Raw genomic sequence first — 288,358 nt, forward strand, 5'->3', positions numbered from 1 at the left:
TCCCCTTTACATAAAACGTTGGTTATAGTAGTACGCTGAGAAATTGAGCATAAATCTTATTTTTTTCTTTGCTTGTAAGTTCTTTGAAGTTTGAACACTGAATACACAAACACTTGAAATAGGATGAGTAGGAAAGGGAAGTGAAATTTGAATTTCATATGAATTTAATCTTAAATTTGAATGGCTGCCTGTAGCTATGCAGTGCCACAGGACTACATAGCATCTGGTCTACAGGTTTTTTTTTAATATCTTAATCACTTCACTTATCAATAAACTGAAGATCACATAAAAACAAAGTATAAACTGTAGTGAACAGAATGATTCTAGTTTTGCCGTGAAAGAATAATTGTAAAAACATTCACACACACACACACACACACACACACACACACTCAGAAGGCTATGTGCACATGCACACACAGGTGAACACACATAAAAACAAAGTATAAACTGTCCTGAACAGAATGATTCTAGTTTTTGCCGTGAAAGAATAATTGTAAAACAGTTCACACACACACACACACACACACACACACACACACACACACACACACACACACACACACACACACGGTTGCTCTGCAGAGCCACAGGGGAGCATAATACAGCACAACGCAAATGATGGACAGAGAATGATGTTGTCTGACAGGGAGGGATAAGGGTAGCCCTACCATAGCCTTCTGGAGAGGGGTTGGAATGTTTCAAAAAGCAACTAAAAGCGACAGAACAAAATCCAAGCATGAATACTATATTCTATACAAATCACCCCTGTATATATACATTTTGACCTGCACATTTACACTAAGCAGAGGTGAAATGAGTTGTTGAGCACTAGCTTTGCGGTCATTCATAAAGGGAACTTTACTAGGACACCTGTGAAACTCACAAAGGCAGGAGAAGTCCATTCACTGGGGGATATTTGCTACTCTGTAAAACATCAGACTTGTCATGAATATTTAAGAATATAGATTTGCTTCCACCCCGTGGCTGTAATGGGAACTGCATCTGTGCGAGTCTGGCCAGATGGAGGGGGAGAACACAGGCTGGGAATCTGAGATTGGAACCCAATCCTGGTCTGAGCTGAATATAAAGAATAGACACGAGGGAGCGACAGAAGCTTGTATGAGTCTAAATATGAACGCACACATGCATGCACACACAGAGCTCCTAGGGGTAAGCCCACGTTTCCATGTAATTAATTTGCTCCATGGAAGTGACCACAATCTACACAGTCAGTGTGTATAGAAGATAAATACACGAACATCCTCTATCAAGTGTGTGTGTGTGTGTGTGTGTGTGTGTGTGTGTGCCACACATCCTGCCACAAATCCCTATATAAGTTGATTCACATTGATCCTTTACAGCACATCCATCCTTTATCTGTGTGATAAAGTCACTGTCTCACATAGGAAATACCGAACAGTAATGTGTCTGATATCCCAAGATGCTTCATCCCATGGCACCACAGCTCCACAGAAGGAAGGGAAGAGAGAAGGAACTGACTTACCTATCATGTCCCAATTGCTCTGGTAACATGCTGTCAGGACTGATTCCACGTGACTCTTGTTATGGTCTGGAGCTGGTGTGGATGGCGCGTCCACAGATTTCTCTCATGTCTACTCAATGATAACTTGATCAAGAAAGAAACAAAGAAACTCAAGATTTAAACTTTAATTAAAATGAAGGTACAACATGCCAAAATATATGGGACACAAGGAAAGTAGTGGAAAGAGGAAAATTCATGGCTCTGAGTGCCTCCAGAAAGAAACGGGAGAGTATACAATAGTGGTTTGACAGCACACCCAAAATCTCTAGAACAAAAAAAGCAAATACACCCAAGAGTAGTAGAGGGCAAGAAATAATCAAACTCAGGGCTGAAATCAACCATGTAGAAACAAAAAGAACAAGATAGAACAATCGTTAGCCAAACTAACCAGAGGGCACAGAAAGAGTATCCAAATTACCAAAATAAGAAATGAAAAGAAAGACTTAACAACTAAATCTGAGAAAAATTTTTAAAAAATCATCAGATCCTACTGCAAAAGCTTATACTCAACAAAACTAGAAAATCTGGAGGAAATGGACAATTATCTAGATAGATACCAGGTTCCAAAGTTAAATCCAGATTAGACAAACCACATAACCATTTCCATAACACCTCAAGAAATAGAAGAAGTTACTAAAAGTCTCCCAACCAAAGAGACCCCAGGACTAGATGGGTTTAGTGCAGAATTCTATCATAACTTCATAGAAGCAAATTTCCTGAACAAAACACCAATGGCTTATGCTCTAAGATCAAGAATCGACAAATGGGATCTCATAAAACTGCAAAGCATCTGTAAGGCAAAGGACACTGTGGTTAGGACAATATGGCAACCAACAGATTGGGAAAAGATCTTTACCAATCCTACATCCGATAGAGGGTTAATATGCATAACATATAAAGAATTGAAGAAGTTACACTCCAAAGAGCCAAATAACCATAATAAAAATGGGGTACAGAGCTAAACAAAGAATTCTCAGTTTACAAATATCAAATGACTGAGAAGCACCTAAAGAAATGTTTAAAATCCGTAGTCATCAGGGAAATGCAAATCAAAATAACCCTGAGATCCACCTCACTCCAATTAGAATCGCCAAGATCAAAAACTCAGGTAACAGCAGATGCTGGCAAGAATGTGGAGAAAAAGGAACACTCCTCCATTGTTGGTGGGATTGCAAACTGGTACAACCACTCTGGAAATCAGTCTGGAGGTTCCTCAGAAAATTGGACATTAAAGTACTTGAGGGCCCAGCTATAAATCTCTGGGGCATATACCCAAAAGATGCTCCAACATACAACAAAGACACATGCTCCACTATGTTCATAGCAGACGTATTTATAAAAGCCAGGAGCTGGAAAGAACCCAGATGCCCTTCAACAGAGGAATGGATACAGAAAATGTGTTACATCTACACAATGGAGTACTACTCAGCTATCAAAAACAATGACTTCATGAAATGCATAGGCAAATGATGGAACTAGACAGTATCATCCTGAGTGAGGTAATCCAATCACAGAAAAGCACACATGTTATGAAGTCACTGATAAGTGGATTTTAGCCCAAAACTCAAATTACCCAAAATACAATCCACAGACCACATGAAGCTCAAGAAGAAATATGACCAAAGTGCAGATGATTCACTCCTTCTTAAAAGGGGGAACAAAAATATTCATAGGAGGGGAGGTGGAGGCAAAGTTTATAGCAGAGATCGAAGAAATGGCCATTCACACCCGACCCCACATGTGGCCCATATATATGCAGTCACCAAAACTAGTTAAGATGGATGAACCAAAGACGTGCAGGCCGACAGGAACCGTAGAGAGATGTCTCTTGAGAGACACAACCAGAACATGTCAAATACAGAGGTGAATGCTAGCAGCAAACCATTGAACTGAGAAGAGAGATACCCGTGGGAGGAATTAGAGAAAGGATTGAAAGCGCTAAAGGGACTTGCAACCCCATAAGAACAACAATGCCAACAAACCAGAGCTACCAGGGACTAAACCACTACCCAAAGACTATACACAGACTGACCCAAGGCTCCAAATGCATATGTAGCAGAGAATAGACTTGTTGGGTCACCAGTGGAAGGGGAAGCCCTTGGTCCTGCGAAGGTTGGACCCCCAGTGCAGGGGAACATCGGAGGAGTGGTAAGCTGGCTGGAAGGGAGGGAAACACCTTTATGGGGAAGAGGAAGGGAAGGGGGACAAGGGAGGGCAGAGGGTGTTTAAGGACAGAACACCGGGCAAGGGGATAATTTGAAATGTAAATAAAGAAATATATCGTATAAAAAATTATCCAGCTCAGGAACATCACTGCTGGTTCCAAGACAATGATTACTTTTAAGGCATTGCCTGCCATGAAGGCAAAAACGCGGAGGAAGATGATAAGGAGCCTCCGGTCTGGAATCGTGGTGCAGATTGCAGCAAGAATTGCCATGACTGCTCCCAAGCACCAAGGAAAGGTTCTGATTTTAATGTAGCAACTTTACACACATAACTGACAAAATTGAAAATAACAACTGAACACATGAACATGGGTACAACTTGTTCTTGACCCAGAATGTTCTCGATGCTGGATGAGAAGCTGCACAAAACAGACATATTTGTGCCGTGAGGAATAAGGAGAAATTGTGGACAGAAACTTGGAGACCAAAGGACTTCTGAGGCTGGGTTGTGTGTACAGAATATGTGCATGGTCAGATGCAGGGAATGCAGGGTGTCCATAAGCAGAATGAGAGAGATGTGGTGATTAGGATGCCTGTCACCCGCTTCTGGCCACCACCTAGGCTATTACACCACTTGTGGATCTCCTTTCTGATGTCTACTTTCTTTTGTGGGCGTATGCTGTCCACCCATTAACTTTTATGTCATCAACATTACTCTGTACCCTGGATTTCAGTGATTCAAATAGCTAAATATAGCTGATTCAAATGCACAGCCTGTGACCTCTATAGTGGAATTAAAGCCTTCTGTCGAGTTGGTATAAGCTAGACCTAATGATAAAAAAAAAAAAAACTGTTTCCATCAGAGGCTGGATCAAGGTACTTCTCTTGTATGCTTCTTCACTTGACCCTGCGTTTGATCTTCAAGGTTCTTCCTTCCTCAGAACATTTGTAAATGTACAATGTTGCCTAAGATAAAATTTATACCCAGATTTGGGCAGGCGCAGAGCCTGGGTCTGAGAGAGTTCCTGGTAGGCTCCATAGAAGGGAGGCCCAGAAGACTAAAGGCAACCGTAGACTCGCTGTACCCAACCTCAGAATGCCATCTACCCAATCCCTGCTTCAATATTGCCTGATGTTCCTAATCCTTCAGAAGCACATTCTAATGAATTTAGCACAATGGTCTCAAGTGATGTAGGTCTGCCATGTTTTGCAGAGCACAAAATTTGTTGTGGTTCTTGATCTTGTTTTGTTTGCATTGGAAATCGATTCTTTTCCCATAGAAGTGATGACATAAAAATTGTCGATAATGATATACAAATATGTGATATAAATATCTTCAGGCACTATAAAAAGTAGCTTGAGTCTCTGTCACTTCATATAGGCTGGAAAGAGGTCTGGAGTGAGGCTTTGAGTTGTAGCTCAGTGGTAGAGCGCATACCTTGCAAGTATGTTGTCTCGGGTTCGATTCCCGGCCTCTCCAAGCTTTTTGTTTTTTTTCTCTTCAGGATCAGTTTCTAGACAGGATCTAGAAGACGTGTCGGTAAAGACCTCCGTAGTCTGGGGCGTATGGTCAAAGTGCTCATCTATAACCGTGACAACAATATTCCACTCTAACCTTGAAGACGTTCCCATGGAGACCTCTTAGTCTGGGGAGTACAGCGTGGTCATCGCTCTGGGATTATGTTTCCTCACAGCTTCTGCCTTCATGCTGCTGGCATGGGTATGCTTTCTCGGGTGAACGACGTCAAGGAAGAATGACTTCTGCTTTGAGAGAAATAAGGGAGGATACTGTGTAGGAGAAAAGTCTGTTTCAGGGACAGGATCAAGACACTTTCTTCTATATTGCCCCCCTTGACAGTTTTTTTTTTGTTTTGTTTTGTTTTGTTTTTTTTATCATTAGGTCTAGCTTATATCAACTCGACAGAAGGCTTTAATTCCACTATAGAGGTCACAGGCTGTGTATTTGAATCAGCTATATTTAGCAATTCGAATCACCGAAATCCAGGGTACAGAGTAATGTTGATGACATAAAAGTTAATGGGTGGACAGCATACGCCCACAAAAGAAAGTAGACATCAGAAAGGAGATCCACAAGTGGTGTAATAGTCTAGGTGGTGGCCAGAAGCGGGTGACAGGCATCCTAATCACCACATCTCTCTCATTCTGCTTATGGACACCCTGCATTCCCTGCATCTGACCATGCACATATTCTGTACACACAACCCAGCCTCAGAAGTCCTTTGGTCTCCAAGTTTCTGTCCACAATTTCTCCTTATTCCTCACAGCACAAATATGTCTGTTTTGTGCAGCTTCTCATCCAGCATCGCGAACATTCTGGGTCAAGAACAAGTTGTACCCATGTTCATGTGTTCAGTTGTTATTTTCAATTCTGTCAGTTATGTGTGTAAAGTTGCCACATTAAAATCAGGACCTTCCCTTGGTGCTTGGGATCAATCATGGCAATTCTTGCTGCAATCTGCACCATGATCCCAGTCTGGAGGCTCCTTATCATCTTCCTCCATGTTTTTGCCTTCATGGTAGGCAATGCCTTAAAAGAAATCATTGTCTTGGATACAGCAGAGAGCATTCAGGGATTTGATAAGTTTTTATTTTGGAGAAGCATCCTTGTGGAGTTCTCTTTGGAATAAGGTATATCATATATTTTCATGACCTCATTTGAAAGAACTAGACAGCCGCTAGTGAAAATCTGGCATAAAATAAGGACTAACGACCCCAAGAAGGGTCTAAGTGAAACAAAAGACTTGCGACAGCTCTGAGTGAAACAAAGGAGACCACTATGATCTGACCCTTGCTGCCTGACAGAGTCTCAGCATTGGCTGTCGCAGTGTTTTTAATGTCCTCAGTGTATGTCTAATTAGCACACTATGACAAAATTGTGACACAGATGAATAAAAGTCTACAAAATAATGTGCTAATGTATTAGCAATATTCTATCAATCTCAGAGCACCAAACGTTCCAGCCAATTTTCTGAACACACATCGATTCTCTTTAAATTGTGCCTTAACTTTCAGGACGGAAATATTGATTTCAAATTTTTGGCAGGGCAGTCATTTTCTTTCACAACTTTTCTGTACTGTATTTATCACTTCGTATATTCTGGGGGTTCCCTTAAATTTACACTTTATTCAATAGAACTTTACTTTTCTCAGGGAAATATCCTAATTCCATTTTTTATCTTTATTAACATGAATATTTCTTATTTACATTTCGATTGTTATTCCCTTTCTTGGATTCCGGGCCAACATCCCCATAACCCCTCCCCATCCCCTTCTATATTGGTGCTCCCCTCCCCATCCTTCCCCATTACCACCCTCCCCCCAACAATCACCAAGGGCTTCCCCTTCCACTGGTGCTCTTACTAGGTTATTCATTGCTACCTATGAGGTTGGAGCCCAGGGTCAGTCCATGTATAGTCTTTGGGTAGTGGCTTAGTCCCTGGAAGCTCTGGTTGGTTGGTATTGTTGTTCATATGGGGTCTGGAGCACCTTCAAGCTCTTCCAGTCCTTTCTCTGATCCTTCAACAGGGGTCCCATTCACAGTTCAGTGGTTTGCTGCTGGCATTCACCTATGTATTTGCTGTATTCTGTCTGTGTCTCTGGGGAGAGATCTACATCCGGCTCCTGTCGGCCTGCACTTCTTTGCTTCATCCATCTTGTCTAATTGGGTGGCTGTATATGTATGGGCCACATGTGGGGCGGGCTCTGAATGGGTATTCCTTCAATCTCTGTTTTAATCTTTCCCTCCCTATTCCCTGCCAAGGGTATTCTTGTTCCCTCTTTTAAAGAAGGAGTGAAGCATTCGCATTTTGATCATCTGCCTTGAGTTTCATGTGTTCTGTGCATCTAGGGTAATTCAAGCATTTGGGCTAATAGCCACTTATCAATGAGTGCATACCATGTGTGTTTTTCTGTGATTGGGTTACCTCACTCAGGATGATATTTTCCAGTTCCATCCATTTGCCTATGAATTTCATAAAGTCATTGCTTTTGATAGCTGAGTAATATTCCATTGTGTAGATGTACCACATTTTCTGTATCCATTCCTCTGTTGAAGGGCATCTGGGTTCTTTCCAGCTTCTGGCTATTATAAATAAGGCTGCGATGAACATAGTGGAGCACGTGTCTTTTTTTGTATGTTGGGGCATCTTTTGGGTATATGCCCAAGAGAGGTATAGCTGGGTCCTCAGGTAGTTCAATGTCCAATTTTCTGAGGAACATCCAGACTGATTTCTAGAATGGTTGTACCAGTCTGCAATCCCACCAACAATGGAGGAGTGTTCCTCTTTCTCCACATCCTCGCCAGCATCTGCTGTCACCTGAGTTTTTGATCTTAGCCATTCTCACTGTTGTGAGGTGAAATCTCAGGGTTGTTTTGAGTTGCATTTCCCTTATGACTAAAGATTTTGAACATTTCTTTAGGTGTTTCTTAGCCATTCGACATTCCTCAGCTGTGAAATCTTTGTTTAGCTCTGAACCCCATTTTTTAATAGGGTTATTTGTCTCCCTGCGGTCTAACTTCTTGAGTTCTTTGTATATTTTGGACATAAGCTCTCTATCTGTTGTAGCATTGGTAAAGATCTTTTCCCAATCTGTTGGTTGCCGTTTTGTCCTAACTACACTGTCCTTTGCCTTACAGAAGCTTTGCAGTTTTATGAGATCCCATTTGTCGATTCTTGATCTTAGAGCATAAGCCATTGGTGTTTTGTTCAGGAAATTTTTTCCAGTGAACATGTGGTCGAGTTGCTTCCCCAATATTTCTTCTATTACTTTGAGTATATTTGGTTTGATGTGGAGGTCCTTGATCCACCTGGACTTAAGCTTTGTACAGGGTGATAAGCATGGATTGATCTGCATTTTTCTACATGTTGACCTCCAGTTGAACCAGCACCATTTGCTGAAAATGCTATCTTTTTTCCATTGAATGGTTTTGGCTCCTTTGTGAAAAATCAAGTGACCATAGGTGTGTGGGTTCATTTCAAGGCCTTCAATTCTATTCCATTGGTCTATCTGTCTGTCTCTGTACCAATACCATGCAGTTTTTATCGCTATTGCTCTGTAACACTGCTTGAGTACAGGGATAGTGATTCTGCTGAATTCCTTTTATTGTTGAGGATAGTTTTAGCTATCCTGGGTTTTTTGTTATTCCAGATGAATTTGCAAATTGTTCTGTCTAACTCTTTGAAGAATTGGATTGGTATTTTGATGGGGATTGCATTGAATGTGTAGATCGCTTTTGGTAAAATGGCCATTTTTACTATATTAATCCTGCCAATCCATGAGCATGGGAGATCTTTCCATTTTCTGAGGTCTTCTTCAATTTCTTTCTTCAGAGGCTTGAAGTTCTTATTGTACAGATCTTTTACTTGCTTGGTTAAAGTCACACCAAGGTACTTTACATTATTTGGGTCTGTTATGAAGGGTGTCGTTTCCCTAATTTCTTTCTCGGCTTGTTTCTCTTTTGTGTAGAGGAAGGCTACTGATTTATTTGAGTTAATTTTATACCCATCCACTTTGCTGAAGTTGTTTATCAGCTTTAGTAGTTCTCTGGTGGAACTTTTGGGATCACTTAAATATACTATCATGTCATCTGCAAAAAGTGATATTTTGACTTCTTCTTTTCTGATCTGTATCCCCTTGACCTCCTTTTGTTGTCTGATTGCTCTGGCTAGAACTTCAAGAACTATATTGAATAAGTAGGGAGAGAGTGGGCAGCCTTGTCTAGTCCCTGATTTTAGTGGGATTGCTTCAAGTTTCTCTCCATTTAGTTTAATGTTAGCAACTGGTTTGCTGTATATGGCTTTTACTATGTTTAGGTATGGGCCTTGAATTCCTATTCTCTCCAGGACTTTTATCATGAAGGGGTGTTGAATTTTGTCAAATGCTTTCTCAGCATCTAATGAAATGATCATGTGGTTTTGTTCTTTCAGTTTGTTTATATAATGGATCACGTTGATGGTTTTCTGTATATTAAACCATCCCTGCATGCCTGGGATGAAGCCTACTTGATTATGGTGGATGATTCTTTTGATGTGCTCGTGGATTCGGTTTGCCAGAATTTTATTGAGTATTTTTGCATCGATATTCATAAGGGAAATGGTCTGAAGTTCTCTTTCTTTGTTGGGTCTTTGTGTGGTTTAGGTATAAGAGTAATTGTGGCTTCATAGAAGGAATTCGGTAGTGATCCATCTGTTTCAATTTTGTGGAATAGTTTGGATAATGTTGGTATGATGTCTTCTATGAAGTTTGGATAGAATTCTGCACTAAAACCGTCTGGACCTGGGCTCCTTTTGTTTGGGAGACCTTTAATGACTGCTTCTATTTCCTTAGGAGTTATGGGGTTGTTTAACTGGTTTATCTGTTCCTGATTTAACTTCGGTACCTGGTATCTGTCTAGGAAATTGTCCATTTCCTGTAGATTTTCAAGTTTTGTTGAATATAGGCTTTTATAGTAAGATCTGATGATTTTTTGAATTTCCTCTGAATCTGTAGTTATGTCTCCCTTTTCATTTCTGATTTTGTTAATTTGGACACACTCTCTGTGTCCTCTCGTTAGTCTGGCTAAGGGTTCATCTATCTTGTTGATTTTCTCAAAGAACCAACTTTTGGTTCTGTTGATTCTTTCTATGTTCCTTTTTGTTTCTACTTGGTTGATTTCAGCTCTGAGTTTGATTATTTCCTGCCTTCTACTCCTCCTGGGTGTATTTGCTTCTTTTTGTTCTAGAGCTTTTAGGTGTGCTGTCAAGCTGCTGACATATGCTCTTTCCTGTTTCTTTCTGCAGGCACTCAGCGCTATGAGTTTTCCTATTAGCACAGCTTTCATTGTGTCCCATAAGTTTGGGTATGTTGTACCTTCATTTTCATTAAATTCTAAGAAGTCTTTAATTTCTTTCTTTATTTCTTCCTTGACCAGGTTATCGCTGAGTAGAGCATTGTTCAACTTCCACGTATATGTCGGCGTTTTTCCCTTATTGTTATTGAAGACCAGCTTTAGGCCGTGGTGGTCTGATAGCAGGCATGGGATTATTCCTATCTTTCTGTACCGGTTGAGGCCTGTTTTTTGACCAATTATATGGTCAATTTTGGAGAAATTACCATGAGGAGCTGAGAAGAATGTATATCCTTTTGCTTTAGGATAGAATGTTCTATAAATATCTGTTAAGTCCATTTGGCTCATGACTTCTCTTAGTCTGTCTATGTCTCTGTTTAATTTCTGTTTCCATGATCTGTCCATTGATGAGAGTGGGGTGTTGAAATCTCCTACTATTATTGTGTGAGGTGCAGTGTGTGTTTTGAGCTTTAGTAACGTTTCTTTTACGTATGTAGTTGCCCTTGTATTTGGGGCATAGATATTTAGGATTGAGAGTTCATCTTGATGGATTTTTCCTTTGATGAATATGAAATGTCCTTCCTTATCTTTTTTGATGACTTTTAGTTGAAAATTGATTTTATTTGATATTAGAATGGCTACTCCAGCTTGCTTCTTCCGACCATTTATTTGGAAAGTTGTTTTCCACCTTTCACTCTGAGGTAGTGTCTGTCTTTGTCTCTGAGGTGTGTTTCCTGTAGGCAGCAGAATGCAGGGTCCTCATTGCGTGTCCAGTTTGTTAATCTATGTTTTTTTTTTGGGGAGTTGAGGCCATTGATGTTGAGAGATATTAAGGAATAGTGATCATTGCTTCCTGTTATATTCATATTTGGATATGAGGTTATGTTTGTGTGCTTTTCTTCTCTTTTTTTGGTTGCCAAGACGATTAGTTTCTTGCTTCTTTTAGGGTATAGCTTGCCTCCTTATGTTGGGCTTTACCCTTTATTATCCTTTGTAGTGCTGGATTTGTAGAAAGATATTGTGTAAATTTGGTTTAGTCATGGAATATCTTGGTTTCTCCATCTATGTTAATTCAGAGTTTTGCAGGATACAGTAACCTGAGCTGGCAGTTGTGTTCTCTTAGGGTCTGTGTGAACTCTGTCCAGGATCTTCTGACTTTCATAGTTTCTGGCAAAAAGTCTGGTGTGATTCTGATAGGTCTGCCTTTATATGTTACTTGACCTTTTTCCCTTACTGCTTTTAATATTCTTTCTTTATTTTGTGCATTTGATGTTTTGATTGTTATGTGATGGGAGGAGTTTCTTTTCTGGTCCAATCCATTTGGAGTTCTGTAGACTTCTTGTAGGCTTATGGGTATCTCTTTCTTTAGGTTAGGGAAGTTTTCTTCTATGATTTTGTTGAAGATATTTACTGGTCCTTTGAGCTGGGAGTCTTCACTCTCTTCTATACCTATTATCCTTAGTTTGATCTCCTCATTGAGTCCTGGATTTCCTGTATGTTTTGGACCAGTAGCTTTTTCTGCTTTACATTATCTTTGACAGTTGAGTCGATGATTTCTATGGAATCTTCTGCTCCAGAGATTCTCTCTTCTATCTCTTGTATTCTGTTGGTGAAGCTTGTATGTACGGCTCCTTGTATTTTCTTTTGGTTTTCTATATCCAGGGTTGTTTCCATGTGTTCTTTCTTGATTGCTTCTATTTCCATTTTCAATTCCTTCAACTGTTTGATTGTGTTTTCCTGGAATTCTTTCAGGGATTTTTGTGATTCCTCTCTGTAGTCTTCTACTTGTTTATTTATGTTTTCCTGTGTTTCTCTAAGGAAGTTCTTCACGTCTTTCTTGAAGTCCTCCAGCATCATGATCAAATATGATTTTGAAACTAGATCTTGCTTTTCTGGTGTGTTTGGATATTCAGTGTTTGCTTTGGTGGGAGAATTGGGCTCTGATGATGCCATGTAGTCTTGGTTTCTGTTGCTTGGATTCCTGCGTTTGCCTCTCGCTATCAGATTATCTCTAGTGTTACTTTGTTCTTCTATTTCTGACAGTGGCTAGACTGTCCTATAAGCCTGTGTGTCAGGGCTGCTGTAGACCTGTTTTCCTGTTTTCTTTCAGCCAGTTATGGGAACAGAGTGTTCTGCTTTCGGGTGGGTAGTTTTTCCTATCTACAGGTCTTCAGCTGTTCCTGTGGGCCTGTGTCCTGAACTCAATAGGCAGGTCGCTTGCAGTAGGAACGTTTGTCTTACCTGATGTCCTGAGGCTCAAGTTTGCTCGTGGGGTGTTTCTTATGAGCTCTCCGTGGGGGCAGCAACCAGGAAGATCTTCACTGCCCTTTCCAGGAGCTTTCGTGCACCAGGGGTCAAGATGGTGTTTGGTGTTTTCCTCTGGAGTCAGAGATGTGGGCAGAGTGCAGTCTTTTCTGGTTTCCCAGGTGTGTCTGCCTCTCTGAAGGTTTAGCTCTCCCTCCCACGGGATTTGGGTGCAGAGAACTCTTTATCTGGTCGTTCCCTTCAGGTTCAGGCGGTGTCTCAGATGCAGCGGACCTGCTGCTCCTGGGCCGTCCTCTATGGGAACCCAGAAGCTGTATACAGTTTCCTCTTGGGCCAGGGATGTGGGCAGGGGTGGGCAGTGTTGGTGGTCTCTTCCGCTCTGCAGTCTCAGGAGTGCCCACCTTTCCAGGCGGTGAGGTCTCTCTCCCACGGGGTTTGGGAGCAGAGAGCTGCTGCGGGCGGGGATCCACGGGTTTGGGATTCCCGCTAAATACCGGAAGTGTCGGTCCTAGCGGAATTTTGCCTCTGTGTGTCCTGAGTTCACCAGGCAGGTCTCTTGGAGCAGGAAGGTTTGTCTTACCTGTGGTCCCGAGGCTCAAGTTTGCTCGGGGGTTTTGATTACGAGCTCTCCATGGCAGCCGCAACCAGGAAGATCATTGAAAACTTTTGACATTTAGTTCCCACATGCATGATCTCTACTAAAAGTTTATTCCCAGATATATTAAATGTGTGTGTGTGTGTGTGTGTGTGTGTGTGTGTGTGTGTGTCTGTGTGTGTGATTCCTTACACTAAATATATCTGCAAGAACAATAAAAAGGGACAAATGCATGGAATTACACATTTTAAAAAAATGGCTGACTGATGCATTAAAAATTAATTTTGAATTTCCTTGTCCTTCACAAGGTCTAAATTAATGCAGCTCATTCAAACATCAGAATTAAATCACATATAAAATGTTCATCGTTAGCTATTAGAAGCATAAAATTAGAACAGAGTAAACATGTATATTGATGTTTATGTATAAAATGGTGCATACGCCATTGAGGGCCCCTTAGGGTTTGCTGTTGTGGTAAGTAATTTTTTAAAGAAAGAGAGTTCATAAACCCACACTATGGTCTGTAGGGGTGGGCCACATGGCATCTGTAAGGTATTTTAATCTTAATCAGCAGAACACCTCAATCAGACTAGCTGAGTTTGCAATATCAGCAGCAGCCGCCCTCTTGTGACTGTCTGCTGTGAACTCTGTTCACAGTCCCAGCATCTGCCCCCTGTGGTTATAGTGACAATTCCCAGTATCCCAGTAAAATCAAAACTCGATAAGCTTGTAATTTGTCAATCAGATTCACATGAGTAAATTCTCACCCCGCAAATCCTCCACACAAGAAATAGTTAACCAATTAACATCGATATACACTGCCCACCTATAGGACAAATGTCCTATAAAAGCCCATCATAACAACCTGTGGCCCTTTAAGGTCACACAGATCTAGGTTGTCCTTCTCTGCATCCATCTTGGTTCATCTTCTCCACTCTCCTCTCTGTCGCTCCTCTCTCCAAAACTCTGTGTCCGCCTTACTTTGTCACTGCCCAATCACAGGCCTTGCCTTATCTTGTGCTTTCCTTCACCTGCATGTAGACAACAATCCACATCTCACTCTTTCTGTCTAATTGAAAAGAGAACTTCCTCTCAAATATAAATTGAACACAGCTATCGCCATTCTGTAATTAAAAGTATAAGATACACTGAACACCCAGTCCATCATCCTTGTCAATTAAACAATGCATTCCCTTATCAATCTTAGCTTAAGAAAGCCTCTTCATGTCCCATAGTCTTTCTTCCATCTCTTCCATAAGACTCTTTGAGCTTCTCTTGTATTTATTAAAAGGGGTTATTTATGTCCCTCTTAAAGTCCTTTATCATCATGAGATATGATTTTAAATCAGACTCTTGCTTTTCTGGTGTGTTAGGTTATCCAGGGCTTGCTGTGGTGGGAGAACTGGGTTCTAACGATGCCATGTAGGCTTGATTTCTGTTACTTATGATCTTGTGCTCACCGCTCGCCATCTGGCTATCTCTGGTGTTATTCGGACTTGCTGTTTCTGACTGGAGCTTGTCTCTGATGTGAGCCTGTGAGCCTGTGATCTTAGATGTGTCAGCACTTGTGAGACACCAGCTCTCTCCGGGTGGGATTGAGTTGTGCATAGTTGTGACATAGGGTCAGCTCCTGGACACAGATGGAAACCAGAAAGATCCTGTCCCTGGCTGCCCTGTGGTTCCTGTGTCCCAGTCCTAAAAGAACATACATGGTATGTACTCACTGATAAGTGTACATTAGGAAAAAAGCTCAGAATACCTACGATATAACTTGCAGACCACATGAAGCTCAAGAAGACAGAAGACCAAAGTGTGGATGCTTCAGTCGTACGTAGAAAGGGGAACAAAATATTGATGGGAGGGACACTGTGGGAGGGACTTGGGAAGAAAGCAGGAGGGGCGAGGAAAAAAGGGGAGGGATCAGGTTAGAAAGGAGACTGGATAGATATATAGAGGGTTAGGAAATTGAACAGAAGTGTGGAGAAATGGAGGACAGGGGATCTGGGGACAGCCACCATAAAGTCTCACATGGCAGGAGAGCAAGAGACTCCCAGGACCCAAAGGGGATGAAATTAGCTGAAATACTAAACAAAGGGGAGAGAGAACCTGTAGAGACCATTTCCATAGGTTAGGCAAGGTTCCTGGTTGAGGGATGGGACCACACACCCTTCTCAAAAATTTTAACCCAGAATTGCTCCTGTCTAAAGGAAATACAGGTACAAAGAGTGGAGCAGAGACTGAAGGAAAGGCCATTCCAGAGACTGCTCCACCTAAGAATCCATTCCCTATGCAGACAGCAAATCCAGACGCTATTGCTAATGCCAAAAAATGCTTTCTGACAAGATCCTGATATAGCTCTTTCTAAGAAGATCTGTCAGAGCCTTACTGATACAGATGAGGATGCTTGCAGCCAGCCATCAGACTGAGCGCAGGGTCTCGAATGGAGGAGTTAGAGAAAGGACTGAAGGAGATGAAGGGGTTTTCAATGGTCCAAGAAGAACAAAAATGTCAACCACCCAGAACCCCAAAGCTCCAGGGACTAATCTGCCAAACAGAGCACACATGGAATGACCCATGGCTCCAGCCACATATGTAAAATAGCATGGCCTTATCTGGCATCAGTGAGAGGAGAGGCTGTTGGCCCTGAGGAGGCTTGATGCCCCAGCATAGTGGAATTCCAGGACAGTAAGAGGGAGTGGTTGCAGAGCACCCTCATAGAAGGAAGAATGAGGTCATAAGATAGGGGGTTTCCAGAGGTGAAACCTGTAAGGGAAATAATATTTGAAATGTAAACAAATAAAGTAACCAATAAAAATTTAAAAAGTATTGGGTAAAATCTGTATTCCAGTTAGCCTGGAATACACGTTATATACAGTATACTACAGCAGCAGAAAGAAGAGATACCCTGCCTCTAAAGAACGTTGGAGGAGAGAACGTAATATCATCCTCTGACCTACACACTTGTACTAGAGCACTTGCATGCATGTACTCATGCTAGCACACACTCACACAAGCACACACTCACTCAGGCACACACGCCCATGTGTGCACAAAAAATCAGTACAGCTATTACTGCACATCTGTACATTTAAATAAGTGTCTGTATGTTGGGGCGTGTGTGCTTGCACGTGTGTGGGAAGAGTCTGTGAGATGAAGAGAGATGAGGCAAGGGCACAGCCTCCATTTGACTGAATGTAGACAGGCTTCGCCATCCCTGTACCTCGTGTGCTTCCACTGTCTCTTCCTTGTGCACGCCTTCTTATTACTCTGTCTCCTACGGTAACATGAGAGAAATCTGTGGACTCGCCATCCACACCAGCTCCAGACCATAACAAGAGTCACGTGGAATCAGTCCTGACAGCATGTTACCAGAGCAATTGGGACATGATAGGTAAGTCAGTTCCTTCTCTCTTCCCTTCCTTCTGTGGAGCTGTGGTGCCATGGGATGAAGCATCTTGGGATATCAGACACATTACTGTTCCGTATTTCCTATGTGAGACAGTGACTTTATCACACAGATAAAGGATGGATGTGCTGTTAAGGATCAATGTGAATCAACTTATATAGGGATGTGTGGCAGGATGTGTGGCACACACAAACACACACACACACACACACTTGATAGAGGATGTTTGTGTATATATCTTCTATACACACTGACTGTGTAGATTGTGGTCACTTCCATGGAGCAAATTAATTACATGGAAATGTGGGCTTACCCCTAGGAGCTCTGTGTGTGCATGCATGTGTGCGTTCATATTTAGACTCATACAAGCTTCTGTCGCTCCCTCGTGTCTATTCTTTATATTCAGCTCAGACCAGGATTGGGTTCCAATCTCAGATTCCCAGCCTGTGTTCTCCCCCTCCATCTGGCCAGACTCGCACAGATGCAGTTCCCATTACAGCCACGGGGTGGAAGCAAATCTATATTCTTAAATATTCATGACAAGTCTGATGTTTTACAGAGTAGCAAATATCCCCCAGTGAATGGCTTCTCCTGCCTTTGTGAGTTTCACAGGTGTCCTAGTAAAGTTCCCTTTATGAATGACCGCAAAGCTAGTGCTCAACAACTCATTTCACCTCTGCTTAGTGTAAATGTGCAGGTCAAAATGTATATATACAGGGGTGATTTGTATAGAATATAGTATTCATGCTTGGATTTTGTTCTGTCGCTTTTAGTTGCTTTTTGAAACATTCCAACCCCTCTCCAGAAGGCTATGGTAGGGCTACCCTTATCCCTCCCTGTCAGACAACATCATTCTCTGTCCATCATTTGCATTGTGCTGTATTATGCTCCCCTGTGGCTCTGCAGAGCAACCGTGTGTGTGTGTGTGTGTGTGTGTGTGTGTGTGTGTGTGTGTGTGTGTGTGAACTGTTTTACAATTATTCTTTCACGGCAAAACTAGAATCATTCTGTTCAGGACAGTTTATACTTTGTTTTTATGTGTGTTCACCTGTGTGTGCATGTGCACATAGCCTTCTGAGTGTGTGTGTGTGTGCTTGTGATTGTGTGTGAGTGTGTGTGTGTGAGTACGTGTGTTTGTGTGTGTAATGCATCTGCATATTAATGGGGGGGAGAGAAAATGTGTGGGCACACATGTGCCAAAGTGCACAAATGAATTTTTGTAAATGTTTATTTGCACTGTGTGAGCCTGTGCATGTTTTCATGTGTGTGTGCGTGAGTGTGTGTGTGTGTGTGTGTGTGTGTTTGTGTGTGTTCATTGCATGTAGATGTTGACATTCAGGTGAAGGCCACAAGTATTCATTAGGAGACTTAATCTATTACTTTCTGATTTACTCATTTGAGCAAACATCTCTCACAAACCTGAAAAATGACTGGAAGACAAATGGTCCCACCCAGTCACCATCTCCAAGACATGTGCCTATAATTTCATGTGTCTCTATAGCCAGCATTTTGATTTGAAATACATTGTGGAACGGATAATCCTAGAGTACAGGAACTGTTTAGGAAACTAGTTAGGTGCAGGCTTTCATGATCGTGAGCAAAGTGATGCTCATGTCAGGAACGTATATTTGGTATAGTATATGCCTCAGACACTGTCAATAGGGCAACACAATGGCCATTTGCTAAAGACCATCCAGGTGTTATCACGGTGCCCATTTAAAACAATGGATTCATTTAGTTATCAAGTATTTATATGATAAAAGGGAGTTCCATATATCTCAGTAGAGGCAGAAGCCAGGATCTACATGTGTGCATCTATGTGATACCTATATTTATATATGTTTTTATAGGTGATATATATATATATATATGAAATGTGTTCATCATATGCATTGCATTGAAAGCTGAAATCACACTTCTATATATTATTTTGAGATAGGGTCTTACTCTGTAGCCCTAAGTGCTCTAGAACTCATTATGCAGACTGACCTCAAACTTGCAACAGTTCAGTCTCTCTCTCCCAAGTCCTGGGATTGTGAGTTTCCTCAATCACACTTATCTTGAAATCACACTGGTAGGCAATGCCCTACTTCACTATTGTACCAAGTATGTGATTCTCAATTTCACGATTATTATTTAACATGATTTCGGAACTTTAGTATGTGTGCATTTGTATGCATTATTTTATGTGCACTCCGCATTTCTACCACCTCATATCTCAGTATTAGGAAATAAGACTGTTCCTAGTCAAGACACTACGTTTACTAAGAATGTAATACTGGAGACAGCAACACGGCCCAGGCAGCAGTCAAACTTATGTCAAAGGCCTGGGTGTAATAACTAAAACCACAAGAGGGAAGTAGAGCTCTGACTCCCTCAAGTTGTCGCCTTTTCTCTGACCTCTAGCCATGTGCTCTGGCATATGTACACACTGTCCACACTAAAATAAATAGATAGATAGATAAATATATAGATAGATAACAAAATGAATAAATAAATGAATAGATGGATCAATCAATCAATCAGTAAATGCAGTAACTACTCTAAGAGTTAATATTTGGGTGGGAATGAAAGTTGGCGGTAGAGACACCACTTGGCAGACATTTGGAAGGTCTGGGGTCTGATATCCCCCACACAAAAAGAAGTCAATTAAAAAGCAACTGCAAATGATGAGTGTTGCACTATATACTACTTCAAAACAAATGGCCAACAAAGTAGATTTCCTGTGTCTGGGGGAAATTTCTCAGTGTCAGAGCGTAGGTTTTGCATGGGTTAGACCCTAGTTCATTCTCAAGACCCAAAAATTAGTACAGTGATATTCACAGCCCAGTAGAAGATTTTCTGTAACTATGGGTATGAATTATGAACTTAGAAACACAGGGAGAGATCTGAACCCAAATGCCAATATATATGGATCATATTATAATGTATGTGGGGTACCTGGTACGATGGTGCCTGGCACTGCATCTGATGGCCTACAATGTATCCCCAGGACCCACATGACCTAAGCAGAGGAACACTCCTGAAAGTTGCCCTCTGGCATTGACATGTTAAGCAAACATATACATATATGTAAAGAATATAAATAGACATAACTTATTAGAAACAAGACAATCTTATTACCTATTGAAATAGAATATAAAACTAATCCTTTACAAGACATATACCTTATTTAAAGGCATACAAATAATATCTTGAACACTTAAATACAAGCACGTGTACCTAAGTATAAGTAGAAATCAGGGGGGAGTTATGTTAATGTTATAGGGAAAACTAAAATCAAAGTGCAATAAAAGTGTTTGAGCAAACAGTAATGCAGGTCTAAATTCACTAGGAAAATGTTAGCCATTCATGCCTACGTTCGAGTCATGCAACAGAGCATCAAATACAAGAAAGATAAGAAAAAGATATGAGAAGTGATTAAAGATGGTGGATGCAATTAACATGCTTCTCTGAATGCAAAATCAAGTGTGGGGAAATAATTAATTCAACAATGAAAAGACCTGCATAATGTAACCTCAAGGGCAATCCCATAGGAAGTCGTAGAGAACTCCATTGTGATACAAGGTAACAATTTCAATATGGACATGGAACATGAGTGATGACTGACTGACTCCATGTGAGGCTAGTAGATCTTGGACACCAATGAGAATACAAATTAAGATTGTGGAGAATGTGAACATTGACGAAAACAGGCAGTTTATAGTCTGAGGCTGGAGTATTCCTACTATTGTTTTGAGACAAAGTCTCCTGTGCGGTTCTGACAGGCCTGGTTGAAGTCCTAGAGATGCAAGTGTTTCTGCCTCCCATCCGCTGAGGTCTTAATGGCCTGTGCCGCCATGCCTGGCATAATTGAGCTATTTGTGCTCACATGCACTGTATTAATACTTCTTCTGTTGCAGTGATAAAATGGTGCAGTGGACACAAACTAACAGGGAAGCAATTGTCTTGCACTCTGTTTGGTAGGAATAGACATTTTAAAGTAGGGAGGACAAGGAAGGAGGCCGGTGTGTGAGCAAGAGCAGGAACACGACTGAGCACATTTGCATCCACACTCAAGAAGCACAGAGAACACCAGTGCATTGAGGCTATAAATGCCAACGCTCACCCAAGTGATGTACTTGCTCCAGCTCGGTACTCCCTGCTAAAAGTTCCTCCCCTCCAACAGAGCACCACCAAGCCACTATGGTTATGATTTCCATGACTTCAGCATTAAGATAGATGCACTCTGTTTTCCCATGCAAATCCTACAACTTCTTAGAAGAAATTGGAAAGCAAATTAGCACGCTGATTAACCATTTTTATAGAAATAAAAAGGGCCCAAATTATATCATGAAGGAAATGTAGAAACAATGCTACTTGATGTGAAAACAGATTATGAACCTACAGTAGTGAGAGAGTGTGCTACATTGTCAAGATAAACAAGGACCTAGGCATGCTGGGATAAGCCCCAAATCCCAGCATTGGGAATCAGATGGAGGAGAGTCAGGACTTCAATGTCTTCGTTGGTTATATAGTGAGGTCCTGCAAGTGTGGAGTACACCACACCCACCATCTCAAAGAAGCAAAAGACACAAATATCAAAGGAACACACAGAGTCCAGACACATTCTCACAAATACATGGGCGGCTGATTTCTTTAATGGTAGCCCCTAGCCTTGAGCCTCAAGTTCACCTCCCCTTATCTTTCCATGTCTCAGCAGTCCAGGAGACCCTGACCTGCCTTTTCTCTGCCTGCCAGGCAGACTTTATCCCTCTTTTGTTCCCTCTGCTTCAGAGAGGTGGCAAATGGCTCCAGACACTGTATAGACCAGACTGCTACACATGTACGCTCGTCTCGTCGCAGTGTCCTAGGTTTGGGGGTTAAGACCTCTGCCGTGGTGCCTGGTTCCTCGGACAGCAGATGCTCAGGAAACATAATGGAAAGTACAATCAGCACATCTGAGAGTAGGACTTACTGGAGTGTCATCGTGGTTTGGCTGGTAAAGCATTTGTTGCTCTGGAGAAAGGAGAGAATCATCTCCCAAGGATTGTTCTCTGATATCCACATATGGCTGGTTCGCTAATGTCCTTAGTGTCTTATGTTACTGTAACTGATAACTCTAGCTCTTTCTCTAAGACTTAAATTACACTTATTGATGAATGTATGTGGCCAGTAAAGAACAAAGTTTCCCATTATGTTTCCCCGGAACTTTCTCAAACAAAGCCCCTTGAAATGGTAGAAGGAATCGCTGCTCACCTTCTGAGAATTGGTTTTGAAAATGAAGTGTTCCTGACGTGCTCTAGTTTTAAATGTTTGTTTCCTGCCTAATGGCTCCATTAGGAAAGTTGTGGAAACTTAAACAGAACTGTAGGAGAAAGTAGTTCCCTTCAAATTCTTCTGAGGGACTATATTATCCTACAGGGCTCTGAGATTCCTGTAGGCATGTGAGAACGCCTCTCCTCTGACAGACGTTCCCGCTCATATATTATACTGTAGTTGTGTGTGTGTGTGTGTGTGTGTGTGTGTGTGTGTGTGCGCGTGTGTGTGTGTGTACATACATATATACATACATAGATACTCGGGTCAAGGATAGTTGCATCTGTCTTCCCTCCCTCAGAGAAATTCAAGTGCTCACCTCTAGGAACACATAAGCTTGGCTACAGAGAATGCTCCCATCACTACATCACCTAAGTAGACATTTTAACGGAGTCCACAAGGACGTTGGTTTCCATGGCAACCACAACGCTCCAGTTCTCTGTTCAGTAACTAGGAACCTTCCACCCAATCCTCCCTTCTTTTCTCTCCAAGCAGAACTCATTGACCCTTGCTATCTGTCACCTGAGAAAGCCACCCACTAGGGAAACTGCCACCAGCTTGAAAGCAGAGATTCACTCAAGCTCAGAACAAAACAATCCTGGAGGCACATCCACACTGTACTCACCAGACTATTAAAACCTCAGGGAAATAACTGGGTTATTGATGACCATTGTCCTTATGGTCCTAGATGAACGCTTTAACCAGTAATTACCTATGCATATATGCTCTCCCAGCAAAAAATTAAAGCCTGGATATCTTGTGAAGAAACAAAACCAGAACACAAAAAGGACCCCGAGATGCTGGGAATCGAACCCAGGACCGCTTACACGCAAGGCAGTTGCTCTACCGCTGAGCTACATCGTCAAGGGTACCAGTCCTTCCATCACAGTCCATATAAACCTAGGGAGACTCAAGCAACATGGCTACAGCTACAGGGAGCTGGAACACTTTCACAACATGCCGGCATCTGCATCTCTTCACTGCCTGCAATTAATAATTTCAAATCAAGTGCTGCTATGGGATTTCTTTTATGAAAAAAGAAAATATACTCAACAAAAACAAAGTAATAGTATTAAGAAAAAGAAGTCTTTTTTTAAAAAAACAAATTAGAAAAACGTTTATAGAAAAATGACAACAGGTACAAAAAGGTTAGGCCAATGCAAGGAACGCTCTCCAGCTTCAGACCTGCTCACTTCAAACTTACCAATTACCTTAAAAATCCACCCCCTCACTCTATCCCCCACTGACATGAAGAAATGAGTTTTGGGCCTTTCCCTGTTTCTGGTTACTCCCCATAGTTATATAATGGCTTAGTCATGGTTTTGTGAAGTCTTTATTTTTCTGGACTCAGGGTATACTGGCTCGCCTAAGGGTCTCTTGCCTTCCTTTGCTCTGAGTGCCTCCCTCTGTGTGATCCTTTGTGGTCCATACTGGGTGTAAGTCACAGGACCTTGTATATTCTACACAAATGTTCTAAAACTGAGCTACATTTCCACCCTCCCTGTGTAACTTTAACACCAGAGTGAACAGGATTCTCCCTCCCGGTCACCGACATACTTTATGACTCTTTTATGTACCTTATCTATGTCTCATTTTATACATAAAAAGGTAATGTTCATTCCCTCGAGTGTGAAATGGTTCCTCAGTGAGAATGTATGTGTTCTACACACAGCCCTTTATCGGTGTATAAACTTGTATGCAAGCATTTTATTTGACCTAACACTAGGTGTTAGAGTTCGTAACTTTTAACATCTACACCTGATCGGATAAGTAGAGATATTAATATGAGTATTCTATCAACACAAATATTTATGTAATGTTTTGATATCTAGGCTTGCTTCAAATTTAACTCAGATTTACAGTACAGCTGAACAGTACCTGTGTTTTATTTTCTGTATAAATTAAAACTCAAACTTTTAAAAATAAAAGAAATCATAATTCTTCAAAACATGGCAGACCCACAATGAATTGTCAGTATCATGTCAAATTAATAATAATGAGTGACTGCAGGGTATGTCCGGTCTGGCATAGGTTGGGAAGATGGCATTGAGAGTTTGGGTAGAGTGAGGCTGCGGCTGTGGTCATGAATGGGTGCCTCCAGTGGGCTTCGGTTACTGACATGTCTGAGACTCAGTCTCTGGGGCTCCCTGACAAGGGTTGAAGTTATTTCTTCAGCAAGCAAATGTGAGTTTGGAAAAGCACCGAGGAAGAATGAACCTTGAAGATCAAACACAGGGTCAAGGGGGGAAACATAGAAGAAAGTGTCTTGATCCTGTCCCTGAAACAGACTTTTCTCCTACACAGTATCCTCCCTTATTTCTCTCAAAGCAGAAGTCATTCTTCCTTGACGTCGTTCACCCGAGAAAGCATACCCACTAGGAAACTGCCAGCAGCATGAAGGCAGAAGCTGTGAGGAAACATAATCCCAGAGCGATGACCACGCTGTACTCCCCAGACTAAGAGGTCTCCATGGGAACGTCTTCAAGGTTAGAGTGGAATATTGTTGTCACGGTTATAGATGAGCACTTTGACCATACGGCCCAGACTACGGAGGTCTTTACCGACACGTCTTCTAGATCCTGTCTAGAAACTGATCCTGAAGAGAAAAAAAACAAAAAGCTTGGAGAGGCCGGGAATCGAACCCGGGACAACATACGTGTAAGGTATGCGCTCTACCACTGAGCTACAACTCAAAGCCTCACTCCAGACCTCTTTCCAGCCTATATGAAGTGACAGAGACTCAAGCTACTTTTTATGGTGCCTGAAGATATTTATATCACATATTTGCATATCATTATCGACAATTTTTATGTCATCACTTCTATGGGAAAAGAATCGATTTCCAATGCAAACAAAACAAGATCAAGAACCACAACAAATTTTGTGCTCTGCAAAACATGGCAGACCTACATCACTTGAGACTATTGTGCTAAATTCATTAGAATGTGCTTCTGAAGGATTAGGAACATCAGGCAATATTGAAGCAGGGATTGGGTAGATGGCATTCTGAGGTTGGGTACAGCGAGTCTACGGTTGCCTTTAGTCTTCTGGGCCTCCCTTCTATGGAGCCTACCAGGAACTCTCTCAGACCCAGGCTCTGCGCCTGACCAAATCCGGGTATAAATTTTATCTTAGGCAACATTGTACATTTACAAATGTTCTGAGGAAGAAAGAACCTTGAAGATCAAACACAGGGTCAAGTGAAGAAGCATACAAGAGAAGTATCTTGATCCAGCCTCTGATGGAAACAGTTTTTTTTTAATCTTATGTCTAGCTTATATCAACTCGACAGAAGGCTTTAATTCCACTATAGAGGTCACAGGCTGTGCATGTGAATCAGCTATATTTAGCTATTTGAATCACTGAAATCCAGGGTACAGATTAATGTTGATGACATAAAAGTTAATGGTTGGACAGCATATGCCCACAACAGAAAGTAGACATCAGAAAGAAGATTCACAAGTGGTGTAATAGTCTAGGTGTTGGCCAGAAGCGGGTGACAGGCATCCTAATCACCACATCTCTCTTATTCTGCTTATGGACACCCTGCATTCCCTGCATCTGACCATGCACATATTCTGTACACACAACCCAGCCTCAGAAGTCCTTTGGTCTCCAATATTTCTGTCCACAATTTCTCCTTATTCCTCACGGCAAAAATATGTCTGTTTTGTGCAGCTTCTCATCCAGCATAGAGAACATTTTGGGTCAATAATAGGTTGTACCAATTTTCATGTCTTCATGTATCATTTTGAATTTTGTCAGTTATGTGTGTAAAGTTGCCACATTAAAATAAGGACCTTCCCTTGGTGCTTCAGGATCAATCATGGCAATTCTGGCTGCAATCTGCACCACGATTCCAGACTGGAGGACCCTTGTCATCTTCCTCCGCGTTTTTGCTTTAATAGCAGGCAATGCCTTAAAAGTAATCATTTTCTTGGAACCAGCAGTGATGTTTCAGGGCTGGATAATTTTTTATAGGTTATATTTCTTTATTTAAATTTCAAATTTTCCCCTTGCGGGGTTTTCTGTCCTTAAGTTTTTTTTTTTTTTTTGGTTCTTTTTTTCGGAGCTGAGGACCGAACCCAGGGCCTTGCGCTTCCTAGGTAAGCGCTCTACCACTGAGCTAAATCCCCAGCCCCCGGGGTTTTCTGTCCTTAACCACCCTATACCCTCCCTCGTCCCCCTTCCTCTCCCCTTCCCCATAAGGGTGTTTCCCTCCCTTCCAGACAGCTTACGACTCCTCCGATGTTCCCCTGCACTGGGGGTCCAACCTTCGCAGGACCAAGAGCTTCCCCTTCCACTGGTGACCCAACAAGTCTATTCTGTGCTACATATGCATTTGGAGCCTTGGGTCAGTCTGTGTATAGTCTTTGGGTAGTGGTTTAGTCCCTGGTAGCTCTGGTTGGTTGGCATTGTTGTTCTTATGGGGTTGCAAGCCCCTTTAGCGCTTTCAATCCTTTCTCTAATTCCTCCCACGGGTATCTCTCTTCTCAGTTCAATGGTTTGCTGCTAGCATTCACCTCTGTATTTGACATGTTCTGGTTGTGTCTCTCAAGAGACATCTCTCTCCGGTTCCTGTCGGCCTGCACTTCTTTGCTTCATCCATCTTAACTAGTTTTGGTGGCTGTATATATATGGGCCACATGTGGGGTCGGGTGTGAATGGCCATTCCTTCAATCTCTGCTATAAACTTTGCCTCCACCTCCCCTCCTATGAATATTTTTGTTCCCCCTTTTAAGAAGGAGTCAATCATCCGCACTTTGGTCATCCTTCTTTCTGATTTTCATGTGGTGTGTGGATTGTATTTTGGGTAATTTGAGCTTTTGGGCTAAAATCCACGTATCAGCGACTTCATACCATGTGTGCTTTTCTGTGATTGGATTACCTCAATCAGGATGATACTTTCTTTTTTTTTTTTTTTTTTTTTTGGAGCTGGGGACCGAACCCAGGGCCTTGCGCTTCCTAGGTAAGCGCTCTACCACTGAGCTAAATCCCCAGCCCCAGGATGATACTTTCTACTTCTATCATTTGCCTATATATTTCATGAAGTCACTGTTTTTGATAGCTGAGTAGTACTCCATTGTGTAGATGTAACACATTTTCTGTATTCATTCCTCTGTTGAAGGGCATCTGGGTTCTTTCCAGCTTCTGGCTATTATAAATAAGTCTGCTATGAACATAATGGAGCATGTGTTTTTGTTGTATGTTGGAGAATCTTTTTGGTATGTGCCCCAGAGAGTTATAGCTGGGCCCTCAAGTACTTTCATGTCCAATTTTCTGAGGAACCTCCAGACTGATTTCCAGAGTGGTTGAACCAGTTTGCAATCCCACCAACAATGGAGGAATGTTCCTTTTTCTCCACATTCTTGCCAGCATCTGCTGTTACCTGAGTTTTTGATCTTAGCTATTCTGACTGATGTGAGGTGGATCTCAGGGTTATTTTGATTTGCAATTCCCTGATGACTAAGGATTTTAAACATTTCTTTAGGTGCTTCTCAGCCATTTGATATTCGTAAACTGAGAATTCTTTGTTTAGCTCTCTACCCCACTTTTTTTTTTAATCCCAATATTTTTTTTTATTAACTTGGGTATTTCTTATATACATTTCGAATGTTATTCCCTTTCCCGGTTTCCGGGCAAACATTCCCCTCCCCCCTCCCCTTCCTTATGGGTGTTCCCCTCCCAACCCTCCCCCCATTGCTGCCCTCCCCCCATAGACTAGTTCACTGGGGGTTCAGTCTTAGCAGGACCCAGGGCTTCCCCTTCCACTGGTGCTCTTACTAGGATATTCATTGCTACATATGGGGTCAGAGTCCAGGGTCAGTCCATGTACAGTCTTTAGGTAGTGGCTTAGTCCCTGGAAGCTCTGGTTGCTTGGCATTGTTGTACTTTTGGGGTCTCGAGCCCCTTCAAGCTCTTCCAGTTCTTTCTCTGATTCCTTCAACAGGGGACCTATTCTCAGTTCAGTGTCTACCCCACTTTTTTAACATGAAAATTATTTCTTTATTTTTTGTCTGCTATATATATATTTTATTAACTTGAGTATTTCTTTTTTCTTCTTCTTCTTTTTTCTTTTTTTCAGGGCTGGGGACCGAACCCAGGGCCTTGTGCTTGCTAGGCAAGCGCTGTACCACTGAACTAAATCCCTAACTCCAACTTGAGTATTTCTCATATACATTTCGAGTGTTATTCCCTTTCCCGATTTCCGGGCAAACATCCCCCTAATCCCTCCCCCCCTTCCTTATGGGTGTTCCCCTCCCCAACCTCCCCCCACTGCCACCTCACCCCAACAGTCTAGTTCACTGGGGGTTCAGTCTTAGCAGGACCCAGGGCTTCCCGTTCCACTGGTGCTCTTACTAGGATATTCATTGCTACCTATGAGGTCAGGGTCCTGGGTCATTCCATGTATAGTCTTTAGGCAGTGGCTTAGTCCCTGGAAGCTCTGGTTGCTTGGCATTGTTTGTACATATGGGGTCACGAGCCCCTTCAAGCTCTTCCAGTCCCCCCCGACTCCTTCAATGGGGGTCCTATTCTCAGTTCAGTGGTTTGGTGCTGGCATTCGCCTCTGTATTTGCTGTATTCTGGTTGTTTCTCTCAGGAGCGATCTACATCCGGCTTCTGTCGGCCTGCACTTCTTTGCTTCTATCTTGTCTTATTGGATGGCTGTATATGTGTAGGCCACATGTGGAGCAGGCTCTGAATGGGTGTTCCTTCTGTGTCTGTTTTAATCTTTGCCTGTCTATTCCCTGCCAAGGGTATTCTTGTTCCCCCTTTTAAAGAAGGAGTGAAGCATTCACATTTTGATCATCCGTCTTGAGTTTCATTTGTTCTAGGCATCTAGGGTAATTCAAGCAGTTGGGCTAATAGCCACTTATCAATGAGTGCATACCATGTATGTCTTTCTGTGATTGGGTTAGCTCACTCAGGATGATATTTTCCAGTTCCAACCATTTGCCTATGAATTTCATAAAGTCATTGTTTTTGATAGCTGAGTAATATTCCATTGTGTAGATGTACCATATTTTCTGTATCCATTCCTCTGTTGAAGGGCATCTGGGTTCTTTCCAGCTTCTGGCTATTATAAATAAGGCTGCGATGAACATAGTGGAGCACGTGTCTTTTTTATATGTTGGGGCATCTTTTGGGTATATGCCCAAGAGAGGTATAGCGGGATCCTCAGGCAGTTCAATGTCCAATGTTCTGAGGAACCTCCAGACTGATTTCCAGAATGGTTTTTACCAGTCTGCAATCCCACCAACAATGGAGGAGTGTTCCTCTTTCTCCGCACCCTCGCCAGCATCTGCTGTCACCTGAGTTTTTGGTCTTAGCCATTCTCACTGGTGTGAGGTGAAATCTCAGGGTTGTATTGATTTGCATTTCCCTTATGACTAAAGATGTTGAACATTTCTTTAGGTGTTTCTCATCCATTCGGCATTCCTCAGCTGTGAATTCTCTGTTTAGCTCTGAACCCCATTTTTTTATTATTAACTTGAGTATTTCTTATATACATTTCGTCCGCGGAGAGGATACAGAACTGCAGTGTCTAGGGTAAGCTCTGAGAGATATGTTTGGTCTTGACCTCTTTCACTTCTCTCCCCCATTAGAAGATGCGGTGGAGGCTTTTGTTATCGTTTTATCAGCCTTCATTCTTTCTCTTTTGGTTTTTGATTTTGCGGCTGCTGCTAGGCACCATCAGAGGTCGTGCCTAGAAGATGAGAAATGCCACCCAACAGTAATAGCAGGACAGCGAGTGCTAGGGGAGTTACAAGACAGCATGTCAAAAACAGAGCGGGATAAAAGATTAAAGAGTTCAAAGAGAAAAGAAAAGGTACAAGTAAGAAAACAGACCCTCCCAAAGACTTTAGATCTGAGGGAGCGAGAGATAGGGGAAAGAACAACCCGGGAGAGAAACAGAGAAAGGAGAAGAAAGCTCTGAAAAGGAGAAGCCTTTATCCGGTAAAGGAGTTAGAGGCTTTAGAGCTTGGTAGTTCAGAAACAGACGAGCTTAGCTTCTCTGAGGAAGAGGATTTAGAAGATGAGACAGCTTGCTATGAAGAAGAAAGATATGGGCCTAGGTGGAGAGCCACTGTGAAGAGACCGAAAGTTATGGATCCTTTGTGGTCAAGGCTGATAATTTTGTTTAAACTTCACAGAGTCATACTGATCAGATTTGTTAGAGGTAGACCGCCTGAAAAACTTATTCAGGAGAATCAAACAAAAAGATTCACTTCCATACCATTTGTGAATGTCAGTCATGCTGCTTAGATACCCCATAATATATCTCAGTATCTTACAGGAATTTGGCTTCAACACGTTGATGGACTAGTCCAGGAACTGAGACAATCCATCGTCCATATCAACTCCACTCGAGTGTATGGTCACCGTGGAAGTGGTGGGAAAGGGGAAATCCTACCTCTCTGCTGACTCCTATTCGAATGTGGGTCCCTTTAGTGGAACACCATCTAGTTTTTCCCCTTTGTCTATTGTCTGTCCTTGGTGCACCAAGCTGTCCATGTCTGTCAGTTTATGTCTGTGGTTTTTGTTTCTTGTTGCTTAAATGTTTTATGTTTCATGTTCAAAAGAGAAAATGGTAAAAACTTTATCTGCCAGTCGTTCACACCTTGATTTGGTTTTAACTCGTTTCAAAAAAGGAACAAATGAATAAAAAACAGTTTCAGTCAGTCCTTGGAGCACTGTACCTGTAGCCAGGTGTCTAGGTCAGCTGGAGAAGCTGCCCAGGGGTGAGCGTCTACATGAGCTGATTATTAGACTCAACAGGTGACAAGGTGCTTCTCTTAAAATCATAGCTAAAAAGGTAAAAATGGTGCTTGGTCCAAATATTAAAGATATGTGTAGCCACTTCAATTTTGTTTCTCATTGGTTTTAAATGTGTAAATATGCTCTACATGCCTTGGTTATGGACTATTGGCTTTTAAGTTATTGGATATGATTAAAAAGGTATAATATTGGTAATAGAAAGTTGACATAAAGCTGGTAATTTGGATGAAGTCATTCTAGATAACATGTGACATGGGCCAACCTAGGGAAACAGGTCTAAATTGAGATAATATTTTTATGGAATTCTTATTCTAGAAACCAGGCTTCTAAAAGAATTTAGGACAATTTCTCTTTGTTGAGGTATTGGAGACCGCACCATCATGCGTTCATATGTAGGAATTGGCAGCCAAACTTTGTAGCATGAAGGATAGACTTGTTGTTTTGGAGACTAGATTTTGGAGACTAGGTTGTTGGAGGTTGAGTTTTGCTTTCCAAAGTTGTGGTTTGCCCTGAAGTTACTGTATTTTGATGCTAATTCCACTGCCCCAAGAACAACTGCCTAGTCACATACTCAGAACTCAGCTGACTTTCCAAAGTTGTGGTTGTGCTCTGGTGGTACAAGGAGAACTTAAGGATTGTGATTAAAGATTGCCAGTGTTACATTGACTAACTCAAACTTATTTGTAATTGAGAAAAAATCAAACAGGTAGAGATTGTTACAGGATTTACGAAGGATTGATGAGGTTTTAGAACTTGTGAGAGCATTACAGCCAGTTTGCTTACTCCAACTGCCATTTCAAGATAGATTTAGAGGATTGTTTTTATGCAATTTATTTACATCCTGGCGATTGTGAGTTTTCATTTTGTGAGCTTGCTTATAATTTTAGAGAGTCCATGAAGTGATATCATTAAAATTTTTTTACAAAAGAATGGCTAACAGCCTTATATTATGTAATTTTGTTGCTTCTTCAATGTAAGAAGTTAGAACTTAAATCTTTCAGTGTATATGGAAATTTTTACTACAAACCTTTGCTCTCAAAATGAGCTTTAATATTTGGGGAGTAGCTGTTACACTACTCCAGAAAAGAATATTTAAAACTAATTTTAAGCTTCTAAGGATATGTTAGTTGGCTAAGTACCTCACCTTACCAGAGGTCTTAACTTTGTTATCCTCATTGGAGATAAAGCTTCAGTTGTGTTAATACAGAATTGTAGGCTAGAGTCATGAAAGTATTTTAAAAAGAAACCTGGTAAAACATATCTTATTCCAAACAACAGTTAAATTGGTTATTACAAAATACTGATATTTGGTCTATCACTTATACAAATTTTTCAGGCAAAGTTGATAATTTTACTCTTTACATGCTGTTGTATTTACTGTAAATTTGTACATACAACCCATAGGAAATGAGCTTAGTGTATTTTTTGGTGGTTCATCTAATTAAAAGGCTACATGTATGATTGGATCACTTGTTTATTCTCTTGAGTTTGTGCTGCTGCAGCACAGATTATTAAATTCCATGCTTTAGTCACTGTTTTTAAATCAAGCTTTCAATTTACATACTGATAGCCAATGTATAGCTTGTGGTTTACAATTGGTGTCAATTACTTAATGCTTTACTAGAGGCAAGTTTTCTACATGAAATCAGTGAGTGATGATTTCAGTGTGAATTGCCTGACAACTCACTGTCCTTTCAGTGCTCTGGCTCAGACAACTAAACAAAACCATAGGCCAGCTCTTTGAAAATGGTAATGGAGTTGATATGAAAAGAGGAAGACTCCATTTGCTTACTTTCAATTCCCAGCCTCACCCTGCTACCTCAGGGATTTCTAGTACAACTGAATCTGGACAATATTTACAGGATTTGGCATTTCTAATTAATGCTTATGTTTAGGTAAATAAAGTTTGTGAGGAGCTAGAGAGATGGCTTAGTGGTTAAGAACACTAAATACTGTTACTTTATAGGACATTAAGAACTCAAACTGGATTGCCTAGACTCCTTAACAAGGGAGGACAATGATACCAGACAGATTATAGGCTTTACATAGGAACAATTAGTCAAAAAAATCTCATTCTTTCTAATATTTTGATAATTAAAAAGGGGGAGTTATCCCTGTATGCTAAATAATGCTCCTTTTATTTCAATTTTAAAATTTGGATGCCAAGGAACTCTGAGTGTTTATGGCACCCTACAACTAGACATACTTCTGCCTAGGTGAAATAGAAAGATTCACATATTGGCATGATCCTGTTCAGATATTTAATGGGGAAGAGGGAATCTTTGTGTTTTTTTCTACAGGATGCTACAAGAGTATGCCAGCTGCCAGAGGTGGCTGGTGAGACTTGCTGATCCTGGTTGCATGAAGATTCAGCTCTCGTGGTTCGGGTCCCTAGAGTCATTCCTCTGCCCTGAGAGGAAGATGGAAGATCCCCCCTCATCTTTTGTCATCACAGAGATTTTGGCGTTGCTACAGTCAGTGTTACCGCTGCGTGTGTCCCGTCCCACTGTGGCCTACGCTTAGACCCTCTGTGCACTGCTGCTTTCCAGAGAAGACTGGACTCCAGCTGTTACTCCTGTCCCCCTCATTCCCCTGGCGACTCTTGCTGCCTTGATTGGTGTTGTTAGTTTGCAGTCTGTAGCTTCACAGGAATGCCACTTGTGTGAAGCTGCTGTGGACTGGGGAACTCTGCCCTGGTTGTGCAGATCTCAGACATGGTTCCCTTGCCTGCTGGTTGTTCCAGAGAAGAATGGCTGATCCTAAACTGTCCTGGGAAAGAACTCGTTATCTTCACTGCTATTGTAGCAGCCATTACCGCTGCAGCCATTGTGTCTGCAGTGTCTGGAGTTACCCTACCCCCATTCTATTGTTAGGCAAGCACAGTGGGTGAACTTTCTGGAGTAGTTGCTACCAATTGGGAATTCTAAATTTTGTTATAGGAGCGGCTTGACTACGGCCCTTGGTGGTAGCAGCTGAGGAGAACCAGATGAGGTGCCCACTACTTATCGGGAGTGGCTCTGTTTGGTGCAGCCCTATGCTGTGGATTAGTGTTCATGCTATGGTTGGTTTGCAAACTCAGATCTCAACAGAAACATGACAATGTCGTTGTCACTCAGGCACTTGTGGCCATTGAACAAGGGGCCTCCCCTAGAATTGGTTAATTAGTCGGCATCTGAGTTCTCTGCTCTTGCACCCCATGGAATTGTGGATCCATTACTCTGGGATGAGAGAGACTCAATGATTCTTGGATCAGCCCTTCTACATCGCTGAGGTTTCCTCATTGGACGCGATAGGGTGATCATGATTTCCCCACTAACTCATTTTCTGGCTGGCCTCTTTTGTAGAGTTCGCCCTAGGTCGTTTAGCAGTTACTGTCACACAGCACTGCGGTATCCAGAGACGGGCAACTTTCCTCATGCACAGACCAATCTAAGACACGGGGCCCAGTGGCGATAGGGTTGCCCTACGACGGATAAGGCTGTGACATGGAGGAACGACCTAAGACAGGAGCCACAGCGGACGGACGTAACTGCAGGGACCTAGACCAGCCTCATACTAGTAAAACAATAAGGGGGAGATGTGGAGAGCCGCAATAACATTCGCCTCCACAAGATGGCGCTGGCTTCCACTGCGCCCCACGTGGAAAGCCGGGATAGCATTTGCCATTACAAGATGATGCTGGCTTCCTCCTCGCCAGTCTGACTTCCTTTCAGGAAGTTAACTGTGTGCGCATGTGCAAGAGTGTCTTCTTGCCAGGTCTTTGCCCACTCTGGGGCGAGCCTATGAGATCATGGGTAAGCGACCAATCAGGTGTGGATGCGCCGCACTAGGGTGTATATAAGCTGCGCCATGGTGGCGCCCCGAGTCCCGCTCTTTAAGATATAATAAACGTTTTGCTGCAGAAGGATTCGTGTGTCTGAGCATGCGTTCTTGCTGGTGGGACGATAGCGCAGGAAAATAGATAGATGACTAAATGAATAAATAAATGAATGGATGGATTAATCAATCAATCAGTAAATGCAGTAACTACTCTAAGAGTTAATATTTGGATGGGAATGAAAGTTGGCGGTAGAGACACAACTTGGCAGACATTTGGAAGGTGTGGGGTCTGATATACCCCACACAAACAGAAGTCAATTAAAAAACCAACTGCAAAAGATGAGTACTGCACTATATACTACTTCAAAACAAACGGCCAATAAAGTAGATTTCCTGTGTCTGGGGGAAATTTCTCAGTGTCAGAGCATAGGATTTGCAAGAGTTAGACCCTAGTTCATTCTCAAGACTCAAAAATTAGTACAGTGATATTCACAGCCCAGTAGAAGATTTTCTGCAACTATGGGCATGAAATACGAACTTACAAACACAGGGACAGAACTGAACCCAAGTGACCATATATATGGATCATATTAAAATGTATGTGTGGTAACTCGTACAATGGTGCCTGGCACTGCACTCATGGCCTACAATGGATCCCCAGGACCCACATGACCTAAGCAGAGGAACACTCCTGCAAGTTGTCCTCTGGCATTGACATGTTAAGCAAACATATACATATATGTAAATAATATAAATAGATATACCTTATTAGAAACAAGACAATCTTATTACCTATTGAAATAGAATATAAAACTAATCCTTTACAAGACATATACCTTATTTAAAGACATACAAATAATATCATGAACACTTAAATACAAGCACGTATGCCTAAGTTTAAGTAAAAATCAGGGGGGAGTTATGACATTATATAATGAAGGAAATGTAGAAACAATGGTACTTGATGTGAAAACACATTGTGTACCTACAGAAGTGAGAGAGTGTGCTATATTGTCAAGATAAACAAGTACCTAAGCATGCTGGGATAAGCACCAAATCCCAGCATTGGGAATCAGATGGAGGAGAGTCAGGACTTCAATATCTTCGTTGGTTATATAGTGAGGTCCTGCAAGTGTGGAGTACACGACACCAACCATCTCAAAGAAGCAAAAGACACAAATATCAAAGGAACACACCGAGTCCAGACACATTCTCACAAATACATGGGCGGCTGATTTCTTTAATGGTAGCCCCTAGCCTTGAGCCTCAAGTGCACCTCCCCTTATCTTTCCATGTCTCAGCAGTCCAGGAGACCCTGACATGCCTTGTCTCTGCCTGCCAGGCAGACTTTATCCCTCTTTTGTTCCCTCTGCTTCAGAGAGGTGGCAAATGGCTCCAGACACTGTATAGACCAGACTGCTACACATGTAGGCTCGTCTCGTCGCAGTGTCCTAGGTTTGGGGGTTAAGACCTCTGCTGTGGTGCCTGTTTCCTCGGACAGCAGATGCTCAGGAAACATAATGGAAAGTACAATCAGCACATCTGAGAGTAGGACTTACTGGAGTGTCATCGTGGTTTGGCTGGTAAAGGATTTGTTGCTCTGGAGAAAGGAGAGAATCATCTCCCAAGGATTGTTCTCTGATATCCACACATGGCTGGTTTGCTAATGTCCTTAGTGTCCTATGTTACTGTAACTGATAACTCTAGCTCTTTCTCTAAGACTTAAATTACACTTATTGATGAATGTATGTGGCCAGTAAAGAACAAAGTTTCCCATTATGTTTCCCCGGAACTTTCTCAAACAAAGCCCCTTGAAATGGTAGAAGGAATCGCTGCTCACCTTCTGAGAATTGGTTTTGAAAATGAAGTGTTCCTGACGTGCTCTAGTTTTAAATGTTTGTTTCCTGCCTAATGGCTCCATTAGGAAAGTTGTGGAAACTTAAACAGAACTGTAGGAGAAAGTAGTTCCCTTCAAATTCTTCTGAGGGACTATATTATCCTACAGGGCTCTGAGATTCCTGTAGGCATGTGAGAACGCCTCTCCTCTGACAGACGTTCCCGCTCATATGTTATACTGTAGTTGTGTGTGTGTGTGTGTGTGTGTGTGTTTGTGTGTGTGTGTACATACATATATACATACATAGATACTCGGGTCAGGAATAGTTGCATCTGTCTTCCCTCCGTCAGAGAAATTCAAGTGCTCACCTCTAGGAACACATAAGCTTGGCTACAGAGAATGCTCCTATCACTACATCACCTAAGTAGACATTTTAACGGAGTCCACAAAGACGTTGGTTTCCATGGCAACCACAACGCTCCAGTTCTCTGTTCAGTAACTAGGAACCTTCCGCCCAATCCTCCCTTCTTTTCTCTCCAAGCAGAACTCATTGACCCTTGCTATCTGTCACCTGAGAAAGCCACCCACTAGGGAAACTGCCACCAGCTTGAAAGCAGAGCTTCACTCAAGCTCAGAACAAAACAATCCTGGAGGCACATCCACGCTGTACTCACCAGACTATTAAAACCTCAGGGAAATAACTGGATTATTGATGACCATTGTCCTTATGGTCCTAGATGAACGCTTTAACCAGTAATTACCTATGCATATAGGCTCTCCCAGCAAAAAATTAAAGCCTGGATATCTTGTGAAGAAACAAAACCAGAACACAAAAAGGACCCCCGAGATGCTGGGAGTCGAACCCAGGTCCACTAGAACGCAAGGCAGTCGCTCTACCACTGAGCTACATCATCAAGGGTAACAGTCCTTCCATCACAGTCCATATAAACCTAGGAGACTGAAGCAACATGGCTACAGCTACAGGGAGTTGCAACACTTTTACAACATGCCGGGATCTGCATCTCTTCACTGCCTGCAATTAATAATTTCAAATCAAGTGCTGCTATGGGATTTCTTTTATGAAAAAAGAAAATATACTCAACAAAAACAAAGTAATAGTATTAAGAACAAGAAGTCTTGTTTCTTAAAACAAATTAGAAAAACGTTTATAGAAAAATGAAAACAGGTACAAAAAGGTTAGGCCAATGCAAGGAACGCTCTCCAGCTTCAGACCTGCTCACTTCAAACTTACCAATTACTATAAAAATCCACCCCCTCACTCTATCCCCCACTGACACGAAGAAATGAGTTTTGGGCTTTTCCCTGTTTCTGGTTATTCCCCATAGTTATATAATGGCTTAGTACTGGCTTTGTGAAGTCTTTATTTTTCTGGACTCAGGGTATACTGGCTCGCTTAAGGATCTCTTGCCTACTTTTGCTCTGACTGCCTCCCTCTGTGTGATCCTTTGTGGTCCATACTGCGTGTCAGTCACAGGACCTTGTATGTTCTACACAAATATTCTAAAACTGAGCTACATTTCCAGCTTCCCTGTGTAACTTTTACACCAGAGAGAACACGATTCCCCCTCCTGGTCACCGACATACGTATGACTCTTTTATGTACCTTATCTATGTCTCAATTTACACATAAAAAGGCAATGTTCATTCCCTCGACGTGAAATGGTTCCTCATTGAGAATGTATGTGTTCTACACACAACCCTTTATCGGTGTATAAACTTGTATGCAAGCACTTTATTTGACCTAATACTAGGTGTTAGAGTTGGTAACTTTTAAAATCTACACCTGATCGGATAAGTAGAGATATTAATATGATTATGCCTTTCAACACAAATATTTAAGTAATGTTTTGATATCTAGGCAAGCTTCAAATTTAACTCAGATTTACAGTACAGCTGAACAGTACCTGTGTTTTATTTTCTGTATAAAATAAAACTCAACCTTTTAAAAATAAAAGAAATCATAATTCTTCAAAACATGGCAGACCCACAATGAATTGTCAGTATCATGTCAAATTAATAATAATGAGTGACTGCAGGGTATGTCAATCGGGCATAAGTTGGGAAGATGGCATTGAGAGTTTGGGTAGAGTGAGGCTAGGAATGTGGTCATGAATGGGTGCCTCCAGTGGGCTTCGGTTACTGACATGTCTGAGACTCAGACTCTGTGGCTCCCTGACACGGGTTGAAGTTATTTCTTCAGCAAGCAAATGTGAGTTTGGAAAAGCACCGAGGAAGGATGAACCTTGAAGATCAAACACAGGGACAAGGGGGGAAACATAGAAGAAAGTGTCCTGATCCTGTCCCTGAAACAGACTTTTCTCCTACACAGTATCCTCCCTTATTTCTCTCAAAGCAGAAGTCATTCTTCCTTGACGTCGTTCACCCGATAAGCATACCCACTAGGAAACTGCCAGCAGCATGAAGGCAGAAGCTGTGAGGAAACATAATCCCAGAGCGATGACCACGCTGTACTCCCCAGATTAAGAGGTCTCCATGGGAACGTCTTCAAGGTTAGAGTGGAATATTGTTGTCACGGTTATAGATGAGCACTTTGACCATATGCCCCAGACTACGGAGGTCTTTACCGACACGTCTTCTAGATCCTGTCTAGAAATTGATCGTGAAGAGAAAAAAAAAACAAAAGGCTTGGAGAGGCCGGGAATAGAACCTGAGACAACATACGTGTAAGGTATGCGCTCTACCACTGAGCTACAACTCAAAGCCTCACTCCAGACCTCTTTCCAGCCTATATGAACTGACAGAGACTCAAGCTACTTTTTATAGTGCCTGAAGATATTTATATCACATATTTGCATATCATTATCGACAATTTTTATGTCATCACTTCTATGGGAAAAGAATCGATTTCCAATGCAAACAAAACAAGATCAAGAACCACAACAAATTTTGTGCTCTGCAAAACATGGCAGACCTACATCACTTGTGACTATTGTGCTAAATTCATTAGATTGTGCTTCTGAAGGATTAGGAACATCAGGCAATATTGAAGCAGGGATTGGGTAGATGGCATTCTGAGGTTGGGTACAGCGAGTCTACGGTTGCCTTTAGTCTTCTGGGCCTCCCTTCTATGGAGCCTACCAGGAACTCTCTCAGACCCAGGCTCTGCGCCTGCCCAAATCCGGGTATAAATTTTATCTTAGGCAACATTGTACATTTACAAATGTTCTGAGGAAGGAAGAACCTTGAAGATCAAACGCAGGGTCAAGTGAAGAAGCATACCAGAGAAGTACCTTGATCCAGCCTCTGAAGGAAACAGGAAACAGTTTTTTTTTTATCATTAGGTCTAGCTTATATCAACTCGACAGAAGGCTTTAATTCCACTCTAGAGGTCACAGGCTGTGCATTTGAATCAGCTATATTTAGCTATTTGAATCACTGAAATCCAGGGTACAGAGTAATGTTGATGACATAAAAGTTAATGGGTGGACAGCATACGCCCACAAAAGAAAGTAGACATCAGAAAGGAGATCCACAAGTGGTGTAATAGCCTAGGTGGTGGCCAGAAGCGGGTGACAGGCATCCTAATCACCACATCTCTCTCATTCTGCTTATGGACACCCTGCATTCCCTGCATCTGACCATGCACATATTATGTACACACAACCCAGCCTCAGAAGTCCTTTGGTCTCCAAGTTTCTGTCCACAATTTCTCCTTATTCCTCACGGCACAAATATGTCTGTTTTGTGCAGCTTCTCATCCAGCATCGAGAACATTCTGGGTCAAGAACAAGTTGTACCCATGTTCATGTCTTCCGTTGTTATTTTCAATTTTGTCAGTTATGTGTGTAAAGTTGCCACATTAAAATCAGGACCTTTCCTTGGTGCTTGGGAGCAGTCATGGCAATTCTTGCTGCAATCTGCACCACGATTCCAGACCGGAGGCTCCTTATCATCTTCCTCGGCGATTTTGCCTTCATGGCAGGCAATGCCTTAAAAGTAATCATTGTCTTGGAACCAGCAGTGATGTTCCTGAGCTGGATAATTTTTTATACGATATATTTCTTTATTTACATTTCAAATTATCCCCTTGCCCGGTGTTCTGTCCTTAAACACCCTCTGCCCTCCCTTGTCACCCTTCCCCTTCCTCTTCCCCATAAGGGTGTTTCCCTCCCTTCCAGCCAGCTTACCACTCCTCCGATGTTCCCCTGCACTGGGGGTCCAACCTTCGCAGGACCAAGGGCTTCCCCTTCCACTGGTGACCCAACAAGTCTATTCTGTGCTACATATGCATTTGGAGCCTTGGGTCAGTCTGTGTATAGTCTTTGGGTAGTGGTTTAGTCCCTGGTAGCTCTGGTTTGTTGGCATTGTTGTTCTTATGGGGTTGCAAGCCCCTTTAGCTCTTTCAATCCTTTCTCTGCTTCCTCCCACGGGTATCTCTCTTCTCAGTTCAATGGTTTGCTGCTAGCATTCACCTCTGTATTTGACATGTTCTGGTTGTGTCTCTCAAGAGACATCTCTCTCCGGTTCCTGTCGGCCTGCACTTCTTTGGTTCATCCATCTTAACTAGTTTTGGTGACTGTATGTATATGGGCCACATGTGGGGCAGGGTTTGAATGGCCATTTCTTCGATCTCTGCTATAAACTTTACCTCCACCTCCCCTCCTATGAATATTTTTGTTCCCCCTTTTAAGAAGAAGTGAATCATCTGCACTTTGGTCATATTTCTTCTTGAGCTTCATGTGGTGTGTGGATTGTATTTTGGGTAATTTGAGTTTTGGGCTAAAATCCACTTATCAGTGACTTCATAACATGTGTGTTTTTCTGTGATTGGATTACCTCACTCAGGATGATACTGTCTAGTTCCATCATTTGCCTATGCATTTCATGAAGTCATTGTTTTTGATAGCTGAGTAGTACTCCATTGTGTAGATGTAACACATTTTCTGTATCCATTCCTCTGTTGAAGGACATCTGGGTTCTTTCCAGCTTCTGGCTTTTATAAATACGTCTGCTATGAACATAGTGGTGCATGTGTCTTTGTTGTATGTTGGAGCATCTTTTGGGTATATGCCCCGGAGATTTATATCTGGGCCCTCCAGTACTTTAATGTCCAATTTTCTGAGGAACCTCCAGACTGATTTCCAGAGTGGTTGTACCAGTTTGCAATCCCACCAACAATGGAGGAGTGTTCCTTTTTCTCCACATTCTTGCCAGCATCTGCTGTCACCTGAGTTTTTGATCTTAGCCATTCTAATTGGAGTGAGGTGGATCTCAGGGTTATTTTGATTTGCATTTCCCTGATGACTAACGATTTTAAACATTTCTTTAGGTGCTTCTCAGCCATTTGACATTTGTAAACTGAGAATTCTTTGTTTAGCTCTGTACCCCATTTTTATTATGGTTATTTGGCTCTTTGGAGTGTAACTTCTTCAATTCTTTATATGTTATGCATATTAACCCTCTATCGGATGTAGGATTGGTAAAGATCTTTTCCCAATCTGTTGGTTGCCATTTTGTCCTAACCACAGTGTCCTTTGCCTTACAGAAGCTTTGCAGTTTTATGAGATCCCATTTGTCGATTCTTGATCTTAGAGCATATGCCATTGGTGTTTTGTTCAGGAAATTTGCTTCTATGAAGTTATGATAGAATTCTGCACTAAACCCATCTACTCCTGGGGTCTCTTTGGTTGGGAGACTTTTAGTAACTTCTTCTATTTCTTGAGGTGTTATGGAAATGGTTATGTGGTTTGTCTAATCTGGATTTAACTTTGGAACCTGGTATCTATCTAGATAATCGTCCATTTCCTCCAGATTTTCTAGTTTTGTTGAGTATAAGCTTTTGCAGTAGGATCTGATGATTTTTTTAAAATTTTTCTCAGATTTAGTTGTTACGTCTTTCTTTTCATTTCTTATTTTGGTAATTTGGATACTCTCTCTGTTCCCTCTGGTTAGTTTGGCTAACGATTATTCTATCTTGTTCTTTTTGTTTCTACATGGTTGATTTCATCCCTGAGTTTGATTATTTCTTGCCCTCCTCTACTCTTGGGTGTATTTGCTTTTTTTTGTTCTAGAGAGTTTGGGTGTGCTGTCAAACCACTAGTGTATACTCTCCCGTTTCTTTCTGGAGGCACTCAGAGCCATGAATTTTCCTCTTTCCACTACTTTCCTTGTGTCCCATATATTTTGGCATGTTGTACCTTCATTTTAATTAAAGTTTAAATCTTGAGTTTCTTTGTTTCTTTCTTGATCAAGTTATCATTGAGTAGACATGAGAGAAATCTGTGGAGGCGCCATCCACACCAGCTCCAGACCATAACAAGAGTCACGTGGAATCAGTCCTGACAGCATGTTACCAGAGCGATTGGGACATGATAGGTAAGTCAGTTCCTTCTCTCTTCCCTTCCTTCTGTGGAGCTGTGGTGCCATGGGATGAAGCATCTTGGGATATCAGACACATTACTGTTCGGTATTTCCTATGTGAGACAGTGACTTTATCACACAGATAAAGGATGGATATGCTGTAAAGGATCAATGTGAATCAACTTATATAGGGATGTGTGGCAGGATGTGTGGCACACACACACACACACACACACACACACACTTGATAGAGGATGTTCGTGTATATATCTTCTATACACACTGACTGTGTAGATTGTGGTCACTTCCATGGAGCAAATTAATTGCATGGAAACGTGGGCTTACCCCTAGGAGCTCTGTGTGTGCATGCATGTGTGCGTTCATATTTAGACTCATACAAGCTTCTGTCGTTCCCTCATGTGTATTCTTTATATTCAGCTCAGACCAGGATTGGGTTCCAATCTCAGATTCCCAGCCTGTGTTCTCCCCCTCCATCTGGCCAGACACGCACAGATGCAGTTCCCATTACAGCCACGGGGTGGAAGGAAATCTATATTCTTAAATATTCATGACAAGTCTGATGTTTTACAGAGTAGCAAATATCCCCCAGTGAATGGACTTCTCCTGCCTTTGTGAGTTTAACAGGTGTCCTAGTAAAGTTCCCTTTTTGAATGACCGCAAAGCTAGTGCTCAACAACTCATTTCACCTCTGCTTAGTGTAAATGTGCAGGTCAAAATGTATATACAGGGGTGATTTGTATAGAATATAGTATTCATGCTTGGATTTTGTTCTGTCACTTTTATTTGCTTTTTGAAACATTCCAACTCCTCTCCAGAAGGCTATGGTAGGGCTACCCTTATCCCTCCCTGTCAGACAACATCATTCTCTGTCCATCATTTGCATTGTGCTGTATTATGCTCCCCTGTGGCTCTGCAGAGCAACCGTGTGTGTATGTGTGTGTGTGTGTGTGTGTGTGTGTGTGTGTGTGTGTGTGTGTGAACTGTTTTACAATTATTCTTTCACGGCAAAACTAGAATCATTCTGTTCAGGAGAGTTTATACTTTGTTTTTATGTGTGTTCATCTGTGTGTGCATGTGCACATAGCCTTCTGAGAGTGTGTGTGTGTCTGCTTGTGATTGTGTGTGAGTGTGTGTGTGTGAGTACGTGTGTTTGTGTGTGTAATGTACCTGCATATTAATGGGGGGGAGAGAGAAAATGTGTGGGCACACATGTGCCAAAGTGCACAAATGAATTTTTGTAAATGTTTATTTGCACTGTGTGAGCCTGTGCATGTTTTCATGTGTGTGTGCGTGAGTGTGTGTGTGTGTATGTGTGTGTATTTGTGTGTGTTCATTGCATGTAGATGTTGACATTCAGGTGAAGGCCACAAGTATTCATTAGGAGACTTAATCTATTACTTTCTGATTTACTCATTTGAGGAAACATCTCTCACAAACCTGAAAAATGACTGGAAGACAAATGGTCCCACCCAGTCACCATCTCCAAGACATCTGCTTATAATTACATGTGTCTCTATAGCCAGCATTTTGATTTGAAATACGTTGTGGAACGGATAGTCCTAGAGTACAGGAATTGTTTAGGAAACTAGTTAGGTGCAGGCTTTCATGATCGTGAGCAAAGTGATGCTCATGTCAGGAACGTATATTTGGTATAGTATATGCGTCAGACACTGTCAATAGGGCCACACAATGGCCATTTTCTCAAGACCGTCCAGGTGTTATCAGTGTGCCCATTTAAACAATGGATTCATTTAGTTATCAAGTAATTATATGATAAAAGGGAGTTCCATATATCTCAGTAGAGGCAGAAGCCAGGATCTACATGTGTGCATCTATGTGATACCTATATTTATATATGTTTTTATAGGTGATATATATATATATATATATATGAAATGTGTTCATCATATGCATTGCATTGAAAGCTGAAATCACACTTCTATATATTATTTTGAGATAGGGTCTTACTCTGTAGCCCTAAGTGCTCTAGAACTCATTATGCAGACTGACCTAAAACTTGCAACAGTTCAGTCTCTCTCTCCCAAGTCCTGGGATTGTGAGTTTCCTCAATCACACTTATCTTGAAATCACACTTGTAGGCAATGCCCTACTTCACTATTGTACCAAGTATGTGATTCTCAATTTCACGATTATTATTTAACACGATTTCGGAACTTTAGTATGTGTGCATTTGTATGCATTATTTTATGTGCAGTCCTCATTTTTACCACCTCATATCTCTGTATTAGGAACTAAGACTTTTTCTAGTAAAGACACTATGTTTACTAAGAAGGTAATACTTGAGACAGCAACACGGACCAGGCAGCAGTCATCCTTATGTCAAAGGCCTGGGTGTAATAACTAAAACCACAAGAGGGAAGTAGAGCTCTGACTCCCTCAAGTTGTCGTCTTTGTCCTCTGACCTCTAGCAATGTGCTCTGGCATATGCACACTCTGCCCATCTATAAATAGATAGATGACTAAATGAATAAATAAATGAATAGATGGATCAATCAATCAATCAGTAAATGCAGTACCTGCTCTAAGAGTTAATATTTGGATGGGAATGAAAGTTGGCGGTAGAGACACCACTTGGCAGACATTTGGAAGGTCTGGGGTCTGATATCCCCCACACAAAAAGAAGTCAATTAAAAAGCAACTGCAAATGATGAGTGTTGCACTATATACTACTTCAAAACAAATGGCCAATAAAGTAGATTTCCTGTGTCTGGGGGAAATTTCTCAGTGTCAGAGCGTAGGTTTTGCATGGGTTAGACCCTAGTTCATTCTCAAGACCCAAAAATTAGTACAGTGATATTCACAGCCCAGTAGAAGATTTTCTGTAACTATGGGTATGAATTATGAACTTACAAACACAGGGAGAGATCTGAACCCAAATGCCAATATATATGGATCATATTATAATGTATGTGGGGTACCTGGTACGATGGTGCCTGGCACTGCATCTGATGGCCTACAATGTATCCCCAGGACCCACATGATCTAAGCAGAGGAACACTCCTGAAAGTTGCCCTCTGGCATTGACATGTTAAGCAAACGTATACATATATGTAAAGAATATAAATAGATATAACTTATAAGAAACAAGACAACCTTATTACCTATTGAAATAGAATATAAAACTAATCCTTTACAAGACATATACCTTATTTAAAGGCATACAAATAATATCTTGAACACTTAAATACAAGCACGTGTACCTAAGTATAAGTAGAAATCAGGGGAGAGTTGTGACATTAATGTTATAGGGAAAACTAAAATCAAAGTGCAATAAAAGTGTTTGAGCAAACAGTAATGCAGGTCTAAATTCACTAGGAAATGTTAGCCATTCATGCCTACATTCGAATCGTGCAACAGAGCATCGACTGAAGCTAAAATACAAGAAAGATAAGAAAAAGATATGAGAAGTGATTAAAGATGGTGGGTGAAATTAACATGCTTCTCTGAATGCAAAAGCAAGTATGGGGAAATAATTAATTCAACAATGAAAAGACCTGCATAATGTAACCTCAAGGGCAATCCCATAAGAAGACATAGAGAACTCCATTGTGATACAAGGTAACAATTTCAATATGGACATGGAACATGAGTGATGACTGACTGACTCCATGTGAGGCTAGTAGATCTTGGACACCAATGAGAATACAAATTAAGATTGTGGAGAATGTGAACATTGACGAAAACAGGCAGTTTATAGTCTGAGGCTAGAGTATTCCTACTATTGTTTTGAGACAAAGTCTCCTGTGCGGTTCTGACAGGCCTGGTTGAAGTCCTAGAGATGCAAGTGTTTCTGCCTCCCATCCGCTGAGGTCTTAATGGCCTGTGCCGCCATGCCTGGCATAATTGAGCTATTTGTGCTCACATGCACTGTATTAATACTTCTTCTGTTGCAGTGATAAAATGGTGCAGTGGACACAAACTAACAGGGAAGCAATTGTCTTGGACTCTGTTTGGTAGGAATAGACATTTTAAAGTAGGGAGGACAAGGAAGGAGGCCGGTGTGTGAGCAAGAGCAGGAACACGACTGAGCACATTTGCATCCACACTCAAGAAGCACAGAGAACACCAGTGCATTGAGGCTATAAATGCCAACACTCACCCAAGTGATGTACTTGCTCCAGCTAGGTACTCCCTGCTAAAAGTTCCTCTCCTCCAACAGAGCACCACCAAGCCACTATGGTTATGATTTCCATGACTTCAGCATTAAGATATAGATGCACTCTGTTTTTCCATGCAAATCCTACAACTTCTTAGAAGAAATTGGAAAGCAAATTAGCACGCTGATTAACCATTTTTATAGAAATAAAAAGGGCCCAAATTATATCATGAAGGAAATGTAGAAACAATGCTACTTGATGTGAAAACAGATTATGAACCTACAGTAGTGAGAGAGTGTGCTACATTGTCAAGATAAACAAGTACCTAGGCATGCTGGGATAAGCCCCAAATCCCAGCATTGGGAATCAGATGGAGGAGAGTCAGGACTTCAATGTCTTCGTTGGTTATATAGTGAGGTCCTGCAAGTGTGGAGTACACGACACCCACCATCTCAAAGAAGCAAAAGACACAAATATCAAAGGAACACACCGAGTCCAGACACATTCTCACAAATACATGGGCGGCTGATTTCTTTAATGGTAGCCCCTAGCCTTGAGCCTCAAGTGCACCTCCCCTTATCTTTCCATGTCTCAGCAGTCCAGGAGACCCTGACCTGCCTTTTCTCTGCCTGCCAGGCAGACTTTATCCCTCTTTTGTTCCCTCTGCTTCAGAGAGGTGGCAAATGGCTCCAGACACTGTATAGACCAGACTGCTACACATGTACGCTCGTCTCGTCGCAGTGTCCTAGGTTTGGGGGTTAAGACCTCTGCTGTGGTGCCTGGTTCCTGGGACAGCAGATGCTCAGGAAACATAATGGAAAGTACAATCAGCACATCTGAGAGTAGGACTTACTGGAGTGTCATCGTGGTTTGGCTGGTAAAGCATTTGTTTCACTGGAGAAAGGAGAGAATCATCTCCCAGGGATTGTTCTCTGATATCCACACATGGCTGGTTTGCTAATGTCCTTAGTGTCCTATGTTACTGTAACTGATAACTCTAGCTCTTTCTCTAAGACTTAAATTACACTTATTGATGAATGTATGTGGCCAGTAAAGAACAAAGTTTCCCATTATGTTTCCCCGGAACATTCTCAAACAAAGCCCCTTGAAATGGTAGAAGGAATCGCTGCTCACCTTCTGAGAATTGGTTTTGAAAATGAAGTGTTCCTGACGTGCTCTAGTTTTAAATGTTTGTTTCCTGCCTAATGGCTCCATTAGGAAAGTTGTGGAAACTTAAACAGAACTGTAGGAGAAAGTATTTCCCTTCAGATTCTTCTGAGGGACTATATTATCCTACAGGGCTCTGAGATTCCTGTAGGCATGTGAGAACGCCTCTCCTCTGACAGGCGTTCCCGCTCATATGTTATACTGTAGTGTGTGTGTGTGTGTGTGTGTGTGTGTGTGTGTGTGTGTGTGTGTGTGTGTGTGTACATACATATATACATATATGGATACTCGGGTCAGGAATACCTGCATGTGTTTTCCCAACTTTAGGGAAATTTAAGTGCTCACCTCTGGAAACCCATAAGCTCGGCTACAGAGAATGCTCCCATCACTACATCACCTAAGTAGACATTTTAACGGAGTCCACAAAGACGTTGGTTTCCATGGCAACCACAACGCTCCAGTTCTCTGTTCAGTAACTAGGAACCTTCCGCCCAATCCTCCCTTCTTTTCTCTCCAAGCAGAACTCATTGACCCTTGCTATCTGTCACCTGAGAAAGCCACCCACTAGGGAAACTTCCACCAGCTTGAAAGCAGAGCTTCACTCAAGCTCAGAACAAAACAATCCTGGAGGCACATCCACGCTGTACTCACCAGACTATTAAAACCTCAGGGAAATAACTGGATTATTGATGACCATTGTCCTTATGGTCCTAGATGAACGCTTTAACCAGTAATTACCTATGCATATAGGCTCTCCCAGCAAAAAATTAAAGCCTGGATATCTTGTGAAGAAACAAAACCAGAACACAAAAAGGACCCCCGTGATGCTGGGAGTCGAACCCAGGTCCACTAGAACGCAAGGCAGTCGCTCTACCGCTGAGCTACATCATCAAGGGTAACAGACCTTCCATCACAATCCATATAAACCTAGGGAGACTGAAGCAACATGGCTACAGCTACAGGGAGCTGCAACACTTTCACAACATGCCGGCATCTGCATCTCTTCACTGCCTGCAATTAATAATTTCAAATCAAGTGCTGCTATGGGATTTCTTTTATGAAAAAAGAAAATATACTCAACAAAAACAAAGTAATAGTATTAAGAACAAGAATCTTTTTTAAAAACAAATTAGAAAAACGTTTATTGAAAAATGACAACAGGTACAAAAAGGTTAGGCCAATGCAAGGAACGCTCTCCGGCTTCAAACCTGCTCACTTCAAACTTACCAATTACCTTAAAAATCCACCCCCTCACTCTATCCCCCACTGACACGAAGAAATGAGTTTTGGGCCTTTCCCTGTGTCTGGTTACTCCTCATAGTTTTATAATGGCTTAGTCATGGTTTTGTGAAGTCTTTATTTTTCTGGACTCAGGGTATACTGGCTCGCCTAAGGGTCTCTTGCCTTCTTTCCTCTGACTGCCTCCCTATGTGTGGTCCTTTGTGGTCCATACTGGGTGTAAGTCACAGGACCTTGTATGTTCTACAGAAATGTTCTAAAACTGAGCTACATTTCCAGCCTCCCTGTGTAACTTTAACACCAGAGAGAACAGGATTCCCCCTCCCGGTCACCGACATACTTTATGACTCTTTTATGTACCTTATCTATGTCTCATTTTATACATAAAAAGGTAATGTTCATTCCCTTGAGTGTGAAATGGTTCCTCAGTGAGAATGTATGTGTTCTACACACAGCCCTTATCGGTGTATAAACTTGTATGCAAGCATTTATTTGACCTAACACTAAGTGTTAGAGTTCGTAACTTTTAACATCTACACCTGATCGGTTAAGTAGAGATATTAATATGAGTATTCCTATCAACACAAATATTTATTTAATGTTTTGATATCTAGGCAAGCTTCAAATTTAACTCAGGTTTACAGTACAGCTGAACAGTACCTGTGTTTTATTTTCTGTATAAAATAAAACTCAAACTTTTAAAAATAAAAGAAATCATAAGTTCTTCAAAACATGGCAGACCCACAATGAATTGTCAGTATCATGTCAAATTAATAATAATGAGTGACTGCAGGGTATGTCCGATCTGGCATAGGTTGGGAAGATGGCATTGAGAGTTTGCGTAGAGTGAGGCTGCGGCTGTGGTCATGAATGGGTGCCTCCAGTGGGCTTCGATTACTGACATGTCTGAGACTCAGTCTCTGGGGCTCCCTGACAAGGGTTGAAGTTATTTCTTCAGCAAGCAAATGTGAGTTTGGAAAAGAACCGAGGAAGGATGAACCTTGAAGATCAAACACAGGGTCAAGGGGGGAAACATAGAAGAAAGTGTCTTGATCCTGTCCCTGAAACAGACTTTTCTCCTACACAGTATCCTCCCTTATTTCTCTCAAAGCAGAAGTCATTCTTCCTTGACATCGTTCACCCAAGAAAGCATACCCACTAGGAAACTGCCAGCAGCATGAAGGCAGAAGCTGTGAGGAAACATAATCCCAGAGCGATGACCACGCTGTACTCCCCAGACTAAGAGGTCTCCATGGGAACGTCTTCAAGGTTAGAGTGGAATATTGTTGTCACGGTTATAGATGAGCACTTTGACCATACGCCCCAGACTACGGAGGTCTTTACCGACACATCTTCTAGATCCTGTCTAGAAACTGATCCTGAAGAGAAAAAAACAAAAAGCTTGGCGAGGCCGGGAATCGAACCCGGAACAACATACATGCAAAGTATGCGCTCTACCAGTGAGCTACAACTCAAAGCCCCCTGGAGACCCTCTTTCCAGCCTATATGAATTCACAACGACACAAGCTACTTTTATACTGCCTGAAGATATTTATATCACACATTGGTATATCATGATCGGCAATTTTTATGTCATCACCTGTATGAGAAAAGAATCAATTTCCAATTCAAACAAAACAAGAACAAGAACCACAACAAATTTTGTGCTCTGCAAAACATGGCAGACCTACGTCACTTGAAAATATTGTGCTAAATTCATTAAAATGTGCTTCTGAAGGATTAGGAACATCAGGCAATATTGAAGCAGGGGTTGGGTAGATGGCATTCTGAGGTTGGGTACAGCGAGTCTACGGTTGCCTTTAGTCTTCTGGGCCTCCCTTCTATGGGGCCTACCAGGAGCTCTCTCAGACCCAGGCTCTGCAGCTGCCCAAATCCGGGTATAAATTTTATCTTAGGCAACATTGTAGATTTAGAAATGTTCTGAGGGAGGAAGAACCTTGAAGATCAAATGCTGGTTCAAGTAAAGAAGCATACAAGAGATGTAACTTGATCCAGCCTCTGATGGAAACAGTTTTTTTTAATCCTTATGTCTACCTTATATCAACTCGACAGAAGGCTTTAATACCACTATAGATGTCACAGGCTGTGTATTTGAATCAGCTATATTTAGCAATTCGAATCACCGAAGTTCACAGTACAGAGTAATGCTGATGACATAAAAGTTAATGGTTGGACAGCATACGCCCACAAAAGAAAGTAGACATCAGAAAGGAGATCCACAAGTGGTGTAATAGCCTAGGTGGTGGTCAGAAGCGGGTGACAGGCATCCTAATCACTACATCTCTCTCATTCTGCTTATGAACACCCTGCATTCCCTGCATCTGACCATGCACATATTCTGTACACACAACCTAGCCTCAGAAGTCTTTGGTCTCCAAGTTTCTGTCCACAATTTCTCCTTATTCCTCACGGCACAAATATGTCTGTTTTGTGCAGCTTCTCATCCAGCATCGAGAACATTCTGGGTCAAGAACAAGTTGTACCCATGTTCATGTCTTCCGTTGTTATTTTCAATTTTGTCAGTTATGTGTGTAAAGTTGCTACATTAAAATAAGGACCTTCCCTTGGTGCTTCGGGAGCAGTCATGGCAATTCTTGCTGCGTTCTGCACCACGATTCCAGACCGGAGGCTCCTTATCATCTTCCTCCGCGTTTTTGCCTTCATGGCAGGCAATGCCTTAAAAGTAATCATTGTCTTGGAACCAGCAGTGATATTCCTGAAGCGGATAATTTTTTATAGGTTATATTTCTTTATTTACATTTCAAGTTTTTCCCCTTGCCCGGTTTTCTGTCCTTAAGCACCCAACCCCTCCCTCCTCCACCTCCCCCTCCCTTTTCCCCATAAGGGTGTTTCTGTCCCATCCAGCCAGCTTACCACTCCTCCGACGTTCCTCCGCACTGGGAGTCCAACCTTCGCAGGACCAAGGGCTTCCCCTTCCTCTGGTGACCCAACAAGTCTATTCTCTGCTACATATGCATTTGGATTCTTGGGTCAGTCTGTGTATAGACTTTGGGTAGTGGTTTAGTCCCTGGTAGCTCTGGTTGGTTTGCGTTGTTGTTCTTATGGGGTTGCACGACCCTTTAGCTCTTTCAATCCTTTCTCTAATTCCTCCCATGGGGATCCCTCTTCTCAGTTCAATGGTTTTCTGCTAGCATTCACCTCTGTATTTGACATGTTCTGGTTGTGTCTCTCAAGAGACATCTCTCTCCAGTTCCTGTCGGCCTGCACTTCTTTGGTTCATCCATCTTAACTAGTTTTGGTGGCTGTATATATATGGGCCACATGTGCGGCAGGGTGTGAATGGCCATTCCTTCAATCTCTGCTATAAACTTTGCCTCCACCTCCCCTCCCATGAATATTTTTGTTCCCCCTTTTAAGAAGGAGTGAATCATCTGCACTTTGCTCATACTTTTTCTTGAGCTTCATGTGGTGTGTGGATTGTATTTTGGGTAATTTGAGTTTTGGGCTAAAATCCACTTATCAGCGACTTCATACCATGTGTGCTTTTCTGTGATTGGATTACCTCACTCAGGATGATACTGTCTAGTTCCATCATTTGCCTATGCATTTCATGAAGTCATTGTTTTTGATAGCTGAGTAGTACTCCATTGTGTAGATGTAACACATTTTCTGTATCCATTCCACTGTTGAAGGGCATCTGGGTTCTTTCCAGCTTCTGGCTTTTATAAATGAGGCTGCTATGAACATAGTGGAGCATGTGTCTTTGTTGTATGTTGAGGCATCTTTTGGGTATATGCCCAGGAGAGGTATAGCTGGGTCCTCAGGTACTTTAATGTCCAATCTTCTGAGGAACCTCCAGACTGATTTCCAGAGTGGTTGTACCAGTTTGCAATCCCACCAACAATGGAGGAATGTTCCTTTTTCTCCACATTCTTGCCAGCATCTGCTGTTAACTGAGTTTTTGATCTTAGCTATTCTGACTGATTCGAGGTGGATCTCAGGGTTATTTTGATTTGCATTTCCCTGATGACTAAGGAGTTTGAGCATTTCTTTAGGTGCTTCTCAGCCATTCGATAGTTCTCACCTGAGAATTCTTTGTTTAGCCCTGTACCCCATTTTTAAATATGGTTAATTGGCTCTTTAGAGTGTAATGTCTTCAGTTCTTTGTATGTTTTGCATATTAGCCCTCTATCGGATGTACGTTTGGTAAAGATCTTTTCACAATCTTTTGGTTGCCATTTTGTCCTACTGTCCTTCTGTAAGCCTTTGCCTTACAGAAGCTTTGCAGTTTTATGAGATCCCTTTTGTCCACTTGTGATCTTAGAACATAAGCCATTGGTGTTTTGTTCAGGAAATTTGCTTCTATGAAGATCTGATAGAATTCTGCACTGAACCCATCTGGTCCTGGGGTCTCTTTGGTTGGGAGACTTTTAGTAACTTCTTCTATTTCTTTAAGTGTTATGGAAATGTTTATGTGGTTTATCTAATCTGGATTTAACTTTGGAACCTGGTATCTGTCTAGAGAATTGTCCATTTCCTCCAGATTTTCTAGTTTTGTCGAGTATAAGCTTTTGCAGTAGCATCTGATGATTTTTTTAAATTTTCTCAGATTTAGTTTTAAGTCTTTCTTTTAATTTCTTATTTTGGTAATTTGGATACTCTCTCTGTGCCCTCTGGTTAGTTGTGCTAACGATTGTTCTATCTTTTTCTTTTTGTTTCTAGTTGGTTGATTTCAGCCCTGAGTTTGATTATTTCTTGCCCTCTACTACTCTTGGGTGTATTTGCTTTTTTTTTGTTCTAGAGCTTTTAGGTGTGCTGTAAAACCGCTAGTGTATACTCTCCCGTTTCTTTCTGGAGGCACTCAGAGCCATGAACTTTCCTCTTACCACTACTTTCATTGTGTCCCATATATTTTGGCATGTTGTACCTTCATTTTAATTAAAGTTTAAAACTTGAATTGCTTTTTTTCTTTCTCAATCAAGTTATCATTGAGTAGAGGGTTGCTCAACTTCAATATGTATGTGGTCTTTCTGTCCTTTTTTGTTATTGAAGACCAGCCTTAGTTGTGTTGGTCTGAAAACATTCATGGAATACTTTCAATCTTATTCTTTTTGTTGTGGCCTGTATTGTGACTGATTCTATGGTCACTTTTGGAGGAGGTTTCTTGAGGTGCTGACAAAAAGGGTTATTCTTATGTTTTAGGATGGAATGTTCTATAGAATTTCTTTTCTGGTCCATCTTTGCAGGTCTATAGGTTTCATATATGTTTATGCACATCTCTTGCTTTAGGCTATGGAAGTTTTTGGCTATAAATTTGTTGAAGATATTTCCTGGCCTGTTAAGTTGGGAATCTTCACTCTCTTCTATACCTATTATCCTTAGGTTTGATCTTTTCATTGTATCCTGGATTTCCTGAATGTCTTGGGCTAGGAACTTTTTCCATTTTACATTTTCTTTGATGATTGTGTCAATGTTTTTTATGGTATCTTCTGCCCCTGAGATTCTCTCTTTTATCTCTTTTATTCTGTTGGTGATACTTGTGTCTATGACTCTGAATCTCTTCCCTAGGTTTTCTATCTCCAGTGTTGTCTCACTTTGTGCTTTCTTTATTGTTTCTATTTCAATTTTTAAATCTTGCGTGGTTTTCCTCCAGTCCTTCACCTGCTTGGTTGTGTTTTCCTGTAATTCTTTAAGGGATTTTTGTGTTTTCACTTTAAGGGCTTTTACTTGTTTACTTGTGTTGTTCTGTATTTCTTTAAGGAGTTATTTATGTTCTTCTTAATGTCCTCCATCATCATCATAATATGTGATTTTAAATACAAATCTTGCTTTTGCTGTGTGTTGGAATATCCAGTATTTGCTGTGGTGGGAGAACTGGGTTCTGATGATGCTAAGTAGTCTTGGTTTCTGTAGCTTAGTTAAATCACTTATTGCTATGATATTTTTAGTGCTATAATTGTGTTGCTGCTTCTTCAGTGATGATCTGATGTTTGGTACATTGCTTATTTATTCTCCATACAGATTTGTATCAGTATCACTCAGAATACCCATGTTTCCCTACAGTGTTCTCCTCTCAAATTGCCATTCTACATTTTGATGCTAAGTCCATACAGGTATTGGCCAGGTTTGACCCCTTCCTCTGGAGAATTCCATCATTCTGAACAATGCATTCTGGGTCTGTGTATGGAAAGCAACTAATGACGCCCACCTCAAAGGACCACATTGAGGGCTTGAAGAGGCAGAATCCAAAAGATTGTGCTGTGTGTGTCTAGAATGGCAAACTCCCCTTGCCCATCTCATGTTGTCATTGTGATGTCTCTGGCATGGATGTAATGGCATGAGTACACACAGGACTAAGGGCCTCTCCTCCCATTGCTGCCAGAGAAAGCAATCCTGTGCTCCACATAAGGTTGGAGCCATGGGTCTTCTTTGCACCTCTTTATTATTCTCTTTTCTGATGACTACTTCCCTTTTGTGGCCAGAATTTCTCCAAACAGTTAGCTTTTATATCATCAACATAACTCTGTATCCTGGACTGCAGTGATTCAAACTGCCAAATAGCAGCTGATGCAAATACAGAGCCTGTGAAGTCGTTAGTGAAAAAAATGCCTTCAGTAGAGTTGTTAATAGGTAAGAGGAAGGGTAAAATTCTGTTTCCTTCAGAGGCAGGATCGAGACACTTCTCTTCCATGTTTCTCCCCTTGACCCTGTGTTTGATCTTCAAGGTTCATCCTTCCTCGGTGCTTTTCCAAATCCACATTTACTTGCTCAAGAAATAACTTCAAACCTTGTCAGAGAGCCCCGGAGTCCGAGTCTCAGACATGTCAGTAACCGAAGTCCACTGGAGGCAGCCATTCACGACCACAGCCCCAGCCTCATTCTACCCAACCTCTCAACGCCATCTTCCCAACCTATGCCAGACCGGACATACCCTGCAGTCACTCATTATTATTAATTTGACATGCTACTGACAATTCATTGTGGGTCTGCCATGTTTTGAAGAGCTTAAGATTGCTTTTTTCCCCCCAAATTTTGAGTTTTATATTACACGGAACATAAAACACAGGTACTCCTCAAATGTACTATAAATCTGAGTTAAATTTTAAGCAAGCCTGGATATCAAAATATTACATAAAATATTTGTGTTGATAGGAATAGTTGTATTAATATCTCTACTTATTCGATGAAGTATAGATTTTAAGTTACCGACTATAGCACCTAGTGTTAGGTCACATAAAGTGCTTGCATACAAGTTTATACACCGATAAAGTGCTGTGTAAAACACATACATTCTCAATGAGGAAACGTTTCACACCCGAGGGAATGAGCATTGCCTTTTTATGTATAAAATGAGACATAGATATAGTACATACAAGAGACATAAAGTATGTCGGTGACCGTGAGGGGGAATTCTGTTCTCTCTCGTGTTTAAGTTACACCGGGAGGTTGGAAATGTAGTTCAGTTTTAGAACATTTGTGTAGAACATACAATGCCCTGTGACTGACACCCAGTATGACCCACAGAGAATCACACAGAGGGAGGCAGTCAGAGCAAAAGTAGGCAAGAGATTCTTAAGTGAGCCAGTATATCCTGAGTCCAGAAAAATAAAGACTTCACAAAACCAGTACTAAGTCACTATATAACTATGGGGAGCAACCAGAAACAGGCATAGACCCAAAACTCAGTTCTTCCAGTCAGAGGGGGACAAGTAGGAAGGGTTATTTTTTTAGGCTCCCACATGATTTTGAAGTGAGCAGGTCTGAAGCTGGAGATCGTTCCTTGCATTGGCCTAACCTTTTTGTATCTGTTGTCATTTTTCTATAAATAATTTTCATAGTTGGTAAAAAAAGGCTTCTGATTATATAATACCATTACTTTCTTGTTTTTGAGAATAGATTCCTTTCTCATAAAAGAAATACCATAAAACTCCCGTAACAACAGTAAATGGGAAGTTACCAATGGTCCATTAAGAGTTGATGCAGATCCTGGCCTGCTCTAAGAATAGTGCAGCACACTGTAGCAATGCTGCTCCAGTCTCGCTATGTTGATATTGGATGTTATTGAATCACGTGTAGGCTTGTTGATGTAGCTTAATGGTAGAGCAGCTACCTTTCGTGGGAGTGGTCCTGGGTTCGACTCCCAGCATCTCAAGTCTCCTTTTTCTGTCTTCAGTTTCTTCGTGACATATCCCAGGATTTAACTTTGTTAGGAGGGTTATATGCTACATATGTATAATTACTGCTTAAAGCACTCATCTAGGACCATGACTACCAGGTGCATCTATAATCGAGACGATATCACCATGGAGTTTGCCATAGTCTGGTGAGTACAGCGTGGATGTACCTCCAGGAGTAATTTGTGCACAGCTTGCGTGAAGCTCTGGTTTCATGCTGCTGGCAGTTTCCCTAGTGGGTGTACTTTCTCGTGTGACAAGGGCGAATGAGTTATGCTTGGAGAGAAAGGAAGGGAAGATTGGGTGGATCATTCCTAGTTACTATGCAGAGAGCAGGAGCATTGTAGTTGTCATGGAGACTTAGGGTCTTTGTGGACTTTGGAGTGGACAGGTCTGAAGTGGGCAGGCCTTGCATTGGTCTAACCTTTTTGTACCTGTGCGCATTTTTCTATAAACATTTTTCACAGTTTCCAAAGAAAATAATTCTTTGTTCTTAATATTACTTTCTTTTTCTTGAGAATCTTTTCTTTTCTCGTAAAAGAAATAGCATAAAAATCCCGTAACAGCCCTTAATTTGAAATTATTAATTGTAGGCAGTGAACAGACGCAGATCCTGACAGGCTGTAAGAATGCTGCAGTTCACTGTAGCTGTAGCCGTGTTACGTCAGTCTTCCTTGCTTTATATGGGTCATTATGGAGAAACTCAGAACTTTGGTTATGTAGCTGGATGGTAAAGCAACTGCTTTGCATGTCAGTGGTCCTGTGTTCGATTCCCAGCATCCCTACTTTCGTTTTGTGATTTGGTTTTATTTGCCAAGATATCACAGGATTTAACTATATGCTACGAGGTTCTTATTGGTTACATTGCGCATCTTTGACCATAACCCCAATGTTCATCTATAATACAGACATTTCAATGTGCCCTCCATAGTCTGCTGAATGCAGCATGGCTGTGCCTTCAGGATTGTTTTTTTCACACCTTGGGTGAAGCTCTGCGTTCATGCTGGTGGCAGTTTCCCTGGTGGGTGTGCTTCCTCGGGTGATACATGACTTGGGTGAATGGGTTTTGCTTTGAGAGAAAGGAATGGAGGATTGGGTGGGACATTCCTATTTATTGAATAGGAGAGGAGCATTTGCGGTTGCCATGGAAACCAACGTCTTTGTGGACTCCCTTTTCCATGGCGACCTAGGTGATGCAGTGATAGGAGCATTATCTGTAGCCAAGCTTCTGGGTTTCCAGAGGCGAGCACTTGATTCTCCTTGACGGTCGGAAGATAGATGCATGGATCCCAGACCAACGGTGGCTAACTTCCACTATGTACTATGTACTAAGTACTAAGTACTATGTACTAAGTACTATGGCTTTATGGCACAACAGGGTATGCTTCGTTGGTGTGTTAATATCACAGTTTGAATGCAGTAAGACATGAATTCAAAGGAGAGAAACTACAAAGGACCAAAAAGTGTATTACTGGTTGAATAAAGCACATCTTGAAGTGGTAAAAAAAAAAAAAGAGAGAATCGATGTGTGTTCAGAAAATTAGCTGGAAAGGTTGGTGCTCTGAGATTGATCGAATATTGCTAATACATTAGCACGTTATTTTGTAGAGTTTTATTCATCTGTGTCACAATTTTGTCAGTGTGCTGTTTAGACATACACTGAGGACATTAAAAACACTGCGGCAGCCAATGCTGAGACTATATCAGGCAGCAAGGGTCAGATGCACCATCATAGTGGTCTCCTTTGTTTCACTCACAGCTGTCTCAAGTCTTTTGTTTCACTTAGAGCCATCTCCTTTCTTGGGGTCCTTAGTCCTTATTTTATGCCTGATTTTCACTTGCGGCTGTCTAGTTCTTTCAAATGAGGTCATGACAATATAGGATATACCTTATTCCAAAGAGAGTTCCAATAAGATGCGTCTCCAAAATAAAAACTTATCAAATCCCTGAATCCTCCCTGCTGGTTCCAAGACAATGATTTCTTTTAAGGCATTGCCTACCATGAAGGCAAAAACGCAGAGGAAGATGATAAGGAGCCTCCGGTCTGGAATCGTGGTGCAGAACGCAGCAAGAATTGCCATGACTGCTCCCGAAGCACCAAGGGAAGGTCCTTATTTTAATGTAGCAACTTTACACACATAACTGACAAAATTGAAAATAACAACGGAAGACATGAACATGGGTACAACTTGTTCTTGACCCAGAATGTTCTCGATGCTGGATGAGAAGCTGCACAAAACAGACATATTTGTGCCGTGAGGAATAAGGAGAAATTGTGGACAGAAACTTGGAGACCAAAGGACTTCTGAGGCTGGGTTGTGTGTACAGAATATGTGCATGGTCAGATGCAGGGAATGCAGGGTGTCCATAAGCAGAATGAGAGAGATGTGGTGATTAGGATGCCTGTCACCCGCTTCTGGCCACCACCTAGGCTATTACACCACTTGTGGATCTCCTTTCTGATGTCTACTTTGTTTTGTGGTCGTATGCTTTCCACCCATTAACTTTTATGTCATCAACATTACTCTGTACCCTGGATTTCGGTGATTCAAATAGCTAAATATAGCTGATTCAAATGCACAGCCTGTGACCTCTATAGTGGAATTAAAGCCTTCTGTCGAGTTGATATAAGCTAGACCTAATGATTAAAAAAAAACCTGTTTCCTGTTTCCTTCAGAGGCTGGATCAAGGTACTTCTCTTGTATGCTTCTTCACTTGTCCCTGCGTTTGATCTTCAAGGTTCTTCCTTCCTCAGAACATTTGTAAATGTACAATGTTGCCTAAGATAAAATTTATACCCGGATTTGGGCAGGCGCAGAGCCTGGGTCTGAGAGAGTTCCTGGTAGGCTCCATAGAAGGGAGGCCCAGAAGACTAAAGGCAACCGTAGACTCGCTGTACCCAAACTCAGAATGCCATCTACCCAATCCCTGCTTCAATATTGCCTGATGTTCCTAATCCTTCAGAAGCACATTCTAATGAATTTAGCACAATAGTCTCAAGTGATGTAGGTCTGCCATGTTTTGCAGAGCACAAAATTTGTTGTGGTTCTTGTTCTTGTTTTGTTTGCATTGGAAATCGATTCTTTTCCCATAGAAGTGATGAAATAAAAATTGTCGATAATGATATGCAAATATGTGATATAAATATCTTCAGGCACTATAACACGTAGCTTGAGTCTCTGTCAGTTCATATAGGCTGGAAAGAGGTCAGAATGGAGGCTTTGAGTTGTAGCTCAGTGGTAGAGCGCATACCTTGCACGTATGTTGTCCCGGGTTCGATTCCCGGCCTCTCCAAGCTTTTTGCTATTTTCTCTTCAGGATCAGTTTCTAGACAGGATCTAGAAGACGTATCGGTAAAGACCTCCGTAGTCTGGGCCGTATGGTCAAAGTGCTCATCTATAACCGTGACAACAATATTCCACTCTAACCTTGAAGACGTTCCCATGGAGACCTCTTAGTCTGGGGAATACAGCGTGGTCATCGCTCTGGGATTATGTTTCCTCACAGCTTCTGCCTTCCTGCTGCTGGCAGTTTCCTAGTGGGTATGCTTTCTCGGGTGAACGACGTCAAGGAAGAATGACTTCTGCTTTGAGAGAAATAAGGGAGGATACTGTGTAGGAGAAAAGTCTGTTTCAGGGACAGGATCAGGACACTTTCTTCTATGTTTCTCCCCTTGACCCTGTGTTTGATCTTCAAGGTTCATCCTTCCTCGGTGCTTTTCCAAACTCACATTTGCTTGCTGAAGAAATAACTTCAACCCGTGTCAGGGAGCCACAGAGTCTGAGTCTCAGACATGTCAGTAACCGAAGCCCACTGGAGGCACCCATTCATGACCACATTCCTAGCCTCACTCTACCCAAACTCTCAATGCCATCTTCCCAACTTATGCCCGATTGACATACCCTGCAGTCACTCATTATTATTAATTTGACATGATACTGACAATTCATTGTGGGTCTGCCATGCTTTGAAGAATTATGATTTCTTTTATTTTTAAAAGGTTGAGTTTTATTTTATACAGAAAATAAAACACAGGTACTGTTCAGCTGTACTGTAAATCTGAGTTAAATTTGAAGCTTGCCTAGATATCAAAACATTACTTAAATATTTGTGTTGAAAGGCATAATCATATTAATATCTCTACTTATCCGATCAGGTGTAGATTTTAAAAGTTACCAACTCTAACACCTAGTATTAGGTCAAATAAAGTGCTTGCATACAAGTTTATACACCGATAAAGGGTTGTGTGTAGAACACATACATTCTCAATGAGGAACCATTTCACATCGAGGGAATGAACATTGCCTTTTTATGTGTAAATTGAGACATAGATAAGGTACATAAAAGAGTCATACGTATGTCGGTGACCAGGAGGGGGAATCGTGTTCTCTCTGGTGTAAAAGTTACACAGGGAAGCTGGAAATGTAGCTCAGTTTTAGAATATTTGTGTAGAACATACAAGGTCCTGTGACTGACACGCAGTATGGACCACAAAGGATCACACAGAGGGAGGCAGTCAGAGCAAAAGTAGGCAAGAGATCCTTAAGCGAGCCAGTATACCCTGAGTCCAGAAAAATAAAGACTTCACAAAGCCAGTACTAAGCCATTATATAACTATGGGGAATAACCAGAAACAGGGAAAGGCCCAAAACTCATTTCTTCGTGTCAGTGGGGGATAGAGTGAGGGGGTGGATTTTTATAGTAATTGGTAAGTTTGAAGTGAGCAGGTCTGAAGCTGGAGAGCGTTCCTTGCATTGGACTAACCTTTTTGTACCTGTTGTCATTTTTCTATAAACGTTTTTCTAATTTGTTTTAAAAAACAAGACTTCTTGTTCTTAATACTATTACTTTGTTTTTGTTGAGTATATTTTCTTTTTTCATAAAAGAAATCCCATAGCAGCACTTGATTTGAAATTATTAATTGCAGGCAGTGAAGAGATGCAGATCCCGGCATGTTGTAAAAGTGTTGCAACTCCCTGTAGCTGTAGCCATGTTGCTTCAGTCTCCTAGGTTTATATGGAGTGTGATGGAAGGACTGTTACCTTTGAGGATGTAGCTCAGTGGTAGAGCGACTGCCTTGCGTTCTAGTGGGCCTGGGTTCGACTCCCAGCATCTCGGGGGTCCTTTTTGTGTTCTGGTTTTGTTTCTTCACAAGATATCCAGGCTTTAATTTTTTGCTGGGAGAGCCTATATGCATAGGTAATTACTGGTTAAAGCGTTCATCTAGGACCATAAGGACAATGGTCATCAATAATCCAGTTATTTCCCTGAGGTTTTAATAGTCTGGTGAGTACAGCGTGGATGTGCCTCCAGGATTGTTTTGTTCTGAGCTTGAGTGAAGCTCTGCTTTCAAGCTTGTGGAAGTTTCCCTAGTGGGTGGCTTTCTCAGGTGACAGATAGCAAGGGTCAATGAGTTCTGCTTGGAGAGAAAAGAAGGGAGGATTGGGCGGAAGGTTCCTAGTTACTGAACAGAGAACTGGAGCGTTGTGGTTGCCATGGAAACCAACGTCTTTGTGGACTCCGTTAAAATGTCTACTTAGGTGATGTAGTGATAGGAGCATTCTCTGTAGCCAAGCTTATGTGTTCCTAGAGGTGAGCACTTGAATTTCTCTGAGGGAGGGAAGACAGATGCAACTATTCCTGACCCGAGTATCTATGTATGTATATATGTATGTACACACACACAAACACACACACACACACACACACACACACACACACACACAACTACAGTACAACATATGAGCGGGAACGTCTGTCAGAGGAGAGGCGTTCTCACATGCCTACAGGAATCTCAGAGCCCTGTAGGATAATATAGTCCCTCAGAAGAATCTGAAGGGAAATACTTTCTCCTACAGTTCTGTTTACGTTTCCACAACTTTCCTAATGGAGCCATTAGGCAGGAAACAAACATTTAAAACTAGAGCACGTCAGGAACACTTCATTTTCAAAACCAATTCTCAGAAGGTGAGCCGCGATTCCTTCTGCCATTTCAAGAGGCTTTGTTTGAGAAAGTTCCGGGGAAACATAATGGGAAACTTTGTTCTTTACTGGCCACATACATTCATCAATAAGTGTAATTTAAGTCTTAAAGAAAGAGCTAGAGTTATCAGTTACAGTAACATAGGACACTAAGGACATTAGCAAACCAGCCATGTGTGGATATCAGAGAACAATCCTTGGGAGATGATTCTCTCCTTTCTCCAGAGCAACAAATCCTTTACCAGCCAAACCACGATGACACTCCAGTAAGTCCTACTCTCAGATGTGCTGATTGTACTTTCCATTATGTTTCCTGAGCATCTGCTGTCCGAGGAAACAGGCACCACAGCAGAGGTCTTAACCCCCAAACCTAGGACACTGCGACTAGATGAGCGTACATGTGTAGCAGTCTGGTCTATACAGTGTCTGGAGCCATTTGCCACCTCTCTGAAGCAGAGGGAACAAAAGAGGGATAAAGTCTGCCTGGCAGGCAGAGACAAGGCATGTCAGGGTCTCCTGGACTGCTGAGACATGGAAAGATAAGGGGAGGTGCACTTGAGGCTCAAGGCTAGGGGCTACCATTAAAGAAATCAGCCGCCCATGTATTTGTGAGAATGTGTCTGGACTCGGTGTGTTCCTTTGATATTTGTGTCTTTTGCTTCTTTTAGATGGTTGGTGTCGTGTACTCCACACTTGCAGGACCTCACTATATAACCAACGAAGATATTGAAGTCCTGACTCTCCTCCATCTGATTCCCAATGCTGGGATTTGGTGCTTATCCCAGCATGCTTAGGTACTTGTTTATCTTGACAATATAGCACACTCTCTCACTTCTGTAGGTACACAATGTGTTTTCACATCAAGTACCATTGTTTCTACATTTCCTTCATTATATAATGTCATAACTCCCCCCTGATTTTTACTTAAACTTAGGCATACGTGCTTGTATTTAAGTGTTCATGATATTATTTGTATGTCTTTAAATAAGGTATATGTCTTGTAAAGGATTAGTTTTATATTCTATTTCAATAGGTAATAAGATTGTCTTGTTTCTAATAAGGTATATCTATTTATATTATTTACATATATGTATATGTTTGCTTAACATGTCAATGCCAGAGGACAACTTGCAGGAGTGTTCCTCTGCTTAGGTCATGTGGGTCCTGGGGATCCATTGTAGGCCATGAGTGCAGTGCCAGGCACCATTGTACGAGTTACCACACATACATTTTAATATGATCCATATATATGGTCACTTGGGTTCAGTTCTGTCCCTGTGTTTGTAAGTTCGTATTTCATGCCCATAGTTGCAGAAAATCTTCTACTGGGCTGTGAATATCACTGTACTAATTTTTGAGTCTTGAGAATGAACTAGGGTCTAACTCTTGCAAATCCTATGCTCTGACACTGAGAAATTTCCCCCAGACACAGGAAATCTACTTTATTGGCCGTTTGTTTTGAAGTAGTATATAGTGCAGCACTCATCTTTTGCAGTTGGTTTTTTAATTGACTTCTGTTTGTGTGGGGTATATCAGACCCCACACCTTCCAAATGTCTGCCAAGTTGTGTCTCTACCGCCAACTTTCATTCCCATCCAAATATTAACTCTTAGAGTAGTTACTGCATTTACTGATTGATTGATTAATCCATCCATTCATTTATTTATTCATTTAGTCATCTATCTATTGTCCTGCGCTATCGTCCCACCAGCAAGAACGCATGCTCAGACACACGAATCCTTCTGCAGCAAAGCGTTTATTATATCTTAAAGAGCGGGACTCGGGGCGCCACCATGGCGCAGCTTATATACACCCTAGTGCGGCGCATCCACACCTGATTGGTCGCTTACCCATGATCTCATAGGCTCGCCCCAGAGTGGGCAAAGGCCTGGCAAGAAGACACTCTTGCACATGCGCACACAGTTAACTTCCTGAAAGGAAGTCAGGCTGGCGAGGAGGAAGCCATCTTGTAATGGCAAATGCTATCCCGGCTTTCCACGTGGGGCGCAGTGGAAGCCAGCGCCATCTTGTGGAGGCGAATGTTATTGCGGCTCTCCACATCTCCCCCTTATTGTTTTACTAGTATGAGGCTGGTCTAGGTCCCTGCAGTTACGTCCGTCCGCTGTGGCTCCTGTCTTAGGTCGTTCCTCCATGTCACAGCCTTATCCGTCGTAGGGCAACCCTATTGCCACTGGGCCCCGTGTCTTAGATTGGTCTGTGCATGAGGAAAGTTGCCCGTCTCTGGATACCGCAGTGCTGTGTGACAGTAACTGCTAAACGACCTAGGGCGAACTCTACAAAAGAGGCCAGCCAGAAAATGAGTTAGTGGGGAAATCATGATCACCCTATCGCGTCCAATGAGGAAACCTCAGCGATGTAGAAGGGCTGATCCAAGAATCATTGAGTCTCTCTCATCCCAGAGTAATGGATCCACAATTCCATGGGGTGCAAGAGCAGAGAACTCAGATGCCGACTAATTAACCAATTCTAGGGGAGGCCCCTTGTTCAATGGCCACAAGTGCCTGAGTGACAACGACATTGTCATGTTTCTGTTGAGATCTGAGTTTGCAAACCAACCATAGCATGAACACTAATCCACAGCATAGGGCTGCACCAAACAGAGCCACTCCCGATAAGTAGTGGGCACCTCATCTGGTTCTCCTCAGCTGCTACCACCAAGGGCCGTAGTCAAGCCGCTCCTATAACAAAATTTAGAATTCCCAATTGGTAGCAACTACTCCAGAAAGTTCACCCACTGTGCTTGCCTAACAATAGAATGGGGGTAGGGTAACTCCAGACACTGCAGACACAATGGCTGCAGCGGTAATGGCTGCTACAATAGCAGTGAAGATAACGAGTTCTTTCCCAGGACAGTTTAGGATCAGCCATTCTTCTCTGGAACAACCAGCAGGCAAGGGAACCATGTCTGAGATCTGCACAACCAGGGCAGAGTTCCCCAGTCCACAGCAGCTTCACACAAGTGGCATTCCTGTGAAGCTACAGACTGCAAACTAACAACACCAATCAAGGCAGCAAGAGTCACCAGGGGAATGAGGGGGACAGGAGTAACAGCTGGAGTCCAGTCTTCTCTGGAAAGCAGCAGTGCACAGAGGGTCTAAGCGTAGGCCACAGTGGGACGGGACACACGCAGCGGTAACACTGACTGTAGCAACGCCAAAATCTCTGTGATGACAAAAGATGAGGGGGGATCTTCCATCTTCCTCTCAGGGCAGAGGAATGACTCTAGGGACCCGAACCACGAGAGCTGAATCTTCATGCAACCAGGATCAGCAAGTCTCACCAGCCACCTCTGGCAGCTGGCATACTCTTGTAGCATCCTGTAGAAAAAAACACAAAGATTCCCTCTTCCCCATATAAAATATCTGAACAGGATCATGCCAATATGTGAATCTCTCTATTTCACCTAGGCAGAAGTATGTCTAGTTGTAGGGTGCCATAAACACTCAGAGTTCCTTGGCATCCAAATTTTAAAATTGAAATAAAAGGAGCATTATTTAGCATACAGGGATAACTCCCCCTTTTTAATTATCAAAATATTAGAAAGAATGAGATTTTTTTGACTAATTGTTCCTATGTAAGGCCTATAGTCTGTCTGGTATCATTGTCCTCCCTTGTTAAGGAGTCTAGGCAATCCAGTTTGAGTTCTTAATGTCCTATAAAGTAACAGTATTTAGTGTTCTTAACCACTAAGCCCTCTCTCTAGCTCCTCACAAACTTTATTTACCTAAACATAAGCATTAATTAGAAATGCCAAATCCTGTAAATATTGTCCAGATTCAGTTGTACTAGAAATCCCTGAGGTAGCAGGGTGAGGCTGGGAATTGAAAGTAAGCAAATGGAGTCTTCCTCTTTTCATATCAACTCCATTACCATTTTCAAAGAGCTGGGTCTATGGTTTTGTTTAGTTGTCTGAGCCAGAGCACTGAAAGGACAGTGAGTTGTCAGGCAATTCACACTGAAATGATCACTCACTGATTTCATGTAGAAAACTTGCCTCTAGTAAAGCATTAAGTAATTGACACCAATTGTAAACCACAAGCTATACATTGGCTATCAGTATGTAAATTGAAAGCTTGATTTAAAAACAGTGACTAAAGCACGGAATTTAATAATCTGTGCTGCAGCAGCACAAACTCAAGAGAATAAACAAGTGATCCAATCATACATGTAGCCTTTTAATTAGATGAACCACCAAAAAATACACTAAGCTCATTTCCTATGGGTTGTATGTACAAATTTACAGTAAATACAACAGCATGTAAAGAGTAAAATTATCAACTTTGCCTGAAAAATTTGTATAAGTGATAGACCAAATATCAGTATTTTGTAATAACCAATTTAACTGTTGTTTGGAATAAGATATGTTTTACCAGGTTTCTTTTTAAAATACTTTCATGACTCTAGCCTACAATTCTGTATTAACACAACTGAAGCTTTATCTCCAATGAGGATAACAAAGTTAAGACCTCTGGTAAGGTGAGGTACTTAGCCAACTAACATATCCTTAGAAGCTTAAAATTAGTTTTAAATATTCTTTTCTGGAGTAGTGTAACAGCTACTCCCCAAATATTAAAGCTCATTTTGAGAGCAAAGGTTTGTAGTAAAAATTTCCATATACACTGAAAGATTTAAGTTCTAACTTCTTACATTGAAGAAGCAACAAAATTACATAATATAAGGCTGTTAGCCATTCTTTTGTAAAAAAATTTTAATGATATCACTTCATGGACTCTCTAAAATTATAAGCAAGCTCACAAAATGAAAACTCACAATCGCCAGGATGTAAATAAATTGCATAAAAACAATCCTCTAAATCTATCTTGAAATGGCAGTTGGAGTAAGCAAACTGGCTGTAATGCTCTCACAAGTTCTAAAACCTCATCAATCCTTCGTAAATCCTGTAACAATCTCTACCTGTTTGATTTTTCTCAATTACAAATAAGTTTGAGTTAGTCAATGTAACACTGGCAATCTTTAATCACAATCCTTAAGCTCTCCTTGTACCACCAGAGCACAACCACAACTTTGGAAAGTCACCTGAGTTCTGAGTATGTGACTAGGCAGTTGTTCTTGGGGCAGTGGAATTAGCATCAAAATACAGTAACTTCAGGGCAAACCACAACTTTGGAAAGCAAAACTCAACCTCCAACAACCTAGTCTCCAAAATCTAGTCTCCAAAACAACAAGTCTATCCTTCATGCTACAAAGTTTGACTGCCAGTTCCTACATATGAACGCACGATGGTGCAGTCTCCAATACCTCAACAAAGAGACATTGTCCTAAATTCTTTTAGAAGCCTGGTTTCTAGAATAAGAATTCCATAAAAATATTATCTCAATTTAGACCTGTTTCCCTAGGTTGGCCCATGTCACATGTTATCTAGAATGACTTCATCCAAATTACCAGCTTTATGTCAACTTTCTATTACCAATATTATACCTTTTTAACCATATCCAATAACTTAAAAGCCAATAGTCCATAACCAAGGCATGTAGAGCATATTTATACATTTAAAACCAATGAGAAACAAAATTGAAGTGGCTACACATATCTTTAATATTTGGACCAAGCACCATTTTTACCTTTTTAGCTATGATTTTAAGAGAAGCACCTTGTCACCTGTTGAGTCTAATAATCAGCTCATGTAGACGCTCACCCCTGGGCAGCTTCTCCAGCTGACCTAGACACCTGGCTACAGGTACAGGGCTCCAAGGACTGACTGAAACTGTTTTTTATTCATTTGTTCCTTTTTTGAAACGAGTTAAAACCAAATCAAGGTGTGAACGACTGGCAGATAAAGTTTTTACCATTTTCTCTTTTGAACATGAAACATAAAACATTTAAGCAACAAGAAACAAAAACCACAGACATAAACTGACAGACATGGACAGCTTGGTGCACCAAGGACAGACAATAGACAAAGGGGAAAAACTAGATGGTGTTCCACTAAAGGGACCCACATTCGAATAGGAGTCAGCAGAGAGGTAGGATTTCCCCTTTCCCACCACTTCCACGGTGACCATACACTCGAGTGGAGTTGATATGGACGATGGATTGTCTCAGTTCCTGGACTAGTCCATCAACGTGTTGAAGCCAAATTCCTGTAAGATACTGAGATATATTATGGGGTATCTAAGCAGCATGACTGACATTCACAAATGGTATGGAAGTGAATATTTTTGTTTGATTCTCCTGAATAAGTTTTTCAGGCGGTCTACCTCTAACAAATCTGATCAGTATGACTCTGTGAAGTTTAAACAAAATTATCAGCCTTGACCACAAAGGATCCATAACTTTCGGTCTCTTCACAGTGGCTCTCCACCTAGGCCCATATCTTTCTTCTTCATAGCAAGCTGTCTCATCTTCTAAATCCTCTTCCTCAGAGAAGCTAAGCTCGTCTGTTTCTGAACTATCAAGCTCTAAAGCCTCTAACTCCTTTACCGGATAAAGGCTTCTCCTTTTCAGAGCTTTCTTCTCCTTTCTCTGTTTCTCTCCCGGGTTGTTCTTTCCCCTATCTCTCGCTCCCTCAGATCTAAAGTCTTTGGGAGGGTCTGTTTTCTTACTTGTACCTTTTCTTTTCTCTTTGAGCTCTTTAATCTTTTATCCCGCTCTGTTTTTGACATGCTGTCTTGTAACTCCCCTAGCACTCGCTGTCCTGCTATTACTGTTGGGCGGCATTTCTCATCTTCTAGGCACGACCTCTGATGGTGCCTAGCAGCAGCCGCAAAATCAAAAACCAAAAGACAAAGAATGAAGGCTGATAAAACGATAACAAAAGCCTCCACCGCATCTTCTAATGGGGGAGAGAAGTGAAGGAGGTCAAGACCAAACATATCTCTCAGAGCTTACCCTAGACACTGCAGTTCTGTATCCTCTCCGCGGACGAAATGTATATAAGTAATACTCAAGTTAATAATAAAAAATTGGGTTCAGAGCTAAACAGAGAATTCACAGCTGAGGAATGCCGAATGGATGACAAACACCTAAAGAAATGTTCAACATCTTTAGTCATAAGGGAAATGCAAATCAAAACAACCCTGAGATGGCTAAGACCAAAAACTCAGGTGACAGCAGATGCTGGCGAGGGTGCGGAGAAAGAGGAACACTCCTCCATTGTTGGTGGGATTGCAGACTGGTAAAAACCATTTTGGAAATCAGTCTGGAGGTTCCTCAGAAAATTGGACATTGAACTGCCTGAGGATCCCGCTATACCTCTCTTGGGCATATACCCAAAAGATGCCCCAACATATAAAAAAGACACATGCTCCACTATGTTCATCGCAGCCTTATTTATAATAGCCAGAAGCTGGAAAGAACCCAGATGCCCTTCAACAGAGGAATGGATACAGAAAATGTGGTACATCTACACAATGGAATATTATTCAGCTATCAAAAACAATGACTTTATGAAATTCATAGGCAAATGGTTGGAACTGGAAAATATCATCCTGAGTGAGGTAACCCAATCACAGAAAAACACACGTGGTATGCACTCATTGATAAGTGGCTATTAGCCCAACTGCTTGAATTACCCTAGATGCCTAGAACAAATGAAACTCAAGACGGATGATCAAAATGTGAATGCTTCACTCCTTCTTTAAAAGGGGGAACAAGAATACCCTTGGCAGGGAATAGAGAGGCAAAGATTAAAACAGACACAGAAGGAACACCTATTCAGAGCCTGCTCCACATGTGGCCTACACATATACAGCCATCCAATAAGACAAGATAGATGAAGCAAAGAAGTGCAGGCCGACAGAAGCTGGATGTAGATCGCTCCTGAGAGACACAACCAGAATACCGCAAATACAGAGGCGAATGCCAGCAGCAAACCACTGAACTGAGAATAGGACCCCCAATGAAGGAGTCGGGGGGGGGACTGGAAGAGCTTGAAGGGGCTCGTGACCCCATATGTACAACAATTCCAAGCAACCAGAGATCCAGGGACTAAGCCACTGCCTAAAGACTATACATGGACTGACCCAGGACCCTGACCTCATAGGTAGCAATGAATATCCTAGTAAGAGCACCAGTGGAAGGGGAAGCCCTGGGTCCTGCTAAGACTGAACCCCCAGTGAACTAGACTGTTGGGGTGAGGGTGGCAGTGGGGGGAGGATGGGGAGGGGAACACCCATAAGGAAGGGGGGAGGGATTAGGGGGATGTTTGCCCGGAAACCGGGAAAGGGAATAACACTCGAAATGTGTATAAGAAATACTCAAGTTGGGGTTGGGGTTTTGCTCAGTGGTAGAGCGCTTGCCTAGCAAGCGCAAGACCCTGGGTTGGGTCCCCAGCTCCGAAAAAAAGAAAAAAGAAGAAGAAGAAAAAAGAAATACTCACGTTAATAAAAAATATATATAGCAGACAAAAAATAAAGAAATAATTTTCATGTTAAAAAAGTGGGGTAGAGAGCTAAACAAAGAATTCTCAGTTTACGAATATCAAATGGCTGAGAAGCACCTAAAGAAATGTTTAAAATCCTTAGTCATCAGGGAATTGCAAATCAAAATAACCCTGAGATCCACCTCACATCAGTCAGAATAGCTAAGATCAAAAACTCAGGTAACAGCAGATGCTGGCAAGAGTGTAGAGAAAAAAGAACACTCCTCCATTGTTGGTGGGATTGCAAACTGGTACAACCACTCTGGAAATCAGTCTGGAGGTTCCTCAGAAAATTGGACATTAAAGTACCTGAGGACCCAGCTATAAATCTCCGGGGCATATACCCAAAAGATGCTCCAACATACAACAAAGACACATGCTCCACTATGTTCATAGCAGACATATTTATAAAAGCCAGGAGCTGGAAAGAACCCAGATGCCCTTCAACAGAGGAATGGATACAGAAAATGTGTTACATCTACACAATGGAGTACTACTCAGCTATCAAAAACAATGACTTCATGAAATGCATAGGCAAATGATGGAACTAGACAGTATCATCCTGAGTGAGGTAATCCAATCACAGAAAAACACACATGTTATGAAGTCACTGATAAGTGGATTTTAGCCCAAAACTCAAATTACCCAAAATACAATCCACAGACCACATGAAGCTCAAGAAGAAATATGACCAAAGTGCAGATGATTCACTCCTTCTTAAAGGGGGAACAAAAATATTCATAGGAGGGAAGGTGGAGGCAAAGTTTAAAGCAGAGATCGAAGGAATGGCCATTCACACCCTGCCCCACATGTGGCCCATATATATACAGTCACCAAAAGTGGTTAAGATGGATGAACCAAAGAAGTGCAGGCCGACAGGAACCGGAGAGGGATGTCTCTTGAGAGACACAACCAGAACATGTCAAATACAGAGGTGAATGCTAGCAGCAAACCATTGAACTGAGAAGAGAGATACCCGTGGGAGGAAGTAGAGAAAGGATTGAAAGCGCTAAAGGGGCTTGCAACCCCAAAAGAACAACAATGCCAACCAACCAGAGCTACCAGGGACTAAACCACTACCCAAAGACTATACACAGACTGACCCAAGGCTCCAAATGCATATGTAGCACAGAACAGACTTGTTGGGTCACCAGTGGAAGGGGAAGCACTTGGTCCTGCGAAGGTTGGACCCCCAGTGCAGGGGAACATCGGAGGAGTGGTAAGCTGGCTGGAAGGGAGGGAAACACCCTTATGGGGAAGAGGAAGGGAAGGGGGACAAGGGAGGGCAGAGGGTGTTTAAGGACAGAACACCGGGCAAGGGGATAATTTGAAATGTAAATAAAGAAATATATCGTATAAAAAATTATCCAGCTCAGGAACATCACTGCTGGTTCCAAAGTAATGATTACTTTTAAGGCATTGCCTGCCATGAAGGCAAAAACGCGGAGGAAGATGATAAGGAGCCTCCGGTCTGGAATCGTGGTGCAGATTGCAGCAAGAATTGCCATGACTGCTCCCAAGCACCAAGGAAAGGTTCTGATTTTAATGTAGCAATTTTACACACATAACTGACAAAATTGAAAATAACAACGGAAGACATGAACATGGGTACAACTTGTTCTTGACCCAGAATGTTCTCGATGCTGGATGAGAAGCTGCACAAAACAGACATATTTGTGCCGTGAGGAATAAGGAGAAATTGTGGACAGAAACGTGGAGACCAAAGGACTTCTGAGGCTGGGTTGTGTGTACAGAATATGTGCATGGTCAGATGCAGGGAATGCAGGGTGTCCATAAGCAGAATGAGAGAAATGTGGTGATTAGGATGCCTGTCACCCTCTTCTGACCACCACCTAGGCTATTACACCAATTGTGGATCTCCTTTCTGATGTCTACTTTGTTTTGTGGGCGTATGCTGTCCACCCATTAACTTTTATGTCATCAACATTACTCTGTACCCTGGATTTCGGTGATTCAAATAGCTAAATATAGCTGATTCAAATGCACAGCCTGTGACCTCTATAGTGGAATTAAAGCCTTCTGTTGAGTTGATATAAGCTAGACCTAATGATAAAAAAAAAAAAAAACAAAAAAAAAACTGTTTCCTTCAGAGGCTGGATCAAGGTACTTCTCTTGTACGCTTCTTCACTTGACCCTGCGTTTGATCTTCAAGGTTCTTCCTTCCTCAGAACATTTGTAAATGTACAATGTTGCCTAAGATAAAATTTATACCCGGATTTGGGCAGGCGCAGAGCCTGGGTCTGAGAGAGTTCCTGGTAGGCTCCATAGAAGGGAGGCCCAGAAGACTAAAGGCAACCGTAGACTCGCTGTACCCAACCTCAGAATGCCATCTACCCAATCCCTGCTTCAATATTGCCTGATGTTCCTAATCCTTCAGAAGCACATTCTAATGAATTTAGCACAATAGTCTCAAGTGATGTAGGTCTGCCATGTTTTGCAGAGCACAAAATTTGTTGTGGTTCTTGATCTTGTTTTGTTTGCATTGGAAATCGATTCTTTTCCCATAGAAGTGATGACATAAAAATTGTCGATAATGATATACAAATATGTGATATAAATATCTTCAGGCACTATAAAAAGTAGCTTGAGTCTCTGTCAGTTCATATAGGCTGGAAAGAGGTCTGGAGTGAGGCTTTGAGTTGTAGCTCAGTGGTAGAGCGCATACCTTGCACGTATGTTGTCTCGGGTTCGATTCCCGGCCTCTCCAAGCTTTTTGTTTTTTTTCTCTTCACGATCAGTTTCTAGACAGGATCTAGAAGACGTGTCGGTAAAGACCTCCGTAGTCTGGGGCGTATGGTCAAAGTGCTCATCTATAACCGTGACAACAATATTCCACTCTAACCTTGAAGACGTTCCCATGGAGACCTCTTAGTCTGGGGAGTACAGCGTGGTCATCGCTCTGGGATTATGTTTCCTCACAGCTTCTGCCTTCATGCTGCTGGCAGTTTCCTAGTGGGTATGCTTTCTCGGGTGAACGACGTCAAGGAAGAATGACTTCTGCTTTGAGAGAAATAAGGGAGGATACTGTGTAGGAGAAAAGTCTGTTTCAGGGACAGGATCAAGACACTTTCTTCTATGTTTCCCCCCTTGACAGTTTTTTTTTGTTTTGTTTTGTTTTGTTTTTTTTTATCATTAGGTCTACCTTATATCAACTAGACAGAAGGCTTTAATTCCACTATAGAGGTCACAGGCTGTGTATTTGAATTAGCTATATTTAGCAATTCGAATCACCGAAATCCAGGGTACAGAGTAATGTTGATGACATAAAAGTTAATGGGTGGACAGCATACACCCACAAAAGAAAGTAGACATCAGAAAGGAGATCCACAAGTGGTGTAATAGCCTAGGTGGTGGCCAGAAGCGGGTGACAGGCATCCTAATCACCACATCTCTCTCATTCTGCTTATGGACACCCTGCATTCCCTGTATCTGACCATGCACATATTCTGTACACACAACCCAACCTCAGAAGTCCTTTGGTCTCCAAGTTTCTGTCCACAATTTCTCCTTATTCCTCACGGCACAAATATGTCTGTTTTGTGCAGCTTCTCATCCAGCATCGAGAACATTCTGGGTCAAGAACAAGTTGTACCCATGTTCATGTGTTCAGTTTTTATTTTCAATTCTGTCAGTTATGTGTGTAAAGTTGCCACATTAAAATCAGGACCTTCCCTTGGTGCTTGGGATTAATCATGGCAATTCTTGCTGCAATCTGCACCATGATCCCAGTCTGGAGGCTCCTTATCATCTTCCTCCATGTTTTTGCCTTCATGGTAGGCAATGCCTTAAAAGAAATCATTGTCTTGGATACAGCAGAGAGCATTCAGGGATTTGATAAGTTTTTATTTTGGAGAAACATCCTTGTTGAGTTCTCTTTGGAATAAGGTATATCATATATTTTCATGACCTCATTTGAAAGAACTAGACAGCCGCTAGTGAAAATCTGGCATAAAATAAGGACTAACGACCCCAAGAAGGGTCTAAGTGAAACAAAAGCCTTGCGACAGCTCTGAGTGAAACAAAGGAGACCACTATGTTCTGACCCTTGCTGCCTGACAGAGTCTCAGCATTGCCTGTCGCAGTGTTTTTAATGTCCTCAGTGTATGTCTAATTAGCACACTATGACAAAATTGTGACACAGATGAATAAAAGTCTACAAAATAATGTGCTAATGTATTAGCAATATTCTATCAATCTCAGAGCACCAAACTTTCCAGCCAATTTTCTGAACACACATCGATTCTCTTTAAATTATGCCTTAACTTTCAGGACGGAAATATTGATTTCAAATTTTTGGCAGGGCAGTCATTTTCTTTCACAACTTTTCTGTACTGTATTTATCACTTCGTATATTCTGGGGGTTCCCTTAAATTTACACTTTATTCAATAGAACTTTACTTTTCTCAGGGAAATATCCTAATTCCATTTTTTATCTTTATTAACATGAATATTTCTTATTTACATTTCGATTGTTATTCCCTTTCTTGGATTCCGGGCCAACATCCCCATAACCCCTCCCCATCCCCTTCTATATTGGTGCTCCCCTCCCCATCCTTCCCCATTACCACCCTCCCCCCAACAATCACCAAGGGCTTCCCCTTCCACTGGTGCTCTTACTAGGTTATTCATTGCTACCTATGAGGTTGGAGCCCAGGGTCAGTCCATGTATAGTCTTTGGGTAGTGGCTTAGTCCCCGGAAGCTCTGGTTGGTTGGCATTGTTGTTCATATGGGGTCTGGAGCACCTTCAAGCTCTTCCGGTCCTTTCTCTGATCCTTCAACAGGGGTCCCATTCACAGTTCAGTGGTTTGCTGCTGGCATTCACCTATGTATTTTCTGTATTCTGTCTGTGTCTCTGGGGAGAGATCTACATCCGGCTCCTGTCGGCCTGCACTTCTTTGCTTCATCCATCTTGTCTAATTGGGTGGCTGTATATGTATGGGCCACATGTGGGGCAGGCTCTGAATGGGTGTTCCTTCTGCCTCTGTTTTAATCTTTCCCTCCCTATTCCCTGCCAAGGGTATTCTTGTTCCCCCTTTTAAAGAAGGAGTGAAGCATTCGCATTTTGATCATCTGCCTTGAGTTTCATGTGTTCTGTGCATCTAGGGTAATTCAAGCATTTGGGCTAATAGCCACTTATCAATGAGTGCATACCATGTGTGTTTTTCTGTGATTGGGTTACCTCACTAAGGATGATATTTTCCAGTTCCATCCATTTGCCTATGAATTTCATAAAGTCATTGCTTTTGATAGCTGAGTATTATTCCATTGTGTAGATGTACCACATTTTCTGTATCCATTCCTCTGTTGAAGGGCATCTGGGTTCTTTCCAGCTTCTGGCTATTACAAATAAGGCTGCGATGAACATAGTGGAGCACGTGTCTTTTTTGTATGTTGGGGCATCTTTTGGGTATATGCCCAAGAGAGGTATAGCTGGGTCCTCAGGTAGTTCAATGTCCAATTTTCTGAGGAACATCCAGACTGATTTCTAGAATGGTTGTACCAGTCTGCAATCCCACCAACAATGGAGGAGTGTTCCTCTTTCTCCACATCCTCGCCAGCATCTGCTGTCACCTGAGTTTTTGATCTTAGCCATTCTCACTGTTGTGAGGTGAAATCTCAGGGTTGTTTTGAGTTGCATTTCCCTTATGACTAAAGATTTTGAACATTTCTTTAGGTGTTTCTTAGCCATTCGACATTCCTCAGCTGATAAATCTTTGTTTAGCTCTGAACCCCATTTTTTAATAGGGTTATTTGATTCCCTTCGGTCTAACTTCTTGAGTTCTTTGTATATTTTGGACATAAGCCCTCTATCTGTTGTAGCATTGGTAAAGATCTTTTCCCAATCTGTTGGTTGCCGTTTTGTCCTAACTACACTGTCCTTTGCCTTACAGAAGCTTTGCAGTTTTATGAGATCCCATTTGTCGATTCTTGATCTTAGAGCATAAGCCATTGGTGTTTTGTTCAGGAAATTTTTTCCAGTAAACATGTGGTCGAGTTGCTTCCCCAATTTTTCTTCTATTACTTTGAGTATATTTGGTTTGATGTGGAGGTCCTTGATCCACCTGGACTTAAGCTTTGTACAGGGTGATAAGCATGGATCGATCTGCATTTTTCTACATGTTGACCTCCAGTTGAACCAGCACCATTTGCTGAAAATGCTATCTTTTTTCCATTGAATGGTTTTGGCTCCTTTGTGAAAAATCAAGTGACCATAGGTGTGTGGGTTCATTTCAAGGCCTTCAATTCTATTCCATTGGTCTATCTGTCTGTCTCTGTACCAATACCATGCAGTTTTTATCGCTATTGCTCTGTAACACTGCTTGAGTACAGGGATAGTGATTCTGCTGAATTCCTTTTATTGTTGAGGATAGTTTTAGCTATCCTGGGTTTTTTGTTATTCCAGATGAATTTGCAAATTGTTCTGTCTAACTCTTTGAAGAATTGGATTGGTATTTTGATGGGGATTGCATTGAATGTGTAGATCGCTTTTGGTAAAATGGCCATTTTTACTATATTAATCCTGCCAATCCATGAGCATGGGAGATCTTTCCATTTTCTGAGGTCTTCTTCAATTTCTTTCTTCAGAGGCTTGAAGTTCTTATTGTACAGATCTTTTACTTGCTTGGTTAAAGTCACACCAAGGTACTTTACATTATTTGGGTCTGTTATGAAGGGTGTTGTTTCCCTAATTTCTTTCTCGGCTTGTTTCTCTTTTGTGTAGAGGAAGGCTACTGATTTATTTGAGTTAATTTTATACCCATCCACTTTGCTGAAGTTGTTTATCAGCTTTAGTAGTTCTCTGGTGGAACTTTTGGGATCACTTAAATATACTATCATATCATCTGCAAAAAGTGATATTTTGACTTCTTCTTTTCTGATCTATATTCCCATGACCTCCTTTTGTTGTCTGATTGCTCTGGCTAGAACTTCAAGAACTATATTGAAGAAGTAGGGCGAGAGTGGGTAGCCTTGTGTAGTCCCTGAATTTAGTGGTATTGCTTCAAGTTTCTCTCCATTTAGTTTAATGTTAGCAACTGGTTTGCTGTATATGGCTTTTACTATGTTTAGGTATGGGCCTTGAATTCCTATTCTTTCCAGGACTTTTATCATGAAGGGGTGTTGAATTTTGTCAAATGCTTTCTCAGCATCTAATGAAATGATCATGTGGTTTTGTTCTTTCAGTTTGTTTATATAATGGATCACGTTGATGGTTTTCTGTATATTAAACCATCCCTTCATGCCTGGGATGAAGCCTACTTGATCATGGTGGATGATTGTTTTGATGTGCTCTTGGATTCGGTTTGCCAGAATTTTATTGAGTATTTTTGCGTCGATATTCATAAGGGAAATTGGTGTGAAGTTCTCTTTCTTTGTTGGGTCTTTGTGTGGTTTAGGTATAAGAGTAATTGTGGCTTCATAGAAGGAATTCGGTAGTGATCCATCTGTTTCAATTTTGTGGAATAGTTTGGATAATATTGGTATGAGGTCTTCTATGAAGGTTTGATAGAATTCTGCACTAAAACCGTCTGGACCCGGGCTCTTTTTGGTTGGGAGACCTTTAATGACTGCTTCTATTTCCTTAGGAGTTATGGGGTTGTTTAACTGGTTCATCTGTTCCTGATTTAACTTCAGTACCTGGTATCTGTCTAGGAAATTGTCCATTTCCTGTAGATTTTCAAGTTTTGTTGAATATAGGCTTTTATAGTAAGATCTGATGATTTTTTGAATTTCCTCTGAATCTGTAGTTATGTCTCCCTTTTCATTTCTGATTTTGTTAATTTGGACACACTCTCTGTGTCCTCTCGTTAGTCTGGCTAAGGGTTTATCTATCTTGTTGATTCTCTCAAAGAACCAACTTTTGGTTCTGTTGATTCTTTCTATGGTCCTTTTTGTTTCTACTTGGTTGATTTCAGCTCTGAGTTTGATTATTTCCTGCCTTCTACTCCTCCTGGGTGTATTTGCTTCTTTTTGTTCTAGAGCTTTTAGGTGTGCTGTCAAGCTGCTGACATATGCTCTTTCCTGTTTCTTTCTGCAGGCACTCAACGCTGTGAGTTTTCCTATTAGCACAGCTTTCATTGTGTCCCATAAGTTTGGGTATGTTGTAACTTCATTTTCATTAAATTCTAAGAAGTCTTTAATTTCTTTCTTTATTTCTTCCTTGACCTGGTTATCGCTGAGTAGAGCATTGTTCAACTTCCACGTATATGTCGGCGTTTTTCCCTTATTGTTATTGAAGACCAGCTTTAGGCCGTGGTGGTCTGATAGCAGGCATGGGATTATTCCTATCTTTCTGTACCTGTTGAGGCCTGTTTTTTGACCAATTATATGGTCAATTTTGGAGAAATTACCATGAGGAGCTGAGAAGAATGTATATCCTTTTGCTTTAGGATAGAATGTTCTATAAATATCTGTTAAGTCCATTTGGCTCATGACTTCTCTTAGTCTGTCTATGTCTCTGTTTAATTTCTGTTTCCATGATCTGTCCATTGATGAGAGTGGGGTGTTGAAATCTCCTACTATTATTGTGTGAGGTGCAGTGTGTGTTTTGAGCTTTAGTAACGTTTCTTTTACGTATGTAGTTGCCCTTGTATTTGGGGCATAGATATTTAGGATTGAGAGTTCATCTTGATGGATTTTTCCTTTGATGAATATGAAATGTCCTTCCTTATCTTTTTTGATGACTTTTAGTTGAAAATTGATTTTATTTGATATTAGAATGGCTACTCCAGCTTGCTTCTTCCGACCATTTATTTGGAAAGTTGTTTTCCAGCCTTTCACTCTGAGGTAGTGTCTGTCTTTGTCTCTGAGGTGTGTTTCCTGTAGGCAGCAGAATGCAGGGTCCTCATTGCGTGTCCAGTTTGTTAATTTATGTCCTTTTTTTGGGGAGTTGAGGCCATTGATGTTGAGAGATATTAAGGAATAATGATCATTGCTTCCTGTTATATTCATATTTGGATATGAGGTTATGTTTGTGTGCTTTTCTTCTCTTTGTTTTGTTGCCAAGACGATTAGTTTCTTGCTTCTTCTAGGGTATAGCTTGCCTCCTTATGTTGGGCTTTACCCTTTATTATCCTTTGTAGTGCTGGATTTGTAGAAAGATATTGTGTAAATTTGGTTTTGTCATGGAATATCTTGGTTTCTCCATCTATGTTAATTCAGAGTTTTGCAGGATACAGTAACCTGAGCTGGCAGTTGTGTTCTCTTAGGGTCTGTGTGACATCTGTCCAGGATCTTTTGACTTTCATAGTTTCTGGCAAAAAGTCTGGTGTGATTCTGATAGGTCTGCCTTTATATGTTACTTGACCTTTTTCCCTTACTGCTTTTAATATTCTTTCTTTATTTTGTGCATTTGATGTTTTGATTGTTATGTGATGGGAGGAGTTTCTTTTCTGGTCCAATCCATTTGGAGTTCTGTAGACTTCTTGTAGGCTTATGGGTATCTCTTTCTTTAGGTTAGGGAAGTTTTCTTCTATGATTTTGTTGAAGATATTTACTGGTCCTTTGAGCTGGGAGTCTTCACTCTCTTCTATACCTATTATCCTTAGGTTTGATCTCCTCATTGAGTCCTGGATATCCTGTATGTTTTGGACCAGTAGCTTTTTCTGCTTTACATTATCTTTGACAGTTGAGTCGATGATTTCTATGGAATCTTCTGCTCCAGAGATTCTCTCTTCTATCTCTTGTATTCTGTTGGTGAAGCTTGTATGTACGGCTCCTTGTATTTTCTTTTGGTTTTCTATATCCAGGGTTGTTTCCATGTGTTCTTTCTTGATTGCTTCTGTTTCCATTTTCAATTCCTTCAACTGTTTGATTGTGTTTTCCTGGAATTCTTTCAGGGATTTTTGTGATTCCTCTCTGTAGTCTTCTACTTGTTTATTAATGTTTTCCTGTGTTTCTCTAAGGAAGTTCTTCACGTCTTTCTTGAAGTCCTCCAGCATCATGATCAAATATGATTTTGAAACTAGATCTTGCTTTTCTGGTGTGTTTGGATATTCAGTGTTTGCTTTGGTGGGAGAATTGGGCTCTGATGATGCCATGTAGTCTTGGTTTCTGTTGCTTGGGTTCCTGTGCTTGACTCTCGCCATCAGATTATCTCTAGTGTTATTTGTTCTTCTATTTCTGACAGTGGCTAGACTGTCCTATAAGCCTGTGTGTCAGGGCTGCTGTAGACCTGTTTTCCTGTTTTCTTTCAGCCAGTTATGGGAACAGAGTGTTCTGCTTTCGGGTGGGTAGTTTTTTCTATCTACAGGTCTTCAGCTGTTCCTGTGGGCCTGTGTCCTGAGCTCAATAGGCAGGTTGCTTGCAGTAGGAACGTTTGTCTTACCTGATGTCCTGAGGCTCAAGTTTGCTCGTGGGGTGTTTCTTATGAGCTCTCCTTGGGGGCAGCAACCAGGAAGATCTTCACTGCCCTTTCCAGGAGCTTTCGTGCACCAAGGTTCAAGATGGTGTTTGGTGTCTTCCTCTGGATTCAGAGATGTGGGCAGAGTGCAGTCTTTTCTGGTTTCCCAGGTGTGTCTGCCTCTCTGAAGGTTTAGCTCTCCCTCCCACGGGATTTGGGTGCAGAGAACTGTTAATCTGGTCGTTCCCTTCAGGTTCAGGCGGTGTCTCAGATGCAGCGGACCTGCTGCTCCTGGGCCGTCCTCTATGGGAACCCAGAAGCCGTATACAGTTTCCTCTTGGGCCAGGGATGTGGGCAGGGGTGGGCAGTGTTGGTGGTCTCTTCCGCTCTGCAGTCTCAGGAGTGCCCACCTTTCCAGGCGGTGAGGTCTCTCTCCCACGGGGTTTGGGAGCAGAGAGCTGCTGCGGGCGGGGATCCACGGGTTTGTGATTCCCGCTAAATACCAGAAGTGTCGGTCCTAGCGGAATTTTGCCTCTGTGTGTCCTGAGTTCACCAGGCAGGTCTCTTGGAGCAGGAAGGTTTGTCTTACCTGTGGTCCCGAGGCTCAAGTTTGCTCGGGGGTTTTGATTACGAGCTCTCCATGGCACCCGCAACCAGGAAGATCATTGAAAACTTTTGACATTTAGTTCCCACATGCATGATCTCTACTAAAAGCTTATTCCCCAGATATATTAAATGTGTGTGTGTGTGTGTGTGTGTGTGTGTGTGTGTGTGTGTGATTCCTTACACTAAATATATCTGCAAGAACAATAAAAAGGGACAAAGGCATGGAATTACACATTTTAAAAAAATGGCTGACTGATGCATTAAAAATTAATTTTGAATTTCCTTGTCCTTCACAAGGTCTAAATTAATGCAGCTCATTCAAACATCAGAATTAAATCACATATAAAATGTTCATCGTTAGCTATTAGAAGCATAAAATTAGAACAGAGTAAACATGTATATTGATGTTTATGTATAAAATGGTGCATACGCCATTGAAGGCCCCTTAGGGTTTGCTGTTGTGGTAAGTAATTTTTTAAAGAAAGAGAGTTCATAAACCCACACTATGGTCTGCAGGGGTGGGTCACATGGCATCTGCAAGGTATTTTCATCTTAATCAGCAGAACACCTCAATCAGACTAGCTGAGTTTGCAATATCAGCAGAAGCCGCCCTCTTGTGACTGTCTGCTGTGAACTCTGTTCACAGTCCCAGCATCTGCCCCCTGTGGTTATAGTGACAATTCCCAGTATCCCAGTAAAATCAAAACTCGATAAGCTTGTAATTTGTCAATCAGATTCACATGAGTAAATTCTCACCCCGCAAATCCTCCACACAAGAAATAGTTAACCAATTAACATCGATATACACTGTCCACCTATAGGACAAATGTCCTATAAAAGCCCATCATAACTACCTGTGGCCCTTTAAGGTCACACAGATCTAGGTTGTCCTTCTCTGCATCCATCTTGGTTCATCTTCTCCACTCTCCTCTCTGTCGCTCCTCTCTCCAAAACTCTGTGCCCGCCTTACTTTGTCACTGCCCAATCACAGGCCTTGCCTTATCTTGTGCCTTCCTTCACCTGCATGTAGACAACAATCCACATCTCACCCTTTCTGTCTAATTAAAAAGAGAAATTCCTCTCAAATATAAATTGAACACAGCTATCGCCATTCTGTAATTAAAAGTATAAGATACACTGAACACCCAGTCCATCATCCTTGTCAATTAAATAATGCATTCCCTTATCAATCTTAGCTTAAGAAAGCCTCTTCATGTCCCATATTCTTTCTTCCATCTCTTCCATAAGACTCTTTGAGCTTCTCTTGTATTTATTAAAAGGGGTTACTTATGTCCCTCTTAAAGTCCTTTATCATCATGAGATATGATTTTAAATCAGACTCTTGCTTTTCTGGTGTGTTAGGTTATCCAGGGCTTGCTGTGGTGGGAGAACTGGGTTCTAACGATGCCATGTAGGCTTGATTTCTGTTACTTATGATCTTGTGCTCACCGCTCGCCATCTGGCTATCTCTGGTGTTATTCGGACTTGCTGTTTCTGACTGGAGCTTGTCTCTGATGTGAGCCTGTGAGCCTGTGATCTTAGATGTGTCAGCACTTGTGAGACACCAGCTCTCTCCGGGTGGGATTGAGTTGTGCATAGTTGTGACATAGGGTCAGCTCCTGGACACAGATGGAAACCAGAAAGATCCTGTCCCTGGCTGCCCTGTGGTTCCTGTGTCCCAGTCCTAAAAGAACATACATGGTATGTACTCACTGATAAGTGTACATTAGGAAAAAAAGCTCAGAATACCTACGATATAACTTGTAGACCACATGAAGCTCAAGAAGACAGAAGACCAAAGTGTGGATGCTTCAGTCGTACGTAGAAAGGGGAACAAAATATTGATGGGAGGGACACTGTGGGAGGGACTTGGGAAGAAAGCAGGAGGGGCGAGGAAAAAAGGGGAGGGATCAGGTTAGAAAGGAGACTGGATAGATATATAGAGGGTTAGGAAATTGAACAGAAGTGTGGAGAAATGGAGGACAGGGGATCTGGGGACAGCCACCATAAAGTCTCACATGGCAGGAGAGCAAGAGACTCCCAGGACCCAAAGGGGATGAAATTAGCTGAAATACTAAACAAAGGGGAGAGAGAACCTGTAGAGACCATTTCCATAGGTTAGGCAAGGTTCCTGGTTGAGGGATGGGACCACACACCCTTCTCAAAAATTTTAACCCAGAATTGCTCCTGTCTAAAGGAAATACAGGTACAAAGAGTGGAGCAGAGACTGAAGGAAAGGCCATTCTAGAGACTGCTCCACCTAAGAATCCATTCCCTATGCAGACAGCAAATCCAGACGCTATTGCTAATGCCAAAAAATGCTTTCTGACAAGATCCTGATATAGCTCTTTCTAAGAAGATCTGTCAGAGCCTTACTGATACAGATGAGGATGCTTGCAGCCAGCCATCAGACTGAGCGCAGGGTCTCCAATGGAGGAGTTAGAGAAAGGACTGAAGGAGATGAAGGGGTTTTCAATGGCCCAAGAAGAACAAAAATGTCCACCACCCAGAACCCCAAAGCTCCAGGGACTAATCTGCCAAACAGAGCACACATGGAATGACCCATGGCTCCAGCCACATATGTAACAGAGCATGGCCTTATCTGGCATCAGTGAGAGGAGAGACTGTTGGCCCTGAGGAGGCTTGATGCCCCAGCATAGTGGAATTCCAGGACAGTAAGAGGGAGTGGTTGGAGAGCACCCTCATAGAAGGAAGAATGAGGTCATAAGATAGGGGTTTCCAGAGGTGAAACCTGTAAGGGAAATAATATTTGAAATGTAAACAAATAAAGTAACCAATAAAAATTTAAAAAGTATTGGGTAAAATCTGTATTCCAGTTAGCCTGGAATACACGTTATATACAGTATACTACAGCAGCAGAAAGAAGAGATACCCTGCCTCTAAAGAACGTTGGAGGAGAGAACGTAATATCATCCTCTGACCTACACACTTGTACTAGAGCACTTGCATGCATGTACTCATGCTAGCACACACTCACACAAGCACACACTCACTCAGGCACACACGCCCATGTGTGCACAAAAAATCAGTACAGCTATTACTGCACATCTGTACATTTAAATAAGTGTCTGTATGTTGGGGCGTGTGTGCTTGCACGTGTGTGGGAAGAGTCTGTGAGATGAAGAGAGATGAGGCAAGGGCACAGCCTCCATTTGACTGAATGTAGACAGGCTTCGCCATCCCTGTACCTCGTGTGCTTCCACTGTCTCTTCCTTGTGCACGCCTTCTTATTACTCTGTCTCCTACGGTAACATGAGAGAAATCTGTGGACTCGCCATCCACACCAGCTCCAGACCATAACAAGAGTCACGTGGAATCAGTCCTGACAGCATGTTACCAGAGCAATTGGGACATGATAGGTAAGTCAGTTCCTTCTCTCTTCCCTTCCTTCTGTGGAGCTGTGGTGCCATGGGATGAAGCATCTTGGGATATCAGACACATTACTGTTCGGTATTTCCTATGTGAGACAGTGACTTTATCACACAGATAAAGGATGGATGTGCTGTAAAGGATCAATGTGAATCAACTTATATAGGGATGTGTGGCAGGATGTGTGGCACACACAAACACACACACACACACACTTGATAGAGGATGTTTGTGTATATATCTTCTATACACACTGACTGTGTAGATTGTGGTCACTTCCATGGAGCAAATTAATTACATGGAAATGTGGGCTTACACCTAGGAGCTCTGTGTGTGCATGCATGTGTGCGTTCATATTTAGACTCATACAAGCTTCTGTCGCTCCCTCGTGTCTATTCTTTATATTCAGCTCAGACCAGGATTGGGTTCCAATCTCAGATTCCCAGCCTGTGTTCTCCCCCTCCATCTGGCCAGACTCGCACAGATGCAGTTCCCATTACAGCCACGGGGTGGAAGCAAATCTATATTCTTAAATATTCATGACAAGTCTGATGTTTTACAGAGTAGCAAATATCCCCCAGTGAATGGACTTCTCCTGCCTTTGTGAGTTTCACAGGTGTCCTAGTAATGTTCCCTTTATGAATGATCGCAAAGCTAGTGCTCAACAACTCATTTCACCTCTGCTTAGTGTAAATGTGCAGGTCAAAATGTATATATACAGGGGTGATTTGTATAGAATATAGTATTCATGCTTGGATTTTGTTCTGTCGCTTTTAGTTGCTTTTTGAAACATTCCAACCCCTCTCCAGAAGGCTATGGTAGGGCTACCCTTATCCCTCCCTGTCAGACAACATCATTCTCTGTCCATCATTTGCATTGTGCTGTATTATGCTCCCCTGTGGCTCTGCAGAGCAACCGTGTGTGTGTGTGTCTGTGTGTGTGTGTGTGTGTGTGTGTGTGTGTGTGAACTGTTTTACAATTATTCTTTCACGGCAAAACTAGAATCATTCTGTTCAGGACAGTTTATACTTTGTTTTTATGTGTGTTCACCTGTGTGTGCATGTGCACATAGCCTTCTGAGTGTGTGTGTGTGTGCTTGTGATTGTGTGTGAGTGTGTGTGTGTGAGTACGTGTGTTTGTGTGTGTAATGCATCTGCATATTAATGGGGGGGAGAGAAAATGTGTGGGCACACATGTGCCAAAGTGCACAAATGAATTTTTGTAAATGTTTATTTGCACTGTGTGAGCCTGTGCATGTTTTCATGTGTGTGTGCGTGAGTGTGTGTGTGTGTGTGTGTTTGTGTGTGTTCATTGCATGTAGATGTTGACATTCAGGTGAAGGCCACAAGTATTCATTAGGAGACTTAATCTATTACTTTCTGATTTACTCATTTGAGCAAACATCTCTCACAAACCTGAAAAATGACTGGAAGACAAATGGTCCCACCCAGTCACCATCTCCAAGACATGTGCCTATAATTTCATGTGTCTCTATAGCCAGCATTTTGATTTGAAATACATTGTGGAACGGATAGTCCTAGAGTACAGGAACTGTTTAGGAAACTAGTTAGGTGCAGGCTTTCATGATCGTGAGCAAAGTGATGCTCATGTCAGGAACGTATATTTGGTATAGTATATGCCTCAGACACTGTCAATAGGGCAACACAATGGCCATTTGCTAAAGACCATCCAGGTGTTATCACGGTGCCCATTTAAACAATGGATTCATTTAGTTATCAAGTATTTATATGATAAAAGGGAGTTCCATATATCTCAGTAGAGGCAGAAGCCAGGATCTACATGTGTGCATCTATGTGATACCTATATTTATATATGTTTTTATAGGTGATATATATATATGTATATATATATATATATGAAATGTGTTCATCATATGCATTGCATTGAAAGCTGAAATCACACTTCTATATATTATTTTGAGATAGGGTCTTACTCTGTAGCCCTAAGTGCTCTAGAACTCATTATGCAGACTGACCTCAAACTTGCAACAGTTCAGTCTCTCTCTCCCAAGTCCTGGGATTGTGAGTTTCCTCAATCACACTTATCTTGAAATCACACTTGTAGGCAATGCCCTACTTCACTATTGTACCAAGTATGTGATTCTCAATTTCACGATTATTATTTACACGATTTCGGAACTTTAGTATGTGTGCATTTGTATGCATTATTTTATGTGCACTCCGCATTTCTACCACCTCATATCTCAGTATTAGGAAATAAGACTGTTCCTAGTCAAGACACTACGTTTACTAAGAAGGTAATACTGGAGACAGCAACACGGCCCAGGCAGCAGTCAAACTTATGTCAAAGGCCTGGGTGTAATAACTAAAACCACAAGAGGGAAGTAGAGCTCTGACTCCCTCAAGTTGTCGCCTTTTCTCTGACCTCTAGCCATGTGCTCTGGCATATGTACACACTGTCCACACTAAAATAAATAAATAGATAGATAGATAAATATATAGATAGATAACAAAATGAATAAATAAATGAATAGATGGATCAATCAATCAATCAGTAAATGCAGTAACTACTCTAAGAGTTAATATTTGGATGGGAATGAAAGTTGGCGGTAGAGACACCACTTGGCAGACATTTGGAAGGTCTGGGGTCTGATATCCCCCACACAAAAAGAAGTCAATTAAAAAGCAACTGCAAATGATGAGCTTTGCACTATATACTACTTCAAAACAAATGGCCAACATAGTAGATTTCCTGTGTCTGGGGGAAATTTCTCAGTGTCAGAGCGTAGGTTTTGCATGGGTAAGACCCTAGTTCATTCTCAAGACCCAAAAATTAGTACAGTGATATTCACAGCCCAGTAGAAGATTTTCTGTAACTATGGGTATGAATTATGAACTTACAAACACAGGGAGAGATCTGAACCCAAATGCCAATATATATGGATCATATTATAATGTATGTGGGGTACCTGGTACGATGGTGCCTGGCATTGCATCTGATGGCCTACAATGTATCCCCAGGACCCACATGACCTAAGCAGAGGAACACTCCTGAAAGTTGCCCTCTGGCATTGACATGTTAAGCAAACGTATACATATATGTAAAGAATATAAATAGATATAACTTATTAGAAACAAGACAATCTTATTACCTATTGAAATAGAATATAAAACTAATCCTTTACAAGACATATACCTTATTTAAAGGCATTCAAATAATATCTTGAACACTTAAATACAAGCACGTGTACCTAAGTATAAGTAGAAATCAGGGGGGAGTTATGTTAATGTTATAGGGAAAACTAAAATCAAAGTGCAATAAAAGTGTTTTAGCAAACAGTAATGCAGGTCTAAATTCACTAGGAAAATGTTAGCCATTCATGCCTACGTTCGAGTCATGCAACAGAGCATCAAATACAAGAAAGATTAGAAAAAGATATGAGAAGTGATTAAAGATGGTGGATGAAATTAACATGCTTTTCTGAAGGCAAAACCAAGTGTGGGGAAATAATTAATTCAACAATGAAAAGACCAGCATAATGTAACCTCAAGGGCAATCCCATAGGAAGACATAGAGAACTCCATTGTGATACAAGGTAACAATTTCAATATGGACATGGAACATGAGTGATGACTGACTGACTCCATGTGAGGCTAGTAGATCTTGGACACCAATGAGAATACAAATTAAGATTGTGGAGAATGTGAACATTGACGAAAACAGGCAGTTTATAGTCTGAGGCTAGAGTATTCCTACTATTGTTTTGAGACAAAGTCTCCTGTGCGGTCCTGACAGGCCTGGTTGAAGTCCTAGAGATGCAAGTGTTTCTGCCTCCCATCCGCTGAGGTCTTAATGGCCTGTGCCGCCATGCCTGGCATAATTGAGCTATTTGTGCTCACATGCACTGTATTAATACTTCTTCTTTTGCAGTGATGAAATGGTGCAGTGGACACAAACTAACAGGGAAGCAATTGTCTTACACTCTGTTTGGGAGGAAATAGACATTTTAAAGTAGGGAGGACAAGGAAGGAGGCCGGTGTGTGAGCAAGAGCAGGAACACGACTGAGCACATTTGCATCCACACTCAAGAAGCACAGAGAACACCAGTGCATTGAGGCTATAAATGCCAACGCTCACCCAAGTGATGTACTTGCTCCAGCTAGGTACTCCCTGCTAAAAGTTCCTCCCCTCCAACAGAGCACCACCAAGCCACTATGGTTATGATTTCCATGACTTCAGCATTAAGATATAGATGCACTCTGTTTTCCCATGCAAATCCTACAACTTCTTAGAAGAAATTGGAAAGCAAATTAGCACGCTGATTAACCATTTTTATAGAAATAAAAAGGGCCCAAATTATATCATGAAGGAAATGTAGAAACAATGCTACTTGATGTGAAAACACATTATGTACCTACAGTAGTGAGAGAGTGTGCTACATTGTCAAGAGAAACAAGTACCTAGGCATGCTGGGATAAGCCCCAAATCCCAGCTTTGGGAATCAGATGGAGGAGAGTCAGGACTTCAATGTCTTCGTTGGTTATATAGTGAGGTCCTGCAAGTGTGGAGTACACGACACCAACCATCTCAAAGAAGCAAAAGACACAAATATCAAAGGAACACACAGAGTCCAGACACATTCTCACAAATACATGGGCGGCTGATTTCTTTAATGGTAGCCCCTAGCCTTGAGCCTCAAGTGCACCTCCCCTTATCTTTCCATGTCTCAACAGTCCAGGAGACCCTGACGTGCCTTGTCTCTGCCTGCCAGGCAGACTTTATCCCTCTTTTGTTCCCTCTGCTTCAGAGAGGTGGCAAATGGCTCCAGACACTGTATAGACCAGACTGCTACACATGTATGCTCGTCTTGTCGCAGTGTCCTAGGTTTGGGGGTTAAGACCTCTGCCGTGGTGCCTGGTTTCTCGGACAGCAGATGCTCAGGAAACATAATGGAAAGTACAATCAGCACATCTGAGAGTAGGACTTACTGGAGTGTCATCGTGGTTTGGCTGGTAAAGCATTTGTTGCTCTGGAGAAAGGAGAGAATCATCTCCCAAGACTGTTCTCTGATATCCACACATGGCTGGTTCGCTAATGTCCTTAGTGTCTTATGTTACTGTAACTGATAACTCTAGCTCTTTCTGTAAGACTTAAATTACACTTATTGATGAATGTATGTGGCCAGTAAAGAACAAAGTTTCCCATTATGTTTCCCCGGAACTTTCTCAAACAAAGCCCCTTGAAATGGCAGAAGGAATCGCGGCTCACCTTCTGAGAATTGGTTTTGAAAATGAAGTGTTCCTGACGTGCTCTAGTTTTAAATGTTTGTTTCCTGCCTAATGGCTCCATTAGGAAAGTTGTAGAAGCTTAAACAGAACTGTAGGAGAAAGTATTTCCCTTCAGATTCTTCTGAGGGACTATATTATCCTACAGGGCTCTGAGATTCCTGTAGGCATGTGAGAACGCCTCTCCTCTGACAGACGTTCCCGCTCATATATTATACTGTAGTTGTGTGTGTGTGTGTGTGTGTGTGTGTGTGTGTGTGTGTGTACATACATATATACATACATAGATACTCGGGTCAAGGATAGTTGCATCTGTCTTCCCTCCCTCAGAGAAATTCAAGTGCTCACCTCTGGGAACACATAAGCTTGGCTACAGAGAATGCTCCCATCACTACATCACCTAAGTAGACATTTTAACGGAGTCCACAGGGACGTTGGTTTCCATGGCAACCACAACGCTCCAGTTCTCTGTTCAGTAACTAGGAACGTTCCGCCCAATCCTCCCTTCTTTTCTCTCCAAGCAGAACTCATTGACCCTTGCTATCTGTCACCTGAGAAAGCCACCCACTAGGGAAACTGCCACCTGCTTGAAAGCAGAGCTTCACTCAAGCTCAGAACAAAACAATCCTGGAGGCACATCCACGCTGTACTCACCAGACTATTAAAACCTCAGGGAAATAACTGGATTATTGATGACCATTGTCCTTATGGTCCTAGATGAACGCTTTAACCAGTAATTACCTATGCATATATGCTCTCCCAGCAAAAAATTAAAGCCTGGATATCTTGTGAAGAAACAAAACCAGAACACAAAAAGGACCCCCGAGATGCTGGGAGTCGAACCCAGGTCCACTAGAACGCAAGGCAGTCGCTCTACCGCTGAGCTACATCATCAAGGGTAACAGTCCTTCCATCACAGTCCATATAAACCTAGGGAGACTGAAGCAACATGGCTACAGCTACAGGGAGCTGCAACACTTTCACAACATGCCGGCATCTGCATCTCTTCACTGCCTGCAATTAATAATTTCAAATCAAGAGCTGCTATGGGATGTCTTTTATGAAAAAAGAAAATATACTCAACAAAAACAAAGTAATAGTATTAAGAACAAGAATCTTTTTTTAAAACAAATTAGAAAAACGTTTATTGAAAAATGACAACAGGTACAAAAAGGTTAGGCCAATGCAAGGAACGCTCTCCGGCTTCAGACCTGCTCACTTCAAACTTACCAATTACCTTAAAAATCCACCCCCTCACTCTATCCCCCACTGACACGAAGAAATGAGTTTTGGGCCTTTCCCTGTTTCTGGTTACTCCTCATAGTTATATAATGGCTTAGTCATGGTTTTGTGAAGTCTTTATTTTTCTGGACTCAGGGTATACTGGCTCGCTTAAGGATCTCTTGCCTTCTTTCCTCTGACTGCCTCCCTCTGTGTGATCCTTTGTAGTCCATACTGGGTGTCAGTCACAGGACCTTGTATGTTCTACAGAAATGTTCTAAAACTGAACTACATTTCCAGCCTCCCTGTGTAACTTTAACACCAGAGAGAACAGGATTCCCCCTCCCGGTCACCGACATACTTTATGACTCTTTTATGTACCTTATCTATGTCTCATTTTATACATAAAAAGGTAATGTTCATTCCCTCGAGTGTGAAATGGTTCCTCAGTGAGAATGTATGTGTTCTACACACAGCCCTTATCGGTGTATAAACTTGTATGCAAGCATTTTATTTGACCTAACATTAGGTGTTAGAGTTCGTAATTTTTAACATCTACACCTGATCGGATAAGTAGAGATATTAATATGAGTATACCTATCAACACAAATATTTAAGTAATGTTTTGATATCTAGGCTTGCTTCAAATTTAACTCAGATTTACAGTACAGCTGAACAGTACCTGTGTTTTATTTTCTGTATAAAATAAAACTCAAACTTTTAAAAATAAAAGAAATCATAATTCTTCAAAACATGGCAGACCCACAATGAATTGTCAGTATCATGTCAAATTAATAATAATGAGTGACTGCAGGGTATGTCCGGTCTGGCATAGGTTGGGAAGATGGCATTGAGAGTTTGCGTAGAGTGAGGCTGCAGCTGTGGTCATGAATGGGTGCCTCCAGTGGGCTTCGGTTACTGACATGTCTGAGACTCAGTCTCTTGGGCTCCCTGACACGGGTTGAAGTTATTTCTTCAACAAGCAAATTTGAGTTTGGAAAAGCACCGAGGAAGGGCGAACCTTGAAGATCAAACACAGGGTCAAGGGGGGAAACATAGAAGAAAGTGTCTTGATCCTGTCCCTGAAACAGACTTTTCTCTTACACAGTATCCTCCCTTATTTCTCTCAAAGCAGAAGTCATTCTTCCTTGACGTCGTTCACCCGAGAAAGCATACCCACTAGGAAACTGCCAGCAGCATGAAGGCAGAAGCTGTGAGGAAACATAATCCCAGAGCGATGACCACGCTGTACTCCCCAGACTAAGAGCCTCCATGGGAACGTCTTCAAGGTTAGAGTGGAATATTGTTGTCACGGTTATAGATGAGCACTTTGACCATACGCCCCAGACTACGGAGGTCTTTACCGACACGTCTTCTAGATCCTGTCTAGAAACTGATCCTGAAGAGAAAAAAAAAAAACAAAAGGCTTGGAGAGGCCGGGAATCGAACCCGGGACAACATACGTGCAAGGTATGCGCTCTACCACTGAGCTACAACTCAAAGCCTCACTCCAGACCTCTTTCCAGCCTATATGAACTGACAGAGACTCAAGCTACTTTTTATAGTGCGTGAAGATATTTATATCACATATTTGCATATCATTATCGACAATTTTTATGTCATCACTTCTATGGGAAAAGAATCGATTTCCAATGCAAGCAAAACAAGAACAAGAACCACAACAAATTTTGTGCTCTGCAAAACATGGCAGACCTACATCACTTGAGACTATTGTGCTAAATTCATTAGAATGTGTTTCTGAAGGATTAGGAACATCAGGCAATATTGAAGCAGGGATTGGGTAGATGGCATTCTGAGGTTGGGTACAGCGAGTCTACGGTTGCCTTTAGTCTTCTGGGCCTCCCTTCTATGGAGCCTACCAGTAACGCTCTCAGACCCAGGCTCTGCGCCTGCCCAAATCCGGGTATAAATTTTATCTTAGGCAACATTGTACATTTACAAATGTTCTGAGGAAGGAAGAACCTTGAAGATCAAACACAGGGTCAAGTGAAGAAGCATACAAGAGAAGTACCTTGATCCAGCCTCTGAAGGAAACAGGAAACAGTATTTTTTTTTTTTTATCATTAGGTCTAGCTTATACCAACTCGACAGAAGGCTTTAATTCCACTATAGAGGTCACAGGCTGTGCATTTGAATCAGCTATATTTAGCTATTTGAATCACCGAAATCCAGGGTACAGAGTAATGTTGATGACATAAAAGTTAATGGGTGGACAGCATACGCCCACAAAAGAAAGTAGACATCAGAAAGGAGATCCACAAGTGGTGTAATAGCCTAGGTGGTGGCCAGAAGCGGGTGACAGGCATCCTAATCACCACATCTCTCTCATTCTGCTTATGGACACCCTGCATTCCCTGCATCTGACCATGCACATATTCTGTACACACAACCCAGCCTCAGAAGTCCTTTGGTCTCCAAGTTTCTGTCCACAATTTCTCCTTATTCCTCACGGCACAAATATGTCTGTTTTGTGCAGCTTCTCATCCAGCATCGAGAACATTCTGGGTCAAGAACAAGTTGTACCCATGTTCATGTCTTCCGTTGTTATTTTCAATTTTGTCAGTTATGTGTGTAAAGTTGCCACATTAAAATCAGGACCTTTCCTTGGTGCTTGGGAGCAGTCATGGCAATTCTTGCTACAATCTGCACCACGATTCCAGACCGGAGGCTCCTTATCATCTTCCCTTCGATTTTGCCTTCATGGCAGGCAATGCCTTAAAAGTAATCATTGTCTTGGAACCAGCAGTGATGTTCCTGAGCTGGATAATTTTTTATACGATATATTTCTTTATTTACATTTCAAATTATCCCCTTGCCCGGTGTTCTGTCCTTAAACACCCTCTGCCCTCCCTTGTCACCCTTCCCCTTCCTCTTCCCCATAAGGGTGTTTCCCTCCCTTCCAGCCAGCTTACCACTCCTGCGATGTTCCCCTGCACTGGGGGTCCAACCTTCGCAGGACCAAGGGCTTCCCCTTCCACTGGTGACCCAACAAGTCTATTCTGTGCTACATATGCATTTGGAGCCTTGGGTCAGTCTGTGTATAGTCTTTGGGTAGTGGTTTAGTCCCTGGTAGCTCTGGTTGGTTGGCATTGTTGTTCTTATGGGGTTGCAAGCCCCTTTAGCGCTTTCAATCCTTTCTCTACTTCCTCCCACGGGTATCTCTCTTCTCAGTTCAATGGTTTGCTGCTAGCATTCACCTCTGTATTTGACATGTTCTGGTTGTGTCTCTCAAGAGACATCTCTCTCCGGTTCCTGTCGGCCTGCACTTCTTTGGTTCATCCATCTTAACTAGTTTTGGTGACTGTATATATATGGGCCACATGTGGGGCAGGGTGTGAATGGCCATTTCTTCGATCTCTGCTATAAACTTTATCTCCACCTCCCCTCCTATGAATATTTTTGTTCCCCCATTTAAGAAGAAGTGAATCATCTGCACTTTGGTCATATTTCTTCTTGAGCTTCATGTGGTGTGTGGATTGTATTTTGGGTAATTTGAGTTTTGGGCTAAAATCCACTTATCAGTGACTTCATAACATGTGTGTTTTTCTGTGATTGGATTACCTCACTCAGGATGATACTGTCTAGTTCCATCATTTGCCTATGCATTTCATGAAGTCATTGTTTTTGATAGCTGAGTAGTACTCCATTGTGTAGATGTAACACATTTTCTGTATCCATTCCTCTGTTGAAGGGCATCTGGGTTCTTTCCAGCTCCTGGCTTTTATAAATATGTCTGCTATGAACATAGTGGAGCATGTGTCTTTGTTGTATGTTGGAGCATCTTTTGGGTATATGCCCCGGAGATTTATAGCTGGGCCCTCCAGTACTTTAATGTCCAATTTTCTGAGGAACCTCCAGACTGATTTCCAGAGTGGTTGTACCAGTTTGCAATCCCACCAACAATGGAGGAGTGTACCTTTTTCTCCACATTCTTGCCAGCATTTGCTGTTCCCTGAGTTTTTGATCTTGGCGATTCTAATTGGAGTGAGGTGGATCTCAGGGTTATTTTGATTTGCATTTCCCTGATGACTAAGGATTTTAAACATTTCTTTAGGTGCTTCTCAGCCATTTGATATTTGTAAACTGAGAATTCTTTGTTTAGCTCTGTACCCCATTTTTATTATGGTTATTTGGCTCTTTGGAGTGTAACTTCTTCAATTCTTTATATGTTATGCATATTAACCCTCTACCGGATGTAGGATTGGTAAAGATCTTTTCCCAATCTGTTGGTTGCCATTTTGTCCTAACCACAGTGTCCTTTGCCTTACAGAAGCTTTGCAGTTTTATGAGATCCCATTTGTCGATTCTTGATCTTAGAGCATAAGCCATTGGTGTTTTGTTCAGGAAATTTGCTTCTATGAAGTTATGATAGAATTCTGCACTAAACCCATCTAGTCCTGGGGTCTCTTTGGTTGGGAGACTTTTAGTAACTTCTTCTATTTCTTGAGGTGTTATGGAAATGGTTATGTGGTTTGTCTAATCTGGATTTAACTTTGGAACCTGGTATCTGTCTACAGAATTGTCCATTTCCTCCAGATTTTCTAGTTTTGTTGAGTATAAGCTTTTGCAGTAGGATCTGATGATTTTTTAAAAATTTTTCTCAGATTTAGTTGTTACGTCTTTCTTTTCATTTCTTATTTTGGTAATTTGGATACTCTCTCTGTTCCCTCTGGTTAGTTTGGCTAACGATTGTTCTATCTTGTTCTTTTTGTTTCTACATGGTTGATTTCAGCCCTGAGTTTGATTATTTCTTGCCCTCTACTACTCTTGGGTGTATTTGCTTTTTTTGTTCTAGAGATTTTGGGTGTGCTGTCAAACCACTATTGTATACTCTCCCGTTTCTTTCTGGAGGCACTCAGAGCCATGAATTTTCCTCTTTCCACTACTTTCCTTGTGTCCCATATATTTTGGCATGTTGTACCTTCATTTTAATTAAAGTTTAAATCTTGAGTTTCTTTGTTTCTTTCTTGATCAAGTTATCATTGAGTAGACATGAGAGAAATCTGTGGAGGCGCCATCCACACCAGCTCCAGACCATAACAAGAGTCACGTGGAATCAGTCCTGACAGCATGTTACCAGAGCGATTGGGACATGATAGGTAAGTCAGTTCCTTCTCTCTTCCCTTCCTTCTGTGGAGCTGTGGTGCCATGGGATGAAGCATCTTGGGATATCAGACACATTACTGTTCCGTATTTCCTATGTGAGACAGTGACTTTATCACACAGATAAAGGATGGATGTGCTGTAAAGGATCAATGTGAATCAACTTATATAGGGATGTGTGGCAGGATGTGTGGCACACACACACACACACACACACACACACACTTGATAGAGGATGTTCGTGTATTTATCTTCTATACACACTGACTGTGTAGATTGTGGTCACTTCCATGGAGCAAATTAATTGCATGGAAACGTGGGCTTACCCCTAGGAGCTCTGTGTGTGCATGCATGTGTGCGTTCATATTTAGACTCATACAAGCTTCTGTCGTTCCCTCATGTGTATTCTTTATATTCAGCTCAGACCAGGATTGGGTTCCAATCTCAGATTCCCAGCCTGTGTTCTCCCCCTCCATCTGGCCAGACTCGCACAGATGCAGTTCCCATTACAGCCACGGGGTGGAAGCAAATCTATATTCTTAAATATTCATGACAAGTCTGATGTTTTACAGAGTAGCAAATATCCCCCAGTGAATGGACTTCTCCTGCCTTTGTGAGTTTCACAGGTGTCCTAGTAAAGTTCCCTTTATGAATGACCGCAAAGCTAGTGCTCAACAACTCATTTCACCTCTGCTTAGTGTAAATGTGCAGGTCAAAATGTATATATACAGGGGTGATTTGTATAGAATATAGTATTCATGCTTGGATTTTGTTCTGTCGCTTTTAGTTGCTTTTTGAAACATTCCAACCCCTCTCCAGAAGGCTATGGTAGGGCTACCCTTATCCCTCCCTGTCAGACAACATCATTCTCTGTCCATCATTTGCATTGTGCTGTATTATGCTCCCCTGTGGCTCTGCAGAGCAACCGTGTGTGTGTGTGTGTGTGTGTGTGTGTGTGTGTGTGTGTGTGTGTGTGTGTGTGTGTGAACTGTTTTACAATTATTCTTTCACGGCAAAACTAGAATCATTCTGTTCAGGACAGTTTATACTTTGTTTTTATGTGTGTTCACCTGTGTGTGCATGTGCACATAGCCTTCTGAGTGTGTGTGTGTGTGCTTGTGATTGTGTGTGAGTGTGTGTGTGTGAGTACGTGTGTTTGTGTGTGTAATGCATCTGCATATTAATGGGGGGGAGAGAAAATGTGTGGGCACACATGTGCCAAAGTGCACAAATGAATTTTTGTAAATGTTTATTTGCACTGTGTGAGCCTGTGCATGTTTTCATGTGTGTGTGCGTGAGTGTGTGTGTGTGTGTGTGTTTGTGTGTGTTCATTGCATGTAGATGTTGACATTCAGGTGAAGGCCACAAGTATTCATTAGGAGACTTAATCTATTACTTTCTGATTTACTCATTTGAGCAAACATCTCTCACAAACCTGAAAAATGACTGGAAGACAAATGGTCCCACCCAGTCACCATCTCCAAGACATGTGCCTATAATTTCATGTGTCTCTATAGCCAGCATTTTGATTTGAAATACATTGTGGAACGGATAGTCCTAGAGTACAGGAACTGTTTAGGAAACTAGTTAGGTGCAGGCTTTCATGATCGTGAGCAAAGTGATGCTCATGTCAGGAACGTATATTTGGTATAGTATATGCCTCAGACACTGTCAATAGGGCAACACAATGGCCATTTGCTAAAGACCATCCAGGTGTTATCACGGTGCCCATTTAAACAATGGATTCATTTAGTTATCAAGTATTTATATGATAAAAGGGAGTTCCATATATCTCAGTAGAGGCAGAAGCCAGGATCTACATGTGTGCATCTATGTGATACCTATATTTATATATGTTTTTATAGGTGATATATATATATGTATATATATATATATATATGAAATGTGTTCATCATATGCATTGCATTGAAAGCTGAAATCACACTTCTATATATTATTTTGAGATAGGGTCTTACTCTGTAGCCCTAAGTGCTCTAGAACTCATTATGCAGACTGACCTCAAACTTGCAACAGTTCAGTCTCTCTCTCCCAAGTCCTGGGATTGTGAGTTTCCTCAATCACACTTATCTTGAAATCACACTTGTAGGCAATGCCCTACTTCACTATTGTACCAAGTATGTGATTCTCAATTTCACGATTATTATTTACACGATTTCGGAACTTTAGTATGTGTGCATTTGTATGCATTATTTTATGTGCACTCCGCATTTCTACCACCTCATATCTCAGTATTAGGAAATAAGACTGTTCCTAGTCAAGACACTACGTTTACTAAGAAGGTAATACTGGAGACAGCAACACGGCCCAGGCAGCAGTCAAACTTATGTCAAAGGCCTGGGTGTAATAACTAAAACCACAAGAGGGAAGTAGAGCTCTGACTCCCTCAAGTTGTCGCCTTTTCTCTGACCTCTAGCCATGTGCTCTGGCATATGTACACACTGTCCACACTAAAATAAATAAATAGATAGATAGATAAATATATAGATAGATAACAAAATGAATAAATAAATGAATAGATGGATCAATCAATCAATCAGTAAATGCAGTAACTACTCTAAGAGTTAATATTTGGATGGGAATGAAAGTTGGCGGTAGAGACACCACTTGGCAGACATTTGGAAGGTCTGGGGTCTGATATCCCCCACACAAAAAGAAGTCAATTAAAAAGCAACTGCAAATGATGAGTGTTGCACTATATACTACTTCAAAACAAATGGCCAATAAAGTAGATTTCCTGTGTCTGGGGGAAATTTCTCAGTGTCAGAGCGTAGGTTTTGCATGGGTTAGACCCTAGTTCATTCTCAAGACCCAAAAATTAGTACAGTGATATTCACAGCCCAGTAGAAGATTTTCTGTAACTATGGGTATGAATTATGAACTTACAAACACAGGGAGAGATCTGAACCCAAATGCCAATATATATGGATCATATTATAATGTATGTGGGGTACCTGGTACGATGGTGCCTGGCACTGCATCTGATGGCCTACAATGTATCCCCAGGACCCACATGACCTAAGCAGAGGAACACTCCTGAAAGTTGCCCTCTGGCATTGACATGTTAAGCAAACATATACATATATGTAAAGAATATAAATAGATATAACTTATTAGAAACAAGACAATCTTATTACCTATTGAAATAGAATATAAAACTAATCCTTTACAAGACATATACCTTATTTAAAGGCATACAAATAATATCTTGAACACTTAAATACAAGCACGTGTACCTAAGTATAAGTAGAAATCAGGGGGGAGTTATGTTAATGTTATAGGGAAAACTAAAATCAAAGTGCAATAAAAGTGTTTTAGCAAACAGTAATGCAGGTCCAAATTCACTAGGAAAATGTTAGCCATTCATGCCTACGTTCGAGTCATGCAACAGAGCATCAAATACAAGAAAGATAAGAAAAAGATATGAGAAGTGATTAAAGATGGTGGATGCAATTAACATGCTTCTCTGAATGCAAAATCAAGTATGGGGAAATAATTCAACAATGAAAAGACCTGCATAAGGTAACCTCAAGGGCAATCCCATAAGAAGACATAGAGAACTCCATTGTGATACAAGGTAACAATTTCAATATGGACATGGAACTTGTGTGATGACTGACTCCATGTGAGGCTAGTAGATCTTGGACACCAATGAGAATACAAATTAAGATTGTGGAGAATGTGAACATTGACGAAAACAGGCAGTTTATAGTCTGAGGCTAGAGTATTCCTACTATTGTTTTGAGACAAAGTCTCCTGTGCGGTCCTGACAGGCCTGGTTGAAGTCCTAGAGATGCAAGTGTTTCTGCCTCCCATCCGCTGAGGTCTTAATGGCCTGTGCCGCCATGCCTGGCATAATTGAGCTATTTGTGCTCACATGCACTGTATTAATACTTCTTCTTTTGCAGTGATAAAATGGTGCAGTGGACACAAACTAACAGGGAAGCAATTGTCTTGCACTCTGTTTGGGAGGAAATAGACATTTTGAAGTAGGGAGGACAAGGAAGGAGGCCGGTGTGTGAGCAAGAGCAGGAACACGACTGAGCACATTTGCATCCACACTCAAGAAGCACAGAGAACACCAGTGCATTGAGGCTATAAATGCCAACGCTCACCCAAGTGATGTACTTGCTCCAGCTAGGTACTCCCTGCTAAAAGTTCCTCCCCTCCAACAGAGCACCACCAAGCCACTATGGTTATGATTTCCATGACTTCAGCATTAAGATATAGATGCACTCTGTTTTCCCATGCCAATCCTACAACTTCTTAGAAGAAATTGGAAAGCAAATTAGCACGCTGATTAACCATTTTTATAGAAATAAAAAGGGCCCAAATTATATCATGAAGGAAATGTAGAAACAATGCTACTTGATGTGAAATCACATTATGTACCTACAGTAGTGAGAGAGTGTGCTACATTGTCAAGAGAAACAAGTACCTAGGCATGCTGGGATAAGCCCCAAATCCCAGCATTGGGAATCAGATGGAGGAGAGTCAGGACTTCAATGTCTTCGTTGGTAATATAGTGAGGTCCTGCAAGTGTGGAGTGCACGACACCAACCATCTCAAAGAAGCAAAAGACACAAATATCAAAGGAACACACAGAGTCCAGACACATTCTCACAAATACATGGGCGGCTGATTTCTTTAATGGTAGCCCCTAGCCTTGAGCCTCAAGTGCACCTCCCCTTATCTTTCCATGTCTCAGCAGTCCAGGAGACCCTGACCTGCTTTTTCTCTGCCTGCCAGGCAGACTTTATCCCTCTTTTGTTCCCTCTGCTTCAGAGAGGTGGCAAATGGCTCCAGACACTGTATAAACCAGACTGCTACACATGTACGCTCGTCTCGTCGCAGTGTCCTAGGTTTGGGGGTTAAGACCTCTGCCGTGGTGCCTGTTTCCTCGGACAGCAGATGCTCAGGAAACATAATGGAAAGTACAATCAGCACATCTGAGAGTAGGACTTACTGGGGTGTCATCGTGATTTGGCTGGTAAGTCATTTGTTGCTCTGGAGAAAGGAGAGAATCATCTCCCAAGGATTGTTCTCTGACATCCACACATGGCTGGTTCGCTAATGTCCTTAGTGTCTTATGTTACTGTAACTGATAACTCTAGCTCTTTCTGTAAGACTTAAATTACACTTATTGATGAATGTATGTGGCCAGTAAAGAACAAAGTTTCCCATTATGTTTCCCCGGAACTTTCTCAAACAAAGCCCCTTGAAATGGCAGAAGGAATCGCGGCTCACCTTCTGAGAATTGGTTTTGAAAATGAAGTGTTCCTGACGTGCTCTAGTTTTAAATGTTTGTTTCCTGCCTAATGGCTCCATTAGGAAAGTTGTAGAAGCTTAAACAGAACTGTAGGAGAAAGTATTTCCCTTCAGATTCTTCTGAGGGACTATATTATCCTACAGGGCTCTGAGATTCCTGTAGGCATGTGAGAACGCCTCTCCTCTGACAGACGTTCCCGCTCATATATTATACTGTAGTTGTGTGTGTGTGTGTGTGTGTGTGTGTGTGTGTGTGTGTGTGTGTGTGTACATACATATATACATACATAGATACTCGGGTCAAGGATAGTTGCATCTGTCTTCCCTCCCTCAGAGAAATTCAAGTGCTCACCTCTGGGAACACATAAGCTTGGCTACAGAGAATGCTCCCATCACTACATCACCTAAGTAGACATTTTAACGGAGTCCACAGGGACATTGGTTTCCATGGCAACCACAACGCTCCAGTTCTCTGTTCAGTAACTAGGAACGTTCCGCCCAATCCTCCCTTCTTTTCTCTCCAAGCAGAACTCATTGACCCTTGCTATCTGTCACCTGAGAAAGCCACCCACTAGGGAAACTGCCACCTGCTTGAAAGCAGAGCTTCACTCAAGCTCAGAACAAAACAATCCTGGAGGCACATCCACGCTGTACTCACCAGACTATTAAAACCTCAGGGAAATAACTGGATTATTGATGACCATTGTCCTTATGGTCCTAGATGAACGCTTTAACCAGTAATTACCTATGCATATATGCTCTCCCAGCAAAAAATTAAAGCCTGGATATCTTGTGAAGAAACAAAACCAGAACACAAAAAGGACCCCCGAGATGCTGGGAGTCGAACCCGGGTCCACTAGAACGCAAGGCAGCCGCTCTACCACTGAGCTACATCATCAAGGGTAACAGTCCTTCCATCACAGTCCATATAAACCTAGGAGACTGAAGCAACATGGCTACAGCTACAGGGAGCTGCAACACTTTCACAACATGCCGGCATCTGCATCTCTTCACTGCCTGCAATTAATAATTTCAAATCAAGAGCTGCTATGGGATGTCTTTTATGAAAAAAGAAAATATACTCAACAAAAACAAAGTAATAGTATTAAGAACAAGAATCTTTTTTAAAAACAAATTAGAAAAACGTTTATTGAAAAATGACAACAGGTACAAAAAGGTTAGGCCAATGCAAGGAACGCTCTCCGGCTTCAAACCTGCTCACTTCAAACTTACCAATTACCTTAAAAATCCACCCCCTCACTCTATCCCCCACTGACACGAAGAAATGAGTTTTGGGCCTTTCCCTGTTTCTGGTTACTCCCCATAGTTATATAATGGCTTAGTCATGGTTTTGTGAAGTCTTTATTTTTCTGGACTCAGGGTATACTGGCTCGCCTAAGGGTCTCTTGCCTTCCTTTGCTCTGAGTGCCTCCCTCTGTGTGATCCTTTGTGGTCCATACTGGGTGTAAGTCACAGGACCTTGTATATTCTACACAAATGTTCTAAAACTGAGCTACATTTCCACCCTCCCTGTGTAACTTTAACACCAGAGTGAACAGGATTCTCCCTCCCGGTCACCGACATACTTTATGACTCTTTTATGTACCTTATCTATGTCTCATTTTATACATAAAAAGGTAATGTTCATTCCCTCGAGTGTGAAATGGTTCCTCAGTGAGAATGTATGTGTTCTACACACAGCCCTTTATCGGTGTATAAACTTGTATGCAAGCATTTTATTTGACCTAACACTAGGTGTTAGAGTTCGTAACTTTTAACATCTACACCTGATCGGATAAGTAGAGATATTAATATGAGTATTCTATCAACACAAATATTTATGTAATGTTTTGATATCTAGGCTTGCTTCAAATTTAACTCAGATTTACAGTACAGCTGAACAGTACCTGTGTTTTATTTTCTGTATAAATTAAAACTCAAACTTTTAAAAATAAAAGAAATCATAATTCTTCAAAACATGGCAGACCCACAATGAATTGTCAGTATCATGTCAAATTAATAATAATGAGTGACTGCAGGGTATGTCCGGTCTGGCATAGGTTGGGAAGATGGCATTGAGAGTTTGGGTAGAGTGAGGCTGCGGCTGTGGTCATGAATGGGTGCCTCCAGTGGGCTTCGGTTACTGACATGTCTGAGACTCAGTCTCTGGGGCTCCCTGACAAGGGTTGAAGTTATTTCTTCAGCAAGCAAATGTGAGTTTGGAAAAGCACCGAGGAAGAATGAACCTTGAAGATCAAACACAGGGTCAAGGGGGGAAACATAGAAGAAAGTGTCTTGATCCTGTCCCTGAAACAGACTTTTCTCCTACACAGTATCCTCCCTTATTTCTCTCAAAGCAGAAGTCATTCTTCCTTGACGTCGTTCACCCGAGAAAGCATACCCACTAGGAAACTGCCAGCAGCATGAAGGCAGAAGCTGTGAGGAAACATAATCCCAGAGCGATGACCACGCTGTACTCCCCAGACTAAGAGGTCTCCATGGGAACGTCTTCAAGGTTAGAGTGGAATATTGTTGTCACGGTTATAGATGAGCACTTTGACCATACGGCCCAGACTACGGAGGTCTTTACCGACACGTCTTCTAGATCCTGTCTAGAAACTGATCCTGAAGAGAAAAAAAACAAAAAGCTTGGAGAGGCCGGGAATCGAACCCGGGACAACATACGTGTAAGGTATGCGCTCTACCACTGAGCTACAACTCAAAGCCTCACTCCAGACCTCTTTCCAGCCTATATGAAGTGACAGAGACTCAAGCTACTTTTTATGGTGCCTGAAGATATTTATATCACATATTTGCATATCATTATCGACAATTTTTATGTCATCACTTCTATGGGAAAAGAATCGATTTCCAATGCAAACAAAACAAGATCAAGAACCACAACAAATTTTGTGCTCTGCAAAACATGGCAGACCTACATCACTTGAGACTATTGTGCTAAATTCATTAGAATGTGCTTCTGAAGGATTAGGAACATCAGGCAATATTGAAGCAGGGATTGGGTAGATGGCATTCTGAGGTTGGGTACAGCGAGTCTACGGTTGCCTTTAGTCTTCTGGGCCTCCCTTCTATGGAGCCTACCAGGAACTCTCTCAGACCCAGGCTCTGCGCCTGACCAAATCCGGGTATAAATTTTATCTTAGGCAACATTGTACATTTACAAATGTTCTGAGGAAGAAAGAACCTTGAAGATCAAACACAGGGTCAAGTGAAGAAGCATACAAGAGAAGTATCTTGATCCAGCCTCTGATGGAAACAGTTTTTTTTTAATCTTATGTCTAGCTTATATCAACTCGACAGAAGGCTTTAATTCCACTATAGAGGTCACAGGCTGTGCATGTGAATCAGCTATATTTAGCTATTTGAATCACTGAAATCCAGGGTACAGATTAATGTTGATGACATAAAAGTTAATGGTTGGACAGCATATGCCCACAACAGAAAGTAGACATCAGAAAGAAGATTCACAAGTGGTGTAATAGTCTAGGTGTTGGCCAGAAGCGGGTGACAGGCATCCTAATCACCACATCTCTCTTATTCTGCTTATGGACACCCTGCATTCCCTGCATCTGACCATGCACATATTCTGTACACACAACCCAGCCTCAGAAGTCCTTTGGTCTCCAATATTTCTGTCCACAATTTCTCCTTATTCCTCACGGCAAAAATATGTCTGTTTTGTGCAGCTTCTCATCCAGCATAGAGAACATTTTGGGTCAATAATAGGTTGTACCAATTTTCATGTCTTCATGTATCATTTTGAATTTTGTCAGTTATGTGTGTAAAGTTGCCACATTAAAATAAGGACCTTCCCTTGGTGCTTCAGGATCAATCATGGCAATTCTGGCTGCAATCTGCACCACGATTCCAGACTGGAGGACCCTTGTCATCTTCCTCCGCGTTTTTGCTTTAATAGCAGGCAATGCCTTAAAAGTAATCATTTTCTTGGAACCAGCAGTGATGTTTCAGGGCTGGATAATTTTTTATAGGTTATATTTCTTTATTTAAATTTCAAATTTTCCCCTTGCGGGGTTTTCTGTCCTTAAGTTTTTTTTTTTTTTGGTTCTTTTTTTCGGAGCTGAGGACCGAACCCAGGGCCTTGCGCTTCCTAGGTAAGCGCTCTACCACTGAGCTAAATCCCCAGCCCCCGGGGTTTTCTGTCCTTAACCACCCTATACCCTCCCTCGTCCCCCTTCCTCTCCCCTTCCCCATAAGGGTGTTTCCCTCCCTTCCAGACAGCTTACGACTCCTCCGATGTTCCCCTGCACTGGGGGTCCAACCTTCGCAGGACCAAGAGCTTCCCCTTCCACTGGTGACCCAACAAGTCTATTCTGTGCTACATATGCATTTGGAGCCTTGGGTCAGTCTGTGTATAGTCTTTGGGTAGTGGTTTAGTCCCTGGTAGCTCTGGTTGGTTGGCATTGTTGTTCTTATGGGGTTGCAAGCCCCTTTAGCGCTTTCAATCCTTTCTCTAATTCCTCCCACGGGTATCTCTCTTCTCAGTTCAATGGTTTGCTGCTAGCATTCACCTCTGTATTTGACATGTTCTGGTTGTGTCTCTCAAGAGACATCCCTCTCCGGTTCCTGTCGGCCTGCACTTCTTTGCTTCATCCATCTTAACTAGTTTTGGTGGCTGTATATATATGGGCCACATGTGGGGTCGGGTGTGAATGGCCATTCCTTCAATCTCTGCTATAAACTTTGCCTCCACCTCCCCTCCTATGAATATTTTTGTTCCCCCTTTTAAGAAGGAGTCAATCATCCGCACTTTGGTCATCCTTCTTTCTGATTTTCATGTGGTGTGTGGATTGTATTTTGGGTAATTTGAGCTTTTGGGCTAAAATCCACGTATCAGCGACTTCATACCATGTGTGCTTTTCTGTGATTGGATTACCTCAATCAGGATGATACTTTCTTTTTTTTTTTTTTTTTTTTTTGGAGCTGGGGACCGAACCCAGGGCCTTGCGCTTCCTAGGTAAGCGCTCTACCACTGAGCTAAATCCCCAGCCCCAGGATGATACTTTCTACTTCTATCATTTGCCTATATATTTCATGAAGTCACTGTTTTTGATAGCTGAGTAGTACTCCATTGTGTAGATGTAACACATTTTCTGTATTCATTCCTCTGTTGAAGGGCATCTGGGTTCTTTCCAGCTTCTGGCTATTATAAATAAGTCTGCTATGAACATAATGGAGCATGTGTTTTTGTTGTATGTTGGAGAATCTTTTTGGTATGTGCCCCAGAGAGTTATAGCTGGGCCCTCAAGTACTTTCATGTCCAATTTTCTGAGGAACCTCCAGACTGATTTCCAGAGTGGTTGAACCAGTTTGCAATCCCACCAACAATGGAGGAATGTTCCTTTTTCTCCACATTCTTGCCAGCATCTGCTGTTACCTGAGTTTTTGATCTTAGCTATTCTGACTGATGTGAGGTGGATCTCAGGGTTATTTTGATTTGCAATTCCCTGATGACTAAGGATTTTAAACATTTCTTTAGGTGCTTCTCAGCCATTTGATATTCGTAAACTGAGAATTCTTTGTTTAGCTCTCTACCCCACTTTTTTTTTTAATCCCAATATTTTTTTTTATTAACTTGGGTATTTCTTATATACATTTCGAATGTTATTCCCTTTCCCGGTTTCCGGGCAAACATTCCCCTCCCCCCTCCCCTTCCTTATGGGTGTTCCCCTCCCAACCCTCCCCCCATTGCCGCCCTCCCCCCATAGACTAGTTCACTGGGGGTTCAGTCTTAGCAGGACCCAGGGCTTCCCCTTCCACTGGTGCTCTTACTAGGATATTCATTGCTACATATGGGGTCAGAGTCCAGGGTCAGTCCATGTACAGTCTTTAGGTAGTGGCTTAGTCCCTGGAAGCTCTGGTTGCTTGGCATTGTTGTACTTTTGGGGTCTCGAGCCCCTTCAAGCTCTTCCAGTTCTTTCTCTGATTCCTTCAACAGGGGACCTATTCTCAGTTCAGTGTCTACCCCACTTTTTTAACATGAAAATTATTTCTTTATTTTTTGTCTGCTATATATATATTTTATTAACTTGAGTATTTCTTTTTTCTTCTTCTTCTTTTTTCTTTTTTTCAGGGCTGGGGACCGAACCCAGGGCCTTGTGCTTGCTAGGCAAGCGCTGTACCACTGAACTAAATCCCTAACTCCAACTTGAGTATTTCTCATATACATTTCGAGTGTTATTCCCTTTCCCGATTTCCGGGCAAACATCCCCCTAATCCCTCCCCCCCTTCCTTATGGGTGTTCCCCTCCCCAACCTCCCCCCACTGCCACCTCACCCCAACAGTCTAGTTCACTGGGGGTTCAGTCTTAGCAGGACCCAGGGCTTCCCGTTCCACTGGTGCTCTTACTAGGATATTCATTGCTACCTATGAGGTCAGGGTCCTGGGTCAGTCCATGTATAGTCTTTAGGCAGTGGCTTAGTCCCTGGAAGCTCTGGTTGCTTGGCATTGTTTGTACATATGGGGTCACGAGCCCCTTCAAGCTCTTCCAGTCCCCCCCGACTCCTTCAATGGGGGTCCTATTCTCAGTTCAGTGGTTTGGTGCTGGCATTCGCCTCTGTATTTGCTGTATTCTGGTTGTTTCTCTCAGGAGCGATCTACATCCGGCTTCTGTCGGCCTGCACTTCTTTGCTTCTATCTTGTCTTATTGGATGGCTGTATATGTGTAGGCCACATGTGGAGCAGGCTCTGAATGGGTGTTCCTTCTGTGTCTGTTTTAATCTTTGCCTGTCTATTCCCTGCCAAGGGTATTCTTGTTCCCCCTTTTAAAGAAGGAGTGAAGCATTCACATTTTGATCATCCGTCTTGAGTTTCATTTGTTCTAGGCATCTAGGGTAATTCAAGCAGTTGGGCTAATAGCCACTTATCAATGAGTGCATACCATGTATGTCTTTCTGTGATTGGGTTAGCTCACTCAGGATGATATTTTCCAGTTCCAACCATTTGCCTATGAATTTCATAAAGTCATTGTTTTTGATAGCTGAGTAATATTCCATTGTGTAGATGTACCATATTTTCTGTATCCATTCCTCTGTTGAAGGGCATCTGGGTTCTTTCCAGCTTCTGGCTATTATAAATAAGGCTGCGATGAACATAGTGGAGCACGTGTCTTTTTTATATGTTGGGGCATCTTTTGGGTATATGCCCAAGAGAGGTATAGCGGGATCCTCAGGCAGTTCAATGTCCAATGTTCTGAGGAACCTCCAGACTGATTTCCAGAATGGTTTTTACCAGTCTGCAATCCCACCAACAATGGAGGAGTGTTCCTCTTTCTCCGCACCCTCGCCAGCATCTGCTGTCACCTGAGTTTTTGGTCTTAGCCATTCTCACTGGTGTGAGGTGAAATCTCAGGGTTGTATTGATTTGCATTTCCCTTATGACTAAAGATGTTGAACATTTCTTTAGGTGTTTCTCATCCATTCGGCATTCCTCAGCTGTGAATTCTCTGTTTAGCTCTGAACCCCATTTTTTTATTATTAACTTGAGTATTTCTTATATACATTTCGTCCGCGGAGAGGATACAGAACTGCAGTGTCTAGGGTAAGCTCTGAGAGATATGTTTGGTCTTGACCTCTTTCACTTCTCTCCCCCATTAGAAGATGCGGTGGAGGCTTTTGTTATCGTTTTATCAGCCTTCATTCTTTCTCTTTTGGTTTTTGATTTTGCGGCTGCTGCTAGGCACCATCAGAGGTCGTGCCTAGAAGATGAGAAATGCCACCCAACAGTAATAGCAGGACAGCGAGTGCTAGGGGAGTTACAAGACAGCATGTCAAAAACAGAGCGGGATAAAAGATTAAAGAGTTCAAAGAGAAAAGAAAAGGTACAAGTAAGAAAACAGACCCTCCCAAAGACTTTAGATCTGAGGGAGTGAGAGATAGGGGAAAGAACGCCCCGGGAGAGAAACAGAGAAAGGAGAAGAAAGCTCTGAAAAGGAGAAGCCTTTATCCGGTAAAGGAGTTAGAGGCTTTAGAGCTTGGTAGTTCAGAAACAGACGAGCTTAGCTTCTCTGAAGAAGAGGATTTAGAAGATGAGACAGCTTGCTATGAAGAAGAAAGATATGGGCCTAGGTGGAGAGCCACTGTGAAGAGACCGAAAGTTATGGATCCTTTGTGGTCAAGGCTGATAATTTTGTTTAAACTTCACAGAGTCATACTGATCAGATTTGTTAGAGGTAGACCGCCTGAAAAACTTATTCAGGAGAATCAAACAAAAAGATTCACTTCCATACCATTTGTGAATGTCAGTCATGCTGCTTAGATACCCCATAATATATCTCAGTATCTTACAGGAATTTGGCTTCAACACGTTGATGGACTAGTCCAGGAACTGAGACAATCCATCGTCCATATCAACTCCACTCGAGTGTATGGTCACCGTGGAAGTGGTGGGAAAGGGGAAATCCTACCTCTCTGCTGACTCCTATTCGAATGTGGGTCCCTTTAGTGGAACACCATCTAGTTTTTCCCCTTTGTCTATTGTCTGTCCTTGGTGCACCAAGCTGTCCATGTCTGTCAGTTTATGTCTGTGGTTTTTGTTTCTTGTTGCTTAAATGTTTTATGTTTCATGTTCAAAAGAGAAAATGGTAAAAACTTTATCTGCCAGTCGTTCACACCTTGATTTGGTTTTAACTCGTTTCAAAAAAGGAACAAATGAATAAAAAACAGTTTCAGTCAGTCCTTGGAGCACTGTACCTGTAGCCAGGTGTCTAGGTCAGCTGGAGAAGCTGCCCAGGGGTGAGCGTCTACATGAGCTGATTATTAGACTCAACAGGTGACAAGGTGCTTCTCTTAAAATCATAGCTAAAAAGGTAAAAATGGTGCTTGGTCCAAATATTAAAGATATGTGTAGCCACTTCAATTTTGTTTCTCATTGGTTTTAAATGTATAAATATGCTCTACATGCCTTGGTTATGGACTATTGGCTTTTAAGTTATTGGATATGGTTAAAAAGGTATAATATTGGTAATAGAAAGTTGACATAAAGCTGGTAATTTGGATGAAGTCATTCTAGATAACATGTGACATGGGCCAACCTAGGGAAACAGGTCTAAATTGAGATAATATTTTTATGGAATTATTACTCTAGAAACCAGGCTTCTAAAAGAATTTAGGACAATGTCTCTGTTGAGGTATTGGAGACTGCACCATCGTGCGTTCATATGTAGGAACTGGCAGTCAAACTTTGTAGCATGAAGGATAGACTTGTTGTTTTGGAGACTAGATTTTGGAGACTAGGTTGTTGGAGGTTGAGTTTTGCTTTCCAAAGTTGTGGTTTGCCCTGAAGTTACTGTATTTTGATGCTAATTCCACTGCCCCAAGAACAACTGCCTAGTCACATACTCAGAACTCAGGTGACTTTCTAAAGTTGTGTTGTGCTCTGGTGGTACAAGGAGAGCTTAAGGATTGTGATTAAAGATTGCCAGTGTTACATTGACTAACTCAAACTTATTTGTAATTGAGAAAAATCAAACAGGTAGAGATTGTTACAGGATTTACGAAGGATTGATGAGGTTTTAGAACTTGTGAGAGCAGTACAGCCAGTTTGCTTACTCCAACTGCCATTTCAAGATAGATTTAGAGGATTGTTTTTATGCAATTTATTTACATCCTGGCGATTGTGAGTTTTCATTTTGTGAGCTTGCTTATAATTTTAGAGAGTCCATGAAGTGATATCATTAAAATTTTTTTACAAAAGAATGGCTAACAGCCTTATATTAGGTAATTTTGTTGCTTCTTCAATGTAAGAAGTTAGAACTTAAATCTTTCAGTGTATATGGAAATTTTTACTACAAACCTTTGCTCTCAAAATGAGCTTTAATATTTGGGGAGTAGCTGTTACACTACTCCAGAAAAGAATATTTAAAACTAATTTTAAGCTTCTAAGGATATGTTAGTTGGCTAAGTACCTCACCTTACCAGAGGTCTTAACTTTGTTATCCTCATTGGAGATAAAGCTTCAGTTGTGTTAATACAGAATTGTAGGCTAGAGTCATGAAAGTATTTTAAAAAGAAACCTGGTAAAACATATCTTATTCCAAACAACAGTTAAATTGGTTATTACAAAATACTGATATTTGGTCTATCACTTATACAAATTTTTCAGGCAAAGTTGATAATTTTACTCTTTACATGCTGTTGTATTTACTGTAAATTTGTACATACAACCCATAGGAAATGAGCTTAGTGTATTTTTTGGTGGTTCATCTAATTAAAAGGCTACATGTATGATTGGATCACTTGTTTATTCTCTTGAGTTTGTGCTGCTGCAGCACAGATTATTAAATTCCGTGCTTTAGTCACTGTTTTTAAATCAAGCTTTCAATTTACATACTGATAGCCAATGTATAGCTTGTGGTTTACAATTGGTGTCAATTACTTAATGCTTTACTAGAGGCAAGTTTTCTACATGAAATCAGTGAGTGATCATTTCAGTGTGAATTGCCTGACAACTCACTGTCCTTTCAGTGCTCTGGCTCAGACAACTAAACAAAACCATAGACCCAGCTCTTTGAAAATGGTAATGGAGTTGATATGAAAAGAGGAAGACTCCATTTGCTTACTTTCAATTCCCAGCCTCACCCTGCTACCTCAGGGATTTCTAGTACAACTGAATCTGGACAATATTTACAGGATTTGGCATTTCTAATTAATGCTTATGTTTAGGTAAATAAAGTTTGTGAGGAGCTAGAGAGATGGCTTAGTGGTTAAGAACACTAAATACTGTTACTTTATAGGACATTAAGAACTCAAACTGGATTGCCTAGACTCCTTAACAAGGGAGGACAATGATACCAGACAGATTATAGGCTTTACATAGGAACAATTAGTCAAAAAAATCTCATTCTTTCTAATATTTTGATAATTAAAAAGGGGGAGTTATCCCTGTATGCTAAATAATGCTCCTTTTATTTCAATTTTAAAATTTGGATGCCAAGGAACTCTGAGTGTTTATGGCACCCTACAACTAGACATACTTCTGCCTAGGTGAAATAGAAAGATTCACATATTGGCATGATCCTGTTCAGATATTTTATATGGGGAAGAGGGAATCTTTGTGTTTTTTTCTACAGGATGCTACAAGAGTATGCCAGCTGCCAGAGGTGGCTGGTGAGACTTGCTGATCCTGGTTGCATGAAGATTCAGCTCTCGTGGTTCGGGTCCCTAGAGTCATTCCTCTGCCCTGAGAGGAAGATGGAAGATCCCCCCTCATCTTTTGTCATCACAGAGATTTTGGCGTTGCTACAGTCAGTGTTACCGCTGCGTGTGTCCCGTCCCACTGTGGCCTACGCTTAGACCCTCTGTGCACTGCTGCTTTCCAGAGAAGACTGGACTCCAGCTGTTACTCCTGTCCCCCTCATTCCCCTGGCGACTCTTGCTGCCTTGATTGGTGTTGTTAGTTTGCAGTCTGTAGCTTCACAGGAATGCCACTTGTGTGAAGCTGCTGTGGACTGGGGAACTCTGCCCTGGTTGTGCAGATCTCAGACATGGTTCCCTTGCCTGCTGGTTGTTCCAGAGAAGAATGGCTGATCCTAAACTGTCCTGGGAAAGAACTCGTTATCTTCACTGCTATTGTAGCAGCCATTACCGCTGCAGCCATTGTGTCTGCAGTGTCTGGAGTTACCCTACCCCCATTCTATTGTTAGGCAAGCACAGTGGGTGAACTTTCTGGAGTAGTTGCTACCAATTGGGAATTCTAAATTTTGTTATAGGAGCGGCTTGACTACGGCCCTTGGTGGTAGCAGCTGAGGAGAACCAGATGAGGTGCCCACTACTTATCGGGAGTGGCTCTGTTTGGTGCAGCCCTATGCTGTGGATTAGTGTTCATGCTATGGTTGGTTTGCAAACTCAGATCTCAACAGAAACATGACAATGTCGTTGTCACTCAGGCACTTGTGGCCATTGAACAAGGGGCCTCCCCTAGAATTGGTTAATTAGTCGGCATCTGAGTTCTCTGCTCTTGCACCCCATGGAATTGTGGATCCATTACTCTGGGATGAGAGAGACTCAATGATTCTTGGATCAGCCCTTCTACATCGCTGAGGTTTCCTCATTGGACGCGATAGGGTGATCATGATTTCCCCACTAACTCATTTTCTGGCTGGCCTCTTTTGTAGAGTTCGCCCTAGGTCGTTTAGCAGTTACTGTCACACAGCACTGCGGTATCCAGAGACGGGCAACTTTCCTCATGCACAGACCAATCTAAGACACGGGGCCCAGTGGCGATAGGGTTGCCCTACGACGGATAAGGCTGTGACATGGAGGAACGACCTAAGACAGGAGCCACAGCGGACGGACGTAACTGCAGGGACCTAGACCAGCCTCATACTAGTAAAACAATAAGGGGGAGATGTGGAGAGCCGCAATAACATTCGCCTCCACAAGATGGCGCTGGCTTCCACTGCGCCCCACGTGGAAAGCCGGGATAGCATTTGCCATTACAAGATGGCTTCCTCCTCGCCAGCCTGACTTCCTTTCAGGAAGTTAACTGTGTGCGCATGTGCAAGAGTGTCTTCTTGCCAGGCCTTTGCCCACTCTGGGGCGAGCCTATGAGATCATGGGTAAGCGACCAATCAGGTGTGGATGCGCCGCACTAGGGTGTATATAAGCTGCGCCATGGTGGCGCCCCGAGTCCCGCTCTTTAAGATATAATAAACGCTTTGCTGCAGAAGGATTCGTGTGTCTGAGCATGCGTTCTTGCTGGTGGGACGATAGCGCAGGACAATAGATAGATGACTAAATGAATAAATAAATGAATGGATGGATTAATCAATCAATCAGTAAATGCAGTAACTACTCTAAGAGTTAATATTTGGATGGGAATGAAAGTTGGCGGTAGAGACACAACTTGGCAGACATTTGGAAGGTGTGGGGTCTGATATACCCCACACAAACAGAAGTCAATTAAAAAACCAACTGCAAAAGATGAGTGCTGCACTATATACTACTTCAAAACAAACGGCCAATAAAGTAGATTTCCTGTGTCTGGGGGAAATTTCTCAGTGTCAGAGCATAGGATTTGCAAGAGTTAGACCCTAGTTCATTCTCAAGACTCAAAAATTAGTACAGTGATATTCACAGCCCAGTAGAAGATTTTCTGCAACTATGGGCATGAAATACGAACTTACAAACACAGGGACAGAACTGAACCCAAGTGACCATATATATGGATCATATTAAAATGTATGTGTGGTAACTCGTACAATGGTGCCTGGCACTGCACTCATGGCCTACAATGGATCCCCAGGACCCACATGACCTAAGCAGAGGAACACTCCTGCAAGTTGTCCTCTGGCATTGACATGTTAAGCAAACATATACATATATGTAAATAATATAAATAGATATACCTTATTAGAAACAAGACAATCTTATTACCTATTGAAATAGAATATAAAACTAATCCTTTACGAGACATATACCTTATTTAAAGACATACAAATAATATCATGAACACTTAAATACAAGCACGTATGCCTAAGTTTAAGTAAAAATCAGGGGGGAGTTATGACATTATATAATGAAAGAAATGTAGAAACAATGGTACTTGATGTGAAAACACATTGTGTACCTACAGAAGTGAGAGAGTGTGCTATATTGTCAAGATAAACAAGTACCTAAGCATGCTGGGATAAGCACCAAATCCCAGCATTGGGAATCAGATGGAGGAGAGTCAGGACTTCAATATCTTCGTTGGTTATATAGTGAGGTCCTGCAAGTGTGGAGTACACGACACCAACCATCTCAAAGAAGCAAAAGACACAAATATCAAAGGAACACACCGAGTCCAGACACATTCTCACAAATACATGGGCGGCTGATTTCTTTAATGGTAGCCCCTAGCCTTGAGCCTCAAGTGCACCTCCCCTTATCTTTCCATGTCTCAGCAGTCCAGGAGACCCTGACATGCCTTGTCTCTGCCTGCCAGGCAGACTTTATCCCTCTTTTGTTCCCTCTGCTTCAGAGAGGTGGCAAATGGCTCCAGACACTGTATAGACCAGACTGCTACACATGTAGGCTCGTCTCGTCGCAGTGTCCTAGGTTTGGGGGTTAAGACCTCTGCTGTGGTGCCTGTTTCCTCGGACAGCAGATGCTCAGGAAACATAATGGAAAGTACAATCAGCACATCTGAGAGTAGGACTTACTGGAGTGTCATCGTGGTTTGGCTGGTAAAGGATTTGTTGCTCTGGAGAAAGGAGAGAATCATCTCCCAAGGATTGTTCTCTGATATCCACACATGGCTGGTTTGCTAATGTCCTTAGTGTCCTATGTTTCTGTAACTGATAACTCTAGCTCTTTCTTTAAGACTTAAATTACACTTATTTATGAATGTATGTGGCCAGTAAAGAACAAAGTTTCCCATTATGTTTCCCCGGAACTTTCTCAAACAAAGCCTCTTGAAATGGCAGAAGGAATCGCGGCTCACCTTCTGAGAATTGGTTTTGAAAATGAAGTGTTCCTGACGTGCTCTAGTTTTAAATGTTTGTTTCCTGCCTAATGGCTCCATTAGGAAAGTTGTGGAAACGTAAACAGAACTGTAGGAGAAAGTATTTCCCTTCAGATTCTTCTGAGGGACTATATTATCCTACAGGGCTCTGAGATTCCTGTAGGCATGTGAGAACGCCTCTCCTCTGACAGACGTTCCCGCTCATATGTTGTACTGTAGTTGTGTGTGTGTGTGTGTGTGTGTGTTTGTGTGTGTGTACATACATATATACATACATAGATACTCGGGTCAGGAATAGTTGCATCTGTCTTCCCTCCCTCAGAGAAATTCAAGTGCTCACCTCTAGGAACACATAAGCTTGGCTACAGAGAATGCTCCTATCACTACATCACCTAAGTAGACATTTTAACGGAGTCCACAAAGACGTTGGTTTCCATGGCAACCACAACGCTCCAGTTCTCTGTTCAGTAACTAGGAACGTTCCGCCCAATCCTCCCTTCTTTTCTCTCCAAGCAGAACTCATTGACCCTTGCTATCTGTCACCTGAGAAAGCCACCCACTAGGGAAACTGCCACCAGCTTGAAAGCAGAGCTTCACTCAAGCTCAGAACAAAACAATCCTGGAGGCACATCCACGCTGTACTCACCAGACTATTAAAACCTCAGGGAAATAACTGGATTATTGATGACCATTGTCCTTATGGTCCTAGATGAACGCTTTAACCAGTAATTACCTATGCATATAGGCTCTCCCAGCAAAAAATTAAAGCCTGGATATCTTGTGAAGAAACAAAACCAGAACACAAAAAGGACCCCCGAGATGCTGGGAGTCGAACCCAGGCCCACTAGAACGCAAGGCAGTCGCTCTACCACTGAGCTACATCCTCAGGGGTAACAGTCCTTCCATCACACTCCATATAAACCTAGGAGACTGAAGCAACATGGCTACAGCTACAGGGAGTTGCAACACTTTTACAACATGCCGGGATCTGCATCTCTTCACTGCCTGCAATTAATAATTTCAAATCAAGTGCTGCTATGGGATTTCTTTTATGAAAAAAGAAAATATACTCAACAAAAACAAAGTAATAGTATTAAGAACAAGAAGTCTTGTTTCTTAAAACAAATTAGAAAAACGTTTATAGAAAAATGAAAACAGGTACAAAAAGGTTAGGCCAATGCAAGGAACGCTCTCCAGCTTCAGACCTGCTCACTTCAAACTTACCAATTACTATAAAAATCCACCCCCTCACTCTATCCCCCACTGACACGAAGAAATGAGTTTTGGGCTTTTCCCTGTTTCTGGTTATTCCCCATAGTTATATAATGGCTTAGTACTGGCTTTGTGAAGTCTTTATTTTTCTGGACTCAGGGTATACTGGCTCGCTTAAGGATCTCTTGCCTACTTTTGCTCTGACTGCCTCCCTCTGTGTGATCCTTTGTGGTCCATACTGCGTGTCAGTCACAGGACCTTGTATGTTCTACACAAATATTCTAAAACTGAGCTACATTTCCAGCTTCCCTGTGTAACTTTTACACCAGAGAGAACACGATTCCCCCTCCTGGTCACCGACATACGTATGACTCTTTTATGTACCTTATCTATGTCTCAATTTACACATAAAAAGGCAATGTTCATTCCCTCGACGTGAAATGGTTCCTCATTGAGAATGTATGTGTTCTACACACAACCCTTTATCGGTGTATAAACTTGTATGCAAGCACTTTATTTGACCTAATACTAGGTGTTAGAGTTGGTAACTTTTAAAATCTACACCTGATCGGATAAGTAGAGATATTAATATGATTATGCCTTTCAACACAAATATTTAAGTAATGTTTTGATATCTAGGCAAGCTTCAAATTTAACTCAGATTTACAGTACAGCTGAACAGTACCTGTGTTTTATTTTCTGTATAAAATAAAACTCAACCTTTTAAAAATAAAAGAAATCATAATTCTTCAAAACATGGCAGACCCACAATGAATTGTCAGTATCATGTCAAATTAATAATAATGAGTGACTGCAGGGTATGTCAATCGGGCATAAGTTGGGAAGATGGCATTGAGAGTTTGGGTAGAGTGAGGCTAGGAATGTGGTCATGAATGGGTGCCTCCAGTGGGCTTCGGTTACTGACATGTCTGAGACTCAGACTCTGTGGCTCCCTGACACGGGTTGAAGTTATTTCTTCAGCAAGCAAATGTGAGTTTGGAAAAGCACCGAGGAAGGATGAACCTTGAAGATCAAACACAGGGACAAGGGGGGAAACATAGAAGAAAGTGTCCTGATCCTGTCCCTGAAACAGACTTTTCTCCTACACAGTATCCTCCCTTATTTCTCTCAAAGCAGAAGTCATTCTTCCTTGACGTCGTTCACCCGATAAGCATACCCACTAGGAAACTGCCAGCAGCATGAAGGCAGAAGCTGTGAGGAAACATAATCCCAGAGCGATGACCACGCTGTACTCCCCAGACTAAGAGGTCTCCATGGGAACGTCTTCAAGGTTAGAGTGGAATATTGTTGTCACGGTTATAGATGAGCACTTTGACCATATGCCCCAGACTACGGAGGTCTTTACCGACACGTCTTCTAGATCCTGTCTAGAAACTGATCGTGAAGAGAAAAAAAAAAACAAAAGGCTTGGAGAGGCCGGGAATAGAACCTGAGACAACATACGTGTAAGGTATGCGCTCTACCACTGAGCTACAACTCAAAGCCTCACTCCAGACCTCTTTCCAGCCTATATGAAGTGACAGAGACTCAAGCTACTTTTTATGGTGCCTGAAGATATTTATATCACATATTTGCATATCATTATCGACAATTTTTATGTCATCACTTCTATGGGAAAAGAATCGATTTCCAATGCAAACAAAACAAGATCAAGAACCACAACAAATTTTGTGCTCTGCAAAACATGGCAGACCTACATCACTTGAGACTATTGTGCTAAATTCATTAGAATGTGCTTCTGAAGGATTAGGAACATCAGGCAATATTGAAGCAGGGATTGGGTAGATGGCATTCTGAGGTTGGGTACAGCGAGTCTACGGTTGCCTTTAGTCTTCTGGGCCTCCCTTCTATGGAGCCTACCAGGAACTCTCTCAGACCCAGGCTCTGCGCCTGCCCAAATCCGGGTATAAATTTTATCTTAGGCAACATTGTACATTTACAAATGTTCTGAGGAAGGAAGAACCTTGAAGATCAAACGCAGGGTCAAGTGAAGAAGCATACCAGAGAAGTACCTTGATCCAGCCTCTGAAGGAAACAGGAAACAGTTTTTTTTTTATCATTAGGTCTAGCTTATATCAACTCGACAGAAGGCTTTAATTCCACTCTAGAGGTCACAGGCTGTGCATTTGAATCAGCTATATTTAGCTATTTGAATCACTGAAATCCAGGGTACAGAGTAATGTTGATGACATAAAAGTTAATGGGTGGACAGCATACGCCCACAAAAGAAAGTAGACATCAGAAAGGAGATCCACAAGTGGTGTAATAGCCTAGGTGGTGGCCAGAAGCGGGTGACAGGCATCCTAATCACCACATCTCTCTCATTCTGCTTATGGACACCCTGCATTCCCTGCATCTGACCATGCACATATTCTGTACACACAACCCAGCCTCAGAAGTCCTTTGGTCTCCAAGTTTCTGTCCACAATTTCTCCTTATTCCTCACGGCACAAATATGTCTGTTTTGTGCAGCTTCTCATCCAGCATCGAGAACATTCTGGGTCAAGAACAAGTTGTACCCATGTTCATGTCTTCCGTTGTTATTTTCAATTTTGTCAGTTATGTGTGTAAAGTTGCCACATTAAAATCAGGACCTTTCCTTGGTGCTTGGGAGCAGTCATGGCAATTCTTGCTGCAATCTGCACCACGATTCCAGACCGGAGGCTCCTTATCATCTTCCTCGGCGATTTTGCCTTCATGGCAGGCAATGCCTTAAAAGTAATCATTGTCTTGGAACCAGCAGTGATGTTCCTGAGCTGGATAATTTTTTATACGATATATTTCTTTATTTACATTTCAAATTATCCCCTTGCCCGGTGTTCTGTCCTTAAACACCCTCTGCCCTCCCTTGTCACCCTTCCCCTTCCTCTTCCCCATAAGGGTGTTTCCCTCCCTTCCAGCCAGCTTACCACTCCTCCGATGTTCCCCTGCACTGGGGGTCCAACCTTCGCAGGACCAAGGGCTTCCCCTTCCACTGGTGACCCAACAAGTCTATTCTGTGCAACATATGCATTTGGAGCCTTGGGTCAGTCTGTGTATAGTCTTTGGGTAGTGGTTTAGTCCCTGGTAGCTCTGGTTTGTTGGCATTGTTGTTCTTATGGGGTTGCAAGCCCCTTTAGCTCTTTCAATCCTTTCTCTGCTTCCTCCCACGGGTATCTCTCTTCTCAGTTCAATGGTTTGCTGCTAGCATTCACCTCTGTATTTGACATGTTCTGGTTGTGTCTCTCAAGAGACATCTCTCTCCGGTTCCTGTCGGCCTGCACTTCTTTGGTTCATCCACCTTAACTAGTTTTGGTGACTGTATGTATATGGGCCACATGTGGGGCAGGGTGTGAATGGCCATTTCTTCGATCTCTGCTATAAACTTTACCTCCACCTCCCCTCCTATGAATATTTTTGTTCCCCCTTTTAAGAAGAAGTGAATCATCTGCACTTTGGTCATATTTCTTCTTGAGCTTCATGTGGTGTGTGGATTGTATTTTGGGTAATTTGAGTTTTGGGCTAAAATCCACTTATCAGTGACTTCATAACATGTGTGCTTTTCTGTGATTGGATTACCTCACTCAGGATGATACTGTCTAGTTCCATCATTTGCCTATGCATTTCATGAAGTCATTGTTTTTGATAGCTGAGTAGTACTCCATTGTGTAGATGTAACACATTTTCTGTATCCATTCCTCTGTTGAAGGACATCTGGGTTCTTTCCAGCTTCTGGCTTTTATAAATACGTCTGCTATGAACATAGTGGAGCATATGTCTTTGTTGTATGTTGGAGCATCTTTTGGGTATATGCCCCGGAGATTTATATCTGGGCCCTCCAGTACTTTAATGTCCAATTTTCTGAGGAACCTCCAGACTGATTTCCAGAGTGGTTGTACCAGTTTGCAATCCCACCAACAATGGAGGAGTGTTCCTTTTTCTCCACATTCTTGCCAGCATCTGCTGTCACCTGAGTTTTTGATCTTAGCCATTCTAATTGGAGTGAGGTGGATCTCAGGGTTATTTTGATTTGCATTTCCCTGATGACTAACGATTTTAAACATTTCTTTAGGTGCTTCTCAGCCATTTGACATTTGTAAACTGAGAATTCTTTGTTTAGCTTTGTACCCCATTTTTATTATGGTTATTTGGCTCTTTGGAGTGTAACTTCTTCAATTCTTTATATGTTATGCATATTAACCCTCTATCGGATGTAGGATTGGTAAAGATCTTTTCCCAATCTGTTGGTTGCCATTTTGTCCTAACCACAGTGTCCTTTGCCTTACAGAAGCTTTGCAGTTTTATGAGATCCCATTTGTCGATTCTTGATCTTAGAGCATATGCCATTGGTGTTTTGTTCAGGAAATTTGCTTCTATGAAGTTATGATAGAATTCTGCACTAAACCCATCTACTCCTGGGGTCTCTTTGGTTGGGAGACTTTTAGTAACTTCTTCTATTTCTTGAGGTGTTATGGAAATGGTTATGTGGTTTGTCTAATCTGGATTTAACTTTGGAACCTGGTATCTATCTAGATAATCGTCCATTTCCTCCAGATTTTCTAGTTTTGTTGAGTATAAGCTTTTGCAGTAGGATCTGATGATTTTTTAAAAATTTTTCTCAGATTTAGTTGTTACGTCTTTCTTTTCATTTCTTATTTTGGTAATTTGGATACTCTCTCTGTTCCCTCTGGTTAGTTTGGCTAACGATTATTCTATCTTGTTCTTTTTGTTTCTACATGGTTGATTTCAGCCCTGAGTTTGATTATTTCTTGCCCTCCTCTACTCTTGGGTGTATTTGCTTTTTTTGTTCTAGAGATTTTGGGTGTGCTGTCAAACCACTATTGTATACTCTCCCGTTTCTTTCTGGAGGCACTCAGGGCCATGAATTTTCCTCTTTCCACTACTTTCCTTGTGTCCCATATATTTTGGCATGTTGTACCTTCATTTTAATTAAAGTTTAAATCTTGAGTTTCTTTGTTTCTTTCTTGATCAAGTTATCATTGAGTAGACATGAGAGAAATCTGTGGAGGCGCCATCCACACCAGCTCCAGACCATAACAAGAGTCACGTGGAATCAGTCCTGACAGCATGTTACCAGAGCGATTGGGACATGATAGGTAAGTCAGTTCCTTCTCTCTTCCCTTCCTTCTGTGGAGCTGTGGTGCCATGGGATGAAGCATCTTGGGATATCAGACACATTACTGTTCGGTATTTCCTATGTGAGACAGTGACTTTATCACACAGATAAAGGATGGATATGCTGTAAAGGATCAATGTGAATCAACTTATATAGGGATGTGTGGCAGGATGTGTGGCACACACACACACACACACACACACACTTGATAGAGGATGTTCGTGTATATATCTTCTATACACACTGACTGTGTAGATTGTGGTCACTTCCATGGAGCAAATTAATTGCATGGAAACGTGGGCTTACCCCTAGGAGCTCTGTGTGTGCATGCATGTGTGCGTTCATATTTAGACTCATACAAGCTTCTGTCGTTCCCTCATGTGTATTCTTTATATTCAGCTCAGACCAGGATTGGGTTCCAATCTCAGATTCCCAGCCTGTGTTCTCCCCCTCCATCTGGCCAGACTCGCACAGATGCAGTTCCCATTACAGCCACGGGGTGGAAGGAAATCTATATTCTTAAATATTCATGACAAGTCTGATGTTTTACAGAGTAGCAAATATCCCCCAGTGAATGGACTTCTCCTGCCTTTGTGAGTTTAACAGGTGTCCTAGTAAAGTTCCCTTTATGAATGATCGCAAAGCTAGTGCTCAACAACTCATTTCACCTCTGCTTAGTGTAAATGTGCAGGTCAAAATGTATATACAGGGGTGATTTGTATAGAATATAGTATTCATGCTTGGATTTTGTTCTGTCACTTTTAGTTGCTTTTTGAAACATTCCAACTCCTCTCCAGAAGGCTATGGTAGGGCTACCCTTATCCCTCCCTGTCAGACAACATCATTCTCTGTCCATCATTTGCATTGTGCTGTATTATGCTCCCCTGTGGCTCTGCAGAGCAACCGTGTGTGTATGTGTGTGTGTGTGTGTGTGTGTGTGTGTGTGTGTGAACTGTTTTACAATTATTCTTTCACGGCAAAACTAGAATCATTCTGTTCAGGAGAGTTTATACTTTGTTTTTATGTGTGTTCATCTGTGTGTGCATGTGCACATAGCCTTCTGAGAGTGTGTGTGTGTCTGCTTGTGATTGTGTGTGAGTGTGTGTGTGTGAGTACGTGTGTTTGTGTGTGTAATGTACCTGCATATTAATGGGGGGGAGAGAGAAAATGTGTGGGCACACATGTGCCAAAGTGCACAAATGAATTTTTGTAAATGTTTATTTGCACTGTGTGAGCCTGTGCATGTTTTCATGTGTGTGTGCGTGAGTGTGTGTGTGTGTATGTGTGTGTATTTGTGTGTGTTCATTGCATGTAGATGTTGACATTCAGGTGAAGGCCACAAGTATTCATTAGGAGACTTAATCTATTACTTTCTGATTTACTCATTTGAGGAAACATCTCTCACAAACCTGAAAAATGACTGGAAGACAAATGGTCCCACCCAGTCACCATCTCCAAGACATCTGCTTATAATTACATGTGTCTCTATAGCCAGCATTTTGATTTGAAATACGTTGTGGAACGGATAGTCCTAGAGTACAGGAATTGTTTAGGAAACTAGTTAGGTGCAGGCTTTCATGATCGTGAGCAAAGTGATGCTCATGTCAGGAACGTATATTTGGTATAGTATATGCGTCAGACACTGTCAATAGGGCCACACAATGGCCATTTTCTCAAGACCGTCCAGGTGTTATCAGTGTGCCCATTTAAACAATGGATTCATTTAGTTATCAAGTAATTATATGATAAAAGGGAGTTCCATATATCTCAGTAGATGCAGTAGCCAGGATCTACTTGTGTGCATCTATGTGATACCTATATTTATATATGTTTTCATAGGTTATATATATATATATATATATATATATATATATATATATGAAATGTGTTCATCATATGCATTGCCTTGAAAGATGAAATCACACTCCTATATATTATTTTGAGATAGGGTCTTACTCTGTAGCCCTAAGTGCTCTAGAACTCATTATGCAGACTGACCTAAAACTTGCAACAGTTCAGTCTCTCTCTCCCAAGTCCTGGGATTGTGAGTTTCCTCAATCACACTTATCTTGAAATCACACTTGTAGGCAATGCCCTACTTCACTATTGTACCAAGTATGTGATTCTCAATTTCACGATTATTATTTAACACGATTTCGGAACTTTAGTATGTGTGCATTTGTATGCATTATTTTATGTGCAGTCCTCATTTTTACCACCTCATATCTCTGTATTAGGAACTAAGACTTTTTCTAGTAAAGACACTATGTTTACTAAGAAGGTAATACTTGAGACAGCAACACGGACCAGGCAGCAGTCATCCTTATGTCAAAGGCCTGGGTGTAATAACTAAAACCACAAGAGGGAAGTAGAGCTCTGACTCCCTCAAGTTGTCGTCTTTGTCCTCTGACCTCTAGCAATGTGCTCTGGCATATGCACACTCTGCCCATCTATAAATAGATAGATGACTAAATGAATAAATAAATGAATAGATGGATCAATCAATCAATCAGTAAATGCAGTACCTGCTCTAAGAGTTAATATTTGGATGGGAATGAAAGTTGGCGGTAGAGACACCACTTGGCAGACATTTGGAAGGTCTGGGGTCTGATATCCCCCACACAAAAAGAAGTCAATTAAAAAGCAACTGCAAATGATGAGTGTTGCACTATATACTACTTCAAAACAAATGGCCAATAAAGTAGATTTCCTGTGTCTGGGGGAAATTTCTCAGTGTCAGAGCGTAGGTTTTGCATGGGTTAGACCCTAGTTCATTCTCAAGACCCAAAAATTAGTACAGTGATATTCACAGCCCAGTAGAAGATTTTCTGTAACTATGGGTATGAATTATGAACTTACAAACACAGGGAGAGATCTGAACCCAAATGCCAATATATATGGATCATATTATAATGTATGTGGGGTACCTGGTACGATGGTGCCTGGCACTGCATCTGATGGCCTACAATGTATCCCCAGGACCCACATGATCTAAGCAGAGGAACACTCCTGAAAGTTGCCCTCTGGCATTGACATGTTAAGCAAACGTATACATATATGTAAAGAATATAAATAGATATAACTTATAAGAAACAAGACAATCTTATTACCTATTGAAATAGAATATAAAACTAATCCTTTACAAGACATATACCTTATTTAAAGGCATACAAATAATATCTTGAACACTTAAATACAAGCACGTGTACCTAAGTATAAGTAGAAATCAGGGGAGAGTTGTGACATTAATGTTATAGGGAAAACTAAAATCAAAGTGCAATAAAAGTGTTTGAGTAAACAGTAATGCAGGTCTAAATTCACTAGGAAATGTTAGCCATTCATGCCTACATTCGAATCGTGCAACAGAGCATCGACTGAAGCTAAAATACAAGAAAGATAAGAAAAAGATATGAGAAGTGATTAAAGATGGTGGGTGAAATTAACATGCTTCTCTGAATGCAAAAGCAAGTATGGGGAAATAATTAATTCAACAATGAAAAGACCTGCATAATGTAACCTCAAGGGCAATCCCATAAGAAGACATAGAGAACTCCATTGTGATACAAGGTAACAATTTCAATATGGACATGGAACATGAGTGATGACTGACTCCATGTGAGGCTAGTAGATCTTGGACACCAATGAGAATACAAATTAAGATTGTGGAGAATGTGAACATTGACGAAAACAGGCAGTTTATAGTCTGAGGCTAGAGTATTCCTACTATTGTTTTGAGACAAAGTCTCCTGTGCGGTTCTGACAGGCCTGGTTGAAGTCCTAGAGATGCAAGTGTTTCTGCCTCCCATCCGCTGAGGTCTTAATGGCCTGTGCCGCCATGCCTGGCATAATTGAGCTATTTGTGCTCACATGCACTGTATTAATACTTCTTCTGTTGCAGTGATAAAATGGTGCAGTGGACACAAACTAACAGGGAAGCAATTGTCTTGCACTCTGTTTGGTAGGAATAGACATTTTAAAGTAGGGAGGACAAGGAAGGAGGCCGGTGTGTGAGCAAGAGCAGGAACACGACTGAGCACATTTGCATCCACACTCAAGAAGCACAGAGAACACCAGTGCATTGAGGCTATAAATGCCAACACTCACCCAAGTGATGTACTTGCTCCAGCTAGGTACTCCCTGCTAAAAGTTCCTCTCCTCCAACAGAGCACCACCAAGCCACTATGGTTATGATTTCCATGACTTCAGCATTAAGATATAGATGCACTCTGTTTTCCCATGCAAATCCTACAACTTCTTAGAAGAAATTGGAAAGCAAATTAGCACGCTGATTAACCATTTTTATAGAAATAAAAAGGGCCCAAATTATATCATGAAGGAAATGTAGAAACAATGCTACTTGATGTGAAAACAGATTATGAACCTACAGTAGTGAGAGAGTGTGCTACATTGTCAAGATAAACAAGTACCTAGGCATGCTGGGATAAGCCCCAAATCCCAGCATTGGGAATCAGATGAAGGAGAGTCAGGACTTCAATGTCTCCGTTGGTTATATAGTGAGGTCCTGCAAGTGTGGAGTACACGACACCCACCATCTCAAAGAAGCAAAAGACACAAATATCAAAGGAACACACCGAGTCCAGACACATTCTCACAAATACATGGGCGGCTGATTTCTTTAATGGTAGCCCCTAGCCTTGAGCCCCAAGTGCACCTCCCCTTATCTTTCCATGTCTCAGCAGTCCAGGAGACCCTGACCTGCCTTTTCTCTGCCTGCCAGGCAGACTTTATCCCTCTTTTGTTCCCTCTGCTTCAGAGAGGTGGCAAATGGCTCCAGACACTGTATAGACCAGACTGCTACACATGTACGCTCGTCTCGTCGCAGTGTCCTAGGTTTGGGGGTTAAGACCTCTGCCGTGGTGCCTGGTTCCTGGGACAGCAGATGCTCAGGAAACATAATGGAAAGTACAATCAGCACATCTGAGAGTAGGACTTACTGGAGTGTCATCGTGGTTTGGCTGGTAAAGCATTTGTTTCACTGGAGAAAGGAGAGAATCATCTCCCAGGGATTGTTCTCTGATATCCACACATGGCTGGTTTGCTAATGTCCTTAGTGTCCTATGTTACTGTAACTGATAACTCTAGCTCTTTCTCTAAGACTTAAAGTACACTTATTGATGAATGTATGTGGCCAGTAAAGAACAAAGTTTCCCATTATGTTTCCCCGGAACATTCTCAAACAAAGCCCCTTGAAATGGTAGAAGGAATCGCTGCTCACCTTCTGAGAATTGGTTTTGAAAATGAAGTGTTCCTGACGTGCTCTAGTTTTAAATGTTTGTTTCCTGCCTAATGGCTCCATTAGGAAAGTTGTGGAAACTTAAACAGAACTGTAGGAGAAAGTATTTCCCTTCAGATTCTTCTGAGGGACTATATTATCCTACAGGGCTCTGAGATTCCTGTAGGCATGTGAGAACGCCTCTCCTCCGACAGGCGTTCCCGCTCATATGTTATACTGTAGTTGTGTGTGTGTGTGTGTGTGTGTGTGTGTGTGTGTGTGTGTGTGTGTGTGTGTACATACATATATACATATATGGATACTCGGGTCAGGAATACCTGCATGTGTTTTCCCAACTTTAGGGAAATTTAAGTGCTCACCTCTGGAAACCCATAAGCTCGGCTACAGAGAATGCTCCCATCACTACATCACCTAAGTAGACATTTTAACGGAGTCCACAAAGACGTTGGTTTCCATGGCAACCACAACGCTCCAGTTTGTGTTCAGTAACTAGGAACCTTCCGCCCAATCCTCCCTTCTTTTCTCTCCAAGCAGAACTCATTGACCCTTGCTATCTGTCACCTGAGAAAGCCACCCACTAGGGAAACTGCCACCAGCTTGAAAGCAGAGCTTCACTCAAGCTCAGAACAAAACAATCCTGGAGGCACATCCACGCTGTACTCACCAGACTATTAAAACCTCAGGGAAATAACTGGATTATTGATGACCATTGTCCTTATGGTCCTAGATGAACGCTTTAACCAGTAATTACCTATGCATATAGGCTCTCCCAGCAAAAAATTAAAGCCTGGATATCTTGTGAAGAAACAAAACCAGAACACAAAAAGGACCCCCGTGATGCTGGGAGTCGAACCCAGGTCCACTAGAACGCAAGGCAGTCGCTCTACCGCTGAGCTACATCATCAAGGGTAACAGACCTTCCATCACACTCCATATAAACCTAGGGAGACTGAAGCAACATGGCTACAGCTACAGGGAGCTGCAACACTTTCACAACATGCCGGGATCTGCATCTCTTCACTGCCTGCAATTAATAATTTCAAATCAAGTGCTGCTATGGGATTTCTTTTATGAAAAAAGAAAATATACTCAACAAAAACAAAGTAATAGTATTAAGAACAAGAATCTTTTTTAAAAACAAATTAGAAAAACGTTTATTGAAAAATGACAACAGGTACAAAAAGGTTAGGCCAATGCAAGGAACGCTCTCCGGCTTCAAACCTGCTCACTTCAAACTTACCAATTACCTTAAAAATCCACCCCCTCACTCTATCCCCCACTGACACGAAGAAATGAGTTTTGGGCCTTTCCCTGTGTCTGGTTACTCCTCATAGTTATATAATGGCTTAGTCATGGTTTTGTGAAGTCTTTATTTTTCTGGACTCAGGGTATACTGGCTCGCCTAAGGGTCTCTTGCCTTCTTTCCTCTGACTGCCTCCCTATGTGTGGTCCTTTGTGGTCCATACTGGGTGTAAGTCACAGGACCTTGTATGTTCTACAGAAATGTTCTAAAACTGAGCTACATTTCCAGCCTCCCTGTGTAACTTTAACACCAGAGAGAACAGGATTCCCCCTCCCGGTCACCGACATACTTTATGACTCTTTTATGTACCTTATCTATGTCTCATTTTATACATAAAAAGGTAATGTTCATTCCCTTGAGTGTGAAATGGTTCCTCAGTGAGAATGTATGTGTTCTACATACAGCCCTTATCGGTGTATAAACTTGTATGCAAGCATTTATTTGACCTAACACTAAGTGTTAGAGTTCGTAACTTTTAACATCTACACCTGATCGGTTAAGTAGAGATATTAATATGAGTATTCCTATCAACACAAATATTTATTTAATGTTTTGATATCTAGGCAAGCTTCAAATTTAACTCAGGTTTACAGTACAGCTGAACAGTACCTGTGTTTTATTTTCTGTATAAAATAAAACTCAAACTTTTAAAAATAAAAGAAATCATAAGTTCTTCAAAACATGGCAGACCCACAATGAATTGTCAGTATCATGTCAAATTAATAATAATGAGTGACTGCAGGGTATGTCCGATCTGGCATAGGTTGGGAAGATGGCATTGAGAGTTTGCGTAGAGTGAGGCTGCGGCTGTGGTCATGAATGGGTGCCTCCAGTGGGCTTCGATTACTGACATGTCTGAGACTCAGTCTCTGGGGCTCCCTGACAAGGGTTGAAGTTATTTCTTCAGCAAGCAAATGTGAGTTTGGAAAAGAACCGAGGAAGGATGAACCTTGAAGATCAAACACAGGGTCAAGGGGGGAAACATAGAAGAAAGTGTCTTGATCCTGTCCCTGAAACAGACTTTTCTCCTACACAGTATCCTCCCTTATTTCTCTCAAAGCAGAAGTCATTCTTCCTTGACATCGTTCACCCAAGAAAGCATACCCACTAGGAAACTGCCAGCAGCATGAAGGCAGAAGCTGTGAGGAAACATAATCCCAGAGCGATGACCACGCTGTACCCCCCAGACTAAGAGGTCTCCATGGGAACGTCTTCAAGGTTAGAGTGGAATATTGTTGTCACGGTTATAGATGAGCACTTTGACCATACGCCCCAGACTACGGAGGTCTTTACCGACACATCTTCTAGATCCTGTCTAGAAACTGATCCTGAAGAGAAAAAAACAAAAAGCTTGGCGAGGCCGGGAATCGAACCCGGAACAACATACATGCAAAGTATGCGCTCTACCAGTGAGCTACAACTCAAAGCCCCCTGGAGACCCTCTTTCCAGCCTATATGAATTCACAACGACACAAGCTACTTTTATACTGCCTGAAGATATTTATATCACACATTGGTATATCATGATCGGCAATTTTTATGTCATCACCTGTATGAGAAAAGAATCAATTTCCAATTCAAACAAAACAAGAACAAGAACCACAACAAATTTTGTGCTCTGCAAAACATGGCAGACCTACGTCACTTGAAAATATTGTGCTAAATTCATTAAAATGTGCTTCTGAAGGATTAGGAACATCAGGCAATATTGAAGCAGGGGTTGGGTAGATGGCATTCTGAGGTTGGGTACAGCGAGTCTACGGTTGCCTTTAGTCTTCTGGGCCTCCCTTCTATGGGGCCTACCAGGAGCTCTCTCAGACCCAGGCTCTGCAGCTGCCCAAATCCGGGTATAAATTTTATCTTAGGCAACATTGTAGATTTAGAAATGTTCTGAGGGAGGAAGAACCTTGAAGATCAAATGCTGGTTCAAGTAAAGAAGCATACAAGAGATGTAACTTGATCCAGCCTCTGATGGAAACAGTTTTTTTTAATCCTTATGTCTACCTTATATCAACTCGACAGAAGGCTTTAATACCACTATAGATGTCACAGGCTGTGTATTTGAATCAGCTATATTTAGCAATTCGAATCACCGAAGTTCACAGTACAGAGTAATGCTGATGACATAAAAGTTAATGGTTGGACAGCATACGCCCACAAAAGAAAGTAGACATCAGAAAGGAGATCCACAAGTGGTGTAATAGCCTAGGTGGTGGTCAGAAGCGGGTGACAGGCATCCTAATCACTACATCTCTCTCATTCTGCTTATGAACACCCTGCATTCCCTGCATCTGACCATGCACATATTCTGTACACACAACCTAGCCTCAGAAGTCTTTGGTCTCCAAGTTTCTGTCCACAATTTCTCCTTATTCCTCACGGCACAAATATGTCTGTTTTGTGCAGCTTCTCATCCAGCATCGAGAACATTCTGGGTCAAGAACAAGTTGTACCCATGTTCATGTCTTCCGTTGTTATTTTCAATTTTGTCAGTTATGTGTGTAAAGTTGCTACATTAAAATAAGGACCTTCCCTTGGTGCTTCGGGAGCAGTCATGGCAATTCTTGCTGCGTTCTGCACCACGATTCCAGACCGGAGGCTCCTTATCATCTTCCTCCGCGTTTTTGCCTTCATGGCAGGCAATGCCTTAAAAGTAATCATTGTCTTGGAACCAGCAGTGATATTCCTGAAGCGGATAATTTTTTATAGGTTATATTTCTTTATTTACATTTCAAGTTTTTCCCCTTGCCCGGTTTTCTGTCCTTAAGCACCCAACCCCTCCCTCCTCCACCTCCCCCTCCCTTTTCCCCATAAGGGTGTTTCTGTCCCATCCAGCCAGCTTACCACTCCTCCGACGTTCCTCCGCACTGGGAGTCCAACCTTCGCAGGACCAAGGGCTTCCCCTTCCTCTGGTGACCCAACAAGTCTATTCTCTGCTACATATGCATTTGGATTCTTGGGTCAGTCTGTGTATAGACTTTGGGTAGTGGTTTAGTCCCTGGTAGCTCTGGTTGGTTTGCGTTGTTGTTCTTATGGGGTTGCACGACCCTTTAGCTCTTTCAATCCTTTCTCTAATTCCTCCCATGGGGATCCCTCTTCTCAGTTCAATGGTTTTCTGCTAGCATTCACCTCTGTATTTGACATGTTCTGGTTGTGTCTCTCAAGAGACATCTCTCTCCAGTTCCTGTCGGCCTGCACTTCTTTGGTTCATCCATCTTAACTAGTTTTGGTGGCTGTATATATATGGGCCACATGTGCGGCAGGGTGTGAATGGCCATTCCTTCAATCTCTGCTATAAACTTTGCCTCCACCTCCCCTCCTATGAATATTTTTGTTCCCCCTTTTAAGAAGGAGTGAATCATCTGCACTTTGCTCATACTTTTTCTTGAGCTTCATGTGGTGTGTGGATTGTATTTTGGGTAATTTGAGTTTTGGGCTAAAATCCACTTATCAGCGACTTCATACCATGTGTGCTTTTCTGTGATTGGATTACCTCACTCAGGATGATACTGTCTAGTTCCATCATTTGCCTATGCATTTCATGAAGTCATTGTTTTTGATAGCTGAGTAGTACTCCATTGTGTAGATGTAACACATTTTCTGTATCCATTCCACTGTTGAAGGGCATCTGGGTTCTTTCCAGCTTCTGGCTTTTATAAATGAGGCTGCTATGAACATAGTGGAGCATGTGTCTTTGTTGTATGTTGAGGCATCTTTTGGGTATATGCCCAGGAGAGGTATAGCTGGGTCCTCAGGTACTTTAATGTCCAATCTTCTGAGGAACCTCCAGACTGATTTCCAGAGTGGTTGTACCAGTTTGCAATCCCACCAACAATGGAGGAATGTTCCTTTTTCTCCACATTCTTGCCAGCATCTGCTGTTAACTGAGTTTTTGATCTTAGCTATTCTGACTGATTCGAGGTGGATCTCAGGGTTATTTTGATTTGCATTTCCCTGATGACTAAGGAGTTTGAGCATTTCTTTAGGTGCTTCTCAGCCATTCGATAGTTCTCACCTGAGAATTCTTTGTTTAGCCCTGTACCCCATTTTTAAATATGGTTAATTGGCTCTTTAGAGTGTAATGTCTTCAGTTCTTTGTATGTTTTGCATATTAGCCCTCTATCGGATGTACGTTTGGTAAAGATCTTTTCACAATCTTTTGGTTGCCATTTTGTCCTACTGTCCTTCTGTAAGCCTTTGCCTTACAGAAGCTTTGCAGTTTTATGAGATCCCTTTTGTCCACTTGTGATCTTAGAACATAAGCCATTGGTGTTTTGTTCAGGAAATTTGCTTCTATGAAGATCTGATAGAATTCTGCACTGAACCCATCTGGTCCTGGGGTCTCTTTGGTTGGGAGACTTTTAGTAACTTCTTCTATTTCTTTAAGTGTTATGGAAATGTTTATGTGGTTTATCTAATCTGGATTTAACTTTGGAACCTGGTATCTGTCTAGAGAATTGTCCATTTCCTCCAGATTTTCTAGTTTTGTCGAGTATAAGCTTTTGCAGTAGCATCTGATGATTTTTTTTAATTTTCTCAGATTTAGTTTTAAGTCTTTCTTTTAATTTCTTATTTTGGTAATTTGGATACTCTCTCTGTGCCCTCTGGTTAGTTGTGCTAACGATTGTTCTATCTTTTTCTTTTTGTTTCTAGTTGGTTGATTTCAGCCCTGAGTTTGATTATTTCTTGCCCTCTACTACTCTTGGGTGTATTTGCTTTTTTTTTGTTCTAGAGCTTTTAGGTGTGCTGTAAAACCGCTAGTGTATACTCTCCCGTTTCTTTCTGGAGGCACTCAGAGCCATGAACTTTCCTCTTACCACTACTTTCATTGTGTCCCATATATTTTGGCATGTTGTACCTTCATTTTAATTAAAGTTTAAAACTTGAATTGCTTTTTTTCTTTCTCAATCAAGTTATCATTGAGTAGAGGGTTGCTCAACTTCAATATGTATGTGGTCTTTCTGTCCTTTTTTGTTATTGAAGACCAGCCTTAGTTGTGTTGGTCTGAAAACATTCATGGAATACTTTCAATCTTATTCTTTTTGTTGTGGCCTGTATTGTGACTGATTCTATGGTCACTTTTGGAGGAGGTTTCTTGAGGTGCTGACAAAAAGGGTTATTCTTATGTTTTAGGATGGAATGTTCTATAGAATTTCTTTTCTGGTCCATCTTTGCAGGTCTATAGGTTTCATATATGTTTATGCACATCTCTTGCTTTAGGCTATGGAAGTTTTTGGCTATAAATTTGTTGAAGATATTTCCTGGCCTGTTAAGTTGGGAATCTTCACTCTCTTCTATACCTATTATCCTTAGGTTTGATCTTTTCATTGTATCCTGGATTTCCTGAATGTCTTGGGCTAGGAACTTTTTCCATTTTACATTTTCTTTGATGATTGTGTCAATGTTTTTTATGGTATCTTCTGCCCCTGAGATTCTCTCTTTTATCTCTTTTATTCTGTTGGTGATACTTGTGTCTATGACTCTGAATCTCTTCCCTAGGTTTTCTATCTCCAGTGTTGTCTCACTTTGTGCTTTCTTTATTGTTTCTATTTCAATTTTTAAATCTTGCGTGGTTTTCCTCCAGTCCTTCACCTGCTTGGTTGTGTTTTCCTGTAATTCTTTAAGGGATTTTTGTGTTTTCACTTTAAGGGCTTTTACTTGTTTACTTGTGTTGTTCTGTATTTCTTTAAGGAGTTATTTATGTTCTTCTTAATGTCCTCCATCATCATCATAATATGTGATTTTAAATACAAATCTTGCTTTTGCTGTGTGTTGGAATATCCAGTATTTGCTGTGGTGGGAGAACTGGGTTCTGATGATGCTAAGTAGTCTTGGTTTCTGTAGCTTAGTTAAATCACTTATTGCTATGATATTTTTAGTGCTATAATTGTGTTGCTGCTTCTTCAGTGATGATCTGATGTTTGGTACATTGCTTATTTATTCTCCATACAGATTTGTATCAGTATCACTCAGAATACCCATGTTTCCCTACAGTGTTCTCCTCTCAAATTGCCATTCTACATTTTGATGCTAAGTCCATACAGGTATTGGCCAGGTTTGACCCCTTCCTCTGGAGAATTCCATCATTCTGAACAATGCATTCTGGGTCTGTGTATGGAAAGCAACTAATGACGCCCACCTCAAAGGACCACATTGAGGGCTTGAAGAGGCAGAATCCAAAAGATTGTGCTGTGTGTGTCTAGAATGGCAAACTCCCCTTGCCCATCTCATGTTGTCATTGTGATGTCTCTGGCATGGATGTAATGGCATGAGTACACACAGGACTAAGGGCCTCTCCTCCCATTGCTGCCAGAGAAAGCAATCCTGTGCTCCACATAAGGTTGGAGCCATGGGTCTTCTTTGCACCTCTTTATTATTCTCTTTTCTGATGACTACTTCCCTTTTGTGGCCAGAATTTCTCCAAACAGTTAGCTTTTATATCATCAACATAACTCTGTATCCTGGACTGCAGTGATTCAAACTGCCAAATAGCAGCTGATGCAAATACAGAGCCTGTGAAGTCGTTAGTGAAAAAAATGCCTTCAGTAGAGTTGTTAATAGGTAAGAGGAAGGGTAAAATTCTGTTTCCTTCAGAGGCAGGATCGAGACACTTCTCTTCCATGTTTCTCCCCTTGACCCTGTGTTTGATCTTCAAGGTTCATCCTTCCTCGGTGCTTTTCCAAATCCACATTTACTTGCTCAAGAAATAACTTCAAACCTTGTCAGAGAGCCCCGGAGTCCGAGTCTCAGACATGTCAGTAACCGAAGTCCACTGGAGGCAGCCATTCACGACCACAGCCCCAGCCTCATTCTACCCAACCTCTCAACGCCATCTTCCCAACCTATGCCAGACCGGACATACCCTGCAGTCACTCATTATTATTAATTTGACATGCTACTGACAATTCATTGTGGGTCTGCCATGTTTTGAAGAGCTTAAGATTGCTTTTTTCCCCCCAAATTTTGAGTTTTATATTACACGGAACATAAAACACAGGTACTCCTCAAATGTACTATAAATCTGAGTTAAATTTTAAGCAAGCCTGGATATCAAAATATTACATAAAATATTTGTGTTGATAGGAATAGTTGTATTAATATCTCTACTTATTCGATGAAGTATAGATTTTAAGTTACCGACTATAGCACCTAGTGTTAGGTCACATAAAGTGCTTGCATACAAGTTTATACACCGATAAAGTGCTGTGTAAAACACATACATTCTCAATGAGGAAACGTTTCACACCCGAGGGAATGAGCATTGCCTTTTTATGTATAAAATGAGACATAGATATAGTACATACAAGAGACATAAAGTATGTCGGTGACCGTGAGGGGGAATTCTGTTCTCTCTCGTGTTTAAGTTACACCGGGAGGTTGGAAATGTAGTTCAGTTTTAGAACATTTGTGTAGAACATACAATGCCCTGTGACTGACACCCAGTATGACCCACAGAGAATCACACAGAGGGAGGCAGTCAGAGCAAAAGTAGGCAAGAGATTCTTAAGTGAGCCAGTATATCCTGAGTCCAGAAAAATAAAGACTTCACAAAACCAGTACTAAGTCACTATATAACTATGGGGAGCAACCAGAAACAGGCATAGACCCAAAACTCAGTTCTTCCAGTCAGAGGGGGACAAGTAGGAAGGGTTATTTTTTTAGGCTCCCACATGATTTTGAAGTGAGCAGGTCTGAAGCTGGAGATCGTTCCTTGCATTGGCCTAACCTTTTTGTATCTGTTGTCATTTTTCTATAAATAATTTTCATAGTTGGTAAAAAAAGGCTTCTGATTATATAATACCATTACTTTCTTGTTTTTGAGAATAGATTCCTTTCTCATAAAAGAAATACCATAAAACTCCCGTAACAACAGTAAATGGGAAGTTACCAATGGTCCATTAAGAGTTGATGCAGATCCTGGCCTGCTCTAAGAATAGTGCAGCACACTGTAGCAATGCTGCTCCAGTCTCGCTATGTTGATATTGGATGTTATTGAATCACGTGTAGGCTTGTTGATGTAGCTTAATGGTAGAGCAGCTACCTTTCGTGGGAGTGGTCCTGGGTTCGACTCCCAGCATCTCAAGTCTCCTTTTTCTGTCTTCAGTTTCTTCGTGACATATCCCAGGATTTAACTTTGTTAGGAGGGTTATATGCTACATATGTATAATTACTGCTTAAAGCACTCATCTAGGACCATGACTACCAGGTGCATCTATAATCGAGACGATATCACCATGGAGTTTGCCATAGTCTGGTGAGTACAGCGTGGATGTACCTCCAGGAGTAATTTGTGCACAGCTTGCGTGAAGCTCTGGTTTCATGCTGCTGGCAGTTTCCCTAGTGGGTGTACTTTCTCGTGTGACAAGGGCGAATGAGTTATGCTTGGAGAGAAAGGAAGGGAAGATTGGGTGGATCATTCCTAGTTACTATGCAGAGATCAGGAGCATTGTAGTTGTCATGGAGACTTAGGGTCTTTGTGGACTTTGGAGTGGACAGGTCTGAAGTGGGCAGGCCTTGCATTGGTCTAACCTTTTTGTACCTGTGCGCATTTTTCTATAAACATTTTTCACAGTTTCCAAAGAAAATAATTCTTTGTTCTTAATATTACTTTCTTTTTCTTGAGAATCTTTTCTTTTCTCGTAAAAGAAATAGCATAAAAATCCCGTAACAGCCCTTAATTTGAAATTATTAATTGTAGGCAGTGAACAGACGCAGATCCTGACAGGCTGTAAGAATGCTGCAGTTCACTGTAGCTGTAGCCGTGTTACGTCAGTCTTCCTTGCTTTATATGGGTCATTATGGAGAAACTCAGAACTTTGGTTATGTAGCTGGATGGTAAAGCAACTGCTTTGCATGTCAGTGGTCCTGTGTTCGATTCCCAGCATCCCTACTTTCGTTTTGTGATTTGGTTTTATTTGCCAAGATATCACAGGATTTAACTATATGCTACGAGGTTCTTATTGGTTACATTGCGCATCTTTGACCATAACCCCAATGTTCATCTATAATACAGACATTTCAATGTGCCCTCCATAGTCTGCTGAATGCAGCATGGCTGTGCCTTCAGGATTGTTTTTTTCACACCTTGGGTGAAGCTCTGCGTTCATGCTGGTGGCAGTTTCCCTGGTGGGTGTGCTTCCTCGGGTGATACATGACTTGGGTGAATGGGTTTTGCTTTGAGAGAAAGGAATGGAGGATTGGGTGGGACATTCCTATTTATTGAATAGGAGAGGAGCATTTGCGGTTGCCATGGAAACCAACGTCTTTGTGGACTCCCTTTTCCATGGCGACCTAGGTGATGCAGTGATAGGAGCATTATCTGTAGCCAAGCTTCTGGGTTTCCAGAGGCGAGCACTTGATTCTCCTTGACGGTCGGAAGATAGATGCATGGATCCCAGACCAACGGTGGCTAACTTCCACTATGTACTATGTACTAAGTACTAAGTACTATGTACTAAGTACTATGGCTTTATGGCACAACAGGGTATGCTTCGTTGGTGTGTTAATATCACAGTTTGAATGCAGTAAGACATGAATTCAAAGGAGAGAAACTACAAAGGACCAAAAAGTGTATTACTGGTTGAATAAAGCACATCTTGAAGTGGTAAAAAAAAAAAAAGAGAGAATCGATGTGTGTTCAGAAAATTAGCTGGAAAGGTTGGTGCTCTGAGATTGATCGAATATTGCTAATACATTAGCACGTTATTTTGTAGAGTTTTATTCATCTGTGTCACAATTTTGTCAGTGTGCTGTTTAGACATACACTGAGGACATTAAAAACACTGCGGCAGCCAATGCTGAGACTATATCAGGCAGCAAGGGTCAGATGCACCATCATAGTGGTCTCCTTTGTTTCACTCACAGCTGTCTCAAGTCTTTTGTTTCACTTAGAGCCATCTCCTTTCTTGGGGTCCTTAGTCCTTATTTTATGCCTGATTTTCACTTGCGGCTGTCTAGTTCTTTCAAATGAGGTCATGACAATATAGGATATACCTTATTCCAAAGAGAGTTCCAATAAGATGCGTCTCCAAAATAAAAACTTATCAAATCCCTGAATCCTCCCTGCTGGTTCCAAGACAATGATTTCTTTTAAGGCATTGCCTACCATGAAGGCAAAAACGCAGAGGAAGATGATAAGGAGCCTCCGGTCTGGAATCGTGGTGCAGAACGCAGCAAGAATTGCCATGACTGCTCCCGAAGCACCAAGGGAAGGTCCTTATTTTAATGTAGCAACTTTACACACATAACTGACAAAATTGAAAATAACAACGGAAGACATGAACATGGGTACAACTTGTTCTTGACCCAGAATGTTCTCGATGCTGGATGAGAAGCTGCACAAAACAGACATATTTGTGCCGTGAGGAATAAGGAGAAATTGTGGACAGAAACTTGGAGACCAAAGGACTTCTGAGGCTGGGTTGTGTGTACAGAATATGTGCATGGTCAGATGCAGGGAATGCAGGGTGTCCATAAGCAGAATGAGAGAGATGTGGTGATTAGGATGCCTGTCACCCGCTTCTGGCCACCACCTAGGCTATTACACCACTTGTGGATCTCCTTTCTGATGTCTACTTTGTTTTGTGGTCGTATGCTTTCCACCCATTAACTTTTATGTCATCAACATTACTCTGTACCCTGGATTTCGGTGATTCAAATAGCTAAATATAGCTGATTCAAATGCACAGCCTGTGACCTCTATAGTGGAATTAAAGCCTTCTGTCGAGTTGATATAAGCTAGACCTAATGATTAAAAAAAAACCTGTTTCCTGTTTCCTTCAGAGGCTGGATCAAGGTACTTCTCTTGTATGCTTCTTCACTTGTCCCTGCGTTTGATCTTCAAGGTTCTTCCTTCCTCAGAACATTTGTAAATGTACAATGTTGCCTAAGATAAAATTTATACCCGGATTTGGGCAGGCGCAGAGCCTGGGTCTGAGAGAGTTCCTGGTAGGCTCCATAGAAGGGAGGCCCAGAAGACTAAAGGCAACCGTAGACTCGCTGTACCCAAACTCAGAATGCCATCTACCCAATCCCTGCTTCAATATTGCCTGATGTTCCTAATCCTTCAGAAGCACATTCTAATGAATTTAGCACAATAGTCTCAAGTGATGTAGGTCTGCCATGTTTTGCAGAGCACAAAATTTGTTGTGGTTCTTGTTCTTGTTTTGTTTGCATTGGAAATCGATTCTTTTCCCATAGAAGTGATGAAATAAAAATTGTCGATAATGATATGCAAATATGTGATATAAATATCTTCAGGCACTATAACACGTAGCTTGAGTCTCTGTCAGTTCATATAGGCTGGAAAGAGGTCAGAATGGAGGCTTTGAGTTGTAGCTCAGTGGTAGAGCGCATACCTTGCACGTATGTTGTCCCGGGTTCGATTCCCGGCCTCTCCAAGCTTTTTGCTATTTTCTCTTCAGGATCAGTTTCTAGACAGGATCTAGAAGACGTATCGGTAAAGACCTCCGTAGTCTGGGCCGTATGGTCAAAGTGCTCATCTATAACCGTGACAACAATATTCCACTCTAACCTTGAAGACGTTCCCATGGAGACCTCTTAGTCTGGGGAATACAGAGTGGTCATCGCTCTGGGATTATGTTTCCTCACAGCTTCTGCCTTCCTGCTGCTGGCAGTTTCCTAGTGGGTATGCTTTCTCGGGTGAACGACGTCAAGGAAGAATGACTTCTGCTTTGAGAGAAATAAGGGAGGATACTGTGTAGGAGAAAAGTCTGTTTCAGGGACAGGATCAGGACACTTTCTTCTATGTTTCTCCCCTTGACCCTGTGTTTGATCTTCAAGGTTCATCCTTCCTCGGTGCTTTTCCAAACTCACATTTGCTTGCTGAAGAAATAACTTCAACCCGTGTCAGGGAGCCACAGAGTCTGAGTCTCAGACATGTCAGTAACCGAAGCCCACTGGAGGCACCCATTCATGACCACATTCCTAGCCTCACTCTACCCAAACTCTCAATGCCATCTTCCCAACTTATGCCCGATTGACATACCCTGCAGTCACTCATTATTATTAATTTGACATGATACTGACAATTCATTGTGGGTCTGCCATGTTTTGAAGAATTATGATTTCTTTTATTTTTAAAAGGTTGAGTTTTATTTTATGCAGAAAATAGAACACAGGTACTGTTCAGCTGTACTGTAAATCTGAGTTAAATTTGAAGCTTGCCTAGATATCAAAACATTACTGAAATATTTGTGTTGAAAGGCATAATCATATTAATATCTCTACTTATCCGATCATGTGTAGATTTTAAATGTTACCAACTCTAACACCTAGTATTAGGTCAAATAAAGTGCTTGCATACAAGTTTATACACCGATAAAGGGTTGTGTGTAGAACACATACATTCTCAATGAGGAACCATTTCACATCGAGGGAATGAACATTGCCTTTTTATGTGTAAATTGAGACATAGATAAGGTACATAAAAGAGTCATACGTATGTCGTTGACCAGGAGGGGGAATCGTGTTCTCTCTGGTGTAAAAGTTACACAGGGAAGCTGGAAATGTAGCTCAGTTTTAGAATATTTGTGTAGAACATACAAGGTCCTGTGACTGACACGCAGTATGGACCACAAAGGATCACACAGAGGGAGGCAGTCAGAGCAAAAGTAGGCAAGAGATCCTTAAGCGAGCCAGTATACCCTGAGTCCAGAAAAATAAAGACTTCACAAAGCCAGTACTAAGCCATTATATAACTATGGGGAATAACCAGAAACAGGGAAAGGCCCAAAACTCATTTCTTCGTGTCAGTGGGGGATAGAGTGAGGGGGTGGATTTTTATAGTAATTGGTAAGTTTGAAGTGAGCAGGTCTGAAGCTGGAGAGCGTTCCTTGCATTGGACTAACCTTTTTGTACCTGTTGTCATTTTTCTATAAACGTTTTTCTAATTTGTTTTAAAAAACAAGACTTCTTGTTCTTAATACTATTACTTTGTTTTTGTTGAGTATATTTTCTTTTTTCATAAAAGAAATCCCATAGCAGCACTTGATTTGAAATTATTAATTGCAGGCAGTGAAGAGATGCAGATCCCGGCATGTTGTAAAAGTGTTGCAACTCCCTGTAGCTGTAGCCATGTTGCTTCAGTCTCCTAGGTTTATATGGAGTGTGATGGAAGGTCTGTTACCCCTGAGGATGTAGCTCAGTGGTAGAGCGACTGCCTTGCGTTCTAGTGGGCCTGGGTTCGACTCCCAGCATCTCGGGGGTCCTTTTTGTGTTCTGGTTTTGTTTCTTCACAAGATATCCAGGCTTTAATTTTTTGCTGGGAGAGCCTATATGCATAGGTAATTACTGGTTAAAGCGTTCATCTAGGACCATAAGGACAATGGTCATCAATAATCCAGTTATTTCCCTGAGGTTTTAATAGTCTGGTGAGTACAGCGTGGATGTGCCTCCAGGATTGTTTTGTTCTGAGCTTGAGTGAAGCTCTGCTTTCAAGCTGGTGGAAGTTTCCCTAGTGGGTGGCTTTCTCAGGTGACAGATAGCAAGGGTCAATGAGTTCTGCTTGGAGAGAAAAGAAGGGAGGATTGGGCGGAAGGTTCCTAGTTACTGAACAGAGAACTGGAGCGTGTGGTTGCCATGGAAACCAACGTCTTTGTGGACTCCGTTAAAATGTCTACTTAGGTGATGTAGTGATAGGAGCATTCTCTGTAGCCAAGCTTATGTGTTCCTAGAGGTGAGCACTTGAATTTCTCTGAGGGAGGGAAGACAGATGCAACTATTCCTGACCCGAGTATCTATGTATGTATATATGTATGTACACACACACAAACACACACACACACACACACACACACACACAACTACAGTACAACATATGAGCGGGAACGTCTGTCAGAGGAGAGGCGTTCTCACATGCCTACAGGAATCTCAGAGCCCTGTAGGATAATATAGTCCCTCAGAAGAATCTGAAGGGAAATACTTTCTCCTACAGTTCTGTTTACGTTTCCACAACTTTCCTAATGGAGCCATTAGGCAGGAAACAAACATTTAAAACTAGAGCACGTCAGGAACACTTCATTTTCAAAACCAATTCTCAGAAGGTGAGCCGCGATTCCTTCTGCCATTTCAAGAGGCTTTGTTTGAGAAAGTTCCGGGGAAACATAATGGGAAACTTTGTTCTTTACTGGCCACATACATTCATCAATAAGTGTAATTTAAGTCTTAAAGAAAGAGCTAGAGTTATCAGTTACAGTAACATAGGACACTAAGGACATTAGCAAACCAGCCATGTGTGGATATCAGAGAACAATCCTTGGGAGATGATTCTCTCCTTTCTCCAGAGCAACAAATCCTTTACCAGCCAAACCACGATGACACTCCAGTAAGTCCTACTCTCAGATGTGCTGATTGTACTTTCCATTATGTTTCCTGAGCATCTGCTGTCCGAGGAAACAGGCACCACAGCAGAGGTCTTAACCCCCAAACTTAGGACACTGCGACGAGACGAGCGTACATGTGTAGCAGTCTGGTCTATACAGTGTCTGGAGCCATTTGCCACCTCTCTGAAGCAGAGGGAACAAAAGAGGGATAAAGTCTGCCTGGCAGGCAGAGACAAGGCATGTCAGGGTCTCCTGGACTGCTGAGACATGGAAAGATAAGGGGAGGTGCACTTGAGGCTCAAGGCTAGGGGCTACCATTAAAGAAATCAGCCGCCCATGTATTTGTGAGAATGTGTCTGGACTCGGTGTGTTCCTTTGATATTTGTGTCTTTTGCTTCTTTGAGATGGTTGGTGTCGTGTACTCCACACTTGCAGGACCTCACTATATAACCAACGAAGATATTGAAGTCCTGACTCTCCTCCATCTGATTCCCAATGCTGGGATTTGGTGCTTATCCCAGCATGCTTAGGTACTTGTTTATCTTGACAATATAGCACACTCTCTCACTTCTGTAGGTACACAATGTGTTTTCACATCAAGTACCATTGTTTCTACATTTCCTTCATTATATAATGTCATAACTCCCCCCTGATTTTTACTTAAACTTAGGCATACGTGCTTGTATTTAAGTGTTCATGATATTATTTGTATGTCTTTAAATAAGGTATATGTCTCGTAAAGGATTAGTTTTATATTCTATTTCAATAGGTAATAAGATTGTCTTGTTTCTAATAAGGTATATCTATTTATATTATTTACATATATGTATATGTTTGCTTAACATGTCAATGCCAGAGGACAACTTGCAGGAGTGTTCCTCTGCTTAGGTCATGTGGGTCCTGGGGATCCATTGTAGGCCATGAGTGCAGTGCCAGGCACCATTGTACGAGTTACCACACATACATTTTAATATGATCCATATATATGGTCACTTGGGTTCAGTTCTGTCCCTGTGTTTGTAAGTTCGTATTTCATGCCCATAGTTGCAGAAAATCTTCTACTGGGCTGTGAATATCACTGTACTAATTTTTGAGTCTTGAGAATGAACTAGGGTCTAACTCTTGCAAATCCTATGCTCTGACACTGAGAAATTTCCCCCAGACACAGGAAATCTACTTTATTGGCCGTTTGTTTTGAAGTAGTATATAGTGCAGCACTCATCTTTTGCAGTTGGTTTTTTAATTGACTTCTGTTTGTGTGGGGTATATCAGACCCCACACCTTCCAAATGTCTGCCAAGTTGTGTCTCTACCGCCAACTTTCATTCCCATCCAAATATTAACTCTTAGAGTAGTTACTGCATTTACTGATTGATTGATTAATCCATCCATTCATTTATTTATTCATTTAGTCATCTATCTATTGTCCTGCGCTATCGTCCCACCAGCAAGAACGCATGCTCAGACACACGAATCCTTCTGCAGCAAAGCGTTTATTATATCTTAAAGAGCGGGACTCGGGGCGCCACCATGGCGCAGCTTATATACACCCTAGTGCGGCGCATCCACACCTGATTGGTCGCTTACCCATGATCTCATAGGCTCGCCCCAGAGTGGGCAAAGGCCTGGCAAGAAGACACTCTTGCACATGCGCACACAGTTAACTTCCTGAAAGGAAGTCAGGCTGGCGAGGAGGAAGCCATCTTGTAATGGCAAATGCTATCCCGGCTTTCCACGTGGGGCGCAGTGGAAGCCAGCGCCATCTTGTGGAGGCGAATGTTATTGCGGCTCTCCACATCTCCCCCTTATTGTTTTACTAGTATGAGGCTGGTCTAGGTCCCTGCAGTTACGTCCGTCCGCTGTGGCTCCTGTCTTAGGTCGTTCCTCCATGTCACAGCCTTATCCGTCGTAGGGCAACCCTATTGCCACTGGGCCCCGTGTCTTAGATTGGTCTGTGCATGAGGAAAGTTGCCCGTCTCTGGATACCGCAGTGCTGTGTGACAGTAACTGCTAAACGACCTAGGGCGAACTCTACAAAAGAGGCCAGCCAGAAAATGAGTTAGTGGGGAAATCATGATCACCCTATCGCGTCCAATGAGGAAACCTCAGCGATGTAGAAGGGCTGATCCAAGAATCATTGAGTCTCTCTCATCCCAGAGTAATGGATCCACAATTCCATGGGGTGCAAGAGCAGAGAACTCAGATGCCGACTAATTAACCAATTCTAGGGGAGGCCCCTTGTTCAATGGCCACAAGTGCCTGAGTGACAACGACATTGTCATGTTTCTGTTGAGATCTGAGTTTGCAAACCAACCATAGCATGAACACTAATCCACAGCATAGGGCTGCACCAAACAGAGCCACTCCCGATAAGTAGTGGGCACCTCATCTGGTTCTCCTCAGCTGCTACCACCAAGGGCCGTAGTCAAGCCGCTCCTATAACAAAATTTAGAATTCCCAATTGGTAGCAACTACTCCAGAAAGTTCACCCACTGTGCTTGCCTAACAATAGAATGGGGGTAGGGTAACTCCAGACACTGCAGACACAATGGCTGCAGCGGTAATGGCTGCTACAATAGCAGTGAAGATAACGAGTTCTTTCCCAGGACAGTTTAGGATCAGCCATTCTTCTCTGGAACAACCAGCAGGCAAGGGAACCATGTCTGAGATCTGCACAACCAGGGCAGAGTTCCCCAGTCCACAGCAGCTTCACACAAGTGGCATTCCTGTGAAGCTACAGACTGCAAACTAACAACACCAATCAAAGCAGCAAGAGTCACCAGGGGAATGAGGGGGACAGGAGTAACAGCTGGAGTCCAGTCTTCTCTGGAAAGCAGCAGTGCACAGAGGGTCTAAGCGTAGGCCACAGTGGGACGGGACACACGCAGCGGTAACACTGACTGTAGCAACGCCAAAATCTCTGTGATGACAAAAGATGAGGGGGGATCTTCCATCTTCCTCTCAGGGCAGAGGAATGACTCTAGGGACCCGAACCACGAGAGCTGAATCTTCATGCAACCAGGATCAGCAAGTCTCACCAGCCACCTCTGGCAGCTGGCATACTCTTGTAGCATCCTGTAGAAAAAAACACAAAGATTCCCTCTTCCCCATATAAAATATCTGAACAGGATCATGCCAATATGTGAATCTTTCTATTTCACCTAGGCAGAAGTATGTCTAGTTGTAGGGTGCCATAAACACTCAGAGTTCCTTGGCATCCAAATTTTAAAATTGAAATAAAAGGAGCATTATTTAGCATACAGGGATAACTCCCCCTTTTTAATTATCAAAATATTAGAAAGAATGAGATTTTTTTGACTAATTGTTCCTATGTAAGGCCTATAGTCTGTCTGGTATCATTGTCCTCCCTTGTTAAGGAGTCTAGGCAATCCAGTTTGAGTTCTTAATGTCCTATAAAGTAACAGTATTTAGTGTTCTTAACCACTAAGCCCTCTCTCTAGCTCCTCACAAACTTTATTTACCTAAACATAAGCATTAATTAGAAATGCCAAATCCTGTAAATATTGTCCAGATTCAGTTGTACTAGAAATCCCTGAGGTAGCAGGGTGAGGCTGGGAATTGAAAGTAAGCAAATGGAGTCTTCCTCTTTTCATATCAACTCCATTACCATTTTCAAAGAGGTGGGTCTATGGTTTTGTTTAGTTGTCTGAGCCAGAGCACTGAAAGGACAGTGAGTTGTCAGGCAATTCACACTGAAATGATCACTCACTGATTTCATGTAGAAAACTTGCCTCTAGTAAAGCATTAAGTAATTGACACCAATTGTAAACCACAAGCTATACATTGGCTATCAGTATGTAAATTGAAAGCTTGATTTAAAAACAGTGACTAAAGCACGGAATTTAATAATCTGTGCTGCAGCAGCACAAACTCAAGAGAATAAACAAGTGATCCAATCATACATGTAGCCTTTTAATTAGATGAACCACCAAAAAATACACTAAGCTCATTTCCTATGGGTTGTATGTACAAATTTACAGTAAATACAACAGCATGTAAAGAGTAAAATTATCAACTTTGCCTGAAAAATTTGTATAAGTGATAGACCAAATATCAGTATTTTGTAATAACCAATTTAACTGTTGTTTGGAATAAGATATGTTTTACCAGGTTTCTTTTTAAAATACTTTCATGACTCTAGCCTACAATTCTGTATTAACACAACTGAAGCTTTATCTCCAATGAGGATAACAAAGTTAAGACCTCTGGTAAGGTGAGGTACTTAGCCAACTAACATATCCTTAGAAGCTTAAAATTAGTTTTAAATATTCTTTTCTGGAGTAGTGTAACAGCTACTCCCCAAATATTAAAGCTCATTTTGAGAGCAAAGGTTTGTAGTAAAAATTTCCATATACACTGAAAGATTTAAGTTCTAACTTCTTACATTGAAGAAGCAACAAAATTACCTAATATAAGGCTGTTAGCCATTCTTTTGTAAAAAAATTTTAATGATATCACTTCATGGACTCTCTAAAATTATAAGCAAGCTCACAAAATGAAAACTCACAATCGCCAGGATGTAAATAAATTGCATAAAAACAATCCTCTAAATCTATCTTGAAATGGCAGTTGGAGTAAGCAAACTGGCTGTAATGCTCTCACAAGTTCTAAAACCTCATCAATCCTTCGTAAATCCTGTAACAATCTCTACCTGTTTGATTTTTCTCAATTACAAATAAGTTTGAGTTAGTCAATGTAACACTGGCAATCTTTAATCACAATCCTTAAGCTCTCCTTGTACCACCAGAGCACAACCACAACTTTGGAAAGTCACCTGAGTTCTGAGTATGTGACTAGGCAGTTGTTCTTGGGGCAGTGGAATTAGCATCAAAATACAGTAACTTCAGGGCAAACCACAACTTTGGAAAGCAAAACTCAACCTCCAACAACCTAGTCTCCAAAATCTAGTCTCCAAAACAACAAGTCTATCCTTCATGCTACAAAGTTTGACTGCCAGTTCCTACATATGAACGCACGATGGTGCAGTCTCCAATACCTCAACAAAGAGACATTGTCCTAAATTCTTTTAGAAGCCTGGTTTCTAGAATAAGAATTCCATAAAAATATTATCTCAATTTAGACCTGTTTCCCTAGGTTGGCCCATGTCACATGTTATCTAGAATGACTTCATCCAAATTACCAGCTTTATGTCAACTTTCTATTACCAATATTATACCTTTTTAACCATATCCAATAACTTAAAAGCCAATAGTCCATAACCAAGGCATGTAGAGCATATTTACACATTTAAAACCAATGAGAAACAAAATTGAAGTGGCTACACATATCTTTAATATTTGGACCAAGCACCATTTTTACCTTTTTAGCTATGATTTTAAGAGAAGCACCTTGTCACCTGTTGAGTCTAATAATCAGCTCATGTAGACGCTCACCCCTGGGCAGCTTCTCCAGCTGACCTAGACACCTGGCTACAGGTACAGGGCTCCAAGGACTGACTGAAACTGTTTTTTATTCATTTGTTCCTTTTTTGAAACGAGTTAAAACCAAATCAAGGTGTGAACGACTGGCAGATAAAGTTTTTACCATTTTCTCTTTTGAACATGAAACATAAAACATTTAAGCAACAAGAAACAAAAACCACAGACATAAACTGACAGACATGGACAGCTTGGTGCACCAAGGACAGACAATAGACAAAGGGGAAAAACTAGATGGTGTTCCACTAAAGGGACCCACATTCGAATAGGAGTCAGCAGAGAGGTAGGATTTCCCCTTTCCCACCACTTCCACGGTGACCATACACTCGAGTGGAGTTGATATGGACGATGGATTGTCTCAGTTCCTGGACTAGTCCATCAACGTGTTGAAGCCAAATTCCTGTAAGATACTGAGATATATTATGGGGTATCTAAGCAGCATGACTGACATTCACAAATGGTATGGAAGTGAATATTTTTGTTTGATTCTCCTGAATAAGTTTTTCAGGCGGTCTACCTCTAACAAATCTGATCAGTATGACTCTGTGAAGTTTAAACAAAATTATCAGCCTTGACCACAAAGGATCCATAACTTTCGGTCTCTTCACAGTGGCTCTCCACCTAGGCCCATATCTTTCTTCTTCATAGCAAGCTGTCTCATCTTCTAAATCCTCTTCTTCAGAGAAGCTAAGCTCGTCTGTTTCTGAACTACCAAGCTCTAAAGCCTCTAACTCCTTTACCGGATAAAGGCTTCTCCTTTTCAGAGCTTTCTTCTCCTTTCTCTGTTTCTCTCCCGGGGCGTTCTTTCCCCTATCTCTCGCTCCCTCAGATCTAAAGTCTTTGGGAGGGTCTGTTTTCTTACTTGTACCTTTTCTTTTCTCTTTGAGCTCTTTAATCTTTTATCCTGCTCTGTTTTTGACATGCTGTCTTGTAACTCCCCTAGCACTCGCTGTCCTGCTATTACTGTTGGGCGGCATTTCTCATCTTCTAGGCACGACCTCTGATGGTGCCTACCAGCAGCCGCAAAATCAAAAACCAAAAGAGAAAGAATGAAGGCTGATAAAACGATAACAAAAGCCTCCACCGCATCTTCTAATGGGGGAGAGAAGTGAAGGAGGTCAAGACCAAACATATCTCTCAGAGCTTACCCTAGACACTGCAGTTCTGTATCCTCTCCACGGACGAAATGTATATAAGTAATACTCAAGTTAATAATAAAAAATTGGGTTCAGAGCTAAACAGAGAATTCACAGCTGAGGAATGCCGAATGGATGAGAAACACCTAAAGAAATGTTCAACATCTTTAGTCATAAGGGAAATGCAAATCAAAACAACCCTGAGATGGCTAAGACCAAAAACTCAGGTGACAGCAGATGCTGGCGAGGGTGCGGAGAAAGAGGAACACTCCTCCATTGTTGGTGGGATTGCAGACTGGTAAAAACCATTCTGGAAATCAGTCTGGAGGTTCCTCAGAAAATTGGACATTGAACTGCCTGAGGATCCCGCTATACCTCTCTTGGGCATATACCCAAAAGATGCCCCAACATATAAAAAAGACACATGCTCCACTATGTTCATCGCAGCCTTATTTATAATAGCCAGAAGCTGGAAAGAACCCAGATGCCCTTCAACAGAGGAATGGATACAGAAAATGTGGTACATCTACACAATGGAATATTATTCAGCTATCAAAAACAATGACTTTATGAAATTCATAGGCAAATGGTTGGAACTGGAAAATATCATCCTGAGTGAGGTAACCCAATCACAGAAAAACACACGTGGTATGCACTCATTGATAAGTGGCTATTAGCCCAACTGCTTGAATTACCCTAGATGCCTAGAACAAATGAAACTCAAGACGGATGATCAAAATGTGAATGCTTCACTCCTTCTTTAAAAGGGGGAACAAGAATACCCTTGGCAGGGAATAGAGAGGCAAAGATTAAAACAGACACAGAAGGAACACCTATTCAGAGCCTGCTCCACATGTGGCCTACACATATACAGCCATCCAATAAGACAAGATAGATGAAGCAAAGAAGTGCAGGCCGACAGAAGCTGGATGTAGATCGCTCCTGAGAGACACAACCAGAATACCGCAAATACAGAGGCGAATGCCAGCAGCAAACCACTGAACTGAGAATAGGACCCCCAATGAAGGAGTCGGGGGGGGACTGGAAGAGCTTGAAGGGGCTCGTGACCCCATATGTACAACAATTCCAAGCAACCAGAGATCCAGGGACTAAGCCACTGCCTAAAGACTATACATGGACTGACCCAGGACCCTGACCTCATAGGTAGCAATGAATATCCTAGTAAGAGCACCAGTGGAAGGGGAAGCCCTGGGTCCTGCTAAGACTGAACCCCCAGTGAACTAGACTGTTGGGGTGAGGGTGTCAGTGGGGGGAGGATGGGGAGGGGAACACCCATAAGGAAGGGGGGAGGGATTAGGGGGATGTTTGCCCGGAAACCGGGAAAGGGAATAACACTCGAAATGTGTATAAGAAATACTCAAGTTGGGGTTGGGGTTTTGCTCAGTGGTAGAGCGCTTGCCTAGCAAGCGCAAGACCCTGGGTTGGGTCCCCAGCTCCGAAAAAAAGAAAAAAGAAGAAGAAGAAAAAAGAAATACTCAAGTTAATAAAAAATATATATAGCAGACAAAAAATAAAGAAATAATTTTCATGTTAAAAAAGTGGGGTAGACAGCTAAACAAAGAATTCTCAGTTTACGAATATCAAATGGCTGAGAAGCACCTAAAGAAATGTTTAAAATCCTTAGTCATCAGGGAATTGCAAATCAAAATAACCCTGAGATCCACCTCACATCAGTCAGAATAGCTAAGATCAAAAACTCAGGTAACAGCAGATGCTGGCAAGAATGTAGAGAAAAAAGAACACTCCTCCATTGTTGGTGGGATTGCAAACTGGTACAACCACTCTGGAAATCAGTCTGGAGGTTCCTCAGAAAATTGGACATTAAAGTACCTGAGGACCCAGCTATAAATCTCCGGGGCATATACCCAAAAGATGCTCCAACATACAACAAAGACACATGCTCCACTATGTTCATAGCAGACGTATTTATAAAAGCCAGGAGCTGGAAAGAACCCAGATGCCCTTCAACAGAGGAATGGATACAGAAAATGTGTTACATCTACACAATGGAGTACTACTCAGCTATCAAAAACAATGACTTCATGAAATGCATAGGCAAATGATGGAACTAGACAGTATCATCCTGAGTGAGGTAATCCAATCACAGAAAAACACACATGTTATGAAGTCACTGATAAGTGGATTTTAGCCCAAAACTCAAATTACCCAAAATACAATCCACAGACCACATGAAGCTCAAGAAGAAATATGACCAAAGTGCAGATGATTCACTCCTTCTTAAAGGGGGAACAAAAATATTCATAGGAGGGAAGGTGGAGGCAAAGTTTAAAGCAGAGATCGAAGGAATGGCCATTCACACCCTGCCCCACATGTGGCCCATATATATACAGTCACCAAAAGTGGTTAAGATGGATGAACCAAAGAAGTGCAGGCCGACAGGAACCGGAGAGGGATGTCTCTTGAGAGACACAACCAGAACATGTCAAATACAGAGGTGAATGCTAGCAGCAAACCATTGAACTGAGAAGAGAGATACCCGTGGGAGGAAGTAGAGAAAGGATTGAAAGCGCTAAAGGGGCTTGCAACCCCAAAAGAACAACAATGCCAACCAACCAGAGCTACCAGGGACTAAACCACTACCCAAAGACTATACACAGACTGACCCAAGGCTCCAAATGCATATGTAGCACAGAACAGACTTGTTGGGTCACCAGTGGAAGGGGAAGCACTTGGTCCTGCGAAGGTTGGACCCCCAGTGCAGGGGAACATCGGAGGAGTGGTAAGCTGGCTGGAAGGGAGGGAAACACCCTTATGGGGAAGAGGAAGGGAAGGGGGACAAGGGAGGGCAGAGGGTGTTTAAGGACAGAACACCGGGCAAGGGGATAATTTGAAATGTAAATAAAGAAATATATCGTTTGAAAAATTATCCAGCTCAGGAACATCACTGCTGGTTCCAAAGTAATGATTACTTTTAAGGCATTGCCTGCCATGAAGGCAAAAACGCGGAGGAAGATGATAAGGAGCCTCCGGTCTGGAATCGTGGTGCAGATTGCAGCAAGAATTGCCATGACTGCTCCCAAGCACCAAGGAAAGGTTCTGATTTTAATGTAGCAATTTTACACACATAACTGACAAAATTGAAAATAACAACGGAAGACATGAACATGGGTACAACTTGTTCTTGACCCAGAATGTTCTCGATGCTGGATGAGAAGCTGCACAAAACAGACATATTTGTGCCGTGAGGAATAAGGAGAAATTGTGGACAGAAACGTGGAGACCAAAGGACTTCTGAGGCTGGGTTGTGTGTACAGAATATGTGCATGGTCAGATGCAGGGAATGCAGGGTGTCCATAAGCAGAATGAGAGAGATGTGGTGATTAGGATGCCTGTCACCCTCTTCTGACCACCACCTAGGCTATTACACCAATTGTGGATCTCCTTTCTGATGTCTACTTTGTTTTGTGGGCGTATGCTGTCCACCCATTAACTTTTATGTCATCAACATTACTCTGTACCCTGGATTTCGGTGATTCAAATAGCTAAATATAGCTGATTCAAATGCACAGCCTGTGACCTCTATAGTGGAATTAAAGCCTTCTGTTGAGTTGATATAAGCTAGACCTAATGATAAAAAAAAAAAAAAAACAAAAAAAAAACTGTTTCCTTCAGAGGCTGGATCAAGGTACTTCTCTTGTACGCTTCTTCACTTGACCCTGCGTTTGATCTTCAAGGTTCTTCCTTCCTCAGAACATTTGTAAATGTACAATGTTGCCTAAGATAAAATTTATACCCGGATTTGGGTAGGCGCAGAGCCTGGGTCTGAGAGAGTTCCTGGTAGGCTCCATAGAAGGGAGGCCCAGAAGACTAAAGGCAACCGTAGACTCGCTGTACCCAACCTCAGAATGCCATCTACCCAATCCCTGCTTCAATATTGCCTGATGTTCCTAATCCTTCAGAAGCACATTCTAATGAATTTAGCACAATAGTCTCAAGTGATGTAGGTCTGCCATGTTTTGCAGAGCACAAAATTTGTTGTGGTTCTTGATCTTGTTTTGTTTGCATTGGAAATCGATTCTTTTCCCATAGAAGTGATGACATAAAAATTGTCGATAATGATATACAAATATGTGATATAAATATCTTCAGGCACTATAAAAAGTAGCTTGAGTCTCTGTCAGTTCATATAGGCTGGAAAGAGGTCTGGAGTGAGGCTTTGAGTTGTAGCTCAGTGGTAGAGCGCATACCTTGCACGTATGTTGTCTCGGGTTCGATTCCCGGCCTCTCCAAGCTTTTTGTTTTTTTTCTCTTCACGATCAGTTTCTAGACAGGATCTAGAAGACGTGTCGGTAAAGACCTCCGTAGTCTGGGGCGTATGGTCAAAGTGCTCATCTATAACCGTGACAACAATATTCCACTCTAACCTTGAAGACGTTCCCATGGAGACCTCTTAGTCTGGGGAGTACAGCGTGGTCATCGCTCTGGGATTATGTTTCCTCACAGCTTCTGCCTTCATGCTGCTGGCAGTTTCCTAGTGGGTATGCTTTCTCGGGTGAACGACGTCAAGGAAGAATGACTTCTGCTTTGAGAGAAATAAGGGAGGATACTGTGTAGGAGAAAAGTCTGTTTCAGGGACAGGATCAAGACACTTTCTTCTATGTTTCCCCCCTTGACAGTTTTTTTTTGTTTTGTTTTGTTTTGTTTTTTTTTATCATTAGGTCTACCTTATATCAACTAGACAGAAGGCTTTAATTCCACTATAGAGGTCACAGGCTGTGTATTTGAATTAGCTATATTTAGCAATTCGAATCACCGAAATCCAGGGTACAGAGTAATGTTGATGACATAAAAGTTAATGGGTGGACAGCATACACCCACAAAAGAAAGTAGACATCAGAAAGGAGATCCACAAGTGGTGTAATAGCCTAGGTGGTGGCCAGAAGCGGGTGACAGGCATCCTAATCACCACATCTCTCTCATTCTGCTTATGGACACCCTGCATTCCCTGTATCTGACCATGCACATATTCTGTACACACAACCCAACCTCAGAAGTCCTTTGGTCTCCAAGTTTCTGTCCACAATTTCTCCTTATTCCTCACGGCACAAATATGTCTGTTTTGTGCAGCTTCTCATCCAGCATCGAGAACATTCTGGGTCAAGAACAAGTTGTACCCATGTTCATGTGTTCAGTTTTTATTTTCAATTCTGTCAGTTATGTGTGTAAAGTTGCCACATTAAAATCAGGACCTTCCCTTGGTGCTTGGGATTAATCATGGCAATTCTTGCTGCAATCTGCACCATGATCCCAGTCTGGAGGCTCCTTATCATCTTCCTCCATGTTTTTGCCTTCATGGTAGGCAATGCCTTAAAAGAAATCATTGTCTTGGATACAGCAGAGAGCATTCAGGGATTTGATAAGTTTTTATTTTGGAGAAACATCCTTGTTGAGTTCTCTTTGGAATAAGGTATATCATATATTTTCATGACCTCATTTGAAAGAACTAGACAGCCGCTAGTGAAAATCTGGCATAAAATAAGGACTAACGACCCCAAGAAGGGTCTAAGTGAAACAAAAGCCTTGCGACAGCTCTGAGTGAAACAAAGGAGACCACTATGTTCTGACCCTTGCTGCCTGACAGAGTCTCAGCATTGCCTGTCGCAGTGTTTTTAATGTCCTCAGTGTATGTCTAATTAGCACACTATGACAAAATTGTGACACAGATGAATAAAAGTCTACAAAATAATGTGCTAATGTATTAGCAATATTCTATCAATCTCAGAGCACCAAACTTTCCAGCCAATTTTCTGAACACACATCGATTCTCTTTAAATTATGCCTTAACTTTCAGGACGGAAATATTGATTTCAAATTTTTGGCAGGGCAGTCATTTTCTTTCACAACTTTTCTGTACTGTATTTATCACTTCGTATATTCTGGGGGTTCCCTTAAATTTACACTTTATTCAATAGAACTTTACTTTTCTCAGGGAAATATCCTAATTCCATTTTTTATCTTTATTAACATGAATATTTCTTATTTACATTTCGATTGTTATTCCCTTTCTTGGATTCCGGGCCAACATCCCCATAACCCCTCCCCATCCCCTTCTATATTGGTGCTCCCCTCCCCATCCTTCCCCATTACCACCCTCCCCCCAACAATCACCAAGGGCTTCCCCTTCCACTGGTGCTCTTACTAGGTTATTCATTGCTACCTATGAGGTTGGAGCCCAGGGTCAGTCCATGTATAGTCTTTGGGTAGTGGCTTAGTCCCCGGAAGCTCTGGTTGGTTGGCATTGTTGTTCATATGGGGTCTGGAGCACCTTCAAGCTCTTCCGGTCCTTTCTCTGATCCTTCAACAGGGGTCCCATTCACAGTTCAGTGGTTTGCTGCTGGCATTCACCTATGTATTTTCTGTATTCTGTCTGTGTCTCTGGGGAGAGATCTACATCCGGCTCCTGTCGGCCTGCACTTCTTTGCTTCATCCATCTTGTCTAATTGGGTGGCTGTATATGTATGGGCCACATGTGGGGCAGGCTCTGAATGGGTGTTCCTTCTGCCTCTGTTTTAATCTTTCCCTCCCTATTCCCTGCCAAGGGTATTCTTGTTCCCCCTTTTAAAGAAGGAGTGAAGCATTCGCATTTTGATCATCTGCCTTGAGTTTCATGTGTTCTGTGCATCTAGGGTAATTCAAGCATTTGGGCTAATAGCCACTTATCAATGAGTGCATACCATGTGTGTTTTTCTGTGATTGGGTTACCTCACTCAGGATGATATTTTCCAGTTCCATCCATTTGCCTATGAATTTCATAAAGTCATTGCTTTTGATAGCTGAGTATTATTCCATTGTGTAGATGTACCACATTTTCTGTATCCATTCCTCTGTTGAAGGGCATCTGGGTTCTTTCCAGCTTCTGGCTATTATAAATAAGGCTGCGATGAACATAGTGGAGCACGTGTCTTTTTTGTATGTTGGGGCATCTTTTGGGTATATGCCCAAGAGAGGTATAGCTGGGTCCTCAGGTAGTTCAATGTCCAATTTTCTGAGGAACATCCAGACTGATTTCTAGAATGGTTGTACCAGTCTGCAATCCCACCAACAATGGAGGAGTGTTCCTCTTTCTCCACATCCTCGCCAGCATCTGCTGTCACCTGAGTTTTTGATCTTAGCCATTCTCACTGTTGTGAGGTGAAATCTCAGGGTTGTTTTGAGTTGCATTTCCCTTATGACTAAAGATTTTGAACATTTCTTTAGGTGTTTCTTAGCCATTCGACATTCCTCAGCTGTGAAATCTTTGTTTAGCTCTGAACCCCATTTTTTAATAGGGTTATTTGATTCCCTTCGGTCTAACTTCTTGAGTTCTTTGTATATTTTGGACATAAGCCCTCTATCTGTTGTAGCATTGGTAAAGATCTTTTCCCAATCTGTTGGTTGCCATTTTGTCCTAACTACACTGTCCTTTGCCTTACAGAAGCTTTGCAGTTTTATGAGATCCCATTTGTCGATTCTTGATCTTAGAGCATAAGCCATTGGTGTTTTGTTCAGGAAATTTTTTCCAGTAAACATGTGGTCGAGTTGCTTCCCCAATTTTTCTTCTATTACTTTGAGTATATTTGGTTTGATGTGGAGGTCCTTGATCCACCTGGACTTAAGCTTTGTACAGGGTGATAAGCATGGATCGATCTGCATTTTTCTACATGTTGACCTCCAGTTGAACCAGCACCATTTGCTGAAAATGCTATCTTTTTTCCATTGAATGGTTTTGGCTCCTTTGTGAAAAATCAAGTGACCATAGGTGTGTGGGTTCATTTCAAGGCCTTCAATTCTATTCCATTGGTCTATCTGTCTGTCTCTGTACCAATACCATGCAGTTTTTATCGCTATTGCTCTGTAACACTGCTTGAGTACAGGGATAGTGATTCTGCTGAATTCCTTTTATTGTTGAGGATAGTTTTAGCTATCCTGGGTTTTTTGTTATTCCAGATGAATTTGCAAATTGTTCTGTCTAACTCTTTGAAGAATTGGATTGGTATTTTGATGGGGATTGCATTGAATGTGTAGATCGCTTTTGGTAAAATGGCCATTTTTACTATATTAATCCTGCCAATCCATGAGCATGGGAGATCTTTCCATTTTCTGAGGTCTTCTTCAATTTCTTTCTTCAGAGGCTTGAAGTTCTTATTGTACAGATCTTTTACTTGCTTGGTTAAAGTCACACCAAGGTACTTTACATTATTTGGGTCTGTTATGAAGGGTGTTGTTTCCCTAATTTCTTTCTCGGCTTGTTTCTCTTTTGTGTAGAGGAAGGCTACTGATTTATTTGAGTTAATTTTATACCCATCCACTTTGCTGAAGTTGTTTATCAGCTTTAGTAGTTCTCTGGTGGAACTTTTGGGATCACTTAAATATACTATCATATCATCTGCAAAAAGTGATATTTTGACTTCTTCTTTTCTGATCTGTATTCCCATGACCTCCTTTTGTTGTCTGATTGCTCTGGCTAGAACTTCAAGAACTATATTGAATAAGTAGGGCGAGAGTGGGTAGCCTTGTGTAGTCCCTGATTTTAGTGGTATTGCTTCAAGTTTCTCTCCATTTAGTTTAATGTTAGCAACTGGTTTGCTGTATATGGCTTTTACTATGTTTAGGTATGGGCCTTGAATTCCTATTCTTTCCAGGACTTTTATCATGAAGGGGTGTTGAATTTTGTCAAATGCTTTCTCAGCATCTAATGAAATGATCATGTGGTTTTGTTCTTTCAGTTTGTTTATATAATGGATCACGTTGATGGTTTTCTGTATATTAAACCATCCCTTCATGCCTGGGATGAAGCCTACTTGATCATGGTGGATGATTGTTTTGATGTGCTCTTGGATTCGGTTTGCCAGAATTTTATTGAGTATTTTTGCGTCGATATTCATAAGGGAAATTGGTGTGAAGTTCTCTTTCTTTGTTGGGTCTTTGTGTGGTTTAGGTATAAGAGTAATTGTGGCTTCATAGAAGGAATTCGGTAGTGATCCATCTGTTTCAATTTTGTGGAATAGTTTGGATAATATTGGTATGAGGTCTTCTATGAAGGTTTGATAGAATTCTGCACTAAAACCGTCTGGACCCGGGCTCTTTTTGGTTGGGAGACCTTTAATGACTGTTTCTATTTCCTTAGGAGTTATGGGGTTGTTTAACTGGTTCATCTGTTCCTGATTTAACTTCAGTACCTGGTATCTGTCTAGGAAATTGTCCATTTCCTGTAGATTTTCAAGTTTTGTTGAATATAGGCTTTTATAGTAAGATCTGATGATTTTTTGAATTTCCTCTGAATCTGTAGTTATGTCTCCCTTTTCATTTCTGATTTTGTTAATTTGGACACACTCTCTGTGTCCTCTCGTTAGTCTGGCTAAGGGTTTATCTATCTTGTTGATTTTCTCAAAGAACCAACTTTTGGTTCTGTTGATTCTTTCTATGGTCCTTTTTGTTTCTACTTGGTTGATTTCAGCTCTGAGTTTGATTATTTCCTGCCTTCTACTCCTCCTGGGTTTATTTGCTACTTTTTGTTCTAGAGCTTTTAGGTGTGCTGTCAAGCTGCTGACATATGCTCTTTCCTGTTTCTTTCTGCAGGCACTCAACGCTGTGAGTTTTCCTATTAGCACAGCTTTCATTGTGTCCCATAAGTTTGGGTATGTTGTACCTTCATTTTCATTAAATTCTAAGAAGTCTTTAATTTCTTTCTGTATTTCTTCCTTGACCTGGTTATCGCTGAGTAGAGCATTGTTCAACTTCCACGTATATGTCGGCGTTTTTCCCTTATTGTTATTGAAGACCAGCTTTAGGCCGTGGTGGTCTGATAGCAGGCATGGGATTATTCCTATCTTTCTGTACCTGTTGAGGCCTGTTTTTTGACCAATTATATGGTCAATTTTGGAGAAATTACCATGAGGAGCTGAGAAGAATGTATATCCTTTTGCTTTAGGATAGAATGTTCTATAAATATCTGTTAAGTCCATTTGGCTCATGACTTCTCTTAGTCTGTCTATGTCTCTGTTTAATTTCTGTTTCCATGATCTGTCCATTGATGAGAGTGGGGTGTTGAAATCTCCTACTATTATTGTGTGAGGTGCAGTGTGTGTTTTGAGCTTTAGTAACGTTTCTTTTACGTATGTAGTTGCCCTTGTATTTGGGGCATAGATATTTAGGATTGAGAGTTCATCTTGATGGATTTTTCCTTTGATGAATATGAAATGTCCTTCCTTATCTTTTTTGATGACTTTTAGTTGAAAATTGATTTTATTTGATATTAGAATGGCTACTCCAGCTTGCTTCTTCCGACCATTTATTTGGAAAGTTGTTTTCCAGCCTTTCACTCTGAGGTAGTGTCTGTCTTTGTCTCTGAGGTGTGTTTCCTGTAGGCAGCAGAATGCAGGGTCCTCATTGCGTGTCCAGTTTGTTAATTTATGTCCTTTTTTTGGGGAGTTGAGGCCATTGATGTTGAGAGATATTAAGGAATAATGATCATTGCTTCCTGTTATATTCATATTTGGATATGAGGTTATGTTTGTGTGCTTTTCTTCTCTTTGTTTTGTTGCCAAGACGATTAGTTTCTTGCTTCTTCTAGGGTATAGCTTGCCTCCTTATGTTGGGCTTTACCCTTTATTATCCTTTGTAGTGCTGGATTTGTAGAAAGATATTGTGTAAATTTGGTTTTGTCATGGAATATCTTGGTTTCTCCATCTATGTTAGTTCAGAGTTTTGCAGGATACAGTAACCTGAGCTGGCAGTTGTGTTCTCTTAGGGTCTGTGTGACATCTGTCCAGGATCTTTTGACTTTCATAGTTTCTGGCAAAAAGTCTGGTGTGATTCTGATAGGTCTGCCTTTATATGTTACTTGACCTTTTTCCCTTACTGCTTTTAATATTCTTTCTTTATTTTGTGCATTTGATGTTTTGATTGTTATGTGATGGGAGGAGTTTCTTTTCTGGTCCAATCCATTTGGAGTTCTGTAGACTTCTTGTAGGCTTATGGGTATCTCTTTCTTTAGGTTAGGGAAGTTTTCTTCTATGATTTTGTTGAAGATATTTACTGGTCCTTTGAGCTGGGAGTCTTCACTCTCTTCTATACCTATTATCCTTAGGTTTGATCTCCTCATTGAGTCCTGGATATCCTGTATGTTTTGGACCAGTAGCTTTTTCTGCTTTACATTATCTTTGACAGTTGAGTCGATGATTTCTATGGAATCTTCTGCTCCAGAGATTCTCTCTTCTATCTCTTGTATTCTGTTGGTGAAGCTTGTATGTACGGCTCCTTGTATTTTCTTTTGTTTTTCTATATCCAGGGTTGTTTCCATGTGTTCTTTCTTGATTGCTTCTGTTTCCATTTTCAATTCCTTCAACTGTTTGATTGTGTTTTCCTGGAATTCTTTCAGGGATTTTTGTGATTCCTCTCTGTAGTCTTCTACTTGTTTATTAATGTTTTCCTGTGTTTCTCTAAGGAAGTTCTTCACGTCTTTCTTGAAGTCCTCCAGCATCATGATCAAATATGATTTTGAAACTAGATCTTGCTTTTCTGGTGTGTTTGGATATTCAGTGTTTGCTTTGGTGGGAGAATTGGGCTCTGATGATGCCATGTAGTCTTGGTTTCTGTTGCTTGGGTTCCTGTGCTTGACTCTCGCCATCAGATTATCTCTAGTGTTATTTGTTCTTCTATTTCTGACAGTGGCTAGACTGTCCTATAAGCCTGTGTGTCAGGGCTGCTGTAGACCTGTTTTCCTGTTTTCTTTCAGCCAGTTATGGGAACAGAGTGTTCTGCTTTCGGGTGGGTAGTTTTTTCTATCTACAGGTCTTCAGCTGTTCCTGTGGGCCTGTGTCCTGAGCTCAATAGGCAGGTTGCTTGCAGTAGGAACGTTTGTCTTACCTGATGTCCTGAGGCTCAAGTTTGCTCGTGGGGTGTTTCTTATGAGCTCTCCTTGGGGGCAGCAACCAGGAAGATCTTCACTGCCCTTTCCAGGAGCTTTCGTGCACCAAGGTTCAAGATGGTGTTTGGTGTCTTCCTCTGGATTCAGAGATGTGGGCAGAGTGCAGTCTTTTCTGGTTTCCCAGGTGTGTCTGCCTCTCTGAAGGTTTAGCTCTCCCTCCCACGGGATTTGGGTGCAGAGAACTGTTAATCTGGTCGTTCCCTTCAGGTTCAGGCGGTGTCTCAGATGCAGCGGACCTGCTGCTCCTGGGCCGTCCTCTATGGGAACCCAGAAGCCGTATACAGTTTCCTCTTGGGCCAGGGATGTGGGCAGGGGTGGGCAGTGTTGGTGGTCTCTTCCGCTCTGCAGTCTCAGGAGTGCCCACCTTTCCAGGCGGTGAGGTCTCTCTCCCACGGGGTTTGGGAGCAGAGAGCTGCTGCGGGCGGGGATCCACGGGTTTGTGATTCCCGCTAAATACCAGAAGTGTCGGTCCTAGCGGAATTTTGCCTCTGTGTGTCCTGAGTTCACCAGGCAGGTCTCTTGGAGCAGGAAGGTTTGTCTTACCTGTGGTCCCGAGGCTCAAGTTTGCTCGGGGGTTTTGATTACGAGCTCTCCATGGCACCCGCAACCAGGAAGATCATTGAAAACTTTTGACATTTAGTTCCCACATGCATGATCTCTACTAAAAGCTTATTCCCCAGATATATTAAATGTGTGTGTGTGTGTGTGTGTGTGTGTGTGTGTGTGTGTGTGTGTGATTCCTTACACTAAATATATCTGCAAGAACAATAAAAAGGGACAAAGGCATGGAATTACACATTTTAAAAAAATGGCTGACTGATGCATTAAAAATTAATTTTGAATTTCCTTGTCCTTCACAAGGTCTAAATTAATGCAGCTCATTCAAACATCAGAATTAAATCACATATAAAATGTTCATCGTTAGCTATTAGAAGCATAAAATTAGAACAGAGTAAACATGTATATTGATGTTTATGTATAAAATGGTGCATACGCCATTGAAGGCCCCTTAGGGTTTGCTGTTGTGGTAAGTAATTTTTTAAAGAAAGAGAGTTCATAAACCCACACTATGGTCTGCAGGGGTGGGTCACATGGCATCTGCAAGGTATTTTCATCTTAATCAGCAGAACACCTCAATCAGACTAGCTGAGTTTGCAATATCAGCAGAAGCCGCCCTCTTGTGACTGTCTGCTGTGAACTCTGTTCACAGTCCCAGCATCTGCCCCCTGTGGTTATAGTGACAATTCCCAGTATCCCAGTAAAATCAAAACTCGATAAGCTTGTAATTTGTCAATCAGATTCACATGAGTAAATTCTCACCCCGCAAATCCTCCACACAAGAAATAGTTAACCAATTAACATCGATATACACTGTCCACCTATAGGACAAATGTCCTATAAAAGCCCATCATAACTACCTGTGGCCCTTTAAGGTCACACAGATCTAGGTTGTCCTTCTCTGCATCCATCTTGGTTCATCTTCTCCACTCTCCTCTCTGTCGCTCCTCTCTCCAAAACTCTGTGCCCGCCTTACTTTGTCACTGCCCAATCACAGGCCTTGCCTTATCTTGTGCCTTCCTTCACCTGCATGTAGACAACAATCCACATCTCACCCTTTCTGTCTAATTAAAAAGAGAAATTCCTCTCAAATATAAATTGAACACAGCTATCGCCATTCTGTAATTAAAAGTATAAGATACACTGAACACCCAGTCCATCATCCTTGTCAATTAAATAATGCATTCCCTTATCAATCTTAGCTTAAGAAAGCCTCTTCATGTCCCATATTCTTTCTTCCATCTCTTCCATAAGACTCTTTGAGCTTCTCTTGTATTTATTAAAAGGGGTTACTTATGTCCCTCTTAAAGTCCTTTATCATCATGAGATATGATTTTAAATCAGACTCTTGCTTTTCTGGTGTGTTAGGTTATCCAGGGCTTGCTGTGGTGGGAGAACTGGGTTCTAACGATGCCATGTAGGCTTGATTTCTGTTACTTATGATCTTGTGCTCACCGCTCGCCATCTGGCTATCTCTGGTGTTATTCGGACTTGCTGTTTCTGACTGGAGCTTGTCTCTGATGTGAGCCTGTGAGCCTGTGATCTTAGATGTGTCAGCACTTGTGAGACACCAGCTCTCTCCGGGTGGGATTGAGTTGTGCATAGTTGTGACATAGGGTCAGCTCCTGGACACAGATGGAAACCAGAAAGATCCTGTCCCTGGCTGCCCTGTGGTTCCTGTGTCCCAGTCCTAAAAGAACATACATGGTATGTACTCACTGATAAGTGTACATTAGGAAAAAAAGCTCAGAATACCTACGATATAACTTGTAGACCACATGAAGCTCAAGAAGACAGAAGACCAAAGTGTGGATGCTTCAGTCGTACGTAGAAAGGGGAACAAAATATTGATGGGAGGGACACTGTGGGAGGGACTTGGGAAGAAAGCAGGAGGGGCGAGGAAAAAAGGGGAGGGATCAGGTTAGAAAGGAGACTGGATAGATATATAGAGGGTTAGGAAATTGAACAGAAGTGTGGAGAAATGGAGGACAGGGGATCTGGGGACAGCCACCATAAAGTCTCACATGGCAGGAGAGCAAGAGACTCCCAGGACCCAAAGGGGATGAAATTAGCTGAAATACTAAACAAAGGGGAGAGAGAACCTGTAGAGACCATTTCCATAGGTTAGGCAAGGTTCCTGGTTGAGGGATGGGACCACACACCCTTCTCAAAAATTTTAACCCAGAATTGCTCCTGTCTAAAGGAAATACAGGTACAAAGAGTGGAGCAGAGACTGAAGGAAAGGCCATTCTAGAGACTGCTCCACCTAAGAATCCATTCCCTATGCAGACAGCAAATCCAGACGCTATTGCTAATGCCAAAAAATGCTTTCTGACAAGATCCTGATATAGCTCTTTCTAAGAAGATCTGTCAGAGCCTTACTGATACAGATGAGGATGCTTGCAGCCAGCCATCAGACTGAGCGCAGGGTCTCCAATGGAGGAGTTAGAGAAAGGACTGAAGGAGATGAAGGGGTTTTCAATGGCCCAAGAAGAACAAAAATGTCCACCACCCAGAACCCCAAAGCTCCAGGGACTAATCTGCCAAACAGAGCACACATGGAATGACCCATGGCTCCAGCCACATATGTAACAGAGCATGGCCTTATCTGGCATCAGTGAGAGGAGAGACTGTTGGCCCTGAGGAGGCTTGATGCCCCAGCATAGTGGAATTCCAGGACAGTAAGAGGGAGTGGTTGGAGAGCACCCTCATAGAAGGAAGAATGAGGTCATAAGATAGGGGGTTTCCAGAGGTGAAACCTGTAAGGGAAATAATATTTGAAATGTAAACAAATAAAGTAACCAATAAAAATTTAAAAAGTATTGGGTAAAATCTGTATTCCAGTTAGCCTGGAATACACGTTATATACAGTATACTACAGCAGCAGAAAGAAGAGATACCCTGCCTCTAAAGAACGTTGGAGGAGAGAACGTAATATCATCCTCTGACCTACACACTTGTACTAGAGCACTTGCATGCATGTACTCATGCTAGCACACACTCACACAAGCACACACTCACTCAGGCACACACGCCCATGTGTGCACAAAAAATCAGTACAGCTATTACTGCACATCTGTACATTTAAATAAGTGTCTGTATGTTGGGGCGTGTGTGCTTGCACGTGTGTGGGAAGAGTCTGTGAGATGAAGAGAGATGAGGCAAGGGCACAGCCTCCATTTGACTGAATGTAGACAGGCTTCGCCATCCCTGTACCTCGTGTGCTTCCACTGTCTCTTCCTTGTGCACGCCTTCTTATTACTCTGTCTCCTACGGTAACATGAGAGAAATCTGTGGACTCGCCATCCACACCAGCTCCAGACCATAACAAGAGTCACGTGGAATCAGTCCTGACAGCATGTTACCAGAGCAATTGGGACATGATAGGTAAGTCAGTTCCTTCTCTCTTCCCTTCCTTCTGTGGAGCTGTGGTGCCATGGGATGAAGCATCTTGGGATATCAGACACATTACTGTTCGGTATTTCCTATGTGAGACAGTGACTTTATCACACAGATAAAGGATGGATGTGCTGTAAAGGATCAATGTGAATCAACTTATATAGGGATGTGTGGCAGGATGTGTGGCACACACAAACACACACACACACACACACTTGATAGAGGATGTTTGTGTATATATCTTCTATACACACTGACTGTGTAGATTGTGGTCACTTCCATGGAGCAAATTAATTACATGGAAATGTGGGCTTACCCCTAGGAGCTCTGTGTGTGCATGCATGTGTGCGTTCATATTTAGACTCATACAAGCTTCTGTCGCTCCCTCGTGTCTATTCTTTATATTCAGCTCAGACCAGGATTGGGTTCCAATCTCAGATTCCCAGCCTGTGTTCTCCCCCTCCATCTGGCCAGACTCGCACAGATGCAGTTCCCATTACAGCCACGGGGTGGAAGCAAATCTATATTCTTAAATATTCATGACAAGTCTGATGTTTTACAGAGTAGCAAATATCCCCCAGTGAATGGACTTCTCCTGCCTTTGTGAGTTTCACAGGTGTCCTAGTAATGTTCCCTTTATGAATGATCGCAAAGCTAGTGCTCAACAACTCATTTCACCTCTGCTTAGTGTAAATGTGCAGGTCAAAATGTATATATACAGGGGTGATTTGTATAGAATATAGTATTCATGCTTGGATTTTGTTCTGTCGCTTTTAGTTGCTTTTTGAAACATTCCAACCCCTCTCCAGAAGGCTATGGTAGGGCTACCCTTATCCCTCCCTGTCAGACAACATCATTCTCTGTCCATCATTTGCATTGTGCTGTATTATGCTCCCCTGTGGCTCTGCAGAGCAACCGTGTGTGTGTGTGTGTGTGTGTGTGTGTGTGTGTGTGTGTGTGTGTGTGTGTGAACTGTTTTACAATTATTCTTTCACGGCAAAACTAGAATCATTCTGTTCAGGACAGTTTATACTTTGTTTTTATGTGTGTTCACCTGTGTGTGCATGTGCACATAGCCTTCTGAGTGTGTGTGTGTGTGCTTGTGATTGTGTGTGAGTGTGTGTGTGTGAGTACGTGTGTTTGTGTGTGTAATGCATCTGCATATTAATGGGGGGGAGAGAAAATGTGTGGGCACACATGTGCCAAAGTGCACAAATGAATTTTTGTAAATGTTTATTTGCACTGTGTGAGCCTGTGCATGTTTTCATGTGTGTGTGCGTGAGTGTGTGTGTGTGTGTGTGTGTTTGTGTGTGTTCATTGAATGTAGATGTTGACATTCAGGTGAAGGCCACAAGTATTCATTAGGAGACTTAATCTATTACTTTCTGATTTACTCATTTGAGCAAACATCTCTCACAAACCTGAAAAATGACTGGAAGACAAATGGTCCCACCCAGTCACCATCTCCAAGACATGTGCCTATAATTTCATGTGTCTCTATAGCCAGCATTTTGATTTGAAATACATTGTGGAACGGATAGTCCTAGAGTACAGGAACTGTTTAGGAAACTAGTTAGGTGCAGGCTTTCATGATCGTGAGCAAAGTGATGCTCATGTCAGGAACGTATATTTGGTATAGTATATGCCTCAGACACTGTCAATAGGGCAACACAATGGCCATTTGCTAAAGACCATCCAGGTGTTATCACGGTGCCCATTTAAACAATGGATTCATTTAGTTATCAAGTATTTATATGATAAAAGGGAGTTCCATATATCTCAGTAGAGGCAGAAGCCAGGATCTACATGTGTGCATCTATGTGATACCTATATTTATATATGTTTTTATAGGTGATATATATATATGTATATATATATATATATATGAAATGTGTTCATCATATGCATTGCATTGAAAGCTGAAATCACACTTCTATATATTATTTTGAGATAGGGTCTTACTCTGTAGCCCTAAGTGCTCTAGAACTCATTATGCAGACTGACCTCAAACTTGCAACAGTTCAGTCTCTCTCTCCCAAGTCCTGGGATTGTGAGTTTCCTCAATCACACTTATCTTGAAATCACACTTGTAGGCAATGCCCTACTTCACTATTGTACCAAGTATGTGATTCTCAATTTCACGATTATTATTTACACGATTTCGGAACTTTAGTATGTGTGCATTTGTATGCATTATTTTATGTGCACTCCGCATTTCTACCACCTCATATCTCAGTATTAGGAAATAAGACTGTTCCTAGTCAAGACACTACGTTTACTAAGAAGGTAATACTGGAGACAGCAACACGGCCCAGGCAGCAGTCAAACTTATGTCAAAGGCCTGGGTGTAATAACTAAAACCACAAGAGGGAAGTAGAGCTCTGACTCCCTCAAGTTGTCGCCTTTTCTCTGACCTCTAGCCATGTGCTCTGGCATATGTACACACTGTCCACACTAAAATAAATAAATAGATAGATAGATAAATATATAGATAGATAACAAAATGAATAAATAAATGAATAGATGGATCAATCAATCAATCAGTAAATGCAGTAACTACTCTAAGAGTTAATATTTGGATGGGAATGAAAGTTGGCGGTAGAGACACCACTTGGCAGACATTTGGAAGGTCTGGGGTCTGATATCCCCCACACAAAAAGAAGTCAATTAAAAAGCAACTGCAAATGATGAGTGTTGCACTATATACTACTTCAAAACAAATGGCCAATAAAGTAGATTTCCTGTGTCTGGGGGAAATTTCTCAGTGTCAGAGCGTAGGTTTTGCATGGGTTAGACCCTAGTTCATTCTCAAGACCCAAAAATTAGTACAGTGATATTCACAGCCCAGTAGAAGATTTTCTGTAACTATGGGTATGAATTATGAACTTACAAACACAGGGAGAGATCTGAACCCAAATGCCAATATATATGGATCATATTATAATGTATGTGGGGTACCTGGTACGATGGTGCCTGGCACTGCATCTGATGGCCTACAATGTATCCCCAGGACCCACATGACCTAAGCAGAGGAACACTCCTGAAAGTTGCCCTCTGGCATTGACATGTTAAGCAAACATATACATATATGTAAAGAATATAAATAGATATAACTTATTAGAAACAAGACAATCTTATTACCTATTGAAATAGAATATAAAACTAATCCTTTACAAGACATATACCTTATTTAAAGGCATACAAATAATATCTTGAACACTTAAATACAAGCACGTGTACCTAAGTATAAGTAGAAATCAGGGGGGAGTTATGTTAATGTTATAGGGAAAACTAAAATCAAAGTGCAATAAAAGTGTTTTAGCAAACAGTAATGCAGGTCCAAATTCACTAGGAAAATGTTAGCCATTCATGCCTACGTTCGAGTCATGCAACAGAGCATCAAATACAAGAAAGATAAGAAAAAGATATGAGAAGTGATTAAAGATGGTGGATGCAATTAACATGCTTCTCTGAATGCAAAATCAAGTATGGGGAAATAATTCAACAATGAAAAGACCTGCATAAGGTAACCTCAAGGGCAATCCCATAAGAAGACATAGAGAACTCCATTGTGATACAAGGTAACAATTTCAATATGGACATGGAACTTGTGTGATGACTGACTCCATGTGAGGCTAGTAGATCTTGGACACCAATGAGAATACAAATTAAGATTGTGGAGAATGTGAACATTGACGAAAACAGGCAGTTTATAGTCTGAGGCTAGAGTATTCCTACTATTGTTTTGAGACAAAGTCTCCTGTGCGGTCCTGACAGGCCTGGTTGAAGTCCTAGAGATGCAAGTGTTTCTGCCTCCCATCCGCTGAGGTCTTAATGGCCTGTGCCGCCATGCCTGGCATAATTGAGCTATTTGTGCTCACATGCACTGTATTAATACTTCTTCTTTTGCAGTGATAAAATGGTGCAGTGGACACAAACTAACAGGGAAGCAATTGTCTTGCACTCTGTTTGGGAGGAAATAGACATTTTGAAGTAGGGAGGACAAGGAAGGAGGCCGGTGTGTGAGCAAGAGCAGGAACACGACTGAGCACATTTGCATCCACACTCAAGAAGCACAGAGAACACCAGTGCATTGAGGCTATAAATGCCAACGCTCACCCAAGTGATGTACTTGCTCCAGCTAGGTACTCCCTGCTAAAAGTTCCTCCCCTCCAACAGAGCACCACCAAGCCACTATGGTTATGATTTCCATGACTTCAGCATTAAGATATAGATGCACTCTGTTTTCCCATGCCAATCCTACAACTTCTTAGAAGAAATTGGAAAGCAAATTAGCACGCTGATTAACCATTTTTATAGAAATAAAAAGGGCCCAAATTATATCATGAAGGAAATGTAGAAACAATGCTACTTGATGTGAAATCACATTATGTACCTACAGTAGTGAGAGAGTGTGCTACATTGTCAAGAGAAACAAGTACCTAGGCATGCTGGGATAAGCCCCAAATCCCAGCATTGGGAATCAGATGGAGGAGAGTCAGGACTTCAATGTCTTCGTTGGTAATATAGTGAGGTCCTGCAAGTGTGGAGTGCACGACACCAACCATCTCAAAGAAGCAAAAGACACAAATATCAAAGGAACACACAGAGTCCAGACACATTCTCACAAATACATGGGCGGCTGATTTCTTTAATGGTAGCCCCTAGCCTTGAGCCTCAAGTGCACCTCCCCTTATCTTTCCATGTCTCAGCAGTCCAGGAGACCCTGACCTGCCTTTTCTCTGCCTGCCAGGCAGACTTTATCCCTCTTTTGTTCCCTCTGCTTCAGAGAGGTGGCAAATGGCTCCAGACACTGTATAGACCAGACTGCTACACATGTACGCTCGTCTCGTCGCAGTGTCCTAGGTTTGGGGGTTAAGACCTCTGCCGTGGTGCCTGTTTCCTCGGACAGCAGATGCTCAGGAAACATAATGGAAAGTACAATCAGCACATCTGAGAGTAGGACTTACTGGGGTGTCATCGTGATTTGGCTGGTAAGTCATTTGTTGCTCTGGAGAAAGGAGAGAATCATCTCCCAAGGATTGTTCTCTGACATCCACACATGGCTGGTTCGCTAATGTCCTTAGTGTCTTATGTTACTGTAACTGATAACTCTAGCTCTTTCTGTAAGACTTAAATTACACTTATTGATGAATGTATGTGGCCAGTAAAGAACAAAGTTTCCCATTATGTTTCCCCGGAACTTTCTCAAACAAAGCCCCTTGAAATGGCAGAAGGAATCGCGGCTCACCTTCTGAGAATTGGTTTTGAAAATGAAGTGTTCCTGACGTGCTCTAGTTTTAAATGTTTGTTTCCTGCCTAATGGCTCCATTAGGAAAGTTGTAGAAGCTTAAACAGAACTGTAGGAGAAAGTATTTCCCTTCAGATTCTTCTGAGGGACTATATTATCCTACAGGGCTCTGAGATTCCTGTAGGCATGTGAGAACGCCTCTCCTCTGACAGACGTTCCCGCTCATATATTATACTGTAGTTGTGTGTGTGTGTGTGTGTGTGTGTGTGTGTGTGTGTGTACATACATATATACATACATAGATACTCGGGTCAAGGATAGTTGCATCTGTCTTCCCTCCCTCAGAGAAATTCAAGTGCTCACCTCTGGGAACACATAAGCTTGGCTACAGAGAATGCTCCCATCACTACATCACCTAAGTAGACATTTTAACGGAGTCCACAGGGACATTGGTTTCCATGGCAACCACAACGCTCCAGTTCTCTGTTCAGTAACTAGGAACGTTCCGCCCAATCCTCCCTTCTTTTCTCTCCAAGCAGAACTCATTGACCCTTGCTATCTGTCACCTGAGAAAGCCACCCACTAGGGAAACTGCCACCTGCTTGAAAGCAGAGCTTCACTCAAGCTCAGAACAAAACAATCCTGGAGGCACATCCACGCTGTACTCACCAGACTATTAAAACCTCAGGGAAATAACTGGATTATTGATGACCATTGTCCTTATGGTCCTAGATGAACGCTTTAACCAGTAATTACCTATGCATATATGCTCTCCCAGCAAAAAATTAAAGCCTGGATATCTTGTGAAGAAACAAAACCAGAACACAAAAAGGACCCCCGAGATGCTGGGAGTCGAACCCGGGTCCACTAGAACGCAAGGCAGCCGCTCTACCACTGAGCTACATCATCAAGGGTAACAGTCCTTCCATCACAGTCCATATAAACCTAGGAGACTGAAGCAACATGGCTACAGCTACAGGGAGCTGCAACACTTTCACAACATGCCGGCATCTGCATCTCTTCACTGCCTGCAATTAATAATTTCAAATCAAGAGCTGCTATGGGATGTCTTTTATGAAAAAAGAAAATATACTCAACAAAAACAAAGTAATAGTATTAAGAACAAGAATCTTTTTTAAAAACAAATTAGAAAAACGTTTATTGAAAAATGACAACAGGTACAAAAAGGTTAGGCCAATGCAAGGAACGCTCTCCGGCTTCAGACCTGCTCACTTCAAACTTACCAATTACCTTAAAAATCCACCCCCTCACTCTATCCCCCACTGACACGAAGAAATGAGTTTTGGGCCTTTCCCTGTTTCTGGTTACTCCTCATAGTTATATAATGGCTTAGTCATGGTTTTGTGAAGTCTTTATTTTTCTGGACTCAGGGTATACTGGCTCGCTTAAGGATCTCTTGCCTTCTTTCCTCTGACTGCCTCCCTCTGTGTGATCCTTTGTAGTCCATACTGGGTGTCAGTCACAGGACCTTGTATGTTCTACAGAAATGTTCTAAAACTGAACTACATTTCCAGCCTCCCTGTGTAACTTTAACACCAGAGAGAACAGGATTCCCCCTCCCGGTCACCGACATACTTTATGACTCTTTTATGTACCTTATCTATGTCTCATTTTATACATAAAAAGGTAATGTTCATTCCCTCGAGTGTGAAATGGTTCCTCAGTGAGAATGTATGTGTTCTACACACAGCCCTTATCGGTGTATAAACTTGTATGCAAGCATTTTATTTGACCTAACATTAGGTGTTAGAGTTCGTAATTTTTAACATCTACACCTGATCGGATAAGTAGAGATATTAATATGAGTATACCTATCAACACAAATATTTAAGTAATGTTTTGATATCTAGGCTTGCTTCAAATTTAACTCAGATTTACAGTACAGCTGAACAGTACCTGTGTTTTATTTTCTGTATAAAATAAAACTCAAACTTTTAAAAATAAAAGAAATCATAATTCTTCAAAACATGGCAGACCCACAATGAATTGTCAGTATCATGTCAAATTAATAATAATGAGTGACTGCAGGGTATGTCTGGTCTGGCATAGGTTGGGAAGATGGCATTGAGAGTTTGCGTAGAGTGAGGCTGCGGCTGTGGTCATGAATGGGTGCCTCCAGTGGGCTTCGGTTACTGACATGTCTGAGACTCAGTCTCTTGGGCTCCCTGACACGGGTTGAAGTTATTTCTTCAACAAGCAAATTTGAGTTTGGAAAAGCACCGAGGAAGGGCGAACCTTGAAGATCAAACACAGGGTCAAGGGGGGAAACATAGAAGAAAGTGTCTTGATCCTGTCCCTGAAACAGACTTTTCTCTTACACAGTATCCTCCCTTATTTCTCTCAAAGCAGAAGTCATTCTTCCTTGACGTCGTTCACCCGAGAAAGCATACCCACTAGGAAACTGCCAGCAGCATGAAGGCAGAAGCTGTGAGGAAACATAATCCCAGAGCGATGACCACGCTGTACTCCCCAGACTAAGAGCCTCCATGGGAACGTCTTCAAGGTTAGAGTGGAATATTGTTGTCACGGTTATAGATGAGCACTTTGACCATACGCCCAAGACTACGGAGGTCTTTACCGACACCTCTTCTAGATCCTGTCTAGAAACTGATCCTGAAGAGAAAAAAAAAAAACAAAAGGCTTGGAGAGGCCGGGAATCGAACCCGGGACAACATACGTGCAAGGTATGCGCTCTACCACTGAGCTACAACTCAAAGCCTCGCTCCAGACCTCTTTCCAGCCTATATGAACTGACAGAGACTCAAGCTACTTTTTATAGTGCGTGAAGATATTTATATCACATATTTGCATATCATTATCGACAATTTTTATGTCATCACTTCTATGGGAAAAGAATCGATTTCCAATGCAAGCAAAACAAGAACAAGAACCACAACAAATTTTGTGCTCTGCAAAACATGGCGGACCTACATCACTTGAGACTATTGTGCTAAATTCATTAGAATGTGCTTCTGAAGGATTAGGAACATCAGGCAATATTGAAGCAGGGATTGGGTAGATGGCATTCTGAGGTTGGGTACAGCGAGTCTACGGTTGCCTTTAGTCTTCTGGGCCTCCCTTCTATGGAGCCTACCAGTAACGCTCTCAGACCCAGGCTCTGCGCCTGCCCAAATCCGGGTATAAATTTTATCTTAGGCAACATTGTACGTTTACAAATGTTCTGAGGAAGGAAGAACCTTGAAGATCAAACACAGGGTCAAGTGAAGAAGCATACAAGAGAAGTACCTTGATCCAGCCTCTGAAGGAAACAGGAAACAGTTTTTTTTTTTTTAATCATTAGGTCTAGCTTATACCAACTCGACAGAAGGCTTTAATTCCACTATAGAGGTCACAGGCTGTGTATTTGAATCAGCTATATTTAGCATTTCGAATCACCGAAGTCCACAGTACAGAGTAATGCTGATGACATAAAAGTTAATGGTTGGACAGCATATGCCCACAAAACAAAGTAGACATCAGAAAGGAGATCCACAAGTGGTGTAATAGCCTAGGTGGTGGCCAGAAGCGGGTGACAGGCATCCTAATCACCACATCTCTCTCATTCTGCTTATGGACACCCTGCATTCCCTGCATCTGACCATGCACATATTCTGTACACACAACCCAGCCTCAGAAGTCCTTTGGTCTCCAAGTTTCTGTCCACAATTTCTCCTTATTCCTCACGGCACAAATATGTCTGTTTTGTGCAGCTTCTCATCCAGCATCGAGAACATTCTGGGTCAAGAACAAGTTGTACCCATGTTCATGTCTTCCGTTGTTATTTTCAATTTTGTCAGTTATGTGTGTAAAGTTGCCACATTAAAATCAGGACCTTTCCTTGGTGCTTGGGAGCAGTCATGGCAATTCTTGCTGCAATCTGCACCACGATTCCAGACCGGAGGCTCCTTATCATCTTCCTCGGCGATTTTGCCTTCATGGCAGGCAATGCCTTAAAAGTAATCATTGTCTTGGAACCAGCAGTGATGTTCCTGAGCTGGATAATTTTTTATACGATATATTTCTTTATTTACATTTCAAATTATCCCCTTGCCCGGTGTTCTGTCCTTAAACACCCTCTGCCCTCCCTTGTCACCCTTCCCCTTCCTCTTCCCCATAAGGGTGTTTCCCTCCCTTCCAGCCAGCTTACCACTCCTGCGATGTTCCCCTGCACTGGGGGTCCAACCTTCGCAGGACCAAGGGCTTCCCCTTCCACTGGTGACCCAACAAGTCTATTCTGTGCTACATATGCATTTGGAGCCTTGGGTCAGTCTGTGTATAGTCTTTGGGTAGTGGTTTAGTCCCTGGTAGCTCTGGTTTGTTGGCATTGTTGTTCTTATGGGGTTGCAAGCCCCTTTAGCGCTTTCAATCCTTTCTCTGCTTCCTCCCACGGGTATCTCTCTTCTCAGTTCAATGGTTTGCTGCTAGCATTCACCTCTGTATTTGACATGTTCTGGTTGTGTCTCTCAAGAGACATCTCTCTCCGGTTCCTGTCGGCCTGCACTTCTTTGGTTCATCCATCTTAACTAGTTTTGGTGACTGTATATATATGGGCCACATGTGGGGCAGGGTGTGAATGGCCATTTCTTCGATCTCTGCTATAAACTTTATCTCCACCTCCCCTCCTATGAATATTTTTGTTCCCCCATTTAAGAAGAAGTGAATCATCTGCACTTTGGTCATATTTCTTCTTGAGCTTCATGTGGTGTGTGGATTGTATTTTGGGTAATTTGAGTTTTGGGCTAAAATCCACTTATCAGTGACTTCATAACATGTGTGTTTTTCTGTGATTGGATTACCTCACTCAGGATGATACTGTCTAGTTCCATCATTTGCCTATGCATTTCATGAAGTCATTGTTTTTGATAGCTGAGTAGTACTCCATTGTGTAGATGTAACACATTTTCTGTATCCATTCCTCTGTTGAAGGGCATCTGGGTTCTTTCCAGCTCCTGGCTTTTATAAATATGTCTGCTATGAACATAGTGGAGCATGTGTCTTTGTTGTATGTTGGAGCATCTTTTGGGTATATGCCCCGGAGATTTATAGCTGGGCCCTCCAGTACTTTAATGTCCAATTTTCTGAGGAACCTCCAGACTGATTTCCAGAGTGGTTGTACCAGTTTGCAATCCCACCAACAATGGAGGAGTGTACCTTTTTCTCCACATTCTTGCCAGCATTTGCTGTTCCGTGAGTTTTTGATCTTGGCGATTCTAATTGGAGTGAGGTGGATCTCAGGGTCATTTTGATTTGCATTTCCCTGATGACTAAGGATTTTAAACATTTCTTTAGGTGCTTCTCAGCCATTTGATATTTGTAAACTGAGAATTCTTTGTTTAGCTCTGTACCCCATTTTTATTATGGTTATTTGGCTCTTTGGAGTGTAACTTCTTCAATTCTTTATATGTTATGCATATTAACGCTCTACCGGATGTAGGATTGGTAAAGATCTTTTCCCAATCTGTTGGTTGCCATTTTGTCCTAACCACAGTGTCCTTTGCCTTACAGAAGCTTTGCAGTTTTATGAGATCCCATTTGTCGATTCTTGATCTTAGAGCATAAACCATTAGTGTTTTGTTCAGGAAATTTGCTTCTATGAAGTTATGATAGAATTCTGCACTAAACCCATCTAGTCCTGGGGTCTCTTTGGTTGGGAGACTTTTAGTAACTTCTTCTATTTCTTGAGGTGTTATGGAAATGGTTATGTGGTTTGTCTAATCTGGATTTAACTTTGGAACCTGGTATCTGTCTACAGAATTGTCCATTTCCTCCAGATTTTCTAGTTTTGTTGAGTATAAGCTTTTGCAGTAGGATCTGATGATTTTTTAAAAATTTTTCTCAGATTTAGTTGTTACGTCTTTCTTTTCATTTCTTATTTTGGTAATTTGGATACTCTCTCTGTTCCTTCTGGTTAGTTTGGCTAACGATTGTTCTATCTTGTTCTTTTTGTTTCTACATGGTTGATTTCAGCCCTGAGTTTGATTATTTCTTGCCCTCTACTACTCTTGGGTGTATTTGCTTTTTTTGTTCTAGAGATTTTGGGTGTGCTGTCAAACCACTATTGTATACTCTCCCGTTTCTTTCTGGAGGCACTCAGAGCCATGAATTTTCCTCTTTCCACTACTTTCCTTGTGTCCCATATATTTTGGCACGTTGTACCTTCATTTTAATTAAAGTTTAAATCTTGAGTTTCTTTGTTTCTTTCTTGATCAAGTTATCATTGAGTAGACATGAGAGAAATCTGTGGAGGCGCCATCCACACCAGCTCCAGACCATAACAAGAGTCACGTGGAATCAGTCCTGACAGCATGTTACCAGAGCGATTGGGACATGATAGGTAAGTCAGTTCCTTCTCTCTTCCCTTCCTTCTGTGGAGCTGTGGTGCCATGGGATGAAGCATCTTGGGATATCAGACACATTACTGTTCGGTATTTCCTATGTGAGACAGTGACTTTATCACACAGATAAAGGATGGATGTGCTGTAAAGGATCAATGTGAATCAACTTATATAGGGATTTGTGGCAGGATGTGTGGCACACACACACACACACACACACACACACTTGATAGAGGATGTTCGTGTATTTATCTTCTATACACACTGACTGTGTAGATTGTGGTCACTTCCATGGAGCAAATTAATTACATGGAAACGTGGGCTTACCCCTAGGAGCTCTGTGTGTGCATGCATGTGTGCGTTCATATTTAGACTCATACAAGCTTCTGTCGTTCCCTCATGTCTATTCTTTATATTCAGCTCAGACCAGGATTGGGTTCCAATCTCAGATTCCCAGCCTGTGTTCTCCCCCTCCATCTGGCCAGACTCGCACAGATGCAGTTCCCATTACAGCCACGGGGTGGAAGCAAATCTATATTCTTAAATATTCATGACAAGTCTGATGTTTTACAGAGTAGCAAATATCCCCCAGTGAATGGACTTCTCCTGCCTTTGTGAGTTTCACAGGTGTCCTAGTAAAGTTCCCTTTATGAATGACCGCAAAGCTAGTGCTCAACAACTCATTTCACCTCTGCTTAGTGTAAATGTGCAGGTCAAAATGTATATATACAGGGGTGATTTGTATAGAATATAGTATTCATGCTTGGATTTTGTTCTGTCGCTTTTAGTTGCTTTTTGAAACATTCCAACCCCTCTCCAGAAGGCTATGGTAGGGCTACCCTTATCCCTCCCTGTCAGACAACATCATTCTCTGTCCATCATTTGCATTGTGCTGCATTATGCTCCCCTGTGGCTCTGCAGAGCAACCGTGTGTGTGTGTGTGTGTGTGTGTGTGTGTGTGTGTGTGTGTGTGTGTGTGTGAACTGTTTTACAATTATTCTTTCACGGCAAAACTAGAATCATTCTGTTCAGGACAGTTTATACTTTGTTTTTATGTGTGTTCACCTGTGTGTGCATGTGCACATAGCCTTCTGAGTGTGTGTGTGTGTGCTTGTGATTGTGTGTGAGTGTGTGTGTGTGAGTACGTGTGTTTGTGTGTGTAATGCACCTGCATATTAATGGGGGGAGAGAGAAAATGTGTGGGCACACATGTGCCAAAGTGCACAAATGAATTTTTGTAAATGTTTATTTGCACTGTGTGAGCCTGTGCATGTTTTCATGTGTGTGTGCGTGAGTGTGTGTGTGTGTGTGTATGTGTGTGTATTTGTGTGTGTTCATTGCATGTTGATGTTGACATTCAGGTGAAGGCCACAAGTATTCATTAGGAGACTTAATCTATTACTTTCTGATTTACTCATTTGAGGAAACATCTCTCACAAACCTGAAAAATGACTGGAAGACAAATGGTCCCACCCAGTCACCATCTCCAAGACATGTGCCTATAATTTCATGTGTCTCTATAGCCAGCATTTTGATTTGAAATACGTTGTGGAACGGATAGTCCTAGAGTACAGGAACTGTTTAGGAAACTAGTTAGGTGCAGGCTTTCATGATCGTGAGCAAAGTGATGCTCATGTCAGGAACGTATATTTGGTATAGTATATGCCTCAGACACTGTCAATAGGGCCACACAATGGCCATTTTCTAAAGACCGTCCAGGTGTTATCAGGGTGCCCATTTAAACAATGGATTCATTTAGTTATCAAGTGTTTATATGATAAAAGGGAGTTCCATATATCTCAGTAGAGGCAGAAGCCAGGATCTACATGTGTGCATCTATATGATACCTATATTTATATATGTTTTTATAGGTGATATATATGTATATATATATGAAATGTGTTCATCATATGCATTGCATTGAAAGCTGAAATCACACTTCTATATATTATTTTGAGATAGGGTCTTACTCTGTAGCCCTAAGTGCTCTAGAACTCATTATGCAGACTGACCTCAAACTTGCAACAGTTCAGTCTCTCTCTCCCAAGTCCTGGGATTGTGAGTTTCCTCAATCACACTTATCTTGAAATCACACTGGTAGGCAATGCCCTACTTCACTATTGTACCAAGTATGTGATTCTCAATTTCACGATTATTATTTAACACGATTTCGGAACTTTAGTATGTGTGCATTTGTATGCATTATTTTATGTGCACTCCGCATTTCTACCACCTCATATCTCAGTATTAGGAAATAAGACTGTTCCTAGTCAAGACACTACGTTTACTAAGAAGGTAATACTGGAGACAGCAACACGGCCCAGGCAGCAGTCAAACTTATGTCAAAGGCCTGGGTGTAATAACTAAAACCACAAGAGGGAAGTAGAGCTCTGACTCCCTCAAGTTGTCGCCTTTTCTCTGACCTCTAGCCATGTGCTCTGGCATATGTACACACTGTCCACACTAAAATAAATAGATAGATAGATAAATATATAGATAGATAACAAAATGAATAAATAAATGAATAGATGGATCAATCAATCAATCAGTAAATGCAGTAACTACTCTAAGAGTTAATATTTGGATGGGAATGAAAGTTGGCGGTAGAGACACCACTTGGCAGACATTTGGAAGGTCTGGGGTCTGATATCTCCCACACAAAAAGAAGTCAATTAAAAAGCAACTGCAAATGATGAGTGTTGCACTATATACTACTTCAAAACAAATGGCCAACAAAGTAGATTTCCTGTGTCTGGGGGAAATTTCTCAGTGTCAGAGCGTAGGTTTTGCATGGGTAAGACCCTAGTTCATTTACAAGACCCAAAAATTAGTACAGTGATATTCACAGCCCAGTAGAAGATTTTCTGCAACTATGGGCATGAAATACGAACTTACAAACACAGGGACAGAACTGAACCCAAATGCCAATATATATGGATCATATTATAATGTATGTGGGGTACCTGGTACGATGGTGCCTGGCACTGCATCTGATGGCCTACAATGTATCCCCAGGACCCACATGACCTAAGCAGAGGAACACTCCTGAAAGTTCCCCTCTGGCATTGACATGTTAAGCAAACGTATACATATATGTAAAGAATATAAATAGATATAACTTATTAGAAACAAGACAATCTTATTACCTATTGAAATAGAATATAAAACTAACCCTTTAGAAGACATATACCTTATTTAAAGACATACAAATAATATCTTGAACACTTAAATACAAGCACGTGTACCTAAGTATAAGTAGAAATCAGGGGGGAGTTATGTTAATGTTATAGGGAAAACTAAAATCAAAGTGCAATAAAAGTGTTTGAGCAAACAGTAATGCAGGTCCAAATTCACTAGGAAAATGTTAGCCATTCATGCCTACGTTCGAGTCATGCAACAGAGCATCAAATACAAGAAAGATAAGAAAAAGATATGAGAAGTGATTAAAGATGGTGGATGCAATTAACATGCTTCTCTGAATGCAAAACCAAGTGTGGGGAAATAATTAATTCAACAATGAAAAGACCTGCATAATGTAACCTCAAGGGCAATCCCATAGGAAGACATAGAGAACTCCATTGTGATACAAGGTAACAATTTCAATATGGACATGGAACTTGTGTGATGACTGACTCCATGTGAGGCTAGTAGATCTTGGACACCAATGAGAATACAAATTAAGATTGTGGAGAATGTGAACATTGACGAAAACAGGCAGTTTATAGTCTGAGGCTAGAGTATTCCTACTATTGTTTTGAGACAAAGTCTCCTGTGCGGTCCTGACAGGCCTGGTTGAAGTCCTAGAGATGCAAGTGTTTCTGCCTCCCATCCGCTGAGGTCTTAATGGCCTGTGCCGCCATGCCTGGCATAATTGAGCTATTTGTGCTCACATGCACTGTATTAATACTTCTTCTTTTGCAGTGATAAAATGGTGCAGTGGACACAAACTAACAGGGAAGCAATTGTCTTACACTCTGTTTGGGAGGAAATAGACATTTTGAAGTAGGGAGGACAAGGAAGGAGGCCGGTGTGTGAGCAAGAGCAGGAACACGACTGAGCACATTTGCATCCACACTCAAGAAGCACAGAGAACACCAGTGCATTGAGGCTATAAATGCCAACGCTCACCCAAGTGATGTACTTGCTCCAGCTAGGTACTCCCTGCTAAAAGTTCCTCCCCTCCAACAGAGCACCACCAAGCCACTATGGTTATGATTTCCATGACTTCAGCATTAAGATATAGATGCACTCTGTTTTCCCATGCAAATCCTACAACTTCTTAGAAGAAATTGGAAAGCAAATTAGCACGCTGATTAACCATTTTTATAGAAATAAAAAGGGCCCAAATTATATCATGAAGGAAATGTAGAAACAATGCTACTTGATGTGAAAACAGATTATGAACCTACAGTAGTGAGAGAGTGTGCTACATTGTCAAGATAAACAAGGACCTAGGCATGCTGGGATAAGCCCCAAATCCCAGCATTGGGAATCAGATGGAGGAGAGTCAGGACTTCAATGTCTTCGTTGGTTATATAGTGAGGTCCTGCAAGTGTGGAGTACACCACACCCACCATCTCAAAGAAGCAAAAGACACAAATATCAAAGGAACACACAGAGTCCAGACACATTCTCACAAATACATGGGCGGCTGATTTCTTTAATGGTAGCCCCTAGCCTTGAGCCTCAAGTGCACCTCCCCTTATCTTTCCATGTCTCAGCAGTCCAGGAGACCCTGACGTGCCTTGTCTCTGCCTGCCAGGCAGACTTTATCCCTCTTTTGTTCCCTCTGCTTCAGAGATGTGGCAAATGGCTCCAGACACTGTATAGACCAGACTGCTATACATGTACGCTCGTCTCGTCGCAGTGTCCTAGGTTTGGGGGTTAAGACCTCTGCCATGGTGCCTGGTTCCTCGGACAGCGGATGGTCAGGAAACATAATGGAAAGTACAATCAGCACATCTGAGAGTAGGACTTACTGGAGTGTCATCGTGGTTTGGCTGGTAAAGGATTTGTTGCTCTGGAGAAAGGAGAGAATCATCTCCCAAGGATTGTTCTCTGATATCGACACATGGCTGGTTTGCTAATGTCCTTAGTGTCCTATGTTACTGTAACTGATAACTCTAGCTCTTTTTGTAAGACTTAAATTACACTTATTGATGAATGTATGTGGCCAGTAAAGAACAAAGTTTCCCATTATGTTTCCCCGGAACTTTCTCAAACAAAGCCCCTTGAAATGGTAGAAGGAATCGCTGCTCACCTTCTGAGAATTGGTTTTGAAAATGAAGTGTTCCTGACGTGCTCTAGTTTTAAATGTTTGTTTCCTGCCTAATGGCTCCATTAGGAAAGTTGTGGAAACGTAAACAGAACTGTAGGAGAAAGTATTTCCCTTCAGATTCTTCTGAGGGACTATATTATCCTACAGGGCTCTGAGATTCCTGTAGGCATGTGAGAACGCCTCTCCTCTGACAGACGTTCCCGCTCATATGTTGTACTGTAGTTGTGTGTGTGTGTGTGTGTGTACATACATATATACATACATAGATACTCGGGTCAAGGATAGTTGCATCTGTCTTCCCTCCCTCAGAGAAATTCAAGTGCTCACCTCTGGGAACACATAAGCTTGGCTACAGAGAATGCTCCTATCACTACATCACCTAAGTAGACATTTTAACGGAGTCCACAGGGACGTTGGTTTCAATGGCAACCACAACGCTCCAGTTCTCTGTTCAGTAACTAGGAACGTTCCGCCCAATCCTCCCTTCTTTTCTCTCCAGGCAGAACTCATTGACCCTTGCTATCTGTCACCTGAGAAAGCCACCCACTAGGGAAACTGCCACCAGCTTGAAAGCAGAGCTTCACTCAAGCTCAGAACAAAACAATCCTGGAGGCACATCCACGCTGTACTCACCAGACTATTAAAACCTCAGGGAAATAACTGGATTATTGATGACCATTGTCCTTATGGTCCTAGATGAACGCTTTAACCAATAATTACCTATGCATATATGCTCTCCCAGCAAAAAATTAAAACCTGGATATCTTGTGAAGAAACAAAACCAGAACACAAAAAGGACCCCCGAGATGCTGGGAGTCGAACCCAGGTCCACTAGAACGCAAGGCAGTCGCTCTACCGCTGAGCTACATCATCAAGGGTAACAGTCCTTCCATCACAATCCATATAACCCTAGGCAGACTGAAGCAACATGGCTACAGCTACAGGGAGCTGCAACACTTTCACAACATGCCGGGATCTGCATCTCTTCACTGCCTGCAATTAATAATTTCAAATCAAGTGCTGCTATGGGATATCTTTTATGAAAAAAGAAAATATACTCAACAAAAACAAAGTAATAGTACTAAGAACAAGAATCTTTTTTTAAAACAAATTAGAAAAATGTTTATAGAAAAATGACAACAGGTACAAAAAGGTTAGGCCAATGCAAGGAACGCTCTCCGGCTTCAGACCTGCTCACTTCAAACTTACCAATTACCTTAAAAATCCACCCCCTCACTCTGTCCCCCACTGACACGAAGAAATGAGTTTGGGCCTTTCCCTGTTTCTGGTTACTCCCCATAGTTATATAATGGCTTAGTCATGGTTTTGTGAAGTCTTTATTTTTCTGGACTCAGGGTATACTGGCTTGCCTAAGGGTCTCTTGCCTTCTTTCCTCTGACTGCCTCCCTCTGTGTGATCCTTTGTGGTCCATACTGGGTGTAAGTCACAGGACCTTGTATGTTCTACAGAAATGTTCTAAAACTGAGCTACATTTCCAGCCTCCCTGTGTAACTTTAACACCAGAGAGAACAGGATTCCCCCTCCCGGTCACCGACATACTTTATGACTCTTTTATGTACCTTATCTATGTCTCATTTTATACATAAAAAGGTAATGTTCATTCCCTTGAGTGTGAAATGGTTCCTCAGTGAGAATGTATGTGTTGTACACACAGCCCTTATCGGTGTATAAACTTGTATGCAAGCATTTATTTGACCTAACACTAAGTGTTAGAGTTCGTAAATTTTAACATCTACACCTGATCGGATAAGTAGAGATATTAATATGAGTATTCCTAGCAACACAAATATTTATGTAATGTTTTGATATCTAGGCTTGCTTCAAATTTAACTCAGATTTACAGTACAGCTGAACAGTACCTGTGTTTTATTTTCTGTATAAAATAAAACTCAAACTTTTAAAAATAAAAGAAATCATAAGTTCTTCAAAACATGGCAGACCCACAATGAATTGTCAGTATCATGTCAAATTAATAATAATGAGTGACTGCAGGGTATGTCTGGTCTGGCATAGGTTGGGAAGATGGCATTGAGAGTTTGCGTAGAGTGAGGCTGCGGCTGTGGTCATGAATGGGTGCCTCCAGTGGGCTTCGATTACTGACATGTCTGAGTCTCAGTCTCTGGGGCTCCCTGACAAAGGTTGAAGTTATTTCTTCAGCAAGCAAATGTGAGTTTGGAAAAGCACCGAGGAAGGATGAACCTTGAAGATCAAACACAGGGTCAAGGGGGGAAACATAGAAGAAAGTGTCTTGATCCTGTCCCTGAAACAGACTTTTCTCCTACACAGTATCCTCCCTTATTTCTCTCAAAGCAGAAGTCATTCTTCCTTGACATCGTTCACCCAAGAAAGAATACCCACTAGGAAACTGCCAGCAGCATGAAGGCAGAAGCTGTGAGGAAACATAATCCCAGAGTGATGACCACGCTGTACTCCCCAGACTAAGAGGTCTCCATGGGAACGTCTTCAAGGTTAGAGTGGAATATTGTTGTCACGGTTATAGATGAGCACTTTGACCATACACCCCAGACTACGGAGGTCTTTACCGACACGTCTTCTAGATCCTGTCTAGAAACTGATCCTGAAGAGAAAAAAACAAATAGCTTGGCGAGGCCAGGAATCGAATCCGGGACAACATACTTGCAAGGTATGCGCTCTACCACTGAGCTACAACTGAAAGCCTCACTCCCGACCTCTTCCAGCCTATATGAACTTACAGAGACTGAAGCTACTTTTTCTACTGCCTGAGGATATTTATATCACATGTTATAGATATTATATCTACCTGGACTTAATCTTTTTACAGGGTGATAAGCATGGATCGATCTGCATTCTTCTACATGTTGACCTCCAGTTGAACCAGCACCATTTGCTGAAAATGCTTTCTTTTTTCCATTGAATGCTTTTGGCTCCTTTGTGAAAAATCAAGTGACCATAGGTGTGTGGGTTCATTTCTGGGTCTTCAATTCTATTCCATTGGTCTATCCGTCTTTCTCTGTACCAATACCATGCAGTTTTTATCACTATTGCTCTGTAACACTGCTTGAGTACAGGGATAATGATTCTGCTGAATTCCTTTTATTGTTGAGGATAGTTTTAGCTATCCTGGGTTTTTTGTTATTCCAGATGAATTTGCAAATTGTTCTGTCTAACTCTGTGAAGAATTGGATTGGTATTTTGATGGGGATTGCATTGAATCTGTAGATCGCTTTTGGTAAAATGGCCATTTTTACTATATTAATCCTGCCAATCCATGAGCATGGGAGTTCTTTCCATCTTCTGAGGTCTTCTTCAATTTCTTTCTTCAGAGGCTTGAAGTTCTTATTGTACAGATCTTTTACTTACTTGGTTAAAGTCACACCGAGGTACTTTATATTATTTGGGTCTATTTTGAAGGGTGTTGTTTCCCTAATTTCTTTCTCGGCTTGTTTCTCTTTTGTGTAGAGAAGGCTACTGATTTATTTGAGTTAATTTTATACCCAGCCACTTTGCTGAACTTGTTTTTTTTTTTTTTAATTAACTTGAGTATTTCTTATATACATTTCGAGTGTTATTCCCTTTCCCGGTTTCCGGGCAAACATCCCCCTCCCCACTCCCCTTCCTTATGGGTGTTCCCCTCCCAACCCTCCCCCCATTGCCGCCCTCCCCCCATAGACTAGTTCACTGGGGGTTCAGTCTTAGCAGGACCAAGGGCTTCCCCTTCCACTGGTGCTCTCACTAGGATATTCATTGCTACCTATGGGGTCAGAGTCCAGGGTCAGTCAATGTATAGTCTTTAGGTAGTGGCTTAGTCCCTGGAAGCTCTGGTTGCTTGGCATTGTTGTACTTTTGGGGTCTCGAGCCCCTTCAAGCTCTTTCAGTTCTTTCTCTGATTCCTTCAATAGGGGACCTATTCTCAGTTCAGTGGTTTGCTGCTGGCATTCGCCTCTGTGTTTGCTGTATTCTGGCTGTGTCTCTCAGGAGCGATCTACATCCGGCTCCTGTCGGTCTGCACTTCTTTGCTTCATCCATCTTGTCTAATTGGGTGGCTGTATATGTATGGGCCACATGTGGGGCAGGCTCTGAATGGGTGTTCCTTCAGTCTCTGTTTTAATCTTTGCCTCTCCCTTCCCTGCCAAGGGTATTCTTTTTCCTCATTTAAAGAAGGAGTGAAGCATTCACATTTTGATCATCCGTCTTGAGTTTCGTTTGTTCTAGGGATCTAGGGTAATTCAAGCATTTGGGCTAATAGCCACTTATCAATGAGTGCATACCATGTATGTCTTTCTGTGATTGGGTTAGCTCACTCAGGATGATATTTTCCAGTTCCAACCATTTGCCTACGAATTTCATAAACTCGTTGTTTTTGATAGCTGAGTAATATTCCATTGTGTAGATGTACCACATTTTCTGTATCCATTCCTCTGTTGAAGGGCATCTGGGTTCTTTCCATTTTCTGGCTATTATAAATAAGGCTGCGATGAACATAGTGGAGCACGTGTCTCTTTTATATGTTGAGGCATCTTTTGGGTATATGCCCAAGAGAGGTATAGCTGGATCCTCAGGCAGTTCAATGTCCAATTTTCTGAGGAACCTCCAGACTGATTTCCAGAATGGTTTTACCAGTCTGCAATCCCACCAACAATGGAGGAGTGTTCCTCTTTCTCCACATCCTCGCCAGCATCTGCTGTCACCTGAGTTTTTGATCTTAGCCAATCGCACTGGTGTGAGGTGAAATCTCAGGGTTGTTTTGATTTGCATTTCCCTTATGACTAAAGATGTTGAACATTTCTTTAGGTGTTTCTCAGCCATTTGGCATTCCTCAGCTGTGAATTCTTTGTTTAGCTCTGAACCCCATTTTTTACTAGGGTTATTTGTTTCCCTGCGGTCTAACTTCTTGAGTTCTTTGTACATTTTGGATATAAGGCCTCTATCTGTTGTAGGATTGGTAAAGATCTTTTCCCAATCTGTTGGTTGCCGTTTTGTCCTAACCACAGTGTCCTTTGCCTTACAGAAGCTTTGCAGTTTTATGAGATCCCATTTGTCGATTCTTGATCTTAGAGCATAAGCCATTGGTGTTTTGTTCAAGAAATTTTTTCCAGTGCCCATGTGTTCCAGATGCTTCCCTAGTTTTTCTTCTATTAGTTTGAGTGTGTCTGGTTTGATGTGGAGGTCCTTGATCCACTTGGACTTAAGCTTTGTACAGGGTGATAAGCATGGATCGATCTGCATTCTTCTACATGTTGCCCTCCAGTTGAACCAGCACCATTTGCTGAAAATGCTATCTTTTTTCCATTGGATGGTTTTGGCTCCTTTGTCAAAAATCAAGTGACCATAGGTGTGTGGGTTCATTTCTGGGTCTTCAATTCTATTCCATTGGTCTATCTGTCTGTCTCTGTACCAATACCATGCAGTTTTTATCACTATTGCTCTGTAATACTGCTTGAGTTCAGGGATAGTGATTCCCCCTGAAGTCCTTTTATTGTTGAGGATAGCTTTAGCTATCCTGGGTTTTTTGTTATTCCAGATGAATTTGCAAATTGTTCTGTCTAACTCTTTGAAGAATTGGATTGGTATTTTGATGGGGATTGCATTGAATCTGTTGATTGCTTTTGGTAAAATGGCCATTTTTACTATATTAATCCTGCCAATCCATGAGCATGGGAGATCTTTCCATCTTCTGAGGTCTTCTTCAATTTCTTTCCTCAGTGTCTTGAAGTTCTTATTGTACAGATCTTTTACTTGCTTGGTTAAAATCACACCGAGGTACTTTATATTATTTGGGTCTATTATGAAGGGTGTCGTTTCCCTAATTTCTTTCTCGGCTTGTTTCTCTTTTGTATAGAGGAAGGCAACGGATTTATTTGAGTTAATTTTATACCCAGCCACTTTGCTGAAGTTGTTTATCAGCTTTAGTAGTTCTCTGGTGGAACTTTTGGGATCACTTAAATATACTATCATGTCATCTGCAAATAGTGATATTTTGACTTTTCCTTTCCGATCTGTATCCCCTTGTTCTCCTTTTGTTGTCTGATTGCTCTGGCTAGAACTTCAAGAACTATATTGAATAAGTAGGGAGAGAGTGGGCAGCCTTGTCTAGTCCCTGATTTTAGTGGGATTGCTTCAAGTTTCTCTCCATTTAGTTTAATGTTAGCAACTGGTTTGCTGTATATGGCTTTTACCATGTTCAGGTATGGGCCTTGAATTCCTATTCTTTCCAGGACTTTTATCATGAAGGGGTGTTGAATTTTGTCAAATCCTTTCTCAGCATCTAATGAAATGATCATGTGGTTCTTTTCTTTCAGTTTGTTTATATAATGGATCACGTTGTTGGTTTTCCTTATATTAAACCATCCCTGCATGCCTGGGATGAAGCCTACTTGATCATGGTGGATGATTGTTTTGATGTGCTCTTGGATTCGGTTTGCCAGAATTGTATCGAGTATTTTTGCATCGGTATTCATAAGGGAAATTGGTCTGAAGTTCTCTTTCTACTTGGTTGATTTCAGCTCTGAGTTTGATTATTTCCTTAAAAAGTTAAGTTTCTACTTGGTTGATTTCAGCTCTGAGTTTGATTATTTCCTGCCTTCTACTCCTCCTGGGTGTATTTGCTTCTTTTTATTCTAGAGCTTTTAGGTGTGCTGTCAAGCTGCTGACATATGCTCTTTCCTGTTTCTTTCTGCAGGCACTTAGCGCTATGAGTTTTCCTCTTAGCACAGCTTTCATTGTGTCCCATAAGTTTTGGTATGTTGTATCTTCATTTTCATTAAATTCTAAAAAGTTTTTAATTTCTTTCTTTGTTTCTTCCTTGACCAGGTTATCATTGAGTAGAGCATTGTTCAATTTCCACGTATATGTGGGCATTCTTCCCTTATTGTCATTGAAGACCAGTTTTAGGCCGTGGTGGTCCGATAGCACGCATGGGATTATTTCTATCTTTCTGTACCTGTTGGGCCCGTTTTTTGACCAATTATATGGTCAATTTTGGAGAAAGTACCATGAGGAGCTGAGAAGAAGGTTTGCTTTAGGATAGAATGTTCTAGAAATATCCGTTAAGTCCATTTGGCTCATGACTTCTCTTAGTCTGTCGACATCTCTGTTTAATTTCTGTTTCCATGATCTGTCCATTGATGAGAGTGGGGTGTTGAAATCTCCCACTATTATTGTGTGAGGTGCAATGTGTGTTTTGAGCTTTAGTAAGGTTTCTTTTACGTATGTAGGTGCCCTTGTATTTGGGGCATAGATATTTAGGATTGAGAGTTCATCTTGGTGGATTTTTCCTTTGATGAATATGAAGTGTCCTTCCTTATCTTTTTTGATGACTTTTAGTTGGAAATTGATTTTATTTGATATTAGAATGGCTACTCCAGCTTGCTTCTTCTGACCATTTGCTTGGAAAGTTGTTTTCCAGCCTTTCACTCTGAGGTAGTGTCTGTCTTTGTGTCTGAGGTGTGTTTCCTGTAGGCAGCAGAATGCAGGGTCCTCGTTGTGTATCCAGTTTGTTAATCTATGTCTTTTTATTGGGGAGTTGAGGCCATTGATATTGAGAGATATTAAGGAATAGTGATTATTGTTTCCCTTTATATTCATATTTGCATGTGAGGTTACGTTTGTGTGCTTTCATTCTCTTTGTTTTGTTGCCAAGATGATTAGTTTCTTGCTTCTTCTAGGGTATAGCTTGCCTCCTTATGTTGGGCTTTACCATTTATTATCCTTTGTAGTGCTGGATTTGTGGAAAGATATTGTGTAAATTTGGTTTTGTCATGGAATATCTTGGTTTCTCCATCAATGTTAATTGAGAGTTTTGCTGGATACAGTTACCTGGGCTGTCATTTGTGTTCTCTTAAGGTCTGTATGACATCAGTCCAGGATCTTCTGGCCTTCATAGTTTCTGGCGAGAAGTCTGGTGTGATTCTGATAGGTCTCCCTTTATATGTTACTTGACCTTTTTCCCTTACTGCTTTTAATATTCTTTCTTTATTTTGTGCGTTTGGTGTTTTGACAATTATGTGACGGGAGGTGTTTCTTTTCTGGTCCAATCTATTTGGAGTTCTGTAGGCTTCTTGTATGTCTATGGGTATCTCTTTTTTTAGGTTAGGGAAGTTTTCTTCTATGATTTTGTTGAAGATATTTACTGGTCCTTTGAGCTGGGAGTCTTCACTCTCTTCTATACCTATTATCCTTAGGTTTGATCTTCTCATTGAGTCCTGGATTTCCTGTATGTTTTGGACCAGTAGCTTTTTCCACTTTACATTATCTTTGACAGTTGAGTCAATGATTTCTATGGAATCTTCTGCTCCTGAGATTCTCTCTTCTATCTCTTGTATTCTGTTGGTGAAGCTTGTATCTACAGCTCCTTGTCTTTTCTTTTGATTTTCTATGTCCAGGGTTGTTTCCATGTGTTCTTTCTTGATTGCTTCTATTTCCATTTTTAATTCCTTCAACTGTTTGATTGTGTTTTCCTGGAATTCTTTCAGGGATTTTTGTGTCTCCTCTCTACGGGCTTCTACTTGTTTATTTATGTTTTCCTGGAATTCTTTCAGGTATTTTTGCGATTCTTTCAGGCATTTTTGCGATTTCTCTCTGTAGGCTTCTACTTGTTCTCTAAGGGAGTTCTTCACGTCTTTCTTGAAGTCCTCCAGCATCATGATCAAAAATGATTTTGAAACTAGATCTTGCTTTTCTGGTGTGTTTGGATATTCCATGTTTGTTTTGATGGGAGAATTGGGCTCCGATGGTGCCATGTAGTCTTGGTTTCTGTTGCTTGGGTTCCTGCGCTTGCCTCTCGCCATCAGATTATCTCTAGTGTTACTTTGTTCTGCTATTTCTGACAGTGGCTAGACAGTCCTATAAGCCTGTGTGTCAGGAGTGCTGTAGACCTGTTTTCCTCTCTTTCAGTCAGTTATGGGGACATAGTGTTCTGCTTTCCGGCGTGTAGTTTTTCCTCTCTACAGGTCTTCAGCTGTTCCTGTGGGCCTGTGTCTTGAGTTCACCAGGCAGCTTTCTTGCAGCAGATAAGTTGGTCTTACCTGTGGTCCCGAGGCTCAAGTTCGCTCGTGGGGTGCTGCTCACGGGCTCTCTGCAGCGGCAGCAACCAGGAAGGCTTGTGCTGCCGTTTCCGGGAGCTTCAGTGCACCAGGGTTCCAGATGGTCTTTGGCTTTTTCCTCTGGCGTCCGAGATGTGTGTGCAGAGAGCAGTCTCTTCTGGTTTCCCAGGCTTGTCTACCTCTCTGAATGTTCAGCTCTCCCTCCCACGGGATTTGGGTGCAGAGAACTGTTTGTCCGGTCTGTTTCCTTCAGGTTCTGGTGGTGTCTCAGGCAGGGGTCCTGCTGCTCCTGGGCCCTCCCCCACGGGAGCCCAGAGGCCTTATACAGTTTCCTCTTGGGCCAGGGATGTGGGCAGGGGTGAGCAGTGTTGGTGGTCTCTTCCGCGCTGCAGCCTCAGGAGTGCCCACCTGACCAGGCGGTTGGGTCTCTCTCTCACAGGGTCGAACCTTTCTTTCTTGCACTGTCCTTGTATAGGATTCCAGCAGAAGGTATGGCCAAGACTAGAGGTGTGCAACGGGATCGGGGTTAAAGGCAGGTTTGGATCTGGAATGAGTGCGTGTGTCCTCTCTCCTCAAGATCTGGATCAAACCTTGTGTCTTCCAGCATCAGGATCTGGGTCATTGATGTTCCCCATATTTCATGATTGCAGTTCTATTCAAGTTAACAATGGAGAGCAACCATCACAGTATTTCTAAAGTAAACACTCTAACTACTCCAGCTTTAGAGTCTAAAGTGTTTGTTTTCATCATCTTTATCAAATATCATAATTTTGAGATTTAATGCTTGCATTTTTACAGCCTAGTATGGAGTTAGCGTGTGTGAATGTTCCAAATTCATCTGGAAAGTAGGGAGGTTGTCTTGTATCAGGTTTAGTAAATCCGTAAAGCTTTATATAATAAGATCTACCCTAGACTCTAAGTTTCAAAGACATTTTCACATAATACTATGATTTAATTTTCCAGGATTATTTTGCATCCAAAGCAGTGTGTTACAATCTCTTATTATTCCTGGTATTTTCCTTAACTCTTGTTTCAGTCGGGTGTGTTCAGTAAGGGTCACTTTTGTAATTCACTCTTTGCCTGGGTTCCTGTTGCTATGGAATGGCATGTGACTTCCTAAATGCCTGGCAAGGCGAGTGTGTTAACACTGAGCTTCATCACCAGGCAATAACATTAATAAACGAGTATTATTAATATGAGTAGGTATTATTCATGAATGCAGGAAAGTTGAGATGACCTCAAGTAAATGTATGTGAAAAGCACTAATGATATGGTTTAAAATGTGTCAAATGTAACTGGGGAAATCAGAAGAATAGCAAAGTCAGTAGGTGCCAGTCTCCCAGCTTGAATCTTAGGTGAAAAACAGGGAGTTTGGATTTTATTTAACCTGAGACAATGGAAAAACAAACTGTTAAAAGCTGACGTCATTAAAACTTTATAAAACATTCATAAGGAGTTTTTAAAATTGTGTCATCTTTTTCCTTGCTTGTCTTTGTTTTGGGAAGCACGGGCCATCCTGGAACTCCCTCTGTGGACCAGACTGACCTAGAACTTCACCTTCCCTTGTCAGGGAGCCCCAGAGACTGAGTCTCAGACATGTCAGTAACCGAAGTCCACTGGAGGGAGCCATTCACGACCACAGCCCCAGCCTCATTCTACCCAACCTCTCAACGCCAACTTCCCAACCTATGCCAGACCGGACATACCCTGCAGTCACTCATTATTATTAATTTGACATGCTACTGACAATTCATTGTGGGTCTGCCATGTTTTGAAGAGCTTAAGATTGCTTTTTTTCCCCCAAATTTTGAGTTTTATATTACACGGAACATAAAACACAGGTACTCCTCAAATGTACTATAAATCTGAGTTAAATTTTAAGCAAGCCTGGATATCAAAATATTACATAAAATATTTGTGTTGATAGGAATAGTTGTATTAATATCTTTACTTATTCGATGAAGTATAGATTTTAAGTTACCGACTATAGCACCTAGTGTTAGGTCACATAAAGTGCTTGCATACAAGTTTATACACCGATAAAGTGCTGTGTAAAACACATACATTCTCAATGAGGAAACGTTTCACACCCGAGGGAATGAGCATTGCCTTTTTATGTATAAAATGAGACATAGATATAGTACTTACAAGAGACATAAAGTATGTCGGTGACCGTGAGGGGGAATTCTGTTCTCTCTCGTGTTTAAGTTACACAGGGAGGTTGGAAATATAGTTCAGTTTTAGAACATTTGTGTAGAACATACAATGCCCTGTGACTGACACCCAGTATGGCCCACAGAGAATCACACAGAGGGAGGCAGTCAGAGCAAAAGTAGGCAAGAGATTCTTAAGTGAGCCAGTATATCCTGAGTCCAGAAAAATAAAGACTTCACAAAACCAGTACTAAGTCACTATATAACTATGGGGAGCAACCAGAAACAGGCATAGACCCAAAACTCAGTTCTTCCAGTCAGAGGGGGACAAGTAGGAAGGGTTATTTTTTTAGGCTCCCACATGATTTTGAAGTGAGCAGGTCTGAAGCTGGAGATCGTTCCTTGCATTGGCCTAACCTTTTTGTATCTGTTGTCATTTTTCTATAAATAATTTTCATAGTTGGTAAAAAAAGGCTTCTGATTATATAATACCATTACTTTCTTGTTTTTGAGAATAGATTCCTTTCTCATAAAAGAAATACCATAAAACTCCCGTAACAACAGTAAATGGGAAGTTACCAATGGTCCATTAAGAGTTGATGCAGATCCTGGCCTGCTCTAAGAATAGTGCAGCACACTGTAGCAATGCTGCTCCAGTCTCGCTATGTTGATATTGGATGTTATTGAATCACGTGTAGGCTTGTTGATGTAGCTTAATGGTAGAGCAGCTACCTTTCGTGGGAGTGGTCCTGGGTTCGACTCCCAGCATCTCAAGTCTCCTTTTTCTGTCTTCAGTTTCTTCGTGACATATCCCAGGATTTAACTTTGTTAGGAGGGTTATATGCTACATATGTATAATTACTGCTTAAAGCACTCATCTAGGACCATGACTACCAGGTGCATCTATAATCGAGACGATATCACCATGGAGTTTGCCATAGTCTGGTGAGTACAGCGTGGATGTGCCTCCAGGAGTAATTTGTGCACAGCTTGCATGAAGCTCTGGTTTCATGCTGCTGGCAGTTTCCCTAGTGGGTGTACTTTCTCGTGTGACAAGGGCGAATGAGTTATGCTTGGAGAGAAAGGAAGGGAAGATTGGGTGGATCATTCCTAGTTACTATGCAGAGATCAGGAGCATTGTAGTTGTCATGGAGACTTAGGGTCTTTGTGGACTTTGGAGTGGACAGGTCTGAAGTGGGCAGGCCTTGCATTGGTCTAACCTTTTTGTACCTGTGCGCATTTTTCTATAAACATTTTTCACAGTTTCCAAAGAAAATAATTCTTTGTTCTTAATATTACTTTCTTTTTCTTGAGAATCTTTTCTTTTCTCGTAAAAGAAATAGCATAAAAATCCCGTAACAGCCCTTAATTTGAAATTATTAATTGTAGGCAGTGAACAGACGCAGATCCTGACAGGCTGTAAGAATGCTGCAGTTCACTGTAGCTGTAGCCGTGTTACGTCAGTCTTCCTTGCTTTATATGGGTCATTATGGAGAGACTCAGAAATTTGGTTATGTAGCTGGATGGTAAAGCAACTGCTTTGCATGTCAGTGGTCCTGTGTTCGATTCCCAGCATCCCTACTTTCGTTTTGTGATTTGGTTTTATTTGCCAAGATATCACAGGATTTAACTATATGCTACGAGGTTCTTATTGGTTACATCGCACATCTTTGACCATAACCCCAATGTTCATCTATAATACAGACATTTCAATGTGCCCTCCATAGTCTGCTGAATGCAGCATGGCTGTGCCTTCAGGATTGTTTTTTTTCACACCTTGGGTGAAGCTCTGCGTTCATGCTGGTGGCAGTTTCCCTGGTGGGTGTGCTTCCTCGGGTGATACATGACTTGGGTGAATGGGTTTTGCTTTGAGAGAAAGGAATGGAGGATTGGGTGGGACATTCCTATTTATTGAATAGGAGAAGAGCATTTGCGGTTGCCATGGAAACCAACGTCTTTGTGGACTCCCTTTTCCATGGCGACCTAGGTGAGGCAGTGATAGGAGCATTATCTGTATCCAAGCTTCTGGGTTCCCAGAGGCGAGCACTTGATTCTCCTTGACGGTCGGAAGATAGATGCATGGATCCCAGACCAACGGTGGCTAACTTCCACTATGTACTATGTACTAAGTACTAAGTACTATGTACTAAGTACTATGGCTTTATGGCACAACAGGGTATGCTTCGTTGGTGTGTTAATATCACAGTTTGAATGCAGTAAGACATGAATTCAAAGGAGAGAAACTACAAAGGACCAAAAAGTGTATTACTGGTTGAATAAAGCACATCTTGAAGTGGTAAAAAAAAAAAAAAGAGAGAATCGATGTGTGTTCAGAAAATTAGCTGGAAAGGTTGGTGCTCTGAGATTGATCGAATATTGCTAATACATTAGCACGTTATTTTGTAGAGTTTTATTCATCTGTGTCACAATTTTGTCAGTGTGCTGTTTAGACATACACTGAGGACATTAAAAACACTGCGGCAGCCAATGCTGAGACTATATCAGGCAGCAAGGGTCAGATGCACCATCATAGTGGTCTCCTTTGTTTCACTCGCAGCTGTCTCAAGTCTTTTGTTTCACTTAGAGCCATCTCCTTTCTTGGGGTCCTTAGTCCTTATTTTATGCCTGATTTTCACTTGCGGCTGTCTAGTTCTTTCAAATGAGGTCATGACAATATAGGATATACCTTATTCCAAAGAGAGTTTCAATAAGATGCGTCTCCAAAATAAAAACTTATCAAATCCCTGAATCCTCCCTGCTGGTTCCAAGACAATGATTTCTTTTAAGGCATTGCCTACCATGAAGGCAAAAACGCAGAGGAAGATGATAAGGAGCCTCCGGTCTGGATTCGTGGTGCAGAACGCAGCAAGAATTGCCATGACTGCTCCCGAAGCACCAAGGGAAAGTCCTTATTTTAATGTAGCAACTTTACACACATAACTGACAAAATTGAAAATAACAACGAAAGACATGAACATGGGTACAACTTGTTCTTGACCCAGAATGTTCTCGATGCTGGATGAGAAGCTGCACAAAACAGACATATTTGTGCCGTGAGGAATAAGGAGAAATTGTGGACAGAAACGTGGAGACCAAAGGACTTCTGAGGCTGGGTTGTGTGTACAGAATATGTGCATGGTCAGATGCAGGGAATGCAGGGTGTCCATAAGCAGAATGAGAGAGATGTGGTGATTAGGATGCCTGTCACCCGCTTCTGGCCACCACCTAGGCTATTACACCACTTGTGGATCTCCTTTCTGATGTCTACTTTGTTTTGTGGTCGTATGCTGTCCACCCATTAACTTTTATGTCATCAACATTACTCTGTACCCTGGATTTCGGTGATTCAAATAGCTAAATATAGCTGATTCAAATGCACAGCCTGTGACCTCTATAGTGGAATTAAAGCCTTCTGTCGAGTTGATATAAGCTAGACCTAATGATTAAAAAAAAACTGTTTCCTGTTTCCTTCAGAGGCTGGATCAAGGTACTTCTCTTGTATGCTTCTTCACTTGACCCTGCGTTTGATCTTCAAGGTTCTTCCTTCCTCAGAACATTTGTAAATGTACAATGTTGCCTAAGATAAAATTTATACCCGGATTTGGGCAGGCGCAGAGCCTGGGTCTGAGAGAGTTCCTGGTAGGCTCCATAGAAGGGAGGCCCAGAAGACTAAAGGCAACCGTAGACTCGCTGTACCCAACCTCAGAATGCCATCTACCCAATCCCTGCTTCAATATTGCCTGATGTTCCTAATCCTTCAGAAGCACATTCTAATGAATTTAGCACAATAGTCTCAAGTGATGTAGGTCTGCCATGTTTTGCAGAGCACAAAATTTGTTGTGGTTCTTGTTCTTGTTTTGTTTGCATTGGAAATCGATTCTTTTCCCATAGAAGTGATGAGATAAAAATTGTCGATAATGATATGCAAATATGTGATATAAATATCTTCAGGCACTATAAAAAGTAGCTTGAGTCTCTATCAGTTCATATAGGCTGGAAAGAGGTCAGGAGTGAGGCTTTGAGTTGTAGCTCAGTGGTAGAGCGCATACCTTGCACGTATGTTGTCCCGGGTTCGATTCCCGGCCTCTCCAAGCTTTTTGTTTTTTTCTCTTCAGGATCAGTTTCTAGACAGGATCTAGAAGACGTGTCGGTAAAGACCTCCGTAGTCTGGGGCGTATGGTCAAAGTGCTCATCTATAACCGTGACAACAATATTCCACTCTAACCTTGAAGACGTTCCCATGGAGACCTCTTAGTCTGGGGAGTACAGCGTGGTCATCGCTCTGGGATTATGTTTCCTCACAGCTTCTGCCTTCATGCTGCTGGCAGTTTCCTAGTGGGTATGCTTTCTCGTGTGAACGACGTCAAGGAAGAATGACTTCTGCTTTGAGAGAAATAAGGGAGGATACTGTGTAGGAGAAAAGTCTGTTTCAGGGACAGGATCAGGACACTTTCTTCTATGTTTCCCCCCTTGACCCTGTGTTTGATCTTCAAGGTTCATCCTTCCTCAGTGCTTTTCCAAACTCACATTTGATTGCTGAAGAAATAACTTCAACCCGTGTCAGGGAGCCACAGAGTCTGAGTCTCAGACATGTCAGTAACCGAAGCCCACTGGAGGCACCCATTCATGACCACATTCCTAGCCTCACTCTACCCAAACTCTCAATGCCATCTTCCCAACTTATGCCCGATTGACATACCCTGCAGTCACTCATTATTATTAATTTGACATGATACTGACAATTCATTGTGGGTCTGCCATGTTTTGAAGAACTTATGATTTCTTTTATTTTTAAAAGGTTGAGTTTTATTTTATACAGAAAATAAACACAGGTACTGTTCAGCTGTACTGTAAATCTGAGTTAAATTTGAAGCAAGCCTAGATATCAAAACATTACTTAAATATTTGTGTTGAAAGGCATAATCATATTAATATCTCTACTTATCCAATCAGGTGTAGATTTTAACAGTTACCAACTCTAACACCTAGTATTAGGTCAAATAAAGTGCTTGCATACAAGTTTATACACCGATAAAGGGTTGTGTGTAGAACACATACATTCTCAATGAGGAACCATTAACATCGAGGGAATGAACATTGCCTTTTTATGTGTAAATTGAGACATAGATAAGGTACATAAAAGAGTCATACGTATGTCGGTGACCAGGAGGGGGAATCGTGTTCTCTCTGGTGTAAAAGTTACACAGGGAGGCTGGAAATGTAGCTCAGTTTTAGAATATTTGTGTAGAACATACAAGGTTCTGTGACTTACACCCAGTATGGACCACAAAGGATCACACAGAGGGAGGCAGTCAGAGCAAAAGTAGGCAAGAGATCCTTAAGCGAGCCAGTATACCCTGAGTCCAGAAAAAGAAAGACTTCACAAAGCCAGTACTAAGCCATTATATAACTATGGGGAATAACCAGAAACAGGGAAAGGCTCAAAACTCATTTCTTCGTGTCAGTGGGCGACAGAGTGAAGGGGTGGATTTTTATAGTAATTGGTAAGTTTGAAGTGAGCAGGTCTGAAGCTGGAGAGCGTTCCTTGCATTGGCCTAACCTTTTTGTACCTGTTGTCATTTTTCTATAAACGTTTTTCTAATTTGTTTTAAAAAACAAGACTTCTTGTTCTTAATACTATTACTTTGTTTTTGTTGAGTATATTTTCTTTTGTCATAAAAGAAATCCCATAGCAGCACTTGATTTGAAATTATTAATTGCAGGCAGTGAAGAGATGCAGATCCCGGCATGTTGTAAAAGTGTTGCAACTCCCTGTAGCTGTAGCCATGTTGCTTCAGTCTCCTAGGTTTATATGGACTGTGATGGAAGGACTGTTACCCTTGAGGATGTAGCTCAGTGGTAGAGCGACTGCCTTGCGTTCTAGTGGACCTGGGTTCGACTCCCAGCATCTCGGGGGTCCTTTTTGTGTTCTGGTTTTGTTTCTTCACAAGATATCCAGGCTTTAATTTTTTGCTGGGAGAGCCTATATGCATAGGTAATTACTGGTTAAAGCGTTCATCTAGGACCATAAGGACAATGGTCATCAATAATCCAGTTATTTCCCTGAGGTTTTAATAGTCTGGTGAGTACAGCGTGGATGTGCCTCCAGGATTGTTTTGTTCTGAGCTTGAGTGAAGCTCTGCTTTCAAGCTGGTGGAAGTTTCCCTAGTGGGTGGCTTTCTCAGGTGACAGATAGCAAGGGTCAATGGGTTCTGCTTGGAGAGAAAAGAAGGGAGGATTGGGCGGAAGGTTCCTAATTACTGAACAGAGAACTGGAGCGCTGTGGTTGCCATGGAAACCAACGTCTTTGTGGACTCCGTTAAAATGTCTACTTAGGTGATGTAGTGATAGGAGCATTCTCTGTAGCCGAGCTTATGTGTTCCTAGAGGTGAGCACTTGAATTTCTCTGAGGGAGGGAAGACAGATGCAACTATCCTTGACCCGAGTATCTATGTATGTCTATATGTATGTACACACACACAAACACACACACACACACACACACACACACACACACACACACACACACACACACACAACTACAGTATAACATATGAGCGGGAACGCCTGTCAGAGGAGAGGCGTTCTCACATGCCTACAGGAATCTCAGAGCCCAGTAGGATAATATAGTCCCTCAGATGAATCTGAAGGGAAATACTTTCTCCTACAGTTCTGTTTAAGTTTCCACAACTTTCCTAATGGAGCCATTAGGCAGGAAACAAACATTTAAAACTAGAGCACGTCAGGAACACTTCATTTTCAAAACCAATTCTCAGAAGGTGAGCCGCGATTCCTTATGCCATTTCAAGAGGCTTTGTTTGAGAAAGTTCCGGGGAAACATAATGGGAAACTTTGTTCTTTACTGGCCACATACATTCATCAATAAGTGTAATTTAAGTCTTAGAGAAAGAGCTAGAGTTATCAGTTACAGTAACATAGGACACTAAGGACATTAGCAAACCAGCCATGTGTGGATATCAGAGAACAATCCTTGGGAGATGATTCTCTCCTTTCTCCAGAGCAACAAATCCTTTACCAGCCAAACCACGATGACACTCCAGTAAGTCCTACTCTCAGATGTGCTGATTGTACTTTCCATTATGTTTCCTGAGCATCTGCTGTCCGAGGAAACAGGCACCACAGCAGAGGTCTTAACCCCCAAACTTAGGACACTGCGACGAGACGAGCGTACATGTGTAGCAGTCTGGTCTATACAGTGTCTGGAGCCATTTGCCACCTCTCTGAAGCAGAGGGAACAAAAGAGGGATAAAGTCTGCCTGGCAGGCAGAGACAAGGCATGTCAGGGTCTCCTGGACTGCTGAGACATGGAAAGATAAGGGGAGGTGCACTTGAGGCTCAAGGCTAGGGGCTACCATTAAAGAAATCAGCCGCCCATGTATTTGTGAGAATGTGTCTGGACTCGGTGTGTTCCTTTGATATTTGTGTCTTTTGCTTCTTTGAGATGGTTGGTGTTGTGTATTCCACACTTGCAGGACCTCACTATATAACCAACGAAGATATTGAAGTCCTGACTCTCCTCCATCTGATTCCCAATGCTGGGATTTGGTGCTTATCCCAGCATGCTTAGGTACTTGTTTATCTTGACAATATAGCACACTCTCTCACTTCTGTAGGTACACAATGTGTTTTCACATCAAGTACCATTGTTTCTACATTTCCTTCATTATATAATGTCATAACTCCCCCCTGATTTTTACTTAAACTTAGGCATACGTGCTTGTATTTAAGTGTTCATGATATTATTTGTATGTCTTTAAATAAGGTATATGTCTCGTAAAGGATTAATTTTATATTCTATTTCAATAGGTAATAAGATTGTCTTGTTTCTAATAAGGTATATCTATTTATATTCTTTACATAGATGTATATGTTTGCTTAACATGTCAATGCCAGAGGACAACTTGCAGGAGTGTTCCTCTGCTTAGGTCATGTGGGTCCTGGGGATCCATTGTAGGCCATGAGTGCGGTGCCAGGCACCATCGTACGAGTTACCACACATACATTTTAATATGATCCATATATATGGTCATTTGGGTTCAGTTCTGTCCCTGTGTTTGTAAGTTCGTATTTCATGCCCATAGTTGCAGAAAATCTTCTACTGGGCTGTGAATATCACTGTACTAATTTTTGAGTCTTGAGAATGAACTAGGGTCTAACTCTTGCAAATCCTATGCTCTGACGCTGAGAAATTTCCCCCAGACACAGGAAATCTACTTTATTGGCCGTTTGTTTTGAAGTAGTATATAGTGCAGTACTCATCTTTTGCAGTTGGTTTTTTAATTGACTTCTGTTTGTGTGGGGTATATCAGACCCCACACCTTCCAAATGTCTGCCAAGTTGTGTCTCTACCGCCAACTTTCATTCCCATCCAAATATTAACTCTTAGAGTAGTTACTGCATTTACTGATTGATTGATTAATCCATCCATTCATTTATTTATTCATTTAGTCATCTATCTATTGTCCTGCGCTATCGTCCCACCAGCAGGAACGCATGCTCAGACACACGAATCCTTCTGCAGCAAAGCGTTTATTATATCTTAAAGAGCAGGACTCGGGGCGCCACCATGGCGCAGCTTATATACACCCTAGTGCGGCGCATCCACACCTGATTGGTCGCTTACCCATGATGTCATAGGCTCGCCCCAGAGTGGGCAAAGGCCTGGCACGAAGACACTCTTGCACATGCGCACACAGTTAACTTCCTGAAAGGAAGTCAGGCTGGCGAGGAGGAAGCCAGCATCATCTTGTAATGGCAAATGCTATCCCGGCTTTCCACGTAGGGCGCAGTGGAAGCCAGCGCCGTCTTGTGGAGGCGAATGTTATTGCGGCTCTCCACATCTCCCCCTTATTGTTTTACTAGTATGAGGCTGGTCTAGGTCCCTGCAGTTATGTCCGTCCGCTGTGGCTCCTGTCTTAGGTCGTTCCTCCATGTCACAGCCTTATCCGTCGTAGGGCAACCCTATCGCCACTGGGCCCCGTGTCTTAGAGTGGTCTGTGCATGAGGAAAGTTGCCCGTCTCTGGATACCGCAGTGCTGTGTGACAGTAACTGCTAAACAACCTAGGGCGAACTCTACAAAAGAGGCCAGCCAGAAAATGAGTTAGTGGGGAAATCATGATCACCCTATCGCGTCCAATGAGGAAACCTCAGCGATGTAGAAGGGCTGATCCAAGAATCATTGAGTCTCTCTCATCCCAGAGTAATGGATCCACAATTCCATGGGGTGCAAGAGCAGAGAACTCAGATGCCGACTAATTAACCAATTCTAGGGGAGGCCCCTTGTTCAATGGCCACAAGTGCCTGAGTGACAACGACATTGTCATGTTTCTGTTGAGATCTGAGTTTGCAAACCAACCATAGCATGAACACTAATCCACAGCATAGGGCTGCACCAAACAGAGCCACTCCCGATAAGTAGTGGGCACCTCATCTGGTTCTCCTCAGCTGCTACCACCAAGGGCCGTAGTCAAGCCGCTCCTATAACAAAATTTAGAATTCCCAATTGGTAGCAACTACTCCAGAAAGTTCACCCACTGTGCTTGCCTAACAATAGAATGGGGGTAGGGTAACTCCAGACACTGCAGACACAATGGCTGCAGCGGTAATGGCTGCTACAATAGCAGTGAAGATAACGAGTTCTTTCCCAGGACAGTTTAGGATCAGCCATTCTTCTCTGGAACAACCAGCAGGCAAGGGAACCATGTCTGAGATCTGCAACAACCAGTGCAGAGTTCCCCAGTCGACAGCAGCTTCACACAAGTGGCATTCCTGTGAAGCTACAGACTGCAAACTAACAACACCAATCAAGGCAGCAAGAGTCTCCAGGGGAATGAGGGGGACAGGAGTAACAGCTGGAGTCCAGTCTTCTCTGGAAAGCAGCAGTGCACAGAGGGTCTAAGCGTAGGCCACAGTGGGACGGGACACACGCAGCGGTAACACTGACTATAGCAACGCCAAAATCTCTGTGATGACAAAAGATGAGGGGGGATCTTCCAACTTCCTCTCGGGGCAGAGGAATGACTCTAGGGACCCGAACCACGAGAGCTGAATCTTCATGCAACCAGGATCAGCAAGTCTCACCAGCCACCTCTGGCAGCTGGCATACTCTTGTAGCATCCTGTAGAAAAAAACACAAAGATTCCCTCTTCCCCATATAAAATATCTGAACAGGATCATGCCAATATGTGAATCTCTCTATTTCACCTAGGCAGAAGTATGTCTAGTTGTAGGGTGCCATAAACACTCAGAGTTCCTTGGCATCCAAATTTTAAAATTGAAATAAAAGGAGCATTATTTAGCATACAGGGATAACTCCCCCTTTTTAATTATCAAAATATTAGAAAGAATGAGATTTTTTTGACTAATTGTTCCTATGTAAGGCCTATAGTCTGTCTGGTATCATTGTCCTCCCTTGTTAAGGAGTCTAGGCAATCCAGTTTGAGTTCTTAATGTCCTATAAAGTAACAGTATTTAGTGTTCTTAACCACTAAGCCATCTCTCTAGCTCCTCACAAACTTTATTTACCTAAACATAAGCATTAATTAGAAATGCCAAATCCTGTAAATATTGTCCAGATTCAGTTGTACTAGAAATCCCTGAGGTAGCAGGTTGAGGCTGGGAATTGAAAGTAAGCAAATGGAGTCTTCCTCTTTTCATATCAACTCCATTACCATTTTCAAAAAGCTGGGTCTATGGTTTTGTTTAGTTGTCTGAGCCAGAGCACTGAAAGGACAGTGAGTTGTCAGGCAATTCACACTGAAATGATCACTCACTGATTTCATGTAGAAAACTTGCCTCTAGTAAAGCATTAAGTAATTGACACCAATTGTAAACCACAAGCTATACATTGGCTATCAGTATGTAAATTGAAAGCTTGATTTAAAAACAGTGACTAAAGCACGGAATTTAATAATCTGTGCTGCAGCAGCACAAACTCAAGAGAATAAACAAGTGATCCAATCATACATGTAGCCTTTTAATTAGATGAACCACCAAAAAATACACTAAGCTCATTTCCTATGGGTTGTATGTACAAATTTACAGTAAATACAACAGCATGTAAAGAGTAAAATTATCAACTTTGCCTGAAAAATTTGTATAAGTGATAGACCAAATATCAGTATTTTGTAATAACCAATTTAACTGTTGTTTGGAATAAGATATGTTTTACCAGGTTTCTTTTTAAAATACTTTCATGACTCTAGCCTACAATTCTGTATTAACACAACTGAAGCTTTATCTCCAATGAGGATAACAAAGTTAAGACCTCTGGTAAGGTGAGGTACTTAGCCAACTAACATATCCTTAGAAGCTTAAAATTAGTTTTAAATATTCTTTTCTGGAGTAGTGTAACAGCTACTCCCCAAATATTAAAGCTCATTTTGAGAGCAAAGGTTTGTAGTAAAAATTTCCATATACACTGAAAGATTTAAGTTCTAACTTCTTACATTGAAGAAGCAACAAAATTACCTAATATAAGGCTGTTAGCCATTCTTTTGTAAAAAAATTTTAATGATATCACTTCATGGACTCTCTAAAATTATAAGCAAGCTCACAAAATGAAAACTCACAATCGCCAGGATGTAAATAAATTGCATAAAAACAATCCTCTAAATCTATCTTGAAATGGCAGTTGGAGTAAGCAAACTGGCTGTACTGCTCTCACAAGTTCTAAAACCTCATCAATCCTTCGTAAATCCTGTAACAATCTCTACCTGTTTGATTTTTCTCAATTACAAATAAGTTTGAGTTAGTCAATGTAACACTGGCAATCTTTAATCACAATCCTTAAGCTCTCCTTGTACCACCAGAGCACAACCACAACTTTGGAAAGTCACCTGAGTTCTGAGTATGTGACTAGGCAGTTGTTCTTGGGGCAGTGGAATTAGCATCAAAATACAGTAACTTCAGGGCAAACCACAACTTTGGAAAGCAAAACTCAACCTCCAACAACCTAGTCTCCAAAATCTAGTCTCCAAAACAACAAGTCTATCCTTCATGCTACAAAGTTTGACTGCCAGTTCCTACATATGAACGCACGATGGTGCAGTCTCCAATACCTCAACAAAGAGACATTGTCCTAAATTCTTTTAGAAGCCTGGTTTCTAGAATAAGAATTCCATAAAAATATTATCTCAATTTAGACCTGTTTCGCTAGGTTGGCCCATGTCACATGTTATCTAGAATGACTTCATCCAAATTACCAGCTTTATGTCAACTTTCTATTACCAATATTATACCTTTTTAACCATATCCAATAACTTAAAAGCCAATAGTCCATAACCAAGGCATGTAGAGCATATTTACACATTTAAAACCAATGAGAAACAAAATTGAAGTGGCTACACATATCTTTAATATTTGGACCAAGCACCATTTTTACCTTTTTAGCTATGATTTTAAGAGAAGCAACTTGTCACCTGTTGAGTCTAATAATCAGCCCATGTAGACGCTCACCCCTGGGCAGCTTCTCCAGCTGATCTAGACACCTGGCTACAGGTACAGTGCTCCAAGGACTGACTGAAACTGTTTTTTATTCATTTGTTCCTTTTTTGAAACGAGTTAAAACCAAATCAAGGTGTGAACGACTGGCAGATAAAGTTTTTACCATTTTCTCTTTTGAACATGAAACATAAAACATTTAAGCAACAAGAAACAAAAACCACAGACATAAACTGACAGACATGGACAGCTTGGTGCACCAAGGACAGACAATAGACAAAGGGGAAAAACTAGATGGTGTTCCACTAAAGGGACCCACATTCCAATAGGAGTCAGCAGAGAGGTAGGATTTCCCCTTTCCCACCACTTCCACGGTGACCATACACTCGAGTGGAGTTGATATGGACGATGGATTGTCTCAGTTCCTGGACTAGTCCATCAACGTGTTGAAGCCAAATTCCTGTAAGATACTGAGATATATTATGGGGTATCTAAGCAGCACGACTGACATTCACAAATGGTATGGAAGTGAATATTTTTGTTTGATTCTCCTGAATAAGTTTTTCAGGCGGTCTACCTCTAACAAATCTGATCAGTATGACTCTGTGAAGTTTAAACAAAATTATCAGCCTTGCCCACAAAGGATCCATAACTTTCGGTCTCTTCACAGTGGCTCTCCACCTAGGCCCATATCTTTCTTCTTCATAGCCAGCTGTCTCATCTTCTAAATCCTCTTCCTCAGAGAAGCTAAGCTCGTCTGTTTCTGAACTATCAAGCTCTAAAGCCTCTAACTCCTTTACCGGATAAAGGCTTCTCCTTTTCAGAGCTTTCTTCTCCTTTCTCTGTTTCTCTCCCGGGTTGTTCTTTCCCCTATCTCTCGCTCCCTCAGATCTAAAGTCTTTGGGAGGGTCTGTTTTCTTACTTGTACCTTTTCTTTTCTCTTTGAGCTCTTTAATCTTTTATCCCGCTCTGTTTTTGACATGCTGTCTTGTAACTCCCCTAGCACTCGCTGTCCTGCTATTACTGTTGGGCGGCATTTCTCATCTTCTAGGCACGACCTCTGATGGTGCCTAGCAGCAGCCGCAAAATCAAAAACCAAAAGAGAAAGAATGAAGGCTGATAAAACGATAACAAAAGCCTCCACCGCATCTTCTAATGGGGGAGAGAAGTGAAGGAGGTCAAGACCAAACATATCTCTCAGAGCTTACCCTAGACACTGCAGTTCTGTATCCTCTCTGCGGACGAAATGTATATAAGAAATACTCAAGTTAATAATAAAAAAATGGGGTTCAGAGCTAAACAGAGAATTCACAGCTGAGGAATGCCGAATGGATGAGAAACACCTAAAGAAATGTTCAACATCTTTAGTCATAAGGGAAATGCAAATCAAAACAACCCTGAGATGGCTAAGACCAAAAACTCAGGTGACAGCAGATGCTGGCGAGGGTGCGGAGAAAGAGGAACACTCCTCCATTGTTGGTGGGATTGCAGACTGGTAAAAACCATTCTGGAAATCAGTCTGGAGGTTCCTCAGAAAATTGGACATTGAACTGCCTGAGGATCCCGCTATACCTCTCTTGGGCATATACCCAAAAGATGCCCCAACATATAAAAAAGACACATGCTCCACTATGTTCATAGCAGCCTTATTTATAATAGCCAGAAGCTGGAAAGAACCCAGATGTCCTTCAACAGAGGAATGGATACAGAAAATGTGGTACATCTACACAATGGAATATTACTCAGCTATCAAAAACAATGACTTTATGAAATTCATAGGCAAATGGTTGGAACTGGAAAATATCATCCTGAGTGAGGTAACCTAATCACAGAAAAACACGCATGGTATGCACTCATTGATAAGTGGCTATTAGCCCAACTGCTTGAATTACCCTAGATGCCTAGAAAAAATGAAACTCAAGACGGATGATCAAAATGTGAATGCTTCACTCCTTCTTTAAAAGGGGGAACAAGAATACCCTTGGCAGGGAATAGACAGGCAAAGCTTAAAACAGACACAGAAGGAACACCCATTCATAGCCTGCTCCACATGTGGCCTACACATATACAGCCATCCAATAAGACAAGATAGAAGAAGCAAAGAAGTGCAGGCCGACAGAAGCCGGATGTAGATCGCTCCTGAGAGACACAACCAGAATACAGCAAATACAGAGGCGAATGCCAGCACCAAACCACTGAACTGAGAATAGGACCCCCATTGAAGGAGTCGGGGGGGACTGGAAGAGCTTGAAGGGGCTCGTGACCCCATATGTACAACAATGCCAAGCAACCAGAGCTTCCAGGGACTAAGCCACTGCCTAAAGACTATACATGGACTGACCCAGGACCCTGACCACATAGGTAGCAATGAATATCCCAGTAAGAGCACCAGTGGAACGGGAAGCCCTTGGTCCTGTTAAGACTGAACCCCCAGTGAACTAGACTGTTGGGGTGAGGTGGCAGTGGGGGAGGATGGGGAGGGGAACACCCATAAGGAAGGGGGGGAGGGATTAGTGGGATGTTTGCCCGGAAACCGGGAAAGGGAATAACACTCGAAATGTATATAAGAAATACTCAAGTTGGGGTTGGGGATTTAGTTCAGTGGTAGAGCGCTTGCCTAGCAAGCGCAAGGCCCTGGGTTCGGTCCCCAACCCCGAAATAAAGAAAAAAGAAGAAGAAGAAAAAAGAAATACTCAAGTTAATAAAAAATATATATAGCAGACAAAAAATAAAGAAATAATTTTCATGTTAAAAAAGTGGGGTAGAGAGCTAAACAAAGAATTCTCAGTTTACGAATATCAAATGGCTGAGAAGCACCTAAAGAAATGTTTAAAATCCTTAGTCATCAGGGAATTGCAAATCAAAATAACCCTGAGATCCACCTCACATCAGTCAGAATAGCTAAGATCAAAAACTCAGGTAACAGCAGATGGTGGCAAGAATGTGGAGAAAAAAGAACATTCCTCCATTGTTGGTGGGATTGCAAATTGGTTCAACCACTCTGGAAATCAGTCTGGAGGTTCCTCAGAAAATTGGACATGAAAGTACTTGAGGGCCCAGCTATAACTCTCTGGGGCACATACCGAAAAAGATACTCCAACATACAACAAAGACACATGCTCCATTATGTTCATAGCAGACTTATTTACAATAGCCAGGAGCTGGAAAGAACCCAGATGCCCTTCAACAGAGGAATGGATACAGAAAATGTGTTACATCTACACAATGGAGTACTACTCAGCTATCAAAAACAATGACTTCATGAAATGCATAGGCAAATGATGGAACTAGACAGTATCATCCTGAGTGAGGTAATCCAATCACAGAAAAGCACACATGGTATGAAGTCACTGATAAGTGGATTTTAGCCCAAAACTCAAATTACCCAAAATACAATCCACACACCACATGAAGCTCAAGAAGAAATATGACCAAAGTGCAGATGATTCACTTCTTCTTAAAAGGGGGAACAAAAATATTCATAGGAGGGGAGGTGGAGATAAAGTTTATAGCAGAGATTGAAGCAATGGCCATTCACACCCGACCCCACATGTGGCCCATATATATACAGCCAACAAAACTAGGTAAGATGGATGAAGCAAAGAAGTGCAGGCCGACAGGAACCGGAGAGAGATGTCTCTTGAGAGACACAACCAGAACATGTCAAATACAGAGGTGAATGCTAGCAGCAAACCATTGAACTGAGAAGAGAGATACCCGTGGGAGGAATTAGAGAAAGGACTGAAAGCGCTAAAGGGGCTTGCAACCCCATAAGAACAACAATGCCAACCAACCAGAGATACCAGGGACTAAACCACTACCCAAAGACTATACACAGACTGACCCAAGGATCCAAATGCATATGTAGCACAGAATAGACTTGTTGCGTCACCAGTGGAAGGGGAAGCTCTTGGTCCTGCGAAGGTTGGACCCCCAGTGCAGGGGAACATCGGAGGAGTCGTAAGCTGTCTGGAAGGGAGGGAAAAACCCTTATGGGGAAGGGGAGAGGAAGGGGGACGAGGGAGGGTTTAGGGTGGTTAAGGACAGAAAACACCACAAGGGGAAAATTTGAAATTTAAATAAAGAAATATAACCTATAAAAAATTATCCAGCCCTGAAACATCACTGCTGGTTCCAAGAAAATGATTACTTTTAAGGCATTGCCTGCTATTAAAGCAAAAACGCGGAGGAAGATGACAAGGGGCCTCCGGTCTGGAATCATGGTGCAGATTGCAGCCAGAATTGCCATGATTGATCCCGAAGCACCAAGGGAAGGTCCTTATTTTAATGTGGCAACTTTACACACATAACTGACAAAATTCAAAATGATACATGAAGACATGAAAATTGGTACAACCTATTATTGACCCAAAATGTTCTCTATGCTGGATGAGAAGCTGCACAAAACAGACATATTTTTGCCGTGAGGAATAAGGAGAAATTGTGGACAGATATATTGGAGACCAAAGGACTTCTGAGGCTGGGTTGTGTGTACAGAATATGTGCATGGTCAGATGCAGGGAATGCAGGGTGTCCATAAGCAGAATAAGAGAGATGAGGTGATTAGGATGCCTGTCACCCGCTTCTGGCCACCACCTAGACTATTACACCACTTGTGAATCTTCTTTCTGATGTCTACTTTCTGTTGTGGGCATATGCTGTCCACCCATTAACTTTTATGTCATCAACATTACTCTGTACCCTGGATTTCGGTGATTCAAATAGCTAAATATAGCTGATTCAAATACACAGCCTGTGACCTCTATAGTGGAATTAAAGCCTTCTGTCGAATTGATATAAGCTAGACCTAATGATAAAAAAAAACAACTAAAAAAAAAAAAACAAAAAAAACCTGTTTCCTTCAGAGGCTGGATCAAGGTACTTCTCTTGTATGCTTCTTCACTTGACCCTGTGTTTGATCTTCAAGGTTCTTCCTTCCTCAGAACATTTGTAAATGTACAATGTTGCCTAAGATAAAATTTATACCCGGATGTGGGCAGGCGCAGAGCCTGGGTCTGAGAGCGTTCCTGGTAGGCTCCATAGAAGGGAGGCCCAGAAGACTAAAGGCAACTGTAGACTCGCTGTACCCAACCTCAGAATGCCATCTACCCAATCCCTGCTTCAATATTGCCTGATGATCCTAATCCTTCAGAAGCACATTCTAATGAATTTAGCACAATAGTCTCAAGTGATGTAGGTCTGCCATGTTTTGCAGAGCACAAAATTTGTTGTGGTTCTTGTTCTTGTTTTGCTTGCATTGGAAATCGATTCTTTTCCCATAGAAGTGATGAGATAAAAATTGTCGATAATGATATGCAAATATGTGATATAAATATCTTCAGGCACTATAAAAAGTAGCTTGAGTCTCTGTCAGTTCATATAGGCTGGAAAGAGGTCTGGAGTGGGGCTTTGAGTTGTAGCTCAGTGGTAGAGCGCATACCTTGCACGTATGTTGTCCCGGGTTCGATTCCCGGCCTCTCCAAGCCTTTTGTTTTTTTCTCTTCAGGATCAGTTTCTAGACAGGATCTAGAAGACGTGTCGGTAAAGACCTCCGTAGTCTGGGGCGTATGGTCAAAGTGCTCATCTATAACGGTGACAACAATATTCCACTCTAACCTTGAAGATGTTCCCATGGAGACCTCTTAGTCTGGGGAGTACAGCGTGGTCATCGCTCTGGGATTATGTTTCCTCACAGCTTCTGCCTTCATGCTGCTGGCAGTTTCCTAGTGGGTATGCTTTCTCGGGTGAACGACGTCAAGGAAGAATGACTTCTTCTTTGAGAGAAATAAGGGAGGATACTGTGTAGGAGAAAAGTCTGTTTCAGGGACAGGATCAAGACACTTTCTTCTATGTTTCACCCTTTGACCCTGTGTTTGATCTTCAAGGTTCATTCTTCCTCGGTGCTTTTCCAAACTCACATTTGCTTGCTGAAGAAATAACTTCAACCCTTGTCAGGGAGCCCCAGAGACTGAGTCTCAGACATGTCAGTAACTGAAGCCCACTGGAGGCACCCATTCATGACCACATTCCTAGCCTCACTCTACCCAAACTCTCAATGCCATATTCCCAACCTATGCCAGACCGGACATACCCTGCAGTCACTCATTATTATTAATTTGACATGATACTGACAATTCATTGTGGGTCTGCCATGTTTTGAAGAACTTATGATTTCTTTTATTTTTAAAAGTTTGAGTTTTATTTTATACAGAAAATAAAACACAGGTACTGTTCAGCTGTACTGTAAATCTGAGTTAAATTTGAAGCAAGCCTAGATATCAAAACATTACATAAATATTTGTGTTGATAGGAATACTCATATTAATATCTCTACTTATCCGATCAGGTGTAGATGTTAAAGTTACGAACTCTAACACCTAGTGTTAGGTCAAATAAAATGCTTGCATACAAGTTTATACACCGATAAAGGGCTGTGTGTAGAACACATACATTCTCACTGAGGAACCATTTCACACTCGAGGGAATGAACATTACCTTTTTATGTATAAAATGAGACATAGATAAGGTACATAAAAGAGTCATAAACTATGTCGGTGACCGGGAGGGAGAATCCTGTTCACTCTGGTGTTAAAGTTACACAGGGAGGCTGGAAATGTAGCTCAGTTTTAGAACATTTCTGTAGAACATACAAGGTCCTGTGACTTACACCCAGTATGGACCACAAAGGATCACACAGAGGGAGGCAGTCAGAGCAAAGGAAGGCAAGAGACCCTTAGGCGAGCCAATATTCCCTGAGTCCAGAAAAATAAAGACTTCACAAAACCATGACTAAGCCATTATATAACTATGGGGAGTAACCAGAAACAGGGAAAGGCCCAAAACTCATTTCTTCGTGTCAGTGGGGGATAGAGTGAGGGGGTGGATTTTTAAGGTAATTGGTAAGTTTGAAGTGAGCAGGTCTGAAGCTGGAGAGCGTTCCTTGCATTGGCCTAACCTTTTTGTACCTGTTTTCATTTTTCTATAAACGTTTTTCTAATTTGGTTTTTTAAAAAAAAGACTTCTTTTTCTTGATACTATTACTTTGTTTTTGTTGAGTATATTTTCTTTTTTCATAAAAGAAATCCCATAGCAGCACTTGATTTGAAATTATTAATTGCAGGCAGTGAAGAGATGCAGATCACGGCATGTTGTAAAAGTGTTGCAGCTCCCTGTAGCTGTAGCCATGTTACTTCAGTCTCCCTAGGTTTATATGGACTGTGATGGAAGGACTGTTACCTTTGAGGATGTAGCTCAGCGGTAGAGTGACTGCCTTGCATTCTAGTGGACCTGGGTTCGACTCCCAGCATCTCGGGGGTCCTTTTTGTGTTCTGGTTTTGTTTCTTCACAAGATATCCTCCAGGCTTTAATTTTTTGCTGGGAGAGCATATATGCATAGGTAATTACTGGTTAAAGCGTTCATCTAGGACCATAAGGACAACGGTCATCAATAATCCAGTTATTTCCCTGAGGTTTTAATAGTCTGGTGAGTACAGCGTGGATGTGCCTCCAGGATTGTTTTGTTCTGAGCTTGAGTGAAGCTCTGCCTTCAAGCTGGTGGCAGTTTCCCTAGTGGGTGGCTTTCTCAGGTGACAGATAGCAAGGGTCAATGAGTTCTGCTTGGAGAGAAAAGAAGGGAGGATTGGGCGGAATGTTCCTAGTTACTGAACGGAGAACGGGAGCGTTGTGGTTGCCATGGAAACCAACATCTTTGTGGACTCCGTTAAAATGTCTACTTAGGTGATGTAGTGATGGGAGCATTCTCTGGAGCCAAGCTTATGTGTTCCCAGAGGTGAGCACTTGAATTTCTCTGAGGGATGGAAGACAGATGCAACTATCCTTGACCCGAGTATCTATGTATGTATATATGTATGTACACACACACACACACACACACACACACACACACACACACACACACACAACTACAGTATAACATATGAGCAGGAACGTCTGTCAGAGGAGAGGCGTTCTCACATGCCTACAGGAATCTCAGAGCCGTGTAGGATAATATATTCCCTCAGAAGAATCTGAAGGGAACTACTTTCTCCTACAGTTCTGTTTAAGTTTCCACAACTTTCCTAATGGAGCCATTAGGCAGGAAACAAACATTTAAATCTAGAGCATGTCAGGAACACTTCATTTTCAAAACCAATTCTCAGAAGGTGAGCCGCGATTCCTTCTGCCGTTTCAAGGGGCTTTGTTTGAGAAAGTTCCGGGGAAACATAATGGGAAACTTTGTTCTTTACTGGCCACATACATTCATCAATAAGTGTAATTTAAGTCTTAGAGAAAGAGCTAGAGTTATCAGTTACAGTAACATAGGACACTAAGGACATTAGCAAACCAGCCATGTGTGGATATCAGAGAACAATCCTTGGGAGATGATTCTCTCCTTTCTCCAGAGCAACAAATCCTTTACCAGCCAAACCACGATGACACTCCAGTAAGTCCTACTCTCAGATGTGCTGATTGTACTTTCCATTATGTTTCCTGACCATCCGCTGTCCGAGGAACCAGGCACCACGGCAGAGGTCTTAACCCCCAAACCTAGGACACTGCGACGAGACGAGCGTACATGTATAGCAGTCTGGTCTATACAGTGTCTGGAGCCATTTGCCACATCTCTGAAGCAGAGGGAACAAAAGAGGGATAAAGTCTGCCTGGCAGGCAGAGACAAGGCACGTCAGGGTCTCCTGGACTGCTGAGACATGGAAAGATAAGGGGAGGTGCACTTGAGGCTCAAGGCTAGGGGCTACCATTAAAGAAATCAGCCGCCCATGTATTTGTGAGAATGTGTCTGGACTCTGTGTGTTCCTTTGATATTTGTGTCTTTTGCTTCTTTGAGATGGTGGGTGTGGTGTACTCCACACTTGCAGGACCTCACTATATAACCAACGAAGACATTGAAGTCCTGACTCTCCTCCATCTGATTCCCAATGCTGGGATTTGGGGCTTATCCCAGCATGCCTAGGTCCTTGTTTATCTTGACAATGTAGCACACTCTCTCACTACTGTAGGTTCATAATCTGTTTTCACATCAAGTAGCATTGTTTCTACATTTCCTTCATGATATAATTTGGGCCCTTTTTATTTCTATAAAAATGGTTAATCAGCGTGCTAATTTGCTTTCCAATTTCTTCTAAGAAGTTGTAGGATTTGCATGGGAAAACAGAGTGCATCTATATCTTAATGCTGAAGTCATGGAAATCATAACCATAGTGGCTTGGTGGTGCTCTGTTGGAGGGGAGGAACTTTTAGCAGGGAGTACCTAGCTGGAGCAAGTACATCACTTGGGTGAGCGTTGGCATTTATAGCCTCAATGCACTGGTGTTCTCTGTGCTTCTTGAGTGTGGATGCAAATGTGCTCAGTCGTGTTCCTGCTCTTGCTCACACACCGGCCTCCTTCCTTGTCCTCCCTACTTTAAAATGTCTATTTCCTCCCAAACAGAGTGTAAGACAATTGCTTCCCTGTTAGTTTGTGTCCACTGCACCATTTTATCACTGCAAAAGAAGAAGTATTAATACAGTGCATGTGAGCACAAATAGCTCAATTATGCCAGGCATGGCGGCACAGGCCATTAAGACCTCAGCGGATGGGAGGCAGAAACACTTGCATCTCTAGGACTTCAACCAGGCCTGTCAGGACCGCACAGGAGACTTTGTCTCAAAACAATAGTAGGAATACTCTAGCCTCAGACTATAAACTGCCTGTTTTCGTCAATGTTCACATTCTCCACAATCTTAATTTGTATTCTCATTGGTGTCCAAGATCTACTAGCCTCACATGGAGTCAGTCAGTCATCACACAAGTTCCATGTCCATATTGAAATTGTTACCTTGTATCACAATGGAGTTCTCTATGTCTTCCTATGGGATTGCCCTTGAGGTTACATTATGCAGGTCTTTTCATTGTTGAATTAATTATTTCCCCACACTTGGTTTTGCATTCAGAAAAGCATGTTAATTTCATCCACCATCTTTAATCACTTCTCATATCTTTTTCTTATCTTTCTTGTATTTGATGCTCTGTTGCATGACTCGAACGTAGGCATGAATGGCTAACATTTTCCTAGTGAATTTAGACCTGCATTACTGTTTGCTCAAACACTTTTATTGCACTTTGATTTTAGTTTTCCCTATAACATTAACATAACTCCCCCCTGATTTCTACTTATACTTAGGTACACGTGCTTGTATTTAAGTGTTCAAGATATTATTTGTATGCCTTTAAATAAGGTATATGTCTTGTAAAGGATTAGTTTTATATTCTATTTCAATAGGTAATAAGATTGTCTTGTTTCTAATAAGTTATATCTATTTATATTCTTTACATATATGTATACGTTTGCTTAACATGTCAATGCCAGAGGGCAACTTTCAGGAGTGTTCCTCTGCTTAGGTCATGTGGGTCCTGGGGATACATTGTAGGCCATCAGATGCAATGCCAGGCACCATCGTACCAGGTACCCCACATACATTATAATATGATCCATATATATTGGCATTTGGGTTCAGATCTCTCCCTGTGTTTGTAAGTTCATAATTCATACCCATAGTTACAGAAAATCTTCTACTGGGCTGTGAATATCACTGTACTAATTTTTGGGTCTTGAGAATGAACTAGGGTCTAACCCATGCAAAACCTACGCTCTGACACTGAGAAATTTCCCCCAGACACAGGAAATCTACTTTGTTGGCCATTTGTTTTGAAGTAGTATATAGTGCAACACTCATCATTTGCAGTTGCTTTTTAATTGACTTCTTTTTGTGTGGGGGATATCAGACCCCAGACCTTCCAAATGTCTGCCAAGTGGTGTCTCTACCGCCAACTTTCATTCCCATCCAAATATTAACTCTTAGAGCAGGTACTGCATTTACTGATTGATTGATTGATCCATCTATTCATTTATTTATTCATTTAGTCATCTATCTATTTATAGATGGGCAGAGTGTGCATATGCCAGAGCACATTGCTAGAGGTCAGAGGACAAAGACGACAACTTGTGGGAGTCAGAGCTCTACTTCCCTCTTGTGGTTTTAGTTATTACACCCAGGCCTTTGACATAAGGATGACTGCTGCCTGGTCCGTGTTGCTGTCTCAAGTACTACCTTCTTAGTAAACATAGTGTCTTTACTAGGAAAAGTCTTAGTTCCTAATACAGAGATATGAGGTCGTAAAAATGAGGACTGCACATAAAATAATGCATACAAATGCACACATACTAAAGTTCTAAAATCGTGTTAAATAATAATCGTGAAATTGAGAATCACATACTTGGTACAATAGTGAAGTAGGGCATTGCCTACAAGTGTGATTTCAAGATAAGTGTGATTGAGGAAACTCACAATCCCAGGACTTGGGAGAGAGAGACTGAACTGTTGTAAGTTTGAGGTCAGTCTGCATAATGAGTTCTAGAGCACTTAGGGCTACAGAGTAAGACCCTATCTCAAAATAATATATAGGAGTGTGATTTCATCTTTCAAAGCAATGCATATGATGAACACATTTCATATATATATATATATATATATATATATATATAACCTATGAAAACATATATAAATATAGGTCTCACATAGATGCACACAAGTAGATCCTGGCTTCTGCATCTACTGAGATATATGGAACTCCCTTTTATCATATAATTACTTGATAACTAAATGAATCCATTGTTTAAATGGGCACACTGATAACACCTGGATGGTCTTGAGAAAATGGCCATTATGTGGCCCTATTGACAGTGTCTGACGCATATACTATACCAAATATACGTTCCTGACATGAGCATCACTTTGCTCACGATCGTGAAAGGCTGCACCTAACTAGTTTCCTAAACAGTTCCTGTACTCTAGGACTATCCGTTCCACAACGTCTTTCAAATCAAAATGCTGGCTATAGAGACACATGAAATTATAAGCAGATGTCTTGGAGATGGTGACTGGGTGGGACCATTTGTCTTCCAGTCATTTTTCAGGTATGTGAGAGATGTTTCCTCAAATAAGTAAATCAGAAAGTAATAGATTAAGTCTCCTAATGAATACTTGTGGCCTTCACCTGAATGTCAACATCTACATGCAATGAACACACACAAATACACACACATACACACACACACACTCACGCCAACACACATGAAAACATGCACAGGCTCACACAGTGCAAATAAACATTTACAAAAATTCATTTGTGCACTTTGGCACATGTGTGCCCACACATTTTCTCTCTCCCCCCCATTAATATGCAGGTGCATTACACACACAAACACATGTACTCACACACACACACTCACACACAATCACAAGCAGACACACACACACTCTCAGAAGGCTATGTGCACATGCACACACAGGTGAACACACATAAAAACAAAGTATAAACTGTCCTGAACAGAATGATTCTAGTTTCGCCATGAAAGAATAATTGTAAAACAGTACACACACACACACACACACACACACACACACACACACACACACACACGGTTGCTCTGCAGAGCCACAGGGGAGCATAATACAGCACAATGCAAATGATGGACAGAGAATGATGTTGTCTGACAGGGAGGGATAAGGGTAGCCCTACCATAGCCTTCTGGAGAGGGGTTGGAATGTTTCAAAAAGCAACTAAAAGCGACAGAACAAAATCCAAGCATGAATACTATATTCTATACAAATCACCCCTGTATATACATTTTGACCTGCACATTTACACTAAGCAGAGGTGAAATGAGTTGTTGAGCACTATCTTTGCGGTCATTCATAAAGGGAACTTTACTAGGACACCTGTGAAACTCACAAAGGCAGGAGAAGTCAATTCACTGGGAAATATTTGCTACTCTGTAAAACATCAGACTTGTCATGAATATTTAAGAATATAGATTTGCGGTTGCTGCCGCTGCAGAGAGCCCATGGGCAGCACCCCACGAGCGAACATGAGCCTCGGGACCACAGGTAAGACCAACTTTTCTGCTGCCAGAAAGCTGCCTGGTGAGCTTGGGACACATGGAAGCAGAATTCCTCTAGGACCGGGCACGTTCTGTGTTTACCGGAAGTCCCACACCCGCGGATCCCGGCCCGCAGCAGCTCTCTGCTCCCAGACCCTGTGAGAGAGAGACCCAACCGCCTGGACAGGTGGGCACTCCTGAGGCTGCAGAGCAGAAGAGACCACCAACACTGCTCACCCCTGCCCACATCCCTGGCCGAAGAGGAAACTGTATAAGGCCTCTGTGCTCCCGTTGGGGAGGGCCCAGGAGCGGCAGGACCCCTGCCAGAGACACCGCAGGACCCTGAAGGAAACAGACCAGATAAACAGTTCTCTGCACCCAAATCCCGTGGGAGGGAGAGCTAAACCTTCAGAGAGGCAGACAAGCCTGGGAAACCAGAAGAGACTGCTCTCTGCACACACATCTCGGACGCCAGAGGAAAAAGCCAAAGACCATCTGGAACCCTGGTGCACTGAAACTCCCGGAAGGGGCGGCACAGGTCTTCCTGGTTGCTGCCGCTGCAGAGAGCCCGTGGGCAGCACCCCACGAGTGAACTTGAGCCTCGGGACCACAGGTAAGACCAACTTTTCTGCTGCAAGAAAGATGCCTGGTGAGCTTGGGACACACGGAAGCAGAATTCCTCTAGGACCGGGCACGTTCTGTGTTTACCGGAAGTCCCACACCCGCGGATCCCGGCCCGCAGCAGCTCTCTGCTCCCAGACCCTGTGAGAGAGAGACCCAACCGCCTGGTCAGGTGGGCACTCCTGAGGCTGCAGAGCGGAAGAGACCACCAACACTGCTCACCCCTGCCCACATCCCTGGCCCAAGAGGAAACTGTATAAGGCCTCTGGGCTCCCGTGGGGGAGGGCCCAGGAGCGGCAGGACCCCTGCCAGAGACACCGCCGGACCCTGAAGGAAACAGACCGGATAAACAGTTCTCTGCACCCAAATCCCGTGGGAGGGAGAGCTAAACCTTCAGAGAGGCAGACAACCCTGGGAAACCAGAAGAGACTGCTCTCTGTACATACATCTCGGACGCCAGAGGAAAACACCAAAGGCCATCTAGAACCCTGGTGCACTGAAGCTCCCGGAAGAGGCGGCACAGGTATTCCTGGTTGCTGCCGCCGCAGAAAGCCCGTGGGCAGCACCCCACGAGTGAACTTGAGCCTCGGGACCACAGGTAAGACCAACTTTTCTGCTGCAAGAAAGCTGCCTGGTGAACTCAAGACACAGGCCCACAGGAACAGCTGAAGACCTGTAGAGAGGAAAAACTACACGTCTGAAAGCAGAACACTCTGTTCCCATAACTGGCTGAAAGAAAACAGGAAAACAGGTCTACAGCACTCCTGACACACAGGCTTATAGGACAGTCTAGCCACTGTCAGAAATAGCAGAACAAAGTAACACTAGAGATAATCTGATGGCGAGAGGCAAGCGCAGGGACCCAAGCAACAGAAACCAAGACTACATGGCACCATCGGAGCCCAATTCTCCCATCAAAACAAACATGGAATATCCAAACACACCAGAAAAGCAAGATCTAGTTTCAAAATCATATTTGATCATGATGCTGGAGGACTTCAAGAAAGACATGAAGAGCTCCCTTAGAGAACAAGTAGAAGCCTACAGAGAGGAATCGCAAAAATGCCTGAAAGAATCTCAAAAATCCCTGAAAGAATTCCAGGAAAACATAAATAAAGAAGTAGAAGCCCATAGAGAGGAGACACAAAAATCCCTGAAAGAATTCCAGGAAACATAAATAAACAAGTAGAAGCCCATAGAGAGGAGACACAAAAATCCCTGAAAGAATTCCAGGAAAACACAATCAAACAGTTGAAGGAATTGAAAATGGAAATAGAAGCAATCAAGAAAGAACACATGGAAACAACCCTGGATATAGAAAACCAAAAGAAGATACAAGGAGCTGTAGATACAAGCTTCACCAAGAGAATACAAGAGATGGAAGAGAGAATCTCAGGAGCAGAAGATTCCATAGAAATCATTGACTCAACTGTCAAAATAATGTAAAGCGGAAAAGGCTACTGGTCCAAAACATACAGGAAATCCAGGACTCAATGAGAAGATCAAACCTAAGGATAGATAATAGGTATAGAAGAGAGTGAAGACTCCCAGCTCAAAGGACCAGTAAATATCTTCAACAAAATCATAGAAGAAAACTTCCCTAACCTAAAAAAAGAGATACCCATAGACATACAAGAAGCCTACAGAACTCCAAATAGATTGGACCAGAAAAGAAACACCTCCCGTCACATAATTGTCAAAACACCAAACGCACAAAATAAAGAAAGAATATTAAAAGCAGTAAGGGAAAAAGGTCAAGTAACATATAAAGGGAGACCTATCAGAATCACACCAGACTTCTCGCCAGAAACTATGAAGGCCAGAAGATCCTGGACTGATGTCATACAGACCCTAAGAGAACACAAATGCCAGCCCAGGTTACTGTATCCAGCAAAACTCTCAATTAACATTGACGGAGAAACCAAGATATTCCATGACAAAACCAAATTTACACAATATCTTTCTACAAATCCAGCACTACAAAGGATAATAAATGGTAAAGCCCAACATAAGGAGGCAAGCTATACCCTAGAAGAAGCAAGAAACTAATCGTCTTGGCAACAAAACAAAGAGAATGAAAGCACACAAACATAACCTCACATCCAAATATGAATATAAAGGGAAGCAATAATCACTATTCCTTAATATCTCTCAATATCAATGGCCTCAACTCCCCAATAAAAAGACATAGATTAACAAACTGGATACGCAACGAGGACCCTGCATTCTGCTGCCTACAGGAAACACACCTCAGAGACAAAGACAGACACTACCTCAGAGTGAAAGGCTAGAAAACAACTTTCCAAGCAAATGGTCAGAAGAAGCAAGCTGGAGTAGCCATTCTAATATCAAATAAAATCAATTTCCAACTAAAAGTCATCAAAAAAGATAAGGAAGGACACTTCATATTCATCAAAGGAAAAATCCACCAAGATGAACTCTCAATCCTAAATATCTATGCCCCAAATACAAGGGCACCTACATACGTAAAAGAAACATTACTAAAGCTCAAAACACACATTGCACCTCACACAATAATAGTGGGAGATTTCAACACCCCACTCTCATCAATGGACAGATCATGGAAACAGAAATTAAACAGTGATGTCGACAGACTAAGAGAAGTCATGAGCCAAATGGACTTAACGGATATTTATAGAACATTCTATCCTAAAGCAAAAGGATATACCTTCTTCTCAGCTCCTCATGGAACTTTCTCCAAAATTGACCATATAATTGGTCAAAAAACGGGCCTCAACAGGTACAGAAAGATAGAAATAATCCCATGCGTGCTATCGGACCACCACGGCCTAAAACTGGTCTTCAATAACAATAAGGGAAGAATGCCCACATATAATTGGAAATTGAACAATGCTCTACTCAATGATAACCTGGTCAAGGAAGGAATAAAGAAAGAAATTAAAAACTTTTTAGAATTTAATGAAAATGAAGGTACAACATACCCAAACTTATGGGACACAATGAAAGCTGTGCTAAGAGGAAAACTCATAGCGCTGAGTGCCTGCAGAAAGAAACAGGAAAGAGCATATGTCAGCAGCTTGACAGCACACCTAAAAGCTCTAGAACAAAAAGAAGCAAATACACCCAGGAGGAGTAGAAGGCAGGAAATAATCAAACTCAGAGCTGAAATCAACCAAGTAGAAACAAAAAGGAACATAGAAAGAATCAACAGAACCAAAAGTTGGTTCTTTGAGAAAATCAACAAGATAGATAAACCCTTAGCCAGACTAACGAGAGGACACAGAGAGTGCGTCCAAATTAACAAAATCAGAAATGAAAAGGGAGACATAACTACAGATTCAGAGGAAATTCAAAAAATCATCAGATCTTACTATAAAAACCTATATTCAACAAAATTTGAAAATCTTCAGGAAATGGACAATTTCCTAGACAGATACCAGGTATCGAAGTTAAATCAGGAACAGATAAAGCAGTTAAACAACCCCATAACTCCTAAGGAAAGAGAAGCAGTAATTAAAGGTCTCCCAACCAAAAAGAGCCCAGGTCCAGACGGGTTTAGTGCAGAATTCTACCAAACCTTCATAGAAGACCTCATACCAATATTATCCAAACTGTTCCACAAAATTCAAACAGATGGATCACTACCGAATACCTTCTACGAAGCCACAATTACTCTTATACCTAAACCACACAAAGACCCAACAAAGAAAGAGAACTGCAGACCAATTTCCCTTATGAATATCGATGCAAAAATACTCAACAAAATTCTGGCAAACCGAATCCAAGAGCACATCAAAACAATCATCCACCATGACCAAGTAGGCTTCATCCCAGACATGCAGGGATGGTTTAATATACGGAAAACCATCAACGTGATCCATTATATAAACAAACTGAAAGAACAGAACCACATGATCATTTCATTAGACGCTGAGAAAGCATTTGACAAAATTCAACACCCCTTCATGATAAAAGTCCTGGAGAGAATACGAATTCAAGGCCCATACCTAAACATAGTAAAAGCCATATACAGCAAACCAGTTGCTAACATTAAACTAAATGGAGAGAAACTTGAAGCAATCCCACTAAAATCAGGGACTAGACAAGGCTGCCCACTCTCTCCCTACTTATTAAATATAGTTCTTGAAGTTCTAGCCAGAGCAATCAGACAACAAAAGGAGATCAAGGGGATACAGATCAGAAAAGAAGAGGTCAAAATATCACTATTTGCAGATGACATGATAGTATATTTAAGTGATCCCAAAAGTTCCACCAGAGAACTACTAAAGCTGATAAACAACTTCAGCAAAGTGGCTGGGTATAAAATTAACTCAAATAAATCAGTTGCCTTCGTCTATACAAAAGAGAAACAAGCCGAGAAAGAAATTAGGGAAACGACACCCTTCATAATAGACCCAAATAATATAAAGTACCTCGGTGTGACTTTAACCAAGCAAGTAAAAGATCTGTACAATAAGAACTTCAAGACACTGAGGAAAGAAATTGAAGAAGACCTCAGAAGATGGAAAGATCTCCCATGCTCATGGATTGGCAGGATTAATATAGTAAAAATGGCCATTTTACCAAAAGCGATCTACAGATTCAATGCAATCCCCATCAAAATACCAATCCAAATCTTCAAAGAGTTAGACAGAACAATTTGCAAATTCAACTGGAATAACAAAAAACCCAGGATAGCTAACGCTCTCCTCAACAATAAAAGGACTTCAGGGGGAATCACTATCCCTGAACTCAAGCAGTATTACAGAGCAATAGTGATAAAAACTGCATGGTATTGGTACAGAGACAGACAGATAGACAAATGGAATAGAATTGAAGACCCAGAAATGAACCCACACACCTATGGGCACTTGATTTTTGACAAAGGATCAAAAAACATAGCATTTTCAGCAAATGGTGCTGGTTCAACTGGAGGGCAACATGTAGAAGAATGCAGATTGATCCATGCTTATCACCCTGTACAAAGCTTAAGTCCAAGTTGATCAAGGACCTCCACATCAAACCAGACACACTCAAACTAATAGAAGAAAAACTAGGGAAGCATCTGGAACACATAGGCACTGGAAAAAATTTCCTGAACAAAACACCAATGGCTTATGCTCTAAGATCAAGAATCGACAAATGGGATCTCATAAAACTGCAAAGCTTCTGTAAGGCAAAGGACACTGTGGTTAGGACAAAACGGCAACCAACAGATTGGGAAAAGATCTTTACCAATCCTACAACAGATAGAGGCCTTATATCCAAAATATACAAAGAACTCAAGAAGTTAGACCGCAGGGAAACAAATAACCCTATTAAAAAATGGGGTTCAGATCTAAACAAAGAATTCACAGCTGAGGAATGCCGAATGGCTGAGAAACACCTAAAGAAATGTTCAACATCTTTAGTCATAAGGGAAATGCAAATCAAAATAACCCTGAGATTTCACCTCACACCAGTGAGAATGGCTAAGATCAAAAACTCAGGTGACAGCAGATGCTGGCGAGGATGTGGAGAAAGAGGAACACTCCTCCATTGTTGGTGGGATTGCAGACTGGTAAAACCATTCTGGAAATCAGTCTGGAGGTTCCTCAGAAAATTGGACAATTGAACTGCCTGAGGATCCAGCTATACCTCTCTTGGGCATATACTCAAAAGATGCCTCAACATATAAAAGAGACACATGCTCCACTATGTTCATCGCAGCCTTATTTATAGTATCCAGAAGCTGGAAAGAACCCAGATGCCCTTCAACAGAGGAATGGATACAGAAAATGTGGTACATCTACACAATGGAATATTACTCAGATATCAAAAACAACGAGTTTATGAAATTCGTAGGCAAATGGTTGGAACTGGAAAATATCATCCTGAGTGAGCTAACCCAATCACAGAAAGACATACATGGTATGCACTCATTGTTAAGTGGCTATTAGCCCAAATGCTTGAATTACCCTAGATCCCTAGAACAAACGAAACTCAAGACGGATGATCAAAATGTGAATGCTTCACTCCTTCTTTAAATGAGGAAAGAGAATACCATTGGCAGGGAAGGGAGAGGCAAAGATTAAAACAGAGACTGAAGGAACACCCATTCAGAGCCTGCCCCACATGTGGCCCATACATAAACAGCCACCCAATTAGACAAGATGGATGAAGCAAAGAAGTGCAGACTGACAGGTGCCGGATGTAGATCGCTCCTGAGAGACACAGCCAGAATACAGCAAATACAGAGGCGAATGCCAGCAGCAAACCACTGAACTGAGAATAGGTCCCCTGTTGAAGGAATCAGAGAAAGAACTGGAAGAGCTTGAAGGGCCTCGAGACCCCAAAAGTACAACAATGCCAAGCAACCAGAGCTTCCAGGGACTAAGCCACTACCTAAAGACTATACATGGACTGACCCTGGACTCTGACCCCATAGGTAGCAATGAATATCCTAGTAAGAGCACCAGTGGAAGGGGAAGCCCTGGGTCCAGCTAAGAGTGAACCCCCAGTGAACTAGTCCATGGGGGGAGGGCGGCAATGGGGGGAGGGTTGGGAGGGGAACACCCATAAGGAAGGGGAGGGGGGAGGGGCATGTTTGCCCGGAAACCGGGAAAGGGAATAACACTCGAAATGTATATAAGAAATACTCAAGTTAATAAAAAAAAAAGCAGTAAGGGAAAAAGGTCAAGTAACATATAAAGGCAGACCTATCAGAATCACACCAGACTTCTCGCCAGAAACTATGAAGGCCAGAAGATCCTGGACTGATGTCATACAGACCCTAAGAGAACACAAATGCCAGCCCAGGTTACAGTATCCTGGAAAACTCTGAATTAACATAGATGGAGAAACCAAGATATTCCATGACATTACCAAATTTACACAATATCTTTCTACAAATCCAGCACTACAAAGGATAATAAAGGGTAAAGCCCAACATAAGGAGGCAAGCTATAACCTAGAAGAAGCAAGAAACTAATCGTCTTGCCCACATCAAAGAGAATGAAAGCACACAAACATAACCTCACATCCAAATATGAATATAACGGTAAGCAATAATCACTATTCCTTAATATCTCTCAACATCAATGGCCTCAACTCCCCAATAAAAAGACATAGATTAACAAACTGGATACGCAACGAGGACCCTGCATTCTGCTGCCTACAGGAAACACACCTCAGATACAAAGACAGACATTACCTCAGAGTGAAAGGCTGGAAAACAATTTTCCAAGCAAATGGTCAGAAGAAGCAAGCTGGAGTAGCCATTCTAATATCAAATAAAATCAATTTCCAACTAAAAGTCATCAAAAAAGATAAGGAAGGACACTTCATATTCATCAAATGAAAAATCCACCAAGATGAACTCTCAATCCTAAATATCTATGCCCCAAATACAAGGGCACCTACATACATAAAAGAAACCTTACTAAAGCTCAAACACACATTGCACCTCACACAATAATAGTGGGAGATTCCAACACCCCACTCTCATCAATGGACAGATCATGGAAACAGAAATTGAAAAGAGATGTAGACAGACTAAGAGAAGTCATGAGCCAAATGGACTTAACGGATATTTATAGAACATTCTATCCTAAAGCAAAAGGATATACCTTCTTCTCAGCTCTTCATGGTACTTTCTCCAAAATTGACCACATAATTGGTCAAAAAACGGGCCTCAACAGGTACAGAAAGATAGACATAATCCCATGCGTGCTATCGGACCACCACGGCCTAAAACTGGCCTTCAATAACAATCAAGGAAGAATGCCCACATATACTTGGAAATTGAACAATGCTCTACTCAATGATAACCTGGTCAAGGAAGAAATAAAGAAAGAAATTAAAAACTTATTAGAATTTAATGAAAATGAAGGTACAACATACCCAAACTTATGGGACACAATGAAAGCTGTGCTAAGAGGAAAACTCATAGCGCTGAGTGCCTGCAGAAAGAAACAGGAAAGAGCATATGTCAGCAGCTTGACAGCACACCTAAAAGCTCTAGAACAAAAAGAAGCACATACACCCAGGAGGAGTAGAAGGCAGGAAATAATCAAACTCAGAGCTGTAATCAACCAAGTAGAAACAAAAAGGACCAGAGAAAGAATCAACAGAACCAAAAGTTGGTTCTTTGAGAAAATCAACAAGATAGATAAACCCTTAGCCAGACTAACGAGAGGACACAGAGAGTGTGTCCAAATTAACAAAATCAGAAATGAAAAGGGAGACATAACAACAGATTCAGAGGAAATTCAAAAAATCATCAGATCTTACTATAAAAACCTATATTCAACAAAACTTGAAAATCTTCAGGAAATGGATAATTTCCTAGACAGATACCAGGTACCGAAGTTAAATCAGGAACAGATAAACCAGTTAAACAACCCCATAACTCCTAAGGAAATAGAAGCAGTCATTAAAGGTCTCCCAACCAAAAAGAGCCCGGGTCCAGACGGTTTTAGTGCAGAATTCTACCAAACCTTCATAGAAGACCTCATACCAATATTATCCAAACTATTCCACAAAATTCAAACAGATGGATCACTACCGAATACCTTCTACGAAGCCACAATTACTCTTATACCTAAACCACACAAAGACACAACAAAGAAAGAGAACTTCAGACCAATTTCCCTTATGAATATCGATGCAAAAATACTCAACAAAATTCTGGCAAACCGAATCCAAGAGCACATCAAAACAATCATCCACCATGACCAAGTAGGCTTCATCCCAGACATGCAGGGATGGTTTAATATACGGAAAACCATCAACGTGATCCATTATATAAACAAACTGAAAGAACAAAACCACATGATCATTTCATTAGACGCTGAGAAAGCATTTGACAAAATTCAACACCCCTTCATGATAAAAGTCCTGGAGAGAATACGAATTCAAGGCCCATACCTAAACATAGTAAAAGCCATATACAGCAAACCAGTTGCTAACATTAAACTAAATGGAGAGAACCTCGAAGCAATCCCACTAAAATCAGGGACTAGACAAGGCTGCCCACTCTCTCCCTACTTATTCAATACAGTTCTTGAAGTTCTAGCCAGAGCAATCAGACAACAAAAGGAGGTCAAGGGGATACAGATCGGAAAAGAAGAAGTCAAAATATCACTTTTTGCAGATGATATGATAGTATATTTAAGTGATCCCAAAAGTTCCACCAGAGAACTACTAAAGCTGATAAACAACTTCGGCAAAGTGGCTGGGTATAAAATTATCTCAAATAAATCAGTAGCCTTCCTCTATACAAAAGAGAAACAAGCCGAGAAAGAAATTAGGGAAACGACACCCTTCATAATAGACCCAAATAATATAAAGTACCTCGGTGTGACTTTAACCAAGCAAGTAAAAGATCTGTACAATAAGAACTACAAGACACTGAAGAAGGAAATTGAAGAAGACCTCAGAAGATGGAAAGATCTCCCATGCTCATGGATTGGCAGGATTAATATAGTAAAAATGGCCATTTTACCAAAAGCAATCTACAGATTCAATGCAATCCCCATCAAAATACCAATCCAAATCTTCAAAGAGTTAGACAGAACAATTTGCAAATTCATCTGGAATAACAAAAAACCCAGGATAGCTAAAGCTATCCTCAACAATAAAAGGACTTCCGGGGGAATCACTATCCCTGAATTCAAGCAGTATTACAGAGCAATAGTGATAAAAACTGCATGGTATTGGTACAGAGACAGACAGATAGACCAATGGAACATAATTGAAGACCCAGAAATGAACCCACACACCTATGGTCACTTGATTTTTGACAAAGGAGCCAAAACCATCCAATGGAAAAAAGATAGCATTTTCAGCAAATGGTGCTGGTTCAACTGGAGGGCAACATGTAGAAGAATGCAGATCGATCCATGCTTATCACCCTGTACAAAGCTTAAGTCCAAGTGGATCAAGGACCTCCACATCAAACCAGACACAGTGAAACTAATAGAAGAAAAACTAGGGAAGCATCTGGAACATATGGGCACTAGAAAAAATTTCCTAAACAAAACACCAATGGCTTACGCTCTAAGATCAAGAATCGACAAATGGGATCTCATAAAACTACAAAGCTTCTGTAAGGCAAAGGACACTGTGGTTAGGAGAAAACGGCAACCAACAGATTGGGAAAAGATCTTTACCAATCCTACAACAGATAGAGGCCTTATATCCAAAATATACAAAGAACTCAAGAAGTCAGACCGCAGGGAAACAAATAACCCTATTAAAAATGGGGTTCAGAGCTAAACAAAGAATTCACAGCTGAGGAATGCCGAATGGCTGAGAAACACCTAAAGAAATGTTCAACATCTTTAGTCATAAGGGAAATGCAAATCAAAATAACCCTGAGATTTCACCTCACACCAGTGAGAATGGCTAAGATCAAAAACTCAGGTGACAGCAGATGCTGGCGAGGATGTGGAGAAAGAGGAACACTCCTCTATTGTTGGTGGGATTGCAGACTGGTAAAACCATTCTGGAAATCAGTCTGGAGGTTCCTCAGAAAATTGGACAATTGAACTGCCTGAGGATCCAGCTATACCTCTCTTGGGCATATACCCAAAAGATGCCTCAACATATAAAAGAGACACATGCTCCACTATGTTCATCGCAGCCTTATTTATAGTATCCAGAAGCTGGAAAGAACCCAGATGCCCTTCAACAGAGGAATGGATACAGAAAATGTGGTACATCTACACAATGGAATATTACTCAGATATCAAAAACAACGAGTTTATGAAATTCGTAGGCAAATGGTTGGAACTGGAAAATATCATCCTGAGTGAGCTAACCCAATCACAGAAAGACATACATGGTATGCACTCATTGTTAAGTGGCTATTAGCCCAAATGCTTGAATTACCCTAGATCCCTAGAACAAACGAAACTCAAGACGGATGATCAAAATGTGAATGCTTCACTCCTTCTTTAAATGAGGAAAAAGAATACCCTTGGCAGGGAAGGGAGAGGCAAAGATTAAAACAGAGACTGAAGGAACACCCATTCAGAGCCTGCCCCACATGTGGCCCATACATATACAGCCACCCAATTAGACAAGATGGATGAAGCAAAGAAGTGCTGACCGACAGGAGCCGGATGTAGATCGCTCCTGAGAGACACAGCCAGAATACAGCAAATACAGAGGCGAATGCCAGCAGCAAACCACTGAACTGAGAATAGGTCCCCTGTTGAAGGAATCAGAGAAAGAACTGGAAGAGCTTGAAGGGCCTCGAGACCCCAAAAGTACAACAATGCCAAGCAACCAGAGCTTCCAGGGACTAAGCCACTACCTAAAGACTATACATGGACTGACCCTGGACTCTGACCCCATAGGTAGCAATGAATATCCTAGTAAGAGCACCAGTGGAAGGGGAAGCCCTGGGTCCAGCTAAGAGTGAACCCCCAGTGAACTAGTCCATGGGGGGAGGGCGGCAATGGGGGGAGGGTTGGGAGGGGAACACCCATAAGGAAGGGGAGGGGGGAGGGGGATGTTTGCCCGGATACAGGGAAAGGGAATAACACTTGAAATGTATATAAGAAATACTCAAGTTAATAAAAAAAAAGGGGGCTGGGGATTTAGCTCAGTGGTAGAGCGCTTACCTAGGAAGCGCAAGGCTCGGGGTTCGGTCCCCAGCTCCGAAAAAAAGAACCAAAAAAAAAAAAAAAAAGAATATAGATTTGCTTCCACCCCGTGGCTGTAATGGGAACTGCATCTGTGCGAGTCTGGCCAGATGGAGGGGGAGAACACAGGCTGGGAATCTGAGATTGGAACCCAATCCTGATCTGAGCTGAATATAAAGAATAGACATGAGGGAGCGACAGAAGCTTGTATGAGTCTAAATATGAACGCACACATGCATGCACACACAGAGCTCCTAGGGGTAAGCCCACGTTTCCATGCAATTAATTTGCTCCATAGAGTGACCACAATCTACACAGTCAGTGTGTATAGAAGATATATACACGAACATCCTCTATCAAGTGTGTGTGTGTGTGTGTGTGTGTGTGTGTTTGTGTGTGCCACACATCCTGCCACACATCCCTATATAAGTTGATTCACATTGATCCTTTACAGCACATCCATCCTTTATCTGTGTGATAAAGTCACTGTCTCACATAGGAAATACCGAACAGTAATGTGTCTGATATCCCAAGATGCTTCATCCCATGGCACCACAGCTCCACAGTAGGAAGGGAAGTGAGAAGGAACTGACTTACCTATCATGTCCCAATCGCTCTGGTAACATGCTGTCAGGACTGATTCCACGTGACTCTTGTTATGGTCTGGAGCTGGTGTGGATGGCGAGTCCACAGATTTCTCTCATGTCTACTCAATGATAACTTGATCAAGAAAGAAACAAAGAAACTCAAGATTTAAACTTTAATTAAAATGAAGGTACAACATGCCAAAATATATGGGACACAAGGAATGTAGTGGAAAGAGGAAAATTCATGGCTCTGAGTGCCTCCAGAAAGAAACGGGAGAGTATACACTAGTGGTTTGACAGCACACCCAAAATCTCTAGAACAAAAAAAAGCAAATACACCCAAGAGTAGAGGAGGGCAAGAAATAATCAAACTCAGGGCTGAAATCAACCATGTAGAAACAAAAAGAACAAGATAGAACAATCGTTAGCCAAACTAACCAGAGGGCACAGAGAGAGTATCCAAATTACCAAAATAAGAAATGAAAAGAAAGACTTAACAACTAAATCTGAGAAAAATTTTTAAAAAATCATCAGATCCTACTGCAAAAGCTTATACTCAACAAAACTAGAAAATCTGGAGGAAATGGACAATTCTGTAGACAGATACCAGGTTCCAAAGTTAAATCCAGATTAGACAAACCACATAACCATTTCCACAACACCTCAAGAAATAGAAGAAGTTACTAAAAGTCTCCCAACCAAAGAGACCCCAGGACTAGATGGGTTTAGTGCAGAATTCTATCATAACTTCATAGAAGCAAATTTCCTGAACAAAACACCAATGGCTTATGCTCTAAGATCAAGAATCGACAAATGGGATCTCATAAAACTGCAAAGCTTCTGTAAGGCAAAGGACACTGTGGTTAGGACAAAATGGCAGCCAACAGATTGGGAAAAGATCTTTACCAATCCTACATCCGATAGAGGGTTAATATGCATAACATATAAAGAATTGAAGAAGTTACACTCCAAAGAGCCAAATAACCATAATAAAAATGGGGTACAGAGCTAAACATAGAATTCTCAGTTTACAAATGTCAAATGACGGAGAAGCACCTAAAGAAATGTTTAAAATCCTTAGTCATCAGGGAAATGCAAATCAAAATAACCCTGAGATCCACCTCACTCCAATTAGAATCGCCAAGATCAAAAACTCAGGTAACAGCAGATGCTGGCAAGAATGTGGAGAAAAAGGAACATTCCTCCATTGTTGGTGGGATTGCAAACTGGTACAACCATTCTGGAAATCAGTCTGGAGGTTCCTCAGAAAATTGGACATTAAAGTACTTGAGGGCCCAGCTATAAATCTCTGGGGCATATACCCAAAAGATGCTCCAAAATACAACAAAGACACATGCTCCACTATGTTCATAGCAGACGTATTTATAAAAGCCAGGAGCTGGAAAGAACCCAGATGCCTTCAACAGAGGAATGGATACAGAAAATGTGTTACATCTACACAATGGAATATTACTCAGCTATCAAAAACAATGACTTCATGAAATGCATAGGCAAATGGTCGGAACTAGAAAGTATCATCCTGAGTGAGGTAATCCAATCACAGAAAAGCACACATGGTATGAAGTCACTGATAAGTGGATTTTAGCCCAAAACTCAAATTACCCAAAATACAATCCACAGACCACATGAAGCTCAAGAAGAAATATGACCAAAGTGCAGATGATTCACTCCTTCTTAAAAGGGGGAACAAAAATATTCATTGGAGGGGAGGTGGAGGCAAAGTTTAAAGCAGAGATCGAAGGAATGGCCATTCACACCCTGCCCCACATGTGGCCCATATATATACAGTCACCAAAACTGGTTAAGATGGCTGAACCAAAGAAGTGCAGGCCGACAGGAACCGGAGAGAGATGTCTCTTGAGAGACACAACCAGAACATGTCAAATACAGAGGTGAATGCTAGCAGCAAACTATTGAACTGAGAAGAGAGATACCCGTGGAAGGAAGTAGAGAAAGGATTGAAAGCGCTAAAGGGGCTTGCAACCCCCTAAGAACAACAATGCCAACCAACCAGAGCTACCAGGGACTAAACCACTACCCAAAGACTATACACAGACTGACCCAAGGCTCCAAATGCATATGTAGCAGAGAACAGACTTGTTGGGTCACCAGTGGAAGGGGAAGCCCTTGGTCCTGCGAAGGTTGGACCCCCAGTGCAGGGGAACATCGGAGGAGTGGTAAGCTGGCTGGAAGGGAGGGAAACACTCTTATGGGGAAGAGGAAGGGAAGGGGGACAAGGGAGGGCAGAGGGTGTTTAAGGACAGAACACCGGGCAAGGGGATAATTTGAAATGTAAATAAAGAAATATATCGTTTAAAAAATTATCCAGCTCAGGAACATCACTGCTGTTTCCAAGGTAATGATTACTTTTAAGGCATTGCCTGCCATGAAGGCAAAAACGCGGAGGAAGATGATAAGGAGCCTCCGGTCTGGAATCGTGGTGCAGATTGCAACAAGAATTGCCATGACTGCTCCCAAGCACCAAGGAAAGGTCCTGATTTTAATGTAGCAATTTTACACACATAACTGACAAAATTGAAAATAACAACGGAAGACATGAACATGGGTACAACTTGTTCTTGACCCAGAATGTTCTCGATGCTGGATGAGACGCTGCACAAAACAGACATATTTGTGCCGTGAGGAATAAGGAGAAATTGTGGACAGAAACTTGGAGACCAAAGGACTTCTGAGGCTGGGTTGTGTGTACAGAATATGTGCATGGTCAGATGCAGGGAATGCAGGGTGTCCATAAGCAGAATGAGAGAGATGTGGTGATTAGGATGCCTGTCACCCTCTTCTGACCACCACCTAGGCTATTACACCACTTGTGGATCTCCTTTCTGATGTCTACTTTGTTTTGTGGGCGTATGCTGTCCACCCATTAACTTTTATGTCATCAACATTACTCTGTACCCTGGATTTCGGTGATTCAAATAGCTAAATATAGCTGATTCAAATGCACAGCCTGTGACCTCTATAGTGGAATTAAAGCCTTCTGTCGAGTTGGTATAAGCTAGACCTAATGATAAAAAAAAAAAACAAAAAAAAAAAAACAAAAAAAACCCTGTTTCCTTCAGAGGCTGGATCAAGGAACTTCTCTTGTATGCTTCTTTACTTGACCCTGCGTTTGATCTTCAAGGTTCTTCCTTCCTCAGAACATTTGTAAATGTAGAATGTTGCCTAAGATAAAATTTATACCCGGATTTGGGCAGGCGCAGAGCCTGGGTCTGAGAGAGTTCCTGGTAGGCTCCATAGAAGGGAGGCCCAGAAGACTAAAGGCAACCGTAGACTCGCTGTACCCAACCTCAGAATGCCATCTACCCAATCCCTGCTTCAATATTGCCTGATGTTCCTAATCCTTCAGAAGCACATTCTAATGAATTTAGCACAATAGTCTCAAGTTATGTAGGTCTGCCATTTTTGCAGAGCACAAAATTGTTGTGGTTCTTGTTCTTGTTTTGTTTGCATTGGAAATCGATTCTTTTCCCATAGAAGTGATGACATAAAAATTGTCGATAATGATATACAAATATGTGATATAAATATCTTCAGGCACTATAAAAAGTAGCTTGAGTCTCTGTCAGTTCATATAGGCTGGAAAGAGGTCTGGAGTGAGGCTTTGAGTTGTAGCTCAGTGGTAGAGCGCATACCTTACACGTATGTTGTCCCGGGTTCGATTCCCGGCTTCTCCAAGCTTTTTGTTTTTTTTCTCTTCAGGATCAGTTTCTAGACAGGATCTAGAAGACGTGTCGGTAAAGACCTCCGTAGTCTGGGGCGTATGGTCAAAGTGCTCATCTATAGACGTGACAACAATATTCCACTCTAACCTTGAAGACGTTCCCATGGAGACCTCTTAGTCTGGGGAGTACAGCGTGGTCATCGCTCTGGGATTATGTTTCCTCACAGCTTCTGCCTTCATGCTGCTGGCAGTTTCCTAGTGGGTATGCTTTCTCGGGTGAACGACGTCAAGGAAGAATGACTTCTGCATTGAGAGAAATAAGGGAGGATACTGTGTAGGAGAAAAGTCTGTTTCAGGGACAGGATCAAGACACTTTCTTCTATGTTTCCCCCCTTGACAGTTTTTTTTTGTTTTGTTTTGTTTTGTTTTTTTTATCATTAGGTCTAGCTTATATCAACTAGACAGAAGGCTTTAATTCCACTATAGAGGTCACAGGCTGTGCATTTGAATCAGCTATATTTAGCAATTCGAATCACCGAAATCCAGGGTACAGAGTAATGTTGATGACATAAAAGTTAATGGGTGGACAGCATACACCCACAAAAGAAAGTAGACATCAGAAAGGAGATCCACAAGTGGTGTAATAGCCTAGGTGGTGGCCAGAAGCGGGTGACAGGCATCCTAATCACCACATCTCTCTCATTCTGCTTATGGACACCATGCATTCCCTGCATCTGACCATGCACATATTCTGTACACACAACCCAACCTCAGAAGTCCTTTGGTCTCCAAGTTTCTGTCCACAATTTCTCCTTATTCCTCACGGCACAAATATGTCTGTTTTGTGCAGCTTCTCATCCAGCATTGAGAACATTCTGGGTCAAGAACAAGTTGTACACATGTTCATGTGTTCAGTTTTTATTTTCAATTCTGTCAGTTATGTGTGTAAAGTTGCCACATTAAAATCAGGACCTTCCCTTGGTGCTTGGGATCAATCATGGCAATTCTTGCTGCAATCTGCACCATGATCCCAGTCTGGAGGCTCCTTATCATCTTCCTCCATGTTTTTGCCTTCATGGTGGGCAATGCCTTAAAAGAAATCATTGTCTTGGATACAGCAGAGAGCATTCAGGGATTTGATAAGTTTTTATTTTGGAGAAGCATCCTTGTGGAGTTCTCTTTGGAATAAGGTATATCATATATTTTCATGACCTCATTTGAAAGAACTAGACAGCCGCTAGTGAAAATCTGGCATAAAATAAGGACTAACGACCCCAAGAAGGGTCTAAGTGAAACAAAAGACTTGCGACAGCTCTGAGTGAAACAAAGGAGACCACTATGATCTGACCCTTGCTGCCTGACAGAGTCTCAGCATTGGCTGTCGCAGTGTTTTTAATGTCCTCAGTGTATGTCTAATTAGCACACTATGACAAAATTGTGACACAGATGAATAAAAGTCTACAAAATAATGTGCTAATGTATTAGCAATATTCTATCAATCTCAGAGCACCAAACTTTCCAGCCAATTTTCTGAACACACATCGATTCTCTTTAAATTATGCCTTAACTTTCAGGACGGAAATATTGATTTCAAATTTTTGGCAGGGCAGTCATTTTCTTTCACAACTTTTCTGTACTGTATTTATCACTTCGTATATTCTGGGGGTTCCCTTAAATTTACACTTTATTCAATAGAACTTTACTTTTCTCAGGGAAATATCCTAATTCCATTTTTTATCTTTATTAACATGAATATTTCTTATTTACATTTCAATTGTTATTCCCTTTCTTGGATTCTGGGCCAACATCCCCATAACCCCTCCCCATCCCCTTCTATATTGGTGCTCCCCTCCCTATCCTTCCCCATTACCACCCTCCCCCCAACAATCACCAAGGGCTTCCCCTTCCACTGGTGCTCTTACTAGGTTATTCATTGCTACCTATGAGGTTGGAGCCCAGGGTCAGTCCATGTATAGTCTTTGGGTAGTGGCTTAGTCCCTGGAAGCTCTGGTTGGTTGGCATTGTTGTTCATATGGGGTCTGGAGCACCTTCAAGCTCTTCCGGTCCTTTCTCTGATCCTTCAACAGGGGTCCCATTCACAGTTCAGTGGTTTGCTGCTGGCATTCACCTATGTATTTGCTGTATTCTGTCTGTGTCTCTGGGGAGAGATCTACATCCGGCTCCTGTCGGCCTGCAGTTCTTTGCTTCATCCATCTTGTCTAATTGGGTGGCTGTATATGTATGGGCCACATGTGGGGCAGGCTCTGAATGGGTGTTCCTTCTGCCTCTGTTTTAATCTGTCCCTCCCTATTCCCTGCCAAGGGTATTCTTGTTCCCCCTTTTAAAGAAGGAGTGAAACATTCGCATTTTGATCATCTGCCTTGAGTTTCATGTGTTCTGTGCATCTAGGGTAATTCAAGCATTTGGGCTAATAGCCACTTATCAATGAGTGCATACCATGTGTGTTTTTCTGTGATTGGGTTACCTCACTCAGGATGATATTTTCCAGTTCCATCCATTTGCCTATGAATTTCATAAAGTCATTGCTTTTGATAGCTGAGTATTATTCCATTGTGTAGATGTACCACATTTTCTGTATCCATTCCTCTGTTGAAGGGCATCTGGGTTCTTTCCAGCTTCTGGCTATTATAAATAAGGCTGCGATGAACATAGTGGAGCACGTGTCTTTTTTGTATGTTGGGGCATCTTTTGGGTATATGCCCAAGAGAGGTATAGCTGGGTCCTCAGGTAGTTCAATGTCCAATTTTCTGAGGAACATCCAGACTGATTTCTAGAATGGTTGTACCAGTCTGCAATCCCACCAACAATGGAGGAGTGTTCCTCTTTCTCCACATCCTCGCCAGCATCTGCTGTCACCTGAGTTTTTGATCTTAGCCATTCTCACTGTTGTGAGGTGAAATCTCAGGGTTGTTTTGAGTTGCATTTCCCTTATGACTAAAGATTTTGAACATTTCTTTAGGTGTTTCTTAGCCATTCGACATTCCTCAGCTGTGAAATCTTTGTTTAGCTCTGAAACCCATTTTTTAATAGGGTTATTTGTCTCCCTGCGGTCTAACTTCTTGAGTTCTTTGTATATTTTGGACATAAGCTCTCTATCTGTTGTAGCATTGGTAAAGATCTTTTCCCAATCTGTTGGTTGCCATTTTGTCCTAACTACACTGTCCTTTGCTTACAGAAGCTTTGCAGTTTTATGAGATCCCATTTGTCGATTCTTGATCTTAGAGCATAAGCCATTGGTGTTTTGTTCAGGAAATTTTTTCCAGTGAACATGTGGTCGAGTTGCTTCCCCAATTTTTCTTCTATTACTTTGAGTATATTTGGTTTGATGTGGAGGTCCTTGATCCACCTGGACTTAAGCTTTGTACAGGGTGATAAGCATGGATCGATCTGCATTTTTCTACATGTTGACCTCCAGTTGAACCAGCACCATTTGCTGAAAATGCTATCTTTTTTCCATTGAATGGTTTTGGCTCCTTTGTGAACAATCAAGTGACCATAGGTGTGTGGGTTCATTTCAAGGCCTTCAATTCTATTCCATTGGTCTATCTGTCTGTCTCTGTACCAATACCATGCAGTTTTTACCACTATTGCTCTGTAACACTGCTTGAGTACAGGGATAGTGATTCTGCTGAATTCCTTTTATTGTTGAGGATAGTTTTAGCTATCCTGGGTTTTTTGTTATTCCAGATGAATTTGCAAATTGTTCTGTCTAACTCTCTGAAGAATTGGATTGGTATTTTGATGGGGATTGCATTGAATGTTAGATCGCTTTTGGTAAAATGGCCATTTTTACTATATTAATCCTGCCAATCCATGAGCATGGGAGATCTTTCCATTTTCTGAGGTCTTCTTCAATTTCTTTCTTCAGAGGCTTGAAGTTCTTATTGTACAGATCTTTTACTTGCTTGGTTAAAGTCACACCAAGGTACTTTACATTATTTGGGTCTGTTATGAAGGGTGTTGTTTCCCTAATTTCTTTCTCGGCTTGTTTCTCTATTGTGTAGAGGAAGGCTACTGATTTATTTGAGTTAATTTTATACCCAGCCACTTTGCTGAAGTTGTTTATCAGCTTTAGTAGTTCTCTGGTGGAACTTTTGGGATCACTTAAATATACTATCATATCATCTGCAAAAAGTGACATTTTGACTTCTTCTTTTCTGATCTGTATCCCCTTGACCTCCTTTTGTTGTCTGATTGCTCTGGCTAGAACTTCAAGAACTATATTGAATAAGTAGGGAGAGAGTGGGCAGCCTTGTCTAATCCCTGATTTTAGTGGGATTGCTTCAAGTTTCTCTCCATTTAGTTTAATGTTAGCAACTGGTTTGCTGTATATGGCTTTTACTATGTTTAGGTATGGGCCTTGAATTCCTATTCTTTCCAGGACTTTTATCATGAAGGGGTGTTGAATTTTGTCAAATGCTTTCTCAGCATCTAATGAAATGATCATGTGGTTTTGTTCTTTCAGTTTGTTTATATAATGGATCACGTTGATGGTTTTCTGTATATTAAACCATCCCTGCATGCCTGGGATGAAGCCTACTTGATCATGGTGGATGATTGTTTTGATGTGCTCTTGGATTCGGTTTGCCAGAATTTTATTGAGTATTTGTGCGTCGATATTCATAAGGGAAATTGGTCTGCAGTTCTCTTTCTTTGTTGGGTCTTTGTGTGGTTTAGGTATAAGAGTAATTGTGGCTTCATAGAAGGAATTCGGTAGTGATCCATCTGTTTCAATTTTGTGGAATAGTTTGGATAATATTGGTATGAGGTCTTCTATGAAGGTTTGATAGAATTCTGCACTAAAACCGTCTGGACCCGGGCTCTTTTTGGTTGGGAGACCTTTAATGACTGCTTCTATTTCCTTAGGAGTTATGGGGTTGTTTAACTGGTTTATCTGTTCCTGATTTAACTTCAGTACCTGGTATCTGTCTAGGAAATTGTCCATTTCCTGTAGATTTTCAAGTTTTGTTGAATATAGGCTTTTATAGTAAGATCTGATGATTTTTTGAATTTCCTCTGAATCTGTAGTTATGTCTCCCTTTTCATTTCTGATTTTGTTAATTTGGACACACTCTCTGTGTCCTCTCGTTAGTCTGGCTAAGGGTTTATCTATCTTGTTGATTTTCTCAAAGAACCAACTTTTGGTTCTGTTGATTCTTTCTATGGTCCTTTTTGTTTCTACTTGGTTGATTACAGCTCTGAGTTTGATTATTTCCTGCCTTCTACTCCTCCTGGGTGTATTTGCTTCTTTTTGTTCTAGAGCTTTTAGGTGTGCTGTCAAGCTGCTGATATATGCTCTTTCCTGTTTCTTTCTGCAGGCACTCAGCGCTATGAGTTTTCCTCTTAGCACAGCTTTCATTGTGTCCCATAAGTTTGGGTATGTTGTACCTTCATTTTCATTAAATTCTAAGAAGTCTTTAATTTCTTTCTTTATTTCTTCCTTGACCAGGTTATCCCTGAGTAGAGCATTGTTCAACTTCCACGTATATGTCGGCGTTTTTCCCTTATTGTTATTGAAGACCAGCTTTAGGCCGTGGTGGTCTGATAGCAGGCATGGGATTATTCCTATCTTTCTGTACCTGTTGAGGCCTGTTTTTTGACCAATTATATGGTCAATTTTGGAGAAATTACCATGAGGAGCTGAGAAGAATGTATATCCTTTTCCTTTAGGATAGAATGTTCTATAAATATCTGTTAAGTCCTTTTGGCTCATGACTTCTCTTAGTCTGTCTATGTCTCTGTTTAATTTCTGTTTCCATGATCTGTCCATTGATGAGAGTGGGGTGTTGAAATCTCCTACTATTATTGTGTGAGGTGCAGTGTGTGTTTTGAGCTTTAGTAACGTTTCTTGTACGTATGTAGTTGCCCTTGTATTTGGGGCATAGATATTTAGGATTGAGAGTTCATCTTGATAGATTTTTCCTTTGATGAATATGAAATGTCCTTCCTTATCTTTTTTGATGACTTTTAGTTGAAAATTGATTTTATTTGATATTAGAATGGCTACTCCAGCTTGCTTCTTCCGACCATTTGCTTGGAAAGTTGTTTTCCAGCCTTTCACTCTGAGGTAGTGTCTGTCTTTGTCTCTGAGGTGTGTTTCCTGTAGGCAGCAGAATGCAGGGTCCTCATTGCGTGTCCAGTTTGTTAATCTATGTCCTTTTTTTGGGGAGTTGAGGCCATTGATGTTGAGAAATATTAAGGAATAGTGATCATTGCTTCCTGTTATATTCATATTTGGATATGAGGTGATGTTTGTGTGCTTTTCTTCTCTTTGTTTTGTTGCCAAGACGATTAGTTTCTTGCTTCTTCTAGGGTATAGCTTGCCTCCTTATGTTGGGCTTTACCCTCTATTATCCTTTGTAGTGCTGGATTTGTAGAAAGATATTGTGTAAATTTGGTTTTGTCATGGAATATCTTGGTTTCTCCATCTATGTTAATTCAGAGTTTTGCAGGATACAGTAACCTGAGCTGGTAGTTGTGTTCTCTTAGGGTCTGTGTGACATCTGTCCAGGATCTTCTGGCTTTCATAGTTTCTGGCAAAAAGTCTGGTGTGATTCTGATAGGTCTGCCTTTATATATTACTTGACCTTTTTCCCTTACTGCTTTTAATATTCTTTCTTTATTTTGTGCATTTGATGTTTTGATTGTTATGTGATGGGAGGAGTTTCTTTTCTGGTCCAATCCATTTGGAGTTCTGTAGACTTCTTGCAGGCTTATGGGTATCTCTTTCTTTAGGTTAGGGAAGTTTTCTTCTATGATTTTGTTGAAGATATTTACTGGTCCTTTGAGCTGGGAGTCTTCACTCTCTTCTATACCTATTATCCTTAGGTTTGATCTCCTCATTGAGTCCTGGATTTCCTGTATGTTTTGGACCAGTAGCTTTTTCTGCTTTACATTATCTTTGACAATTGAGTCGATGATTTCTATGGAATCTTCTGCTCCAGAGATTCTCTCTTCTATCTCTTGTATTCTGTTGGTGAAGCTTGTATGTACGGCTCCTTGTATTTTCTTTTGGTTTTCTATATCCAGCGTTGTTTCCATGTGTTCTTTCTTGATTGCTTCTATTTCCATTTTTATTCCTTCAACTGTTTGATTGTGTTTTCCTGGAATTCTTTCAGGGATTTTTGTGATTCCTCTCTGTAGTCTTCTACTTGTTTATTTATGTTTTCCTGTGTTTCTCTAAGGAAGTTCTTCACGTCTTTCTTGAAGTCCTCCAGCATCATGATCAAATATGATTTTGAAACTAGATCTTGCTTTTCTGGTGTGTTTGGATATTCAGTGTTTGCTTTGGTGGGAGAATTGGGCTCTGATGATGCCATGTAGTCTTGGTTTCTGTTGCTTGGATTCCTGCGTTTGCCTCTCGCTATCAGATTATCTCTAGTGTTACTTTGTTCTTCTATTTCTGACAGTGGCTAGACTGTCCTATAAGCCTGTGTGTCAGGGCTGCTGTAGACCTGTTTTCCTGTTTTCTTTCAGCCAGTTATGGGAACAGAGTGTTCTGCTTTCGGGTGGGTAGTTTTTCCTATCTACAGGTCTTCAGCTGTTCCTGTGGGCCTGTGTGTGAACTCAATAGGCAGGTCACTTGCAGTAGGAACGTTTGTCTTACCTGATGTTCTGAGGCTCAAGTTTGCTCGTGGGGTGTTTCTTATGAGCTCTCCGTGGGGGCAGCAACTAGGAAGATCTTCACTGCCCTTTCCAGGAGCTTTCGTGCACCAGGGTTCAAGATGGTGTTTGGTGTTTTCCTCTGGAGTCAGAGATGTGGGCAGAGTGCAGTCTTTTCTGGTTTCCCAGGCGTGTCTGCCTCTCTAAAGGTTTAGCTCTCCCTCCTACGGGATTTGGGTGCAGAGAACTGTTTATCTGGTCGTTCCCTTCAGGTTCAGGCGGTGTCTCAGATGCAGCGGACCTGCTGCTCCTGGGCCGTCCTCTATGGGAACCCAGAAGCCGTATACACTTTCCTCTTGGGCCAGGGATGTGGGCAGGGGTGGGCAGTGTTGGTGGTCTCTTCCGCTCTGCAGTCTCAGGAGTGCCCACCTTTCCAGGCAGTGAGGTCTCTCTCCCACGGGGTTTGGGACAGAGAGCTGCTGCGGGCGGGGTCCACGGGTTTGGGATTCCCGCTAAATACCGGAAGTGTCGGTCCTAGCGGAATTTTGCCTCTGTGTGTCCTGAGTTCACCAGGCAGGTCTCTTGGAGCAGGAAGGTTTGTCTTACCTGTGGTCCCGAGGCTCAAGTTTGCTCGGGGGTTTTGATTACGAGCTCTCCATGGCAGCCGCAACCAGGAAGATCATTGAAATCTTTTGACATTTAGTTCCCACATGCATGATCTCTACTAAAAGCTTATTCCCCAGATATATTAAATGTGTGTGTGTGTGTGTGTGTGTGTGTGTGTGTGTGTGTGATTCCTTACACTAAATATATCTGCAAGAACAATAAAAAGGGACAAAGGCATGGAATTACACATTTTAAAAAAATGGCTGACTGATCCATTAAAAATTAATTTTGAATTTCCTTGTCCTTCACAAGGTCTAAATTAATGCAGCTCATTCAAACATCAGAATTAAATCACATATAAAATGTTCACTGTTAGCTATTAGAAGCATAAAATTAGAACAGAGTAAACATGTATATTGATGTTTATGTATAAAATGGTGCATACGCCATTGAAGGCCCCTTAGGGTTTGCTGTTGTGGTAAGTAATTTTTTAAAGAAAGAGAGTTCATAAACCCACACTATGGTCTGCAGGGGTGGGTCACATGGCATCTGTAAGGTATTTTCATCTTAATCAGCAGAACACCTCAATCAGACTAGCTGAGTTTGCAATATCAGCAGAAGCCGCCCTCTTGTGACTGTCTGCTGTGAACTCTGTTCACAGTCCCAGCATCTGCCCCCTGTGGTTATAGTGACAATTCCCAGTATCCCAGTAAAATCAAAACTCGATAAGCTTGTAATTTGTCAATCAGATTCACATGAGTAAATTCTCACCCCGCAAATCCTCCACACAAGAAATAGTTAACCAATTAACATCGATATACACTGTCCACCTATAGGACAAATGTCCTATAAAAGCCCATCATAACTACCTGTGGCCCTTTAAGGTCACACAGATCTAGGTTGTCCTTCTCTGCATCCATCTTGGTTCATCTTCTCCACTCTCCTCTCTGTCGCTCCTCTCTCCAAAACTCTGTGCCCGCCTTACTTTGTCACTGCCCAATCACAGGCCTTGCCTTATCTTGTGCCTTCCTTCACCTGCATGTAGACAACAATCCACATCTCACCCTTTCTGTCTAATTAAAAAGAGAACTTCCTCTCAAATATAAATTGAACACAGCTATCGCCATTCTGTAATTAAAAGTATAAGATACACTGAACACCCAGTCCATCATCCTTGTCAATTAAATAATGCATTCCCTTATCAATCTTAGCTTAAGAAAGCCTCTTCATGTCCCATATTCTTTCTTCCATCTCTTCCATAAGACTCTTTGAGCTTCTCTTGTATTTATTAAAAGGGGTTATTTATGTCCCTCTTAAAGTCCTTTATCATCATGAGATATGATTTTAAATCAGACTCTTGCTTTTCTGGTGTGTTAGGTTATCCAGGGCTTGCTGTGGTGGGAGAACTGGGTTCTAACGATGCCATGTAGGCTTGATTTCTGTTACTTATGATCTTGTGCTCACCGCTCGCCATCTGGCTATCTCTGGTGTTATTCGGACTTGCTGTTTCTGACTGGAGCTTGTCTCTGATGTGAGCCTGTGAGCCTGTGATCTTAGATGTGTCAGCACTTGTGAGACACCAGCTCTCTCCGGGTGGGATTGAGTTGTGCATAGTTGTGACATAGGGTCAGCTCCTGGACACAGATGGAAACCAGAAAGATCCTGTCCCTGGCTGCCCTGTGGTTCCTGTGTCCCAGTCCTAAAAGAACATACATGGTATGTACTCACTGATAAGTGTACATTAGGAAAAAAGCTCAGAATACCTAGGATATAACTTGCAGACCACATGAAGCTCAAGAAGACAGAAGACCAAAGTGTGGATGCTTCAGTCGTACGTAGAAAGGGGAACAAAATATTGATGGGAGGGACACTGTGGGAGGGACTTGGGAAGAAAGCAGGAGGGGCGCGGAAAAAAGGGGAGGGATCAGGTTAGAAAGGAGACTGGATAGATATATAGAGGGTTAGGAAATTGAACAGAAGTGTGGAGAATGGAGGACGGGGATCTGGGGACAGCCACCATAAAGTCTCACATGGCAGGAGAGCAAGAGACTCCCAGGACCCAAAGGGGATGAAATTAGCTGAAATACTAAACAAAGGGGAGAGAGAACCTGTAGAGACCATTTCCATAGGTTAGGCAAGGTTCCTGGTTGAGGGATGGGACCACACACCCTTCTCAAAAATTTTAACCCAGAATTGCTCCTGTCTAAAGGAAATACAGGTACAAAGAGTGGAGCAGAGACTGAAGGAAAGGCCATTCTAGAGACTGCTCCACCTAAGAATCCATTCCCTATGCAGACAGCAAATCCAGACGCTATTGCTAATGCCAAAAAATGCTTTCTGACAAGATCCTGATATAGCTCTTTCTAAGAAGATCTGTCAGAGCCTTACTGATACAGATGAGGATGCTTGCAGCCAGCCATCGGACTGAGCGCAGGGTCTCCAATGGAGGAGTTAGAGAAAGGACTGAAGGAGATGAAGGGGTTTTCAATGGCCCAAGAAGAAGAAAAATGTCAACCACCCAGAACCCCAAAGCTCCAGGGACTAATCTGCCAAACAGAGCACACATGGAATGACCCATGGCTCCAGCCACATATGTAACAGAGCATGGCCTTATCTGGCATCAGTGAGAGGAGAGACTGTTGGCCCTGAGGAGGCTTGATGCCCCAGCATAGTGGAATTCCAGGACAGTAAGAGGGAGTGGTTGGAGAGCACCCTCATAGAAGGAAGAATGAGGTCATAAGATAGGGGGTTTCCAGAGGTGAAACCTGTAAGGGAAATAATATTTGAAATGTAAACAAATAAAGTAACCAATAAAAATTTAAAAAGTATTGGGTAAAATCTGTATTCCAGTTAGCCTGGAATACACGTTATATACAGTATACTACAGCAGCAGAAAGAAGAGATACCCTGCCTCTAAAGAACGTTGGAGGAGAGAACGTAATATCATCCTCTGACCTACACACTTGTACTAGAGCACTTGCATGCATGTACTCATGCTAGCACACACTCACACAAGCACACACTCACTCAGGCACACACGCCCATGTGTGCACAAAAAATCAGTACAGCTATTACTGCACATCTTTACATTTAAATAAGTGTCTGTATGTTGGGGCGTGTGTGCTTGCACGTGTGTGGGAAGAGTCTGTGAGATGAAGAGAGATGAGGCAAGGGCACAGCCTCCATTTGACTGAATGTAGACAGGCTTCGCCATCCCTGTACCTCGTGTGCTTCCACTGTCTCTTCCTTGTGCACGCCTTCTTATTACTCTGTCTCCTACGGTAACATGAGAGAAATCTGTGGACTCGCCATCCACACCAGCTCCAGACCATAACAAGAGTCACGTGGAATCAGTCCTGACAGCATGTTACCAGAGCAATTGGGACATGATAGGTAAGTCAGTTCCTTCTCTCTTCCCTTCCTTCTGTGGAGCTGTGGTGCCATGGGATGAAGCATCTTGGGATATCAGACACATTACTGTTCCGTATTTCCTATGTGAGACAGTGACTTTATCACACAGATAAAGGATGGATGTGCTGTAAAGGATCAATGTGAATCAACTTATATAGGGATGTGTGGCAGGATGTGTGGCACACACAAACACACACACACACACACACTTGATAGAGGATGTTTGTGTATATATCTTCTATACACACTGACTGTGTAGATTGTGGTCACTTCCATGGAGCAAATTAATTACATGGAAATGTGGGCTTACCCCTAGGAGCTCTGTGTGTGCATGCATGTGTGCGTTCATATTTAGACTCATACAAGCTTCTGTCGCTCCCTCGTGTCTATTCTTTATATTCAGCTCAGACCAGGATTGGGTTCCAATCTCAGATTCCCAGCCTGTGTTCTCCCCCTCCATCTGGCCAGACTCGCACAGATGCAGTTCCCATTACAGCCACGGGGTGGAAGCAAATCTATATTCTTAAATATTCATGACAAGTCTGATGTTTTACAGAGTAGCAAATATCCCCCAGTGAATGGACTTCTCCTGCCTTTGTGAGTTTCACAGGTGTCCTAGTAATGTTCCCTTTATGAATGATCGCAAAGCTAGTGCTCAACAACTCATTTCACCTCTGCTTAGTGTAAATGTGCAGGTCAAAATGTATATATACAGGGGTGATTTGTATAGAATATAGTATTCATGCTTGGATTTTGTTCTGTCGCTTTTAGTTGCTTTTTGAAACATTCCAACCCCTCTCCAGAAGGCTATGGTAGGGCTACCCTTATCCCTCCCTGTCAGACAACATCATTCTCTGTCCATCATTTGCATTGTGCTGTATTATGCTCCCCTGTGGCTCTGCAGAGCAACCGTGTGTGTGTGTGTGTGTGTGTGTGTGTGTGTGTGTGTGTGTGTGTGTGTGTGTGTGAACTGTTTTACAATTATTCTTTCACGGCAAAACTAGAATCATTCTGTTCAGGACAGTTTATACTTTGTTTTTATGTGTGTTCACCTGTGTGTGCATGTGCACATAGCCTTCTGAGTGTGTGTGTGTGTGCTTGTGATTGTGTGTGAGTGTGTGTGTGAGTACGTGTGTTTGTGTGTGTAATGCATCTGCATATTAATGGGGGGGAGAGAAAATGTGTGGGCACACATGTGCCAAAGTGCACAAATGAATTTTTGTAAATGTTTATTTGCACTGTGTGAGCCTGTGCATGTTTTCATGTGTGTGTGCGTGAGTGTGTGTGTGTGTGTGTGTGTGTGTTTGTGTGTGTTCATTGCATGTAGATGTTGACATTCAGGTGAAGGCCACAAGTATTCATTAGGAGACTTAATCTATTACTTTCTGATTTACTCATTTGAGCAAACATCTCTCACAAACCTGAAAAATGACTGGAAGACAAATGGTCCCACCCAGTCACCATCTCCAAGACATGTGCCTATAATTTCATGTGTCTCTATAGCCAGCATTTTGATTTGAAATACATTGTGGAACGGATAGTCCTAGAGTACAGGAACTGTTTAGGAAACTAGTTAGGTGCAGGCTTTCATGATCGTGAGCAAAGTGATGCTCATGTCAGGAACGTATATTTGGTATAGTATATGCCTCACACACTGTCAATAGGGCCACACAATGGCCATTTGCTAAAGACCATCCAGGTGTTATCACGGTGCCCATTTAAACAATGGATTCATTTAGTTATCAAGTATTTATACGATAAAAGGGAGTTCCATATATCTCAGTAGAGGCAGAAGCCAGGATCTACATGTGTGCATCTATGTGATACCTATATTTATATATGTTTTTATAGGTGATATATATATATGTATATATATATATATATATGAAATGTGTTCATCATATGCATTGCATTGAAAGCTGAAATCACACTTCTATATATTATTTTGAGATAGGGTCTTACTCCGTAGCCCTAAGTGCTCTAGAACTCATTATGCAGACTGACCTCAAACTTGCAACAGTTCAGTCTCTCTCTCCCAAGTCCTGGGATTGTGAGTTTCCTCAATCACACTTATCTTGAAATCACACTTGTAGGCAATGCCCTACTTCACTATTGTACCAAGTATGTGATTCTCAATTTCACGATTATTATTTAACACGATTTCGGAACTTTAGTATGTGTGCATTTGTATGCATTATTTTATGTGCACTCCGCATTTCTACCACCTCATATCTCAGTATTAGGAAATAAGACTGTTCCTAGTCAAGACACTACGTTTACTAAGAAGGTAATACTGGAGACAGCAACACGGCCCAGGCAGCAGTCAAACTTATGTCAAAGGCCTGGGTATAATAACTAAAACCACAAGAGGGAAGTAGAGCTCTGACTCCCTCAAGTTGTCGCCTTTTCTCTGACCTCTAGCAATGTGCTCTGGCATATGTACACACTGTCCACACTAAAATAAATAAATAGATAGATAGATAAATATATAGATAGATAACAAAATGAATAAATAAATGAATAGATGGATCAATCAATCAATCAGTAAATGCAGTAACTACTCTAAGAGTTAATATTTGGATGGGAATGAAAGTTGGCGGTAGAGACACCACTTGGCAGACATTTGGAAGGTCTGGGGTCTGATATCCCCCACACAAAAAGAAGTCAATTAAAAAGCAACTGCAAATGATGAGTGTTGCACTATATACTACTTCAAAACAAATGGCCAACAAAGTAGATTTCCTGTGTCTGGGGAAATTTCTCAGTGTCAGAGCGTAGGTTTTGCATGGGTTTGACCCTAGTTCATTCTCAAGACCCAAAAATTAGTACAGTGATATTCACAGCCCAGTAGAAGATTTTTTGTAACTATGGGTATGAATTATGAACTTACAAACACAGGGAGAGATCTGAACCCAAATGCCAATATATATGGATCATATTATAATGTATGTGGGGTACCTGGTACGATGGTGCCTGGCACTGCATCTGATGGCCTACAATGTATCCCCAGGACCCACATGACCTAAGCAGAGGAACACTCCTGAAAGTTGCCCTCTGGCATTGACATGTTAAGCAAACGTATACATATATGTAAAGAATATAAATAGATATAACTTATTAGAAACAAGACAATCTTATTACCTATTGAAATAGAATATAAAACTAATCCTTTACAAGACATATACCTTATTTAAAGGCATATAAATAATATCTTGAACACTTAAATACAAGCACGTGTACCTAAGTATAAGTAGAAATCAGGGGGGAGTTATGTTAATGTTATAGGGAAAACTAAAATCAAAGTGCAATAAAAGTGTTTGAGCAAACAGTAATGCAGGTCTAAATTCACTAGGAAAATGTTAGCCATTCATGCCTACGTTCGAGTCATACAACAGAGCATCAAATACAAGAAAGATAAGAAAAAGATATGAGAAGTGATTAAAGATGGTGGATGCAATTAACATGCTTTTCTGAATGCAAAACCAAGTGTGGGGAAATAATTAATTCAACAATGAAAAGACCTGCATAATGTAACCTCAAGGGCAATCCCATAGGAAGACATAGAGAACTCCATTGTGATACAAGGTAACAATTTCAATATGGACATGGAACTTGTGTGATGACTGACTCCATGTGTGGCTAGTAGATCTTGGACACCAATGAGAATACAAATTAAGATTGTGGAGAATGTGAACATTGACGAAAACAGGCAGTTTATAGTCTGAGGCTAGAGTATTCCTACTATTGTTTTGAGACAAAGTCTCCTGTGCGGTCCTGACAGGCCTGGTTGAAGTCCTAGAGATGCAAGTGTTTCTGCCTCCCATCCGCTGAGGTCTTAATGGCCTGTGCCGCCATGCCTGGCATAATTGAGCTATTTGTGCTCACATGCACTGTATTAATACTTCTTCTGTTGCAGTGATAAAATGGTGCAGTGGACACAAACTAACAGGGAAGCAATTGTCTTACACTCTGTTTGGGAGGAAATAGACATTTTAAAGTAGGGAGGACAAGGAAGGAGGCCGGTGTGTGAGCAAGAGCAGGAACACGACTGAGCACATTTGCATCCACACTCAAGAAGCACAGAGAACACCAGTGCATTGAGGCTATAAATGCCAACGCTCACCCAAGTGATGTACTTGCTCCAGCTAGGTACTCCCTGCTAAAAGTTCCTCCCCTCCAACAGAGCACCACCAAGCCACTATGGTTATGATTTCCATGACTTCAGCATTAAGATATAGATGCACTCTGTTTTCCCATGCAAATCCTACAACTTCTTAGAAGAAATTGGAAAGCAAATTAGCACGCTGATTAACCATTTTTATAGAAATAAAAAGGGCCCAAATTATATCATGAAGGAAATGTAGAAACAATGCTACTTGATGTGAAAACAGATTATGAACCTACAGTAGTGAGAGAGTGTGCTACATTGTCAAGATAAACAAGGACCTAGGCATGCTGGGATAAGCCCCAAATCCCAGCATTGGGAATCAGATGGAGGAGAGTCAGGACTTCAATGTCTTCGTTGGTTATATAGTGAGGTCCTGCAAGTGTGGAGTACACCACACCCACCATCTCAAAGAAGCAAAAGACACAAATATCAAAGGAACACACAGAGTCCAGACACATTCTCACAAGTACATGGGCGGCTGATTTCTTTAATGGTAGCCCCTAGCCTTGAGCCTCAAGTGCACCTCCCCTTATCTTTCCATGTCTCAGCAGTCCAGGAGACCCTGACGTGCCTTGTCTCTGCCTGCCAGGCAGACTTTATCCCTCTTTTGTTCCCTCTGCTTCAGAGATGTGGCAAATGGCTCCAGACACTGTATAGACCAGACTGCTATACATGTACGCTCGTCTCGTCGCAGTGTCCTAGGTTTGGGGGTTAAGACCTCTGCCGTGGTGCCTGGTTCCTCGGACAGCGGATGGTCAGGAAACATAATGGAAAGTACAATCAGCACATCTGAGAGTAGGACTTACTGGAGTGTCATCGTGGTTTGGCTGGTAAAGGATTTTTTGCTCTGGAGAAAGGACAGAATCATCTCCCAAGGATTGTTCTCTGATATCGACACATGGCTGGTTTGCTAATGTCCTTAGTGTCCTATGTTACTGTAACTGATAACTCTAGCTCTTTCTCTAAGACTTAAATTACACTTATTGATGAATGTATGTGGCCAGTAAAGAACAAAGTTTCCCATTATGTTTCCCCGGAACTTTCTCAAACAAAGCCCCTTGAAACGGCAGAAGGAATCGCGGCTCACCTTCTGAGAATTGGTTTTGAAAATGAAGTGTTCCTGACGTGCTCTAGATTTAAATGTTTGTTTCCTGCCTAATGGCTCCATTAGGAAAGTTGTGGAAACTTAAACAGAACTGTAGGAGAAAGTAGTTCCCTTCAGATTCTTCTGAGGGAATATATTATCCTACAGGGCTCTGAGATTCCTGTAGGCATGTGAGAACACCTCTCCTCTGACAGACGTTCCTGCTCATATGTTATACTGTAGTTGTGTGTGTGTGTGTGTGTGTGTGTGTACATACATATATACATACATAGATACTCGGGTCAAGGATAGTTGTATCTGTCTTCCATCCCTCAGAGAAATTCAAGTGCTCACCTCTGGGAACACATAAGCTTGGCTCCAGAGAATGCACCCATCACTACATCACCTAAGTAGACATTTTAACGGAGTCCACAAAGATGTTGGTTTCCATGGCAACCACAACGCTCCCGTTCTCCGTTCAGTAACTAGGAACCTTCCGCCCAATCCTCCCTTCTTTTCTCTCCAAGCAGAACTCATTGACCCTTGCTATCTGTCACCTGAGAAAGCCACTCACTAGGGAAACTGCCACCAGCTTGAAGGCAGAGCTTCACTCAAGCTCAGAACAAAACAATCCTGGAGGCACATCCACGCTGTACTCACCAGACTATTAAAACCTCAGGGAAATAACTGGATTATTGATGACCGTTGTCCTTATGGTCCTAGATGAACGCTTTAACCAGTAATTACCTATGCATATATGCTCTCCCAGCAAAAAATTAAAGCCTGGAGGATATCTTGTGAAGAAACAAAACCAGAACACAAAAAGAACCCCTGAGATGCTGGGAGTCGAACCCAGGTCCACTAGAACGCAAGGCAGTTGCTCTACCGCTGAGCTACATCCTCAAAGGTAACAGTCCTTCCATCACAGTCCATATAAACCTAGGGAGACTGAAGTAACATGGCTACAGCTACAGGGAGCTGCAACACTTTTACAACATGCCGTGATCTGCATCTCTTCACTGCCTGCAATTAATAATTTCAAATCAAGTGCTGCTATGGGATTTCTTTTATGAAAAAAGAAAATATACTCAACAAAAACAAAGTAATAGTATCAAGAAAAAGAAGTCTTTTTTTTTAAAAACCAAATTAGAAAAACGTTTATAGAAAAATGACAACAGGTACAAAAAGGTTAGGCCAATGCTAGGAACGCTCTCCAGCTTCAGACCTGCTCACTTCAAACTTACCAATTACCTTAAAAATCCACCCCCTCACTCTATCCCCCACTGACACGAAGAAATGAGTTTTGGGCCTTTCCCTGTTTCTGGTTACTCCCCATAGTTATATAATGGCTTAGTCATGGTTTTGTGAAGTCTTTATTTTTCTGGACTCAGGGAATATTGGCTCGCCTAAGGGTCTCTTGCCTTCCTTTGCTCTGACTGCCTCCCTCTGTGTGATCCTTTGTGGTCCATACTGGGTGTAAGTCACAGTACCTTGTATGTTCTACACAAATGTTCTAAAACTGAGCTACATTTCCAGCCTCCCTGTGTAACTTTAACACCAGAGTGAACAGGATTCTCCCTCCCGGTCACCGACATAGTTTATGACTCTTTTATGTACCTTATCTATGTCTCATTTTATACATAAAAAGGTAATGTTCATTCCCTCGAGTGTGAAATGGTTCCTCAGTGAGAATGTATGTGTTCTACACACAGCCCTTTATCGGTGTATAAACTTGTATGCAAGCATTTTATTTGACCTAACACTAGGTGTTAGAGTTCGTAACTTTTAACATCTACACCTGATCGGATAAGTAGAGATATTAATATGAGTATTCCTATCAACACAAATATTTATGTAATGTTTTGATATCTAGGCTTGCTTCAAATTTAACTCAGATTTACAGTACAGCTGAACAGTACCTGTGTTTTATTTTCTGTATAAAATAAAACTCAAACTTTTAAAAATAAAAGAAATCATAAGTTCTTCAAAATATGGCAGACCCACAATGAATTGTCAGTATCATGTCAAATTAATAATAATGAGTGACTGCAGGGTATGTCCGGTCTGGCATAGGTTGGGAATATGGCATTGAGAGTTTGGGTAGAGTGAGGCTAGGAATGTGGTCATGAATGGGTGCCTCCAGTGGGCTTCAGTTACTGACATGTCTGAGACTCAGTCTCTGGGGCTCCCTGACAAGGGTTGAAGTTATTTCTTCAGCAAGCAAATGTGAGTTTGGAAAAGCACCGAGGAAGAATGAACCTTGAAGATCAAACACAGGGTCAAGGGGGGAAACATAGAAGAAAGTGTCTTGATCCTGTCCCTGAAACAGACTTTTCTCCTACACAGTATCCTCCCTTATTTCTCTCAAAGAAGAAGTCATTCTTCCTTGACGTCGTTCACCCGAGAAAGCATACCCACTAGGAAACTGCCAGCAGCATGAAGGCAGAAGCTGTGAGGAAACATAATCCCAGAGCGATGACCACGCTGTACTCCCCAGACTAAGAGGTCTCCATGGGAACATCTTCAAGGTTAGAGTGGAATATTGTTGTCACCGTTATAGATGAGCACTTTGACCATACGCCCCAGACTACGGAGGTCTTTACTGACACGTCTTCTAGATCCTGTCTAGAAACTGATCCTGAAGAGAAAAAAACAAAAAGCTTGGAGAGGCCGGGAATCGAACCCGGGACAACATACGTGCAAGGTATGCGCTCTACCACTGAGCTACAACTCAAAGCCTCACTCGAGACCTCTTTCCAGCCTATATGAACTGACAGAGACTCAAGCTACTTTTTATAGTGCCTGAAGATATTTATATCACATATTTGCATATCATTATCGACAATTTTTATGTCATCACTTCTATGGGAAAAGAATCGATTTCCAATGCAAGCAAAACAAGAACAAGAACCACAACAAATTTTGTGCTCTGCAAAACATGGCAGACCTACATCACTTGAGACTATTGTGCTAAATTCATTAGAATGTGCTTCTGAAGGATTAGGATCATCAGGCAATATTGAAGCAGGGATTGGGTAGATGGCATTCTGAGGTTGGGTACAGCGAGTCTACGGTTGCCTTTAGTCTTCTGGGCCTCCCTTCTATGGAGCCTACCAGGAACGCTCTCAGACCCAGGCTCTGCGCCTGCCCACATCCGGGTATAAATTTTATCTTAGGCAACATTGTACATTTACAAATGTTCTGAGGAAGGAAGAACCTTGAAGATCAAACACAGGGTCAAGTGAAGAAGCATACAAGAGAAGTACCTTGATCCAGCCTCTGAAGGAAACAGGAAACAGTTTTTTTTTCATCATTAGGTCTAGCTTATATCAACTCGACAGAAGGCTTTAATTCCACTATAGAGGTCACAGGCTGTGCATTTGAATCAGCTATATTTAGCGATTTGAATCACTGAAATCCAGGGTACAGAGTAATGTTGATGACATAAGAGTTAATGGTTGGACAGCATATGCCAACAACAGAAAGTAGACATCAGAAAGAAGATTCACAAGTGGTGTAATAATCTAGGTGGTGGCCAGAAGCGGGTGACAGGCATCCTAATCACCACATCTCTCTTATACTGCTTATGGACACCCTGCATTCCCTGCATCTGACCATGCACATATTCTGTACACACAACCCAGCCTCAGAAGTCCTTTGGTCTCCAATATTTCTGTCCACAATTTCTCCTTATTCCTCACGGCAAAAATATGTCTGTTTTGTGCAGCTTCTCATCCAGCATTCAGAACATTTTGGGTCAATAATAGGTTGTACCAATTTTCATGTCTTCATGTATCATTTTGAATTTTGTCAGTTATGTGTGTAAAGTTGCCACATTAAAATAAGGACCTTCCCTTGGTGCTTCGGGATCAATCATGGCAATTCTGGCTGCAATCTGCACCACGATTCCAGACCGGAGGCCCCTTGTCATCTTCCTCCGCGTTTTTGCTTTAATAGCAGGCAATGCCTTAAAAGTAATCATTTTCTTGGAACCAGCAGTGATGTTTCAGGGCTGGATAATTTTTTATAGGTTATATTTCTTTATTTAAATTTCAAATTTTCCCCTTGCGGGGTTTTCTGTCCTTATCCACCCTATACCCTCCCTCGTCCCCCTTCCTCTCCCCTTCCCCATAAGGGTGTTTCACTCCCTTCCAGACAGCTTACGACTCCTCCGATGTTCCCCTGCACTGGGGGTCCAACCTTCGCAGGACCAAGAGCTTCCCCTTCCACTGGTGACCCAACAAGTCAATTCTGTGCTACATATGCATTTGGAGCCTTGGGTCAGTCTGTGTATAGTCCTTGGGTAGTGGTTTAGTCCCTGGTAGCTCTGATTGGTTGGCATTGTTGTTCTATGGGGTTGCAAGCCCCTTTAGCGCTTTCAATCCTTTCTCTAATTCCTTCCACGGGTATCTCTCTTCTCAGTTCAATGGTTTGCTGCTAGCATTCACCTCTGTATTTGACATGTTCTGGTTGTGTCTCTCAAGAGACATCTCTCTCCGGTTCCTGTCGGCCTGCACTTCTTTGCTTCATCCATCTTAACTAGTTTTGGTGGCTGTATATATATGGGCCACATGTGATGTCGGGTGTGAATGGCCATTCCTTCAATCTCTGCTATAAACTTTGCCTCCACCTCCCCTCCTATGAATATTTTTGTTCCCCCTTTTAAGAAGGAGTCAATCATCCGCACTTTGGTCATCCTTCTTCCTGATTTTCATGTGGTGTGTGGATTGTATTTTGGGTAATTTGAGCTTTTGGGCTAAAATCCACTTATCAGCGACTTCATACCATGCGTGTTTTTCTGTGATTGGATTACCTCACTCAGGATGATACTGTCTAGTTCCATCATTTGCCTATGCATTTCATGAAGTCATTGTTTTTGATAGCTGAGTAGTACTCCATTGTGTAGATGTAACACATTTTCTGTATCCATTCCTCTGTTGAAGGGCATCTGGGTTCTTTCCAGCTTCTGGCTATGGTAAATAAGTCTGCTATGAACATAATGGAGCATGTGTCTTTGTTGTATGTTGGAGTATCTTTTTCGGTATGTGCCCCAGAGAGTTATAGCTGGGCCCTCAAGTACTTTCATGTCCAATTTTCTGAGGAACCTCCAGACTGATTTCCAGAGTGGTTGTACCAGTTTGCAATCCCACCAACAATGGTGGAGTGTTCCTTTTTCTCCACATTCTTGCCAGCATCTGCTGTTACCTGAGTTTTTGATCTTAGCTATTCTGACTGATGTGAGGTGGATCTCAGGGTTATTTTGATTTGCAATTCCCTGATGACTAAGGATTTTAAACATTTCTTAGGTGCTTCTCAGCCATTTGATATTTGTAAACTGAGAATTCTTTGTTTAGCTCTCTACCCCACTTTTTTAACATGAAAATTATTTCTTTATTTTTTGTCTGCTATAAATATTTTTTATTAACTTGAGTATTTCTTTTTTCTTCTTCTTCTTTTTTCTTTTTTTCGGGGCTGGGGACCGAACCCAGGGCCTTGCGCTTGCTAGGCAAGCGCTCTACCACTGAACTAAATCCCCAACCCCAACTTGAGTATTTCTTATATACATTTCGAGTGTTATTCCCTTTCCCGGTTTCTGGGCAAACAACCCCCTAATCCCTCCCTCCTTCCTTATGGGTGTTCCCCTCCCCATCCTCCCCCCACTGCCACCCTCACCCCAACAGTCTAGTTACTGGGGGTTCAGTCTTAGCAGGACCCAGGGCTTCCCCTTCCACTGGTGCTCTTACTAGGATATTCATTGCTACCTATGAGGTCAGGGTCCTGGGTCAGTCCATGTATAGTCTTTAGGCAGTGGCTTAGTCCCTGGAAGCTCTGGTTGCTTGGCATTGTTGTACATATGGGGTCACGAGCCCCTTCAAGCTCTTCCAGTCCCCCCCGACTCCTTCAATGGGGGTCCTATTCTCAGTTCAGTGGTTTGGTGCTGGCATTCGCCTCTGTATTTGCTGTATTCTGGTTGTGTCTCTCAGGAGCGATCTACATCCGGCTTCTGTCGGCCTGCACTTCTTTGCTTCTTCTATCTTGTCTTATTGGATGGCTGTATATGTGTAGGCCACATGTGGAGCAGGCTATGAATGGGTGTTACTTCTGTGTCTGTTTTAAGCTTTGCCTGTCTATTCCCTGCCAAGGGTATTCTTGTTCCCCCTTTTAAAGAAGGAGTGAAGCATTCACATTTTGATCATCCGTCTTGAGTTTCATTTGTTCTAGGCATCTGGGGTAATTCAAGCAGTTGGGCTAATAGCCACTTATCAATGAGTGCATACCATGCGTGTTTTTCTGTGATTAGGTTACCTCACTCAGGATGATATTTTCCAGTTCCAACCATTTGCCTATGAATTTCATAAAGTCATTGTTTTTGATAGCTGAGTAATATTCCATTGTGTAGATGTACCACATTTTCTGTATCCATTCCTCTGTTGAAGGACATCTGGGTTCTTTCCAGCTTTTGGGTATTATAAATAAGGCTGCGATGAACATAGTGGAGCACGTGTCTTTTTTATATGTTGGGGCATCTTTTGGGTATATGCCCAAGAGAGGTATAGCGGGATCCTCAGGCAGTTCAATGTCCAATTTTCTGAGGAACCTCCATACTGATTTCCAGAATGGTTTTTACCAGTCTGCAATCCCACCAACAATGGAGGAGTGTTCCTCTTTCTCCGCACCCTCGCCAGCATCTGCTGTCACCTGAGTTTTTGGTCTTAGCCATCTCAGGGTTGTTTTGATTTGCATTTCCCTTATGACTAAAGATGTTGAACATTTCTTTAGGTGTTTCTCATCCATTCGGCATTCCTCAGCTGTGAATTCTCTGTTTAGCTGTGAACCCCATTTTTTTATTATTAACTTGAGTATTTCTTATATACATTTCGTCCGCGGAGAGGATACAGAACTGCAGTGTCTAGGGTAAGCTCTGAGAGATATGTTTGGTCTTGAACTCCTTCACTTCTCTCCCCCATTAGAAGATGCGGTGGAGGCTTTTGTTATCGTTTTAGCAGCCTTCATTCTTTCTCTTTTGGTTTTTGATTTTGCGGCTGCTGCTAGGCACCATCAGAGGTCGTGCCTAGAAGATGAGAAATGCCGCCCAACAGTAATAGCAGGACAGCGAGTGCTAGGGGAGTTACAAGACAGCATGTCAAAAACAGAGCGGGATAAAAGATTAAAGAGCTCAAAGAGAAAAGAAAAGGTACAAGTAAGAAAACAGACCCTCCCAAAGACTTTAGATCTGAGGGAGCGAGAGATAGGGGAAAGAACGCCCCGGGAGAGAAACAGAGAAAGGAGAAGAAAGCTCTGAAAAGGAGAAGCCTTTATCCGGTAAAGGAGTTAGAGGCTTTAGAGCTTGATAGTTCAGAAACAGACGAGCTTAGCTTCTCTGAAGAAGAGGATTTAGAAGATGAGACAGCTTGCTATGAAGAAGAAAGATATGGGCCTAGGTGGAGAGCCACTGTGAAGAGACCGAAAGTTATGGATCCTTTGTGGGCAAGGCTGATAATTTTGTTTAAACTTCACAGAGTCATACTGATCAGATTTGATAGAAGTAGACCGCCTGAAAAACTTATTCAGGAGAATCAAACAAAAATATTCACTTCCATACCATTTGTGAATGTCAGTCGTGCTGCTTAGATACCCCATAATATATCTCAGTATCTTACAGGAATTTGGCTTCAACACGTTGATGGACTAGTCCAGGAACTGAGACAATCCATCGTCCATATCAACTCCACTCGAGTGTATGGTCACCGTGGAAGTGGTGGGAAAGGGGAAATCCTACCTCTCTGCTGACTCCTATTGGAATGTGGGTCCCTTTAGTGGAACACCATCTAGTTTTTCCCCTTTGTCTATTGTCTGTCCTTGGTGCACCAAGCTGTCCATGTCTGTCAGTTTATGTCTGTGGTTTTTGTTTCTTGTTGCTTAAATGTTTTATGTTTCATGTTCAAAAGAGAAAATGGTAAAAACTTTCTCTGCCAGTCGTTCACACCTTGATTTGGTTTTAACTCGTTTCAAAAAAGGAACAAATGAATAAAAAACAGTTTCAGTCAGTCCTTGGAGCCCTGTACCTGTAGCCAGGTGTCTAGGTCAGCTGGAGAAGCTGCCCAGGGGTGAGCGTCTACATGAGCTGATTATTAGACTCAACAGGTGACAAGGTGCTTCTCTTAAAATCATAGCTAAAAAGGTAAAAATGGTGCTTGGTCCAAATATTAAAGATATGTGTAGCCACTTCAATTTTGTTTCTCATTGGTTTTAAATGTGTAAATATGCTCTACATGCCTTGGTTATGGACTATTGGCTTTTAAGTTATTGGATATGGTTAAAAAGGTATAATATTGGTAATAGAAAGTTGACATAAAGCTGGTAATTTGGATGAAGTCATTCTAGATAACATGTGACATGGGCCAACCTAGGGAAACAGGTCTAAATTGAGATAATATTTTTATGGAATTCTTATTCTAGAAACCAGGCTTCTAAAAGAATTTAGGACAATGTCTCTTTGTTGAGGTATTGGAGACTGCACCATCGTGCGTTCATATGTAGGAACTGGCAGTCAAAATTTGTAGCATGAGGGATAGACTTGTTGTTTTGGAGACTAGATTTTTGAGACTAGGTTGTTGGAGGTTGAGTTTTGCTTTCCAAAGTTGTGGTTTGCCCTGAAGTTACTGTATTTTGATGCTAATTCCACTGCCCCAAGAACAACTGCCTAGTCACATACTCAGAACTCAGGTGACTTTCCAAAGTTGTGGTTGTGCTCTGGTGGTACAAGGAGAGCTTAAGGATTGTGATTAAAGATTGCCAGTGTTACATTGACTAACTCAAACTTATTTGTAATTGAGAAAAAATCAAACAGGTAGAGATTGTTACAGGATTTACGAAGGATTGATGAGGTTTTAGAACTTGTGAGAGCATTACAGTCAGTTTGCTTATTCCAACTGCCATTTCAAGATAGATTTAGAGGATTGTTTTTATGCAATTTATTTACATCCTGGCGATTGTGAGTTTTCATTTTGTGAGCTTGCTTATAATTTTAGAGAGTCCATGAAGTGATATCATTAAAATTTTTTTACAAAAGAATGGCTAACAGCCTTATATTATGTAATTTTGTTGCTTCTTCAATGTAAGAAGTTAGAACTTAAATCTTTCAGTGTATATGGAAATTTTTACTACAAACCTTTGCTCTCAAAATGAGCTTTAATATTTGGGGAGTAGCTGTTACACTACTCCAGAAAAGAATATTTAAAACTAATTTTAAGCTTCTAAGGATATGTTAGTTGGCTAAGTACCTCACCTTACCAGAGGTCTTAACTTTGTTATCCTCATTGGAGATAAAGCTTCAGTTGTGTTAATACAGAATTGTAGGCTAGAGTCATGAAAGTATTTTAAAAAGAAACCTGGTAAAACATATCTTATTCCAAACAACAGTTAAATTGGTTATTACAAAATACTGATATTTGGTCTATCACTTATACAAATTTTTCAGGCAAAGTTGATAATTTTACTCTTTACATGCTGTTGTATTTACTGTAAATTTGTACATACAACCCATAGGAAATGAGCTTAGTGTATTTTTTGGTGGTTCATCTAATTAAAAGGCTACATGTATGATTGGATCACTTGTTTATTCTCTTGAGTTTGTGCTGCTGCAGCACAGATTATTAAATTCCGTGCTTTAGTCACTGTTTTTAAATCAAGCTTTCAATTTACATACTGATAGCCAATGTATAGCTTGTGGTTTACAATTGGTGTCAATTACTTAATGCTTTACTAGAGGCAAGTTTTCTACATGAAATCAGTGAGTGATGATTTCAGTGTGAATTGCCTGACAACTCACTGTCCTTTCAGTGCTCCGGCTCAGACAACTAAACAAAACCATAGACCCAGCTCTTTGAAAATGGTAATGGAGTTGATATGAAAAGAGGAAGACTCCATTTGCTTACTTTCAATTCCCAGCCTCACCCTGCTACCTCAGGGATTTCTAGTACAACTGAATCTGGACAATATTTACAGGATTTGGCATTTCTAATTAATGCTTATGTTTAGGTAAATAAAGTTTGTGAGGAGCTAGAGAGATAGCTTAGTGGTTAAGAACACTAAATACTGTTACTTTATAGGACATTAAGAACTCAAACTGGATTGCCTAGACTCCTTAACAAGGGAGGACAATGATACCAGACAGATTATAGGCCTTACATAGGAACAATTAGTCAAAAAATCTCATTCTTTCTAATATTTTGATAATTAAAAAGGGGGAGTTATCCCTGTATGCTAAATAATGCTCCTTTTATTTCAATTTTAAAATTTGGATGCCAAGGAACTCTGAGTGTTTATGGCACCCTACAACTAGACATACTTCTGCCTAGGTGAAATAGAAAGATTCACATATTGGCATGATCCTGTTCAGATATTTTATATGGGGAAGAGGGAATCTTTGTGTTTTTTTCTACAGGATGCTACAAGAGTATGCCAGCTGCCAGAGGTGGCTGGTGAGACTTGCTGATCCTGGTTGCATGAAGATTCAGCTCTCGTGGTTCGGGTTCCTAGAGTCATTACTCTGCCCTGAGAGGAAGATGGAAGATCCCCCCTCATCTTTTGTCATCACAGAGATTTTGGCGTTGCTACAGTCAGTGTTAACACTGCGTGTTCCCGTCCCACTGTGGCCTACCCTCAGACCCTCTGTGCACTGCTGCTTTCCAGAGAAGACTGGACTCCAGCTGTTACTCCTGTCCCCCTCATTCCCCTGGCGACTCTTGCTGCCTTGATTGGTGTTGTTAGTTTGCAGTCTGTAGCTTCACAAGAATGCCACTTGTGTGAAGCTGGTGTGGACTGGGGAACTCTGCCTTGGTTGTGCAGATCACAGACATGGTTCCCTTGCCTGCTGGTTGTTCCAGAGAAGAATGGCTGATCCTAAACTGTCCTGGGAAAGAACTCGTTATTTTCACTGCTATTGTAGCAGCCATTACCGCTGCAGCCATTGTGTCTGCAGTGTCTGGAGTTAACCTACCCCCATTCTATTGTTAGGCAAGCACAGTGGATGAAATTTCTGGAGTAGTTGCTACCAATTGGGAATTCTAAATTTTGTTATAGGAGTGGCATGACTACGGCCCTTGGTGGTAGCAGCTGAGGAGAACCAGATGAGGTGCACACTACTTATCGGGAGTGGCTCTGTTTGGTGCAGCCCTATGCTGTGGATTAGTGTTCATGCTATTGTTGGTTTGCAAACTCAGATCTCAACAGAAACATGACAATGCCGTTGTCACTCAGGTACTTGTGGCCATTGAACAAGGGGCCTCCCCTAGAATTGGTTAATAAGTCAGCATCTGAGTTCTCTGCTCTTGCACCCCATGGAATTGTGGATCCATTACTCTGGGATGAGAGAGACTCAATGATTCTTGGATCAGCCCTTCTACATCGCTGAGGTTTCCTCATTGGACGCGATAGGGTGATCATGATTTCCCCACTAACTCATTTTCTGGCTGGCCTCTTTTGTAGAGTTTGCCCTAGGTCCTTTAGCAGTTACTGTCACACAGCACTGCGGTATCCAGAGACGGGCAACTTTCCTCATGCACAGACCAATCTAAGACACGGGGCCCAGTGGCGATAGGGTTGCCCTACGACGGATAAGGCTGTGACATGGAGGAACGACCTAAGACAGGAGCCACAGCGGACGGACGTAACTGCAGGGACCTAGACCAGCCTCATACTAGTAAAACAATAAGGGGGAGATGTGGAGAGCCGCAATAACATTCGCCTCCACAAGATGGCGCTGGCTTCCACTGCGCCCCACGTGGAAAGCTGGGATAGCATTTGCCATTACAAGATGACGCTGGCTTCCTCCTCGCCAGCCTGACTTCCTTTCAGGAAGTTAACTGTGTGCGCATGTGCAAGAGTGTCTTCGTGCCAGGTCTTTGCCCACTCTGGGACGTGCCTATGAGATCATGGGTAAGCGACCAATCAGGTGTGGATGCGCCGCACTAGGGTGTATATAAGCCGCGCCATGGTGGCGCCCCGCGTCCCCCTCTTTAAGATATAATAAACGCTTTGCTGCAGAAGACTTTGTGTGTCTGCGCATGCGTTCTTGCTGGTGAGACGATAGCGCAGGACAATAGATAGATGACTAAATGAATAAATAAATGAACGGATGGATTAATCAATCAATCAAACAAGTAAATGCAGTAACTACTCTAAGAGTTAATATTTGGATGGGAATGAAAGTTGGCGGTAGAGACACAACTTGGCAGACATTTGGAAGGTGTGGGGTCTGATATACCACACACAAACAAAGGTCAATTAAAAAACCAACTGCAAATGATGAGTACTGCACTATATACTCCTTCAAAACAAACGGCTAATAAAGTAGATTTCCTGTGTCTGGGGGAAATTTCTCAGTGTCAGAGCATAGGATTTGCAAGAGTTAGACCCTAGTTCATTCTCAAGACTCAAAAATTAGTACAGTGATATTCACAGCCCAGTAGAAGATTTTCTGCAACTATGGGCATGAAATACGAACTTACAAACACAGGGACAGAACTGAACCCAAATGACCATATATATGAATCATATTAAAATGTATGTGGGGTAACTCGTACGATGGTGCGTGGCACTGCACTCATGGCCTACAATGGATCCCCAGGACCCACATGACCTAAGCAGAGGAACACTCCTGAAAGTTGTCCTCTGGCATTGACATATTAAGCAAACATATACATATATGTAAAGAATATAAATAGATATAACTTATTAAAACAAGACAATCATACTACCTATTGAAATAGAATATAAAACTAATCCTTTACGAGACATATACCTTATTTAAAGACATACAAATAATATCTTGAACACTTAAATACAAGCACGTATGCCTAAGTTTAAGTAGAAATCAGGGAGGAGTTATGACATTATATAATGAAGGAAATGTAGAAACAATGCTACTTGATGTGAAAACACATTATGTACCTACAGTAGTGAGAGAGTGTGCTACATTGTCAAGATAAACAAGTACCTAGGCATGCTGGGATAAGCCCCAAATCCCAGCATTGGGAATCAGATGGCGGAGAGTCAGGACTTCAATGTCTTCGTTGGTTATATAGTGAGGTCCTGCAAGTGTGGAGTACACCACACCCACCATCTCAAAGAAGCAAAAGACACAAATATCAAAGGAACACACCGAGTCCAGACACATTCTCACAAATACATGGGCGGCTGATTTCTTTAATGGTAGCCCCTAGCCTTGAGCCTCAAGTGCACCTCCCCTTATCTTTCCATGTCTCAGCAGTCCAGGAGACCCTGACGTGCCTTGTCTCTGCCTGCCAGGCAGACTTTATCCCTCTTTTGTTCCCTCTGCTTCAGAGAGGTGGCAAATGGCTCCAGAAACTGTATAGACCAGACTGCTACACATGTACGCTCGTCTCGTCGCAGTGTCCTAGGTTTGGGGGTTAAGACCTCTGCCGTGGTGCCTGGTTCCTCGGACAGCAGATGCTCAGGAAACATAATGGAAAGTACAATCAGCACATCTGAGAGTAGGACTTACTGGAGTGTCATCGTGGTTTGGCTGGTAAAGCATTTGTTGCTCTGGAGAAAGGAGAGAATCATCTCCCAAGGATTGTTCTCTGATATCCACACATGGCTGGTTCGCTAATGCCCTTAGTGTCTTATGTTACTGTAACTGATAACTCTAGCTCTTTCTCTAAGACTTAAATTACACTTATTGATGAATGTATGTGGCTAGTAAAGAACAAAGTTTCCCATTATGTTTTCCCGGAACTTTCTCAAACAAAGCCTCTTGAAATGGCAGAAGGAATCGCGGCTCACCTTCTGAGAATTGGTTTTGAAAATGAAGTGTTCCTGACGTGCTCTAGTTTTAAATGTTTGTTTCCTGCCTAATCGCTCCATTAGGAAAGTTTTGGAAACTTAAACAGAACTGTAGGAGAAAGTAGTTCCCTTCAGATTCTTCTGAGGGACTATATTATCCTACAGGGCTCTGAGATTCCTGTAGGCATGTGAGAACGCCTCTCCTCTGACAGACGTTCCCGCTCATATATTATACTGTAGTGGTGTGTGTGTGTGTGTGTACATACATATATACATACATAGATACTCGGGTCAAGGATAGTTGCATCTGTCTTCCCTCCTTCAGAGAAATTCAAGTGCTCACCACTGGGAACACATAAGCTTGGCTACAGAGAATGCTCCCATCACTACATCACCTAAGTAGACATTTTAATGGAGTCCACAAGGACGTTGGTTTCCATGGCAACCACAACGCTCCAGTTCTCTGTTCAGTAACTAGGAACGTTCCGCCCAATCCTCCCTTCTTTTCTCTCCAAGCAGAACTCATTGACCCTTGCTATCTGTCACCTGAGAAAGCCACCCACTAGGGAAACTGCCACCAGCTTGAAAGCAGAGCTTCACTCAAGCTCAGAACAAAACAATCCTGGAGGCACATCCACGCTGTACTTACCAGACTATTAAAACCTCAGGGAAATAACTGGATTATTGATGACCATTGTCCTTATGGTCCTAGATGAACGCTTTAACCAGTAATTACCTATGCATATATGCTCTCCCAGCAAAAAATTAAAGCCTGGAGGATATCTTGTGAAGAAACAAAACCAGAACACAAAAAGGACCCCCGAGATGCTGGGAGTCGAACCCAGGTCCACTAGAACGCAAGGCAGTCGCTCTACCGCTGAGCTACATCCTCAAGGGTAACAGTCCTTCCATCACAGTCCATATAAACCTAGAGAGACTGAAGCAGCATGGCTACAGCTACAGGGAGCTGCAACACTTTCACAACATGCCGGCATCTGCATCTCTTCACTGCCTGCAATTAATAATTTCAAATCAAGTGCTGCTATGGGATTTCTTTTATGAAAAAAGAAAATATACTCAACAAAAACAAAGTAATAGTATTAAGAACAAGAAGTCTTTTTTTTAAAACAAATTAGAAGAACGTTTATTGAAAAATGACAACAGGTACAAAAAGGTTAGGCCAATGCAAGGAACGCTCTCCAGCTTCAGACCTGCTCACTTCAAACTTACCAATTACTATAAAAATCCACCCCCTCACTCTATCCCCCACTGACACGAAGAAATGAGTTTTGGGCCTTTCCCTGTTTCTGGTTACTCCCCATAGTTATATAATGGCTTAGTAATGGTTTTGTGAAGTCTTTATTTTTCTGGTCTTAGGGTATACTGGCTCGCTTAAGGATCTCTTGCCTTCTTTCCTCTGACTGCCTCCCTCTGTGTGATCCTTTGTGGTCCATACTGCGTGTCAGTCACAGGACCTTGTATGTTCTACAGAAATGTTCTAAAACTGAGCTACATTTCCAGCCTCCCTGTGTAACTTTAACACCAGAGAGAACAGGATTCCCCCTCCCGGTCACCGACATACTATGACTCTTTTATGTACCTTATCTATGTCTCATTTTATACATAAAAAGGTAATGTTCATTCCCTCGAGTGTGATATGGTTCCTCAGTGAGAATGTATGTGTTCTACACACAGCCCTTATCGGTGTATAAACTTGTATGCAAGCATTTTATTTGACCTAACAGTAGGTGTTAGAGTTCGTAACTCTTAACAACAACACCTGATCGGATAAGTAGAGATATTAATATGAGTATACCTATCAACACAAATATTTAAGTAATGTTTTGATATCTAGGCTTGCTTCAAATTTAACTCAGATTTACACACAGCTGAACAGTACCTGTGTTTTATTTTCTGTATAAAATAAAACTCAAACTTTTAAAAATAAAAGAAATCATAATTCTTCAAAACATTGCAGACCCACAATGAATTGTCAGTATCATGTCAAATTAATTATAATGAGTGACTGCAGGGTATGTCCGGTCTGGCATAGGTTGGGAAGATGGCATTGAGAGTTTGCGTAGAGTGAGGCTGCGGCTGTGGTCATGAATGGGTGCCTCCAGTGGGCTCTGGTTACTGACATGTCTGAGACTCAGTCTCTTGGGCTCCCTGACACGGGTTGAAGTTATTTCCTCAGCAAGCAAATGTGAGTTTGGAAAAGCACAGAGGACGAATGAACCTTGAAGATCAAACACAGGGTCAAGGGGGGAAACATAGAAGAAAGTGTCTTGATCCTGTCCCTGAAAAAGACTTTTCTCTTACACAGTATCCTCCCTTATTTCTCTCAAAGCAGAAGTCATTCTTCCTTGACGTCGTTCACTCGAGAAAGCATACCCACTAGGAAACTGCCAGCAGCATGAAGGCAGAAGCTGTGAGGAAACATAATCCCAGAGCGATGACCATGCTGTACTCCCCAGACTAAGAGCCTCCATGGGAACGTCTTCAAGGTTAGAGTGGAATATTGTTGTCACGGTTATAGATGAGGACTTTGACCATAAGCCCCTGACTACGGAGGTCTTTACCGACAGGTCTTCTAGATCCTGTCTAGAAACTGATCCTGAAGAGAAAAAAAACAAAAGGCTTGGAGAGGCCCGGAATCGAACCCGGGACAACATACGTGCAAGGTATGCGCTCTACCACTGAGCTACAACTCAAAGCCTCACTCCAGACCTCTTTCCAGCCTATATGAACTGACAGAGACTCAAGCTACTTTTTATAGTGCCTGAAGATATTTATATCACATATTTGCATATCATTATCGACAATTTTTATGTCATCACTTCTATGGGAAAAGAATCGATTTCCAATGCAAACAAAACAAGAACAAGAACCACAACAAATTTTGTGTTCTGCAAAACATGGCAGACCTACATCACTTGAGACCATTGTGCTAAATTCATTAGAATGTGCTTCTGAAGGATTAGGAACATCAGGCAATATTGAAGCAGGGATTGGGTAGATGGCATTCTGAGGTTGGGTACAGCGAGTCTACGGTTGCCTTTAGTCTTCTGGGCCTCCCTTCTATGGAGCCTACCAGGAACGCTCTCAGACCCAGGCTCTGTGCCTGCCCAAATCCGGGTATAAATTTTATCTTAGGCAACATTCTACATTTACAAATGTTCTGAGGAAGGAAGAACCTTGAAGATCAAACACAGGATCAAGTGAAGAAGCATACAAGAGAAGTACCTTGATCCAGCCTCTGAAGGAAACAGGAAACAGTTTTTTTTTTTTATCATTAGGTCTAGCTTATACCAACTCGACAGAAGGCTTTAATTCCACTATAGAGGTCACAGGCTGTGCATTTGAATCAGCTATATTTAGCTATTTGAATCACCGAAATCCAGGGTACAGAGTAATGTTGATGACATAAAAGTTAATGGGTGGACAGCATACGCCCACAAAAGAAAGTAGACATCAGAAAGGAGATCCACAAGTGGTGTAATAGCCTAGGTGGTGGCCAGAAGCGGGTGACAGGCATCCTAATCACCACATCTCTCTCATTCTGCTTATGGACACCCTGCATTCCCTGCATCTGACCATGCACATATTCTGTACACACAACCCAGCCTCAGAAGTCCTTTGGTCTCCACGTTTCTGTCCACAATTTCTCCTTATTCCTCACGGCACAAATATGTCTGTTTTGTGCAGCTTCTCATCCAGCATCGAGAACATTCTGGGTCAAGAACAAGTTGTACCCATGTTCATGTCTTCCGTTGTTATTTTCAATTTTGTCAGTTATGTGTGTAAAGTTGCTACATTAAAATCAGGACCTTTCCTTGGTGCTTGGGAGCAGTCATGGCAATTCTTGTTGCAATCTGCACCACGATTCCAGACCGGAGGCTCCTTATCAACTTCCTCCGCGTTTTTGCCTTCATGGCAGGCAATGCCTTAAAAGTAATCATTGTCTTGGAACCAGCAGTGATGTTCCTGAGCTGGATAATTTTTTATACGATATATTTCTTTATTTACATTTCAAATTATCCCCTTGCCCGGTGTTCTGTCCTTAAACACCCTCTGCCCTCCCTTGTCCCCCTTCCCCTTCCTCTTCCCCATAAGGGTGTTTCCCTCCCTTCCAGCCAGCTTACCACTCCTCCGATGTTCCCCTGCACTGGGGGTCCAACCTTCGCAGGACCAAGGGCTTCCCCTTCCACTGGTGACCCAACAAGTCTATTCTGTGCTACATATGCATTTGGAGCCTTGGGTCAGTCTGTGTATAGTCTTTGGGTAGTGGTTTAGTCCCTGGTAGCTCTGGTTTGTTGGCATTGTTGTTCTTATGGGGTTGCAAGCCCCTTTAGCGCTTTCAATCCTTTCTCTAATTCCTCCCACGGGTATCTCTCTTCTCAGTTCAATGGTTTGCTGCTAGCATTCACCTCTGTATTTGACATGTTCTGGTTGTGTCTCTCAAGAGACATCTCTCTACGGTTCCTGTTGGCCTGCACGTCTTTGGTTCATCCATCTTAACTAGTTTTGGTGACTGCATATATATGGGCCACATGTGGGGTCGGGTGTGAATGGCCATTTCTTCGATCTCTGCTATAAACTTTGCCTCCACCTCCCCTCCTATGAATATTTTTGTTCCCCCTTTTAAGAAGGAGTGAATCATCTGCACTTTGGTCATATTTCTTCTTGAGCTTCATGTGGTCTGTGGATTGTATTTTGGGTAATTTGAGTTTTGGGCTAAAATCCACTTATCAGTGACTTCATAACATGTGTGCTTTTCTGTGATTGGATTACCTCACTCAGGATGATACTGTCTAGTTCCATCATTTGCCTATGCATTTCATGAAGTCATTGTTTTTGATAGCTGAGTAGTACTCCATTGTGTAGATGTAACACATTTTCTGTATCCATTCCTCTGTTGAAGGGCATCTGGGTTCTTTCCAGCTCCTGGCTTTTATAAATACGTCTGCTATGAACATAGTGGAGCATGTGTCTTTGTTGTATGTTGGAGCATCTTTTGGGTATATGCCCCGGAGATTTATAGCTGGGCCCTCAAGTACTTTAATGTCCAATTTTCTGAGGAACCTCCAGACTGATTTCCAGAGTGGTTGTACCAGTTTGCAATCCCACCAACAATGGAGGAGTGTTCCTTTTTCTCCACATTCTTGCCAGCATCTGCTGTTACCTGAGTTTTTGATCTTGGCGATTCTAATTGGAGTGAGGTGGATCTCAGGGTTATTTTGATTTGCATTTCCCTGATGACTAAGGATTTTAAACATTTCTTTAGGTGCTTCTCAGTCATTTGATATTTGTAAACTGAGAATTCTTTGTTTAGCTCTGTACCCCATTTTTATTATGGTTATTTGGCTCTTTGGAGTGTAACTTCTTCAATTCTTTATATGTTATGCATATTAACCCTCTATCGGATGTAGGATTGGTAAAGATCTTTTCCCAATCTGTTGGTTGCCATTTTGTCCTAACCACAGTGTCCTTTGCCTTACAGATGCTTTGCAGCTTTATGAGATCCCATTTGTCGATTCTTGATCTTAGAGCATAAGCCATTGGTGTTTTGTTCAGGAAATTTGCTTCTATGAAGTTATGATAGAATTCTGCACTAAACCCATCTAGTCCTGGGGTCTCTTTGGTTGGGAGACTTTTAGTAACTTCTTCTATTTCTTGAGGTGTTATGGAAATGGTTATGTGGTTTGTCTAATCTGGATTTAACTTTGGAACCTGGTATCTGTCTACAGAATTGTCCATTTCCTCCAGATTTTCTAGTTTTGTTGAGTATAAGCTTTTGCAGTAGGATCTGATGATTTTTTAAAAATTTTTCTCAGATTTAGTTGTTAAGTCTTTCTTTTCATTTCTTATTTTGGTAATTTGGATACTCTCTCTGTGCCCTCTGGTTAGTTTGGCTAACGATTGTTCTATCTTGTTCTTTTTGTTTCTACATGGTTGATTTCAGCCCTGAGTTTGATTATTTCTTGCCCTCCTCTACTCTTGGGTGTATTTGCTTTTTTTGTTCTAGAGATTTTGGGTGTGCTGTCAAACCACTAGTGTATACTCTCCCGTTTCTTTCTGGAGGCACTCAGAGCCATGAATTTTCCTCTTTCCACTACTTTCCTTGTGTCCCATATATTTTGGCATGTTGTACCTTCATTTTAATTAAAGTTTAAATCTTGAGTTTCTTTGTTTCTTTCTTGATAAAGTTATCATTGAGTAGACATGAGAGAAATCTGTGGACTCGCCATCCACACCAGCTCCAGACCATAACAAGAGTCACGTGGAATCAGTCCTGACAGCATGTTACCAGAGCGATTGGGACATGATAGGTAAGTCAGTTCCTTCTCTCTTCCCTTCCTTCTGTGGAGCTGTGGTGCCATGGGATGAAGCATCTTGGGATATCAGACACATTACTGTTCGGTATTTCCTATGTGAGACAGTGACTTTATCACACAGATAAAGGATGGATGTGCTGTAAAGGATCAATGTGAATCAACTTATATAGGGATGTGTGGCAGGATGTGTGGCACACACAAACACACACACACACACTTGATAGAGGATGTGTATTTATCTTCTATACACACTGACTGTGTAGATTGTGGTCACTTCCATGGAGCAAATTAATTGCATGGAAACGTGGGCTTGGCCCTAGGAGCTCTGTGTGTTGCATGCATGTGTGCGTTCATATTTAGACTCATACAAGCTTCTGTCGTTCCCTCATGTCTATTTTTTATATTCAGCTCAGACCAGGATTGGGTTCCCATCTCAGATTCCCAGCCTGTGTTCTTCCCCTCCATCTGGCCAGACACGCACAGATGCAGTTCTCATTAGAGCCATGCGGTGGAAGCAAATCGATATTCTTAAATATTCATGACAAGTCTGATGTTTTTCAGAGTAGCACATATCTCCCAGTGAATGGACTTCTCCTGCGTTTGTGAGTTTCACAGGTGTCCTAGTAAAGTTCCCTTTATGAATGACCGCAAAGCTAGTGCTCAACAACTCATTTCACCTCTGCTTAGTGTAAATGTGCAGGTCAAAATGTATATACAGGGGTGATTTGTATAGAATATAGTATTCATGCTTGAATTTTGTTCTGTCGCTTTCAGTTGCTTTTTGAAACATTCCAACCCCTCTCCAGAAGGCTATGGTAGGGCTACCCTTATCCCTCCCTGTCAGACAACATCATTCTCTGTCCATCATTTGCATTGTGCTGTATTATGCTCCCCTGTGGCTCTGCAGAGCAACCGTGTGTGTGTGTGTGTGTGTGTGTGTGTGTGTGTGTGTGTGTGTGTGTGTGTTTATTGTTTTTTTTTTTATTATTAACTTGAGTATTTCTTATATACATTTCGAGTGTTATTCCCTTTCCCGGTTTCCGGGCAAACATCCCCCTCCCCCCTCCCCTTCCTTATGGGTGTTCCCCTCCCAACCCTCCCCCCATTGCCGCCCTCCCCCCGTAGACTAGTTCACTGGTGGTTCAGTCTTAGCAGGACCCAGAGCTTCCCCTTCCACTGGTGCTCTTACTAGGATATTCATTGCTACCTATGAGGTCAGAGTCCAGGGTCAGTCCATGTATAGACTTTAGGTAGGGGCTTAGTCCCTGGAAGCTCTGGTTGCTTGGCAGTGTTGTACTTTTGGGGTCTCGAACCCCTTCAAGCTCTTCCAGTTCTTTCTCTGATTCCTTCAATAGGGGACCTATTCTCAGTTCAGTGGTTTGCTGCTGGCATTCGCCTCTGTATTTGCTGTATTCTGGCTGTGTCTCTCAGGAGAGATCTACATCCGGCTCCTGTCGGTCTGCACTTCTTTGCTTCATCCATCTTGTCTAATTGGGTGGCTGTATATGTATGGGCCACATGTGGGGCAGGCTCTGAATGGGTGTTCCTTCAGTCTCTGTTTTAATCTTTGCCTCTCCCTTCCCTGCCAAGGGTATTCTTTTTCCTCATTTAAAGAAGGAGTGAAGCATTCACATTTTGATCATCCGTCTTGAGTTTCGTTTGTTCTAGGCATCTAGGGTAATTCAAGCATTTGGGCTAATAGCCACTTATCATTGAGTGCATACCATATGTGTTTTTCTGTGAATGGGTTACCTCACTCAAGATGATATTTTCCAGTTCCAACCATTTTTCTATGAATTTCATAAAGGCATTGTTTTTGATAGCTGAGTAATATTCCATTGTGTCGATGTACCACATTTTCTGTATCCATTCCTCTGTTGAAGGGCATCTGGGTTCTTTCCAGCTTCTGCCTATTATAAATAAAGTTTGCCAGATTTTTATTGAGTATTTTTGCGTCAATATTCATAAGGGAAATTGGTCTGAAGTTCTCTTTCTTTGTTGGTTCTTTGTGTGGTTTAGGTATAAGAGTAATTGTGGCTTCATAGAAGGAATTCGGTAGTGCTCCATCTGTTTCAATTTTGTGGAACAGTTTGGATCGTTTTGGTATGAGGTCTTCTATGAAGTTGTGATAGAATTCTGCACTAAACCCGTATGGACCTGGGCTCTTTTTGGTTCGGAGACCTTTAATGACTGCTTTCATTTCGTTAGGAATTATGGGTTTTTTTTAACTGGTTTATCTGTTCCTGATTTAACTTCGGTACCTGGTATCTGTCTAGGAAATTGTCCATTTCCTGCAGATTTTCAAGTTTTGTTGAATATAGGCTTTTATAGTAAGATCTGATGACTTTTTGAATTTCCTCTGAATCTGTAGTTATGTCTCCCTTTTCATTTCTGATTTTGTTAATTTGGACGCACTCTGTGTCCTCTCGTTAGTTTGGCTAAGGGTTTATCTATCTTGTTGATTTTCTCAAAGAACCAACTTTTGGTTCTGTTGATTCTTTCTATGGTTCTTTTTGTTTCTACTTGGTTGATTTCAGCTCTGAGTTTTATTATTTCCTGCCTTCTTCTCCTCCTGGGTGTATTTGCTTCTTTTTGTTCTAGAGCTTTTAGGTGTGCTGTCAAGCTGGTGACATATGCTCTCTCCTGTTTCTTTCTGCAGGCACTCAGAGCTATGAATTTTCCTCTTAGCACAGCTTTCATTGTGTCACATAAGTTTGGGTATGTTGTACCTTCATTTTCATTAAATTCTAAGAAGTCTTTAATTTCTTTCTTTATTTCTTCCTTGACCAGTTTATCGTTGAGTAGAGCATTGTTCAACTTCCACGTATACGTGGGCCTTCTTCCCTTAGTGTTATTGAAGACAAGCTTAGGCCGTGGTCGTCTGATAGCATGCATGGGATTATTTCTATCTTTCTGTACCTGTTGAGGCCCGTTTTTTGACCAATGATATGGTCAATTTTGGAGAAAGTACCATGAGGAGCTGAGAAGAATGTATATCCTTTTGCTTTAGGATAGAATGTTCTATAAATATCTGTTAAGTCCATTTGGTTCATGACTTCTCTTAGTCTGTCTACGTCTCTGTTTAATTTCTGTTTCCTTGATCTGTCCATTGATGTGAGTGGGGTGTTGAAATCTCCTACTATTATTGTGTGAGGTGCAATGTGTGTTTTGAGCTTTAGTAATGTTTCTTTTACGTATGTAGGTGCCCTTGTATTTGGGGCATAGATATTTAGGATTGAGAGTTCATCTTGGTGGATTTTTCCTTTGATGGATATGAAGTGTCCTTCCTTTTCTTTTTTGATGACTTTTAGTTGAAAATTGATTTTATTTGATATTAGAATGGCTACTCCAGCTTGCTTCTTCCGACCATTTGCTTGGAAAGTTGTTTTCCAGCCTTTCACTCTGAGGTAGTGTCTGTCTTTGTCTCTGAGGTGTGTTTCCTGTAGGCAGCAGAATGCAGGGTCCTCATTGCGTGTCCAGTTTGTTAATCTATGTCCTTTTTTTGGGGAGTTGAGGCCATTGATGTTGAGAGATATTAAGGAATAGTGATCATTGCTTCCTGTTATATTCATATTTGGATATGAGGTGATGTTTGTGTGCTTTTCTTCTCTTTGTTTTGTTGGCAAGACGATTAGTTTCTTGCTTCTTCTAGGGTATAGCTTGCCTCCTTATGTTGGGCTTTACCCTTTATTATCCTTTGTAGTGCTGGATTTGTAGAAAGATATTGTGTAAATTTGCTTTTGTCATGGAATATCTTTGTTTCTCCATCTATGTTAATTGAGAGTTTTGCAGGATACAGTAACCTGGGCTGGCAGTTGTGTTCTCTTAGGGTCTGTATGACATCTGTCCAGGATCTTCTGGCCTTCATAGTCTCTGGCGAAAAGTTTGCTGTGATTCTGATAGGTCTGCCTTTATATGTTACTTGACCTTTTCCCCTTACTGCTTTTAATATTCTTTCTTTATTTTGTTCATTTGGTTTTTTGACTATTATGTGATGGGAGGAGTTTCTTTTCTGGTCCAATCTATTTGGAGTTCTGTAGGCTTCTTGTATGCTTATGGGTATCTCTTTCTTTAGGTTAGGGAAGTTTTCTTATATGATTTTTGTTGAAGATATTTACTGGTTCTTTGAGCTGGGAGTCTTCACTCTCTTCTATACCTATTATCCTTAGGTTTCATCTTCTCATTGAGTCCTGGATTTCCTGTATGTTTTGGACCAGTAGCTTTTTCCGCTTTACATTATCTTTGACAGTTGAGTCGATGTTTTCTATGGAATCTTCTGCTCCTGAGATTCTCTCTTCTATCTCTTGTATTCTGTTTTTCAAGCTTGTATCTACGGCTCCTTGTCTTTTCTTTTGGTTTTCTATATCCAGGGTTGTTTCCATGTATATTTTCTTGATTGCTTCTATTTCCATTTTTAATTCCTTCAACTGTTTTATTGTGTTTTCCTGGAATTCTTTCAGGGATTTTTGTGATTCCTCTCTGTAGGCTTCTACTTATTTATTTATGTTTTCCTGTGTTTCTCTAAGGGAGTTCTTCATGTCTTTCTTGAAGTCCTCCAGCATCATGATCAAATATGATTTTGAAACTAGATCTTGCTTTTCTGGTGTGTTTGGATACTCTGTGTTTGCTTTGGTGGGAGAATTGGGCTCCGATGATGCCATGTAGTCTTGGTTTCTGTTGCTTGGATTCCTGCATTTGCCTCTCGCCATCAGATTATCTCTAGTGTTACTTTGTTCTTCTATTTCTGATAGTGGCTAGACTGTCCTATAAACCTGTGTGTCAGGGGTGCCGTAGACCTGTTTTCCTGTTTTCTTTCAGCCAGTTATGGGAACAGAGTGTTCTGCTTTCGGGCGTCTAGTTTTTCCTGTCTACAGGACTTCAGCTGTTCCTGTGGTCCTATGTCCTGAGTTCACTAGGCAGGTCACTTGGAGTAGGAAGGTTTGTCTTACCTGTGGTCCTGAGGCTCAAGTTTGCTTGTGGGGTGCTGCCTATGAGCTCTCCGCGGGGGCAGCAACCAGGAAGATCTGTGCCACCCTTTCCGGGAGCCTCTGGGCACCAGGGTTCCAGATGGCATTTGGTGTTTTCCTCTGGAATCAGTAATGTGTGCAGAGTGCAGTCCCTTCTGGTTTCCCAGGCGTGTCTGCCTCTCTGAAGGTTTAGCTCTCCCTCCCACGGGATTTGGGTGCAGAGAACTGTTTATCTGGTCGGTCCCTTCAGGTTCCGGCGGTGTCTGAGACACAGCAGACCTGCTGCTCCTGGGCCCTCCTCTAAGGGACGCTAGTGAATCTCTTATAAAAGAGCAATCTTACTCAACTTGGTCCTAGTGAGAAATGGCACACCAGAAAAGTTTCAGTTTCTTTTTTTTGCTGGACTTTTACAAGCTTTTCTGCCATCTTCACAGAAATTCTCTATTGGATATGAACTTTTCAAACTTTGCTCCTAGCCATGGACTTAGTATTTTACTTTTTACCCATGCATTTAGCACAGTGGGCATTTTCTGATTTTAAGTATTTCACATTCTCCAGTGCTCCAGTTATGGCATTTATTTAGTGTCTTGTCTGTGAAATGTTTACCTTATGCCCCCTGCCCCAGCTCCCCACAGTGACAGAGATTTTGTTCTGTGCATTCTGTTAGATAGTGTTTAGTCTTATTTTATATCTTTGCATATGATACAACATAGGAACTAAATCTTATTTGTGTTTAAAGATATTTATTTATTTTACGTGTCTATCTGCATGTGTAGCACCATTTCCCACGAAGGCATCAGATCCGCATATGGTGGTTGTGAGCCATCATGTAGTTGCAGAGAATTGAACTCAGGACCTGTGGAAGAGCATTTGGGACTCGTAAACATTGAAACATCCACCCCTGGGCCTTGAGAATTGAACTCAGTCTTCAGCCTGGTTACATGTTTGTCTACCCACTGATGATCTCGCCAGCCCGGTTTTCCCGCTTGGACATTAGATGCGTTGAATACTTAGTTCATTTCATTTTTACTGCTATAGGTATATGTATCACTAAGGGTCCTCAAGAGTCACAGGACAAACAGAATTAATGTGTGTGTATGAATACATACATACATACATACATACATAAATAATGAATACATACATACATAAATGCATACATATAGAGTAATTTATTGGAATGCCGTACATGCTGCAGAACAACTAATCCAGCAATGACAGCTGTGAATGGGATGTCTAAGGATCTATTATTTGCTAGTCATACAAGGCTAGCTGTTTCATCTGGTCTTCTGTATAAGCTAGAATCCTGAAAAATGTACACCAATAAAAACACTGGCAAAGGTATCACAAGTGGGCAATAATCATAATAGAATAATGGTAATAATAATAATAATGATAATAGTAATAACCATGAACCTTTCTTTCTTGCACTGTCCTTGTATAGGATTCCAGCAGAAGGTATGGCCAAGACTAGAGGTGTGCAACGGGATCGGGGTTAAAGGCAGGTTTGGATCTGGAATGAGTGCGTGTGTCCTCTCTCCTCAAGATCTGGATCAAACCTTGTGTCTTCCAGCATCAGGATCTGGGTCATTGATGTTCCCCATATTTCTTGATTGCAGTTCTATTCAAGTTAACAATGGAGAGCAACCATCACAGTATTTCTAAAGTAAACACTCTAACTACTCCAGCTTTAGAGTCTAAAGTGTTTGTTTTCATCGTCTTTATCAAATATCATAATTTTGAGATTTAATGCTTGCATTTTTACAGCCTAGTATGGAGTTAGCGTGTGTGAATGTTCCAAATTCATCTGGAAAGTAGGGAGGTTGTCTTGTATCAGGTTTAGTAAATCCGTAAAGCTTTATATAATAAGATCTACCCTAGACTCTAAGTTTCAAAGACATTTTCACATAATACTATGATTTAATTTTCCAGGATTATTTTGCATCCAAAGCAGTGTGTTACAATCTCTTATTATTCCTGGTATTTTCCTTAACTCTTGTTTCAGTCGGGTGTGTTCAGTAAGGGTCACTTTTGTAATTCACTCTTTGCCTGGGTTCCTGTTGCTATGGAATGGCATGTGACTTCCTAAATGCCTGGCAAGGCGAGTGTGTTAACACTGAGCTTCATCACCAGGCAATAACATTAATAAACGAGTATTATTAATATGAGTAGGTATTATTCATTAATGCAGGAAAGTTGAGATGACCTCAAGTGAAAAGTATGTGAAAAGCACTAATGATATGGTTTAAAATGTGTCAAAGGTAACTGGGGAAATAAGAAGGATAGCAAAGTCAGTAGGTGCCAGTCTCCCAGCTTGAATCTTAGGTGAAAAACAGGGAGTTTGGATTTTATTTAACCTGAGACAATGGAAAAACAAACTGTTAAAAGCTGACGTCATTAAAACTTTATAAAACATTCATAAGGAGTTTTTAAAATTGTGTAACCTGACACAGACATTTCTTAGAACTCTTTTTCCTTGCTTGTCTTTGTTTTGGGAGACAGTTTCTCTGCGAAGCACGGGCCATCCTGGAACTCCCTGTGTGGACCAGACTGACCTAGAACTTCACCTTCCTTTGCCTCCCGGGTGCTGGGATTAAAGTAGGTGCCAGCATCACTCGTTTCAGGGTTTCATGTTTAATTCGTTGTATGAATGGGAAACTTAGACTGCTCAAAAGCAAATCAGTCCTGGTTGACAGAGGCAAGAGACTTGAGTAGACATTCCCAAAGTGCATGTGGCCAACAGATTCATGATTCTGAGATGTGTGAATGAAAACCATCACGAGATGATCTTCTACTCTCTGGGTTTGCCTGTTACTGTGAGTGAAAGATAGCAAGCAGAGTAAGGACTTTTGTATAATTTTGTTAGTTTCTTAATGGAAGACCGTTATTTTGTAAAAACGGCATTGAGGCTCCATTAATAGCTAAGAAATGAACCACCTTAAACCCAGCTGTCCCACAACTAAGAAAGTACACAAAGGTGCTACTCTGTCTGCTGAAGGGACTTCTGAACTTCTGTAGTTTTTTTAATATGAACCAGTCAAGACATGGAAACAACCAACCAAAGGCTGAAAGGATTTTAAAAGTGGGAAGAGAAACAGAATTCAGCCTTAAAAGGCATGAAGTGGTATCTGTCAAAACACGGATGTTAAATATCCCAGCTGCCTCTCTTGTCATTTATATTTTGACAGAAGTCAAAGTGAGTCAATAGGAATACGATGAGGAGGGGAAGGTGGGGGATGAGAAGAGGGCCAATAGGTTTTAGAGTGAAAACTGGAAGTGTGCTCCATTGTCCTTTATGGCACGAGGTGACGACAATTGATGTACACTTGACAATAACTGAAAGGGTATTGCCTGTTATGGCCACAAGGACATGATGCCTACCGGGAAGTGATGGATCTTTTCCCAGTGTATCCATGTGTTGAAACTAAGTTCAGAACACATTCAATTTGTCCGTTGACTAAAACTAAAAATTGTCGCCAAAACTGAGAAAGTCTCTCACGATTGAGTTTTACCAGGAATGATATTTATTTTAACTCTTTATAATTTATATATTGTTTACTTTAGCATAATGTATCAGTTTCATTTTTTTGTTTTGGACAAGGGTCCAGTTCTCATGGGAAGGGTGTCACGTGTCTAGACACTTTGGATGAAGATACCTCAGCAGTTAGTGGACCTCAGCACGGAGGTTTTTTAATTTGAAGGGTTTCTTTTTACCTGAAGGTAGACACCTGGCACGATGGGTATTTATGGTCTGTGACTGTATTTATATGTATGCTTCTGAAAACTGGCACTGTAGCCCCAACTATTAAATAAAGGTTGATACAGAAGGAACTATTGAAAAATGCCAAAAAAGAAAATAATTTTGAATTTTCCTGTACTTCACAAGTTCTACATTGATATAGGCCATGTAAAACACATCAGAATCAAGACATGTAGAAAGTGGTCATCATTAGCGAATATAAAAATAATATTAGTATAGAGCAAGCATGTATGTTGATGCCCATGCCTAACATAGTGTATATGCCATTGAAGGCTCCTTAGGCTTTGCTCTGAAAACATTAGCCTCCTTCCGCGAAGGTTAAGCACTTCAGAACATGCATTTCCATTGGAAGATATTTCCTTATAGTTTTATCTTTTTTTGAATACACATAAGTGAAACATAGTAGTGTTTTGTGGAATACATTTATCTATACATGGCTGATTGTGTGTAGGAGAAGAAAAAGAGAAGCATGAAGCTGAAAAGATATGAATATCCAAATTGAAGTGCATACAAATTGGAAAGGAAGGAGTCAATTTATAGTTATTTACAGGGGATATGATAGAATATACGAACCTAAAAACACCACTAGGAAATGTCTACTGCTAATAATTGCTTTCAGCACAGTATCTGTGCACAAAATTATCTCATAAATATCACCTGCATTCCTACAAACAAATAACAGCCCTGGAAGGCAGGCGGGTAAACACTGTTCACCATGGTCCCAAATAATAGGAAATAACTTACGGAGACTTGAACTAAGCAAGATAAAGAATTGGATGATAAAAACTTCAAGTCTTAGCTGGGCAGTGTTGGCAAATGCCTCTAACCCAAGGCATGGGATGCAGAGACATTCGAACCTTTGTGACTTTGAGGCCAGCCTGGTCTATAGTGCCGAGTTACAGAACAGGCAGGATGACAACTAGAGACCCTATCTTGAAAACAAATAAACAAAAATAAAAACTTCAAGTGTTTGAAGAGAGAAATTGAAGAAGAAATCAGGAGATGGAAAGATCTCCCAAGACCAATATAGTAAAAATGTCCATTCTACCCAAATCAACTTACTGATTCATGGCAGTTTATATCAAGATACCAGCACATTTATTTACAGAATTTGAAAGGACATTCTAAACTTCATATGAAAAAGCAAACATCCCAGGACAGCTAAAAGAATCCTGAAGTATAAAAGAAGAGCAGGGGTATCATTATTCCTGATATCGTTGTACTACTAGACTCCAATTTTAAATCACACGCTTGGCAGGAGAGCTCCCAGACTAAATTCCATACCACATTTCTGTTGGTCCAGCCAGTGGAGGCCTTGCATCCTCTGAGGTACAGTAATGATCCAGGGTTTGCAGACATGACCTAGGTTGCTTCATTGACAGACTTCCGTGGGCAGAACTATCTTTGGAAATAGTGAAGACTATTAGAAGCCTGCTCTTTGTAGTGAGATGCAGGAAGGCAGGGGATCCAGATGAGAGGGAATTCGGAGTGGTACACGGAGGAATAGAGAAATAGAAAATTGGAATTAGCATAGGCAAATGGATGGAACTGGAAAATATCATCCTGAGTGAGGTAACCTAATCACAGAAGAACACACATGGTATGCACTCATTGATAAGTGGCTATTAGCCCAAATGCTTGAATTACCCTAGATGCACAGAACACATGAAACTCAAGAAGGATGACCAAATAGTGAATGCTTCACTCCTTCTTTAAAAGGGGAACAAGAATACTCTTGCAGGGAATAGGGAGACAAAGTTTAGAACAGAGGCAGAAGGGACACCCATTCAGAGCCTGCCCGACAGATGGCCCATACATACACAGTCACCCAATTAGACAAGATGGATGAAGCAAAGAAGTGCAGGCAGACAGGAACCAGATGTAGATCTCTCCTGAGAGACACTGCCAGAATACAGCAAATACAGAGGCGAAATGCCAGCAGCAAACCACTGAACTGAGAATGGGACCCCCGTTGAAGGAATCAAGAGAAAGAACCAGAAGAGCTTGAAGGTGCTCGAGACCCCATATGAACAACAATGCCAACCAACCAGAGCTTCCAGGGACTAAGCCACTACCCAAAGACTATACATGGACTGACCCTGGGCTCCATCCTCATAGGTAGCAATGAACATCCTAGTAAGAGCACCAGTGGAAGGGGAAGCCCTTGGTGATTGTTGGGGGGGGAGGGTGGTAATAGGGGAGGATGGGGAGGGGAACACCAATATAGAAGGGGATAGGGAGGGGTTATGGGGATGTTGGCCCGGAATCCAAGAAAGGGAATAAGAATCGAAATGAAAATAAGAAATACTCATGTTAATAAAGATAAAAAAAATGGAATTAGGATATTTACCTGAGAAAAGTAAACTTCTATTAAATAAAAGAGGAAATTTAAGGAAAACCCCCAGAATATATGAAGTGATAAATACTGTACAGAAAAGTTGTGAAAGATAATGACTGCCCTGCCAAAATTTTGAAAACAATATTTCCGTCCTGAAAGTTAAGGCATAATTTAAAAGAGAATCGATGTGTGTTCAGAAAATTAGCTGGAAAGGTTGGTGCTCTGAGATTGATCGAATATTGCTAATACATTAGCACGTTATTTTGTAGAGTTTTATTCATCTGTGTCACAATTTTGTCATAGTGTGCTGTTTAGACATACACTGAGGACATTAAAAACACTGCGACAGCCAATGCTGAGACTATGTCAGGCAGCAAGGGTCAGATGCACCATTATAGTGGTCTCCTTTGTTTCACTCACAGCTGTCTCAATTCTTTTGTTTCACTTAGAGCCATCTCCTTTCTTGGGGTCCTTAGTCCTTATTTTATGCCAGATTTTCACTAGTGGCTGTCTAGTTCTTACAAATGAGGTCATGACAATATTGGATATACCTTATTCCAAAGAGAGTTCCAACAAGATGCGTCTCCAAAATAAAAACTTATCAAATCCCTGAATCCTCCCTGCTGGTTCCAAGACAATTTCTTTTAAGGCATTGCCTACCATGAAGGCAAAAACGCAGAGGAAGATGATAAGGAGCCTCCGGTCTGGGATCATGGTGCAGAACGCAGCAAGAATTGCCATGACTGCTCCTGAAGCACCAAGGGAAGGTCCTTATTTTAATGTAGCAACTTTACACACATAACTGACAAAATTGAAAATAACAATGGAAGACATGAACATGGGTACAACTTGTTCTTGACCCAGAATGTTCTCGATGCTGGATGAGAAGCTGCACAAAACAGACATATTTGTGCCGTGAGGAATAAGGAGAAATTGTGGACAGAAACTTGGAGACCAAAGGACTTCTGAGGCTGGGTTGTGTGTACAGAATATGTGCATGGTCAGATGCAGGGAATGCAGGGTGTCCATAAGCAGGATGAGAGAGATGTGGTGATTAGGGTGCCTGTCACCCTCTTCTGACCACCACCTAGACTATTACACCACTTGTGGACCTCCTTTCTGATGTCTACTTTGTTTTGTGGTCGTATGCTGTCCACCCATTAACTTTTATGTCATCAACATTACTCTGTACCGTGGATTTTGGTTATTCGAATTGCTAAATATAGCTAATTCAAATACACAGCCTGTGACCTCTATAGTGGAATTAAAGCCTTCTGTCGAGTTGATATAAGCTAGATATAAGGATAAAAAAGAAACTTTTTCCATCAGAGGCTGGATCAAGGTACTTCTCTTGTACGCTTCTTCACTTGACCCTGCGTTTGATCTTCAAGGTTCGTCCTTCCTCAGAACATTTGTAAATGTACAATGTTGCCTAAGATAAAATTTATACCCGGATTTGGGCAGGCGCAGAGCCTGGGTCTGAGAGAGTTCCTGGTAGGCTCCATAGAAGGGAGGCCCAGAAGACTAAAGGCAACCGTAGACTCGCTGTACCAAACCTCAGAATGCCATCTACCCAATCCCTGCTTCAATATTGCCTGATGTTCCTAATCCTTCAGAAGCACATTCTAATGAATTTAGCACAATATTTTCAAGTAATGTAGGTCTGCCATGTTTTGCAGAGCACAAAATTTGTTGTGGTTCTTGTTCTTGTTTTGTTTGCATTGGAAATTGATTCTTTTCTCATAGAAGTGATGACATAAAAATTACCGATAATGATATGCAAATATGTGATATAAATATCTTCAGGCACTATAAAAAGTAGCTTGAGTCTCTGTCAGTTCATATAGGCTGGAAAGAGGTCTGGAATGAGGCTTTGAGTTGTAGCTCAGTGGTAGAGCACATACCTTGCATGTATGTTGTCCCAGGTTCGATTCCCGGCCTCTCCAAGCTTTTGTTTTTTCTCTTCAGGATCAGTTTCTAGACAGGATCTAGAAGACGTGTCGGTAAAGACCTCCGTAGTCTGGGGCTTATGGTCAAAGTGCTCATCTATAACCGTGACAAAAATATTCCACTCTAACCTTGAAGACGTTCCCACGGAGACCTCTTAGTCTGGGGAGTACAGCGTGGTCATCGCTCTGGGATTATGTTTCCTCACAGCTTCTGCCTTCATGCTGCTGGCAGTTTCCTAGTGGGTGTGCGTTCTCGGGTAAATGATGTCAACGAAGAATGAGTTGTGCTTTGAGAGAAATAAGGGAGGATACTGGGTAGGAGAAAAGTCTGTTTCAGGGACAGGATCAAGACACTTTCTTCTATGTTTCCCCCCTTGACCCTGTGTTTGATCTTCAAGGTTCGCCCTTCCTCGGTGCTTTTCCAAACTCACATTTGCTTGCTGAAGAAATAACTTCAACCCTTGTCAGGGAGCCCCAGAGTCTGAGTCTCAGACATGTCAGTAACCGAAGCCCACCACTGCTGTGGTGCCTGTTTCCTCAGACAGCAAATGCTCAGGAAACATAATGGAAAAGTACAATCAGCACATCTGAGAGTAGGATTTACTGGAGTGTCATCGTGGTTTGGCTGGTAAAGCATTTGTTGCTCTGGAGAAAGGAGAGAATCATCTCCCAAGGATTGTTCTCTGATATCCACACTTGGCTGGTTTGCTAATGTCCTTAGTGTCCTATGTTACTGTAACTGATAACTCTAGCTCTTTCTTTAAGACTTAAATTACACTTATTGATGAATGTATGTGGCCAGTAAAGAACAAAGTTTCCCATTATG

At 41.7% G+C, this 288,358-nt stretch overlaps 10 non-coding genes and 17 pseudogenes across 10 annotated transcripts; 15 read left to right on the plus strand and 12 right to left on the minus strand.

Annotated features, from left to right (window-relative positions):
* Positions 1–259: 259 nt before the first annotated feature.
* On the minus strand, positions 260–5,343 carry LOC134484199 (presenilin-associated rhomboid-like protein, mitochondrial; annotated as a pseudogene).
* A 567-nt stretch (positions 5,344–5,910) lies between these two features.
* Parl-ps6 (presenilin associated, rhomboid-like, pseudogene 6) lies at positions 5,911–6,488 on the plus strand (annotated as a pseudogene).
* An 18,103-nt stretch (positions 6,489–24,591) lies between these two features.
* Positions 24,592–26,122, plus strand: Parl-ps3 (presenilin associated, rhomboid-like, pseudogene 3; annotated as a pseudogene).
* On the minus strand, positions 24,744–24,812 carry Trnaa-ugc1 (transfer RNA alanine (anticodon UGC) 1). The gene has a single exon. It is a non-coding gene; the product is annotated as a tRNA-Val (tRNA).
* An 11,149-nt stretch (positions 26,123–37,271) lies between the features above and the next one.
* On the plus strand, positions 37,272–58,866 carry LOC120099159 (uncharacterized; annotated as a pseudogene).
* Positions 58,867–59,380: 514 nt separating this feature from the next.
* On the minus strand, positions 59,381–59,941 carry LOC134484070 (presenilin-associated rhomboid-like protein, mitochondrial; annotated as a pseudogene).
* Positions 59,942–60,827: 886 nt separating this feature from the next.
* On the plus strand, positions 60,828–60,896 carry Trnaa-ugc7 (transfer RNA alanine (anticodon UGC) 7). Its single transcript has one exon. It is a non-coding gene; the product is annotated as a tRNA-Ala (tRNA).
* A 5,803-nt stretch (positions 60,897–66,699) lies between these two features.
* On the minus strand, positions 66,700–74,865 carry Parl-ps4 (presenilin associated, rhomboid-like, pseudogene 4; annotated as a pseudogene).
* Positions 74,866–74,964: 99 nt separating this feature from the next.
* Positions 74,965–76,019, plus strand: LOC134484200 (presenilin-associated rhomboid-like protein, mitochondrial; annotated as a pseudogene).
* Positions 76,020–86,325: 10,306 nt separating this feature from the next.
* On the plus strand, positions 86,326–102,847 carry LOC147998320 (presenilin-associated rhomboid-like protein, mitochondrial pseudogene; annotated as a pseudogene).
* LOC134484239 (transfer RNA alanine (anticodon UGC)) lies at positions 94,259–94,327 on the minus strand. Its single transcript has one exon. It is a non-coding gene; the product is annotated as a tRNA-Ala (tRNA).
* A 52-nt stretch (positions 102,848–102,899) lies between the features above and the next one.
* Positions 102,900–107,269, plus strand: LOC134484201 (presenilin-associated rhomboid-like protein, mitochondrial; annotated as a pseudogene).
* LOC134484240 (transfer RNA valine (anticodon UAC)) lies at positions 105,891–105,959 on the minus strand. The gene has a single exon. It is a non-coding gene; the product is annotated as a tRNA-Val (tRNA).
* An 11,136-nt stretch (positions 107,270–118,405) lies between the features above and the next one.
* LOC134484202 (presenilin-associated rhomboid-like protein, mitochondrial) lies at positions 118,406–127,448 on the plus strand (annotated as a pseudogene).
* A 4,380-nt stretch (positions 127,449–131,828) lies between these two features.
* On the plus strand, positions 131,829–139,996 carry LOC134484203 (presenilin-associated rhomboid-like protein, mitochondrial; annotated as a pseudogene).
* A 514-nt stretch (positions 139,997–140,510) lies between these two features.
* Positions 140,511–141,071, minus strand: LOC134484071 (presenilin-associated rhomboid-like protein, mitochondrial; annotated as a pseudogene).
* An 886-nt stretch (positions 141,072–141,957) lies between these two features.
* On the plus strand, positions 141,958–142,026 carry LOC134484232 (transfer RNA alanine (anticodon UGC)). The gene has a single exon. It is a non-coding gene; the product is annotated as a tRNA-Ala (tRNA).
* A 5,794-nt stretch (positions 142,027–147,820) lies between these two features.
* Positions 147,821–155,986, minus strand: LOC134484204 (presenilin-associated rhomboid-like protein, mitochondrial; annotated as a pseudogene).
* Positions 155,987–156,085: 99 nt separating this feature from the next.
* On the plus strand, positions 156,086–157,140 carry LOC134484205 (presenilin-associated rhomboid-like protein, mitochondrial; annotated as a pseudogene).
* A 10,289-nt stretch (positions 157,141–167,429) lies between these two features.
* Positions 167,430–179,910, plus strand: LOC134484206 (presenilin-associated rhomboid-like protein, mitochondrial; annotated as a pseudogene).
* On the minus strand, positions 175,385–175,453 carry LOC134484241 (transfer RNA alanine (anticodon UGC)). Its single transcript has one exon. It is a non-coding gene; the product is annotated as a tRNA-Ala (tRNA).
* Positions 179,911–198,128: 18,218 nt separating the features above from the next.
* On the minus strand, positions 198,129–198,689 carry LOC134484207 (presenilin-associated rhomboid-like protein, mitochondrial; annotated as a pseudogene).
* An 885-nt stretch (positions 198,690–199,574) lies between these two features.
* LOC134484233 (transfer RNA alanine (anticodon UGC)) lies at positions 199,575–199,643 on the plus strand. The gene has a single exon. It is a non-coding gene; the product is annotated as a tRNA-Ala (tRNA).
* Positions 199,644–213,428: 13,785 nt separating this feature from the next.
* On the plus strand, positions 213,429–213,497 carry LOC134484234 (transfer RNA alanine (anticodon UGC)). Its single transcript has one exon. It is a non-coding gene; the product is annotated as a tRNA-Ala (tRNA).
* Positions 213,498–237,423: 23,926 nt separating this feature from the next.
* LOC134484235 (transfer RNA valine (anticodon UAC)) lies at positions 237,424–237,492 on the plus strand. The gene has a single exon. It is a non-coding gene; the product is annotated as a tRNA-Val (tRNA).
* Positions 237,493–257,033: 19,541 nt separating this feature from the next.
* On the minus strand, positions 257,034–257,102 carry LOC134484242 (transfer RNA alanine (anticodon UGC)). The gene has a single exon. It is a non-coding gene; the product is annotated as a tRNA-Ala (tRNA).
* A 28,922-nt stretch (positions 257,103–286,024) lies between these two features.
* On the minus strand, positions 286,025–286,582 carry LOC134484099 (presenilin-associated rhomboid-like protein, mitochondrial; annotated as a pseudogene).
* Positions 286,583–288,358: the final 1,776 nt, after the last annotated feature.

Source organism: Rattus norvegicus, chromosome X (assembly GCF_021556685.1).
Source record: "Rattus norvegicus strain SHRSP/BbbUtx chromosome X, alternate assembly SHRSP_T2T, whole genome shotgun sequence".
In the NCBI taxonomy this organism is placed as follows: Eukaryota; Metazoa; Chordata; class Mammalia; order Rodentia; family Muridae; genus Rattus; species Rattus norvegicus.